This window comes from Equus caballus, chromosome 17 (genome assembly GCF_041296265.1).
Source record: "Equus caballus isolate H_3958 breed thoroughbred chromosome 17, TB-T2T, whole genome shotgun sequence".
Lineage (NCBI taxonomy): Eukaryota > Metazoa > Chordata > Mammalia > Perissodactyla > Equidae > Equus > Equus caballus.
This window is the reverse complement of record NC_091700.1, coordinates 19,503,360-19,791,603: the sequence shown is the minus strand read 5'-3', so window position 1 is coordinate 19,791,603 and position 288,244 is coordinate 19,503,360. Positions and strand designations below refer to the sequence as shown.

Genomic DNA, 288,244 nt, shown 5'->3' with positions numbered 1-288,244 from the left:
TGAAGGCTGGAGGTGAAAGGCTGGGCTGGCCCTACTCAGGAAGGGAGGGTTTCGCCGGAAGATGAGAGGGAGCAATGAATTTGCAGATTTCTTGGGCGCCGGAGGTGCCGGCGACCTGGAGCGACCTCACCCTGCCCCCCGGGGTGGAAGGCGAGCTCCGAGCCCGGCAAGGAGGAAGGAGAGGGGCGAGGTGAGCCTCCCTGCTTTCCATTCCCACACCCATTTGCCGCAGTCCCAGGTCATTGGGTGTCGGGGGCTGACTCGGTGCGTCTTGCTTACGTGCTTGTGAAGCCCGGAGCCCTGCCCCGCGGTATTTACAGCCGTCACCTAGACGGTGGGCTTTAATGTTAACTGCTCACTGGTAGATTCAAGAAGCTGGGGAGGAAGTGTCACTTCTCGTAAACCACCCGAGAAGCTCGCATTAATCACGGAGGATGTCAGCAACGCTGGGTTCAGCAGGGGCGTTCCTGGACCACTTGGGTACAATGCGCCGGCTTGGTTACTTTTTTCATAAAACCTGATGAAGAAAGAGAGACGGGAAGACGAAACAAGAGACAGGCACAGAGAGAGAGAGAGAGAGAAAGGGAGACGACAAGGAGAGAGACGAGAAGCACGTGGACATTTCCCCTGAAGACAGGACTGGGACAATTTCCACCAGCTGTCTCCAACCACATTCTTTCGGTCTGAATTTAGACTGTCAGCCAATGAGAAAAGACCATTTCCTCTTTTGAATCCTGCAGCCTCACGACCGTCACTTTAAAAAGCGATGCAGCAATGGGAGGGAGGGCTGAGTAGCTGATTAAAGACTTTCCCAGTCAGAAGCATCCTCCTGTGGCTTCTCTTTCCCACTGCCGTTGGCTTAGTTCACATTTCATCTGCATCCCTAGCTCTAGCTGCAGGAAGCTTTGCTGCTTCCTTGTCTCTTTAACTTGCCCAGCAGCTTTCTCCCCCTGCTTCTGTTTGGTCGTGTTTTCCTGTTACAGTAAAGAAAACAATGTCCTTCCTTTCACTGGTCACGTTACATTTCTTTGGAGCCCACCCCACTGGCCATGGCTGACTTCTTCACGATGCCCTCTCAGGTCTACCATGGTCGTGAGCTCTGTGTGCAGGCCTGTACTTATGTTTTACAAGTCGTCTTCAATTAGTACCTAGACGTGGAGCTCCAAGAGGACTGAGGCCTTGCTTTCTAGAGACACTTGGTCTAATTGGCATAATAACACCTGCCTTGGAAGACTGTTGTTAGGAATAAAGAGAAAAATGCACATAAAGCAGGCAGCAAGCAACAGACACTTAAGACTTGGTAGCTGTTATTATGCTCTTCCTCTGACGGTTCCCTGTGGATTTCTGCCCAGAGGGTATTCAGCAAATATTATTATTGATCTCAACCCCAGTGCTCTCTTAGGATAGCTCTTAAAATATTTTAATCCCCCTTGTTTTCCCCTCTTCCAGTTTATCAGCTCTCTTTTCTGCTGACAATTTAGTACTTAGACCCGGGGAGGAATAAATGACAAGGGAAGTAAAGAGAGAGATGAAGAGCAATGAGCACTAGGAGAGGGGTCCGCACATCTGCACCCAGCTCTCCCAACCCCACCTGCTCCCTGTGATTTCCATCCCTCCCTCACAGACCCCAGGGAGCTGTGCTGAAGATGGGCATGTGCTACGTGCCTGTAAAAATAGCCTGCAAGGTCCCAAGTCCCTACAAACTGAAGGTGACCGTTTGAAAAATGTGCTCTGTTCGCCTCCACTACTTTGCTCGTTAACATGTGTCTCCTCCTTCCACGTCCTTGGAACCCCCAAGCGAACATCACCACAGAATTTTTTCATTCCTCTCCTACAACAATAAGGTGTAACTGGGCCTCTAACCTTCCATCTCCATTTCTTGCATTCCCCCGACCCCACTCTACAACCCTTCAGTCCAGGGCTTTTGTTTGGGAACTGTGAGGTGTGCGGGGTGGAGGGCAGTGGTTGGGAAGCCTGAAGTCTGTTCCCAGTCTGACCTCCATGGACCAGATTTAAGCTTCAATGGTCAGAGGACAGACAGAGGTAGCCAACATTAATTAACTGCTTACTGTGTTCCAGACACTCTACTAAGTGCTTTTATGCTTTATCTGTTTAATCCTCAAAATTACCTTATAAGATAGATACTATTATTATTCCCTTTTATACATTGAGGAAACTGGCTTATAAAGATTAAGTGACGTGCCTATTGCCACAGTGTTAATAAATGGTGGAGCCAAGTTCACAGACCTCAGACCCCCATTGTGCAACACTGCTCTCTCTTAAAATAGACATATACTTCTAAATTTTTATAAATAGCATGTTTCCATAAAATAAATATATAGAAATAAATAGCTTATATACATATATAAACAACCAGTTAAAAGACGTAATGAAGGAATGAAGATCCCAGTTATAATACAGAAAAAGAGAAAAGAAAGATAAGATTCCTAGGAATAAAATTAACAGAAACGTAGGGCCGGCCAGGTGGCACAGTGGTTAAGTTTGCACATTCTGCTTTGACGGCCCAGAGTTTCGCCTCTTCGGATCCCAGGTGCAGACCTATGCACCGCTTGTCAAGCCACTCTGTGACAGGCATCCCACATATAAAGTAGAGGAAGATGGGCTCGGATGTTAGCTCAGGACTAATCTTCCTCAAAAAAAAAAAATTAACAAAAATGTGCAAGATCTTTATGATGAAATATGTTTAAAGCTCTCTAGAGATGCAAAAAATACTTGAACAAATGGAAAGGCATACAATGTTCTTAGAAAAACTCAATTTCATAAATATGCAGTCGCTCCTAAATTAATCTAAAAACTTAACTTGATCACGACAAAAATACCAACGTCTTTTTATTAGAAACACTGATGCTAAAGTTAATATAGAAAATTAAATTGACAAAAAATGTTTGAAATTGACAAGAAAAATAAGGAAGTAACTAGCCGTACAATATTTTTAAATGTTTTAAAGCTATACTAATTAAAACAGAGGAGTATCATGTGAATTATTCATATTAGCATATGAATAAAAAGATAAAGCAATAACACAGAATAGGAATTACAGAAATAGACCCAAATACATATTTTAATTTAATGCATGACAATCAATCAATGGGAAAAAAAATGAACTATTGAGTAAACGGTTTTGAAACAACTGAATAGACAAACTGGAAAAAATAAGTAGTATCTATTCTTCACAATTTACATGAGGATAAAACCTAAATGGAGCAAATATTTAAATATGAAAAATAAAATCATAAGTACTAAAAGAAACAATGGAAGAATTCCTTTATAATCTGAATTGTGAAGGCCTTACTAATTGTCTCACAGAAACCAAACACCTAAAAGATAAATGATAAATTCAACCACACAAAAACATTTGTTTAAGTGCATGGGGAGGAAATTCAAAAGATAAATGACAAAATAGAAAAAAAAGTGCATTTCATATCAAGATAAAGACTAATTTCCCTAATATATAAAGAGCTCCTACAAATCAATAAGAAAACTACAACTTCTGGTTTCCAGTTTGACATGTAAAGAGCTTGGAAGTCATCATTCCCGTCCACACAACAAGAAAAAAGTTTAACAAACTGAAAAAGTCAACAACTCTTCTTAGATTCTTCAAAGAATTGAAGTCACAGGACAAAGTGCTGTCCTGAAAACTAGAGAGACAGACAGACAGATACAGAGACTCACAGCTTATGAGAGCAGAAGCCCACAGTTGGAACCAGGATCAGTAGGAACACTTTAAATTGTAACTAATGAGTTGCTGGAGGCTTAGTGTGAACAAGCGTGAGAGTTAAAAGTTCAAAAGAGGCCCAGTCTTAGAAGGGCCCCTACACTTTCCTGATTTACCTCCAGGAACCCTACCCGGTTGTCACTGAGAAGATCTGAGAAGAATCCCCTCCTGCTTCCTTCAGGAGCAAGGGAAAGTGACCCTTTTGAAATATGCCCAGAGCTCTCTGTTCTTGTTAACAAAGCCTGCCCTCAAGGGAAAGTATCTTACCAGCACCTAACCAACCTGGCAGAAGGGAAAAATCCAACTTCAGCCCCCTCTAGTCTTCAATGTGGGGGAAGGGAAATACCCCACTCAGGCTTACTAAAAGCCTGAGACTGGTCATCAGACTAGAGCACTGCCTCTGCCTCCAGCCTTACCACCACATCCACAGGGCTCCTGGGCGATAATAGGGATTAGAGCTAAATGAACTGCAAGCCTCTGACCCTATTTAAGGAGTCTCTGGGGAAACCCAAAGACAACAGGGAAGACAAAAACGAGGACACCAGAAGAAATTTTAGCCCCTGACACCACGGCTACTGCAAACTAATTAACAGCCTAACTCCTAGCCAGCTAAATACAAAACTTCACACTAAAGGCCTATCTACCTCAGTAATTTTTACCTGATACATCACACCCAGCTTTCAACAAAAAATTACAAGCCATGCTAAAAGGTAAAAAAAAAAAAGAAAAGAAAAGAAAAAGAAAGAAAGAAAGAAAAGAAAATACACAGTATGAAGGGACAAAGTAGGCATCAGAACCAGGCTTAGATATGGTAGAGATGTTGGAATCATCACACCAGGAATTTGAAATAACCATGATTAATATGCTAAGGGCTCTAATGGAAAAGTGGACAAGGTGCAAGAACAGATGGGTAATGTAAGCAGAGAGATGAAGATTAAAGGAAAGAATCAAAAGGAAATGCTAGAAATCAAAAACACTGTAACAGGAATGAAGAATGCCTTTGATGGGCTCGTCAGTAGACTGGACACAGCCGGGGGAAGACCCAGTGAGCCTAAACATATGTCAATAGAAACTTCTCAAACTGAAATCAAAGATTAAAAAAAAGAATGAAAAAATGGAATAGAATATCCAAGAACTATGGGATAATTACAAAAGGTATAACATACACGTGATGGGATTAACAGAAGGAGACGAAAGAGAGAAAAAAAGCAGAAGAAATATCTGAAGTGATAACAGTTGAGCATTTTCCAAAATTGATGACAGATTCTAAGCCACAGATCTAGGAAGCTTAGAGAATACTAAGTAGGTTAAATACCAAAAAATCTACACTGCATATCATATTCAATATATCATATTCCATGTCTACAGGGTAGACAATTAAAGACAAAGAGAAAATCTTGAAAAAGGCCAAAGAAGAGAAAAAGAATCGTACCTATAGAGGAACAAGGGTAAGAATTACATTGGACTTCTCTTCAGAAACCAAGCAAGCAAGAAAAGAGGGGAGTGAAATAATTAGTGTTGAAAGAAAAAAGAAAAATACTAACAATAGAATAAAATAGTTCACAGAAAAGGAAATACAAATGGTTCTTAAACATTAGTAAATATGCTTAATTCATTCATAATAAAAGAAATGCAAAATAAAACTGGGCTGATATACCATTTTTTACCTATAAATTTTACAAATATTAAAAAATAATATGAAACACTGTGTTAGAGTTTGGGGAACCCAGATACTCTCACATTACTCTGGAGAGGAAATTGACATAGCCTTTACGAAGGGCACTTTGGTAATAGTTACTAAAATTACAAATACACAGATCCTTTGACTCAGCGATCTCTCTTCTGGAAATTTCTCTTAAGTGTCTCTGCACACACATGCAAAATCATGTGTGCAGAAGATTCCTCATTGTGGTGCTCTATGTAGTAGCAAAGATGGGAAGAGCCCATGTGTCCATCAAGAATGACTGGTTACATGAATTATAATAAATCCATTAAATAGAATCTTAAGCAACTTGTTAAAGGAAAAAACAATTTCCTTTTCCTTTTTCCTTAGTCCTTCTGTGGACTAAGCCCCAAAGGATATTGTTGAGGGAAAAATAGGATCCAGAACAGTGTATATGTTACTCCATCATTTGTGTCATAAAGGGGAAACTTTTCTATTTACACATGTAAGTAATATGTCTGGAGTATAAACAAGAAACAAAGGCACTAGCTTTGGCTGCCTTCAAGAAAAGAAACTGTACAGCTGGGGGACCTGGGGTAGGAGGGAGAATTTCACTATAAACACTCTCTTACCTTTTTGAGTCACATGAATGTAGGACTTATTTACAAAAACATAAACACAGTTTAATTTTAAAAAATAATTACAGGAGCCGGCTGGCTGGTATAGTGGTTAAGTTCACACGCTCTGCTTCAGTGGCCGGAGGTTTTCAGGTTCAGATCCTGGGTGCGGACCTATGCACTGCTCATCAAGCCATGTTGTGGAAGCGTCCCACATACAAAATAGAGCAAGATTGGCACGGATGTTAGCTCAGCAACAATCTTCTTCAAGGAAAAAGAAGAGGAAGATCGGCAACAGACGTTAGTTCAGGGCTAATCTTCCCCACCAAAAAAATTAAAAAATAAAAATTACATATTCCTCTTTGAAAGGAATGGAAATACAGTGACTGATACAAAGATCTTGAGAGCAACTGCAGAAAACGTTGTAATCAGGGACCACTTTCCTGCACACAACCCCAAGTGCATGAATTGACACATCTCTGAAAACGTGATAAAGTCAAACACATCAGGCCTCCAGGGAAGCCCTGCAAGATGCCCTCTTTGCCATCTCTCTCACTATGGTTCTTATCTTTCCTTAACCACGTTCAGCTTTTTTTCCTTCCATTTTACCTTCCTGCCTCTCCCTGTTTCTCCTATCATAAAACATGGCTGACACAGCCCTGGGACCCTCTTCACTTGTCATTGTCCCAACATTACATGGCATTGCTGGTTCAAATGCCCACCTCCCACGTGGAGTTCATCCTCACGGCCAGCCAAGCTGCCCCACTTCCGGATGTGACCTCTTCCAACCTTGCCTCTTTGTTTCCACTTCCCTTCCTTTCACCTACTCCCAAATCCTTAAATAAAGCCCATTAACTGAGACGTCCCAGATTACATCTCTAGCCCTTCTCTCTCCCCTAAATAATGATAGTTATCCAGCTGCTTCTCTGACTCCTACGCCTGATTGCCTAGGAGACCTCCAAAACCTAACGCCACCAAAACTGAGCTCTCGTCCACAGACCACTCCCTCAGCAGTCTGGGCCCCTGGGTATTCCATCTCAGTAAAGGGCACGGGCATTCACTCAACTGTTCAGACCAAGAAAGAAAAAAAGGAAGGAGTCATTCTTCATCCAAATCCTAACAGTTCTTTCAAAACATATCCAAAGCCAGCCACTTTTTGCCGTGCTGACTGATGTCACCTTGGTTCTAGCCACCAACACCTCTGCCCTGGATTACTGCAATGACTTCCTCACTGGTCTCCTCTTAAGCGTTTTACCCACATGCCACATCAATAAGTCAGATCATGTCACTCTCCGGTTACCCTTATACCTAATTACCTACAGCAACATTCACTATATGAGCCCTGGCTACCACTCGGATTCCATCTCCCACTGTCCCATGTGTTCACTCTACTTCTTACAACTGGCCTCCTTGTTGTTTTTCAAATATGCCAAGTACATTCCCATCTTATGGCTCACCTTCTGCTTGAACACTTTCCTCTCAAATATCCCATGGCTTGTACCCTTGCTTCATCAAGTCTGTATGGAATTACCACCTTCTTAAAGAGATTTTTCTTCATCACTCTATCTAAAATGGCCATCTCCTATCACCCACTGTCACTATTGTTTGTCACAATAATTATTACTGGCCCATATGTTTGCGATAACACGATAGACAAGGCCTTTGCTGTCATGGAGCTAACATTCTGTGAAGAGAAGCAGACAATAAACAAGTAAACAAGATAATTCTAGAGAGTAGTAAGTGCTATAAGAAAATAAAACAGAGTTCTGTGGATGTGACTGGAAGTTCTGCTTTCTAAGAAGATGACACTTTCTAAGAAGATGACAAGAAGGACCTGGCCTTGCTAAGATCTGAGTAAAGAGAATTCCAGGTGAGGGATCAGCAAGCACAAAGACCATGAAGAAAGAAGGAGCTTGAAATGAGTGAGGAACAGAAGCCGATGGCAGTAGCAGAATTAGGGAAAGGATAGTCATGTGAAACGAAGTAGGAGAGATGGCCAAGGGCCAGTTCCTATAGAGCACTGTAGACCTTGCCGAGAGCTGGGTGCTATTCTAAGTGTGATAAACAACCACTGTGATTGATAATGATTCCCCCCAAAGAATCCACAGACTATACAAAGCAGTTACTTCACTTTTCAAACATAACAAATGCCAATCAGTGTTTTAAAATACCATGAAAATCCTCTGTCTGGAATTTTATTGACTCTCATTAGAATAAGCCTTTATCTTTCCCAATACTTTCTGTTACTCATTATTCTTTCTCAAGACCAGATTTTTACCCAGGTTTCTCTGCTCCTACTTCTCCCCAACTTAAGCTGATTTGTACTCAGACTCCCACTGAGTTACCTGTCTGTATCCTCTTCTCCATTTCTTTCAGTTCTGCTCTTTGTTATCATTAACAAGAATGCCACGTTAATGGAACATCTATCTGCTTCATTTCTTACAGTTCTATGCTTTTTAGTGATTCGATGGATAATTATCAAGTTACCACTTTTGTAATAAGTACCTAAAAACATAAGATGTAGGAAGAATAGAAAAACTATGAAAGCATAAGTTATATTAAGAAGAATAAAATAATATTAGAGGTGTGACAAATTTCTAGAAGCCATATATCACATGTGGTGAAGAATGAATGAAGAAGAAAAATAAGAAAGGTAAAGAGAAAATTATTAAAAAAGAAAGTAAGGACATCTAACTCCTATTATTTATGTGCCAGCAAAAACTTCGCACTTTTATTAAAGAATTCCTTTTCCAGTTAGACCAGAATTTCTTTACAATAGGAGAAAATATCCAGAAAACATACAAAAGATGTTTTTGAGTACATATTTTGTACAAGGCATGGTGCTAGAGTTTGTTTGGGACACGTACACGTATAGGACAGAATGCCTACCCTCATCTTTTATTTTTGTACAGCCTCTATTCATTTATATTTGTGCTTTCCTGCATTTCCCCCTGCATTTCCCAGTTGTCATCTGGAAACGTTTTCCTTCTGCCTAAAGAACTGTCCGTGGTTTTCTTTTAGTGAAGACTACTGGCCACAAATTCCCCCAGTGTTTGTCAGAAAATATTTTCACTTTCCCATCATCTTTTAAGATATTTTCACTGGGTATAGAATCCTGGTTGACAGTGATTTTATTCACCAAAGTTATGGTTTTCTTTTATTGTCGTATGGCTTCTGTAATTTCAGTTGAGAAGTCACATCTATGTCTTGTTACTTTGCAGGTGATTGTCTTGTATCTCAGGATGCTTTTAAGATTTGGGGATTTTTTTGTCTATGACTTTTCAGCAGTTTTAATTTGTTGTCCCTAGATATAAATTTTTCCTGCTGATTCTGCTACAAGTTTACCAAGCTTCTTAAATCTGTGAATGATGTTCTCCAGTGTTGGAAAATTCTCACCATGTTTTTGAATATTACTTCTACTGTTCTCTCTTTCCTCTTTTTCTAGGACTACAGTTATGTGTATGTTAGACATTTTTGTTTTATTTTGTTTTCTATTAGTTTTTCTCTTTACAAAGTTTCAGTCTGGGTATTTTCTGTTAATCTCTCTTCCAGTTCACTAGTCCTAATTTCTACTATAATCATTCTGCTGCTAATACTCACTAAGCTCTTAATTTCAGATAATGGTTTTTTCAGTTCTAGAATGCCCATTTAACTTTTTTAATAGATTCTCATTCTCTGGTGAAATTTTCCATATTTCCATCTGTTGTTTCCATCTCTCTATATATTCCTGAACATTCTTTTAAGGCTCTTATTAAATCTAACAGTTTTATCTGTTGGAGTGGTCTGCTTCTGCTGTTTTTTGTCTCTTTATTATCATTCATATTTTCTTGTTTTTTCTTTGCACGTCTAGATATTGTTGATTATATGCCAGACAGTGTATATAAAAAAGTAGAGGCTTCTGATGATACTATAATCCACTAGAGAGTATGTCCCTTTTCTTCTTTTAGACAGCCTGGGTGAGGCACTGATCACCTGCATCCCATTCGGGACTGAATGAAGTTGGGGCTGGTCTGCAGTTTTAGTAAGACTCTGTAGGCCTCTGGTTCACCCCCGTTCCTTGGGTGTAGCCCTCTCATGCTTCTGATGGAGAGGCTGATGGGGCCTCAACCCTGAAAGATTACAGGAGCTCTACCTCTACCTTTCCGAGGTTTTCAAACCAGCTCTCCAGCCTCCTGGCCCCTCAAAGCTTCAAAAGCTGGTAAAGGTCTTAAGCAGGGGAAACGGCCATGTGGTTACAGCAGGCCCTATAACCCAGAGGCTTCTTGGGTCTTAAGAACACAAGCCTGTGAGAGGTTTCATTTGCCCTTTAGAAACTTTCAGCCTCCCTCTCCAGCATCCCATGAATCCCAAGAACTCAGCAAATATCTTGTGGAGAAAACCGGCTGAGTTTGAAACCCCTTGAGTTTCCAACTTGTCAATAGCCCCGTATTGGTTAAAGCTTTGCTGATTTCTCCTTCTTTCACAAGGACCCTCTGCCTGAGGCAAGTATGATCCTCAACCTGTGTCCAGAATCAACAAATGTGCCTAGGGCCAAAAACAGCTGTCAATCATCAGCTCACCTTGCAACAATTTTTCCGTCTGTAATTTTAGTTCATCTAGTACTCGTTTCTTCCACAACTCTCTGATGCCTTTAAAAATATCTTTTCTTTTTTTTTTTTTAAAGATTGGCACCTGAGCTAACAACTGTTGCCAATCTTCTTTTTTTTTTTTCCTCCCCAAATCCTCCCAGTACACAGTTGTATATTTTAGTTGTGGATCCTCCTAGCTGTGGCATGCGAGATGCTGCCCCAGCATGGCCCAATGAGTGGTGCCATGTGTGCGCCCAGGATCTGAACTGGCGAAACCCTGGGCTGTAGAAGCAAAGTGCACAAACTTAACCACTCGGCCATGGGGCCAGCCCCTAAAAATACGATTTTTGTAATTTATCCAGTTTTTCCTGGTCGCTGCAATAAGACTACTAGCCTGCCTCAAGCAACTACATACTATCAAAAAGTAGTAGTTTCATATTTTATTTTTGAAAATGAGAAAAATTATGTCAAGGGTTTTACCTTATATTTCATGGTGTTTTATAGTTTTCAAAGATCTCATGCATTCGCTATCTCAATTAAACCTCTTACCAGGTCTGTGCCATGGGTAAATGAGGGTACCTGACTCAGCAGGGCATCTCAGAGGTCATACCACCTGGACAAAACTGCTCCTCTGAAAGGCCAGGAGGGCTTTTCCGAGTTCTTCTGAGACCTGGCGTGTCTGCTCTTTCTCTAATTGAAGGACATAAAAACAAATGGGAGATTATTTCAGTCTAAACAACACAGCCTTCAACAACTTACTTGTACTTGCTAGGCTTCATTTACAAGACGGCATGAACGTGAACAGGCTCAACTTGGGGCTTAATGTTATTGGTGAACCATCTCCTTAGATCTTCATAAAGATGGGTTTACAACATTTATGAAACAATCACCTCAGACAGCATTTTCCACTGGGTTACTGACTGGAGAAAACGCAAAATCAAAGTAACATTCCAAATTTTTCTCAGGATATATATATAGCAGTAAAATTGTATACTATATGAACCTCCTGGCACATTAATTCTATAAATTATGCTGGTATGTAAACTCACCTCTAGATAACTATGCTGGCTTCTCAACATTATAGAACTGGGAGGATGTGTTTATCCTTACTACCTCTCTAGACAGCTTTACCAAGCTGGCCTTTCAAAGAAGTGGAATGTGCAACATCTTTAAGTATCTTCTAGATAGCTTTTGCAATTCAATAAATCTCCTTTTACTGTGGCAGAGTAGTTGCTATTCAGATGAGCTGGTCTTGAGCATGGTGGTCAGCAATACTTATGCGGTATCCTCTGAAGGGGATCCAGAAAGTCCCTTTGGCCAAAACTTCTCCCCTAGCATTAATGCAATTTAACACATATATCGGAGAGGAGAGGAGAGTGAGTCTTATTCATGAACTGGCCAGACCCAGAGTACACACAGTTAATATCAAGTTGTGAATAAGCATTCACTCAAGAATAATTAAAAAGCATGGGCTCAAAGAAAAGTAGAAAAATATGACCACACTCAGCATTCTCCATCTCTCTAGACAGTTAATGTTGGTGAGGCATTCTTACTTGCAATACACAGGAGCCACCTGAGGGCAAAGGAAGTGAAATCATGTTTTAAAATGCCAACAATGGTGATGATTCCTTCTCCACAGTGCTACAATTTGATCATGTACATATTTTAATTGATCGGCCATATTTGGGGTTGTTTACTTTAGTGTGGCATTGTTTACTTCAATGTGTGGAACACACAACGAAAGGACAATCAGAATTTCTTGTATTTCTAAGTATGCACAAATATGGAAAGAATGCTGGATTTTGAATTACTTCTCACATGAAAAACTACAAGGAGATCCAAAAGACCCAACACTGCCCGTTCTTAATCTTTGAATATTTCTTTAATGATAGTTGAATTTTACTTACTTATTTCTGTTTCAACTATGTATCTGATTATGTGGGTTTCGAATAGGATACTTGCCAGTGACTAACCCAAAGCCTAAAAACTATGGCTTTTTCCTCAGTTAAAATTATTGGAGCATGAATTAAATTTGAAAACACAAATTGAAGGAAAACATCAATAGTCGTGCACCTAAAAGAAAAAAGGCACACTTTGCTGAGCTTTAGAAAAACACCTACACTATATGATAAAATATGGAGCCAGATATTGAGTGTTTGCACGTGTTCTTTTCCACAGAACAGGATGAAAAGGAATGCTCTCCCACAACTCATATATCCCTTTAGCCGTAAAAGAAAAGAGAATGTAAAACAAGCAAAACAAGACAGTATAGCAAAGTAGAAAGAGCACATTCTTCAGAAGCTCTGCCATCTGGCGGACTGGACATGCTCCTTAATGGTTCTGAGACCCATGTCCTCATCTGTACAATGAGGATGATGGTGATGCTGGCCGCGTGCTTGGAGGAATAAAGAGATAGACCATGTAAAATGCCTCGTACCTAAAAAGGGCTCAATAAAGGTACATCTTATTAACGAGCATAAATTAATTTTACTTTAACAGTAAAGCTATTTTCAACAAGGAAAAAATAAAAAGAAAATGATATTTATGAAGTCAAAGTAATAGCAAAGGGAAAAGCAGAAAAAAGAATTAAATACAACATGATTACCACTATACAAAAACAACATTTGCCTGGGGTAGGGTTTCAGAGGAAAGCCTGAAAGAAACACCCCAAAATGCCAGCATAGCTGTTGTGACCATGAACTTAGTGTTCTTGCCCTCCGTTTCCCAGAGTTTCAATAGTGTGCTTAATGTTACTTATATCATGACAAAATATGTTTTTTGAATTTTGAAAGCTAAATGATGTCTTTTTTCATAAAAATTACCTACCTCTTAGCAGAGACATTCAAAATATCACTTAATGTACTCCAGAGCTGTGTGCCTGATTGCTAATAATGAATCATTCAATTCATCATGTATTGAGAGCCGTGTGCCAGACTCCAGAAGGAAACAAAATAAATGAGATAGGGTCCTGTCCTCATTATGTCCCTTGATAATAACAATGGCGGTGGTTCTCCTATTGTAAGTCAGTTTGTTCATTAAGGCTTACAGGGCAACAGGAGAGGGAGAGGAGGGGGAGATTTATTGCAGAGAATGGTCGGGGCTGACTAGGGCAGGTCTGCGGGCTATAAACTCCGGGGTGGGCGCTGAAGCTGCGATGGGGCGAAATTTCCTCTACCTCAGGGAAACCTCAGTTCTGCTTTTAACCCTTTCAACGGATTGGATCAGGCTAACACAGATTATCTAGGATAATCTCCTCGATTTAAAGCCAACTGATTTTAGATGTGAACCACATCTGCAGAACAGCTCAGGCCACACGGAGATGAGTGACTGAACACGTGGGGACTAGCCTCCCCTATTGGTCCCATCAAACCAGCCCTGACAGTCACAAAGCTTCTCTTCCTTTTTTCCTCCAACCTCCTAATTTATTTAAAGCCACTAGTATTTCAGACCCCACCAAAACAGCGCTCTCAGGAAATAATGCCCTTGCTAAACCTCTGTCTTCCTTCCCAAGGTCAGCCTGACCCAATGCTCGGTGGATTGGGAGCTTTCGTCTTGGCTGAACCATCATTAAATCAGACACAAAGTCCTGTCACTAGGGTTAGAAGCTCTCTCTCTGGATAAGGCCTTAAATTAGGGCAGGATTCTTATTCCAGATAGGCTGTTGCTCTAATCCTGATGAAAACCAATGTGTATCAATGAAAAGCAAAATCCCCTTCCTGTTAAGCACAGTGTCAAATGTGAGGAGGCAAAAGGTGGCGACGAGCTCTGACTCCCACACTGTAGGCTCCAAATGTTTGGTGACTGTTGTCCTTTATTACACTTTACTTTCATTAGGAAATATCTTATTTAAATTTATTTTAGGCTATAAAATGTATTTGACATAACTGGCCTTTCTCCTGCCATATGTATCTACACCAGTGGATCTCAGCGGGGCGATGGTGCCCTCCTGGGGACTTTAGGCAATGTCTGCAGACGTTTTTGGTTGCCACAAGGTGGGTGGGGGGCGGGGGAGGCTACTGGCATCTACAGGGGAAAGGCCAGGAGTGCCGCTGAACATCCTGCAATGTACCAGACAGGACCCCACAACAAGAATTATTCAACCCAAAATGTCAGTAGTGCCAAGGTCAGGAAACCCCGGTCTAAACCACACTAGCATGAGTTCTGCCACAAATTCCAATCAAGTTTCTCAAAACTTGAGGAAAATAAGCTTGTTAAATTTTCTTAACCTTTAGTTTCCAGACTTTGCTGAAATCGCCCTTTAAAATGGTATCAGAGTTTTGAGTGAGCTTGGAAGGGCAAGATGAAGAAAATATATCCATTTTTAAAATAACTGAAAATACTAATGTTCTGAGATAGTGAAAGTTATTGTTCTCAATTGCAGTTAAACTATTAAAACTTTAAAAATCATCACATGTCTACCGCACTGCTTAGTCATGAAACACAATTTATGTTATTAATTTTTTAAAATAATATATTTCAAGTGATTTGAATCAGTTTTCACTTATTCTTTAACTGGACTTACGTTAAATATCATTTGCTCCTTTCAAGATCTATTTCATCTCAAAAGTGGAATAAGAGAAAATTTTCTAGATTGTAACTGTAGCGTCCTCATGCCCAATGACTCTAATTTACAACTAACACAACACATAATTTTTACTAACAATTTACTATACTTGTCATTGAGGAAAAAAAGAAAGGCTGAAAATCGTGTGTTTTTCATTGCCCATTGTATTAGTCAGGGTTCTCCAGAGAAACAGAATCAATATTATATATACATATGTATGTGTGTGTATATATACATAGAGAGATTTATTATATATGATATTATTTTATTATATTATATATATAAAGATACATATATATATGTATAAAGAGACTTATTATAAGGAACTGGCTCATGTGATCACAGAGGCTGGCAAGTCCAAAATCTGCGGAGCCAATGCCCCAGCTTAAGTCCAAAGGCCAGAAGCTGCTGTGGAACCAGGAAGAACCAATGCTCTAGTTCAGAGGCCATCTGACTGGAGAATTCTCCCTTACACAGGAGAGGGTTAGCCTTTTGCTCTATTCAGACCTCAACTGATTGGATGAGGCCCACCCACATTATGGAGGGCAATCAATTTTATTCAGCCTGCTGATATAAATGTTAACCTCATCCAAAAATACCCTCACAGAAACACCCAGAATAATGTTTGACCAAACATCTGACCATAAAATAACCATCACATTCATTGAGGGGAAAAAAAAAAGACGCCAGGAAAAAAGAAGAAAAATTAGAAACCACTTAAATGTTCAATAATAAGTAATCAGTTAAATAGACCAATTCAGCCACACACTGATAGATCATAAACCATTATTTTTTAGTGTGGTAGAAGATTGTTCAGTGTCATGAAAATTTTCTTAAATACCATTGACCAGGCTCTGCCATTCTACACATGAATTCTTTTTTTTTTTTTTTTTTAAGATTTTATTTTTTCCTTTTCTCCCCAAAGCCCCACAGTACATAGTTGTAGATTCTTCATTGTGGGTCCTTCTAGTTGTGGCATGTGGGACGCCGCCTCAGCGTGGTCTGATGAGCAGTGCCATGTCCACGCCCAGGATTCGAACTAACGAAACACTGGGCCGCCTGCTGCGGAGTGCGCGAACTTAACCACTCGGCCACGGGGCCAGCCCCTCTACACATGAATTCTTACAGTACCTTGAGTTATAACTCATCCAGGCCTCGAAATTTAAACCCATTTAGTGCACTCAGGTGCCCACATATCAGAGCCATAAAATGGAATCACATAAGTGGAAGGAAACTTTATGATCCTCTCATCCACAGCCCCTCTATGGGTGATGAAGAAAAACAAGGGGGTGGTTTCGATTTATCTTGAATTATTGACGGAGCCTTGATTTCAAACACTTTAAAATAATAAGCATTTAAATATCAGACTAGGATTTGATGCTGACCACTAAAACGAATGGGAAAAGTACAAACCTGTGTTGGCAAAACAATATTTCGCTATTTTTGTTGAAGTCAAGACTCTCCATAGGAGACTGACTTGTACTTTGCAGAGTATTGCTGGTCTCCGTCCTGGCTGTGCTCAGGGTTATGTGTGGAATGACAACAAAATATAGTTGCTTGGGACCCATCTCAGACTTGCTGCTAGAATTCCCCTCCCCTTCTAGTGAGAATGCTGATCTAAATTGTACTGAAATTTTGACTTGCTTTATTTAGATATGCTCAAAGCAAAAGGCAAAAAAGGGTACTGAACAAGCAAATTATGATTTTTTTAAAAAACGGGCCTACAATTTCAGAAACAGTGCTTTCACAACTACTTTTTTCCACCTCTAAAATAAAGTTTTGGATCAGAGAAAGTCTTACTAAATTCATTTCTGAAGTTAATCACAAAAAAGTAAACAGATTATTGATTTTAACTTGATCAATGTCTGGGACCAGCCTTTTGAATTCAGTTATAAATTTATAATACGTCTTTCTGTTAACGATACTCAAACACTTGAATGCCACCCCATTAGAGTTCAGAGCTCTGATATTAACAACAAACATATTCTTCTGGAACCATTTGGTATATGTGAACAGCAACAAAGTCTAGAGAAATACTAGTTATTTCCAGGATGCGACTTTTAATCACGAATTTGTTACTCTTGGACTAAAAAGCGAGGACAGTAACATTTACAAACTGTGTCAAAATCATGATGAGAAGAATGCCTATGAAACACAGTAAGATCCTTAAATAAAAGGTACGACATAGACAGAAGTTCTGAAGCTACGCCATTGCTATAGCTACAGTAATGAACGTAATCAGAACATTTGTGTTCAGCTTCACAAAACCAGTTACCGAAATACATTACCTCTATTGGGAAGGTTGATGAATTAATTTTTCTTAAACATGATACAATAACTTATCAAAAGATTCACTTCCCCACAGTCAACAGCTTCCTGTAACGGGCTGCCCAATGAAGATTCTGCTGCTAAACGAGATCTATGCACAATGGGTCCCAGAACTTGACCTGGAAATCACTTGGAATTCTTATTTAAAATGCACATTTCTGAGATCAACCCATAGAGATTCCAATTCAATATTTCCTAGGTGGAACCAAAACATCCATGTTTTTAATGCAGACCCCAAGTGACTCTGGCTCGTGATCAGGGAATCCACACTTGGAGGAACTCCGCAGTACCCTGTAGCCTTTGGCTTGTTTCGCCTGTAGAGATTTTCACTGACGGTTCTCATTCCCTTATCTAGTTTTAGTCAGCACTTCTCCAGCTTGGCTGAGCACTGGAATCAGCTGGGAGCCAGGTTTCACCCTCAAAGATGCTGAGTAAAACGGTCCAGGTGGAGCCCACGTGGGTGCGTTTTTGTAGCGCTCCCAGGTGGAGGTCCAGTTTGAGGGTATGGTCGGTGGTCTTCATACTGACTGTAATAGGCTCCCTGGCCCATACAGCCAGTCTCATCACCAAGTTGTGAGCGCTGAGAAAACTGCCTGTTAGAGTCCTCATGGCCGGGACGCCAACGCCAGAGGATAGCTAAGTCATCGAGATGAAGGACTTGCGTGCTGAGCAGAAAGAAGGCCTTCTGAACTGAAGTCTCCTATCCTGGACACAGTTCCAGACCCGGCCTTTGGGAACACTGCCCCTTACTCGTCACCGAAAGAAACACAGGCCCAACCAAATGACAGGGCTTTTGGTCACAGAAAATGGGCTTTTCTTACTAGTGAGGGATGGTCTTTCTCCCTCATGTGAATTGCTCTGCTTTAGCTAGCTAAGGATCATTCAATCAATAGATATTAAATTAATAAGTAATGTTTAATATGTATATTTATTTATACATTTACTCTTGACTACCAAAAGAGAATAATTCTCATGCGGGAGAGGGACTCTTCCATGTGTATATACATAATATATATGTTATTGCAAAAGCAATACAAGCTTGCTGTAAAATAGCCAAACAATTCAGAACTATATGAAGTAAAAATAAGAAAGTCTCTCCCATCTTCTTATAGGCACTCACCAGTACTTGACGTGTATCCTTCCAGACCTTTTTCTAAGTACCTACATATAGGGTTGTTACTTTAAATGGGAACAAATTACACATATTGATAGGCAGCTTGCTTTTTAAAAATCAATACTATCCCAAGGACATCCTCCTGTGTCAGAACGTGCATTATAATGGCCACTTCATTTTCCATAGTATCGATGGACCATAATTCAACAATTTCTTCCTATTGATGGATGTTTGGATTGTCAACAGTTTTTCACTCTTATAGACGACGCCACAAGGAACAGCCTTTAAACTAGACACAGTTCACCCTGAGGTTGGTACTTCTCCTTGCGCAGCTGCGGGACGTGGTGTTCCGAGAAGGTGAATGCTGTGCCCTGGAGCTGTGCAGAGACCCGCCCAAGGTGACTGCCCGCTCAGACGGTTCTTGGTAGCGCAGCTCTCCCTGCCGAGGCTTTGCCGCCCTGTTCATGCTCCTCAAATCTGGCCAATGAACGTGGACTGAGCTTCCACTAAGTGCATGGTCCTGTAGAGGCTGGGAATTCAATGCTATGTAAGATACCGTCCCTGCCCTCCAGGCACTCAACATCATGCTGGCAATCTGTAAAAGAAACAGAGCACCGGGGAAGACAGGAAGGTGTGATGGCCTGACCAGGCCTTGGTCTTCACCCTTTGCTAAAACCTCGCTAGCTATGCCCCACAACTAATCTACCTGTGCTCTTAGTACCTACCTAACTTTCAAAAGATGAAATCACTCTGAGAACATCTCAAACATCTCTCCTCTGGAAGATATGCTGACTGTACATCTTGAAAATAAATAAACATACATATACGTCATACACACATGCATTGTGGGAGGAAGGTGTGTGTCCTCACAGTTGGCTTGGCTCCCTCTGTGCTATCCTCAATGGAGATGGTCACTGTCCTCTCCAAGATCACAATTCTTCATATATTTGAATAGCATCAATGAGACATTTCAACTGTATCTTCCCAAGCTGAATAACACTGATTTCCTTATTTCATTTTCATTTTCCTACCTTCCAACCTTACACTATATTTTTGGATTTTCTCTGCACTTTCCATTCAGGAGGATATGCTCCCCAACGCCACCCAAGTGTAAGGTCTGCAGAGTCAGGGCTCTTTGTCCTGTTCACCAGTAGATCCAAGTCTCAAGAAGTGGGGCTGGTCCATCTTAGGTGCTCAGTAAAGATTTGTTGACCGACTGAATGAATGTCCCTGTCTCACCTTTCTATGTTCCAGCTCTGATTATGTATGATAAGTAGGTTATATGCCAAAAAATTAAATTCTCCTCTCCTGATCCCAACAGTGCTTGTCGTCAGGATGTTTGAGCACATTTTATAGCCACCTGCTTGAATACAAGGGGAGAAGTTTTCAAGTTCTATAAAGTAATACTTGTGGCTACTTTCCAAAATTTTCCTCATTCACTCAAGGCATTTCTTATGCTTTAGCCTTGATGTTACAGCATTAACTTTGCCTTCAACCATATTTCATTCCTGGTTTCTAAAAAGCAAGTGATGTTTTTGTGCAAAGCCTCAGCTTTGCTGCTATTGATAAGTAAACATACTATCTGGTATAATGGGTCAACAAATGTTGATACTTGGATCTGAAACCAATTTTTGAACAAAAGGCTAATTCTAACATTTTTCTTTTCCTTTGTGAGTGGTTATCTTCTGTTCAACTTCTGTTATAGAGCCCAGTTATTTCTAGAAGAATGTCTTTGGCTTGGAAAAGCGGGGGTAGATTGACTCAGGTAAAATGAAAGCTCCCTCCTTCGCTTTCCCTGTACTCCTGGTGGGTTTGCGGTCATTCCTTAGATGATGCAGAAAGGAGAGAAAACCCTAAAAAAGAATCTGAACAACTCGGAAGGCTCCATTAGACCTTGGCAGAGGCCCAAAGAGACCACCAAGCTTGCTCATAAATGCACAGTGTCTAATAAAAATGTGATGATTATTATTATTATACATTTATGGAGCAGAAAAAATGCGTTAAATTTAAAAATGTGTGCACTCTGTTATTTGTATCTCCTGACGGGTGTGTGGACACTGCTGTTTGTTTTCTCCAGTAATTGGCATGTTGTTCTCACGGCCAGACAGCTGCCAGTGGTCACCATGCTGCTCACATGCTGTAGGTTTTCTGTGGACTAAGGCCGGTACGTAACCCCAGCACCTCACATTGGTGCCACTTAATGATGGAACAGGTTCCATTCTACTGACTGTCAGTGTGGGACAAAGATGTTTACCAAGTCCGTTGGAGTTTTTTTCTATTTCTCCAAAGGAAAAGCTCATTTTGTTTGCACTTTCAAAGTGACGAATTTACTTTTTAACCCAAAGATGACACATAAAAGTCACTGTATCCTAAATCTACTTCTCATTGAGAAATCACTGCAGGAAATCACTGCATCCCAGGCAAACTTCCATTCTATTTGGAAAATAACAATAGCAACAAAAAATTAGTTCCCGGGGAGTTTTGGAACCCACCCCACACACACAATCACTGCTTTATGCACACTTTATCAACATTTAGGTAAAGTGTCGTAAAAACATAGCAAATGTTTAACAAGTGGGAAACCATAATTTGTATTTCAAACCAGAAATAGGTGCTTTACAAACTGCTTGCTTTCTCTAAATTCTACAACAAAAAGAATGAAATCAGTCCATATGAAGCTATTCTTTCACATTAAGTGAAGCCTGCTGTTTTCCTCGGTGCCTCCTCCTCTTTAAAGCCACCAGTCACTGAAATGACTCCAGGCAAAGCAGAGCAGGAATATTACAGGACCCGACTTGACCCGGCATTATGAGCCCAGCACACCCAAGGCCAGGTGCTCACACGAGCCCCTCCCTCTTTGCACCTGCAATTATTTTCAAGCACAAATAATGTAAATTAAATTGGTCACTTGTGAGCTGAATTCAGCACTGGCTCCTCATTTCAACTGAATAAGGGATTATCTTCTAGTGAAATTATATTTTATGAGCAATTTGTGTGTCTGCATGCTATGGCTGAAACCAACACTTAACCCTAAAAATGACAGCAAGAACTCTAAGACTTAGCACACTAAAGGTATTTGTTATTTTCTCTCATCCTCACTTTTCTAGGATGATAAATCAACACCTATCATACACAAATGAATTCAAAAAAGCTAAAATAGGTGCCGGCTGGTGGTGGAGTGGTTAAGTTTGCACACTCCACTTCGGCAGCCTGGGGTTTGCAGGCCCAGTTCCTGGCGCAGACTTACACACCGCTTGTTGGCAGCCAGGCTGTGGCGGTGAACCCACACACAAAACAGAGGAAGACTGGCACAGACGTTAGCTCAGCAACAATCTTCCTTAAGCAAAAAAAGGAAGATTGGCAACAGACGTTAGCTCAGGGCAAATCTTCCTCATCAAAAGAAAAAAACATCTCAATAAAGCTAAAACAAATTCAAAACGTCTCATATTTTTCCAGACAAAAACGTCCAGATTTGAATCAATCAATTATGCTATAGAAAAATTATGATGATGAAAAAGACCCAGCTTACCTTTGAATCCACCCAGTAAAACATTTTGTTGTCTTAAATTTTTTTCTTACATGGTTTTTACATTTAAAAATATTTTGCAACTCATTCAACACACGTCTTTCTACAGAGAAAATGTACTGTATGTGTCCATATTATGCCAAATTTATCAATGTATTAAATTCAGTAAAAGTAAATTAGCCAAAGCATCTAGAGAAAGAGTGCCCACGACAAACTGAAGTAAGTCTTTTCGGAGCGGGGACTCGGGTGGCAGTGAGGCGCCCACGCTGCAGAGTTTGAGACCTTCACTCTCGGGAGCTGACCCCGCACTGGAGGGACCTGAGCAGAGCACCTCCTCCCCACTGCCCCCCCCCCCCCCCCCCCAGGTCCTCTAGGGTCGTCAGTGCTGCCCGGACCGGGAAAGCTGGCCATTCTAACAGATTAAGTGAAGCCACGCCATGTGACCTTAAAAGACGGTGGCTCTCACGACCAGGCCTGGAAGCCCACGTTTTGTCGCCCTCGTGGTGTTCAACCTGTGATGGTAAACCAGCTCAGTGATGTCAACAGCACTGGAGAGCGCTTACTCACAGCTCAGGGAGCCCACTCCCCCCAGGATTCTCCTCCGAGAACCTCTTCTGTCCTTCGCCCCTGCATTTTTCCTCTCGAAATGGTACCGATCAATCTGAAGGCAGAGCGAATGGCTCTGTTTCCCTCTTATGCTCTGTTTGTTCAACGGAGCGCCGCAAACACCGAAGGGGCCGCCCTGGCAGGAGCTGGGTCCTGAGCGCGGGGCGCTGCTGCCCCCACCAGCCCCACTGCGCCTGGGGGCAGGGGGAGGGCAGGGGGAGGCCAAGGGGAGGGCAGGGTCGCGTCGTGTCTGTTTTGGCTTTCTCCCCAGACGTGAAAACCACTTCTGGCCAACAACGCTGAAGCACTGGTCCCCGAAGGACATTGTCCCGGGCCTGTTGTTGCTCAATGAGATTAGTCTCTAACTGATGCACACGGCTCGACTGAAAAGGCCATTCTGTAATTGTTGCCATTAGCGAGGCTACCATTAGGCCGTTGCCCGAAACTTCCTGGAGGGACTGGCTGGGCGGCGGCCGGCTCGCTCATGCGGAACAGCGGGGGCCGCGCTGATGCCCAGGCCGGGCCATTAGGGGAGAGAAGCGGCTCATTAGAGGTCCTCCCCTCTCAACTCCAATTACCCCGAGATAATGACAGAACGGGGAGCACACTGGAAACTCTGAGAGCGGCCCGACCACGGCTCCCATTCAGGATCTCTGCTGATTGCAGCCTCGGAGAGACACCCGGCCCCCGCGCCCTCTCCCCGGCGGTGGCGGCGCAGTCAGCCGTGCGAGCGCCGGGTCACGTGCGATTAAAGGCCGAGGGGTTTATCTACGCTGAAGGCTTTTACAGAAAATGCTGAACTTAGTAAGGCGGCATAGAAAGGGTTTTTTCCCAGCTCCTCTTCATCTTATAAGGAAAGAAAATCTCAGGGCAAGGTGAGCAAGATCATTAGTCTCAGAAGTTTCGGTATCTCTCACCTTTGCAGAAAACTGTATAGAATATACAGCCTAGAGACCCCCTCTCTCGCTGTCACAGTGATTTAGGAGCAAAAAGGTATGAGCAGGGAAGCGAAGAGGGAGGGAGGGAATTATTTCCAGGGAAAGCAGAAAACTGTATAAATCTGCCCCAAAATGGCATCTTCACCCATGGGCCAGCCAGTTAGACCACCAGGCGCAGCAGAGGCCTGGCCACAGGGACTGCTTTTTGCACACCTTTGACTAGTATCATTAAAATTTAAGTTCCATTTCCTCACTCTCTTATCTGCTTAGTTCATTATCCAAGTTGCAATTTCATACTAAGTTCAAAAGCCGTAGATTTTTGATTTTCAGCTTTCTCCACCCACCTCTTTTCCCAAATAATGAGTTTGTGTTTGCCTCCTGTGTCCTCCTGCCCCTCTGGAACAGACAGACCCTTTCTTATTCTTGGGGGCGATCAGAAGAGGTGTCACGTTACCGGAGTCTGAACTCACTATATTTTAATGTCTCCCTAGTGCTGGAACTGCCTGAATAATAAGAAGACGTGCCATTCAATTGTTTCACCATTTTAGATGAATCAACCACTTGCTTTCTGTGTTATGCAAATATTCTTTCAAATATGCAGAAGCATATTTTGGAGACTTTTATTTTACTGACAGATCCTGTTCATAGCACTAATGAAGGAGATGTTTTTACAGATAATCCAAACAGCACAGAGCCCATATCGTAGAAGGATTCTGTTAGGACAGACAGCCCACGCTTCTGTGATGTCCCGATCTAACATCCCGAAGTCCCACTGGAAAACATTGTCACTGTTTGAATGTAACAGAACTGTCAAAATCGCATGAAATCAGCTCTGCAAACAGCAAAACATGTCACTCTTCTGTTTATTCCGTGACAGTATGAAAATATGGATTGTTGCTTCCAGGTGAAAAATAAAAACAAAGAATATAGGCGCCCTCTTGTGGAGAGAGCTAACACTACCACATCAAAATTGCTCGCGTTCTACAAATCAGACTAGGTCGGAAATCTTACATGTATTTTTAAGGACGTTCAGCTTCCTAATTATTGCTCAAGTGAACGCTTGTCCTCCCAGGCAGGGGCATCAGAGTTTCATTTGCTGTGCACTCAGAAGCCTGACTCCCAAATTCTTTGCATACCCACCTGCTGGTGAACTCATGAGGGTCAGAGACCAGGTGCCTCGTCTGCTGAATTTCAGAGGAGACCCAGGTGGCCAGCTTCTGGAGACTTCTGCTGGTCTCCTTCAGGTCCCGCCCCTTCAGGACATACTGAAGCCTCCCTAGCCTTATTAGTATACCTCTAATGAAACTGGTTCTTCCCTTTATGTAACATGGTACATTAGTTTTGTCTCCATTACACAAAAAAGAAAACCTGATATGAATATAGATCATATGAATATGATCATTGGCGTCAGAGAAATAATAGTGCTATTCTTGTGTTTGGAAAACAAGCTAGGGTAAGAGCTCTTTTGTAGCAATTATGACGACAGGTTTTAATTGCTCAGCTGCTTGGTGGTCTCTCCTTAGACAGTGCTGCTGTGGCGGCAGAGACCCTCTCCCCTTTTGACTACAGCACTGCCAGGGCTTTGCACAGTTACTGGCATATAGTGGGTGCCTCATAGCTAGGTGTTGCACGAATAAATCCCATCTCAATTTGCCTTGGTAGAAGCAGCAGCCGAGAGAGCTATATAAGGAGTAGATGCACATGGTAACAGAAAGTACAAAGAATTGTGGTTAGGATTGCAAGAGGCTCCCCTTTGCTAGCCACAGGAGAGCAGAGGGGAAAGGAGGGAAAAGACCATGGGCAGCAAAACCTCTGAGGCAGAAGGACGGCCCATTCATCCATCACTACTACACCCAAACATGAGGGGGTGTCAGACTCACCTGGAGGGTTTGTTCAATGCAGACGGCGGGCCCCACTCGAGAGTCTCTCCTTGGGGCCTGAGAAAGTGCATCTCTAACAAGTTACCAGGGGATGCTGATGCTATTGGTCGGAGGACCACACTTTAAGAACTGCTGATAGAAAGCAATGGCTGATTCTCACCCCAGTTGCACATCAGCACCACCGGGAGACTTTTGAAAACTTGAGCTGCCCAGACCGTCCCCGGGGCCACTGAAATCAGAATCTCTGTGGGTGGGACCCAGGCAGCAGTAAGGTAAACCTTACTCCCGCACGCACAAGACTTTATATACAGAAAGGCTTTTCAAAGTCCCGGGTCCTGTGGCTGTGTTGGTTATCAGTTTCAGTGACAGAAACATATAATAATAACACATCTGTTTACTATAGTCTTCCCCACACTGTCTCATTCGAGCCTCAAACACTCCTAGGAGAAAGGGAAGGCAAAAGTTGTAACTCAGTTTTAGAGAAAAGAAGTCAGGTAAAAGCGGCAGCTCTTGAATTTAAATCAGATTATTTAAAAAAATATGTATAGACATCAACTTCATAGTCAACTAAAACTGGAACTGAGATGTTCTAGAGGCGATAGAAGAGCTGAGTGAAGCAATCTCGGGATTAGCAACAACACCCTGAACTGAAGGGGAAAGGTGAGCTGTTGGCCCCAAGGTCACTCGATGGAAGCTGGACCCATGGCGGACCTGGCAGAACCATGGCAGAGAGGGGAAGAGAGTAATACCCTGGCTTCTCCCTCCCTGCCAAGCTTCTAGCCTGCTTTTAGCCCAACCAATGTGGAAGCCACCTGACACCAGAGCTTGGGAAATGCAGCCTGGAGGTTCAGCACAACAGTGGCCCCATGAACACAGTTGAATCCTAGATCTGCCCATATAAGCTGGGCAACCTCGGTCCAGTTACCTGACCTCTCAGAAATGGAATTTTCCGCTCTAGAAAATGGAGATTATACACCTAGATTGAATAACTGAATGAGATTATTACCTCATCCAGTCGCTAGCGCAACACTGGCACTGAGTAGGCACCTCATACGCACTAGTTTCCCTCTCTTCACCCGGGTCCTCTGCTGTCAAAGCTATTGGTCTTTCTGCTATCCCACAATTCTGCAACCACTGGAAATGATGAGTCCACACACTAGTGCTGTCTGAGCTGCTTCCGTGATCTGAGTTGGGCCTCTTCCCATGGCACGTTGCTGTCATTGCTACCATTACTGTAGACATCTTCAAGTCCCAGGACTGCTGCTGCTGTCACAGGTGAGTTAGACCAGCACTAGAGAAAGGTAGCTATTATGGGCTGTAACAGAACAGTGTCCAACGGGGTGCTGAAGACAGGACGCTGGTCAGTTTCAGAACCTGCTTACACTACAGCCCAGAGAAGCAATGCCACTGCCGACGAGATTGACGTAGAGGTCTGAGGCGTAGACTGGCCCCCAAAATCTTGCTACCCGTGCCATCAGGTTGGTGACCACAAGCTTTGAAACTGATCTCCCTCTGCCTTCCAATAGGATATTCACAGGTAAAACATTTTCTAAAGATATTTTTATGCCCACGTGGAGCATTTATCTTTATATCACTATCTTTTATTGTCGATCCAAAGCAGTAGGCTCATCTTCTAGTCACTTTCCGGTTAGAGAAACTGGATGTGCATTATCTAAGAATCAATAAGAGCAGGTGAAAAAAAAAGAAAGAGTTGAAGGTAGGGAAATGCAGCTTCATGGTGATTTGGTAAGAAGCGAACAAGCTTTTCATCAACAACCACCTCGCACGGCAGGCTGTGTTTCCACTAGTCTGTATTTAGAATGCTAAACTATTACAGCCTACTGACAAGATGGTGTTTAAAAGAAGTAAAATCTTTATCTAGAAGAAAATACTTAACTAGGAGTCTGTAGACCTAGTTATATTGCTAGATTCAGCACAAACGCTTCAAGTCTCTAGGTTCGTTTTATTTCCTTTGTAAAATTAGAGTGTTAATAAATGATTTCAAATGTTTCTTCCAAGTCTAAAATTATATCATTCTTTTAATTGTAAAAGAAATTTCAAATTTTGCCTTTTACTTTTATTAACTCTAGTTTTATTTCTCCAATATATTGTCTTGTTTTTACTGTGTGTACACAAGTCAACTATTATCTTACTGAAAACTAGCTAGTTGGGGGGTGGATTAGGTTTAAAAAGAGCAATATGTGGGCAGTCTAGTCGATGACTTCCTCTCTGAGAGAAAGTACAGCACCAGAGTTAAGAAGGAAGGTTGGAATCGGACTCTCCCCAGACAGCTCACCTGGCCTCTCTGAGCCTCCGTCCCCTCCACACTCAAGGGTGGTGACTGTCCTCCTCAAGGGCTGCTGGGAAGATTCAGTGAGCTCGTATGTGTTGAGTATTACGTCAGGTGCCAGGCATGTGACATCACCTATGTTGGCCATTGTTACATTATGTTCCAAGAAAAAGCTTTTTCTTTTTGTTAGTCAGTATATAAGAAATTTGCAGAATCCCATACCAAAATTTATCATGAAAAAAGAGTATTTTAAAATTTTGAGGTCAATTAAATAGCCATTCAAAACTAAAATTAACTTCTAGAGAATTCAAACATTCATATTACTGCATGTAATGGACAAATGAGTCTTTTTCCCTTGTTGTTAGTACAAATATTAGAATAATAACACCTTTTCCTCTATTCAGATAACACCTCTTTTCCCAAAGTGTTTGATGTATTTTTCATAAGTATTTTCTTTAAATATCTTAACTACAGGAAATAATCCCAGTTAAAATGTAATGTGTTGTATAGGAAACAATAATTATGATGTAGTTTTACAATCTTAAACTTTATTGAGGTAAAAATTATATACACTTTGTCATCTTCAATATTATTTTTTAAAGCATTACATTTTAAGACAGACTTCACTATTAATTATTATTATTAACAATAATAATACAAATTATAATCATTAGCCTTTGGCAGCTGCTCAGACAAAGAAGCTGGAGACTCAATAAGCTTCTTAGAGTTTAGCATTTTCATGCAACATATAATTTTAAAATACCGAAAATAGATTTAAACACTAGTAATTCTATATTTGTTTCCTTAACAGTGTTGTGACGTAAGAGATTTCTTTCCTATTTAAGTTGCTTCTTCCAGCTGCACACACTGCAATTATTCAAAGCTCTGTAATTTACATTAGGTTTAGATGCAGAGATCCTAATAAATCTTACTAGAGTTTGGAGTAAAATATATCAATTAACATTGTTAATCTTGACATGATTTATTATATTTCTTTTTCTTTTATTTTTCCCAGTCTTTTTTTTCTTCTTCTCCCCAAAGCCCCCCAGCACATAGTTGTGTATTCTAGTTGTAGGTCCTTCTGGTTCTGCTATGTGGGATGCTGCCTCAGCATGACCTGATGAGCGGTGCCATGTCCGCGCCCAGGATCCCAACCAGCAAACCCCGTGCTGCCGAAGCGGAGGACGCGAACTTAACCACTCAGCCACGGGGCCAGCCCCTATTATGCTTCTTAATTCAGCTTATTTCAGAGCCTAGAGGTGAAAATACCCATAAACTTTCATATTATAACACCATGTTAAAAAGAAAACCAATAAAAGAGGTTAACAAAATTAGTAATTCCGATAAGAATTAGAAAGAACTGATTCCACTAATGTTACACATCCTAAATTTTATAGAATTGATCACGTCATGTGAGTACCATTATCAATACTTATCAGAGAGGAATCTGAAAATGCCCAATTGCTTCGAAGGATCAGCATGTGTGCATTATAAATTTTTCCAAAAATTATTTACCTTTTTCAATCCTGTCTGATCTATATTTTTTCAAACATCTTCCTTCATATCTGTGCTGCCTCTATCCAAACTCATATCCACTATATTCTATTTCATTGCATTTAAAGAATACAAGTAACTGCTCTTAAGTAAGTAAAAGTAAACAATATCACATTATTCTATACATCTCATCAAAATTAGTCAACTGAGTTTTCAAAAACTCAAAGTAGGATTTGTGACATCTAGAGGCTCTCAAATCTTAGTGCACATAAGAATGACCTGGGACCTTCCAATCCAGCAGAAGCACAGTCCAGATAGTCTGAAAACCCCTCTCACTGGGCAACAAATAAATTCAGCATAAAATACCATTTTTGCTGCATAGCTGGGCTTTCAGTAGTTAAGATACATTAGCCATTACTAGGGCTCACTAGTAACTAGTTCTCCCTTCCTTCTTGGGCATATAGAAGACTGCATTTCCCAGGTCTCCTGCAGCTGAGGGAGTCATGTAACTCCCCAAATAAATGGAAGCTGGATGACAAGCGTATCCAGATAGAGTAAAGATTTCACATATAATTCTCTATTCTCCCTCTTCTTGTTACATCATGAAAGCAGAGGCCTCACATTAAGACAGTGGAACTGTAAGAACAAAGCAGCCCAGGCTGCTTAGTCACAGCATGGAGGACAGATGCCCTGGAGATGTCGGTGCTCTGACCTACAGCAGGCCTATATGAGTGACCAATCAACTTGTGCTGTTTTAAACCACTGAGATTTTTGGAATTATTTGTTAATACAATAGAGCCTAGCGTATTCTAACCAATTCATAATGTTAACTTCCAAGGAGGAAAAATAAATGGTGAGCTATAAACATAGACTAAGGGCTGCACTGTCCTGGTGGTAAATATTAATATCAACCTAGCCGTCATTAAAGGAGAGGAGTTGAAATAAAGACATGAGACTCTAGAAAGGGCCCAACAAAACCCCTGGCTTCCAGAAGAAATAAACCTACTCAATTTAGGTTCCCCGGTTTTCTACATATTAATATCAACCAAATGTGAGCTCCCAATCACAAATCACAAAACCAAAAGCAAAAAAAAAAAAAAAAAAGATAGATCACCATGAATGAGTCAACAGAAACAACAAATGACAAAATTGGACACTCAGGGACTTCAGATATTTAAATTACCACCCATAGACTATAAAATACTTATGTATATAATGTTTAAATGGAATCACAAAAATTAGCAAGTGATAAGAAATTATCAAAAATAAAGTATTTATGAATAATAACTAACAGTTGATCATTTAAGACACTAATATATTTAAAAGAATTATTAGTTTATGTTCTGGGGCACACAATGTATCAAGATGTAATTTTGGGACATCAACAACCAAAAGGGATAGGGACAGAGCTATAAAGGAGCAGAGTTTTTGTACGTTATTGAAGTTAAGCTGGTATAAATTCAAATTAGAATGTTATAACTTTAGGATATTAAATGTAATCCCCATGGTAACCACAAAGAAAATAGCTACAGATTATACATGAAAGGAATTTAAACATTTCACTACAAAGTATCAACTAAACACAGAAGAAGACAGCAATGCAGGGAATGAGGGACAAGAAAGCTATAAGGCATATAGAAAACAAATAGCACAATGACAGATGTAAGTCCTTCCTTATCAGTAATTACTTTAAATGTAAATGGATTAAACTCTCCAATCAAAAGACAGAGATTGGCAGAATGGATAAAAACACATGATCCAACTGTACACTGGCTACAAGAGACTCACTTGAGATCCAAAGACACAAACAGGTTGAAAGTGAAAGAATGGAAAAAGATATTGCATGGAAACAGTAACCAAAAGAGAGCAGAGGTTGCTATACTAATACCAGACAAAATACACTTAAAATCAAAAAAGGTTACAAGCAATAAGGACATTATATGTTAATAAAAGATTCAATGCAGAAAGAAAATACATTAATTATAAACACTTACACACCTAATGACAGATCATCAAATTATATGAAGCAAAAGCTGATAGAACTGAAGGTCAAAATAGACACTTCTACAATAGTAGTTCAAGACTTCAATACCCAACTCACAATAATAAATAGAATAACCAGACAGAAGATAAATAATGAAACAGAGGACTTAAACAATGTAAAAAACCAACTAGATCTAACGGACATATACAGAACACTCTACCCTACAATAACAACTTACACATTCTTCTCAAGTGCACATAGGATATTTTCCAGGTTAAACCATATGTTAGGCCACAAATTAAATCTCAATAGATTTAAAAAGATAGATATCATACAAAGTATCTTCTCTGACGACAACAGGATGAAGTTAGAAATCAATAACAAAAGGAAAACTGGAAAAGTCACAAAATCATGGAAATTTAGCAACACACTTTTTTTTTTTTTTTTAAGATTTTATTTTTTCCTTTTTCTTCCCAAAGCCCCCAGGTACATAGTTGTGTATTCTTCGTTGTGGGTTCCTCTAGTTGTGGCATGTGGGACGCTGCCTCAGCGTGGTCTGACGAGCAGTGCCATGTCCGCGCCCAGGATTCGAACCGACGAAACACTGGGCCACCTGCAGCGGAGCGCGCGAACTTAACCACTCGGCCACGGGGCCAGCCCCATTAGCAACACACTTTTAAACAATGAATGAATCAAAGAAGAAATTACAGGGGAAATTAGAAATACTTAAAAATGAATGAAAATGAAAACACTACATACCAAAACTTATGGGGCACAATGAAAGCAGTGCTAAGGGGGAACTTATGGCTATAAACACTTAGCTAAAAAAAAGAAAGATCTCAATCAACAACCTAACTTTATGACTTACGAAACAAGAAAAAGAAGAACAAACAACCCAAAGTTAGCAGAAGGAAGGAAATAAAGATTATAGCAGTGATAAATGAAATAAAGAATAAAAAAACAGTAGAGAAAATCAAGGAAACTAAAGTTGGTTCTTAAAAAAAGAATCAACAAAATTGTCAACCTTTTAGCTAGATGGACTTAGAAAGAAAAAAGAGAAGACTCAAGTTACTAAAATCAGAAATGAATGTGGGAACATTACTATCAATTCTACAGAAATATAAAGGATTCTAAAAGAGCATTATGAGCAGTCGTACACCAACAAATTGGATAACCTAGATGAAATGGGCAAATTCCTAGATCACAAAACCTACCAAGACTAAATCACAAAGAAATAGAAAATCTGGATATACTTGTAACTATAAGGACATTGAATTAGTAATCAAAAATCTCCCAACAAAGAAAGCCCTAGACCTGAGAGCTTCACTAGTAAATTCTACCAAATATTTAAAGAACTAACACCAATCCTTCTCAAACTCTTCCAAGATACTGAAGAGGAGAGAACACTTCCTAACTCATTCTATGAGGCCAGCACTACCCTGTTACCAAAGCCAGATAAAGACACAGCAAGAAAAGAAAACTATAGACCAATGTCTTCTACAAACATTGATGCAAAAATCCTCCACAAAATACTAACAAACCAAATTCAACAGCATATTAAAAGAAGTATACATCATGACCAAGTGGGATTTAATCATGGAATGTAAGGATGGTCCGACATACAAAAACTGGTCAATGTAATATACCACATCAACAGAATGAAGGGAGAAAAATCCACATCATCATCTCAATTGATGCAGGAAAAGCATTTCACAAAATTCAACACCCTTTCATGATAAAAAAAAAAAACAACAACAACAACATTGGACAAACTAGGAATAGAAGGAAACTACCTCAATATAATTAAAGCCATGTTGGAAAAACCCATGGTAAACATCATACTCAATGGCACAAGTTGGAAAGTTTTTTCTCTAAGATTAAGAACAAGGCAAGGATGCCCATTTTCACTGCTCCTATTCAACAAAATGCTGAAAGTTCTAGCCACAGCAATTAGTCAAGGAAAAGAAATAAAAGGCATCCAAATTGGAAAGGAAAAAGTAAAATTGCGTCTGTTTGCAGATGATATCATCTTATATGTAGAGATCCCTAAAGATTCCACCAAAAAAAAAAAAAAACCCTGCTAGAACTAATGAATTAATTCAGCAAAGTAACAGGATACAAAGTCAACACACAAAAATCAGTTGCATTCTATACATGAGCAATGAACGATCTGAAAAGGAAATTACAAAAACCAAGTCCATTTACAATAGCATCAAAAAGAAGAAAACATTTAGGAACTAGCTTAACCAAGGAGGTAAAAGACTTATGCAAGGAAAACTACAAAACATTGCTGAAAGAAAGTAAAGAAGACATAGATAAATGGAAACACATTCCTCGTTCAAGGATTGGAAGACTAAAAGTTATTAGAAGGTCAATACTACCCAAAAAGATCTGTAGATTCAACGCCATCCCTACCAGAATCTCAGTGACTTTTTTGCAGAAATAGAAAAGCCCAACCTGAAATTCATGTGGAATCTCAAAGGACCCCAAAATTGTTTCAAAACAATCTTGAAAGAAAAAAGAAAAAACTGGAAGATTCACACTATTTCAAAACTTACTACAAAGCTACAGTAATCAAAACAATGTGGTACTGACATAAAGACAGACATATAAGCCAATGGTACAGAGTAGAGAGCCCAGAAATAAACCATCACATATAGCATCAAATGATTTTTACAAGGGTGCTAAGACTGTTCATGGGGGAAAGGGCTGTCTCTTCAACAAATGGTACTGGAGAAAGCTGGTATCCACTGCCAAAGAATGAAGTTGGACCCTACCTAACATCATATACAAAAATTAATTCAACATGGGTTAAATATCTATATGACAGACCCAAAACAATAAAACTCTTAGAAAAAAGCATAGGACAAAAGCTTTGTGACATTGGATTTGGCAATGATTTCTTGAATGTGACACCAAAGACACAGATAATAAAATTAAAAATAGACAAATTGGACATGATGAAAATTTTGAACTTTTTGTGCATCAAAGACGCTCTGAACAGAGTAAAAACACAACCTACAGAATGGGAGAAAATATTTGCCAATCACATATCTGATAAGGAATTAATATCTAGAATATATACAGAACTCCCAAAACTCAACAACAACAAAAACCAAACAATTCAATTCAAAAATGGGCAAAGGACTTAAATAGACATTTATCCAAAGAAGATATACGAAAGGCCAATAAGCACATGAAAAGATGCTCAACGTCACTAACCACTAGTGAAATGCAAATCAAAACCATGATGAGATACCACCTCACATCCATTAGGATAGTTACTATTAAAAAAAAAAAAAACCCAGAAAACAGTAAGTGTCGGTGAGGATGTGGAGAAATTGGAACCCTTGTGCATTGTTGCTGGGAATGTAAAATGGTACAGTTGCTGTGGAAAATAGTATGGCAGTTGCTCAAAAATTAAAAATAGAATTCCCATGTGATCCAGCAATTCCAATTCTGGGTGTGTACACAAAATAATTGAAAGCAGGGTCTCAAAGAGATATTTGTATGCCCACGTTCATAGCAACATTACTCACAATAGCCAAAATGTGGAGGCAACCCACATGTCCATTGATGGATAAATGGATAAACAAAATGTAGTATGTACATACAATGGAATATTATTCAGCCTTAAGAGGAAAAAAATTCTGCAATATGCTATAACATGGATAAACCTTGAGGACATTACACCAAGTGAAATAAGCCAGTCACAAAAAGAAAAACACTGTATGAATACACTTACATGAGGTACTTAGAGTGGTCAAAATCATGAAGACAGACAGTAAAATGGTGATTGACAGGGGTTAGGGGGAGAGGAAATTAGGAGTTATTGCTTAATGGAAATAGTTTCAATTTTGCAAAATTAAAAGAGTTATGGGGATGTATGGTAGTGATGGTGGCACAACACTATGAATGTGTTTAATACCATTGAACAGTGTACTTAAAAATGGTTAGGATGGTAAATTTTATGTTGTGTGTTTGCCAGAATAAAACATTTTTAATAAATAAATAATAATTCCTGAAAATTTTAAAACTCAATGGATTAAACAGAAGAAAATACAGCTGAAGAGAAAATCAATGAACTGGAAGATTGATCTGAAAAAAAATTATTCAGAATGCAGCATAGAAGGACAGGAAAGTGAAAAATTTGAAAGAAGCGTTAATAGATATGGGAGAGTGGAAAATAAAAGTCTAATAGAAAGAGAAAGGTGTCAGAATGGAGAAGAGACAGTAGCTGAAAAGATAATGACTGAGAATTTTCCAGAACTAAAGAAAGACATGAATTCACAGATATTGGAAGCAATACATGTATTGAACAGGAAAATTTTTTTAAAATCCACAGCTAGGATCTCGTCAAGATGGCGCTGTGAGCAGACATTGAACTCACCTCCTTCCACAAACACAACCAAATTACAACAATTTTTGGGAAAATTACCCTGGATTGAAAACTGAAAACTGGATGAAAAGAACCCCCACAATGAGGGACAGTCCTGACAAAGGCAGAAAAGGCAGTAATTCCTGCTAGAGAGGAAAAAAGCCACCTTTGGGAGCAGCAGAGCTTCTCAGCTGGCCAGGTGGGAGACACCCTAAGTTACGCAGCCCTCGCTGGAGGAGTGAGGTCCGGAGCAAGGCCCATACTGCTATAAGCATCCTTCAGACTCAGCCCAACTGAGACGAGGGTCTTACTGTCTGGCTTTGCTGGCTATTAACTGCAGCAGGGACACCCCCAGAAAAGCTATTGGCCAAAAGCCGAAAAGACCCAGGTCTTAAATGGCCCACGCACAAACTCACTCATTGAAGCAACCTAAAATCACCAGAGAGAAGGCTGACAGTCCTTTGGTGAAACGAGACTCACCTGGTGGGCTCTAGGGGCATCTTGGTGAGGGGAGGGACCTCTCTGGAGACTGAGACTGGTCCAGGCAGGCTGACACAGACCCCGGTGGGTGCCATTGAGGTCCATCCCTTGGCCTGTTAGCCCAGGGGTCTGCCACGTCCACTGGAGCACAGATTTAATCCAGTTCAGCCAGGGCAGGCAACCACCCTAGGGACCAGCCCCACCTAACAGCAAGCCCTCAGACTACTTTTCAGCCTGCATTGACTGGGTGCCTTGATCCTCTACAGGCAGGCAAGGGTGTCTGCCTCTATGGGGCAGGGCCTGTGTGAGGACCAGGTGAACTGTGGGGGGCATTGGTGGAGAAGTGGGGGCCCCTGCAGTGCAGCATTGGGGTATGCTCCAGGGGTTGAGAAGTGTGCACAGACCACGACTGTGTTGACGGTGTATGTGGTCCTGTGGGGGGTGAGGCTTATCAGTGGCAGAAGACCTGTGCTTCACAAATAGCCATTAAAAGGATCAGCCCCACCTTCCAAAGCCTGAAACAACTGAGTGCCCCTGTGCCTAGGACCAGCCCCATTCAACTGCACTCCTAAGAGAACTGACAACAGCCTTGTAGGCCTGAGGCCTATCACAACTGTATGCACCTGAGCCTAGCAACCAGCTACACTGGCTACCAACCCAATTAAGAGGAAAACTGCAACAGGAGTGTGCTGATAGTCTTTGTAGCCAACAGTGCTGAGGCCCCCCCAAACCAGATTTACAAACAGCTGGCCAGGGAAGGGAAGACTAGACTCCCTGGGTACCTGCAGTGGGAGCAACCCTGCCACAGCAGGACACAAGTAGCTCACAAAGGGGTCACTCCTGGTTCCTCTGGACTGGTGATGAGAGGGAAGCACACTGCTGGGCCTCATAAAGCATCTCACACATAAGGCCACTTCTCCAAGATCAGGAGACATAGCTGACTCACCTAATACATAGAAATAAGCACAGAGAAAGAGGCATAATGAGTAGACAAAGGCATACTTTCCAAGCAAGGGAACAGGACAAAACCCCAGAAAAAGGACTAAATGAAACAGAAACTAGTGACCTACTAGACAAAGAGTTCAAATAAAATATCATGAGGATGCTCACAGATATGGGGAGAAGGCTGGATGAACACAGTGAGCGCATCAGCAAAGAACTGTAAGATATATATAAAAAAAGTAATCAGAAATGAAGAATACAATACTCGAAATGAGAAATTCACTAGAGGGACTCAATAGCAGAGGAAGTAGAAGAACAGATCAGTGAGCTAGATGAAAAACTAGAGGAAATCACCCAAGCAGAATAGAAAAGAGAAAAAAGAATTAGACAGAATGAGAACAGTCTAAGGGAACTCTGGGACAATATCAAGTGTGTTAACATTCAGATTATAGATGTCCCAGAAGGAGAAGAGAGAGACAAAGAGGTAGAAAAATTTTTTGAAGAAATAATAGACGAAACCTTTCCTAACCTGAGGAGGGAAACAGACATCCAAGTTCAGGAAGCACAGAGAGCTCCAAACAAGATAAGCCCAAAGAGGCCCACACCAAGACATATTATAATTAAAATGTCCAAAATTAAAGACAAAGAGAGAATCCTAAAGGCAGCAACAGAAAGGCCACAAGTGACGTATAAAGGGAAGCCCATCAGGCTATCAGCAGACTTCTCAGCCAAGACCCTACAGGTGAGAAGAGAATGGCATGACATATTTAAAGTGTGCAAAGGAAAAAACCTACAGCCAAGAACATTCTATCCATCAAGATTGTCATTCAGAATGGAAGGAGAGATAAAGTGCTTCCCAGGAAGCAAAAATTAAAGGAGTTTATCACCAAGAAACCAGTTCTGCAAGAAATGCTGAAGGGACTTATTTAAGTGGGAAAGCAATGACCAAAAATAGAGATTAAAAAAATTATCAAAAAAAACAAAACAACAGCAACAAAAAACCAGGCCATAAAATCACTTGTAAGGTAAAAATATAGTAAAGGCTGCAGATCAACTACCTGTGAAGTTAACATGAAGGTTATAAGACAAATGTACTAAAATCACCTATTTCAATGATAAGAGGGTAACGGATAGACACACACTAAACAAGAGACTATATATGATTTGAAAAACTTATAATGTGGGAGGAGGGGAGTGAAAAAGTAGAGCTTTTAGAAAGAGGTCAAGCTAAAGAGTCTATTAACTCAATATAGACTGTTATATGCATAGTATATTAAATAGGATCCTCATGGTAATTGCAAATCAGAAACCTATAACAAGCAAGAAAAAAAGTAAGACAAAAGAAATCAAACGTATTACTAAAGATAGCCATCAAACCACAAGGGAAGAGAGCAAGAGAAAAAGAAAGGAACAGAGAAGAACTACTAAAACACCCAGAAAAAAAAGTGACAAAATGGCAATTATTACGTATTTATCAATAGCTACTTTAAATGTCAATAGACTAAATGCTCCAATCAAAAGGCATAGGGTGGCTGATTGGATAAAAAAAACAAGACCCATGTATATGCTGCATGCAAGAGACACACTTCAGACCTAAAGGCACTCACAAACTGAAAGTGAAAGGATGGAAGAAGATATTCCATGCAAATGGCAAAGAAAAGAAAGCAGGGGTAGCAATATTTATATCAGACAAAATAGACTTTAAAAAACAAAAACTGTAACAAGAGACAAAGACGGGCACTACATAATGATAAAGGAAACAATCCAACAAGAGACTATAATGCTTGTAAATATCTATGCACCCAACATAGGCGCACCTAAATATGTAAAGCAACTATTAACAGTCATAAAAGAGAAATAGACAGTAACACAATAATAGTAGGAGACTTTAACACTCCACTTACACCAATGGATAGATCCTCCAAACAGAAGATCAATAAGGAAACACTGGCCTTAAATGACACATTAGACCAGATGGACTTAGTAGATATATACAGAACATTCCATCCAAAAACCACAGAATACACATTCTTTTCAAATGCCCATGGAACATTCTCTAGGATGGATCACATATTAGGCCACAAAACGAGTCTCAATAAACTTAAGAAGATCAAAATAATACCATGCATCTTTTCTGACCACAAAGGTATGAAAATAGAAATCAACTACAGGAAGAAAACCAGAAAAGCCACAAAAATGTGGAGATTAAACAAAATGCTACTGAGCAACAATTGGGTCAATGAAGAAATCAAAGGAGAAATCAAAATTTCCTGGAGACAAATGAAAATGAGAATACTACATGCCAAAATCTGTGGGATACAGCAAAAGTGGTTCTAAGAGGGAAGTTCATAGCAATTCAGGCCTACCCCAACAAAGAAGAAAAATCCCAAATAGACAATCTAAAGGTGCATCTAAAGGTACTGGAAAAAGAACAACAAAGCCCAAAATCAACAGGAGGAAGGAAATAATAAAAATCAGAGCAGAAATAAATGAAATAGAGACTAAAAAAACAATAGAAAAAATTAATGAAACCAAGAGCTGGTTCTTTGAGAAAATAAACAAAGTTGACAAACCCTTAGCTAGACTCACCAAGAAAAAAGAGAGAAGTCTCAAATAAATAAAATCAGAAATGAAAGAGGAGACATTGCAACAGACACCTCAGAAATACAAAAGATAATAAGAGAATACTATGAAAAGCTATACGCCAACAAATTGGATAATCTAGAGGAAATGGATAAATTCTTAGAAACATACAACCTTCCAAAACTGGACCAAGAAGAAGTAGAAAATTTGAATAGACCAATCACCAGTAAGGAGATCGAAACAGCAGTCAAAGACCTCTCAAAAAATAAAACTCCAGGACCAGATGGCTTCCCTGGTAAATTCTATCAAACATACAAAGAAGACTTAATACCTATCCTTCTCAAACTCTTCCAAAAAATTGAAGATGAGGGGAGACTTCCTAACTCACTCTACAAAGCCAACATTGTCCTGATACTGAAACCAAACAAGGACAACACAAAAAAAGAAAATTACAGGCCAATATCACTGATGAACATCGATGCAAAAATCCTCAACAAAATACTAGCAAATCGAATACAGCAATACATTAAAAAGATCATACACCATGATCAAGTGGGTTTCATTCCAGGGATGCAGGGATGGTTCAACATCCACATATCTATCGACGTGATACACCACATTAACAAAATGAAGAAAAAAATCACATGATCATCTCAATAGATGCAGAGAAAGCGTTTGACAAGATACAGCATCCATTTATGATAAAAACTCTAAATAAAATGAGTATAGAAGAAAAATACCTCAACATAATAAGGGCCATATATGACAAACCCACAGCAAATATCATTCTCAATGGAGAAAAACTGAAAGCTGTCCCTGTAAGAACAGGAACCAGACAAGGATGCCCACTGTCACCACTCTTATTTAACATAGTATTGGAAGTCCTAGCCAGAGCAATCAGGCAAGAAAAAGAAATTAAAGGGATCCACACTGGAAAAGAAGAAGTGAAACTGTCACTCTTTGCAGATGACATGATTTTATATCTAGAAAACCCTAAAGAATCCACTAAAAAACTTTTAGAAACAATAAAGGGATACAGTCAAGTCGCAGGGTACAAAATCAACTTACAAAAATAGGTTGCATTTCTATATACTAACAACGAAGCAGCAGAAAGAGAAATTAAGAATACAATCCCACTTACAGTTGCAACAAAAAGAATAAAATGCCTAGGAATAAACTTAACCAAAGAGGTGAAAGATCTGTACACCAAAAACTATAAAACGTTGTTGAAAGAGATAGAAGAAGACACAAAGAAATGGAAAGATATTCCGTGCTCTTGGATTGGAAGAATTAACATCATTAAAATGTCCATACTTCCTAAAGCAATCTATAGATTCAATGCAATCCCTATCAAAGTTCCAACAACATTTTTCACAGAAATAGAACAAAGAATCCTAAAATTTATATGGAACAACAAAAGACCCCAAATAGCCAAAGGATTCTTGAGAAAAAAAAGAACAAAGCTGGAGGTATCACACTCCCTGATTTCAAAATATACTACAAAGCCGTAGTAACCAAAACAGCATGGTACTGGCACAAAAACAGACACACAGATCAATGGAACAGAATTGAGAGCCCAGAAATAAACCCACACATTTATGGACAGCTAATATTCAACAAGGGAGCCAAGAGCATATGATGGAGAAAGGAGAGTCTCTTTAATAAATGGTGTTGGTAAAACTGGACAGCCACATGCAGCAGAATGAAAGTAAACCATTCCCTTACACCATGCACAAAAATCAACTCAAAATGGATTAAAGACTTGAATGTAAGACCCAAAACTATGAGACTTCTAGAAGAAAACATAGGCAGTATGCTCTATGTCATTGGTCTGAGGAGCATATTTTCAAGTCCCATGTATGACCGGGCAAGGGAAGCAAAAGAAAAAATGAACAAATGGGACTGCATCAAACTAAAAATCTTTTGCACAGCAAAGGAAACCATCAACAAAACGAAAAGACAACCTAACAATTGGGAGAAGATATTTGCAAACCATATAACAGATAAGGGATTAATATCCAAAATATACGAAGAGCTAATACAGCTCAACAACAAAACAACCAACAACCCAATTAGAAAATGGGCAAAAGATCTTAACAGAGATTTCTCCAAAGAAGATATATGGATGGCCAACAGGCATTTGAAAAGATGCTCAACATCATTAGCTATCAGGGAAATGCACATCAAAACTACAATGAGGTATCACCTCACTGCAGTCAGAATGGCTATCATTAACAAGACAGGAAACAACAAATGTTGGAGAGGGTGTGGAGAGAAGGGAACCCTTGTTCACTGCTGGTGGCAGTGCAAACTGGTGCAGCCACTATGGAAAGCAGTATGGAGTATCCTCAGAAAATTAAGGATAGGTCTACCATAGGATCCAGCTATCCCACTGGGTATTTATCCAAAGAACTTGAAAACACAAAGGCATAAAGATACTTGCACCCCTATGTTCATTGCAGCATTACACACAGTAGCCAAGACATGGAAGCAACCTAGGAGTCCATCAAGGGACGAAGGGATAAAGAAGATGTGGTATTTATACACTATGGACTACTACTCAGCCATAAGAAATGATGACATCTGGCCATTTGTGACAACATGGATGGACCTTGAGGGTATTATGCTGAGTGAAATAAGTCAGAGGGAGAAAGTCAAATATCATATGATCTCACTCATAAGTAGAAGATAAAAACAATGACAAACAAACATAGCATTGGAGATTGGATTGGTGGCCACCATAGGGGAAGGGGGGAGGGGGGAGGGCAAAAGGGGTGATTAGGCTCACATGTGAGGGGATGCACTATAATTAGTTTTCAGGTGGTGAACGTGATGTAATCTACACAGAATTCGAAATATATTATGATGTACATCCGAAAATAAACAAATAAGTGAAAAAAAAACCCACAGCTAGACACATTCTGTAAACTATTGTTCACCACAGATAAAGAGAATATCTTAGGAGCAAAAAAATAGATCACCAAGAACCCACAAGTGGATTTCAAGCAGACATCTCAGAAGCAATAATGGAAGCAGGAAGGCAATAGAATATCTTCAAAATGCTGGGAATAAATAAATACCAATCTAGAATTGTGTACCAAGAAAAATTATACTTCAAGAAAAAGTACAAACTGAAATGTTCTGATAAATTAAAAACTGAAAGTTTGCCAGTAATGGACTACACTAGAGGAATTTCTAAAACGTATTCAGGAAACAGGAAAATGATCTCAGAAGGAGGGACTGAGTTTCAGGAAGGAATGGTGGGCAAATAACTTGTTTAAAATGCATAAAAATGTAAGTAAATATTTGTTCTTTGAATCAATTATAATATCTGATTTGTAAAGATAAGGCTAGGATAAAATGTTGGATGGAAATAACATGCAAACTGAGAAAAAGTGATCAGAGCTAAAGTGTTCTAAGGGCCTGGATTATTCAAAAAGGGACTAAGATATTAACTTTAAACGTTGGTAAAGTAACTATGCAGAGTAAGATTTCAAATACGAAAATAGAACATATAATTTCTGACCAGTAGACAGAGAGAAAGTGAATTAAATGAACAATTCTGTTTTAAAAAATCAGTATTTTTGGGCTGGCCCCCTGGCCGAGTGGTTAAGTTCGTGCGCTCCACTGCAGGCGGCTCAGTGTTTCATTGGTTCGAGTCCTGGGCGCGGACATGGCACTGCTCATGGGGCCACGCTGAGGCGGCGTCCCACATGCCACAACTAGAAGGACCCACAACAAAGAATATACAACTATGTACTGGGGGGCTTTGGGGAGAAAAAGGAAAAAAATACAATCTTTTTAAAAAATCAGTATTTATAAGGCAAAAGAGAAGGAAAAAAAAGGAAAATCTAGAGCAATTGAAAGCACTAAGTGAGAGTATTGAAACAAATTGAAATACATCTATAGTCACAATAGAAGTTAGTGGGGGCTGGCCCCGTGGCCAAGTGGTTAAGGTTCTGCACGCCCCGCTTTGCTGGCCTCAGTTCGTGCGTTTGGATCCAGGATGCGGACCTACTCCACTCATGAGCCATGCTGTGGAGCCATCCTACATACAAAATAGAGGAACATTGACACAGATGTTAGCTCAGGGTGAATCTTCCCTACCAAAAAAAGAGTTAGTGGCCTAAACTTGGATAAAAGACAGGCAAAACCCAACCATACGCTGCTCACAAAAAAACAAAATATATGGACAAGGAAATTTTTTAAATAAATTTTAATTTACTTTTACATATGGAAAAAGAATTGCAGGAAACTAGTAAGCAAAAGATAGCTGGAGTAGCTCCAGTAATTATAGACAAAAGATTCTGCAACCGCACGCATTATTAAGGACATATCACTACGCAGTGATAAAAAGGTTCAGGGCACCAACAAATTACTGCAATTCCAAAACTTATACGCCTCAAAAGAAAAAGGCAAATATTGCTAGAACTGCAGGAAGAAAGTGATAAATTGCCATCATAAGATGTGTTTGCGGAGGGAAGAGAGTTCAACATATCTTTCTCCAACAGGAAACAAGACAAGACAGGGAAACAAAAAACAGTAGCAACTATAGATATAGAAGAATTTGGACAACCCAGCAAACAAGTGTGACTTATTGCACATGTCTAGAATGGATCCAGTAAGGGAAAGGTACAGTCTTCTCAAGCACAAACAGAATGTTTACAAAAAGCAATGTAAAGTGAGTCTCTACCTTTTACAGAAATATCACACAAGTCACGTTCTCTAAATACAAGACAAGGCAACAACAAAAAGATAAACAAAAATCCTTCTATTTAGAAATTAAAGAAAAACTTCTGAAAATGAGTCAAAGAAGATATCACCATGGAAAATTTTAAATATTTATAAATGAATAATATAAACACCACATTTGAAAACCTGTAGGGATATAGCAAAAGCAGTAATTCATGAAAATTTAGACTTAGATGCTTATTTTAGTAAAGAATAAAGACTAAAACTTAAGTGTACACTGAAGAAGTTATTAAAAAGAAGATAAACAAAAAGAGAAGAACTGAAATTAACTCAATATAAAGCAAAGAAGAAAGAAATGATGCCTTAAGAAGTGTCCAATTATCTAAATCGGTGGCTCTCAAATTTTGCCTGCAACACAATCACATGGAGGGCTTGTTAAAACATGAGTTGTTCAGAATCATCCCTAAAGTTTCTAATTCAGTAGGTCCAAGATGGGCCCAGGGTTTTGCACTTCTAACAAATTCCCAGGGGATACTGATGCTGCTGGTCCAAGGACCAAACTTTAAGAACCATTGATCTAACTTAATGTCTTTAAATTTTAACCAAAATAACCATAACTTTTATTCTAGTTATAGAAAACAGATTACACATACACATTTATCTTCTCTCCCTTCTAAGACGCTGCTAAAATGTAACCCAAGTAATAATGAAAAGATCAGGAGAGGTCCCTCAGCAGGTAAGAAATTACAACAAAGTTCTGGAAGAAAGGAATTGGAGTAATGGTAGCAAAGTCTGCAAGGAAGAAAGCCACAACTTTCTTGAAGACCAAAAGGGTACTAAATTACTCCCAACAGAATTCTAGACAGGATCAGAATCAATCTAGGATGTGTGATATCAGACTAATAGAAATTCAAAGGGGAAAAAAGAGAGAGAAAAGAGAAAAAATTATCAACAACATACACAAGAAAATAATTTGACTTCAAGTACCTTAGGACCTACTTGGAGAGATATATACAGAAATGAAGATGAAAATTATCAAACATAGTCAAGCTGGGTAAATAGTATTATAAGGAAAGATTTACAAAAGAAGTAAAACTTGACCTAGTCCTTAAAACCACCATGGGTTATATGAGTGGCAAGAGTTATTTTTAAGTTCTTTTTAATGTTTCATCTTCCAAAGTAGTTTGTGTCATTGATGAGTGTCAAAGGTAGGTTACAAAAGTTATTAAATTATTAAAGAGTTGCTAATCTTAAGTACCTGATACAAATTAGAATTTTAAACATACTCAAAGCTTCAGTAGTCAAGCAAGAAAAGTAGATAATAGAAAGAAATAGTTTATTAGCCGAAGATATTCAAATAACATGAATATATTCAAAGAAATATATTTTTACTCCAAAGACTATAAAAATCCAGGAACACCTGAACTATGCTATATGCCTTTAGATGTTTGACGTTAGGAAAGATTCAGTATAAATTTGTCAACTCATAACTGGAAGGAAAAAATTTAAAGGATTAACTTTAAAGCATTAATAATAAATACTTAGTTGTACTTTGGGTGTTTATATTTCTTTAAATCTTGCTCTAAACTGTATATCATTCTTACATGTAATGTCATAGAACAATAGAGGAATGCTAAAAATAATCTAGCCCTTACATTTTACCACTAAGGAAAAGGAAACCCAGAGGTGTCAAATGAATCCATTAATTGTTGTGCTCTTGTTTTAATAAAGATTTTCGTTTAAAGAAAAACCTTAACAGCAATTAGATTTTTATGTAGCTGTCTAAAATTAAATTTTGCTTATTTAGAGAGAAGCCTTTGTTTGACTGTGGTTGGAGTAAACACCCACATTGCAATGCTTCTTCAGTGGAATTTAATGGAAGTAAAGTTGCATGTGTGCTAGCTTTGCAAATGGAGAACTATGAAATGACTACAAACATCTCATGATATTTATAGTCAATTCTTCATCTTCATGGGGTTGTTTTTCTCCCGAGAGGACAGTTTCTTAAACATCTATGAGATCATCACAATTTTTATACCTTTTAGAAAGAAATAGGCAGAAAGTACACAGCACCTTTTGTTGGAAGTTTCGAATCCCTGTCATCCTATGTCTGAACTTCTCTCTTTCTCTTCCCTATGCTCTTCTACGTCTCCTACCTCTGCCCGTGTTGTAGCGGGATACGCAAATGCAATCTTTGGTTTCCTCCATTCTTTAGAATTTAATTTGAGAAATTAGATAGATTTTCAGGTTAGACACTCTCCAAGAGAGTGGTTTTTATTGTTGTTCTCCTCAAGAAGAGATCAGACTCTCTCATATTTTGAGGCATTTATGGTCATGTTTTGAAGCATCTTCCTGCTCAAGAGCTACTCTTATCTCACGTGTCTCCTCAATATATCTGTTTTTATCAGAATGGAATTCCTGTTCTTCAGGCATTTTAAATATCTGATATTTCCCTCCCACCTGTTTACATTTCTGTTGGGTTGAGTACAGCTGAGATGCTTGTGTGTTAGTGCCACCTGTTGTTGAAAAAATGTAGGTGAATATGACCCTTGCTAATGAGACTAGAAATCGGATTAATATTGGCTTGAAGACTACCAAATGATAGAACCACAATCCTATTTTTACTCTATTACAAAAACACTACTGAAGTGGACGATACTGTCTTTATATTTTCTCTTTGTTTTTATTTAAGACTTACAAAGATTATCTTCATTTTTGCCATACTTATTGGACTAATTTCATAATAATAGTAAGTATAAGCACATAGTCCAAGCACAGAAAAGAGATTAAAATTCAAATGAGAAAACAAATAAGTTAAATAATGAAGTATACTAATATAGAGAGAGAAAATTGTCAGTGTTACAGTCAATTAAAAAATTTAAGGTATTTTGTATTGACACCAAGTCTTCAACTATAATAATATAAACATAATTTGATAATTTTTCCATTTAAACTCCAAGGGTTGGCTTGAAATAAAATTTGAAAGATGTAATTTAAAAATAAAGCTTCTCTTTGTGGCTGCCTTTGAAATTCAAACAAAACAAAACATCCATTAAAACATGTTCCCATTCTTATTCTCCTTACCCAGAAATGGAACATGCAGTAAAAGATTAGAAAGTAAGAATTGCGGGGAAAGATGAAAGGCACTAAGGTTATTTACAATCTCCTGTGATCCTTTCAAGTTTAGGTTCTAAGAGAATCAACAACAGGAATGTCCTTGGCACCAGGGGGCAATAACCGGCCTCTAACAGAGCAGTGCCTAACACAGTCTTTAACTCCTAATCCTGCAAGGAGCATCAAGAGCTCTTATAGTCTTAGGACGTGGTTGAGGCCAATTTCCCTCCTAAAGTAAAAATGCCTTTTGAAATATCCTCAACACATAGCCAATCACATTTTTTCTGAACACTTTCTGAGTGGAAGTTTAAGACCTGCTGAGGAAGACTGTTCCTTTCTTGGGCTCTTAACTGCTGTAGGAACATTCATCTTCAAATTAAATAAAACTAGAAATGCCTCCTGATTGATTAGAAGGACTCAAGCATAGCAGGCAAAATTATTTTCCAGTTCATTGGCTCTCTATTCTGACTGTCCTATCCAAATATTAAGAGGATAAATACCCATTATAAAATATAAAATCCCTTAATAACAAGACTTCCTTCAATCAACAAATAATTCTTTAAATTAGGCCCTGAGTGGGACAGACACTTCTTTCCCTAAAATCCTTAAGTCTTTTCTTATCCCATTAGTGTTTTTCTCTTTTGTATGTTTTTCTCTTTAGATACAGTTATGTTTAATAAATGCTAATGCTTTTGTTTCTGTTTCTGCAGTATGATAAATCTACTTTGAGTGGATAAGAGAGTATTTCTATAGCATAGAAAAGGCTAGTCAACCCCTTTTTCTCTAAAATCCATTCTCTAGTTAACAATATTCACCCCTGACCTCATGAACACTGGCTCCGACTACACTTCAAAACTCCAAACATGCAATTCACTACCTGCTGGACTTCCCTATGACAGCATTTCAAAATATCATGGGACCAAAGTAGAATTTTTACTCCCCTCTTCACCACACTCCTTCTACCTGCAGAAACCTTCTCCTCGGCTGCTACGGCCTTCTTGATGGCATTGCCAAGATTCCACTTGCTCCGTGTTTTCCCTCATTTTCAGCATCCTATCAGCTGCCGGGTTCTTTTGATTCTACTTCTCTTTTGTGCCTCAAATTCTCCTATTCTCCATATGCTCTACTCCTTTCCTAGCTCAGATCTTTGCTCCTTGACTCCTGGACCATTCCAGCAGCTTCCTAACTGATCTTAGTCATCCAATGAGAAATGTTGATGATCGTCCATTTAAGGATAAATGAAGTTCAAACACTTTAATCTAGAATTCAAAGGCAAATCCTCAACTTTTGGATATTTATTTATTTTATTGAGGTAACAATGGTTTATAACATTACATAAGTTTCTGGTGTACATCATTATATTTTGATTTGTGTGTAGACCACATCGTGTTCACCCAGATCTTTAAACTTCTTTCAGCCTTATTTTTCACTTCACTTCCCTTTAACCACACTCTACAGTTGTTGGTATTCTCCCAGGTCATACTCTACTCTGTCCTTCCTCAACACCTTTGTTCAAGTATTCTGATAATAATGTCCTTCAAGGAATATCTACTAGCTGACATACTCTCCATTCTGGAATTCCCAGTGTAAACGCCGTTCTCTTCCAAGAACACTCCCAGTCATAATCAATACCTCTTTCCCCAAACACTTTGACCCTGTATTGCAGCATTTATCCCATTTTACCTTCTTCCAGACATGTTTATATATTAGTCTTTCTCCTGCCAAACTAGAAACTTTTTGAAAACAGGGACTATGTTCTATTCATTTCTGTATGGTCCACAAATTCTAGCAAAATCCTTTGTTCATAGTGGGTATTTTATGAATATTTGTAATAGAAATGAATGAACAAAAGTCTCATGAAAATCAGAGTAGATTAACCTATAACATGAGTCAGCTCTCTAGGAAATGTTAAGAGAAGATTTCTCTCCTGTTTTCTTAGTTTGTTTTTATGTCTATATACTGATTAATAAGATGTTGTATATTGCTACCATGTGCTATGGAAATTAATGACAGAACGGAGGATTTGAGAAAACTGTTTCAACCAAAACTTGGTTGACATCAAGCATAAAGAAATTTATAAACCCTACCCTAGGATTTTGGTTGTTTTGTTTGTAAACGGTAAAATTTCATAAAGCACTTATAACCAAATGGGAAATACGCAAGCATCCTTTGAAAGTTCTTTGATCACATAATATATTTCCTCTTTGCTTTTGGGCTCAAAGAAAGGGGATGACAGAGAGACTGAATGGAAAATGGAAGGGTCGGGGTAGAGAGAACAGAGGCAAGTAGAGGGAAGAGTGGTAGGAGAGAATAAAAGGCATAAGAAGCAACTTAAAAGGACTTGAAATGATTTATAATCCGTTTGGTGTCCAGTGTGCTCATCACTCTGCCCTCTGGTCCTGAGTTGTCTTTGATCTTACTCACGGCTCATCCCATCTGCTCCTTGGAGAAGCCGTAAGGAATAAGGTCAGAGTAATGCTATTTCTTCTCTTGCTGAACCTCAGCCTCTCCCTATAGTCCTGCTTCCCTGCTACTTTTACTGGGGCTAAAATCAATGACCTGTATGTATATGTAGGTATGTGCATATTTAGAGGGACTGTCATGGGTTGACTGTGTCCTCCAAAAAGATGTTCAAGTCACAACCCCCATACGTGAATGTGACCTTATTTGTAAATAGATTCTTTGCAGATGTAATCAAGTTAAGATAAGGTCATAGTGGACTAAAGTCGACCCTAATCCACTGACTGGTATCTTTATGAGGGAAAGGAGAAGGAGAGTTGAACACAGAGTCACTGACACACAGACAGAGGACAGCCATGTGATGATGGAGGCAGAGATCAGAATGGTGCAGCTGCAAGCCAAGGAATGCCAAGGATTGACAGCCACCATCAGAAGGTGGGACGAGGCAAGGAAGAATTCCTCCCTAGAGCCTTCAGAGGGAGCATGGCCCTGCTGCCGCCTTGATTTCAGATTTCCACCTCCAGAAATGCGAGAGAATACATTACTGTTGTTTTAAGCCACTCAATTTGTGTTTGTTTGTAACAGCAGCCCTAGGAAACCGATACAGGGACTAAGGATGTTGAGTAATCAGAGGGGATCTTAGACCAGAAAAGAAAACTATGAAAGTTCTCTCTTCCTGAAACAGAAGTTAGTTCATTTGGCCCAGATTGCTAAACAATGTGGTTTTCTCTACTTAGAAAATATTTCGTAATATTAGTCCTGGCTGGGCAATTTCATTTTATTAGTGTTTAAAATCTTAACCAGAAGAAAGAAGCTGTCACTGAAGAAGAGAAGAAAGTAGAAGAGTCAACAAATGCCTGGCACCTAGTAGGTGTTTAATAAATACTTGTTGAATGAGTGTGTGAATGAAAACAAATTATCAGAAAATGTCATAAGACATCCAAGCAGAACCTCTGATCCTGATGTCCGCGCATCAGAGTAAATAGCTTTCACAAGTTGAGTTGAGTAACTCAAGAACATATGTCTACCACCCAGGTAGCCACAAAATCGAGAGTAGCTTGCATAACATAAAATACATGTAAAGCAATATACTACAGCACTGCAGAAGGCACTAGATGCTCAGGTCAGTGAAATGTTTTCCTAAGTGGATGGGCTCTGGGATGGCTCTGTGAGGTAATGTAGTAAGTGCCCACAGTTCGTAAAAAATCTAATGAATCCAAAGAATCGGTTATGATGTGAGCAATTAATTTTATACCTCCCTGCAACCCCCAAGCTAAACCTGCCCACTCCATCACCCATCTCCTTCAGTTGAAATGCTTTCGGGCATTCACTATCTAGTTAAACATTTCTTCAGTAACTCCCAGCCACCACTCAAATCAAGTTCTCATTCCTTTTTTGCCCCTTGTGAGCAAGAGAACTTTCTGTCATGACGAAAATGTTCCATATCTGCACTGCTATCCAAGGCCGTAAGCCCTGACCATGTGTAGTTACCAGGCAGTTGAAATGTAACCAGTGCAACTACAGAACTGAATTTAAATTTCTCATTTATTTAATTTAAATAGCCACAAGTGGCTAGTGCCTAGTGTATGGGACAGCACAGCTCTAGACTATTTTTGAGGAAACCCCAGTCTTTTTCATTGCTTCCACCTCCTGCTTCCTCACCTTCAAACTCTGGTCTAACCAGGAAACAGTTAATAGGCATCCATCTACATACACTCTGTCCACTGGCCTTGAAATATGCAGAATCTTCCCAAGCACTGAAGAGACTGTCTGCCCCTACTCTGCCGGTGAAGTGGCGAGTATTTGGGGAATTAGTGAAGTTGCAAAGAAGCCCACCATCCAACCATTCAGATAATCCATTACTGAAAGGAATTTTATCACAAGACTGACTGATCCGGTTCCACCTGGAATTTTCATCTGATATTTCCAGTGGCCTATGATAATGACAGTCAGTTGGCATTTCTTAACAGCCACTATATACAGAGAGGTTTCCTAGACACTCTATAAAAAGGTAAAAAAGGAACTGAGCAGGAGGGGCTTTCATCTAATTGGGAAAAATCTAACATCCAGAGAAAAATAATATACATATTAAAAAAATCAGATGAGGGGCTGGCCCCGTGGCCGAGTGGTTATGTTCACATGCTCCACTTTGGTGGCCCAGGGTTTTGCTGGTGCGGATCCTGGGCGTGGACATGGCACTGCTCATCAGGCCGCGATGAGGCAGGCGTCCCACATGCCACACCTAGAAGGACCCACGGCTAAAATATACAACTGTGTACTGGGGGGATTTGGGGAGAGAAAAGCAGGAAAAAAAAGATTGGCAACAGTTGTTAGCTCAGGTGGCAATCTTAAAGAAAAAAAATCAGATGAATTCAAGATATATTTATCTGTTGTCTTACTTTTGCTTCTTTGTTTCATCTACTGCTTCAAATGTAAACTCTCTAAAAACAGAAACCATGCCTTTCCTAGGGCACTAAGGGTCTGCCATTCCCAGTCTCAGCCCTGTACTCAAGCAGCATCAGAGTTTCTTGGGAGCTCTTTAGAAACGCAAGCTTCATCTCATTCCTGTAGAACTTGACTTGCATTTTCACAAGACGTCCGGGTCCTTTGTTTGCACATTACAGTATGGAAAAGCACTGATCTAAACTATTCGGAATTGTCCACACTGATTCCAGTAAATATTCGTGCTGGTTAGAAAGATGATAATAGGCTGGTCTTCAGCTGATATTACAATTTACGGGATATTTAAATTGTTTGTAAAAAGCTCATCAGTTAACTCATTAATTGTACTTTAAATTTGAGAAGTAGTATATTGTGGAAAGGGTGCTCAACTGAGACTAGAAAACATGGAGTTTCTATTCTTGACTCCACCGTTATCTTGAGATATAACTTTGGGCAAGCCATTAATTTTGTCAGGGTTTTTGTTTTTATTTTTCATTACTATTTGTTTAAGTATATAAAATGAGAGTTTTCTACTAGTTGCTCCAAATCTGGGATTCACCAGCTCTTCAGAATTTCACAAAAGAGTAATGATCAGCCCTCAAATAATTTGTTGTATATAAAAAACCCTAACATGTAACCATGATAAGATTACCCAGAATTTGCTCTTTCGCCTCCCAGATTAGCGTTAAGATTTAAGTGTCTCAGACATATGAGAAATTCTCTCATCTTAAAAGACTTCCGGAATTACTATGGAACTGATATTTAACAGTCTTCACTGTAAAGGAACCCAAATCCTTCCATCCTTAAGCTGTAGTTTGAGCCTGATTCCTCATAGTGGGCTGAGATGAGGGACGGCAATTCCCCCTTTTCTGAAAGGAGCCTTTCTCATGTGCTTTACCAGGCATTGGCTGGCAGTTAGCTGGGCAGGGCCCTCCGGGAATGGGGCACGGGCTGCTTGCAGGGAGTGTAATGGAAGAAGGAAGGAGAGCAGGACCAAACAAAAGTGATCCGCTTCACACTAGTGCCAGGGTCAAAGGCCTTTCAAGTCAGAGACAAAAAAGAAGATGGACGCAGTCCCGTCCTTTGCTCTTGCTTTTGTTCGGCTTGTTTCTTTGGTGGGCTTCACTATGAATTTGAAGCTTTTTTTTCTGTTAAGCTTCAGTGGTTTCATACAGTCATTACTTTGTAAAATACAAAGCAGAACTGGCCCCAGGAGGGTAGGGAGACCTGAAAATTTTCCAGTACCTCAATGTTCTAGGGACTTCGTCGAGGCTATATTTAGATACCACACTGCATTTCAGAGAAAACGTGATTTTCCTTCAAGGGTTTGCTCCCACATTCTCTACTTAAACCAAACATACTTTCAAGTTAATAAAAGCTCTACCTGCCGAGGCAGCAAATCTGGCTATAATTAAAAGGGAGGAAACATTTCACACAAGAAAATGTGTTATTGGGTTCAAGCATAAATATGAAAAAGCATGAAGGTGATAGCAAGATATAATTTGTATTCCTGTTTTTTATTTACTGAACAAGATGTTGGGAGAAAATTGTTTTAATTATTAACTTATTATATTCTAATATGTTTTTAATGTTTCACATAGTGAAACTGCAGTGGAGCCTGTAAAAATAACTTCAAATTCCAATGTCAAGTGGAGCATGAAGATTTGGTTTCATTTTCAAAACTGCTCTGTTGAGAAATATGCCCTAGAAAGCAATTCTCATTTTACTCCATTAGAGCTCCAACAGCTGCAGGATGAATTATAAAATGTATTTAACCCAATCTGAAATTTAGAATTTTGATCTCTGAGGAGAGTATTTTGAAGAGCCTCACACATGCCAGAGGAAGGATTTAGGATTTGAGGAGGCCTCACAGAGAGAGAAGACTGCGGAATTTTCACAAAGGGACACCTCTGTTTTTCCAAGAATGCTTCAGATCTATACTATACCATTTAATACTTTATATACCATATTATATATGGGTAAGTAATACTTTACTTATTTCTGAATTTTGTACCCTCTGGACACCTCATATTATCATATACAAAAAGATACTTTATACAAATTCAAACATTTGGTCACAAATAAGCAAATGTTACACACACACACACACACACACACACACACATACACAGCCATAATCACAGTCCTATATATTTGTTTTCTGGCAGTTCACCCATAAAAACCATGCTTTCAAACATAGCATATCTTTCCAAAGCTGCAGACAACTCTTTGAGGAGTTACCAGTCAAAAAGGACCCAGAGCCATAGTGATTTCTCAAAGCCTGTCCCAGGGGAACATCACAGACATCCGGGGAAGTATGGAAATAGTCCACAGCACCTTCTGTCTGTGCTAGTGGGCCTCTACTTTAGTCCGGCGCAGCAGCCTTCCCACCTGATGTTGGCAGATACCACTACTGCCAGCGCCCTATCTTCGCTCACAGTGATGTGTAATTCATCATTTCCGTCATCTTTGAAAAACTCACAATGCAGCGTTTCAGTATCTATTTCTCTGCAGCCAAGATAATTTTGATATTTGCACTAGGGAAAAATATCTTTAAACAATTCTTATATTAATCCAAAATGTCCTGTGTGCTGTATCCCTACTTATCTCCTTGTACTTCATTAAAAGATTTTTAATGAAATTTGTAAACACTATATTTCCGCCTAAATAATGAGTTATTTCATATCTACAGTTGAATGTGAAATGAAATATTGCCTACAAAAAGGTTGCAATACACACTGAGATCATTTGAACTGAAATATATAAAAGCATATATATAACAAAAGACGTGCACCATATAAATACACCTACAGTTTGTGTCTGATCTCTAATTGTTTACTGTTATAATGTCTTCCTAACTTCTGTTCCATTTGTCTCATCTAATTTCATTTTAAATTTAACACTTTTAAATCAACACATATACTAACTTCTTTATTAATCAATCAACTAATAAATATTTATTAAATGTTATTGGGAGAGATACCAAAAATCTAGAAGCCATGTTACAAACTCTCAAGGAGTTTATATTCTAACTTAAAAATATGAGAAAACAGGTAACAGTAAAAGTCTACATGTTTTTAATGCATATCAACTTCTTTATTTGAGGCATTTAAAGAAACATTAAAATGGATTTATTTTTATTTTTTAGCAAGAAAGTACAAAGACACAGAAAAATAAAGGTAGGAAATCAGAATAATGTATATCAACAAACATGAATAATGTATATCAGAATAATGTATATTATACAGTTACTAGACACAAGCTGCAAAGTTGGCACCAAAGAAAAAATAATCAGTTACCAGATGCTGAGTGTCCTTGAGAAAAGAGCAGACCAGGTACACAGGTGAGGGGTTTTTAATTATTACTAGAACTAAGAGACATTTCCCCTCTGGGGCCTCATCAGAGGATACAAAATGACTCAGTAGGCTACAACTTCAACAACAGTCTTTTAATATAACAGTGAGTTTCATCTTGCTGTACAACATTCTTCAGAATGATGTCGATGAAAGACAGTAAGTATCTGAGAGCTAGACTGGAGAACTTAGATAGGGAATATTAGCAGATAACTTGTGTATCAGGCAGGGTAATTCATGTTAGCTACTGTAAATAACACTCAACACAATGTCTAGGTTGCTTAACACAAAAAAGTCAAAGTCAAACGTTGATTGTGTGTTTCTCTTCTGTAGGTCTGCTTCAGCAGGGAATTCTCTCTTAGCTATCCTCTCTGGAATTCATGCCTTCCAAGATCACTGCAGAAGATGACCCGTGCCAAGCATGCAGGAAGGTACACTGGCTCTTAACTACCTTGGCTCAGCATGGATGCAAGTCAACTCTCAATGCTCCTTACATACTGTTGGCCAGATGTGATGACATGACTATACCTCACTGCAAGGGAAGCAGGGAAATGCAACTTCCTGTGTGCCCCAGAAGAAGAAAATAAAATGGGATTTGGTGGATTTATAACATTATTTTTGCCACAACTGAGAATGCTCAGCTGGGAGATTGGATTTGATCCAAAATGCACCAGATCTGTGCTTCTCAAAGGTGAGAGTACAAACCACAGACGACATAGAAACAAAATATTAAAACTTCTATGTGTTGTTTTATTTTAATCCAACAAAAACAAAAATACCTATTTCCTATGTAAGATGGCCTCATATCACAATATGTGAAGTATCTTAACAAAAGCATAAGAGTTCGACGACCTGAAGGAGCTGTGCTAGACGTCGTCAGTTTATCATCATCTTTCAGTACACTGTCAAGTGCTGCAGTTTCCATGCATCCAAGAAGGTGGATTTACCGGTAATAGTATCTAGCACTAATGAAAATAAGTCTGATGATAATGGATAACTGGCTTTAAAAGACTCCTGCAACAGCACTGCAAATAGAAGATAATACTGAAATACCAGTGACAAGAAAAAATAGTAAGGCTCTTCTCTCCAACTTTCTTATGAGAGGAGAACAACTATCTAATCGGACAAAGTCAGTAAAAAAACCAACATTATCAAGAAGGTTATCTGAAAAATGGATTTATATCCACTGTCATTAATGATGAACCTAAACCTCAATGTATATTATGCCTTGAGATATTAGTTATTAATGGTATGGAGCCATGATAAGAATTCAAAACTAAGCGTCCAGAACATGAAGATAAGCCTCTACAAATAAATGTTTTCAGCAATATTCCATCCAGTACTTGACAATATTTTACTAAACTTAAAGATAAGTGTTCATGAGGTCCTTTGGAGATTTGTTACTTAACCACAAAGACAAAAGCCCAAAAACCCTTTGAGAAAATCTCTGTTTTTCCTATCATAATAAAAACAACTAAGTTTCTATTCATTCAATCATTTATTTAATAAGTAGTTATTGAAAGCCTGCTACGTGCTGGGCATTGTTCTAGGCACCAGGGATGTAAGGGTGCACAAAACAGGCAAAATTCCCCACCTCCTGGAGCTGGCATCCTAGAGCAGTGGTTCTCAACTGCGGGAGATTTTGCCCCCTGGAGGGTACTTGGCAATGTCTGGAGACATTCTTGCTTTTCACAAGTGATTGGGGTGGGGAGGGCGTGCTGGCGGGGAGCAGCCAGGGACGCTGCTAAACATTCTTCAGTGCGCAGGACAGCCCCACAACAAAGAATTGTCTGGCCCAACGTGTCAATAGTGCTGAGATTGAGAAAACACCAATGCTTAATCTCACAAGAATAAGATGTTTAATATATTGTAGAATCTTTCCAATACTCTAAAATGAGATAGAATGTGGCCACAAAACTCTTTGGACCGCACAATAGTTTGCTAGTCAACTCGTAGCAAAGTCACTGAAGCAACTGTCCCACGGAAGGTTGGGTTGCACATCTTTCTTTTACAAAACAACATGCTCTATATATTTGTTGCCCACTTCTACGACAAGTCGTATTAGTAATATAAAAAAATATATTATTTAAATATAAATATAAAAAACATATTAATCTATCTCTTAAAGGCAAAAGTGATGTTTTTAACAACGACTAAGAAAGTAATTGCTTTTTGAAAGAAACTTGTGCTTGGAGAGTACATTTCGAAAACCAATATTTGCATGACTGTGTGGTTTCTTAGCCCAAAATGATGTAAGTGTGACCTAGAAAAACTCTTATATCTGCACACTTACAAAACCTGAGCACCAAATATTCTAACTCATCTGAAAATCTTTGAAATGAACATTTTTGATGAGTTTCAAACCCAATTAGTTTGAAAGAACAGGTGAACAACATCAAGGAAGTTGGAGATTTCAGGAGCCAAGCTCCAACAAAGAATTCGCCCAGCTGCTAGATGAAACTGTAATACAAATATCATGGTGGCATTTCAGGCTGTGCAGTCAGAAGTGCAGTCATGCAAGCTGCCTACTGTCTTCACCACGCCCCATGCCCGGGACGTGGAATCACAGCTCATCTACGCGGGACAGCTGAGTGTGAGCAGCAGAGAGCAGCCAATGGCCCGAAAACGCCACTGGCCAGCAGGCCTGCCATGCTCAGGGAAGAAGTTGCTGCAGCAGCACCTGCCCCTGGTAGGAAGCTCCTGTCCTCACTATTACCCCGACAACTGGCAACAGGCGTGGTGGCCTCTGAAGCTTCCATGCTCAGGCTCAGCGCTCACACTCTCAGTTTCCTGGTGCTTCAGTTCACTTGCCCTCCTGGTTCTGGACAGGGCTCCTGCTCGGGCCCCCCTACTGAAGAGGAGCAGCCTTCCCAGCCCACTCAGCAGGCCCAGCCCTACAAAATGTCTCAAGCTCCCCAGGAGGCCAAAGGGACCTCCAAAGTGTAACGACAAATAGGGCACTTGCCCCTGGTGTCCAAGTTCAGCGGGCCTATGTGGTACAGGCAGACCTGCCACCCTGCCCTGTGGCTGTCTCCTTGAAGACAGACCTTCCATGGTCACCCCTTCCCCCTAGGCAGCCCAGAAACAGCCCCATCACTCCACCTGGACTGGCTCTTCCACATACCAACACCCCATACCAAAGTCCACTCCCAAACAAGATGTTGCTCTGCACTTGACTTCACAGATTTGAGAGTATTGGCTCAACTTCTGAAGAAGTCCCCCATGGTATGGCAGGAACTGCCAGCTCTTAAAGCCACACAGCTTCTGCACAGCTCTAACAACAATGTCCTGGCCTGTTGGTCTTTGCCACTTCCTGAAGCCTCACTCCCAACCCCCAACACCCAGAGGTTGCAGCTGAAGGTCTCACAACTGGAAGAAGTCACTGTCATCACGGTCAGGAAGGCACAGTGAGCCGGACTGAAGCCCTCAAGGCAGCTGCATCACCTACCTGCAAGCCAGGAAGGCAGCACATCGCCGACATCCCCAGCCACCAGTCTGCTTGTGTTCAAGGTGCAGATCTGTCCCCTGTGTGAGTTATCAGAGAGTGGTCTGTCACACTCAGCTCCCACCCTCCTTGCCAGATCTCCAACATCTCTCGACACCTTATGATCATCATTGTCTCTGGGACAGCCTTTGAATGGTGACCATCTTGGTGTATTTTTCTGAGTCCTTGAAGCACAAAACAACCTCAGGGCAATCCAGTCAGTTGGAGAAAGACACCTCTGAAGGGCACTGAGATTCTGCTGCTAGGTGACCAGCCTCCAGCCCCGCTGGCCTCCACTGGACGAATCACCTCAGGCCAGTAATGCTGCTGCCACACGTTCACATGGCGTGGCAGCCTAAAGACGGATAGCCAACAGATCTACTCCTGGGGGAAAGGAAAGCGTAATGAAATTGAAATTTTTTTTTTTTTTTAATAGTAAAAATAGTGAAGCTTTTGCACTAACTTAGTGCCTTAGTCTTTTGCACAAAGATACGCTATGATATTCTGGATGTCTTGATGCACATGAGGACGTATCACAGACTTCAACATTTCTGCTGAAATCTTGGGATCAAGGAGCATTTCATCAGATTTTTTGAGTTCTTGTCCCCTTCTTCCCCTTGCTCATCTGGATGCACCATCTTTCTTAACTCTTCTCTGGTCATCATCTTTGATATGCTTGAGATGTATGGTTTACAGTTGAAAAAGGACAAAGGAAAGAAAAGTGTTAATTTTATTTCTTGGTTGGATATACATAATTGTGGAGGCATTATGACTGACGTGAAAATAATCAAATTTCCTGGACATATACAATCTCTTCCATAAATGTGTTTTCAGAGAATATCTTGTTTGCAACTTCAAACATTGTGCTATCTCCCATTTGTAAGTGCACTTCTTTGCAACACAGACAGCTCTCCCCGTGACACAGAAATGCTCCACAACCCTTGGACAGTAAGACTTGTTACTCTTCTTCTTCCCATTACCTTGGTGTCTCCCTAACTTCCTAGCATTTTATGCAATCTTTGCAACTTTTTTCCCTCAGTGAAGTTTTGTGTGTTCGTTGGATTACAAACATTATTAAGAAATACAAATCCAAAAAATTGGTGTGGGTTTTCTTATGAGTCCTCATCTTTTTAAAAATAATGAAACACATAGAATAAAATTATATGAGCTTGAGAATTACTTCGACATAATCTAGTTGGGGGCTGGGGGGGGGCTACAGATGAAACAAGATTGCTCATGAGTTGGTAACTGTTGAAGTCAGGTTAGATGTACACAAGTTTCATCATTTTATTCTCTCTAATTTTGTATATACTTTAAGTTTTTCATAACAAAAAGCTTAAAAAGACACAAATATGATGATTTCATTACTTCAGTTAATAATACACTCACTCCTTCCATTTGAATTAATATATTTTTGTGAGATATCTTTTTGAGCTTTGACAGTCATTAAAAACTAATGTCTAAGTTAACTGAACACCATGCCAAACTTTTGTATTTCTATCTCATAAAACTTAAACCAGGATTGCCCAAATTAACAAAGGCAATTTAATCACATTGATCTCACTAAAATATTAACACTTTGAGAGCAAAACATTCATTGCACCTTTAATAATAAAATTAAAATTTTATTTTGTAAATACTATTTCATGTTTATCTCATCATCAAAATTTTTATTACATGTTTTTTAATGTTTAGTTGTAAATACATATATTTAAGAAATAAATAAATAAACATACATAAAAACTTTAAGCATAGGGGCCACAGTCCAAGGTGTGGAGACCCCTGCCCGTAACAGGGCACCATGAGGGGAGCCATGTCTTATGTGCCCTTCCATCTCAAAGGTGTAGCACTATGGTTGGCACGTATTTCACACTCAATACAGTTTGCTGAATGAAAAAAGCCCGCTTTGGAGTGGCATAGAATAAGAATTTTAGAACTGGAAAAATAAACTGAAACCAATCTCCTCATTCTCTGACAAGGAGACAGAGGTTTAGGAAGGTTAAATCACACTGCTAATGGAAGTATGGTGAAAGAAATGTTTTAGGAAGATTGATCTGACATAGATCTATGGGATGCTTCAGAGGAGAAAAAGACTAGAATCAACAGTATGTGTTAAGAGACGACTGCAATCATCAAAGCACGCAGTAATGAGAGTGCAAACGGGAACGACAGGAAGAGAATGAGAAGCAGAGAAGGATCTGAAAGACATTAAAAATGCAACTCTTGGCACTGCTTTTTCACTGTCAGTAAGATTGAATCTTGACCTATTTCTACACATGCTGGTATCAATCAAGATACCCAGATATTTTTACCCAAGGCCCCAAACTGCACGGAAAAGACATAATTAGCAATTCTTTTGACTCATCGAGGGCCTCTGAGAGTGATTCATACCCTCCGCTACACAATTATCCACCATAAATATAGTTTAATCTCTGTTTATTCCAAGCAATGGTTCTTTAATTACGTCCATTCATATGTCGTTTACTCCATTACTATAGGATTGAGTCCAACCTCTTTAATTTATCTTTTGAGAGCCTCCATATTTTTTTCTCCTCCACCTAGGATAATCAATCTTAATATATATTATTCTGTAATATAACAGTAAATAATCTTTCAGAATCAGGATAGCAATTTTTATCTTCCCCACATATACTAAGAGTAAAGATGCATTTGAGTTAAAACTTAGTCTTTTAAAATGGACATACAATAGAATGTCTTCAATAAGAAAAGGTCTCCTTTTTCAAGACCAGTAACCCAGAGAAAAACAAAGTTTTAGTTGTAAGTAGGAAGGAATATAATTTGGAGAAGCCCATGGGATAGTGGGCAAGGAAGGCCAGGATAAAATCTTGACAGGCAGAAGACAACCACTGGGTAGAGTGTCTGAGATGCAGAGGAGGAGATCAGGCACAAGGTGGGTGGGGATGCCAGAAAGGAGGCATGAATATTCCAAAGACAAACGTGTAGAGGGTCAAGAGAGCTGATAAGTGTTCCATTAGCGGTGGAAATTATTGCCTGACCCCCTTATGGCCCTCAAGCCACTCAAGGTCAGCCCTAAACCAGGCCTTCTGCTCCACGCCATGTAAACACACACCGTGTCTAGTTCTCTCCTGTCCTCTCAACCCTGTTGTTCCTCCAGTCTTGGCAGATTCTACCTGTCCAAACCGCTCTCACTTTCTAAATTCCAGATCAAGTCTCCTCTCTTCCCTAGCTGCCTTTCTGATCTCTCTAGCCCACCACCCTCTTCCTCCTCTGTAAGGGACGACTGTTAAATGCCATCTTGCATTGTTTTGAAATGCAGGCTTGGTCCCTGCAGTGAAAGTAAAGCCCCTTCAGAACAGTTTTTCTTCCATATAACTTTTGACCTTCCTAGAGAAAAAGAGCACAGAGTAAGTGAACTAAGAATGATTAATAAGTGGACTAAGAATGATTAAGTGAAGTAAGAATTAAGAATGAAACGATCACTGTTTCTGTTTTTCTCCAGTTACCATTTCAAACAGCATAGATCTTATAGCTTGAGAAGCAGTTCCTTATTTGGAGATTGGCTTATAAACTGCATGGTTGAAAATAAAGCCCAGCCAAGGATTTTCTCTACAGCTGGTGATGAAGAAATGAACAAAGCTGGAGCCTAAAAAGACCAATATAGTCAGGGTGCTTAGACAAATGTCAGCAGCTGCTAGGGAAGAGTTCATTCTTAGAACGGTTAGTCGGCTAGAGATTGGTTCTATTAAAAGAATTTGTTTCCTCTGGAAAAGAAAAGTTTGAATACATTAAATCTTAATGAGTTTAGAGACCCGGGCACATAACACAATAAAACTGATTACAAAGCACAGTTTTCCAAGTAGTTTCAAAGATTTTCAGCAAAAGAAAATAATTTACAATGAGGTTTTTGCCTTGGAAAATAAATTACACTGAAGTAATAATATATTTCTGTATGTTTGGTGACCAAAGAATGGAAACTGATACTCCAGAGTTTTATTTGTGCCATCTATTTATTCATTTCTTCATTCATTGAATGTCTAGTACGTGCTGAGCACTGTGCTAGGTGATGAAGAAACAGAAAAATAAGATATGCTCAGCCATGAGGGTATCAAAGTGAGGGAAAAATACATTTTTAAATATGCCAAATGCTCTAATAGTAACATGCACTTATTTGGGTCTTGGGGCCATGAATAAGTAATAGATGCGAGGTTTCACTAAATGGGTAGAGAAACTGTGTGAATTATGCAGTATGAATATATATAACACTACCATTTTAACCACGGTTTCTGGAAATCAGGAATAAGCTACAATGGGGGCTGGCCCCATGGCCCAGTGGTTAAAGTTCCAAGCACTCTGCTTGGCCCAGGGTTCGTGGGTTCGGATCCTGAGCACAGACCTACTCCACTCATCAGGCGTGCTATGGAGCCATTCCACATACAAAATAGAGGGAGATCGGCACAGATGTTAGCAAAAGAGAGAAGAAAAAAGAGAAAACAAAAAAAGAGAAGGATTGGCAACAGATGTTAGCTCAGGGCAAATCTTCTTCACCAAAAAAAAAAAAAAAGAAAGAAAGAAAAGAAAAAGAATAAGCCACAGGGCAAGACATCCAAGATGACAGATCATATCCTAGAAATCCTGCAATCACCAGGGGACAGAAACAAGTTAGATGTCAATAATCCAGAAAAGCAGGACATACGCCAAGAGCTACCAGAGTTAACAGATGTGAAAAACAGACCAGAGGTCTATGACTTCAAGCTAGATACACAAGAGCAGGAAAATCTCAGGTTAGACAGGCTAGTGATCTGGAATCATGGACATTCAGTCAAGCTCATTTGTGATCAGAAGGCAGGAGTAAGCAAAATCTTAAAGAAGGTAAACTGACATCTGCGGTGAGTCTGCCACATGCCAGGCATTTGGCTAGTCACTTCCTACAGAATGTCTCGTTTAGTCCACCAACCCCAAACCACAGAGTTGTTTACAGCTGAGAAAATTCAGACTCAGAGAGATTAAGTAATTTGCCCCAAATCACAGTGATGATCCTGGTAGAGCAGGATTCAAACTCTGTGGTCTGGCTCACAAATCCGGGCACAGTGAGTCTCATCCACTTACCTCCTGCCTGGGAAGGCACAGGAAAGTGGTTCCAGCAGCTGGGGGAAAAGTGAGGAAGCTCTGACTGAGGATTAATTTAGACAAGCTGGCTACGAAAAAGAGAGCAACAACTAAGGGCGGATCATGACAAAACGATCCAAGGAATTAAGTGGTCAAATTGGATTTAGTGTAGCACTTGTTTTTGTTTTTGGTTTTTTGGTTTGTTTTACAAACTTGAAGATGGCAGTGATTATACGATCAGGCCTCTTGGCACCTTTGACTTTGGCTCTAAGTTACTGCAGGCCCAAGTAAAGCTTCTAATGACTAGGGACATTGCAGACCAAACAAAGTTTACTAAGTAAATTTACTCTGAAAAGGAAAGATCAAAAAATGGAGGATCAGAAGCTACAAAATAAAGCCAAGTCATCTGCCTTAGCTAAATAATTTCTTACGACCAATGGAACAACCAGGACTGAGGTACTGTTCCAAGCCCACACTAGGGAAAACACCTGGGTCCCTGATGATAGGGACACGGGGTAGGCGGCTGCTGCATTGGACTTGGTTCCAATGGGATGAGATGGGATAATAGACACTATCAAACACGTTATCAGAACAGAGTTTAAATTCAACATTCAGCAAATAGCGATTGCCTGTGACAAATAAAAACGGCAAGTAATAGGATATGCTGGAGTATATGAGGAAGCCATTTGGTGTAAACCTAATTCGCCCTGACCTGGTCTTTCCAAAAGGGCCTGACCATGGCCGTTGAGCATGCATTGTATATCTACTTTAGATATTCCCTATGGCAAGAACAAAGGCACTTGAGATAAAGGTGCAACTTCCCTCCCCACCCCCCCCACCCACCCCCACCCCCGCCCCAACGTTGGCATTTCCTTAAGGATTAAGCATTTTCCTTAGGCTAGGAACTGATTGCCAGGCTCACCTGTGACCACCCAGCTCGAGACAATAGACTTGCCTCCTGCTACACCTGCCCGCTGAGAGAGCAGACCCACTACCTGCTGTGTCCATCAAGCCCTGTGCTGACAGGGCAATCTTGTGGCTATTGTGGGAGGGACATTTCAATCATATGGGAAACATCCTGTTTTGAGGTATATAACCACTCTGTACACCTCACTTCTTTGGTGCCCTTTCTTCTTTCTTCGGGGAAGAAAGGCCCCGGGCCATGGTCCTCAGATTTTAGCTCAGAATAAACTCTCCCAAATTTTCATTTATAGATTGGTTATGGATTATTTTTGTCGACACCTGAAATAGAGTGGCTCTATCTGGGTGTTCACAAGAAAATACTTCATCAAAATTAGAAGGCTGGGATAGAATATAATTCAACAAAAATGAGAGAGCAGTCAAGAATATGAGACTACGAAGCATGAACAAGATAGATGAGGAAGACATTATTTTTTTGCTGTTGCCAGTTTTGCAAGATAAAAAAAATTCTAGAGATGGACAGTGGTGATGGTTGCACTATGTTAACAGACTTAATGCCAGTGAAACGTACACTTAAAAATGGTTAAAAATGGTAATTATGTATATTTTAACACAATTAAAAAATAAATTAAAAAAAAGTTTGCCTAGCTGTTAAAGTGAGACAAATAGGGGAACACATTTTTTAACAAGGGTTTTTTACCAGAGGCTGGGCGAATTAACTGCTATCCTTTGAAAGGGCCTGTGAGAAAGTATCTGCAGCTTATGTAGATTTCCGACTAACATGATACAAACAGCTTTAAGAAATTTTTAATATAGGTACGCTTGTGGAATTTAGAGCAAATCTAATTTTCAGGAATATGCAGACTTTTTCAGTTCCACACCCCAACTACTTTAGGGATGAGATTCCACTCTTAACATCCTGCCCATCGGACAGGCAAACTACACACGTTACCACAATTATCAGAGGTGCTTAGGTCGCCCACCGGTGACCCACTGGGTGACACACGGCCCCTACGGAAAAGGTGGAGCCTTCCTACACAATAGGGGGTCCACGCTATCTTCAACCGGGGGACCTGTTCCGGTAGCGTTCGCACCGTTTCCGAGTTAGCCCGTTCGTCCTGCGGAACAAGCCAGGCACTGAATCGAGCCCCTCCCCCGCTCCGAACTTCTCCGGACTTTCGGATACAGGACGCAGGCTCGGGAGGCGGGGCGAAAGCCGCCCTGGGCTCGCGAGATGCGCGGCCGCGCGGGAGCGCTCGGGTCGTGGGAAGCGGCGGCGGCGCGGGGCGCGGCGATGGGGCGCTTCCGTAAAGATGGCGGCAGCTGCGGCTAGAGGCTCTCGGCTGGCGGCCTGGGGCGGAAGACTGCGGCGCGGAGTCGCCGCCGGCCGGCGGGCCTTGCCCAGTCCCGGGCCCGTGGCGGCGGCAGTGGCCGGCGTGGCCCTGGCAGGAGCAGGAGTGGCATGGTACCACGGCCGCGCTACTGTCGCGGCCCCCGAGGGCAGCCTCACCGTCTTCGCACAGGTAGGGGACGGCCCTTTCCGCCAGCCCCAGCCAGTCTCCTTCCCTCGCAGACGCCCGGTGTGGGGAGGGGTCGGGAGCCGGCGGTCCTTCAGAGCCAGGGGAGGGCGCGCGCTCAAGACCCCCGACAGCTGCCCCTCGCTCGCCGCACCCCCGCACCCGCGGGGACGCTGGAGGCCAGCGCCAGTCAGCCTCCCCTGGGACCGCCGGCGACGCGGCGGGGGCGCCGGGCGGGGGCGTGTCTGCGCGCCGCGCTCGCTCCCGGCTCGTTTCTCCGGCGCTGACCTGCTCCCTCGCTCCCCGCCGCGCGCGGCGCCCCGAGCTGCGCCCGCTGTGCGTGCAGTTCCCCGCCGCGCGCGGGTTGTGCCCCGCAGCTAGGGCGTTTCCCGAGCCTGGGGAAGGTGTCCGAACAGGTGGCTTGTTTTTTAATCATAAAAATGTCAGCCATAAAAATTAACCGGTTGATAATTTCTAGATACTATAATCAATTGTAAGGAACGTTAGTACGTGATCATAAACCTTAATGCTTCAGGGGGCTGTAAGTACTAAGCACAAGATGTTTCTTCCAAAACCTACATGTGTATAAAAGTAAAGGTCAAGTTCCCTAGTTCAGCAGAAAATTGCCACATAAAATATTTGCAAATTTGAGAAAAGAGTACTACTTTTAAAATACTTTATGGACATTTAAGTTTTTTGTGTGAAGTTTTTTTGAAAATTAAAAGGAGTATCTTATTCTTTTTCGGTTAGATTTACATTATACTTTTCTAATGAAAAACGTAAGGAGCAGTCAAGATACAACAAAAGGGAGGAAAGCAGGCCTTGTGGATTAAAATTCAGTATTGACAAATGGTGTTTTTTGTTGTGTTAAATTAAGATGCTGCATAGATAATACGTGCAGTCACTCTCCCCATCCTCATACCATTTATAGTCACAAGTGGAAGGATGTATCTTCTAATGTTTCGTAGCATTTTTGTTCGTTAATCTTGTGTCAAGCAATTAAGTTTATTATTCATCGTTGGTTTCTCTGCCTCTCTTCTCAACCTCTTAATTCCCATTTAGGATCCTTAGGTTGATCTTCCCAAGAGTATCACTTGAACCACATAATGTACCCTTCTTCAGAAACCGTTAGCGCCTCATTCTGCCTAGAATAAAATCCACATTTTTAGGTTTTGTCATTTCATCACACTAAGTGATTTTCCCAGTAAAAATTGTGAATTTATATCACTTGAACCCTACACTTTCTGGTTCCCATTGTGATCAACGCTTGCATTTGTGAGGGTCAATCAGGATTAAGGGTAGAGTTCATGATCATGAAACAGCAAATAAATTGGACTTTCCCTTGTTTCTTTCCTTTCCACCTTCCACAGTTATCAAAGTGCCTGCTCTGTGCAAGGCAGTATGCAAGGAGTAGGGATTTGAGACACAGTTCAAGTGGTTACGGTTTAATTAAGGAGGGCAATTTTAATACAGTGAAGTAAATGCTGTGATGGGGTAGTAAGTGCTGGGTGCTACAGGAGCAGGCTGAAAGAGCACCTAACACAACCTTGGTTTCCTGAAGCAATGATAGGTAAACTGATACCTGTAGGATGCTTAGGAGTTTGCTGAGCAAACAGAATGGGAAGAATATTGCAGGCAAAGGCAATAGCATTGCAAAGGTGTGAAGCTAAGAGTTTGACTCAGTAGAATGTGAGCTACAAAAGATAAGGCTCAAACCAGGGCTGAGTGGTGTCAGGGAATCAGATCATGAAGCACCCCTTAAGCGCATGAACAAATTTTTATCTTGAGGACTGCAGGGAGCCATTGTAGGGGTTCTTTCTTTTTGTCTTTTTATGTTAGATGAGCTAACATCTGTGCCAGTCTTCCTCTATTTTGTATGTGGGATGCTGCCACAGCATGGCTTGCTGAGTGGTGTGTAGGTGAGCTCCTACAACCTAGGATCCAAACCTGCAAACTCCTGGCCTGAAGAGCACGTGAACTTAACCACTATGCCACTGGGCTGGCCCCCATTGTAGGGGTTCTTAACCCTCATAGACCCCAAAAAACCCAGACATAGAATTCGGGGAGTCTATGAACTTAGGTAGAAGGTTATATTTTTATTTTCACTGACCTACAATTTAACATTTTTTCAATTATGAATGTAGGCAACAAGCTACAGTAGTAGTAGTAACAGTAACTGACTTTGTCATCAATAGAAAAGAAATCTCGTTTTTCCCTATTATATTATAGTTGTTACAGATGTCTCAAAGTATCACTTCTTTGAAAGTAGAGTATTTATTAAACCGCCACCATATCATGTTATTTAATGCATAAAGGATTACGTATATTACTATATCACAAATTTGGCTTTGACCTTGGAAAGAGTATTGAGACTTTACTGAAGGGAATGATGGAAACTTGGAGTTAGGGAGCTGTTGCAGTATTCAGGAGAGAGTTGATGATGGCTAAATTAGTGGGTGAATTTGAAAGACATTTAGAAGATAAATTTGCAAAGATTGAGTTGCAGAAGTCTTATGTAAAATGTAATTGTATTGTTTCAAAAGCTGTTTAGTGATTACAACTGGACCACAGTATTGCCTCCTACAGACAGCCTTAGGGAACTTGCTTTAGGGCATGTCAGCATATCAGTTAGTTTTATGTAAACTGCTTCTTCTGAAACACTTTAGAATGTTTGAAAACTATTCTAAGATTTTACTGTTATTCCCTTTACAACATTATTATATTTGGTTGAGGCATAGTAAAATCAGATAAGAAGTGGTAGAAAGGAGAAGACAAACAAAATTATTCTATTATTTCAATTCATTCTGCTTTATAGGGATAGCTGCGTTCTTAATCAGCCTTGATATCTTACAAATTTAAAAAGTTATTTCATTGGGGAAAGCAGTTAGTGAGAGAGTTTTAGAGTTGCAATAGCAAAATTATTTTCTTCCTGCAGGAATTTCAATAATAAAAGTTTTATAGCTATTATTGTGTTTTGTTATTATAAGCTAGAAATAATATATTAGTAAACCAAAACTGATGAAAACAAACAAATCTTCATATCACTAAGTAACTCAACAGCATGTAAGATCAAACTAAAAGCTTTTCTGAACCATTGGTGTTACAAATGATTTTAATAAGACCTAAAACTGGAAAAAAAAAAAAGAAACATAAACATCAAAAACAATATAGTTCACAATTGGCAACATTGATAATATTTTATTTGTTCTTACTCATTTGCTAATTGTATGAATATTTAATTCTCTAAATTTTTGTACTTTTTGGCCTTATATATCAATTTCCAAATTATATATGACATTGGATGTTGTACGTTTCCCTGACTTCATAATAAGATTTTTTTCATTTGTTTTTTAATGAAAAATTTGTCCACTACATTTAAAAAAAATTTTTAAGTAAAATTATTTTGCATAACCTAGTCCATAATGATGTATAAATGTTCTTTATTCTGAATAAATCTGAATTCTTTATTATGTAGATTCATGGATATTAGATTCCCTTTGATGTTTATTTATGTTTGTATTCATAAATCTTTGGAATTCTTTCCTCTGTTAACATTTAATAATTTTTTTTCTTTCCTAGACCTTATCACTCTCTGAAATTATTTTTGTCTGCTTGTTTTTTTTTGTCTTTCCCTGCCAGAATGGCCGCTTGTCTTTTTCATCTCTGTATTCTTAGTGCCTAAAACAATCACAGTCACACAATAAATGTTTAGTATCCAAAGAGCGAGTGAATGAACTGCACTTTATAACTAAGTGACCTTGTCTAACTTTGGTTTGGCATTTATAGAAATAATCGACAAGCAATATCTAGAAATGTTGAGAATCAGCTAAGTTACTAAATGTCCAGTGTATACTCAGTTACACACTTAGAGTCACAGAGACATGTCATAGCATATTCCCAGTAGAAAACATAAGTAATTAAGAAACCTTACTCTTTTCTGCTGTATCCCAAGAGCCTAGACAAGAGTCTCATGCGTAGGAGGTGTGGTAAATACTTATTGAATGGGTGAATACATTGATGAAACCTATAATGTAATAATAATAGGTATACCTTTATCTCAAAAGTTTAATGATGGGTCCATGTCACCTGTTACTGTGTATGAGATTTAGTTTTTAATTCGTATTATTAACATTTATATATATATATTTTTTAGATTTTATTTTTTTTCCTTTTTCTCCCCAAAGCCCCCTGGCACATAGTTGTATATTCTTCGTTGTGGGTCCTTCTAGTTGTGGCTATTAACATTTATATTTGTCTTTATACAGCAAGCTTTTGTCCTGAAGCAATCACATTAAAATACCCAAATTAATTTTAGAATTTAAATAAAATAAATTGCATTTTTTTCCCCAATTATTGAGATGCTTCAACTTGTAAACTGCAAGCCAATTATTTTTAAATTTGGAAAATAATCCTGACATATGGCAAAAATCGACTATATTAATAAACCCTATATTTTGGTAATGTAACTAAATGCTTGATGAACACTTTGTATAATATTGATTGCACTGACCGAAGATACAAATATAACAATCTGCATCTTAAAACTGGCCAAGGACAGTCAGAAGGACCTGCAACTAGAATATACAGCTATGTACTGGGGGGACTTTGGGGAGAAGAAGAAGAAGAAGAAGAAGAAAAAAAAAGATTGGCAACAGATGTTAGCTCAGATGCAATCTTTAAAAAAAAAAAAACTGGCCAAAATTCCTCCTAGGGAGAGAATGGTTTTGGTTTACATAAGTGTTTCTGGTAGAGAGTAAGCCCCCTAAGAACCTGAATGTGGCTGGCTCATGCTTTAAAGGTGAGGGAAGGCTGCTTTGCATAATAGAAGCAGAAGAATTGGAGCATATAGGGACCTCTGGGCATAGAAACGGAAGGGAGAGGGATGGACAGGATTGGAAAGGCTGAATTCTGTTTTACCTTTTGATCTCCCCCATCTCCTATCCAGGCTTTAGTAAAGTCTAGGATATTCACAGATGCTTGGACAGAGTTACACAAGGTTCCTGTGGTTTAAGTAGAGGTAGCACTTGATGAAAGTGATGCCGGGGGAGGAAGAAAGGAGAATGTAAGTTTCTCCCATTCCCAGATTTTTAGCAGCATTCCTGGAAGGATTTTTTACTTTATTTATCCTCCAGCTTTATTGAAATATAATTGACAAATAAAAATTGTGTATATTTAAAGTGTACAACTTGATGTTATATGTATACATTGTGAAATGATCACCATAATCAAGCTAATTAACATATCCATCACCTCGCATAGTTACCAAATGTGTGTGTGTGCGTGTGTGGGGTGGATACTTAAGATCTACCCTCTTAACAAATTTCAATTATACAATACATACAGTATTATTATAGTCACCATGCTCTACATTAGATCTCCAGGACTTATTCTTCCTGCATAACTGAAACTTTATATCCTTTGACCAACATCTCCCCATTTCCCCCAACCTCTGGCAACCATCATTCTACTCTGTTCTTCCATGAGTTTGACTATTTTAAATGTCACATATAATTGAGATCATGTAGTATTTGTCTTTCTGTATCTGACTTATTTCACTTAGCATAATGTTCTCCAGGATCATCCGTGTTATTGGAAATGTCAAGATTTCCTTTTCCAGGGGTGAATAATGTTCCATCACATGAGTGTGGGCATATGTATCACATCTCTTTTGTCCATTCGTCCATCGATGGACACAGGTTGTTTCTACATCTTGGCTACTGCAAATAATACTGCTATGAACATGGGGTAACTTTTCAAGATACTGATCTCATTTCCTTTAGATGTATACCCAGGAGTAGGATTGCTGGATCATTTGGTAGTTTTATTTTTTTTTATTAGTGAGGAAGATTGCCCCTGAGCTAACACCTGCCACCAGTCCTCCTCTTTTTGCTGAGGAAGACTGGCCCTGAGCTAACATCCATGCCCGTCCTCCTCTACTTTATATGTGGGACACCTGCCACAGCATGGCTTGATAAGTGGTGCGTATGTCTGTGCCCAGGATCCGAACCGGTGAACCTTGGGCTGCCAAAGCAGAACATGCGAACTTAACTGCTACGCTACCAGGCTGGCCCCAGAAAGCACATATTTTAAAACTATACTTTAGGAAACTTAGGCTTTCATGGTTTATGAAAATGTGACTCAATGTGTGGGAGAATCACCTTGATCTTCTGAGAGGAAAGTTATTATGTAAATTAAGATAATGTATTATTTTCTGAGTAAAGTTACTTTCTTGTATAATTGTGGTTGTGATTTAGTCATCAGGTCTAATTTTGATCATTTCTCATCTAATCATTATTAGCGTTTTATAAATATGTTTTCATGTCTCTTGATGTTTTTATTTGCTTTTATTTAAGTAAAAAGAACTTAGAGAAAAAACACGTTTAAGATAGATCCATGTAAATATCTTGCAGGCATGATAAATGCCTTACATGAGAACATCTCTTAGAGATAACGTGTGTGTAGGTGTGATTTTGTATTTAGATCCCATATAGTGACCTTCTTGATTCGTATTTCTAAACTAATATTTTGCCTTTTAATCGTACCCTGCCTTAGATTATGATTGAGTGTTGTTTAAGGCAGACTGCAGCAATATTAATCTATTAAAAACTTGTATTACAAAACAGCACTAGGTCTTACAAACTTTCTGATGCTTTCTTCTCAGAGCTAGTTTTTCATGCGTATAATTTTAAATTTTTGACATCCATGTAATTTTCAGTTTCTCTTTTATCAATTCCTGCTAGTAAGTAGGAATTCCCTCCTCTGACCTTCCTAATTATATCCATGGAGATGATCTCCATGAAGCCTACTTTAATATCTCCTTTGTTTAATTTTGTTTCAATTTTGGTTTGTGCCATTAATTAGCATTTGCATTTTCTTATGAGTGTATCTAATATATAGCCTCATTAACAGCATTATTAGCCTTTAAGCTCAGAAACTATATTTTATGTTCTGATTCATAGCATTTGCCAAATATTTAAAGATAATTTGTTAAAATATCAAATAACTTAAGAAATTCTTAACATTAAAGTGAAATTAGAGTATCACAGCACTCTTGTACTTACATTTCATTCATTCTAGGAGACTTTTTCTTTTTCTAACATTTTAGCATATCTGAAATCAGGATACATCTTAGAGTCAGTGGTGTCTTAAAACCCCTTTTGGCCAGGTGACATTCATGACCTAGTTGTCATTGCCTGAGAATGTGAGAGTTTGGCTACATTTTCATCACTTAAATTGAGATAGATATATTGCTTGACAAAACCTTAGTCTTTAGAAAAAGAGAAATCATGGGCGTGGAAGTGCCTCTCAAAGAAACATGAAAAGAGAAGGTTTCACTCAGATCAGAAAGTTATTTCCCAGTGCTCAGGGCAGGAGCAAGAAAGGTAGAACAGGCTAAGAGTGGTCAGGAGAAGATGCTATTTTGTCATTGTTGTCAAATCATGGTAGATAAACTACTTCGTTTGAGGGTTAATAAGTAAGTTTTAGAGGTCTCTCTAAATAAATATCCAGGCTGACTTAAAAGTCTTGAATCTTATGTTTTATTTATTTTTATAACCTACCTGGAATTTGGATTTTGAGGCTTTTGTCAAGGAAAACATGGCAGAATATTGTATTCCATTCACTGTCTTTGATAGTAACAAAGATTCTTCTTCCATTGTAACAGGCAGGAAAGTAGAGGGTATGGTTATTTCTGGCTATAGATGCAATTCCACACTTTCCTCCTATTAAAAAAAAAAAGAAAAAGCCAAAAGAATCTGATTTGAACTGCTCTGGAAAATTAGGAGGTAAAATCAGAGAAACGTAGGCCATGTTAGAGATCATGAAGAATGAGAGCTTGTGATGAATATAGGACTCATTGCCACAAACTTCTAATGACTTTCTTTTGGTGGGTTTTTCCAGTGTTGCTCAAAGTATTATCTAACAGATTATTTTTAAGAAACCTTGGTATTGTTAAAAAAAAATTCAACTGAGTAAATTTGAAGATCTAATTGACTTTGACAATTCATGAATCTGGGCAACATCCCATCTAGCAAGTAGAAAGGAACTCCAAGAAGCCACACAAAATGGACGGCTTTTATAGGCAGAAGAGAGTGGGACAAGGGAACAAAAGAAAGGATTATTTCAGACAAGGTTCCATTTCTTTGGGGGAAGAATAGGGGTCTGTCATGCAGATGACTTCACTAGTATTGATCAGGAAATTCCAGACTGATATTGGTTTAAAATTTCACTCCTGGGAGAGGCTGAAACTGCTGTTAAGTTAGGTATGAAGTCTTAGTTTGCTGTGTGAGGTTTAGTACAAGTGACTGCATTTTGGATCTATTGTCTCTTTTTTAACAGTATTACGATTTTTGACAGTATTGTGAGTTTAACATGAGTAATATATTGCATCATGGCATTGAATTTAAAAATTATTAAAAATCTAAGAGAACGTTAAAGATTTTCTTTGATATTTAAATTCAAGTTTGAACTTATATTTTGTGAGTACAACCTGACTGAAACAAATGGTCGCAGATTTTAAATAAATAAAAGCAAGGAATGTGTATCATCATGTTTAAACAGTCAAACAAATATATTAACCTGGGAAGTGAATTTGCAAGTTTCATTAGATGTAGGACTCTCTCTTTTTATTGCATATCAATAAATATTTTTAAAACCCCAATAATGTAATTAATACAATGAAGCTATTTTCATTTGTTATGAGAGCCCTAAACAATTTATAAAATGAAATTAACGTTGCTTGCTTTTATTTCAAGTCGTTCATAGTATTGTGGTGATTATTTTTGTGAACGGCTGGGGAAGACATTGATAAGACATTGGCAATGGGTAAAGCTAGAACTTACTGGAATGTACTTGGATTGGAGTGTATTTTCAGTGCGTTGCGTTTAATGATAGTACTTGTAAAATTGTTATGCCAACGGTGGTAAACTTTACAGCAACATACAGAAGTTTAATAACCATGAAACATTGTAACCCCAATGAAAACTAAAGCTTTCTTGCAACAGTAAAGCAAGAATGTAAAGACCTTTTTATACTTCATTGCCTCAGGTGAAAATGTCTCTAGAAACAGATAAGTGATGACAAAGCTTTGATGTTAATAAACTCAAATGGAAGTCAAAAATCAAAGTGTATAAATGGCTAGATTATGAAAAGAAAGATGACAGAGTTATACCCTGTAATTAGATGTAATTTGTGCTTTTGGCATAGCTATTTGTCCTGTGTGAATGAGAGGTTGTCTACTTTCCTTCCTTGTATAATGGAAGGACAGTACTTATATATCCTACTGTAAATCTGTGAAGGTGCTTTTCTGGGGGGGCCAAGAAAGAAAGAAAAACAAATTGTAATATAAAAGCAGAAGTGTATTTTTAATCTTTCCTTTTGCAACTATATTTGTTTAGCTGAACCTGAGTAAAAAATTACTGTTTGCTCTTATTCTATAAGACGTGTTCTAGTAGATAATGTATACAAATTAATGCTTTTGTTACTTTGAATTTTGGAGTTTTATGAATTACAGCAGTGCACAAAAATATCCTAAGCCATCAATAGTAGTAGTATATGAATTTAAAAGTTATAGTTTAAAAAGTGGTAAAAATTTGATAAAGTAAACCAGTGGAGAATATATTCTCTTAATAACCTAACCATAAATAAGATTGTTAAATTATAAATAATTTCAATATTTATTATAGAAATAATATTTAATGACTCATATATTTAAGTGAATCATATATTTAAGTACAGCCTGGTCTGTGTAGAAAATTTTCATTGACATGTATGAAAGTTCCCTGAATGTGTGGTATGTAGAATAAAAGTTGTGATTACTGTTAATTAAGAAATATGGCCTTATGAAGTCTTGTTTATCCACATGTATATTGTATAATTTATCTGTTATGTACTAGAAACTTTATACCTTCAGTGTTTCCTGTTACATATTACAGTTCCAGGCATCTCCTTCCTCAGTCTCTCATCGCTTAGCTGTTATGTGCCCTGCAAACCATTTTTAAAATTAGGCAAAATGAACCTCAAATAGGAAAGCACAGTGTTTTTCCACAAATTGTTCTAGATATTCCAGAGCAAAATATGATTGACTTAGTAATCTGCTGTTTGGGAATCTCAAATCATTCTTCTCATTTGCTAGTATACACAATTAGAAGATTATACATAGTAAGAAATTATAGATGGGTTGATTTCTATGTTTGTGTGTGTGTGCAGTGTAAATACCAAGAGATTAAATCACACTATCAAGTGTTTTAAAGACAAAGTTTTTTTCAGTTTGATTTGGTCATAATTGCCCAGTTAAGAACCAGCTCAAATCAGCAGCAGATCCCTAATATGTGGGTTTTCAAACCCACAGTCCTGGGGAGTTCTGGAATGCTTGGAATTGCTCCAGGACCAAAGTCCAGGTCAGGAGCTTACTCTTATGGTAGAGTACTGCTTTGAATGGGTTGCTTCAGTGCGTTCCCCATCGCTGTGACTGCATACTGCAAAGGACAAACAATGAGCAGCTGAGCCTCCTAAAAGCCCATCTAATTATCAGTCCTGCACACATGGAAGTATAATATGAAAGACTTCTCTCCTAGTAGTTCTTAGTGTCAGACATACCATGTTTAAGATACTTTAATGGCAAGCCAGAAAAGATGCATTATAAGGAAACACTGGGATTTAACCAGAAAACCATTGCAATAGAAAGAGGACAATCAGTAGTTTGAGCCAGAGACACACTTTTCTCTTTTAAAAACTTTAATCTTATTTTATTTGTGATTGACTTACTTAGTTAACACTGCTACTGTTTTGTTTTTAAATTAGGACTTTGTGTTCCACTAGTATACTTGGCCATTAGGCAATCATCATATTCACCTTAAATTACAGTCATGAAAAGATTGCTTCTTGAAACACTAAAGAAATACTGTTTTATTATGGATATTGAAATCCTTGAAATATATTAGAAAGGGAGTTGGAGCTGTTGGCTGTTTCTTGATTCTTAAAAATTATTTATGTTAGTGTTTTTTCTTCCTGAAATATTTGTATATTTTAGAAAATTTAGGAAAAAAAGCATGTAAAAACCATCTTCCCTCTACCATGGCTTGAAAAGACTAGTCACTGTTAAAGTTTTGGGTGTTATATCTTGAGTGGGAAGGTTTTCATTTAACTTAAAACCTTACAAGACAGCATTAATGTATTAAAGCACTGTTCTTTGATATTATAGAAATAAAGTTAATAGTTCTGAAGTTAAATAATTATGGTGGTTCCAAATAGGGTCTTTATAGTGAAAGTGAGCCATCCTTGCCCTTTTGGAGACTTTCTCTTCCCCCTATATCCTTGCTCTCCAATCTCTTCTCATCCATATTTCTCTTTATTTCTCTGCTAAAAGCTGTAAGTATTTATTACGCGTAGTGTGGTGACTGCTTCCTTCTATGGAATAGTGCCTAGTTTGGAGAAGGCAAGCCTAGTGGCTTTGGCACCACATCAGTGAAAAGATACAGTGATACAAAAATCAGAATTGTGTATTATCGTATTTCATGTCAATTATACCTCAATTTTTAAAGAAAGAATTGTGCAGATATACATATAAGATTTTATTAGGACCAAGCTTTTATTTGAAAATTTTGTACAGCGGTGATGTCGTTTAGTACTTTGCTTTATTCTGGCTACCAGCAATTGTATATTCTTTATTTTTTTATTTTATTTTATTTAAGGAAGGTTAGCCTTGAGCTAACTGCTGCCAATCCTCCTCTTTTCACTGAGGAAGACTGGCCCTGAGCTAACATCCATGCCCATCTTCCTCCACTTTATATGTGGGATACCTGCCACAGCATGGCATGCCAAGCGGTGCCATGTCCACACCCAGGATCTGAACCGGCGAACCCCAGGCCCCCCAAGTGGTACATGTGCACTTAACCACTGCGCCACCAGGCTGGCCCCTGTATAGTCTTTATTTTAATTAATCTGCTTTAGCTAGTGGAAAATGTAAGACATTTTTAAAGGACCTGGAATTAATAGATTTCTCGTTTTATACTTAGTCCTGTCGGGGAAGCCTTTTTTTTTAAGAGACCTCTACAGCCATATGTTGAAAATGGATTAAGTCAGATATTCATCTCAGTTATTTAAAGTTAATTAACTATATACACTGTTCTAATATGAGCAATATTTAAAATTGGAGCATTTTATTTTACTCGTATTTTACCCTGTTATCACTCATGTTTACTTTGTCATTTATTCTTAATCTTTGAATAGGTTGTGAATCTGTTTGAGAATGTGATAAAAGTTATATACTCTCTCTCAAAAAGTGCATACACACCTTTTCACATATAATTTCAGGGAGTTACGTACACCAGGAAGTATGACCACGTAGTGTGAGGTTAAGGGCCTCTGCTTTAAATTTTTAGGTTACATCCCTTGTCCCTTCTAGCTTCTTAATAATCATCTTTCTTCACGTTATGAAATGTTTCAAATGTTATATCTAAAATTATCTTCCAGTTCCCTGCTTTGATCATGTCACTGCATTACTCCTAGCCTTTGGATGATATTCCCCTCCAATCAGATAATTTGTGATATTTACCTTTACTTTATGGTATTTAATCTTCCCTTTCACCGGTTCTTCACTTCTGTTGTGACTGTCCACATTCTCTTTTCTAGCCCAATGTACATTCTGTTAGCCCTCTGGCCCTGGCTTATCCTGTTTACAGCGTTATAAACGGAACAGAAGCCTTTGTCTAGTATCGTATCCCTCTCCGTAAATCATAAACATCCATTGTCCAAGGGAGCTTCTTCAAGGTTGTTCTCTTTACTCTATATCCTGAAAGTGAGTTGGGCTATTCACGTTCTCAGGAGTCGACCTATAAGGAGTCTACCTATAAATTCACAGGAATATTATTAATACTGGTAATAATATATATTACATACATAAAGTTTTAAAAATTTGTAAGTTAAAAGAGTATCCAAACAATAGCCATAAATATTTAGAAACTAATTTTACACTAAACAAAGTGACAAAGTCCGTCCAAGTCTTTGAATATTCATCATTACTCGTTGGGACTTCACTAGCAATTCAAGTTTGAAGGTTGGGTTGCCTGAATTGTTTCAGAACTTCGGACTCTGTCTATTCTAGCCTACAAATAGCTGTTCCTCTTTTTTTCCCCCGATCTCTTCCTAAGATTTAACTAAGGTTATTCTCTTGATTATAAAGTGTACAGGAGTTAATCACCAAATAAATTTTAAAGGGGCAGGTTTACCCAGGTGCTAGATCTGTCCATGCCCACCCTTAAGGTATGTTTGTAACAACTTGTCATAAACTGCAAGTTTTCACTGGTTTTGTTTCTCATAAGATACTAAGATTCTCAGGGGTCAAGATAAAGATTTCTCTTTAACATATACCCCGAAGAACTTCATATTTGGTGCAGACCTCACTGTTGCCTGAACAAATGCTAACAGTTCTACTAACTTAGTATATGATTCACTGGTGTTTTATACTACTACTTTCCTGTGCTCAAAGGTTAAGATGTAGCAACTCATGTTTCCTCATTTGACACCAACTCTTGTAAAAGACACAGAAGGTTGGTGGAGGAGTTGAGGGAGAGAAGTGACTGTGAGTACTAGTAGAAGGGGCCGTCGAAGTAGTAGAGTGGCAAATTCTTCTTCACTTATTTATTTAGCACTTGTTTACTTTAGTTATGCTTGGGGCTACCTTAAAGTGAAAAAAAAAAAAACCCAAACAAAAAACAATGTTTGATTTTTTCAGTCATTGTATAGCAAATTCTATTATGGAATCTTTTAAAATCTTCACTGTTAAAGTATCCTCAGAAATTACTAAATGAGGGCATGGCTGTCTTATCATGAAATATGTCCAAAGAATAAGGTAAAAACAGAAAGGGAGATTTTGGCAAATCTTTGCCAGATCTTAAGTGATTTGTTCCACGTTTGTACTTCACAAATACAGAGCAGAACTTTGCCTGAAAAATAATTTGCCAAAATATATAGTCATATGTGTGTATTACTTTTCTTTTTGTATTGTGTCTTTGTATTGCCTAATCTATGTATTTATTTACTGGTGATTTAATATATAAAATCGAGAAACACAAATGGCATGCATCTTAGTACCTTTGCTGGTAAACTTTACCTATTTTGCCAATGCTTGGTAAAATGTCTGGCTCATCCCTGCTCATTTTCTACAAATACATTTTAATAGCAAAATTTTATCTTAGACATTGTATTAAGTTATGTCAGTGAACTCCAAGCTAACGCTGAAGAAATCCCTTAAAACCTAAGCCAAACATGGGTTAAGCATGAAACCCCTTAGATTGTTTATTCAGATTTGTAGAAAGAGAGTGTGAAGCAGCTGGTGTAGTCCAGTTTCAGAGCATTCTGCCTCTCAGATTCCATGATCTCTACAATAAGCAAAAAAATAAGACAGTATCCTTTGGTACAGTTAACACTGCCACCACCTATTAATGGCTTTACCTCTTTTGTTATGAAGGCATTTTTTAAATCTAAAGTAATTAACAGTGTGCAGTAGTTTGTGGTTATAACAAAAGGAAACAGAAGGCCTTTATTTCTATTTGTGTACATACTTCTTTAGTGCAGTTGCACATGGCGGAGTACATACCTAGCTATCTAAAAATATTTTAATAAACTATTACTAGCATTTAAAATATATAAGCACCAAAAAACAAACTTTTACATATTGATTCAAGGACAGAATTTTCTTTTTTTTTTTGAGGAAGATTAGCCCTGAGCTAACAACTGCCGCCAATCCTCCTCTTTTTGCTGAGGAAGATTGGCCCTGAGCTAACAGCCATGCCCATCTTCCTCCATTTTTCATGTGGGACGCCTGCCACACATGGCTTGATAAGTGATGCATAGGTCTGCACCGTAATCTGAACCTGTGAACCCAGGCCGCCAGAGTGGAACGCGCAAACTTAACGGCTGCATCACCGGGCCAGCCCCAACTGAAATCTATTTATAAATTAGTTTTTTAAGATCACACTTTAAATTTGGACTTGATTCCTATTCATAAAGATCCATTTATTCCTGGCACACTTTTTTTTAACCATTTAACCATAATAACCATGTAATAGGCTCTGGGGTTACAGAGAAAAAAGATACTTTCTGTTCTTGAGGAATTCATTGTAGTGGGGCACAGACAGTTCCAGTACAGAGTCGTTGGGGCTTTCATAAAAGTTTACTCAGGGTTCTGTAGCTCATACCAAGAGGATACTTAACCCCAAGTGGGTACTCTGGGAAGGACCCCTGGAGGAGGTAACTGCTGGAATTAATTCTTAACAAGTAAGTTAGCCAAATGACCAAAGGGGCAAAACCCAACAACTATATGACATACTTTGCTTTCTGAAGCATCGTGAGTATGTAATCCATCTCTGGAAAGGTATCTAGTAAAGGTTTTTTGAAGCTCCTCAGAGGAAGGCTAAGGATACACCAGCAGACCAGGTCAGGTTTAGGAAAATCACTTTAGCAATGAACAAAACTAAGGTTGATACTTTAAGTTAGTATAATATCTGTTTTGTACAAAGACTAATTCATAAAAAATAATAGTATCAGTAGAATTTTTAAATAGTAATATAATTTTCATTTTTAATGAGAAATTGCAAATCTGCCCCTTCATTAGACTTTCTGAAGGTTTTTTAAAAAATTGTTTTATTTTTGTTTTGGATAAAATTTGTTTGTATGCAAGCAATATGTTGCCATTTTTTAATAATAATTCCAGTCCTTGACCAAATGTTGTGTCGGATTAGGGTGTGGGGCTTAAGGGACTTGGTGGTAGAAAGGCAAATTACCATCAGTATTCAGCCACAAGCTTTAGCCATCCTCACCATGAGTTTCCTGTAAACTGAGGAAGCATATAGAGGGAAAATCTTGCTGGGGATTGGGGATATGGAAGTCCGAGTAGATCACACAGAATGTGGGAGCATGGGAGGAAAGCAGTGCAAAATATTTATGAATAAATCACTTGCCTTTTGCAGTCCGGAACTGCAAAATACTTGTGCAGCTACAGACTGCAGCTGTTCCCCAAGAAGGGATGGGAGGAAGGAGAGAGGAATCCTTTAATCCATCCCTTCTTTGCTCCACTCTGTGTCATATGTTGTGGGATACAATATCCTAAATGTGTTATCCCCAGTGGTGGCCTCTGTTTATGACTCAGCCCTCTGATAGCAGCCCTTTCCCCAGGCTTACTTGAAGTTCTCAGTTGCTAGGAGACCTTGCTGCAAGAGTGTGTAAGGTTCCAGAAATTAGCTCACAGCTTCCATCACAGAAGGTTCCTTATTACTGCTTTGCTGTATTTCTCAGCTGCCCAAAGAAGAGAGGTCATAATCCAGATAAATTTACTGATACCAGACCTGTTACTAGTTTTCTATTTAAATTTAGTTACATAATCTTGAAACATTGTTAGTCTGATGTGTATCTCATTTTGCAAAGTAAGAAGTCAAAATATTATGGTTGATAGATAACATTGGAAAAATAATTATCAGATTGAAATTTATCATTGTGAGACGTACATGTTTGCTAGTTGCTCTTTTCATACTTCTTTCTAGTGCTTAGCCACCTTCTGTTATGCCTACCCACTAGAGAGGGGAGTGCCTCTTCATTTGTCATTTTATCTCTGTGCAGTGCTTGGTGGTAGGAGGCACATAATGTTTATTAAAAAAGTTGATGTTGAATAATTGTAGAAAGAGTTCACAAAGTAGTATTTACCTTCTCCTGTGTAGGGAAATAAGCTAAAGTAACTTAATCATTTATTAAGAAAAACATTACTTAAATATGGTTGCAATGAATGACATTGATGAAACTTTAGGAGGGTATTGAGATTTTTAAGTTAAGGCTCTAGTCTTTTTGTTTTTTCCTCAGTCACTTGAAAGCTAATTTAAATTTTTTGTTTAGAGCATAAACAAAAATTTATGTAGTTATCATGTCCTTCCTGAAAGGTAATTATGATGGAAGGGAAAATGAGTATTCTGCTCAGTGATCTGATCAGGAAAGAAAAAGCAGTTACTGGAAGAGAGGATGTGTATTTCCTTACTCATCAGCATCTCTTGACAGTAGCCACTCTTCCCCAGACAGAATTCTATGATTTTTTTAAAAATTAACATGTATAAGCATATGCCATTTCTTTTTACCATGCTCATGTTAGAAAAGCCACACTAGCCTCCTTCCAGTCCCTGAAAACAAGTCTAGACTAGGCCATCACTAGATGAAACAGTAATCAGAAGCCAGAGAGAGTAGTTTCCAGAGCTTCCAGATTTCCCAGAAATGACTTTTGTCTCCTTGGCTAATATTCTGTTATTTTGTAGAATTTATCATGAAGCATGGCTTATGCAGTGAATATTGTTCATTTGGTCTGGCAGTAGTCTATTTCAACGTACAATAAAATCTCCCTGATTAACAACAAAGTAGAAAAGTTCTAATGACTGAAAATTTCCAATTGTAAAGTTTTGTTTAAGGAGAAAAGATGTCTTTCAGTTATACCACAGAAAGTTCAAAGACATCAAAGCAATTACATTTTATCCAGACTATTACAAATTCCAAAATAAAGGCCCCAAATGAATAAGGTTTTAGTACATTTTGTCTAATGCAATGTGTATATATTGGACATATTGAAAGCATTGTAAGGAAGTTCCTTTCTTTTCCCACTTTCTTCCTGAGAAACGTAGAGACCAAAGAATGTTCAACAAAGAACACAGAACTTTTTACAGTTTGTCACTTCATGGATAAAAAGTAGAGACAGAATGGTGAAGCACCTGTTGCTTTAAAGGCAATAAACTAGTGAAATGTTTTAACAGAAGTCATCAGCTTTCAAAGATCTCTTTTATCCAGTTCACATCACTCATTGCTCTTAATTCCTTTGTCACATTTTTTACTGCATTACAAGTAATCCTTGAAATCCATGGAGCATTTTATATATAACCAGAACCATGTGGATGACTCTCACATGTTCAGTATCGCCCCAAATCCCAGTATTTCTTCTGCCCTTCCTTTCCATATATTTAGCTTTAGATGCAGGTTTAAGAAGCAAATTGTTGTGGTAATAGGAGGAATTTATCCCCACTCCCATCACTTTCCGCCTACCAAGAGTCTCAATTCAGTCTCCGAGTAGGTTTAGAGTAACATAACCAACAGGCCCTAAGCAGCTCTTTGATCTCTACCACTGCATTCCATACTCTTTTCCTCCTGAGGAGTCAGTTCCTCAGGCAGCTGCTTGCCTCATGCCAGTGCATTGGTTATTTATGTGTAATTGTATACATTGGCCAACAGAGTAGATTTTGTAAAAGTATCTTATGAAATCTCATTATTCAGGTCAGGGTTAAGAATAATATTGTTTAGTCCATTCCTACTGGAATAGTTCTCTTGAACTGCAATCAACTATTTGGGGTGAGGAGGGGCAGAAAAATCCTCTCCAGCATTTCAAGCTGAATACCTTGAATGTGTTATCTCCCTTTACTGCTTTCATTTCCCCAAATAGTATATAAGGGTGATGCGTGTCTTTTAAGAATAATCTTAGAAATAAATCACATCTACTCATTTACTGTGTCATTTTTTTTGTATTAACTCCTTAGAGAACAGCCTTTAAGAGGTTAAATCCAGCAATAAGGGCATCACGGTTCTAACCTCATTTAGATTTTCTAACGTCCACCTTATTTAGATTTTCTGAAAGAGACTAAAATTGACCAGTCTCCCCTGAGGTTTTCTAGGATTATTCAGACCTAGAGTACATACGCATAGGGCAGTGGCAAATAGAGTAGCACGTTCAAGTCTTGGTTCATTTCAGTAAAGTTTTTTTTCCACCGTATTTTTGAAATAGATGTTTGATTTGCTCTTTCTCTTCCTGAAGCACAGTAGTTATACACATGTTGAATCTTTGGTGTCTGTCCTGCATGTGGATATTCTTTTCCTTAATTGCTTTTCTTTGTGCTTTTCTTCTGCCTTCTATGAGACTTTTTGCCCTCTCAGATAGTCCATATATTTTCTGCAATGTTGATTCTCATCTTTGCTGCTTCTTAAAGTTTGTTTTATAATGGTGTTTTTCTCCTCTGTTTCTTTTATTTAGCTAAACCAGCTTTCTTTTCGAATATTTCTGTCATCTTACATCTTATCTATGCTCTCTGATGATATGTCTATTGCCTCTTTTGTTTTCTATCATTTTTTTCTATTTTCTTTGAGAACGTGATTTTCATTGTTAATTGTTTCCTATTGCTCTTGCCTTCATTTTTCCCACAGAATTTGCCTGGGCACAACATTAGGTGTTAAACAGACATTCTAGGCAAACATGTTATTTGCCAAAAATAATGTGAATATATATCCTTGACTTATTTCCATCTTGATCTAAGCATTCTTTTTATCTTTGCATTAGAATATTAGCTAAAGAACAAGGTGTTAGTAGTTTATATCAACTGTTCAATCATTCAGCTGCCTGAGGGATTTGAGAAAGAGCTGGGCTGTGGACTACTGTAGTTGGGAACAGGTCTGTGTCCTAGATCTACTCTGAAAGTTTTTCCTGTTCTGCGAAGTTGGGGTTTATCCCATCCCATGGGATGGCCTTTGATTTTCACTTTGTTCCCCCATTTTGTGGTGCCTGCCTCTTTAGAGAAATGCCCTCATACCTGGTTCATAGGTTTTAAGTTAGTGTGCTCATCAATGCAGTATTCCTCTGCCCAACCAAGCCATAACTTGCTGGTGCTAGTCCCAACTTGGACAGGACACGGGAGGAGAATATGGCAAGTCTTGAGCCTTTAGTGAATGCAGTGAGCAATAGGAGTTTCCAGTGTGACATTCTGTATTTTTCTCTGGCCTGCACAATCCCCATGAATTGGAAGGTATCAGTGACAGCATTACCCTTGCACACATATGGTACCTTCATGCAGATTAGAAAAAGATACCCCTTCCTCAGTGCAGTTTATAGCCATCTGCTGGACAATTGTATGATGATTACAATGTGGATGGTGTTCCTTAGAGTTGTGCAGTATACACACCTGTACATGGTGGCCCTAATCAAGGAGGTATTTCAGAATTTTATCCTCTCGTTCCATTACACAGCACTCCTCTGTCTGGAAGAAGAAACTAGATTTCAATCGTAGTGTTGTCTTATAGTTTGGTCCAAATTATCAGTATGCAGCAGATCCTTCCAGGAACAAGTGTAAAGTGGGAGGTTGGAAGCTGGCATCAGATGGTTGTGCTTACTTCTTTCTGGTTTTAGTTTTGTTTTTTCCGCATGTTGTGGGAGGGAGGTTTTAAGAACTTTTACTTACTCCTTCCTCATCAATTGCTAGGGTTTTTTTTTTTAATGACCCTTTGATTTTATTGAGTTAACTCTCAGGATGGTATATTATACCTTTTTTTTTTTTGACAGAAACGAGCGTGGAGAAAAGACCTTCCAAGATTTTATTTTCAAATGGATTATTGTATAGATTGAGAGTAAAAACCAAAAATCCAAAGGAAAAAAGAAAACTTGGTTTATGCAACAGATTCTCTAATATCTGGAGATTCCAACTTCCTCCAGTGCGGATATCCTCCCCATAGCCTTGAAACAGCCCTTGATACTTAGAAGGATTTCAGACATGGATAGCAACATTTATACTGGAATTGATATCCTAAACAAATGACTTAAAATTATGATTTGCCTTATGGTACTTTTTATCTTTGAAAGGAATTGATTTAGGAGATAACAGTCACGTTTCTCTTGATGTCCTGAAATGTGCAAACCTGTGTGTCAGTGTACTGAATTGTTATTTGTATAGATGCTTTTCTTATAAGGGATACCTCATTATGACTAAGAGTACACTAGTGGTGAGTTCTTTTAAAAGTGTATGTTAACAATATTGGAAAGACGAAAAGATTTGTATCCTGTGGTCTAATTTTATTTTACATGTAATTGTATTTAGGACAAACCCAAACTATGTCTACTAGTATTTTTCTGAAAGACATTCTGTTTTTATTCACAGTTCTAATCATTTTCAGTTTATATAAACATAGCCCTGGTATTTTTTTATAACATACATTCTGCAAAGTGCTTTGGATATATAGTAAATCAGACAGTAATGCTGAATTTATACAGCATCATTGGAGTGTGAGTTGTGCCATGTAAGTGAATCTTCCAGACAACTGAAATTATCCTTGTAAGCAATGAAACATCTTTTTTTATGCAAGATTTACATTTAAAACAGTTAAACTACATTATATGATTTCCTAGATTTTTAACAGAATATTCCCTACATAGTTAGCATCTCCTTAGTGACTGAAGATCATCATTATAAATAGACCTAGAGGCTAGTAATTGGTCGGGATAGCATTGATTGGTCTAGACTATTGCAGCCAGGTCTGTTGTGTATTATTTTTCTCTCCTATCTCACTGTCAGGCTATTAGATCTTCCTTCTGCCGTTAGTACTTGACTCCAGCATTTATAATTTAATGTTTTTTATATGCTGGGATTTTGAAACTAAATAACCAAATTTATTGGATTGGTAGTAGATTAAGAGTAAGTGCTGAATCATGGTACAAGGTATCCTATAGAATTGGCCATATTAGGTTCCAATGTCTTACATATATGGTGGCTCTTGTATAAATTAACAAAAGAAAATGTCTGTATCCACAATTGTCTTTCTAGTGTAGTATGTCTGCTGTTCTCCTCTTCTGTCCATTTTTGTTGTATACTCCAAAGACCCTCTATATCGTGGATCTAGCTGTCCAAATCTCAGAACTGACTGTGGTACAGCTTGCTCTACTGTTGTTCCTTGTTTTGGCAAACTCCTGCTCAGCCTTTGCGATTCAGTTCAAATATCTCCTGCCCTGTAATGTCTTTCTTAAATCTTCCAATTAACAAGACAGTTAACTGATCCTCACTGCCTTCTCATAGAATTTTTTTGTATGTTTCTGTTAGAGCATTTGCTGAAATTACGATGTTCGTAATAACTAACCTTCTATAGCACTTAGTCTGTGCTGGGCATTATAGTAAGGGCTTTATGTGTATCATTTCATTGAATGCTCTTTTTTTTAAAGACCCTTTGAAGTAGTTACAGATTAGTTAACTGAAGGAGAAGGATAATGTAACCTGGTTAAGTGACAGAGCTGGGATTTAAATCGAGGTAATTTGATTCCAGTTTTGTTATTTTTTGTGAGTCAGCTGAGGTGCAGAGAGGTAACTGGTCCAAGATCGCATATGTAGTAAATGACAGAACTGGAATCTGAATCCCAGGCTGACCTCAGAGCCAGTGCTCTTAATTATTTCTTTGCTATTCAGCACTCCCTTTTGTGAGCTCCTTGAAGATGGAGACCTCATAGTATCCATTTATTTACCCGCAGAACAATGACACATAGCAAGTTTTTAAATGTTTGAGAATGAATTAGTGAACTTTTTCACTGCCTGATATGTGACAGGACTAAGCTAGGCGTTTGCCCTTGTGTGGTTACTCTCAGACAAAACTTTAATATTTTGACCTTTGTTGTTCCTCCTCCTCCTCTCCATCCAAACTGATATTCTAACTGCACTTACCGAAGTCTACAAGCCATTGTCTTTGCCTTAGCTCAGTTTACCAAGCCCACCCTACCACAGATGTGCCACATATATGCCAAAGTGAGAAAGAGACAGTAGAGGTAAGAGAAAGGAGTACTCACAACAATATGGTTAGTTCAAGGAGTATAAAAACAGAAGTAAGAACAGAAAAAGCCACCTGACATGTGAGGTAAGGAAGGAGGGGAAAGGAACACGTGAAAAGAAGAGGGCATGCACACGTGAGCAGGAAAAGCACACAGATGAAAGAAAGAGTGGGGGAGGGAGAATTGTTAATTCTTGACAATTAAATGCATCTATTAAGTCTGAGATTTGATCATAATGGTTATACAAATGAAGTAAGGCAAGAATAAACCGTACAGATAAATAAAAGATTAAAAACGGCAAATTAATCTTCCAAATTTTATGAAGCAAGCGTAAATATATAGTTCACATTGATTATACAAGTGGTCCTTTAAAATGTACTTTTAAAACTTCAACTATTGTATGATAAAGGTGATCTGAATAAAACTGATTTGTTGGCTCGTCAACTTGGAATTAGAAAGGTTCTGGGGGGCCGGCCCCGTGGTGAAGTAGTTAAGTTCGCACGCCCCACTTGGGTGGCCCAGGTTTTTGCTGGTTTGGATCCTGGGTGTGGACATGGCGCCGCTCATCAGGTTATGTTGAGGTGGTGTCCAATATGGCATAACCAGAGGCACTCACAACTAGAACAGACAGCTATGTACCAGAGGGCTTTGGGGAGAAGAAGAAGAGGAAAAAAAAGATTCGCAACAGATGTTAGCGCAGGTGCCAATCTTAAAAAAGAAAGATTCTTGCAATTTCAGAACAATACTTTTTTTTCTTCTATGTATATTTTTTTGTAGCAAAGAAACATATTCAGAATATCCTACTTACTTTAAATTTGATTGAATAAGGGAAATAATGCATATGACTTAGGAAATAGACAACACTTAGCCCTAATTCCAGTTCTCTTCTTTGTTATTCTCTAGAGCCTAGCTTAAATCCCACTCTTTTCATGAAAACTTCATCAAATGTCATTACCCTCACTCTTTTCTCTATTTTCCTAATTTATATAATTCTTAGTGGAGCTAGTATAGGATAGTGGTTGAGACTGGGATTGTTGTCATCCTACCTATGCTAATAATTTACTTGCTGTGTTAATCTAGGCAATCTGGTTAAACTTGACAAGCCTTGGTTTCTTCTTTTGTAAAATAAGGATGATAAAAATGATGTCCACTATTAGAGGTATTGTGAACATTGAGTGAGACCGTGTATGTAAAGATGTTAGCACCCTGCCTTGCATATACTACACGTGTAATTAACATTACTATTTTTGTTATTTATGACTATACTATTGCCCCTTGATTCATGTCTTCTGTCTCTTCCTAGAGTGTCCTCAAATTAGTAGGTGCTCAGTTAAATATTTACTTGTTGGGGATGGGGGTGTGTGTGGTTAGGATGAAGGGAGAGACTCTAGTACTAAGAGATTGTGACTTGGGGGCTTCCACTGTGTCTTCCATAGGGGAAATGGTAGGATTAGAGTCTACAGTGGTGATGACTTCCAAATGATAGCTGTGTACTCGGCAAGCAGTGTGAGAGGTAGTAGAAAGGAGTAGAAAAAGGAAAGACATTATTAGTGCTGATAATGGGAGTTGAAAGACTTGAGGATAGTGGAATAGGAATGAAAGGCCACAATACCAGGTTGAATTGTGAGGATGCTGGTAGAAGGATTGTTAAAACGGTCTTATACCACACCATCTACTGGTAAAGAGAGTCATGATGGTATGACACGTTTGGAGGTCATTTGTTTGTGAATGACTTTCTAAATTTATGGTCTACAATTTATGTGCCAGCTTCAAGCTCAGAAGAAATCAACCCATAAAAGGGAGCTTTAGTTTCACCACTTCTACCTTTTCTCCTTTACTGAGGAGACTATTTAAACAAAATTGTGAAACTGGAAGGGATGGCAACCCAATCAATCATTATTTAAAATGGCACATCCCAGAATAATTGATTCTTCTCAAGACTCTTCAGAAATGTATGCTTATGCAAGTACACATACAGGCATATAGAAAACAGTAACCATGAGAGAGGGAAATTTTTAAGGTCTAAATCTCCTAGAAGAAAAAATAGAGTTCTTTGAAAATAGTTTCATTTCTTGCTGTAAGAGAGTGGGAGGTTTGTGTTTTTACTTCTTGGTCGTTTTCCATGTAAGTTAGGACCAAGTTTGGAAAGAAGAATGTATTTATTTATACAAAAAGGATTAAGTTGTTGGTAGAAACATTTTTTTCTTTCTTTCTTTCTTTCTTTTTTTTTTTTGAGGAAGATTAGCCCTGAGCTAACATCTGCTGCCAGTCCTTCTCTTTTTGCTAAGGGAGACTGGCCCTGAGCTAACATCCATGCCCATCTTCCTCTACTTTATATATGTGACGCCTGCCACAGCATGGCTTCACAAGCGGTGCATGGGTCCACACCCAGGATCTGAACTGGTGAACCCTGGGCCACCAAAGCAGGACATGCAAACATAACTGCTGTGGCACCAGGCTGCACCCGGTAAAAAGGCGTTTTTAACCAGTCATGAGCAAGTTAGATCTTAGGAAGTGTAAAAGAGCCAAGGATTTGGAAATATACTGTATTTCTTTATAGATTATTTACTTTGTTAATCTTTTTTTTTTTTTTTTGCTGAGGAAGATTTGCCCTGAGTTAACATCCCTTGCCAATCTTCCTTTTTTTTTTTTTTTTTGCTTGAGGAAAATTAGCCCTGCGTTCTGTGCCAGTCTTCCTCTATTTTGTGTGTGGGTTGCCATCACAGCATGGCTGAGGAGAAGTGTGCTGAACTTAACCACTAAGCCACAGTGCTGCTCCCCGTTAATCTCTTAATAGACTATATATTTACATTAGTATGATAAATATAACTATTCTCTAAGCTAATAATATGGCCATGTTCAGCTTCTTTCATTTCTTCTAGTAAACTGTATTCTGTCTTATATCTGGGACTCATGCTGTGACGTTTACTGAGAAGACTCTTATCCTCCCTTCCCTATCCCATCCAGTTACTTTCTATAAATTCCCTGCCAAAGCCCTCAGCACATTCTGGTAGGAATTAATGTTTGTCTTGTTTACCACTATTTTTCTACAGATAGTATCAGTATGTTAAATAAACTGATAATATATCTGTTACTGCCTGTAGATATTGATATAGTCACACACACACACATATATGTCTGCCTCATGTATAAAATTTTCAGAAAATATTAATAAAAATTATTTTTCTGATTACTAGGATAAGCGTATGGATTCATGTAATTAAAACATGCCCCTTGAGTTGTTTTTATAGTGATAATTTAAGGAAGAAGAAAAAGAAAGACGTGAATAGACAAGTTCTAGAGAAGATAGGCGTACAGATCACTGCAGTATTACTGAGCATTCTGTGTATTTGTGTCCAGTATTCTAATAGGCTCTGTGCAGAACACAAAAGTGGTCGAAAACTAACTGCTCAGGGAAACCAACTGTCCAATTAAGGAGGGAGAATTAACACTAGTCAGAGAACTGAGATCAGCCAAAAAGGAGCTGCTGATGACTTTGGAGAGGTTTAAACAACTGGAATTTGTGCTTTTCCCCATTTCAGTTCTAGTCAGTGAACATCATTTGTGTGTCAGGGTAAATAATAGGGTCAGTAGTAAGTGTGAAAAGGGGGTGGTGTGTCCAGGAACGATGTTGTGGTCCAAGTTAGAGCAGTGCCTTAAGGAAAACAAACCAGGGTGAGAGTGTGCTGTTGAATTTCACAGATAATACTCACATTCTGTGTCAAGATTACTATATTGACCTTGGTATCTGTGTCAAGTGGCATGTCATCTTCCACTCTACCTAGGACACAGTGCCCAGCCATGGGTAGGAGAATAGTGTGGTAGTTAAATATTGAAATACTTTGAGTCAGACACCCCTGGTTTTTTATCCTGGCTCTGCCATTTACTTTACAGTTTCCATATCTACGGTGGTGTCTATTTTTCAGTTATTGTGAGGATTAACTAAGTAATCCATGTAAGGTATTTAATTAGTACAGTGCCTAGCACATAGTAAGTGCTCAACGGAAGTCTAACAATAAAGATTTCGATATTATCTCTATCAGCATTTGAATCAAGATCTAGGTCCCACTGTCTGAGATACAAACTCTTACACTAACAGTATTTTACCTATTCTTGTTCGTGTTCTTCACTCACAATGTGAATGTATTTCTGAAAGAACTATTTTGCAGATATGATGTATGCTGTCTTTATGAAAACACAACTTTACGTGCTCTGTTTGTTGCCTACCTGTCTCTCTGATCTGATCTTCTGCCATGCTGTTCCTTGAACACACCAAGCTTATTCCCATCCCGTAGTCTTTGTTCTCACTTTACCTCTTGCTTAGAGTGTTCTTCCTCCAGAGAGCCCCATGGCTCACTAGCTGCACTTCATTTAATCTCTTTAAATGTCACCTCCTTAGAAAGGCTTTCCTCGATTATCCTGTCTAAAATATTATTCTTTATCACTTTCTTCTCCTACTTTATATTTCTATGTGGCACTTCTCACTGTCTTACTTTTATACTTTTATTCCTTAATTGTCCTTCTCCCATTCTGGAATGTAAGTTCCCTCAAGTTAGTCTTATTCAGTGCCTAAAACAGTGCATATTAGGCACTCAGTAAATATTTGTTAAATGAATGATTTCAAAGTTTGAAGATTGTTAGACCTAAATGCTAAAATTACTCTTTAAACATTATTCTAGAAGTAGCTAACTTGGGAAATCGTACTGAAAAAACCTTAAATTGCAATTTCTTTTCCTTTTAGAAAAATATTGACTATGGTGAGATGATGGGGAAATTGTCTCTTCGTAAACAGCGCTTCATGCAGTTTTCTTCACTGGAATATGAAGGAGAATATTATATGACACCACGGGACTTCCTCTTTTCAGTAATGTTTGAGCAAATGGAACGTGAGTTTTTTGTTTTCTAAGTTTAAAAAAAATCAAACATTAGGGCTGAAAAACCTATTTTTGAGAATTGGTAACAACTTTTCTTCATTTTAATTATCATCATTCTTTGTACCTTGCATTTACTTATTATTTAGACTGTTCAGTCCTTGTGACATGAGTGTAGTTAAAACTTTTATATGTATTTATCTGAGAAATAGTTGTTATGTATATGGGGTTTTCTAAAGAAAAACAGGTAAATTTTTAAATGTCACTAATATGTTATTAATAGAATAATTTATCCAGGGTGTTAGTTTTCGGTGTTATGATGTTTTAAATTGGGTCAAAAAAAAGAAACTAAATTGGAGCAGTTAGGAGGGCCATATAATGTAGTCATGATGCCATTGATTAAAAAGCCCTGAAAAAACAGAATGAGAAGCAAAAATCCAAAAGCTGTGCTTACATGATTTTATTTCGTAAACTGTCAACTCTTAGTTATTCCAAGTGATATCAGAAATTCTTAGTTTTATTACCCAAACTAGTCCCTTTTTACTTTGAATAAACTAGATACAGTCCCATCCTCTGTGCCCTATTTTGCAGAAGTGTTCTGTGAAAACTTCTTGGCTTCCTGATACCTTTCAAAGTGTGCTGGAAGTACTGTCTTATCATTAGCTGTATCGTCATGCATTGCTTAACGACAGGGATGTGTTCTGAGAAATGTGTTAGGCAATTTCATCATTGTGTGAACATCATAGATTGTACTTAAACCTACATAGTATAGTGTACTACACACCTACTCTTTATGGTACTAATCTTATGGGGCCACCATCATATACACAGGCAGTTGTTTACAGAAACGTCGTTATGCAGTGCATGAATGTATATGAAATGGGTGAAATGGGCTAGGGCAAGATGAGCAGTAAGAAGTGTAGATTGAGTTGAAAAAGACTGAGAAGTCTTGGGAAGGCATTATTAATATTAAGGGACGACTTGAACAAAAACAAAATGAATGATAATGGCGTGTTCTAGGGACAGTAAGTTCACCAATCACTAGAACCAAAGGATTGCATTGGGGAATAGTGAGAGATCAAATTGAAAAACAAATAAGGGCCAGATTGTACAGAGGATTTCAGTGACCCTATGCAACCACTAGAGACATTTGGTGGCAATGGGTGGACTTCATCTTGAATGAATGAGGAAGCAATGAAGGTTTACAAGCAAGAAAATAAGGTGGTAAAATATATTTAAATTGTTTTGGTACAGCTTCTTTGGAGGAAAGCTTGGCAGAATGCATCAAAAACCTTAAAAATATTTACTCACTTTGAATGCAATAAGTTCACTCCTCGAAAATTTGTCTAAGTAGATCATGGGGAAATACTAAAAGATTTTTTTTTAAAGTGGTTTAGCCTCTTCAACATGTAAAGAACTTGGACATTGTTACTCCCATCCTCGTGGCAAGAAAAAAGCTGAAGAACTAAAAGTCAGCAGCTTTTCTTAGCTCCATCAGTGAATTGAGACCACAGGGCACACAGGCTGTACTGGAGACAGGCAGATGCGGAGAAGTAGAGCCTCCTTGGAGCGGAAACTGTCCAGAAATCACCACTGGTGCCCAGATACCACCACTGGAGCCAGCATCTGGTAGAAATATTTAAAGAGTAATTGGCTAATTCTTAGAATCTGAACACAAACTGACTTGAGAGAGAAAAACTTGTGAAGACCCAGCCGTGAGGGGCCCATATAGTTTTATGAATTTTACCTGGAGGAGCCCCACCAAGTTCTCACAGTGAAGATCAGAAAAATTCTCTCCTTCTTCCCTCAGGGGCAGGAGAAAAGCAACCATTTTGAAATACTTCTAGAGCATTCTGTTCTCCTTAACAAAGGCTTGCTGAGAAAGGAAACTATTTTACCAAAGTCTAACCCATTGGTGTTTTACCACAGTCTAACCAACCTGGAGGAATGGAAATACCCAACTTCAGCCACCTCTAGCCTTTCGGTCTCACTTAAGAGGGAAAAACAAGAAAACCCAAAAAACTAAAAGTACTTGTGAAGATCACAACCCAGGGAGACAGGCTCACTAACAGGCTGAGACCTAATCATAAGATTATAGAATACTTCCCCTCTCCCCACAGCTCACCACACATCAGTAGGGCTCCTGTATAACAGGGGAATATAGCTGAAAGAACTGCAGCTTTCAGACCTTATGTAAGAAGTTTCTAGGGAAATGAAAACAAAACAGAAGACAAAAACAAGGACACCAGAGGAATTTTAGCCTCTGACACCTACAACTACAGCATGCAGTAAATGTAGCTTGATGCTAGCCAGATGAACATAGGACCTCACACTAAAGACCTGTCTACCTCAGTAGCATTTACTCAGTACATCATATCTGGCTCTCAGCAAAAAAAATCAAATGGCATACTAAAAGGCAAAAAGCACAGTGAAGAGACAAAGCAAGCATCAGAACCAGATTCAAATACAGCAAAGATTTTGCACTTATCAGACCGAAAATTTAAAGTAACTGATTTATATACTAAGGGCTCTAACAGAAATTGTGCACAACGTATAATAGCAGATGAGTAATGTAGGCAGAGATAGGGAGACTCTTAGAGTCAAAAGGAAATGCTGTAAATAAAAAACAGTGTAACAGAAATGAAGAATGCCTTTGATAGACTCATCAGAGTAATGTCCTGGGCCAAGGAAATAGCAGTGAGATTGAAGATATGTTAATAGAAACTTCCCAAACTAAAAAGAAAAGAGACTGGAAAAAACCACAATATCCAAAACTGTGGGACAATTCAAAAAGAGTACCAGGGACATAATGCCACTATGAGAAGGAGAAGAAAGAACAGAAGAAGTATTTACAGTACCAATGGCTCAGAATTTCCCAAAATTATCAACACCAAACCACTGATTCAGAAAGCTCAGAGAATTCCAAGCAGAATAAATACCAAAAAGTCTACACCTAGATATATCATATTTAAACTGCAGAAAATCAAAGACAATCTTGAACGAAGCCAGAGGAGGAAAAAAAATCTTACCTATAATAATGTTGTATGTCAATTATATCTCAATTTAACAAAACAACATTAAAAAAACCTTACCTATAGAGAAACAAGGATAAGAATTACATTATACTTCTCTTTAGAAACCATGCAATCTTGAGGAGAGAAGGGTAAAATATTTAAAATTTTGAGAAAAAATTCACCAACCTATAATTCTGTATCCAGTGAAATTATCCTTTAAAAGTGAAGGAGGAATAAAGAATTTCTCAGACAAACAAAAACTAAGGGAATTTGCCATCAGTACACCTGCTTTCCAAGAAATGTTAAGTTCTTCTGAGAGAAGGAAAATGATACAGATCAAAAACTCACATCTACATGAAGAAAGTAAAAGTTGGAAATGGAATAAATGAAGATAAAATCACTTATTTTTCTTAATTCTTAACAGATGTAACATAACAGTTTATTCAAAATAATAAAAATAATAATAGCAATAACATACTGGATGATCATAGCTTATAGATAAGTGAAATAATGCATGATAGCAATGTTAAAAGGAACAGGTTGGAGGAATTGGGAATACTCTTAAGTTACTTGCACTACCCATGAAGCGGGATGGTGTCATTTGAAAGTGAACTTAGGTTACTTGTAAATGTATATTGCAAACTTTACGGAAACCACTAAAAAAAGAAGAAGAACAGACCAAGCCCAAAATCAGTAGAAGGAAGGAAATAATAAAAATCAGAGCAGAAACAAAAGAAATAGAGACTAAAAAAACGAGAAAAAGTCAAACTAGGAGCTGGTTCTTTGAAAAGACAGACAAAATTGACACACCTTTAGCTACACTTACTAAGAAAAAAGGGAGAAAGATCAAATAAAATCAGAAATGAAAGAGGAGAAATTACAATGGACACCTCAAAAATACAAAGGATTATAAGAGAATACTACAAAAAGCTGTATGGCAACAAATTGGATAATTTGAAGAAATGGATAAATTCTTAGAATCATGAACTTTCCAAAACCAAATCAACAATCTCCAGTATGGAGATCGAAACAGTAATCAGAAACCTTCCAAAAAATGGAAGTCCCAGACCAGATGGCTTCCCTGGTGAATTCTACCGAAAATTAAAGAAGACTTAATACCTGTCCTTCTCAAGGTCTTCCAAAAAATTTAGGAGGCAGGGAAGCTTCCTAACTCATTCCATGAGGCCAATATTACCCTGGTACCGAAACCAGACAAGGACAACACAAAAAAAGAAAATCATAGGCTGATATCACTGATGAGCATAGATGCAGAAATCTTCAACAAAATACTGGCAAATCAAACAAAACATTAAAGAGATCATACACCATGATCAAGTGGGATTTATTCCAGGGATGCAGGGATGGTTCAACATCCACAAATCAATCAATGTGATACACCACATTAACAAAATGAAGAATAAAAATCACGTGATCATCTCAATAGATGCAGTGAAACCATTGACAAGATGCAGCATCCATTTATGATAAAAATTCTGAAGAAAATGGGTATAGAAGGAAAGTACCTCAACATAATAAAGGCCATTTGTGACACACCACCAACTAGCATCATATTCAATGGTGGAAAACTAAAAGCTATCCCTCTGATAACAGGATTAGGACAAGGATGCCCACTTCACCAGTCTTATTCAACATAGTGCTGGAAGTCCTAGCCAGAGCAGTTAGGCAAGAAAAAGAAATAAAAGATATTCAAATTGGAAAGGAAGAAGTAAAACTGTCATCATTTGCAGATGACACAATTTTATATTTAGAAAACCCTAAAAACTCCACCAAAAAATAATTAGAACTAATAAATGAATAGAGTAAAGTTACAGGATACAAAATCAACATACAAAAATCAGTTGTGTTTCTGTACACTAACAACGAAATAGCAGAAAGAGAAATTAAGAATACAGTCCCATTTACAATTGCAACAAAAAGAATAAAATACCTAGGAATAAATTTAACCGAAGTGGTGTAAAACCTGGATACCGAAAACTATTAAAATGTTGTTGAAAGAAATTGAAGAAGACACAAAGAAATGGAATGATATTCTATGCTCCTGGATTGGAAGAATTAACATAGTTAAAATGTCCATACTTCCTAAAGCAATCTACAGATTCAGTGCAGTCCCTATCAAAGTCCCAACTACATTTTTCACAAAAATAGAACATTGAATCCTAACATTTATATGGAACAACCAAAGACTCCGAGTAGCAAAAGCAATCCTAATCAAAAAGAACAAAGCTGGAGGTATCACACTCCCTGATTTCAAAATATACTACAAAGCTATAGTAGTCAAAACAGCATGGTACTGGCACAAAAACAGACACACAGATCAATGGCACAGAATCAAGAGACCAGAAATAAACTCACACACCTATGGACAGCTAATGTTCGACAAGGGAGCCAAGAACATACAATGGAGAAAGGAAAGTCTGTTCAATAAATGGTGTTGGGAAAGCTAGACAGCCATGTGCAAAAGGATGAAAGTAGACTGTTATCTTACACCGTACACAAAAATTAATGCAAAATGGATTAAAGACTTGAATGTAAGGCCTGAAACTATAAAACTTCTAGAAAAAAGCATAGAGGGTATGCTCTTCAACATCGGTCTTGGCAGCATCTTTTCAAATATCATGTCTCACCAGGCAAGGGAAACAAAAGAAAAAATAAACAAATGGGACTACACTGAGCTAAAAAGCTTCCACACAGCAAAGGAAACCATCAACAAAATGAAAAGACAGCCTAACAATTGGGAGAAGATATTTGTAAACTACATATGTGATAAGGGGTTAATACCCAAAATATATAAAGAACTCATACGTCTCAACAACAAAGAAGCAAACAACCCAATTAAAAAGTGGGCATGACATCTGAAGAGACATTTTTTCAAAGAAGATATATAGATGGCAAATAGGCACATGAAAAGATGTGCAACATCACTAATTATTAGGGAAATGCAAATGAAAACTACAATGATATATCACCTCACACCTGTCAGAATGGCTTCTGTTAACAAGACAAGAAATAGTAAATGTTGGAGAGGATGTGGGGAAAAGGGAACTCTCATACAGTGCTTGTGGAAATGTAAACTGATGCAGCCACTATGGAAACAGTATGGAGACTCCTCAAAAATTTAAGAATAGAGCTACCATATGATCCACTTATTCCACTTCTGGGTATTTATCTAAAGAACACACAAAAAAAATGTGTAAAGGTGTGTGGACCCCATGTTCATTGCAGCATTTTTCACAATGGCCAAGACTTGGAAACAACCTAAGTGTCCATCAGTGGATTAATGGATAAAGACGACGGTGTATATATATACAATGGAATACTACTCCGCCAGAAAAAAAGAGGAAATGTTGCCACTGCGACAACATTGGTAGACCTTGAGGGTATTATGCTAAGCAAAATAAGTCAGATGGAGAAAGTCAGGTACCATATGGTTTCACTCATAAGTAAAAGATAAAAAAAAAACAACTACAACAAACACACACATGGATACTGAGATTAGATTGGTGATTACCAGACGGGAAGAGGGTAGGGAGGAGGACAAAAGGGGTTATAGGGCATATGTTTATGGTGATAGATGGTAATTAGTCTTTGCTTGGTGAACAAGATGTTGTCTACACAAAAATTGGAATACAATGATGTACATCTGAAATTTATATACTCTTATAAACCAATATTACCTCAATAAAGAAAGAAAGAAAAGAGATGTCAAAAATTGAAAAAACTTTAGTTAAATTGACCAAGAAAAAAAAAAGTGAGAGAAAACTCAAATTATTAGAAAAAGAAGTGAAAGGAATCATTACTACCAACCTTAAAGAACTCAACAGGATTATAAAGGAATACAATGAACAATTGTATGCCAATAAATTAGATAACTTAGCTGAAATGGGCAAATTACAGTTTTCTCTCATTCTAGGGTATTGTCTTTTCACTCTCTTCATAGTGTCCTTTGCACAAAAGTTTTTGATTTTGATGAAGTCAGATTTATCTGGGGTTTTTTTGTTGTTGCCTGTGTTTTTGGTGTCATAGATGAGAAACCATTTTCAAATCCAAAGTCAGGAAAATTTGCCCCTGTTTTCTTCTAAGAGTTTTATGGCTTTAGCTATTAAGTTTAGGTCTTTGATCCATTTTGAGTTAATTGTTGTAAATGGTGTAAGGTAAAAGGTTGCAACTTCATCCTTTTGCATGTGGCTCTCCAATTGTCCCATTGCCATTGTTGAAAAGACTATTCTTTCCCCATTGAATTGTCTTGGCATCCTTTTCGAAATTCATTTGAGTATAAATGTATAGGTTTATAGGACTCTCTCTTCTATTCTCTTGATCTGTATGCCTGTCCTTTGCCAGTGCCACATAGTCTTGATTACTGTAGCTTGCTATTTAGTTTTGAAATCAGAAAGTATGCGTCCTCCTACTTAGTTCTTCTTTTTCAAGATTCTTTTGGCTATTTGGGGACTCTTGAATTCCATATGAATTTTGGAATAGGTTTTTCTATTTCTACAGAAATCACCATCAGAATTGTAATAGGGATTGCATTGAATTCATAGATTGCTTTTGGTAGTATTGTCATCTTAATGATACTGTGTTCCAATCCATTAATACAAGATGTCTTTCCATTTATTTAAATCTTCTTTAATTTCTTTCAGCAATGTTTTGTAGTTTTCAGTGTACAAATTTTACACCTTCTTGGTTAAATTTATTCCTAAGTATTTTTTTCTTATTGATGCTATTGCAAGTGGAATGGTTTTCTTAATTTCCTTTTGGGATGATTCATTGCTATTGTATAGAAATACAACTGATTTTTGTGTGTTGATTTTGTATTCTGAAACTTTGATAAATTCATTTATTAGCTTTAACAGTTTTTTGTGAATTTCTTAAGACTTTCTACACATAAAATCATATCTTCTACAAATAGAAATAATTGTACTTATTTCTTTTCTATCTGGGTGCTTTTTATTTCTTTTTCTTGCCTAATTGCTCTGGCTAGAACTTTTCATCACATGTTGAATTGAAATGGCAAAAGCAGGCATCTTTTTCATGTTCCTAATCTTACTGTTAAAGTTTTCAGTCTTCATCATTGAGTATAATGTTAGCTCTCATTTTACATTTTTACCCTTTATAATATTAAGGAAGGTCCCTTCTATTCCTAGTTTATTGAATTTTTTGTCATGAAAGGGTGTTGGATTTTATCAGATGCTTCTTATCCATTGAGATGATCATGTAGGGGTTTTTTCTCTTTCTCTTAATGTGGTATATTGCATTGATTTATTTTCACATCTTGAACCACTCTTGCATTCCAAAGATAAATCCCATTTTGTCATGGTGTGTAATCCTTTTAGTGTGCTGGTGAATTCTGATTGCTAGTATTTTGTTGAGAATTTTTACACTGTTATTGGTAAGGAATTTTGGCCTATGGTTTTCTTGTAATGTCTTTTTCTGGCTTTGTTATCAGGGTAATGCTGGTCTCTTAGGATAAGTTCAGACATATTCCCTTCACTTCAATTTTTGGAAGAGTTTGAGGAGGACCGGTGTTAATTCTTCTTTAAATGTTTGGTAGAATTCACCAATGAGGCCATCTGGTCCTGGACTTTTCTTTGTTGGACAGCTTTTTGACTACTGATTCAATCTCCATACTTGTTTGGGCTTATTCAAGTTTTCTACTTCTTCTTGAGTTCATTTTGTTAATTTGTTTGTTTCTAGTTGTCCATTTAATCTAGGTTATCCAATTTGTTGGCATACAGTTGTCCATTGTATTCTCTTAGAATCCTTTTTATTTCTGTAAAATCAGTGGTAATGTCACCGTTTCATTTCTGATTTTAGTAATTTAAGTCTTCTCTTTTTTTTTTACAGTCAAACTAGCTGAAGTTTTATCAATTTTGTTGATCTTTCCAAAGAACCAACTTCTGGTTTCATTGATTTTCTCTATTGTTATTCTTTTTTTTTTTTTTTAAGATTGGCACCTGGGCTAACAACTGTTGCCAATCTTTTTTTTTTTTTAAGGATTGGCACCTGAGCTAACAACTGATGCCAATCTTTTTTTTTCTTTTTTTTTTTTTCTGCTTTATCTCCCCAAACCCCCCCTGCACACAGTTGTATATCCTAGTTGCAGGTCCTTCTAGTTGTGGGATGTGGGATGCCACCTCACCGTGGCCTGACGAGCAGTGCCATGTCCGTGCCCAGGATCCGAACCCTGGGCCCCCGCAGCGGAGTGCGCGAACTTAACCACTGAGCCACAGAGCCAGCCCCTCTGTTGTTATTGTATTCTCCATTTTGTCTCCACTCTAATCTGTATTATTTCCTCTCGTATGCCAGCTTTCAGTTTAGTTTACTTTTCTTTTTCTGGCACCTTAATGTGTACAATTAGGCTCTTGATTTGAGATGTTTCCTCTTTTTTAATGTACATTTTTACAGCAATAAATTTCCCTGTTAGCAGTGCTTTTCCTGTGTCCCATAAGTTTTAGTATGTTGTGATTTCATTTCCATTCTTCTCGAAGTGTTTTCTAATTTCCCTTGTGATTGCTTCTTTGACCTATTTAAGAGTATGTTTAATTTCCACATATTTGTGAATTTTCCAGTTTTTTCTATTTCTAGTTTCATTCCACTGTTAGAAAAAAACACTTTGTGCGATTTCAATCTTTAAATTTATTGACTTGTTTTTTTAATTATTCTGTGGTTGTCCTAGAACATTCCATGTGCACTTGAGAAGAATGTATATGCTGATATTCTTAGGTGAAGAGTTCTGTGTGTCTGTTAGGTCTAATTAGTTTATAGTGTTGTTCAGGTGTTCCAGTTTCTTATTGACCTTCTCTGTAGTTGTTCTATCCATTGTTGAAAGAGGAGTATTGAACTCTAACTATTATTGTAGAACTTTTTTCCCTTCAATTCTGTCATTTAGGCAGGTTTTTAAAAAGTATATAAAGAATACAGCCCATTTTTTTCTTATTTACATATAACTATAATAAAATACAGTCTGCATGGATCTTTGCCAAATTACTAATAATTTACGCTTGGCTTTTGGAATTAGCAGTTTTTATAGTTTCTTTTTGTTCTTTTAATTTTCTAATTCATCTGCAGTATTTGTATAAACAAGAAAAAGTTAAAAACACTTCTTAAATGTACATTTAAAAGATAAGTGAAGCAAGAATAGCTAGTTACAGAGATTTTTTTAAATAAGACCATTGACCAAGGATGAGAATGCAGCATCATGGAAGTCAGGAAATGTTTGGTCAGTAGTGTGGGTGTTCTAGAATGGTCTAGTAGGAGACAACTGGGAAGAGGCTGTTGGAGAGCATGAGTCATTAGGAACTTTGGTAAATCAGGTTTGAGAGAGCAGTCGCAGTTAAAGAGAAAAGTAAGAGGAAATGAAAATGGCAGGTATAGATTGTTTTTTCTAAAGGTTTTGTTCTAAAAGGTACAAAACAGATGATGATAGTATGCAAAAAAACAAAGGATAATGAAAGAATTCTTTAGAAGTACTTTTTAGCCAAACACCTCTTGGTTATCAGAAATGTCTATGCTGTGTCCTATAATTTATGCTCATTTTTTTCAGATTAGGATTTCAAGTAGGGGTTGTAAAAACTTGATCAGCATCTTCAAAGTATTTACATGTCATATACTTGTAAATAATGTGTATTAATGTCGGTTTCTCTTCACCTATCTCAGTGGTTCTCTCCTTTGACTTTCTTTCATTAAACATTTGTATTCTCTTCCTCCTATAAGATCAACTATTTACTCTTATGCTTAATGTCATTAAAGAATTTCCCTTTTGTGTTCTTTCAGTTGAATCTAACTTTTGCCTTACCTTATTTTAGCCATAGGTCTGTGCTATTTTTCTAATCAAGTTAAAAGTTTATGTGGCTTTTTTTCTTTGTTTCATTATTGTTGTTCTTATGCGACCCTTGATTTAACCAATTTAGGTTCTTATAATGCTTCCACTTTTATTATTCATTGGAATGCAATTAAACTGTATCAGAAAGCATTTAGCTAAATCAAGAATTCACTAATATTGCAGACCAAATAATGCATCCTTTATGCACATGATATACTTCATCTTCATTTTTCATCATGGATAAGAAGAAGAAGAATCTTGATTGCATTCCTACGGATCACGGTGAACAGCAAAACAAGGAAAAACAGAGCCAACCCAATGACCCATGATCTTCATGTATAAACAGAAAGAAAGAAAACAATCGGAGATTTATTAGATCCTAAATTCATTATTACCTGGTATTAATTTTTCTGGATTTTTTGCAAATAATGCACTTTATTAATAGTAATTGATGGAGCTTATTTAAACCATCTCCACATGCCTCTTTCAACTGGATGCTGGCTGCTCGTTCTTCATTCTATGCTAGGTTTGGGGAAGATCAGTGTCATTCTTAACCCATTGCATACTCTAAAAACAATAAAAACATGCTCCATTGAGAATTAGGTTATCTAGCTAAAACACCATTTTCCCTTGTTTATGTTGTTTTCTACTGAATTCCAAGTTATGGTGGTATTCTCTACTAAATTTCTTTAGCCTTACCGTTCTTTAGTTCTCCTCAGTTCCAGCGACCATTCTTACCTGTTTACATCCCACGTCCATTACCTGGAATTGCACCAGTTCTGAAATCTCAAATTACAGAATCTCACTCTCTGGCAACAACTTATTAATTATCCCCCGACTTTCTAATACCCAACACACCTGTTCTTGACCTCATAAAAGCTTCTAATTCCCATTATTCCATTATTCTGAAACTCTTAGCTCCTTCTGGATCTTCTTCCTTCCCCGTCCTGTGTGGTTTATCATTTTGCTTTCGATTATCTTTCTCCTTTGTCCTTCTTATTAAACCCAGCCTGCTATGAACAGTTGGAGAAAATCACATGTTTGGAGCCGCTTAATTTATGTTCTTCAACTTCACCTAGATTCTCCAAAGCATTTTACAAATCCCTAATTAACTTTCTCCCAGTGGTGCTCCTCACCCTACTAAGACTAATCTCCCTACCACCTCCTCTAGTTCCATCATTCTTTTTATCTTTACTGTCTCATTCTTTGAAACTTCGAAATAGTCTCCTGTCTTTACCATCTTGAAAAGTCCCTAGCATAATCTCACTTCTCTCTAGCTGTTCTCTTACCAGCCGGATTTCAGCCATTCATACTCCTTCCTTTACATCCCACTTATTCTTTGGTGCATCAGTCTTGCTTCCTCTCTCACCTATCTACTGAATATTCTCTTTTTATTATTATCAGTGACTTCCAAATTGCCAAGACCAATGGCTGCTTTTTCTGCCTACTTAATTCACCTTTTAGGAGCATTTACCACTGTGAACTACTCCCTCCATGAAACACTTTTCTCCCTGGGTTTCTGTGACACAAATTTCCTGGTATTGTTCTAACTACTGTATTCATTCCTTCTCAGTTTCTTTTGTGGTTTCTCTTCTTCCTGTTGACCCTTAGATGTCAGTGCCCTTTTCAGCTCTTCTTGCCTTATACATAATCCCTGAATGATTGTATTGGCACTTATGATTTCAACTGCTTAAGTGGTTGTGTTTCTTTAGATATTTTTCTCTTTAGCCTCAAATTCTCTGCTGGCCACTAGAAGTACATATCTTGCTATCTACTCGACACTTAACACTTTTGTATTATCCCCACAGGCATCTGAAACTCAGCATGTCTAAACTGCATTCATCATCTTTCCCATCCAATCTTTTCTTTTCCTGTGTTCTCTTTCTCTATGATGACACAACCCTCCTCACTTTCCTAAGTCACTCAGTCTGTTGGGAGTTTTCAGACATCTCCAGCTCTCTCATCTTTTTATCCAATCCATCACCAAGACTGCTTGTTCTGCCTCCTTAATTTCTCTTCCATTTACCGTTCTCTGGTCTTATTTCCTTTGCCTTAGTTTGGGCTCTCAGCATTTCTCCCCTGGATTATTGCAGTAGCCTCCTCTCTTTTCAGTCTAGACCTCTTTTTTTTTTTCATACCAACAGTTTGATCCTTTTACTCTCCTTAAAATTATTTGGTGGGTCCCATAACTTTTAGTTTAATATTCAGAGCCCTTCTTGCTCTGACTTGTGCCTCCTTCTAGCCTATGGATAGTACTTTGCTTCAGTCACACATCACAACTTAAAAACGAGCTCTTCCATGATAAAACTATATATATAAGAAAACAACACTATATCATTGTCATGAGAAAAACACTTAAATTTTACTTGGAGAAACATTATTAAAAGAAGTTAAATTTCTTATGAATTTTTCTTATCATAATTTTAGCATGCTGCTTGTTTTAGTAGAATATGATGTTTGTTGTGTTCCTTCTACGTTGTAATTTTAGTCAGTTAATTTTGGCATCTTCAGAATTAAAAGTTTGCTGAACATGTGTTTAGAAGTACCATAATATGTCTTCATATTTTTAGAAAACTGTATTACATTAGAAAACAAAAATTTTTTGGTCAAGCATAATTTTCCTTTTTGCCTTAATGGCCAACATGCTTAAATGTATTGCTTTATTGTTATATAATGTGTGCAACTTTACCTTAGAACAAATGCTATTATAATAGCATATATAGAGGGATATACAATGTCTTTCTAGCTTAGTAAATTTTGTTAAGGACACTCTATTTCAATTCATTTAGTCATACAGAGCTACATTTTTATTTAGCTGACCAAACCAAGGCAAGATGCACCGAAGTGGGTGAAAGATACACCAAGATTGTGGGGGTTTTTTTCCATCTCATTTGTAGACATTGCCAAGAAAATATAGGAAAGACTGCTACAAAGTCAGCACAAATTGCAGGGGGGGGGACTGTCCAACTCCTCAAGAGCCACAACATAAATTTCTAACCCTCTCTCCAAAGGCTCTTTTCATAAAGATGCTATCTACTGCCACTCTGTTTTTCATAAATCCAAATTAGATAGATACTTGAAGCTGATTTAAAGAAATTTAACATTCAAGTGTTTTATAAAGTATAAAATTATCTGCCCACCACTATCACCTCTCTAACCTAAATACGTGTTACTCTCTTCTTAGCTCACTCCATTCCAGCCACACCGGCCTCCTTGCTTTCCCTCAGATACAACAGACATTCTCCCACTCTAGAGCCTTTGCCCTGGATGTTCACTTTGTCTGAAAAACAATGTCCAGACGTATCCTTGGCTAATCCCTTCCGTTTTTGCTTAAATGTCACCTTCTCAATGAAGAAATGCAATCTTCACACCACACATGCCCCCGTCTCATTCCATTTAGCTGCCTTTTCAATTCCTCTTACCTTGTTCAGTTTTTTTCTATAGCACTTGTCACACTCCAATATCCTATATGTAATTTACTTATTTTTGAAGTTTATTGTTTATTTTTTGTCCTCTCCCCCTAGAATACTTGTTCTGTGACAACAGGGATTTTTGTCTCTTGTGCTCAGTGACATAAACCAAATGCCCAGAATAAGAAGTACTTGGCACATAGTAGGTATTTATGAACAAGAGTTTCTCTTAGATTCCCAAAGGAGATACTGAGTGAGCAGTTAGATACACAAACAAGTAGGGAAGAGAATTGAACTGGAAATGTAAATTTAAGTGTCTTAAGTAGATTAGTGCTGTTTAAAGCTAAGAGATTTTATGAGATTGCGAAAGTGAGTTTGGATAAGAAGTCAAAGGGATGAGCCCTGAGGTATTCCAGCATTTCGAAGTTGGAGAGATGAAGGAAACCAGTAAAAGAAAGTGAGTAGGAGCAGCTAAAAAGCATAGAAGGAAAGTAGCATGTTGTGAAATACAAGTAGAAGAAGTGTTTTAAGAGGAGGGAAGAATTGACCATGAAGAATGCTGATGAGGCATCAAGTAAGATGAGGACTAGGAATTGACTGTTGGATTTGGCAACCTGAGGGTTATCGGTGACCTTTATAAGAACAGTTTTGGTGGAGTGGTGTGAAAGTGAAAGCCTAGCTAGAATAGGTTTCACTGAAAATGGGAAAAGAGAAAATGGAAGAAACAAAAATATACACTGAGGAGTTTGCCATAAAGGGAAGGAGAGAGATGAAGCAGTAGATGGAAGTGGAAGTGAGATCAAGAGAGGATTTTTATTAAGATGGGAGAAACACTAGTACATGTGTTGGCAGATGAGAGAGGAAAACTTGACAGTGCAGCAAGGAGAGGGAAAAATTTCTAGGACAAAGTACAAGAGTCTAAGAACACAGGAAGCTTAGCTTTACATAGGAGCACAAAGAGTTCCTCCACAGTAGCACAAGAAAAGGCACACTACCTGGTGGGAGCTTGTAGAAGTTATCTATTTTCCTCAGTGAATTAAGAAGCCAGGTAATCAGCTGAGAGTGAAAAGGGGGAAGGTATTTGAGGTCTGCAGAAATAGTCTTCTAAAACAGTAAGAGGGCTGAGGATGGAGAAGTGTGATATGATTGCCAGTAGCCTTATTAAAATCCCACTTGAGGTTATTACTTCTGAATTTAGAATGAGTGATCAACATGACTGTGGTTATTTTTCACCACCTTGTTCAGCTGCACAAGTGCTGGCATGGAGTAGGCAGAGTTGGATCTAACCAGGGATGGAGTTAGCCAAGAGCATATGGCAAAGTGAAATAGAGGCAAGGGAATTGGTGTGTGTGCAAGGAAATGATTATAATCATTGTCCATGAAAGCTGAGCCAGGTGGGAAGTTACAACATAAGCAGGCAAGGAATAATGAAAAGATGGTGGTATTAAATAGATTGTGGGGCCCAGTGGCATCAAAGGATGGTTGGAGTTGGCATATATAAAAGAGGGGGGAAAGGAACAATGGGTATTATTATATAGTACAGGTCCTAGAGTAGGACATAAACTGTGTTTGAATACTGGCCCCACCAATTGGGGGGGGGGGGGGGTGGGCGGGGGAGCGGGGACAGACAGTTATTTAAGCTCTTCGAGCCTAGATTTCCTCATAGTAAAATGGAAATGCTAATAGTACCTACCTCAAAGTGTTGTAAAGATTCAGTAATATAATACAAGTCAAGCACTGAGGTACCTGCCTCATGGGAAGCTCTGAAATTTTAGCTACTTTATATTATTGTTACTCTTATTAGGGAAAATGCAAAAATATTGGCAGTTGTCATATCTGAATTCTCCAGTTATGAGTGATTTTAATTTTTTTACTTTTCTATATTTATAGATTTTACAATAAATATCATTATTCTCATAATTGGGGGACCCTCACAATAAGTATTTTTAGTTGTATCTCAGCTTTAAGTTTCAGTGGTTTAAAACTGAAAACCAAAAGTTAATGATTTATGTAGTTTTGGAAAGTCAAAAGTGTCTGGGCTGAGATGATAGTGAATTTTTACCTTAAGAACTCTTTCCTAAAATAGAGAAAACAGATATTTGTAGCTCCCGTTTGTGCAGCTACACTTCATAATCATTATTGGCAATATTATTTGAGGGAAAACTAAGACATTGCTACCCCTACTCTCTAAAAATATCTGTTCCACTTCTTGTTGGACTCTGATTTTAGCTTAATTCCTTGAAAGTCTTTTTTCCTCACATTCAGGAGCCCTTTTATAATATAAATCCCCTCAAGAATGAGGTCACAGCTTAACTCTCTGTTAATAATAGCCAAGTGTAAGCAATAATGGGTCATAGACTAGATGTCGGGAGCGTCTGGGAAGAGAGGAATAGGCCAATAGAAAGATACTGCAGCAATTTTGCCGCATGCTGGTCTTGACTGTTCCTTAGCTCTGTATAGCACATGCCCTTGCTTATACTTACAACACAGATTTTGCTGCAAGTAAATAAATAAGCCAAATTCGAATTAGCCCATTGGCATTAACGGTTTACTCTGAAAACTCTGACAAGGATTATAATTAGGATGACCATAGAATTTGTTACGGTGCATGTGCCAGGGTTGCTTGGTGAGCCTGTCTTTGTGGATTTATCTTGGTCTTTTATTCCACAAATGAATTTTAAATTCTAAAATTGTTGCAGTTAAAATATATAGTTCTCATCTTTGCCACTATTATAGCTATTTGATTTGGGGCTAGTCTCCTAATCTCTCTGAGATTGTTTCCTGCTGTGTAAAATTGGGTATCATTTCATTCTTTCTAATCAAATGAGCTAACACAGAATTTCCCAAACTGGCTTGATAGTAAATTCACCTAGGGCGCTTGTTAAAAATCTCAGGTCTTGGCCCTGCCTCTCCTTGATCGTTTTGATTCAGAAAGTCTGGGATAGGGCCATGGAAACAATCACCACCACCCCCTCTCTCTCTCATACAGCCATGTCCCACATAAGGACGTTTTAGTCAACGACAGACCACAGACAATGGTGGTCCCATAAGATTAGTACTGTGCAGCCTGGGTGTGTGGTAGGCACTACTGTCTAGGCTTGTGTAAGTACACGATATGATGTTCGCACAACGAAATCTCACAACGCATTTCTCAGAACGTATTCCCATCATTAAGCGACGCATGGCTGTATTTCTGTTTTTGTAACAAGCACCGCCCAGGTGATTGTCTTGATCAAACAAGTTTGAGAAATGTTTAAACAATATATGGTTCTTCTGGACGGTCATTTTGGCTGCTTGGCTGTGTTCATCATCCGGAGAGAAGTTCTAACCACTGGGTCGGGGCCTGGGTGACAAGACCGAGAAGGACTCAGAGGAGTCGTTGTCCCCGTTGTACAAAGGTGAGTCTGAGGCTCGGCCGCGGTGCCGCCGGAGATGATCCGTTCTAGGGTCAGTATGAGAACCGCCGGCCCGCTCCCGGCCTCCCTCTGTGCGCAGGCCCGGATGGTGGCGGCCATGCTGATGGAGCCTGCTGACGTGGAACACTTTCCTTACAAAGAAGAAAGTTACTGAAGGAAAAGTTCAGATACAAGCAGTGAGTCCAATACATTCTCAGCAATAGACTTTGTTCCGGAGTCACATGCACCATCCTGATCCTGTTGCAGGCAACCACGCAGGAATCTGGACACGGCCCCTTTAAGAAGGAACGTCGCCCCTCCGCTGCCCGTGGCCCCTCCGCTGCCCCCGGAGCCAGGATACCATTTCCCAGCGCCCCCTGCGGTGCTGCTCTGCCCTTGTTCCAGGAGGTTCCAATGTGGCGCTTTTCTTCGAGGTCTTTGGACCTGTGAGGACTACATTGCCCAGAGGATCCTGCGCCGAGCCATGTCAGCGTTGAGCCAATGAAGGCTCAGGAGAGGGGTGCTTCCCTATGTGCCATTGCAACGGGGCGGAACTTCTGGCGCCCCCCTCTTGTCAGTTGTTTTGGTTCTTCTCAGGTCTGTTTCCCTCCCAGAGGGTCTGGGGCTTTGGATCTGCCCCAAGAAGGTTATGGGGGTCGTCATCCCGGCGGCGCAGAGGTGGGCCTGAAGCTCCGGCTGCAGCGACTCTGCCTCCAGGTCCCTGCGAGGCGGCGCCCGGGTCCTCCACCCACTCTGCCCCGAGGCCAGTGGTGGCGGCCACGCAGAGGGAACCGGCTCAGTGTGTCCTTTGAAGACGTGGTTGTCTACCTCTGGGAGGAGTAGGGTCTGCTTGATGAGACTCCTAGATGCCTCTGCCACGATGTGATGCTGGAGAACTTTGCCCTTGTGACCTCGCTTGGTTGTTGGTACGGAATGGAGGATGAGGAGGCCTTTTCTGTGCAGTGTGTTTCTGTGGAACAAACGTCATTGGGCAAGACTCCAAAGCAAGGTCGACCCATTCAGAAGACTCACCCCTTTGAGAAAAGTGTCCTGGTTGGGGGAGAGATTTTGTACCTGGCTGAGTACCAAGGATCACGTCTTGGGCAGAAATCATACACCTGTGAGGCAGGTGGAAAACAGTGGTTCAGTCCAAACCTCCACTAGCGCCAAAAGCAAACCGATGAGAAGCCATTCGGAAGGGACATGGACAAGGCCTCATTTGTGACAACCTGTAAAATCCATGTGTCAGGGAAGCGCTGTACTTGTGGGGAAGTTGGGAAGGACTTCCTGGCCCTGTTGAGTCTTGTCCAGCATCAGGCCACTCTCAAAGAGGCAAAGCCACATGGCAGTTTCAAGTGTGGGAAGGCCTTTCATAGTGAAAAAAGTCATTACAAGTATAGTGAAGATGGGAAATCAGCCAGCTCCAAATATAAACTTTTTCAGCATCAGCAAGTTCACACTGGAGAAAGTTACGACTGTGACAACCCCTTTAAGCAAAGCTCCATCTTTAGTAATTGCCAGAGAGTTATAGGAACAAAGTCTCACCAGTGCAGTGAATGTGGGAAATCCTTTAGCCAAAGCTGCAGCCTCATTCAACACTACAGAATTCATGCTGGAGCAAGGCCTTATAAATGCAGTGAATATGGAAAAGCCTTCAGCTCAACTTCAGACTTGTTCAGCACCTACAAATTCACACTAGAGTGAAGCTCTATGAATGTGGTGAATGTAGGAAATCCTTTAGTTACAGCTGTCTCTCGTTAAACACCAGAGTGCACACTGGAGCCAGGCCTTATAAGTGTGGCAAGTGTGGGAATTCATTTAGCCAAAGCTCCAACCTCATTCAACACCAGAAAATTCGCAGTGGAGCAAGGCCTTATAAATGCAGTGAATGTGGAAAAGCCTTCAGCTACGAATGCAAACTTGTTCAGCACCTGCGAATTCACACTGGAGAGAGGCCTTATGAGCGTGGTGGCTGTGGGAAATCCTTTAGCCACAGGTCCACTCTCAATCAACACCAGAGAATTCACACTGGAGCCAGACCATATAAGTGTGATGAGTGTGAGAATCCTGTAGCCAAAAGCCCAACCTCATCCAGCACTGGAGAGTTCACACAGGAGAAAGGCTTTATGAGTGTGGGGAATGTAGGAAATCAACTAGTCAAAGCTCCCACATCATTCAACACAGAAAACTTCACACCAGATAACCTCATGAATGCAGCAGCTGTGGGAAAATCTTTAGCCAATGGCCTGTTGTGATTCAGTGTGAAACTTCACAACCCAGCGACACTTCCTTTTGTGCTGCAAACTTGGGAAAGCCTTCATCTAAAGGTCTAAACCTTGTTTTGCCACAGGAAGTCCACACAGGAGAAAGGCCTTTGACCTGCAGGGAACGTGGTATTTCTTTGTTCAGTGTAACAGAACTAGAGAGTCTTTGTGAGGAGTCATCTGCCTGAAGTGAAACCTCATACATCTGACCATCCACAGTGGGGAGATTCCCCATAGTTCCAGGTTTGTGGGAAGCTTTTAGGAGCCTTGTTGCATGTTCTTCCCTGCCAGTTTCTGTGGTAGACACCATTTTCCCTCTACCACCTGAAGTTCCACACAGTGTGTATCACTCACCCCAGTGTGCTCAGGGAAGGCAAATGTCTCTGTTTTCTCTCCCATTCCCTGGAGAACATTATTAATGTTCTGTGGGGTCTGATTCTCTCCTCTATTGACTAATTAGGGCATGATCCTGACCCAGTTTTGGCCAAGATCAGCCTGGGTAATGCCAGCGGCTTATGGCTTAAAAAGTCCAGTTGTGGTCTAACTTGCATTGCTGCCAAAGGCTGCCTAGGAAAGACTGCAGGTCTTTGTGGTCCTAATTTATGTCATGGATGCCAGGATTTTTGTGGGCCCAGAGGTCACGTGGAGAAGGGTATAGTTATTATGACAACCTCTAGTGTTTCCATGAGAAGTAGATCTTGGTTCCCTGTTCCCAGGGATGTCACATAATGTAAGCACTATTGGGGAAGCAGTACCCCAGGTACTGCAAAGGAATTGTGTGTCTTCATGTCTCAAGTTTGGTTTTTTTGATGTCTCTGGTTATAAGGCTACAGGGGCCAGGCTGAAACCAGTTGTCCAGAAACACTGGATGTGATTGATTAATATGCACTGAAGGAGACAGGAGAGAGAGGATGCACCTCTTCTAAAGGTTCATCCACAAGATGTTCCCGTGATTGTGGCTACGCAGGATGAATGTGTAGTACACTCTATATGCCTACGCCCTCTCTGTTGTTGAGGCTGTTGTCAGAGCAACAAAGCTTTGTTTCTTCTGGCCTCACTCAGGACTGGTCATCTCAAGGATATTGCTGCATAGACAAGAAAATGGGAGTAGACAGAAGGGAGATCCTGTAGCCCAGGGATGTGGTTTTTGTGACCCAGCAGCTCTTCCTACTGACCCAGATAGAAATCATCCTTGCCACTTTTTTCTGCCACTGTTGCAGGGCTGCCCTTCTCGAGGCATGAAGAGAGAGATTGAGTTGATGCAGGGTTTCTAAACCTCTGGTTATGAGAAAAAGTAGGAGATCTAGACTTACATTTGAACCGTTTTTTACAAAGCTTTACTGAGGTGTAATTGATGTGCTATAAGCTGCACATATTTAAACCATACAATGTGATTGCTTTGATGTAAGTGTACACTCATGAGGCCATCCAAATCATGATAATGGACATATCTGTACCTCTCAGAGTCCCCTGTGCCCTTAATCTCTCTCTCTGCCTTCATGGCAACTATTGGTTTACTTTCTTTCACGGAAAATTTGTATTTTATAGAGTTTTATATGATTGGAATCATTAAATGCTTTTTTTAAAAAAATTTTTATTTCCTTCCTGTTGCGTAATTATTTTGAGATTCATAAATGTTGCTTATGTGAGTAATTTGTTATCGCTGGGTACTGTTTTCCTGTATGGATGTAATATGTTTTGTTTATCCATTTCTCTGTTAACGGACAACAGCTTGTTTCCAGTTTGGTGCTATAATAAAGCTTCATATGTCTGCCAAATGGAAAAAAAATTAAAAAATAATAAATAAACAATATATGTAAGGTACCTTGGAATGTGTTGTACCATTGTGATCAAGGCAGAGTGGTATGTTGGAGTCAAACAGACCTGGAATCAATTCTGTCTTCCCCACTTTAGCCCTATTGTGTGACCTTGGGGAAGCTACCTAACGTCTCCTGTCTGTTTGCAGATCTGTAAAATAATAGTGTCTACCTCATAATGTTGTCATGATGATTAAATTAGCGAATGTGCGGAAACCTGCAGCTTTAGTTATAATTAACATTCCCAATTAAAAGACTAAAATTAGAAGTCTAAAGCCATTAATCTACAAAATCCATATTAAGATCTCATCAGGTAAACATTAGCAGCTACAAATTTTAAATTAAGAAATAATACCTTTCTTTGGCGAGCAAGGTGGCCCTGAGCTAACATCTGTGCCAGTCTTCCTCTATTTTGTATGTGGGTCACCACCTCCGCATGGCTTGATGAGTGGTGTAGGTCTGTGCCCAGGGTCTGAACCCATGAACCTGGGCTGCTGAAATGGAGCACGCTGAACTTAACCACTACACCACAGGGCAGACCCAGAAATAATACTTTTTATTACAAAAATCTTTGTTCATTTTGGAACCTGAAATATTACAAAGTATGGAGCAGAAAATAAAGTCAACCGTAATTCTGTCACTGTCATCCAGAAGTAACTAGTATTAACACACATTATTTTACAAATTTGACATCATGCTTTATATAATATATACTGTTTTGTAACTTAACTTTAATGTATATGAGGATTATTCCTTGTCAGTAAATATTTTTCTAAAATATTATTTTATGACTACACAGTACTCTTATTAATATACCATGACTTAATTGTTAGATCATTTTCTATAACTTTAATTATTATGAATAATGCTATAATGATGATATTTTCCATGAATCTTTGATTAACTGGTTATTTTATAGGATAATTTTCTAGAAGTGTTATCATAAAATATAAACATTTTAAGACTTTTGAAGTATATTGCTAAATTGCCTGATAGATGTACTAGCAGATTGCCTCTTAGGGTGTACTAATTTCTGCTTCTCCTTAACTGGAAATTTTAGCTTTGATTTTTTTAAAGAAGTCCTGGGGTTTTTTTTTTTCATTACATTCAAGGAGAAATCTTTTTCAGTTCCTTTCTTACTACTGTTAATTAAAAGAAAGTGTACTTTGCATTGGCTTTTTAGAATGAGAGAGGGGCCACGCAACGTTCAGGGTCAATTAAGGCTTTAATTCACTTTCATACATTTCTTTTGAACACCTCTCTCTTATTAACTCAAAACTATGGGATAAATTTCCTTCTTCTGTTTGAATTTCTCCTCCTGTAACATCTCTGAAATTTTTAAATTTAGATTCTGTACAAAGGCATAAACTTTGGCTTTAGACTACCTCCTTTTACTAGCTGAATAATCCAGAACAAGTAATCTCTTCTGTAAATCTGTTTCAAAACAGTTAATCTCTTCTATAAATCTATTTCATCCATAAGGTGGGGATAAAAATAGTATCAGCCTCATAGGGTTATTTTGAGGATTAGATGAGATGATTTATGTAAAGTGCTTAGAACAGTGGCTAAACACATAGCATATGCTCAGTAAGTCTTAGCTGTGTTATTAATTGTATTAGTGTTAATTCACCAAAATTGCTCCTAATGAAAACTTGTATAAAATTGAGAGATAATTCACACACCACAAAATTTATCATTTTAAAGTGTACAGTTCAGTGGCTTTTAGTATATTCACAAGGTTCTTCAGTCATCACCACTATCTAATTTCAGAACATTTTCATTATGCCTAGAAGAAATTCTGTAACCATTAGCATCATTTTCCGTCTCCCCTCCTCCTACGTCCTGGCAACCACTAATGTACTTTCTGTCTCTATGAATTTGCCCGTTTTAGACACCTCATATAAGTGGAATCATACAATATTTGTCCTTTTGTGCCTGCCTTCTTTCACTTAGTGTAATGTTCTCAAGGTTTATCATGTTATAGCATGTATTAGTACTTCACTTTTTTGGATGGTAGAATATATTCTATTGTATGGATATACCATATTTTGTTTGCTCATTCATCAGTTGATGGTTGTTTCTGTCTTTCAACTATCCCGATACCACTTCTCTGAACATTCATGTACAAATTTGTGAACATAACATTTTTTGTTTTTTATTATTAATAGCCATGCGGTGGGTATAAAGTGTTATCTTGTGGTTTTGATTTGCATTTTCCTAATGATGATATTGAACATCTCTTTGTGTGCTTGTTGTCCACTTGAATGTCATCTTTGAAAAAATGTCTCTTCATATCCTTTGCCCCTTTTTTAATTGGCTTATCTTTTTACTGTTGAGTTGTAAGAGTTCTTTATAAATTCTAAATACTAGACCGTTATCAGATATTTTCTCCCATTCTGTGTGTTGTCTTTTCACCTTTTTGATAGTGTCCTTTGATGCACAAAAGTTTTTAATATTGATGAAGTCCAATTTATCTATTTTTTCCTATGGTTACTTGTGCCATAGGTGTCATATCTAAGAAACTATTGGCTAATCCAGCGTCATGAAGATTTACACCTGCTTTCTTCTGACAGCTTTATAGTTTTAGTTCTTACATTTAGATCTTTGATCCACTTTGTGTTAATTTTTATATATAGAAGGTAAGGGTTCAAATTCATTCTTTTGCATTTGGATATCTAGTCCTCCCAGAACCATTTGTTGAAAAGATTGTTTCCCTAACGAAGTCTTTGTACCAGCTTCTTTCTTTTTCAGTGGAAAAATTTGGGGTGATTTTCCTGAAATATTTACATCATTGCTCTTTTTTTTTTTTTGGTGAGGAAGATTGGCCCTGAGCTAACATATGTTGCCAGTCTTCCTCTATTTTGTATGTGGGATGCCACCATAGCATGGCTTGATGAGCAGTGTGTAGGTTTGCACCTGGGATCCAAACCAGTGAACCCCAGGCTGCCGAAGCTGAGCGCATGAACCCAACGGCTATGCCTCCGGGCCGGCCCCGTGCATCATTGCTTTTTAAATGCCATTGTGTGACTAAGAGTTTTATATAATTGTTGCTCTGGATTTCTTCCAGAAGAGGTGATAAAGTTCAGGCTTAATTACATCTTCACACTAATAAAACCTACATTTTAAATAAGGTTCTTTATCTTATGCTTAGTACCAGTTTATTAGTTGTGTTTGAAGTAGGTTCTTTGCTATCATGTTCATTATTGGGGCACAGAGGCAATGCCTTGTCTGGCATAGTCTGTTGTGATTTCAAGTTGTCCTGAATTTCTTTAGTTTCAAGTTTATGCTTGAAATTTCTCGTGTTTAAATACCTACTCTTGACAAGCAGTAAACAGTGTTGATGAGGATATGGTGAAATTGGAATCCTCAGACATTGCTGATAGGAATGCAAAATGGTACAGCCGCTTTGGAAAATGGTACAGCAGTTCCTCAAAATGTTAAACATAGAGTTGCCAGATAACCAGCAATTCCGCTTGTAGCTATACAACCAAGAGAAGTAAAAACATACGTCCACACAAAAACTTGCACCTGAATGTTCATAGCAACATTATTCATAATAGCCAAAAACAACCATGTCTATCAGTGGATGAATGGGCCAACAAATGTGGTATAACCATGCAATGGAATATTATTCATCTGTTTTTAAAAATGAAGTACTGTTGCATGCTGCAACATTATGAACCTTGAGAACATTATGCTAAGTGAAAGAAGCCAGTCACAAAAGGCCACATATTGTATGATTCATTTATCTGAAATGTCCAGAATAGGCAGATCTATAGAGACAGAAAGCACGTTAGTAGTTGCCCAGGAGTTGAGGAGGGGGAGTAAGACTGCTAATGGATTTTTCATTCTTTTTAGGGGTGATGAAAATGTTCTGAAATTAAATTGTGGTGATGGTTATACAACTCTATGAATATACTAAAACCCATTGAATTATATGGTTTAAATGGATAGATTTTATGATATATGAAGTTTATAACATTAAAGCTGTAAAAGATACATACGTGAAAAATACCATTCTTGTTCCCAATTGAAGACATTAATTTTTAAATTATTATACTTTAGAAAAAATAAATGATGGGGCCGGCCCCATGGCCAAGTGGTTAAGTTTGCATGCTTTGCTTTGGCAGCATGAGATTTGCCGGTTCAGATCCTGGGCACAGACCTACACACGACTCCTCAAGCCATGCTGTGGCAGTGTCCCATGTAGAGGAACTAGAATGACCTACAACTAGGATATACAACTATGTGCTGGGGCTTTGGGGAGGGGAAAAAAAAAGAGGAAGATTGGCAACAGATGTTAGCTCATATCCAGTCTTCCAGAAAACAAAAACAAAATGTTTAAATAAATAAATAAATGGAGAATGACACTAAAATAATAAAAACATGACACTCTGTGCTTTTCCAATATCAGAGAATTTGTTGTATCTCCAAGTAGGTATGTGAACCGAAATATTCCTTTAGTGCATTTCTAAGACAAAAGTGAACTGATTTGTAGGGACTAACTCATTTTTATGTAATAAAACTTTTAAAATCACAATTTGGTGATAATTAGCTGCATAGGCCTCCAAGCCCTCGCCAGGAAGTCTCCTTCCCACTCCTCCTGTGGAACAGAAAATCTGCACCTAGGTCGACCAGGACCGTGAGCACAGTCTGTTCTCACAGCATTTGGACACTGCACAGAAGCATCAGATGTTCCAATTGCTCTACACACACAAACACTGTCTACTCTCTGGGCTTTCTTGTAAACACACACATAAAAACACACACCTAAGAGGGAGCCCAATAAGGATTTCCTTAGTTGTCAGGCTGCAAGAGGCAAATAACTTGACTTATATGTCACCTGGCTCATCACCAGCCTCCCCCAACTGGGGAGTGCATTTTGCTGTGTGAGAAGAGCAGGTTGAAAGCCCACAGGCCCTGCGTTTCATTCTTAAGATAGACTGCTCCTCCTGCAGGGGTTTGGATTCAGGAAGTGTTTTCTCTTTCTCCTGTTCTTCAGACATTCTTCTGCTTACAATCAGCTTACTCATTGTTGCCTTACTGGAGTACTCTTTCCTCTCTGAATGATATAAAAAGGAATCATTAAAAAGAAGTAATGAGTTACAGACAAAGCTATAATAGAATGAAAGTTTTAAGATATCATTCTTCTCATAAACAAAGCTCGAAGTGAGTTATTACTTTTCTGATAGCCTCTATAAAATAATTTTAAATTTGAGATTCTTTGGAATCCCATCCAGTTTAAGCCTACTTTATGGGATCTATACAACAAATAAAAAGTAAAACAAGATAAATTAAAGCCCTTAATTCTAAAATGATTCAACTTGCCAGTATCATGAGGAAAAAAAAGACTTAGACTCTTTTTTCTAATAGCATTCATATACATATGACTTCTGGTTTATTTTTGTGATTGTTATAACAAGAAACTGGAAAAACTGTTTCCTGTTCATTTTTAAAAGGTCATTTATCAGCACCAGTTGGTACTGTTTTGGAATGTGACATCAAGAAGCATTAGCCTAAAAGATTTATTCATCAGCACCAAAAAGCATAATCCCTCCAGCCCTACCCCTTTCACAGCTGAAGCCTTGAATTCTGTTCCCAGATTTGTTCCATAGCGTGTTTATAAAATGGAGGCTGTGGCAAGATAACAAACTCTAATTTTTTGTTATAATATCTGGTTTTCCATGGGGGAAGGGGTAATATCTGGTTTTTGATAGGGGGTTGTGGACATGTGTAACCCTGATACATAAAGCAACTCAGTCTGATATTTAATGCTAAATAAGTGTTTCAGACTATATTAATAAATATTTTGGAGGATTTAGGCCATAAACGATACAGGCTTTCAAAGAGTCTTCAGGGCACTTGTAGGGACAAAACTAATGCCTGCTTTAGAAGTTATTTCTTAAGGTTCCATCTTCAAGCAGTCTTCTCTCCTCCTTTTTGCCTTCTTACTCAGTGATCTTATTTACATCAGTGATTTAGCTGTTTGCTGAACACTGATTTCCATGTACATATCTCCAGGACCAACCTCTCAGCTGACCTCCACACCCATATGTCTGCCTGCCTTTTGGATATCTCCTCTCAAAAATACCAGAGGCATTTCAGGTCGACAACTCTAAATGTGTTGTAGATGCTCTGCTCCTCCCCCCACCACACACATACCCCAAGCCTGCTTCATAAGCTAGTCACTGCTAATGAATAACAGCATCAGGGTCTCTTGTTTGACACTGTAGTCCCTGCCAAGCACAGTGCTTGGCACAAATATTTATTGAATAGATAAATACATCAATCAATACAAATTATTAAATGAAATGATAAGTTATAATCCATACGTTTATTAAAATTTTTATTGGATACATTTCATGTAACAAGCACTATGTTACGCCTGCAGATTATAGTGATGAATAAAACAGATGTTGTATTTAATAGAATTCGCAGTCTAGGGGTCTGGGTAATAGACTATCTTAAGTGTGGTAAAGTTTTAGCAGAGAGATCAGTGAGGGCTGGGGTACTCAGAACTTTACAAAGGGTATGAGAAGAATGGATAGAATTTCCTTAAGTGAAGAAAAAAGGGAGACTATTCCATATGAGGCAAAACATCAGTTAAGATGCTGTACGGGAGGAAGAACTATTCCCCTACCCTCTAGGTCTTTCTGTCTAGTCTAAGAATTAAATTGACATGAGACAGAATAACAGGAGAAAATCAAACAAAGTTTAATGACATGTATACATGGGAGAAGCCCAGAAAAACTCAGTCACTCACCAGAATGGCCGAAGCTGCCAGCTTAAATATCATCTTCAGCTAAAGACAAAGGAGGATGTTGGGGTTAGTGGTTTGGGACTTCAAAGGGGAGGAAGGCAGTTTGCATGGAGATGGGAAAGCGATTGTTTGATAAACGAGTGTTTGCTGGGCCATCTTAGACAATGGGAGCCTCAAAAGAGATCTTTTGATAAAATGACCCTGGCTAGATGCCTTCCTGTTTACCACACCTAGGAATCATCCACAGTGATAGCTCATTCCTGGGACAGGCCTTCTATGTTAAATTCTTTTAGGCAGTTAAAAGGGAAGCTCAAAGTTTCTTTCAGAGTCTTTTGTTCTTAAAAATAATCAAGTCAAAGAGACACATTTTGGGGTGACCAGTTCTGATCCCCCACGATGCTATAGCAGATTGTATTTCCAAAAATGACTGCAGCAATATTTCTGGTCCCATAAAAAAAAGCTCTTTCAGAACTTTGCCACTCTCCGTCAAGAGATGGAGGCTGATGTGTCCTCTTCCTTTGAACCTTTGTGGCTGCCTCAACTCATAAAGTATGCGTGAAAGTGACAGTATGGCACTTTTGAGGCTAGGTCCTAAAAGGCCATATGGACGTAAAGCCAATTGCTAATATTGTTCTTTTTTTTTAAAGATTTTATTTTTTCCTTTTTCTCCCCAAAGCCCCCCGGTACATAGTTGTGTATTCCTCGTTGTGGGTTCCTCTAGTTGTGGCATGTGGGACGCTGCCTCAGCGTGGTCTGATGAGCAGTGCCATGTCCGCGCCCAGGATTTGAACTAACGAAACACTGGGCCGCCTGCAGTGGAGCGCGCGAACTTAACCACTCGGCCACGGGGCCAGCCCGCTAATATTGTTCTTAATGGTGAAAAATTGAATGCTTTGCCCCTAAGATCAAGAACTAGGCAAGCATGTTCACTCTCACCACTTGTATTCAACATTGCACTGGAAATCCTTGCCAGTGCAAAAAGGCAAGAAAAAGAAATGAGACCTACAAATTTAAAAGGAAGAGATAAAGCTGTCTTTGTTCAGAAGCGTGATTATCTATGTGGAAAACTCCAAATCATCTACAAATAATAAAACTACTGGAATTAACGAGTTATCAGGGTCACAGAATACAGCTTCTCTATAGGAAAACCAATCCTATTTCTTTACACCAGCAGTCTCTGATCATCATGCTAAGTTTGTACAAGCCCCTAGCCTTACACTTTCTCCTACACACGCTAGCAAATTACCTGATCACCTACTCAGAGAGAAAATGGAAATCATTAGATAGTAATAACCTCAGCTTCCTGCCACCAAAACTACTTGCATGGCACTCAGCCCCTCCTTCCTTCTCATCACAATGGAAAAGACTAACAGAGCCTACTCTGTTCCTTGAGCGTTCCAACCCTTCCCCATCTCAGAACTGATTCACATGCTATTCCTGGAATGCTTTTAACCCCACTTTTCTGAGCTAATTCATGCTAATCCTTCAGGTCTTAACTTAAGTATCTCTTATTAGGTGAAGCTTTCCCTTATCTTCTCCTCTCCCATTATTTAGTTTCTTAGCTGCTGTATTTCCCCCTTTATATCAGTTTTAAACTGTAATTAAATAATTTGTTGTGTATAGTATTGTTCTTATTATTTCATGGAGCTTGAGGTTACAAAAAAGAGTCACATTTCTCTTTTTTCCCTTCAAAAACTATTTAAAATTTCAGGACTTGACTTAGCAATGTTGACAGGGATGCCAGTTTTAGGCGTTTCAGGGGATCGCCATTTGTCTCCCTCCAGGAGAAATACCAGTCAGAGATATCTCTTGCTCTCACTATTTAAATATTCCAGCAAAAATAAACAAGCCATATGCTTTGCTGAATAACTCTCTTATTAGTGATATTAGGGAGTTTAGTTGTTTTGCTAATGTGTCATCTTCTGCCATGGTTTCCATAATAGCTGTGACTGAGTTCAAGCAGCTATTGGAGTAATCAGCTCTGTTTTATACTAACTCTAATATTGACACCAAGTTGTTGGATATATTTATGCAAAAGATATGATGGACATGTCTCTGTTGTCTAATTTTTGTGTGTCAAAAGTCCACTTACCTCCAGCAAAATGAAACAATTAGATATCATTAGTAATGTTTTTATAGTTATGAGTATCAGCTAACTTTATTTTGGCTAGAGGCAAAGATTTATTTGACCTGTAACAACACTTGATATTGTATTAGTGCAGTTTTACTTATTTTAAGTAATAAAATGGCTGTTTGCCTGTAACAAGATGTGCTTATTCCTGGTTTTTACTTCAGAAATCCTCTGTAAACTGTGAAAACCACATAGTGGAATCTCTAGAATAGGTGGAGACCTTTAAAAACATTCTACTTTCTGAGCCAAAATTCCATCATAGTGTTTGAAGATCTGTACCTTCCTCTGCCAAGAAAAGCCACAGTGTATTTTCCATTCTTTCATACTCCTACAATAAAACATTACAGCCTCAACTCTAGATCTATGTTTTTTGCTGTTGAAGTTTTTTTCCCCATTCTGTTATTTTCATATATGAGTATGTGAATATATGAAATAGCTATGAAAATAATGACTGAAGTTATGTGTGTGAGAGTAAAAATAACCAAAGAAAGAAAAGCAGGAGTCCCGTCCCGTCTCCACCCTCCCCATACCCCCCCCAAAACAGACAGCTAGATAGACCCAAAAAAAAGGGGAAAACCTGAAGGAGAAATTAGATTATTTAACAGATGAGTTTTACTCTTAAATAGAAAAACATGGCCAGAAATACTTAGATATATTTAATCTGTCCTTGTGTTGTTATTGCTGTCAGGACAAAGGTCATAGCTCCTCATGTAGCAAGCAGATCAGACCATGGAACTCTTATTTTGATACTCTGGTCCCTTTCCTGGTACAGCCCTTGAACCGTGGTATAAAAGTAGGCCCGCCTGGGTGAGACAAGCACCTATGGAAAAACCCTACCAGAGTGTTCTGGGTTTGAAACACCACGACCCCTTCTCTTACTAGGGAAAAGTTTAACAACTTAGGAGAAAGAAGAGTGAATAGGTGTTCTAGGTAGCTCTGCCTTATGTTTTTCTTTTTAATCTAAAAATTGAATTTTATGTAAGATAGTGACACCCAAAGTTTTTAATCAGCAAAGATAATTTCTTTATCATTTTCTAATGATTGATTCTGTTTTGAAAATGATTTTTACTTGGGGCCCGCCCTGTAGCCAGGTGGTTAAGTTTGCGCGGCCCAGGGTTTTGCAGGTTTGGATCCTGAGTGCGGACATGGCACCGTTCATCGGGCCATGCTGAGGTGGCGTCCCACATGCCACAACTAGAAGGACCCACAACTAAAATATACAACTGTGTACTGGGGGGATTTGGGGAGAAAAAGCAATAAAAAAAAAACAAAAAAAAAAGATTGGCAACAGTTGTTAGCTCAGGTGCCAATCTTTAAAAAAAAAAAAAGAAAATGATTTTTACAAAAGAAGCTCATTAAGTACATGCTTTCTCCATTTTTAATGATCAAATACACATGCAAATACCAAATGAAACTTGTAATCAACATGAAATAACCAGTGTCATCATTTTGAGTTATAATCGAAAGTAACAAAACTGCTGCTCTAACATACCATCCTTAACTGTTCAGTTCCATTGAAGTCTTCTCAAGTGTTGAAAGTAGTCCACAGGTCCCCATTACTACTTTAATGGGGCTCAAAGAGTCTAACACCTGTTTTTGAAAAATCTGTATGAGAAAAGAAATTCTCCACTGCCATATCGTGACCTGATTCCTCTTGTCCATCGCTGGGCATTATTTGTTTTATTTGTAAAATGGGGATAATAATTGATTAACAGGCAGGGATCTGAATAAGAAAGCATTCTGGAATCTTTTCTAATTTTTTATTCAGTTATTTGTTCAGCACATATTTAAGTGCTAAGCACTGAACTACATAAAAGTAAGACTGATATGGGATCTGCCTCAATAGTGTTTACAATTTAGTTCATACCCGGTACTCTGGTGTTAATACTATTCAATTAGTTTCTGACTTTATTGTTGTATTTCATTCATATAGTACTGAATTTCATTGGCTTAGCTGTTTGGCATCTCTTCTGTCCTCACTGGGTTTCAAGTAGAAGGATTTTTATTTATTTATTTTTTTTTTTGAGGAAGATTAGCCCTGAGCTAACATCTGCCGCCAATCCTCCTCTTTTTGCTGAGGAGGACTAGCCCTGAGATAATATCCATGCCCATCTTCCTCTACTTTATATATGGGACCTGCCACAGCATGGCTTGATAAGCGATCCGTAGGTTCACACCCAGGATCTGAACCAGCGAACCCTGGGCTGCCGAAGCAGAACATGTGAACTTAACCACTGCACCACTGGGCTGGCCCCAAAGGATTTTTTTTTTTCCCCCAAGAAAGATTTCTAAAAGACCAAAGAAGAATCTAGCTATAAAAAAGATATAAGACCCCTTAGAAATAATCTTTTGTGTTAGAAACCATCCATATTGCCGCCTCAAAATGTCAGTTATTGCTTCCTAGAGTACTTTATCAGTTGTGTGCAAGGATTAATCTCTCTTTAAAAAACTAATGGGACTAACCTTAATTTTCTAAAAATAAAATTGCATATGGTAATGAATAATTTGTGACGTAACTTTAAGAAAAGCAATATAAGGCATGTGAATCATAATCAGTTTATTTTTTTAATAAGAATATGCAGATAGCTAAAATACATGTATTACATGCTTTTCTGGGGGTTATCAGCATTACATTACTACATATTTCTTTATACACATTCACACAGACATTTAGATTTGTAAATTAAATGATAATTTTTGTCTATTTGATGATCTCATGGTATAATAGCACCTAATATTAGAATCTAGAGTTCTTTATCATTGGGTGACACATAATAGTTTATTAATGAATAAAAATTATCCCAAAATAGTAACACCTAAGCTTACATTGTCATAGATGTTTGTAAAAATTATATAGTCGTATTCACAACTAAAATTTGATGAATAATGCAAAAATAAAATCTTAACAGTTTATTACCCAATAACAGTATTTGTCCCCAGTAGATTTATAGTCCAAATTAAGTATCCCAAGCTAAGGAAAAGACACCTCTGAAAGTATTCATTTTTTTTAACCTGTCACCTAAATTTTCATAGACCATTTAATGGTACTGAGGGAACTTCATGGATAAGATAATTTTGAGAGCAAGAAGGGAAACTCGTGATGCGCATATCTTATGTCAGAAACAAAACATTTTTACTATTGTTCTAGATGTGTAAAATGGCTTGAGGCTATCTTCAGAATAAGTCTCAACAAAATAAGCAATGTGATTACTTTAGAATTAGAATAGATCAGAGGGAAATTATGTAAGGAGTAAAGAAGATAGCTGAAAACCGGAAAGAATTTTAAATCTCTTATCCAATAGGAAATCATTAAAAGTAACATCACCTTAGAACAAGCAGTCATGTTAGCTAACCTTTTAAATTTGACTGGAGAGCTGTAAGCTTAAGAGAACTTTTCAGGGTTTAAAAGTGTAACTTTCTAAAACATGATGTGTACGTTTTTAATCAGTGAATGCAAGAAGAGACAGATTTTAATAATCATGAAGAAAGAAATCGTTTGGCAAGAATTTATTTATGGTGCAGACAACTAAAGTAAGGAAGGTGGTTATACGATTTCACATGTCTGAAATGGGGTGAGTGAAGTTGAAACTAGGTCTTACAAAGAACTACAATACAATGTCTTTGTGTTTAGACTTAGAATTCTCTGGCTCATAACTTTGGTTCAATGATGTGAGCTAAAATTGCCAAACATTTATTCTTTTATAAATAATTAGTTGTTTATTTTGTCTTTTAAATGATTTTCTTTCTTAATGGAAATTGAATTTTACCAAGCAATATGGCTACTAAATAATGTTTCTTCTTTTCTATAGGTAAAACTTCAGTCAGGAAACTGACAAAAAAGGTAAGCAATGTGGCGGAGTGAGGCGGTTTCTTTCTTTTTTTTTTGTAAGATAGAAAACAGCTTTTATAAGTTAAATTGAAATATTTTAATATGTTTATTCAAAGGACATCGAGGATGTACTGGCAGGAATCCAAAAAGCTGGTTGTGGATCTACGTTTTTTAGAGACCTTGGTGATAAAGGTAATGTTGATTTGTTGTTAAATTTCCATTTATGTATTTTATTTAACCAAAATAGTATTAAGGAATTAAATTGTGAGGTTTGCAACTGTATATTAGACAATATACAGTAGAGAATCTACACAGCTTATTTACCATGAAGGAAGAAGGATTGTGAACCTGTGCATCTTTACCGTGTTATTTAATAGATGTTTTAAGCCTCCTTGTTACCAGATCGAATGACGATATTTTATATTCTCCACTTGTGTGATCTCGGTATTTGATACTGTTATCTACTCTCACCTCAAAACAGTCCCCTCTTTTGGCTTTTATGACCCCATCCTTTCTTATATTTTCTTACCATCCTAGTTATTTCTTTTCTATCTCTTTTGATGAAATTCAACCAGAATCACCTAAACTGGCAAAATCAAACATGAGGTTATTCTAATGGGGGTGAGTTTGAAGGAAGGGATTGACTAGTCAATCCTAAAACAGCGTAAGAAATTCTGTATCTCATACGAAATAATAAGGTTTAACAGCAAGATTTAACAAACTTTGAAGAAAGTAGGAGACTACCTGCCAAATGAAGGTTGATGGGTTTTTTTGGTTGATTCTGGTTTTTTTTTTTTTCTTTTTAAAAGATTTTATTTTTCTTTTTTCTACCCAAAGCCCCTGGTACATAGTTGTGTAATTGTTTTAGTTGTGGGTCCTTCTGGTTGTGGCATGTGGGATGCCACCTCAGCATGGCCTGATGAGCAGTGCCATGTCCACGCCCAGGATCCGAACCAGCAAAACCCTGGGCCACCAAAGCGGAGTGGGTGAACCCAACCACTTGGCCACAGGGCAGCCCAGGGTGATGTTTTTGAGGCCTAGCATATGATGTGGGAGTTGAGATGTCAAAGAGCAGAAAGCAAACATTCATTTTCTTGATATGAAGAAGATAGTGAGTAGTGGTTGAGCTTATATAAAACAGATTAATGGAAGCCTTGAAAGCAACTGTGAGATTTGAAGAGAAGCTAGAAAGTTATTCTAGTTTCCCAAACTGTGTTTAGTTACAGTCTAAATTCTTCATACGAAGCAGGGCAGGGGGAGGAGGGGGATGCCTGTAGATTTTCTTTATTCTTTGCTTTAAATTGAGACTACTGATACATATATATCTCTATTGCTATATCTGTCTCTATATCTATATATATATATACACCTTTCTAACTATCAAGGAGATACATTTATCAACCTACTAAAGTGTTTTCCTCATTGGATAGTTCTCTTTCCCTATTCTTTACATAGCTGGAGGACTATTTATATCTCAGAATGAACAAGGGCATCATACATTTCCAAGATTTCTTGGAGAATGAAAAGCCAGTATTTCTGGATGATTGGGGGAAAGGCCCTTAGTGTGATTCACTATTCAAAAAATAAATAGAAAATGGAAACAGCAGAAAGTTTGATTTTTTTTGCTTTAAGCGAAGTCCGTGAGGCTATGAGTAGGAGAAATAGAGGAAAGATGATTAGCCAGAGCGGCTTTAAGAGGAACTAGAAAGAATAAATGACTGCAAGGATAGATAATAGAGAGAGCACGCACTTCAGTCGGAGAGAAAAGAATAAGAAATGTACACTGGGCAGCTGCAGGAGGAGAATTAATTTCCCACCTTTCACACAGGAGTGTATAAAAGAGCAGCCTTCATTAATAAAGGACTGGTAGGGAAATCAGGTCTTAAAGATAGGACTTATTGGTGACAAGAAAATTAAGCAACTGACAGGGAAATGAGGCAGAACAGCAGAGTTGCGTAATTATGAAGAGTTAGAAGAACCATGCAAGGGCAGAGTGGGAACTCCGACTGTCTTACCGTTTCTCCAGATGCTGGCTTTCCTGTGCTTGCTTTTATTCAACTCTGATTGGGGTCTCAGCCCTGACTCTTCACATTGTCTGTCCCTCCAACACATCTACTTTACCACAGGCTGGGTGAAAAGTGTCCTTAAAGTTGGAAAGGCTTCACAGGTTGAATACATGGAACCTCACAACTTCTGTGTATCTTGGAGTTTATAAGCTGCTTTAATAAAGATATTTCTATCTATTTCCAGGCTTAGAGTGGGAAAACCTGTAAACATCTGGCACAGTGCCCTGAGATCAACTGTCAATAAAAGATCTTATTTTATTAAGCAAATCCACGTGCCACAGGTTCTCCTGGAGTCTCTGAAACCACATCATCCCAATTCTCTGTGCTTCTCTTTCCATCATTGGCTTCTCTTCCTCCCTCTGCCCATTAAAAGTTGGTGCTTCCTGGGATTCTGTCCTTCACTTCCTGCTCTTCTGCTTCAGCGTCTTTGGTTTTAGCATCCGTGTATACTAATCACTCTCAACTCTCTTCCAGTATCTCCAGCCCAGGCTACTCTCCTGAGCTTCAGGCTTCTCTACACAAACCAGCTGCCTGACATCTGCTTGTGAATCTCTCAATTACCTTGAATTCATCATATCCTAAACTGAACTCACCATCTTACCCCTAAACCAACTCCTCCTTTATTCTTGGTCTCATTTGGTAGTAATACTGCTCACCCAGCTCATCGAAACCTGGGAAATATCTTTGAACCCTTTCTTCTTTTGCCCCACCCATCCTTAACCTGCGGTCAAACACAAAGTCTTTCTAATTTTGCCTCCTAAATATTTATTGAATTCGTCCTCTCTTCTCCCTATCTCTAGAGAACTTGCGGGAAACAGAACAAGAAAAAATCTTGAGGAAGGACTTAACAGTTATTTTTTAGTTTTTCTCTGAAATACATGAGTTGAAGTGTAGTTTTCAACTTAAAAAACACTAATATGAATATTTTATAGGAAAAATTCAACAAAAACTTTTTTCAGAAATATTCCTTTGTTTATATTAATGAAGTAAGAACTATCAAAATTTATAATGTATCAACTATATTCTTGAAATAAAATAATTCACCCACCATACATTATTATAAAGAAAAACAAATTATAATTATTATTCATTTTTTAAAAACTGAGCAGAATTCTCAATATAATACCATCCTCAAGGATGTACTGAATATAAATTATAAGATATGATGTAGGATATAAGTATATTTTTTCTTGTTTTTTTTTTTTTGAGGAAGATTAGCCCTGAGCTAACATCTGCTGCCAATCCTCCTCTTTTTGCTGAGGAAGACTGGCCCTGAGCTAACATCCATGCCCATCTTCCTCTACTTTTTATATATGGGACGCCTGCCACAGCATGGCTTGCCAAGCAGTGCCATGTCCTCACCCGGGATCCAAACCAGCGAACCCTGGGCTGCCGAAGCAGAACATATGAACTTAACCACTGCGCCACTGGGCCAGCCCAGTATATTCTTATGATGTGGTAATTTGTCTTTGGGGAACAGGGTTCTTAAAATTGCATTCACTATCAAGTCATATTTTAGAATGGTTCCAAATTTTAAATATTTCTAGAGAAACAGAGTAACTAACAGAATTTAATCATCTCTTCTAGTAGTCTTTAAGAATTCTTTAACAAATTTTTAAATATAAATTATTTAAAATACTTCCCTATTTAACATGCAATTTTGAAACATTGCCATTTAACAGCATTTATTTTACAATTAAATGTAACAAATATGTATTAAACTTTTCTCCTATAAAGTGCTGAGGTGTCAGTTTTCTTTAAAAGCGTTTTCAAAAGGCAGATACCTAGAATGCTGTTGTAGAACTATATTATTTATAGTCTGTCTTGAGAGTGTAGGGTACTGTTTTTATACTGTCTCTCAACTCTGTTTTTATTCAAGCTTTTTAAGTCAATATTTCAAAGAAAGACTCTGGAATTTCTTTTTCAATAAGTTCCCCTTGTGTAAAGGATATGTACCTATGTCTAGAGAAAAGAAAAGTGAGGTCTCCTTTTGGCACCAAGCCCAGTTCAGTCTAGCAATTTGGCCATTTTTTCACATTGTCATATTCCTTTGAAAATTAGAAAAAAGCTATTCACTTTTTGAGGCTGCCAAGAGATGAAATACTTTGATCTTTCAACTAACGTTAGAGCACTTCTCTCAGGTACGAGATATGACAAAACACATTTAATTTATTCTCCTTTTATATAAACACTGAATATTTTTAAGAAAAAATATCTGAAGACTTACTATAGGCTTTTTTATTAAAGAGAAGTACGCCTGCTCCAAAATAAAAACGACAACAAGAAAGTTGGTTATGCAAAAAAATGTAAGTCACTAAAAACATTTAAAATATATACCTAAAGTTACTGTTAGCTAAAACAATGAATTACGTAGACGCAAGATCTTTACTTGCCTTGCTCTGAACTATTTTTGTCCCTGAGTCTCTGCTTTATTTGATTGGGAGCTGTTAGGTTGTGGTCTTCCTTCCTTCAACAGTAAATACGTATCCACTGCCATCACCTGCTTCAAGCCTTTCTTCCTCATTTCTGCACTACCTTGGTAGCTTTATTTCCCATTGCTTCTTCCACATGAACATTGGTTCAGACAGACCATCACTTTTTGATTTTCTTATTCGGCTTCATCTATCTTATATGGCTTTCTCACTTATATCACACCAGCTTAATTAAAATTTTCACCCATCATTCAAAGACCATTTTTAGAATTACTTCTTGTATGACATCTCTGATCATCTGAACTCTGGAAATGATTTCACATTTTTCTAAAGTTCTGTAACTCCTATTATCAGTGGTATTTAGCGTTTTCTGTAAACATTTACATTTTGGCTTCCTGGTGGAAGTATACAGCACCATCTATTAAGAATTCTAGCCAAAAGTTAAATTTGAATCTGAGCAGAGCTCTGGATCTAAGTACCAGTCTGTGGAAAATAGAGAAATTAGAGGAACATGTGAAATGACACGAAGAAGATGCAATCAGCAAAATTGCCTAGACTATGAGAAACTCCCCAGGACAAATGATCAGGCTTCTTCAACAATTAAGTTGAAAAGGAAGGAAAAAAAGACAAGGGGGAACCTATAAATTAAAAGAGATTTAAGATACAAGAAACAAAAGAGAAAATTGAAAACTTTTGTGAATCAAAGTACACTATCAAGAGAGTAAAAAGGCTACACACAGGATGGGAGAAAATATTTGCAAATCATTTATTAGGAGTTACTATCCAGGATATATCCTACAACTCAACAACAAGAAAAACCAAACAACCCAATTTAAAAATGGGCAAAGGACTGGAATAGACATTCTCCAAAGAAAATATACAAATGGCTAATTCAAACATGAAAAGATCCTCAGCATCACAAATCATTAGGGAAATGCAAATCAAAACCACAATGCGATACCGCTTCACATCCCTTAATATCAAGGGAAAAAAAAATAAGTATTGGCAAGCATATGGAGAAAATATAACCCTTGTGTGTTTTTGGTGGGACTATAAAATGGTGCATCCACTGTGGAAAACAGTATGGTGGTTCCTCAAAAAATTACACATAGAATGACCATATGCTCCAGCAATCCCATTGCTGGCTATGTACCCAAAGGAATTAAAAGCAGAGACTCAAACAGATATTTGTACACCAGTGTTGCAGCATTAATCACAATAGCCGAAAGGTTGAAACAACCCAGATGTCCATCAACAGAGAAATGGATAAAGAAAATGTGGTATGTACATATAAAGGGATATTATTCATCCTTAAAAAGGAATGGAATTCTGATACATTCTACAACATGGATGAACCTTGAAGACATTATGGTAAGTGAAGTAAGACAGTCACAAAAGGACAAATATTGTATGATTTCACTTATATGAGATACCTAGAGTAGACTAAGTCATAGAGACAGAAAGTAGAATAGAGTTACAAGGGGATGGGGCAGAAGAGAAGGGGGAGTTAGTTTTAATGAGTATGGGATTTCAGTTTATGATGATGAAAATGTTCTGATAATTGTTGCAAAACAATATGAATGTTCTTAATGCCACTGAACTGTACATTTAAAAATGGCAAATTTTATGTTATATGTCTTTTATCACAATAAAAAAATGACTTGAGACCTATTAACCAAGTGTAATGCAAGGACCTTCTATGAATTTGAGCACACTTAAAATTTTTTCTGAAATGGGGATGTTTGTAACACTGATTTGAATTTGATGATATTAAGGAATTACTGATAATTTTTTAGGTGTGGTAAATATGTTTGGGGGAGGGAACAGTCCTTTTAAAGATACAGCCTGGGTTTTTTCTATGAAATGATATGTGGGATTTGTTTCAAAATAATCCAGTGGAGGTGGGGGGAAGGGATGAGAAAAGGTACAGATAAAGCAAGACCTACCATGAGTTGACAATTACTGAAGCTGACCTATATAGTTATCATATTATTCTCTCTACTTTTGTATGTAATTGGAGTTCTCCATGACAAAGTTTTTTTTAATGTGTGTTTTGCTATTATACCAAGCTTATGATCCAGAGGGAAAATTTCTTTAGCTTATCAGGAAGGTATAATTTATAAGATATTGTTTCTGTATTTCTTATGATTCTTTTTGTTGCAAGCACATAAAGCCAGATGCTATCTACTTGAGCCAGAAAGGAAGTTTATTTAGCAGCCAGACTTAGAACTAGCTTCAAGCCTAGCTTAATCCAGGGCTTAAAACATCACCACTGTTTATCTTTCAGGTCTGCCAATTAAAGATTGGCTCGATTCTCAGGCTCTAAACACTGGATCTCTGAAAGTTCAGGCACTGTTTCTGTGGCCTCACACTCCTAAGTGAAACATTCACACATCAAAGCCCGGGGGGGGGGGGGGGGGGGTTGGGGAGGGCGGATAAAATGGATGACCCAGCATTCTTAGAAATTCTGCAGTACCACTCAGCAGACAGGCCACTCTGAGGGGCCCAGCTTAGGGCATGGCCCACCCCTGAAGCAGTCCCTGCAGCCAGACTAATGCAACCTGCTCATTAGCTTGGGTCAGCTACTTGCCCATCCCTGCACCAATTCTGCAGGAGTACAATGATTGGCTTAGGCCAGTCAGCGTCTGCCTCCAAAGATGAACATGTGTTGTCATACCCAAACGGCATGTTTGAGAATGAGAAGGGAATGGTTTTCTGAAAGGAAATCAAATCACTGCTACAAAGATTTAATTATTTCATTTTAAATAATATAGTTTGACCTTTGGTATATCCAAATCTGTGTTATTCTACTGAATTTATAAATTTACTTGAGATTTTATGAATAGTAAAATTTGAGTAGAAATTACGTAAAGTGTCATGCAAATAAAATCTTTAGTGGATACTTTTTATTTGCTAGCCAGCATCCATCCATTCCTCCTCCTTACTAGTAATAGTAACATGATGAAAAATAGTATCTTCTTTCTTTTTTTTCAAGTATTAGTACTGAACTCTCTACTATAAAAGTTTTCAACTATCCCAAGGAGAGGTAATTTAAAGTAAAAGTGTGTCTGTTTTTAATTAGGTGAAGTTTCCATATACTGTGTGTGTGTGTGTGTGTATGTGTGTGTGTGTATATGTGTGTATGTGTATATATATATGTATATATGTGATTACTTCTAAACCATCTAAAACTTATTTTCTGATGTTTTTATTTTATTGTTTCAGGGTTAATTTCATATACTGAGTATCTTTTCTTGCTTACCATCCTCACTAGTAAGTATCCCACAATTTCTCGCAACCGTCATGTGGAATTTCCTATTCTTAACGAACAGGGTTTTGGAATTTTGGTATTTGTGTCTTTACCATTAAAAATATTCTTGGTACTTTAGTTTCTAAATCTACAAAATGATACTGTTGGATTAGATTACCCCTCTAGGTCTCTTTTACCTCCTTCTCACTATGGCTCCCCAAACTTTGTCTTCTTAGTAGAAGGCTTGTGGAACAGAAGAGTCAGACTTAGCCTTCACTTAGGAATATTGAAAAATCCTTTGACATTCTACAAAATTTCTGACGACTACTCTTCAAACTGTCAAGGTCATGAAAATCAAGGAAAGATTGAAAAGCCTTTACAGCTTAGAGGAAACTAAGGAGACATAACAACTAACTGCAACCTAGTTTCTTGTGTTTGATGCTAGAATAGAGAAAACAGCATTAGTGGAAAAATATGAAATCCAAATAAAGTCTGTAGTTTAGTTTAAAATGGTATGCCAGTGTTAATTTCTTAATTTTGATAAAGATACTGTGGTTATAGAAGAAATTGATGTTAGAGGAAGCTGGGTGAAGGGTATATGAGAACTCACTATAGTATCTTTACAACATTTCTGGAAGTCTAAAATTATTTCAAAATAAAAAGTTTTTTTAAAAAACCCTACTCTGAGAAAAGGAAATAAAGAGTAATAATCAATGTGAAAATAGCCAAGGTACTATAAGAATATAGGAAAGCCCCTAGTAGAGCTAAAGAAATAAATTAAGTTCTCAAATTAATTTTGCTTTGAAGGCAGAATGCTTAATTGCAGAAGAGCACACCTTTGAAAATTGTTATTATGAGATCTTCTTTTTCTCTGTTTAGACACTTAACATAGTTTCTGGTGGCTTTTTCACATTTCAAGATCTGTAGATCTGCAGATAATTTGCATTTCACCATTATTTAAATTATTCATTTTTCACCTGATTGCAGAACCCCATACTGGGTTTCATGTTGCTTTTAAAATGCTGGACGCAGATGGGGATGAGATGGTTGAGAAAAAGGAATTTTTTAAGGTGAGTAGATTCTAGTTGTTCTTGGTTTATCATAAAACACCTGAATGTGTGATAATTTTCCATTTCCATAAAAATCACAATTATACCCACTGTTTAGGTATGGAGTGTCATGCAATCATTTATACATTCAAAAGTATTAAATTTTCTATAATACAACCTTGAGGAAACCATTAAGGAACAAAGCATAAGATTCCAAAAAGGGAAATGAGCTTAAGCATCTGCATTTTTTAGGGTTTTATTTTTATGATTTCAGCAAATGATAGGTCTTCATATTAAAAATTGTTCTTACAGCCCTCTGCCCAAAGAAAAGAATAAGAAAAATAAAAACTTAAGCCTTCATAAAGAATGGGGGGAAAAATGAAAAACCACAGTAGGTAGAAATTGGTGCAAATTTTCCAGAAATTTGCTAAGGCTAATATTTGAAAAGCTATAAAGATATGTTTAAATGGTATTTCCTAAGACATAACTCTAGGACATCCAACCAGTAAATTTCACTCCATTCCAAGAAAATTGATGATAATATTAAAAAATAACTTCAGTACATGTAAACTGTTGGATATGTGCCAGTTAGAGTTAAATGTTTTTAACTTATTAGAGTACTTTAATGAAGAAATATTTGTCAGTTCTAGTCATCTTTTTTTTCTTCCAATCTCCAGTGTACTGGGAAATAGACAACAAAGCTTATTAAAATTATATATAAAATATAGTCTGTACTTGCACTGTCTAGTAAAGTAGCTAGTAGCCATATGTGGCTATTGAGCCCTTGAAATGTGGCTTGTGACTGAAACGTGAGTTTTTTAGTTTTAATTAATTTAAAGTTTGCATTTTAAAACTGATGTTCACTATTGGAAAATTTTTAAGTATGTTTGAAACAACTTGGTTATATGAATCTACTTTTTCAATTGTAAATTTTATGAAATCTAAGTACGGATCAAGTATTTCCAATGAAATGTGACATCTGAATTGAGATGTCCTGTAAGTGTAAAATACACACTAAATTTTGAAGAAAAAAGAAAGCAAGGTAAAATATCTCAGTTTTTATATTGACTACACAATGAAGAAATAACTTGGGGATATTAACTTTACCTGTTTCTTTACATTTTTGCTGAATTTTGTTTTATTTTTTTTTAAAGATTGGTCCTGAGCTAACATCTCTTCCCAATCTTATTTTTCTTTTTCTTCTCCCCATAGTCCCCCAGTACATAGCTGTATATTCTAGTCATAGGTCCCTCTAGTTCTGCTATGAGGGACGCCACCTCAGCATGGCTTGATGAGTGGTGCTAGGTCTGCGCCCAGGATCCAAACCAGTGAAATCCTGGGCTGCCAAAGCAGTGCGCACAAAGTTAACCACTCAGCCTTGGGGCCGGCCCTACATTTTTGCTGCATTTTAAAGAAAATGAAGCTGGAAACTGAAAATGATAAGTTAGTTATAGTTATACTTAAGCAAGAAAAATAACAAGTAATTCCAATCAGTGGCTCCACTCCGTAGAAAAGGGCTTGGTTCTAAAATGGATGTTTATTTAAGTTAATTAAAATGTTTATGTAGGGATCTTTATTTTTTCAAATGATTCCCCACTTTAACAGACTTTTTAAATTAACTCAACAACTACTGATACTGGCCACATCAGATTAAAATGTTTTCTACCACAGATCTTCCTAGACTTAGGATGAGATTACATCCCAGTAAACCCATCGTAAATTGAAAATATCATAAGTTGAAAATGTGTGTAATTCACCTAAACTACCAAGCATCGTGGCGTAACCTAGCTTACGTAAATGTACTCTGAACACTTACGTTGGTCTACGGTTGGCCAAAATCACTAACGCCAAGCTTTATGTATAAGAAAGTGTTAAATATCTTATGTAATTTATTCAATACTGTACAAAAAGTGAAAAACAGAATAGTTGTCTGGGTAAAAAAGGTTTTTTTCTCTTTTTTTGCTGAGGAATATTGCCCTAAGCTAACATCTGTGCCAATCTTCCTCTGTTTTTTGTATGTGGCACACCTCCACAGAATGGCTGGTGAGCAGAATAGGTCCACGCATAGGATCCAAACCTGTGAACCTGTGCTTAACCTGTGCCACCTGAGTGGAGTGTGCAGAACTTTAACCACTCGGCCATGAGGCTGGGCCCAGTAAAAAAGATTTTAAGTGTAGCAGTTGTTTACTCTCATCATCACGGTGCTGACTGGGAGCTGCAGCTGCCACTGCTCACCATCCCGAGAAAGTATCATACTGCCTATCACTAGCCTGGGAAAAGATAAAAATTCAAAGTACAGGTTCTACTGAATGTGTATCACTTTCCCACATTTGTAAAGTCAAAAGATGATAAGTCAGGGACCATCTGTATACTTTAAGCTAAAACGCTGAGATTTCCATCTGCTGCTTTACTGCCCACTCACATAGATATTCGTGTCATTTACCCTAGTTTCTCCCATATGCTTAGATTTATGCATTCTACACTCTCTTCCAGATAATTTCTAAAGATGTTAAAAATATCTAAAGATATGTATAAATCTAAATTTTGTGGGATCCTTCTGTTTTATAAATTTATTCTCTATTTCGAACCTTTTTTGCTATGTCCTTTGCTTCTAGTCTTTGAGAGAGTTTCTTATATATAAAACCAAATATTTAGTAATTAAATTTGCAAAGCTTGTGGTATGGAACCTTGTCAGCGGGATTCACTGAGTTATGATTTATATACAATAAAATGCACTTGTTTAAAGTATACAGTTTGATGAGTTTGGACAAATATACACCACATGAAATCTCGAGCCTTCCTAGTCCATCCCACCCAGAACGTGGATCACCCCTTTTCCAGAGTTCCACACTGTTTACACTCCCTGCCCAGCAATCACTTAGTAGCCGTCTCATTGATCAGATCTACTGTCACAGTATTCCAGTGCTTGTGTTCAAGTAACCCTTATTTTACTTAATAATGACCTCAAAGCGTAAGAGTAGTGATGTTGGCAATTCAGATATGCCAAAGAGAAGCCATAAAGTGCTTCCTTACAGTGAAATGGTGAAAGTTTTCAAGTTAATAAGGAAAGAAAAAAAATTATATGCTGAGATTGCTAAGGTCTACAGTAACTTTTATTACAGTATATTGTTATAGTTCTGTTTTATTAATGGTTATTGTTAATCTCTCACTCTGCCTAGTTTATAAATTAAACTTTATCATAGGTATGTATGTATTAAAAAACATAGTATATATAGGGTTCAGTACTATCCATGGTTTCAGACATCCAATAGGGGTCTTGGAACATATCCCCCGAGGATAAGAGGGCCCCCTGTAGTTATTTAAATGTACTCATTAATTCATCAAGAATTTTTCTATGTAGTCATGTACCGTGTAACAATGTTTCAGTCAATGACAGACTGCATATATGATGGGGTCCCATAAGATTAGTACCGTATAGGCTAGGTATGTAGTAGGCTGTATCATCCAGGCTTGTGTAAGTACACTCTATGATGTTCACATGATGACTAAATCACCTAACGACATATTTCTCAGAATGTATCCCCATCTTTAAGTGATGCACGATAGGAGTTAGTATGTGTTAAGCATTGTTCTATATATTTTTTACATTTTTAATATGGCTATTAAAAAATTTAAAATTACTTATGTGGCTCTATTATATTTCCATTCAACAACACTGCTTTAGAATATACAAGACTATAGATTCTAAGAAAATTTCATGTATATTTTATTGCATGCCTCTTATGACAATTGTTTCAAATGCTGCAAAAGATTTTTGTTACTCCTGGGTTTGCAGTTTAAGTAAGAAAGCTGGAAGATTCCAGGGATTGAAGTTGCCTGAAGTATACCTCTAGGTATATGAGATTTCAGTGTACTATTCAGAAAAACAGGTAGCAATCTTATAGAATTCATTTTCTTAAAGTGGTAGAAGTTATAATAGAAAGCTATAGAGAAAACTATACTACTTCAGGGATATTTGATCTATTCAAAATACATTATTTAGAAGAGAAACAGGTTTGTAAAAAAAAATTTTTCATTAGAAAGTCACTGTGAACAACATTAGCAAATCTGCTTATTCCCAAAGAAGCAGTGAGGGTAAAGTATTACCATTGTAGAACAGCTAGTTTCTGAAGGCAGCCTAGAATTCCACCAGGTTGAAGGTGCTTGTGAATAGACAAACTGGAAAGAACCAAGGATTTTTAGGTATCGCAGCTCTTACTCAGGACCTCAGGGTAAAAAATACTCAAAAAGCAAGGAGGAAAGGAAATCCTAGACAGTCATCATAAATTTATCTTTGAATTTAATTCCATTCAATCTAAAGAAAGAAGAAGTAACAATATTGTTCTGTTTGCCATGAACAGTGATTAAATAGCCATTATCAGAGGTCCCTTGAGAAAATAAACTATAAAATCGAGACCACTGTAAAAACATTGTTGCTGTTGTGTGTCATACCCAAAATGTGAACAGAGACACCTAAGAAGTGGATTCCCTGGTATGAACTGTACGCTGCTGTCAGGAGAAACCAGCAGGCAGTGGTTAATGGAGATAATTGCACTTCAGTGTTCCAAAATTCATCTCTGGCCACAGCATGAAAGATGAATTAAAAGAGGAGAGATTGGAGGTAAGGAGGCTCCCTAGTCTGTTGCAATAGTCCAGTTTTACAACTGTGAATGAAAAGTAGGAAAACAATCACAAGATATTATGGAATAGGCTCTTTAGAACCTGGCTTCCAATTCGATAGAGAAATGAATGGAAAGAAATAATCGGTGGTCATTCGTTTTTCCAGCTAGCCTGACTAGGAATGATGATAGTACTAATTGGTCAAAAAGAAAAGAAGACTGTGACTATTTCTTATTGAGGGTTGTTTATGTCCAACATATATTATTGAATCTTTACAGCACCCTACAAAACTAGTAGTAGTGTTCCCATTTTAAAGATGAGAATATTGATATGCAGACAGTATTGCAGCCATGATTTGATTCCAAGTCCATCCAATTCTAGAGCCTCTTCTTTCCTCAGTGTTAACCTGCCTCATTTGAAGGAGAATTCAAGGGAAGATTGAGTTGAAAAAGATCTTAACTCTCAGTTTAGAAATGTTGAGCTTGATAAATTGGTAGAATATCCCTGTAGGGATAAACAAGTGTAGCAGGCAACTGTCTGGAGATGAAGAGTGTAGTCTGGATTAGGAAGCATCCTGATAGAAGTGATCATTAGTCATGAGAGTATATGACCTCAAGGGGAGAGGATGGAGAGTGAAAAGGAATAGGACCAGAGTCTTGGTAAACAATTTCATTTAAGAGATCAAGCTGAGGTTGAGAAGCCAAAGAAGAAAATTGAGAAGGAGCAGAGGAGTAAGCAGAGTACTGGAGAAGTAAGAAGAAAGCCCAGAGAGTGTCGGGTAATGGAATCTTGTGAAGAAGGGTAACAATGAGGGAGTATTTCATATCATACTCTTTAAAAAGTGGTCAAATAGGATGGTGACTGAGTAGAGAGCCCCTGAAATTATCTAGACATTGGGAACCATTACAGAAGCAGTTTCAAGAGGGCAATAGGGACCGATGCAACAAAGCAGAAGGCTGAAGAGGAGGGAATAGGAAATGCACAATTGATGGCAGTAGATAGAAATTATTATTCTGGAGAAGAAACAGCTAAAATGTCCAAATTACCTAAAGCAAACTACAGATTCAACCCAATCCCCATCAGAATCCCAATGACATTCTTCACGGAATTGCAACAAAGAATCCTAAAATTCATATGGAACAACAAAAGACCCCAAATAGCCAAAGCAATCCTGAGAAAAGAGAACAAAGCTGGAGGTATCACACTCCCTGATTTCAAAATATGCTACCAAGCTATAGTAATCAAAACAGCATGGTATGGCACAAAAACAGGCACACAGGTCAATGGAACAGAACTGAAAGCCCAGAAATAAAACCACATGTCTACAGACAGCTAATCTTCAACACAGGAGCCAAGAACATACAATGGAGAGAGGAAAGTCTTTTCAATAAGTGGTGTTGGGAAAACTGGACAGCCGCATGCAAAAGGATGAAAGTAGACCATTATCTTTCACCATACACAAAAATTAACTCAAAATGGATCAAAGACTTGAAGATAAGACCTGAAACCATGAAACTCCTAGAGAAAATATAGGCAATACGCTCCTTGACATCAGTCTTAGAAGGATGTTTTTGAATACCATGTCTACTCAGCTAAGGCAAACAAAAGAAAAAATAAACAAATGGGAATTCATCCACCTGAAAAGCTTCTGCAAGGCAAAGGAAACCAGGAACAAAACAAAGGACAACCCACCAACTGGGAGGAAATATTTGCAAATCATATATCCGACAAGGGGTTACTCTCCAAAATATATAAAGAACTCACATAACTCAGTAACAGAAAAACAAACAACCTAATTGAAAAATGGACAGAGGATATGAACAGACATTTTTCCAAAGAAGGTATACAGATGGCCAACAGGCACATGAAAAGATATTCAACATCACTAATCATCAGGGAAATGCAAATCAAAACTACACTAAAGGGGCCAGCTCGATGGCACAGTGGTTAAGTTTGCGCACTCTGCTTCAGTGGCCCAGGGTTCAGAGGCTCAGATCCTAGATACAGACCTACATACACACCGCTCATCGAGCCATGCTGTGGCAGCATCCTGCATACAAAATGAAGGAAGATTGGCACAGATGTTAGCTCAGGGACAGTCCTCCTCAAGCAAAAAGGAAAAGATTGGTAACAGATGTTAGATCAGGGCCAATCTTCCTCACCAAAAAAAAAAAGAGAGAGGGAGGCTGGCCCAGTGGCACAAGAGTTAAGTGCTCACGTTCCACTTTGGCAGCCCAGGGTTCGACGGTTCAGATCCAGGGTGTGGACATGGGACCGCTTGTCAAGCTATGCTGTGATAGGTGTCCCACATATAAAGTAGAGGAACATAGGCACGGATGTTAGCTCAGGGCCAGTCTTCCTCAGCAAAAAGAGGAGGATTGGCAGCAGATGTTAGCTCAGGGCTAATCTTCCTCAAAATAAAATAAAATAAAATAAAAATTTATTAAAAACAGAAAACCTACACTAAGATATCACCTTACACATGTTAGCATGGCTATAATCACCAAGACAAAATCAACAAGTGTCGGAGAGGATGCAGAGAAAAGGCAACCCTCATACATTGCTGGTGGGAATGCAATCTGATGCAGCCACTATGGAAAACAGTATGGAGATTTCTCAAAAAATTAAAAATAGAAATACCATACTACCCAGCTATCCCACTACTGGGTATTTATCCAAAGAACTTGAAATCAACAATTCAGTGAGACTTTTGCACCGCTATGTTCATCACAGCATTATTCACAATAGCCAAACTGTGGGAGCAACCCAAGTGCCCAACTGATGATTGGATAAAGAAGATATGGTATATACAATGGAGTACTACTCAGCCATAAAAAAGACAAAATTGTCCCATTTGCAACAACATGGATGGACCTTGAGGGTATTATGTTAGGTGAAATTAGCCAGACAGAGAAAGACAAACACTGTATGGTTTCACTCATATGTGGAAGATAAACTAACACATGGACAAAGAGAACAGTTTAGTGGTTACCAGAGAAGTGGGTTGGGGGTGGGCACAAGAGTTGAAGGGGCACATTTATATGGTGACTGACAAATAATGTACAACTGAAATTTCATGGTGTTATAAACTTACGACCTCAATAAAATTTTTAAAAAGAAGAACCTGTCACAGCAGCTTAAAAACCTATATTCTTGAGAAGTGACGTCAGCAACATGGCAGCGTCAGCTCACCCGGGACTCTTCTCCCCTCCCAATTTCAACCAAAAAGAGCAACTGCTTTTCAACCAAAAAAAAAAAACCTAATAACAGAAATGATCAGAGACCCACAGTAGCCAAACGATGGAAGGCGGAGAGGCTGGAGTCACCCTCAGAGGAGCTGGAACAGGGTATGAGAGAATTCGCTCCCTCTCCTAGAGACTGGGATCGCTGCCGCGGGTGAAGGAAGGAGCAGGGGAGGGGCCGTGCATCCGGGTATCACCCAAGACTCCTACCAACAGTGCAGTGGAAACCCTCTAACGGGGGAAAGCTTTCTCATGGGGGAACCCCAGCAAGCCAGGGCCCCGGAGACCAGAAAGCGAGAGCTGATCCAATCCAGGTCAGCGTGAGTGAAAGTGCCCCTCCTCTTTCAACCCACGCTGCCCGGGGCCATCACGCCTGAAGGCAGAGGGCTCAGAACGCAAGGCTCTCAACCCCCATCTAGTGGTGACAGGCTGTAATTGCAGCTGAGTAATAGCATCAGGAGCAAAAACCGCTCCTCTACCATCCAGCAATTTATAAAAGCTCCAATCCAAGAGGAAAACAATAAAAATACAGAAGTAGGTCCTGAGGGCTTGGAAATGGGTAAACTAAGTGAAGATGAGTTCAAAATAGCTATCATCAAAATATTCAATGAGGTAAAGGGAAATATAGAGAAACAAGTCAATGAGTTCTAGAGTTACTTCACAAAAGAGATTGAAATTATAAAGAAGAATCAATTAGAAATACCAGAAAAATACAATGGATCAGATAAAACAGAATATGGATTCTCTGAATGACCTTGTAGACACCATAGAGGAGAAAATTAGCATAATCGAAGATAGACAGGTTGAATGGCTCCAGACAGAGGACGAAAGAGAACTAAGAATTTAAAAAAACTGAAGAAAATCTCCGATAAATAGCTGACTCAATGAGAAAATGCAACTTAAGAATGATTGGAATTCCTGAGGGTGTGGAAAAGGAAAATGGAGCAGACAGTGTGCTCAATGAAATAATAGCAGAGAACTTCCCAAATCTAGGGATTGAGAGAGAAATGTGTGTGGAGGAAGCTTTGAGATCTCCTAGATTTGTCAATGTAAAAAGAACTATTGCGAGGCATATAGTAGTGAAAATGGCAAAAATGAATGACAAAGAAAGAATACTCAGGGCAGCAAGGCAGAAGAAAATAACCTACAAAGGAACCCCCATCAGACTTTCAGCAGATTTCTCTACAGAAACCTTACAAGCTAGGAGAGATTGGAGTGACATATTCAAAACTTTAAAGGATAAAAATCTTCAGCCAAGAATATTCTATCCAGCCAAAATTTCCTCAGATATGAGGGAGAAATTCAGTCTTTTCCAGACAAACAAAAGCTAAGGGACGTTGTAGCCACAGGACCTGCACTACAAGAAATCCTCAAGAAGGCTGTCATGCCTGAAAAAAGAAAAAAAGGGAGTAAGGGGTCAGAAAACACAGAGTAGAGAGACGAATAGATAGAATCTGAATAGGATAGCAAATATTCAACCATAGCATTAGGATAAAGGGAGGAAATCACCAAATCAAAGACAATCTTATCACTCTGACCACAAACTCACAACACAAGTTGCAATAAGAGATGAAAATAATAATTTAGGAGGGGAGGAGGAAAGGGACTGAAACACTCTAGGCTAAGGAAGTAAGAGACCACCAGAAAATGGACTATGTTATACACGAGATTCTAAATACAAACTTCAGGGTAGCCACTAAACTAAAACACAGAACAGAGACACAAAACATAAATAAGGAAAAATCTAAGAAACCCAGCATAAGAAATTGCAGAAGTCAATGGGTAGGCTAAAATACACAGGACGAGAAACAAGGGAAACACAGGAAAACCAGAAAACGAGCAACAGACAGCATTAAGCCCTCATGCATCAGTACTCACCCTGAATGTAAACGGATTGAACTCTCCAATAAAAAGACACAGAGTGACAAAATGGATTAAAGAACAAGATCCAACAATTTGTTGCCTCCAGGAAACACACCTCAGCTCCAAGGACAAACACAGGCTCAGAGTGAAGGGGGGTGGAAGACAATCCTCCAAGCTAATAGCAAACAAAAGAAAGCAGGTGTCGCAATGCTTATATCAGACAAAACAGACTTCAAGATAAGGCAGGTAAAGAGAGACATAGAGGGCCAATATATAATGATCAAAGGGACACTTCATCCAGAAGAAATAACGCTTATAAATATCTATGCACCCAACACAGGAACACCAAAGTTCATGAAGCAACTATTAACAAACCTAAAAGAAGATATCAAAAATAACACAATAGTAGTAGGGGACCTCAACACCCCACTCACATCAATGGACAGATCATCCAGACAGAAAATCAACAAAGAAACAGTGGAGCTAAACGAAAAGCTAAAACAGTTGGACTTAATAGACATATATAGAACACTCCATCCAAAAACAGAATACGCATTCTTCTCAAGGGCACATGGAACATTCTCAAGGATAGACCATATGTTGGGAAACAAAGCAAGCCTCTACAAAGTTAAAAAAATTGAAATAATAACAAGCGTCTTCTTCGATCATAATGCTATAAAGCTAGAAATTAATTGCAAGAAAAACCCTGAGAAAGGCACAAGGATGTGGAGACTAAACAATATGCTATTGAACAAGCAATGGATCATTGAAGAAATTAAAGAAGAAATCAAAAAATACCTGGAGACAAATGAAAAGGATAACATGCCATACCAACTCACATGGGATGCAGCAAAAGCTGTATTAAGAGGAAAATTCATCTCAATTCAGGCACATCTTAACAAACAAGAAAATTCCCAAATAAGCAATCTTAAACTACACCTAACTGAATTAGAGAAAGAACAACAAACAAAGCCCAAAGTCAGCAGAAGGAGAGAAATAATAAAAATCAGAGCAGAAATAAATGCTATTGAAACGAAAAAGGCAGTAGAAAGGATCAATAAAACAAAGAGCTGGTTCTTTGAGAAGATAAATAAACTTGACAATCCCCTAGCCAGACTTACAAAGAAAAAAAGAGAGAAAGCTCAAATAAACAAAATCAGAAATGAAAGAGGAGTAATAACAACAGACTTCGCAGAAATACAACAGATTATAAGAGAATACTACGAAAAACTATATGGCATATATGGCAACAAAATGGATAACCTAGAGGAAATGGATAAATTCTTGGACTCCTACAATCTCCCAAAGCTCACTCAAGAAGAAGCAGACAATTTGAACAGACCAATCACAAGGAAAGAGATTGAAACAGCCATCAAAAGCATCCCAAAGAATAAAACCCAAGGACCAGATGGCTTTCCTGGGGAATTCTACCAAGCTTTCAGAGAGTATTTATTTATAATAAAAACTCTTAACAAAATGGGGATAGAAGGGAACTACCTCAACATAGTAAAGGCCATATATGACAAACCCACAGCCAACATCCTACTCAATGGGCAAAAACTGAGCGCCATCACCCTGAGAACAGGAACGAGACAAGGATGCCCTCTATCACCACTCTTATTTAACATATTACTGGAGGTCCTGGCTAGAGCAATCCAAGAAAAAGGAATAAAAGGAATCCAAATAGGGAGGGAAGAAGTGTAACTCTCGCTGTTTGCAGGTGACATAATCTTATATATAGAAAACCCCAAAGCCTCCATTGGAAAACTTTTAGAAGTAATCAACAACTACAGCAAAGTTGCAGGGTGTAAAATCAATTTACATAAATCAGTAGCTTTTCTATACTCTAATAACGAACTAACAGAAAAAGAACTCAAGAACACAATATCATTCACAATCACAACAAAAAGAATAAAATACCTCGGGGTGAATTTAACTAAGGAAGTGAAAGACCTATACAATGAAAATTACAAGGCTTTTCTGAAAGAAATGGATGACGACATAAAGAGATGGAAAGACATTCCATGTACATGGATTGGAAGAATAACCATAGTTAAAATGTCTATTCTGCCTAAAGCAATCTACAGATTCAAGGCCATCCCAATCAGAATCCCAATGACATTCTTTACAGAAATAGAACAAGGAATCCTAAAATTCATATGGGGCAACAAAAGACCCCAAATTGCTAAAGCAATCCTGAGAAAAAAGAACACAGCTGGAGGCATCACAATCCCTGACTTCAAACCATACTACAAAGCTACAGTAATCAAAACAGCATGGTACTGGTACAAAAACAGGTGCACAGATCAATGGAACAGAATTGAAAGCCCAGAAATAAAACCACACCTCTATGGACAGCTAATCTTTGACAAAGGAGCTGAGGGCATACAATGGAGAAAAGAAAGCCTTTTCAACAAATGGTGCTGGGAAAACTGGAAAGCCACATGTAAAAGAATGAAAATTGACCATTCTTTTTCACCATTCACCAAAATAAACTCAAAATGGATCAAAGACCTAAAGCTGAGACCTGAAACCATAAGGCTTCTAGAAGAAAATGTAGGCAGTACACTCTTTGACCTCAGTATTAAAAGGATCTTTTCAGACACCATGTCTTCTCAGACAAGGGAAACAATAGAAAGAATAAACAAATGGGACTTCATCAGACTAAAGAGCTTCTTCAAGGCAAGGGAAAACAGGATTGAAACAAAAAAACAACCCACTAACTGGGAAAAAATATTTGCAAGTCATACATCCAACAATGGCTTAATATCCATAATATATAAAGAACTCACACAACTCAACAACAAAAAATTAAACAACCCGATCAAAAAATGGGCAGGAGACATGAGCAGACATTTCTCCAAAGAAGATATATGGATGGCCAATAGGCACATGAAAAGATGTTCATCATCACTGATCATCAGGGAAATACAAATCAAAACTACACTAAGATATCACCTTACGCCCATTAGAATGATAAAAATAACTAAAACAATAGTAACAAATGTTGGAGAGGTTGTAGAGAAAATGGAACCCTCATACACTGCTGGTGGGAATGCAAACTTGCAGCCACTATGGAAAACAGTATGGAAATTCCTCAGAAAATTAAAAATAGAACTACCATACGATCCAGCCGTCCCACTACTGGGTATCTATCCACAGAGCTTGAGGTCAGCAATTCCAGAAGTCCCATGCACCCCAATGTTCATTGCAGCATTATTTACAATAGCCAAGACATGGAAGCAACCTAAGTGTCCAGCAACACATGATTGGATAAAAAGGATGTGGTATATATACACAATGGAATACTACTCAGCTGTAAAAGAGAACAAAACCGTCCCATTTGCAACAACATGAATGGACCTTGAGAGAATTCTCGTAAGTGAAATAAGCCCGATAGAGAATGACATAGGAATTTTAACATGTGGACAAAGAGAACAGATTAGTGGGTACCAGGGGAAAGGAGGGCTGGAGGTGGGCACAAGGGTGAAGGGTTGCACTTACAACACGACTGACAGACAATAATGTACAACTGAAATTTCACAAGATTGTAACCTATCATTAACTCAATAAAAAATTTCAAAAATATATATACATATATATTCTTCTGAGATGTTCGATGATTTAAGAAGGAAATTAATTTGTTATTAGTTTAAGGAAGAAAATACATTTGTCTGCACACAACCTGAAATACCAGTGTCATGAGTCACAAGGTACCATTACACTCCACCTACTTCAGGTATAAAAAAAGGATATATTTAAGATTGTTATTATTATTCAAGTAGAGGTTAATAATTATGAAAAGGCTATGATATTTAAAGGTGAAATTCTGCTAGGTTAATTAAGCTGTTAGAGTTTGCACATACCATACTTCCCTCAGACCTGGATGAACTTTCTGCTTTTATTACTGGGAGTCACGAGGCATAGGGAGCCAAATCTTAGAAGTACTCTACTCACTCTACATACATCCCTAGATAGTAAAGTGGGAGGTAATTTGATAAAGTAGACATAATAGAGCCCCTGGTAATATCACTGTCATACATACTTAGCAGGATCAAAGTTTTGATGCACTATATTAGTGTTTGATGGTAACTCAAGGCTAGATGACAAAGCCTATAGAGAAAAGAGACGCTGAACATGAGATGAAAAAAGGCAGTAGAGGGCATGTTGTTTTCCCTCTTCCCTCTTTGGGTCTTTTCTCACAGTGAAACCTAGAGCCTCCTGCTGCCTAGTCTCTCCTACTATCTATATGGACTCTACTCCTGAAACTGCTGCCATCCCTACTTTAAAAGGTTTTCAAATACTTTTTTTTTAAACATGATAGTTTAACATGCTGAATTTACGGAACACTTTCTAAATACTGCAGTTCTTTCCTTAAATGTTTGGAAAATCCTTGGATAATCAACCCATAAATTAAGAAAACAAGAAAAACAATATGTTAAGATATGTCACTAATTTTTTTTTAACTTTAAGGTTGTAAAGGTCAACCTTCTAAGCCTATTAAAACTTCTTTGTGCAGATCTTAGAAATAAAACACTAAACTTGATAACGCATGGAGCATGATACAGTACGTCAATTTAAAATAACACCAGAGAGGAGAAAAAACTATGTTTACATTAGTTATTTGAGCAATTATTTCTCTTCTATGGTCATTGTATTAGGAAACCTAAGTGTGTTACATCTTACATTTGAAGTTTTGTTGAAAGAACGAAACAGTCCTTTTCAGATCAGAAAACCATATTTAAAGGGCAGGGAGTTTTTTGTTTGGGTTTCTTTGTTAGCTTATCTGAACGTTTCCCCAGTGTGTTTTATTTATTGCTCTTCCTACCATAAGTGCTAGAAAAGTAATAAGAATTATTTTAATATCCAAAACATAAATATAACAAAGTGATTTGAACAGCAAATGCAGAAGTAATGATAAAATATATTAATATAAGGCTTGTCAAATTGTCCTAAAACGTAAATTGCCTCAGTTGTTACTTTTGTGTTCGGTAGTACATTCGTGTTTTTTTTAATATCCAGATCTAGAAACTGCGATGGTAGGGGTATTTGCTTACGTCTTCATCCCAGGAACAAGTAAAATAGCAACTATCTGTAGAAGCTGTTTTCTGTCAGATAGTAATAAACAATACCAGCAATGATCAAAGCCAGTAGTAGTTAATCCACTTAATCTTTATCTTGACAGATGGCACATCTGCTTATTTGAGGTAAGTGCCAGGGTTTTAGTGCAGTTTCTTCAAACAATAGATGAATGACAAGTCTGTTTACTGGTATAAATTTCTCCTTAGGTGGTCCTTTTGTTTTACATTGCTTTTGCACTGGTAGGAAGGACTGTACTCTTAATATAGTAGTGTTATAATTTTGTCATGCTAAATATGCCTGCTAGAGTTATTATTAAGTAAATACAAAGGCCTTCAGTAGAATTTATTCTTCTTGATTTGGGAATAATGTTCTTGTTCCGGAATTTAAACTATCATGATCCTGAAAGCAAAAATAAGTTAAATTGACCCTACATACTTTTCTTCGTTTTCAGCCTAAAGTTGAAAATATAGATCAGTATAAATTTAAATAGTCAATTTGGCACTACGTTTTTATTTTTTTTATTTTTTTTTTTTAAAGATTTTATTTTTTTCATTTTTCTCCCCAAAGCCCTCCAGTACATAGTTGTATATTCTTCATCGTGGGTCCTTCTAGTTGTGGCATATGGGACGCTGCCTCAGCGTGGTTTGATGAGCAGTGCCATGTCCGCGCCCAGGATTTGAACCAACGAAACACTGGGCCGCCTGCAGCGGAGCACGCAAACTTAACCACTCGGCCATGGGGCCAGCCCCTTGGCAGTACGTTTTTAGACACAGAATTTGTATTTGGTGAATGTGTCATGTTCTTTTGCCACTTATATATAATCACTTTACCTTTTTTCTGTTTCTCTAACAAAGTACCCGTATTTCTAGCAGAAATTTTACTCTTCCCTCTTTGTACATCCTTTCCTTGTTCTTTTGATAGCTTTTAACTATTCGTTTCTCAACCCAAATGCTGTGTCCTCAAAGAGGACTACCCAGAATAAGCCTATCTAACAGTAACTCCTCCCAGCAATCTCTGAATCCTGTTACCCTACTTTATTTTACTTTAGTCATAGCACTTGACATTATCCGAAATTCTCTTATTTGTTCACTTGTTATCTCTAGCCCATTAGAATGTAAGTTCACTAAGAGCAAGGACATTATCTGTCCTTAACCACTATATTCCCAACACTTAGAACAGCACTTTCTTCACATAATAGGCCCTTAGTACATTGCTGTCATAAATCAGCATCATGTACAGCCTTTTTAGAAAGTATTTTAGTAGATCAGAGAGACCTTTTGGTGTAAGAAAATACCTGGGTACAAAATGTTTATGATCTTTCAAATGAAACTGTTACTATAGAACTAAATATGCAACACTGTAATCTTCAAGTACACTAGAACCTACTATAACTCTCTCCCTGAGTTCAAACTGAAGTATTTTAGGTGAGATTCTGACATGACAAACTTTATCTGGCACTAAACCCACTTGGATAGACTTTAGGACAGACACTTGTTCTAAATTTCATACCATATTGGAATAAGCCCAATATTGTAAGAAGCCTCCTAAAAAATTCTTATTTCAGTGAACTAATCCTTTTAGCCTTTTTTGTTTTATTTGTAACCATTTGATAATGACTGTGAAAATTATAACAACTATAATAAATGTCTTAAAATTTTTGAATTTTCTACAAAAATTTATAATCATGAATAACATCTGTTATTTCTGTTTTTTAAATTATATGATAAATTTTGACTAATTTTCAGTACTTGATCTACCAAAACAAACAAAAATAACCAGTATTAGGAATGAAAATGAGCTATCATGACAGATCCTACAGTTGTCAGAAGGATAAAAATGGAATATTGTGAACAACTGATTCATATGTGACTGTAAATTTGATAGTTCAGATGAACTGGACAAATGGCTTAAAAAACAAAACTTACCAAAACTTAGCAAGAGATAGGATAGAAATCTGAATAGCTATTTATCAAAGGAATTGAATTTATCAAAAACTTTCCCACAAAGAAATCTCCAGGCCAAGATGGTTTCACTGGTGGTGCCAAATTTGTACAAACTCTTTCAGAAAATGAAAAAAAGGAACACTTCCCTCTCATGTTATGAGACCAGCATACCCCTGATAACTAAAACTTGGCAAAGATCTAACAAGAAAAGTCCATTATAGTCCAACTTTCCTCGTGAACAAAGATACAAAAATACTTAACCAGATAGAGCAAAATGTATCAAGCACTGTATAAAATAATACATTACAACCAAGTGAGATTCAGCCAAGGAATTCAAAATTTGTTGTATGGTTGAAAATCAATCAGTGCAATCCATCATATTAACAGAATAAAAGAGAAGCCAACAGGAACATATCAGTACATGCAAGTCTGCTACTGCCCTTTAATCTGATAAAGGGCATTTACAAAAAATTTAAAGATAACATCATACGATAAGATGAAATACTGAATGCTTTCTCCTTAATATCAGAAAGAAGGCAAGGATGTCTTTTCTTACTACTTCTCTTCAACATTTTGCTGGAGATTCTAGTGATAATAGTAATGCAAGAAAAAAAAGAAATACTGGAAAGGGAGAAGTAAATCTGGCTTTATTCACAGATAACATGACTGTGTAGAAAATACTAGGGAACCAGAAACAAAATCAAAGCCTACTAGAACTGTAAGAGAATTTAGCAAGGTCTCAAGATAGAAGATCAGTATGGAGAAATCAATTGTATTAGTAGCAAGCAGTTGGAAAATGAAATTAAAATCACTTCTCCTTTGGATGGTATCAAATAACATAAAATAAATAGAAATAAATTTAACAAAAACATGCACTGAAAACTTCAGGCATTGCTGTTAGGAAATCAAGGAGGCCTCAATAAATGGAGAAATATGTCATGTTAATGGATTAGAAGATTCAGTAGTGTTAAGATGTCACTTCTTTCCAAGTTGCTCTAACAATTCAATTCGCCGAAGCAAAATCCCAGTAGGCTTTTTTTCTTTCTTTTTTTTAGATTGGAACCTGGGCTAAGAACTGTTGCCAATCTTTTTTTTTTTCTGCTTTATCTCCCCAAACCCCCCCTGTACACAGTTGTATATGTTAGTTGCCGGTCCTTCTAGTTGTGTGGGACGCTGCCTCAACGTGGCCTGATGAGCAGTGCCATGTCCGCACCCAGGATCCAAACCCTGGGCCGCCGCAGCAGAGCACTCGAACTTAACCACTCAGCCACGGAGCCGGACCCTAGGCTTTTTTTTTTTTCCAATAGAAATTGAAAAGCTGGTTTTAAAGTGTGTATATAAAAGCAGAGAACCTGAAACAACCCAAATCAATCTTGAGAAACAAGAACAAATCTGGATAACTCACACTACCTGACTTCGAGACTTACTGCACAGCTCCAGCAATGGTAACATTGTGATAATTGACCTAAGGGTGGACAGGTAGATCAGTGGAAGATAATAAAGAATCCACACTTACATGGTCACTTAATTTTCAGTAAAGGCACCAAATCAGTTAATGGGAAAAGAAAAGTGTTTTCAACAAATGACGATAGAACAACTGGATAGGATATATTTATGGGAGAAAATTAGCCATAACCCCTGCCTCACCCCATATACAAAAAAGTATTTGAGATGGATTATAGATCTAAACATATAAACTAAAACCATTAATCTTCTAGGAAAAAACATAAGAGAATATCTTCAGAATCTAGGATAGGCAGAGTTTCTCAAGGCGCTAAAAGCAATAGCCATGAAAGGGGGGGAAAAAAACCTGACAAGTTAGTAATCTTTATCAAAATTAAAAACTTTTGTTCGTTCAAAGACCCGTTACAAAAATGAATAGGCAGACTTTAGGATGGGAGAAAGTATTTTCCAAACAGATATCTGACAGAGGACTTGTATCCAGAATATATAAAGAACTCTTACAACTTAATAGTTTAAAGAAAAGTAAATAATTAAAACTAGCCAAAAGACTACAACAAACACTTCACAAAAGAAAATGCACAAATGGATGATTAGCACTTGAAAAAGTACTCCACATGTCCACCAGGGAAATGCAAGTTAAAACCATGGTGAAATAGTTTATGAGACCTAACTGTTCCCCTCCTAGGTGTTTATCTGGAAGAAATGCTAAAACATATGTCCACCAAAAAAAAGAGCTGTACAAAGAAGTTTATGGCAGAGACGTGCTGTACAACATAGTGTGTGTAATTAACTACGGTGGTGTGCACCTAAATACTTGTTCAGAGGGTGTGTCTCATGCTAAGGATTCTTACCACGAAAAACAGAGAGAGGAGACATAAATCTTTTGGAGGTGATGGTTATGTTTCTTACCTTGATTGTGGTGCTGTATCACAGGTGTATGCATATGTCCAAACTCATCAAAATGTATACATTATTTTGTGCGATTTTTTGTATATTAAGTATACCTCAATAAAGCTGGAAAAGAGAAAGTTTATGGCAGCTTGATTCACAGTAGCCAAAAACTGGAGACAGTGCAAACATCTATCAACAGGTGAATGGATAAATGGTGGTATTTTCATATACTGGGTTACAACTCAACAATAAATAGGAACAATTTACTGATATGTAAATAACATGGATAAATCTCAAAACCATTTTGATGCTGAGTGAAAGAAGGCAGACACAGAAGAATATTTGATTTGATATCATTTATTTGAATTTTCAAGTTAAGTGAAACTAATTTAGGTGGGAAAAAGTCGGAATTCTGATTCTGCCTCTGTGGGGATGCAGAGAGAAAGGATTGACTAGGAAGAGACAAAGAAACTCTAAGAAAAGGAAATGTTCTATTCTGTGATAGGATTATGGGTTACTCAGGTGTATCCATATGTCAAAATTGTATGGCTAAGATTTGTACACTTCAGTGTATGTAAATTTTTCTTGAAGAGCCATAATTAATAATTGAGAAGGAAACAAGGAGTGGGTAAAGTACAGGTGAACCAAGAATGGCAGAATACTGATAATTGTTGAAGCTGAATAATGTGTATATGATGTTTTATTATAGAATCATCTTTACTTTGCTTTGTTTGAAATTTTCCCTAATAAAAATTTTAAAAGGAGGTGCAGTAAACAAAGGGAGAAATGTTTGAGTGTTGAACTTGGCATTATACTATTTGCTTGTGAGCTTAAAAAATAAAGGATAAAACAAATATAAAGCTTTTCAGCCTTTTTCCCTAAAATGAGTATGGGGGGGTATTGAAAAGTTTGAGGAATTTAGAGAACTAGAGATAAACCATTTGCCTAAAACAAACATATAGAAACAGCTAAATTTGAGATAATTAATTTGGACTTTAGTTGCAGCAATTTTCAAACTATTAACAAAGAAATAGCCTAGAAAAAAAGATGAGTGGAAGTTTGTCTTGTAATTGATTTGAATCCATAGTTTGAGATTTTGCCTACATTTAATTTTTTTAAAAACCTTTCTTTTTAAATTTGCTTTCCATGTGAGGACTGGTACACATGACTGAAAGGTAGGTAGGTTTTTTAATGAACTCAGTCTCAAGGTGCTATTGACAATTTTATAATTGATAGAAATGTAGATCTTTAAATTATTTTAATGCATGAAGGGAAAACATTTGTATATATAAGTAGCTTTTTAGGAGCTGTATAGTTGAAAATGTGGCCATAAACTATCTGTGATACAAAAAATTATGAATAAAAATTCTCTTGAAGAATAAGGGCAATCATGAAGTTTTTATAGAGTGATGCTTTTAGAATGTGTATATGTGAAGTAAGCTAGCCTTCTTAGGAGAAAAAGTGATGCACATTGAAATAATAATAATGTTAATACTTATCTATTTCTACTTTGATTCTTACATGGTCTAAGAAAAAATAACATTAGGAGTTATAATGCAGAAAGGATTTAAGTTAATATTTAACAAATAACTAGTATATGTTTTATAATAAAAACTTACCATCTGTTTTTTAGGTTGTTTTGAAAAATTCAGTAGACACACATCTAAATTCATGTTTGCAATCTTTTTAGCTGCAGAAGATCATAAGTAAACAAGATGACTTAAAGATGACAGTAGCTAATGAAACAGAATGCCAGGTATGTGCAAACAAACTAAATATTTCTAAATCCATGATATTTATAATAGCTTCTCTCTCTGGTTTGTTCAAATAAGTATTCTTAAATAGTTGGGGAAATTATAAGTAACAATTTTTCTAAATATTTTAAATAGATGTGCTACATTCACATAGTCCAGACTTCAAATGGTTCACAAGAGTATATATATAGGACGGAATTTTCCTCCCAGTCACCCAGTTCTGCTCCCTGAGCAATGAGTGCTGTCAGTTTCCTGTGTATTCTTTGAGAGATGTCATGCATATGTAAGGCTGTATGTATGTGTAAATAAGTAAATATATCTATATATTCTTCTTTGCATTTTTATACAAGCAGTAGCACACTATACATTGTTCCACACACTCGCACTTCTGCTTAATATATCTGAATATCTCATTCTTTTTAATGGCTTCATAGTAGTTTGTTGTCTGGATGTACCAGTTTATGTAACCATTCCCCTTTTGAAAGATAGATAACATATATCCAGTCTTTTGATAGTACAAATAATGCTGCAATTAATAATTCTATAATTATCTCATTTTGTATATATGTGAATATATCTGAGGGATAACTTCCCAGAAATTCAGTTACTGGGTCAAAAGGTATGACTATTTCCAAGGTTGTTGATAAATATTGGCAAATATCTTCTATAGAAAATGAACCAGTTTTCATTTCTGCCAGTAATGTATATCAACAAATTTTCTACTGATAATCTTTCAATCAATTGTAATGCCACAATATGCTTTCAATTAGATTTTCTTAAATTTCCAAACCGTTTCATTTTTTAGAGTGTCTGCTTCATATTTTGCAAATTATTAAAATCGCAATTCTTGGTATATTTCATTTCCTTTGAGCATTCCTATACTGGACTTCTTTTTCCCATATCCAAGTCCTTGAATGGTATTCCCTTATCCTAGATGAATAGGATATCCTATTCATACATATCCTTTGTGTTCTTATAAGAACCCTGTATGTCTAGTTTCATAATATCTCTCACACATTAGTATAATTGTTTGTCTGTCTTCCTCTGGAATATAAGCATCATACTTCTCCAGGGTTATATGAAGTTGGGGAACAGTCCACAAGGCCATCCTTACTTCTGATGCCAATTGCAAGTTCAAGGGTCCCTCAAGATCACCCTCAGGTTCGATGATTCGCTGGAAGGACTCATAGAACTTACTGAAAGTTGCTAGGTTCATGGTTATGATTTATTACAGTGAGAGGATACAGATTAAAATCAGCCGAGGGAAGAGACACGAGACAGAGTTCCAGAAAGTTCCACAGAGGTTCTAGTTGTCTTCTCCCAGTGGAGTTGTGATCAGTGCTAACTTTCCCAGCAATGATGTGTGACAATACACACAGAGTACTGCCAACGGGGGCCTGAGTGTCCAGAGATTTTATTGGGGTCAGCCATGTAAACCGGGTTGGCTGGCCATGTGGTTGACTTCAGGCTCCAGCCCTTCTGGAGGTCAACCTGATGCCTGTGACCCAAAGCCCCCACCCTAAATCTCATTGTTTGACTATCTGGTATGGCCAATGGCCCCCAGGTGAAAAAAGACACTCTTCTGTTAGAGATCCTCTGTTGGCAGCCTAAGGCAAAAGCCAGATCTCCATTTGGTAAGGTTAGTTCTTGAATATCCAGGTTGTATCTCCAAAGCCTGGTAAAGCACCAGGCTTACTCTGCATGCTCGGTAATTATTTTTTAATGAATGAACAAATATCTAATCATGGATATAACATTTTCAACTGTTGACCTGAATTGGTCATTAAGATTGTTTCCATATAGTTGCTCTTAGAAGTCATGCTGCAGTAAATAGCTAAACATGTACATTTAGGATAGAGTTCTAAAAGTGACATTGTTGGGTCAAAAGGCATGAGTACTTTCAAGGCTTTTGATTCATATTGCCAAACTGCCTTCTGGAAAGGTTATAACCATTTACAGTCCCACCAGCATTGAGTAAGCATGCCCATCTCTTGGCAGTCTCTCCAGGTTTGGTATCTCTTTTTGTTTTGTTTTTTAATCTGTGCCACTTTGATAGGGGAAAGAATATCTGTTAGACGTTTTTAAGATAGTTATATAAACCATTTGTGTGTTTTATTTTATAAATTTTCCTTTTCTGTTCTTTGGGAATTTCTTTAGGTTTTTTTTCATGTTTGCTTTTAAGAGTAAGACAGTTAACCTAGTGTCTGTTAAAAATGTTGAAATATTTCTCAGATTTGTTTATGATGTTTTGGTTATATTTTATTTTTAATGTCATATTTATGTCTTTTAATTTTATTTATCTAATTAGTTTCATTTTTAAAAATGCTTTCCCCACATCTAAACCAGTTATAAATAGTAACCTGTGTTATCCTCTGATTTAATTGTGGTTTCATTCTTTACGTTTTGTTTTTTCATTCATCTGAAATTTGTTTCTTAAGTGCCTCCCTAGGAACATTACAGTACTTTACTTTTTTACTATTATAAATGGACTCTTTTTCCCTCAAGGGAAAAATTATTGCTCTTGACAGGAAGTCTATTTTATTTTTAATGTTTTTGTACCAGTCTGTCTTACTTAATTTTCTTATTATTTTGATTTTTTTTCTGTTGATTTTCTTGGTTGTCCTAAGTGTAAAATTATAGTATCTCTAATATTAATCTTAGTTTATTCCTTTATATATTGCACAAAATTACCCCAAAAATGTTAAATAATAGTGTTAATGGTAGGCATCCTAATCATATTCTGCCCTTAATGAGGCTACATCTAGTATTGAGAATATATCTAGTAATGAGATACTATCTAGTAATGAATATGCATTTAGTTTTGTGTTTTACTATATTTCATGGGCATTTATATGGGAATCGAGAAAAAAAATCAGACATAACTACCTGCCCGTACTTGTATGGAAGTCCTAATAAAACATTTAAAATCCACATTTACAGCAACTAATTTATAAATTTACGAGGTAAAGTCTTTTAAGAATCAATAATGTAGAATTCATTAGCTCCATTAAAACCATCTTTTCCTCCCTATTAGCTAGAATCAAAATGATAGAGTAAAATTCTGGCGACGCCATCCAGCAACCACCAGAAGGATGTATCTAACCTAATGTGCTGAGATCTGTCTTTCTCCCCCAGCCGGGGTTCTTGTTCATTTGTCTGTTTAGTAACTTGCCTGGACTAAATGTCCGAAACCTGTCTCCCCCACAGTGTGAGGCTGCAGTTGTTTCTCTTCAGTTGTTTTTCTAGATTTTTATTTTTAGCCTGGCTTCCTAGGGGTCATCCCTGTGTCTGCATGGTTTAGTGTTTGGCCAGAGATTATGCTAACACACCAAGAGCTAATGAGGCTTCCCCCTCTTCTGATGGGTCTGTGTGAGGCTGGAGGCACGTTCACACTGCCAGCTCTTTTCAACTCTGCCACTGCGCACACCTGTGCCAGTTCTTTGAGCCCAACAATATGTGTGCAGCTGGAGCTGGTGTGATCCCTCTTGTGTGTGCAGCCACAACTTGGGATATGAGGAGAGCTCAGCAAGTCCTTTATGGCTGCCTCACCTCCTGAAACCACCTTTTAAATACCTGACCGTCCACCAGTCCTTTGCTTGCTCCAAACAGGCTTGCACCCTCAGTTAATGGAGCCACCAAGATTGCCAATTTAATGCTCCAGATCAAGTAAGCCCCGTTCATCAGCAGCAGGGAGACTCTGGTTTTGGACAGCCTGTCTCTCTCTGTAGAACTTGTACGAAGCTGGACAGGCAAGACCACAGATAGAGCACTGCTCAGTGTTTAGTAGTTAGCATGAAAAACGCTGCTTGGTTTGTCGTATACCGTTGGTCGAATTCCACAGCACTGAAATGGTAGTTTTTTGACCATTTTGTCCAGCTGTTTGCTTTTTGGGGAGAGAGTTTGTCAGCCTCACTATATCATGTGGAAGTCAGAAGGCAGTTACCATATTTTAATTGGTCAGTAGGTCTACGCTGGCTTTTGATAAACATGGTAGTAAGTTCCAAAAGCAAATATTTTAGGTAAACCAACATATTTAATATATTTCATATAGTGTAAAATTTTACCTTTTAAAATAAATACCATACTATATATCAAAAGCATGAACTAGAGTGTATTTTGATGAGGCTTATATTAATGATACTGAGCATTTAATAATTAACTAGTTTTTAAGACATCAAAAATAAAGATTAATATTTTGAAGCCTCTACATGAAGAAACATGAGGAACATAAGAGAAGAGAACATAAGAGAAGTTTGAAATAAATGTAAAGTCAGGCTTTATTCTTAGATAGGAATAGTGGGCATTGTAAAATGGCCAATTTCCACTAAATTAATCTATGAATTCAGTGCAATATCAGTTAAAACTCAACAACTGAGTACTTGGTTTTGTCTTTGTTTGGTGATAGTGGTCAGGGAGGAAGTGATTGTAGCCAGGAGGTATACAGAAACTTGGCAAGATGATTCTGAAGTTCATCTGGAAAAGTAAATATCAGAGAATAACCAAGAACATTCTGGAAAGTGCAAGTAATGAGAGGGACGGTCAAGTGGTATAATGAGAAATAGAACAGTCAAAATATAAACCCAAATATATACTGGCATCAGTATATAATATAGGTATCATTTTAAATCAGTAGGAAAAAACTGCTCATCAAATTACTTTTCAGTAATCCAGAAACCTAGAAGTCATTCCTGACATCTCCTTACACTTCACATCCAGTTAGTAAGTCCTGTCTGGTCTACCTCTTAAATGTCTCTCAAATCCGTCCTTTTCCCTCCATTTCCACTCCCGTTACCTGATGAGGCCATCGTCATTTCTTGCGTGAGTTACTGCAGTAGCCTCCTGACTGATCGATCTCCCTGCCTCCACTCTTGTCTGCTCTAATTCATTTTTCACATGAGATCCAGGAGACCTAAAAGCACAGATATGCTCTGACTCCCCTCGGCCTGAGGAATCCAGTCCTGGCTGTCTTCCAAGCTCCAGCTGTACCGCTTTTCTCTGCCCCATAGCATAGTGGTTAAGAACTCAGACTCAGAAGACCACCTAAGTTCAAATGCTGTGTCATCACTAAATAACTGTGTGGCCCTGGGCAAATTAATTTACGTCTCTTTGCATCTGCTTCCTCATTTGCAAAACGAGGATAATAGTAATCAGCCTCAGGTTATTTTGAGGATTAAATTAGTTAATACATTTTGATCTTTTAGAACTATGCTTGACACATAAGCAGTATATATTTGCTATTACACTTATTATTATTGCTTTCTATACCCCAGCCATATCACACCGTGCTCTCTTGCACCTTCAGGCCTTTATACATGTTCCATGTGTCTTCTGAACAGAGGAAAATAAGAAGTCTGTACACTTCTTATTTTCTGTTCAGACTTCAAGTCTCAGTTCAAATGGCATTTTCTCAGGGAAGCCTTGGCAGAGCTGGTAAGTGAGTCAGGCACTCTGTTAAATGCTCCCATAGTTCCTCGTACTTCTTCCCAGGATTTTCATGCTTGTGATTACTCTTTTTAATAACTTGTATAATGCCCAATTATGCCACAGGAGCAGAAAACCATGAATCCCCAAAGCCTAATATAGTATCTGGCACATAATGGGCATTCACTACATCCATGTTGATGACTGATGGACTGACTGACTAAATAGTGCTGGGTGTGTGTCTCAATTCTTAGATCAAAGTAAATTCCAGATGAATCAAAGATTTCAATGTCAAAAATAAAACCATGGAAGTAGTATAAGGATAAATACGGATAAATGTTTTTACATTATTGAGAAGGTAGTTCTATTCCAAAAGCCATAAAGGAAAAATTGTGGTAAATTTGACCAGAGTTATTTTTTTTAACAACTAACATCTCAATAGAAAAAATAGACAAAGGACATGAAGGGGCAGTTATCAGAAGACATACAAATGACTGAAAAATGAATGATCAAAGAAATGCAAGTTGAAATAATAGTGATTTTTTTTATTGTTGTTTTTCCTACTAGATTTGGAAAGATAAAAAAATTGATAATCCTTTGTGTTATCTAAGGTATGAGGGAGTAGGCATTTTTACACCATTGGGCTAATGTAAATTGCAAAGATATCTAACAAAATTTAAGTGCAAACGCCATTTTTCCCAACAATTTCATTTCTTGGAATTTATTAATTACAAGTGCATAAAGATAAATGCATAACTGTGTTTCTCACAGCAGTGTTTATAGTAAAAAGAATTTGGAATCAACCTAAATATCTAACAGTAGGAAATAAGTACATTCTAGTATAACAGGCAGCCTTGGCCAGCTCACATGTCCTATGTGGGATTTCCCTATTCTGAGGGGACATGGGCATATTCAGGCCTTTTCACTCTTTTCTGTGACAAATACAAGAATGGGGGAAAAAAGAAATACATGTTAATAAAAAAGAAAGAAAGTAATATTGCTTGTTACACTGGAAAAATGTGTTTGTATGTTTGTCTGTATACGCAAAATGGCCTATACAGTACAATAGCCATTAAAAATTATGGCAGATCTATATGTTATGAAAAGTGCTCTACTTTATAAAGAAAAAAACTGTTTCAAAACACATATATAATAATTGCATTTGCCTAAATCTCTTCAATAAGTGGTGCTGGGACAACTGGATACCCACATGCAAAAGAATGAAGTTGGATTCCTGCCTCACAGCATATACCAAAATTAAATGAATCAAAGACTTTAAATATAAGAGCTAAACCTATAAAACTCTTTGAAGTGCTTCATCAAAGGGGAGAAGCTTCATGACATTGAATTTGGCAGTGATTTCTTAGATATGACACCAAAACTGAAGCAATGGAGAAAAACATGGATATTTTGGACTTCAAAATTAAAAACTTTTGCTCATCAAAGGACACTATCAAGACAGTGAAAAGACAAACTACAGAATGGGAAAAGATTCACAAGTCATACATCTTATAAGAGTCTAGTAGCAGGACATATAAAGAACTACAACTCAACAGCAAAAAGACAAACAGCTGAATTGGAAACTGGGCAAAGGACTTGAATAAACATTTTCCCAAAGAAGATATATAAGTAGCCAACAAGCACATGAAAAGATACTCAGCATCATTAATCATTAGGGCAATGCAAATTAAATCCAGAGTGAGATGTCAAAACACACCTGTTCAAATGATTAAAATAAAATGCCGACAACCAAATTGCAAGGATGTAGAGAAACTGGATCGCTCATCCATTGCTGGTGTGAATGTAAAATGATAGTGCCACTTGTATACCATAATAAAACAGTCATTGCAGTCTTGGACAGCCATCCCAGAGAAATGAAAAACTCTGTTCACACAAATTACCTGTACACGAATGTTTTTGGCAGCTTTATTTGTAATAGCCAGGAACTGGAAACAGCCAACACATCCTTCAACAGGTGAATGGTTAAACGGTGTTAATCCATACATGGAATACTCCTCTGCAATTAAAAGGAGCCAACTGTTAATACAGCAACAACTGAATATCCAGAGAATTATTCTGAATGAAAAATGACACTACCAAAAGGTTACATACTGTATGATTTCATTTTTATCACATTTTTTAAAACCAAACTATAGAAAAGGAGAGTTGATTAATGGTTGCCAGAGGGTAAAGAGAGGGTGGGGACAGGAGGGAAATCCATGTGGCTGTAAGAGAGCAACATGAAGGATACTTGCGATGAAGGAAATCTTCTGCATGTTGACTGTATTAAGTTGTAATAGTGTTTTTTGTGTTGCAAGATCTCACCTTTGGAGGAAACTAAGCAAAGGGTACAAGAGATCTTTCTGTATACATTCTTTTTTTTTTTTTAAGATTTTATTTTTTTCCTTTTTCTCCCCAAAGCCCCCCAGTACATAGTTGTATATTCTTCGTTGTGGGTCCTTCTAGTTGTGGCATGTGGGACGCTGCCTCAGCGTGGTTTGATGAGCAGTGCCATGTCCGCGCCCAGGATTCAAACCAGCGAAACACTGGGCCGCCTGCAGCGGAGCACGCGAACTTAACCACTCGGCCACGGGGCCAGCCCCTCTGTATTATTTCTTATAGTTGAGATAGGATTATCTCAAAATAGGAAAAAAAGTTAATATAAATAAAGGACTCATGGGGATATGTATTTGTTCCTTGAGTTTGTGTGTTCTTCTAGACTGGGTTTTTTGGGTCTTTTGCCTGATTTGTTCTCTTTCTATTTCTTGCTACAGTGCCTTTGCTTAGTTGTCATGACGTTTCTTTTGCTCGTGCTCATGCTTTGTCCAGACCTCCTCTTTGCTCTGATAGAGCATAAATGAAATTCTCCTTCATTCTCTTCCCAGCTTATCTGGAAAAATTTATCTTTTTCCTTCTGAGCTGCACATATTGCATTTTGATCCCCTGTTCTGTAGACTAAAGGAGTCAGAGCAAGGGGAAAGAGAGTCCCCTAAATGTAGCCCTTGCTAAGTTCTGTTCACTCTTCTGTGATCCCATTAAATGTCCTGGATCACAGCCCTCTCCACCTCTCTAAGGTATACCCAACTCTATGGACTTCTGATTATTCCCTCAATTTAACCTAGTACCCTGAAAGATTCTAAGCCCTGGAAGCCCTCCCTCTGCTTCCATCCCACCAAGCTATATAGCAGCTTCTCTTGAGGTTTTTCCCTGGTTTATCCCAGGGCTGTCTTCTCACCCCACTAATCTACTTACAACTAAATTGAAGGTTTGATGAAGTTCTAATAATGTAATACAGTTATGCACCACATAATGACATTTCAGTCAAGGGCAGACCGCATATACAACTGTGGTCCCGTAAGATTCGTACTGTATAGTCTAGGTGTGTAGTAGGCTAAACCGTCTAGGTTTGTTGATGTGCACTCTTTGACCTTTGCACAACAACCAAATCACCTAACGATGCGTTTCTCGGGATGTATACCCATCATTAAGTGACACAAGACTGTAATCTCACCTGCTGCTGCTGTTTCTGAGAGGCAGGGTTAGGAGACGTGCCGGACCATCCAATACATGAATCTAGTGTTTCTTTCTCCAACTGCTCTTTTTCAAAATATTTGGTTTAATTTTGTACCTCCTTATGTTGTTTAGTTGCTGCTGATCATCTTTTTAACAGTTCTCTTTTGTTATTTTTGTTGTTTATTTTATTGGGGATTTGAAGGAGGAAGAATCTGCTTCACTCATTACCTTTAATAGAATTCTCACCAATTAATTTTATAATAAGGAAAAGCAAGTTTTTTTCAAGTATTTCTAACATTCAGCAAAAGCTCGAAGACTTTCCTGCTTTAATTCTTTCAGTCCTCCTTCATTAGAAAATGCCTAGAGATCACATTTTGAAATAACATTTATTTCTCTCTTCTAAGCTCTCTTTTTGGCCTGATTTAAGATTTTGTTTACTGCTTAAACCTATCTTAAGTATTTTGAGTATCTTAGCCCTCATTATTTTTCTCCTGCGTGAGCAAAAAATGATTATAGAATGGTTATTCGAAATAACAGAATGGCCACCTCTCTTATTTCCACTTTTGTTGTTGTTGTTACAGGAATCTTTTGTGGATATTGTCCTGAGAGATCCAGGCTACAGGATCCATGTTTGTTCTTGGTTATAATTACTTGAAATTATTGTATCATTTTTTTATAGGAACCAAGAGTGAAAGAATCTGAAATTAACACAACCCTTCAGATACGTTTCTTTGGAAAAAGAGGAGAAAGAAAACTTCATTATAGAGAATTTCGAAGGTAAATGCAAATATTTTTATTCATTTAGGGAAATTTTAAAGGTAAGTGAAGAAAACTGGATATTTGTTTCTCAGAACTACAGACCATAAAACTAAATACTATATATGGATCTATATAGTGTTTTGGGTTTTTTTGAGAACAAAACCTATGAAATATAAACCTAAGTTAGTCTTCTCAAAAATGTGTCTAACGTATTATGAAAAACAATATCTGTTTTCTAGAACACAAGAATTCTTTTTAGTAACTTAATGTTTGCAGCTAATATGCCCCTTGTAACAGTTAGTTCTTGATGTAAAACAAACCCACCCAACTTAACTTAGAACAATGACTATTTATTATTTCCATGAGTCTTTGGGTCAGTTGGGTGGTTCTCCAGATCAGGGCCCAGGTCAGCTCTTCTTGACTGGGCACCCTCATGCAGTTGTGGTCAGCTCGTGCATTGCCAGCAGCTGGCTCTTCTAAGATGGCCTCAGCTGGGACAACTCAACTATGCTCCATGTGGCCTCTGATTCTCCAGCACAAGGCTTGGCAAATTTTTTCTGTAAAGGGCCAGATAGTAAATATGATCTCTGTCACAGCTGCTCAACTCTGCTGTTAGAGGGTGACAGCCATGAACAGTGCATGTTGATATGTTAACACATAATAAGTATGTCCATGTTCCAATAAAACTTGACACTAATGCTCATTTTAAGTAACTTGTTTGCCCTCCCTAAGCTCATTTATTTACCTGTAAAATGAGAATAATACTTACATTACATAATATTGTAAACATTAAAATGTATTGTCCTGTTTACCTTCTCCCCAATAAGAATACCTCCACGCAAAATGAGACAGTGTGCCTCTCCACTAACCAAAGTCTTAAAACAAATGTCAAAAGCAGTACAGAAGGGTGGGGAAAAAAACACTAATTTGGGAGGCAGGAGAATGCATCTTGTTCAACTCAATGCAATTAAATAAAGATTTGTTGAGCCCATCCTGTGTCCTGCTCTGTGCCATACCCTGCATCAGGTACTAGGGCTAGTCTCTTCTGGGGACTGTCTAGTAAACATGCAGAGAAAACATTTAAATGCATTGTAGTCAGTGCTATCACAGATGTTTAGGGGTTTTGGTAACACAGAAGATCACTTAGTGTATCTGGTTGGGAGGTTGGAAGTAAGTGATCAGAGAAGGCTTTCTGGAGGAAATGGCACCTAAGGCGAATCTTGACAGCTGAGCAGGAATTCACCAGGCAAAAATGGTTTGAGCAGGGAGGCATTTGAGAGAAAGAGAACAACATGAGAAAAGACATAGAGGCGTGGAAACATATGGTTGCATTTGGGTCTAGGTAGAGTAGTAAGCATTAGGTGGTGTGGTAAGAGGTGAGAACAGAGGCTGGAGAAGAGTTTACTCACTGTAGATGATTCTGTATGGCGTAAGATCAAGCTTGAATTAACGCAATGAAAGAGGCCCCGAAGAACAATACCTGAAGGGTACCTCATCACATGTGCCCGTCGTTCTGGCAGCAGAGTAAAGGATAGATTTTATAAGAGAGGAGACCATTGTAATATTCCAGATAAAAATGGTAAGAGCCCTGAACTAGTGTAGTGACAATAAGGATTTTGAAGTGGGAGAGTTTTCCAGACAGAGGAGATAATATAAATTGTAGGGCTTAGTGATTGATTGCATTTGAGGAAGGAAGAATAGCTGAAGCCCTAGGTTTCTGAGTTATATCCCAGTCCCAATTTTCCCAGTAGCTAAACTCCAGTGAGTCATTTAACCTCTCGAGAGCTTTTCCCGACAAAATTTAAAACATGCCTCTTCTTGTATACTTGAAAAATAATTCTCAACATTTCTTAAAGTTTCAAAATAAAGTATCATAGTTTAAAACAAGACAAGCAGTTATCATATTGATTGTGTTTGTGCAAACTGCAACCATACAGATACTAATACACCACCCCCTTCACTTTTAAGAGTCCCTAAATTAGTTAATTTTTAGAAGTTGCTTTTAACTTTAATTTTCCTAAAAGGGAATAATTTCACTTAGACTTCTTATTTTAAACTTTTTTTAAGTTTCTGTAAATAATAGACCCTGAGAAATGTGTCATGCCATCGTGCAATTAAAAAGATCCAATTAACAAAAACTGCTTTACATGCAATTTTTCAAGAACTTGTCTCTTGGATAGAGCAGAGTCCCCCTAAAGTTAAAATTACAGTTATACTGGGCTAGAATTTGATGGTCATAAAATTTTGGATGTCATAAAGTAAGAGAAAAGAGCTTGTATGCATATAATGTTTTTAAAAACTTTTCACCAACATACTGGCCAAAGTAACCATTGAAGTGCCACAAAAACTGTTTCAGTGTGTGTTCTCTGGAGCTTTTAGTTTGTTTTTATGGGCGTGTAATGTGTAACCCTTGCTTATAAAAAGAGATGTTCACCTTTGCTGTCCTTCAGCTCAGCTGCCTGCTTACAGCTTCACTGATAAAGAGGTGTTCTTATAAGATGCAGCTTATTAGCCTCAAGGAAAGGCAAGGAAGGTAACACAAAGGTACAGCTTTTGTGCTAGCTAATGATGGCATTTGCTTGTAAATGTTGTTCTCATTTAGAGAAACAATATTATATTTTGACAAAAACATATTTATAATTTAGACAGACCTGGGTTCAAAGGCTGAACTACACAGTTTACTAAGTGTAATTTGATGAACAAATACTTTAACCTGAATCTCAGGTCTCTGTTTCTTCATCTGTGAAATAGTTTGATGATACCCACTTAATAAGGTTGTAAATGAGTTTATATAAGATATATCAATGTATTTATAATTATATGTAGTTAGGGATTATATAAATGTTAGTAATTATGTTGATTTATATCTAATTTCTTATTCCAAATAGGTGTCTAGTTGTGAATAGGCATCATAATTATAATATAAACACTAATATCAGAAGTAGATAACAAAGATGAACAAAAGAAAAACAACAGTAGAATCATAAAATGGAGCCAGGAATTAGCTAGCACACAAAATGCAAACCATGAGATTTCTATACATTTGCTAAGAATAAACCACAAATTTGACTCTGAGCTTTCTGACAGACAGTATGAAGAGGGATACATGACCAGGTACACAATTCACTGTGTCCCTAAGTTAAAGCTCACTGATTCTGCGTAAGAGGAGGACATTTATTCCCCATCATACAGCCAGAAGGAAATTTTCCCATGAGTCTTCATAGAAAGAACACTATGTAATGCAGAGAATTATATCCTTAATAATCATAGTAAGACCAGTGTCAAATTTCACAGATTGTTCTCTAAAACATCCTTCAGCAGAGAATAACTAAAATCACAATTTTAAGCACGGGGACATACTTCACTTCGGCTTCTAAAATTCAGCTTGTTTTTCTTTAAAACCGCTTTACACTTGGGGCCAGCCTAGTGGCATAGCAGTTAAGTGCACATGTTCTGCTTTAGCAGCCTGGGGTTCACCGGTTCGGATCCCAGGTGCGGACATGGCACCACTTGGCAAGCCATGCTGTGGTAGGTGTCCCACATATAAAGTAGAGGAAGATGGGCATGGATGTTAGCTCAGGGCCAGTCTTCCTCAGCAAAAAGAGGAGGATTGGCAGTAGATGTTAGCTCAGAGCTAATCCTCCAAAAAAAAAAAAAACCAAAAAACCACTTTACACTTTAATAAGCAATTAGAAGTACTAACAAGTACCAAAAGTTTAGAAGTGAGATAGCCATATACAAGGGAAAGAGCACTGGACTTGGGGTACAAATAAGTTTAAATCCTAGTTCTGCTATTTAATACAGGCATACCTTCTTTTATTGCTCTTTGCTTTATTGTGCTTCACAGATACAGTTATACGCCACGTAACGACATTTCAGTCAGTGACGAACCACATATACAATGGTGGTATAAGATTAGTACCATCATGCCTAGGTGTGTAGTAGGCTATGCCATCTAGGTTTGTGTAAGTATACTCTATGATGTTCTTGGAATGACAGAATTTCCTAAGGACACATCTCTCAGAACGTATCTGCCATTAAACGACACATGACTGCGTTGTTCTTTGTACAAATTAAAGATTTGTGGCAGTCTTGTGTCGAGCAAGTCTATCGGTGCCATTTTTTCAACAGCATTTGCTCACTTTGTGTCTCTGTGTCACATTTTGGTAATTCTCGCAATATTTCAAACTTTTTCTTTATTGTATTTGTTATGGTGACCTGTGATCAGTAATCTTTGATGTTACTGTTGTAATTGTTTGGAAACACCACAAACCACACCCATGTATGATGACAAACTTAAATCGATAAATGTTGTATGCATTCTGACCGCTCCACCAACTAGCCATTTCCCCATCTCTCGACCTCTCTTCAGGCATCCCTATTCCCTGAGACATGACAATATTGAAATTAGGCCAATTAATAACCCTACAGTGGCCTCTAAGTGTTCAAGAGAAAAGAAGAGTCACACATCTCATGTTAAATCAACAGCTAGAAATGATTAAGCTTAGTGAGGAAGGCGTGTCAAAAGCTGACATAGGTCAAAAGCTAGGCTTCTTGCGCCAACTAGCCAAGTTGTAAATGCAAAGGAAAAGTGCTACTCCAGTGAACACATAAATAATAAGAAAGTGAAACAGCCTTATGGCTGATACAGAGAAAGGGGTCTGGATAGAGCAAACCAGCCACAACATTCCCTTCAGCCAATGCCTAATCCAGAGCAAGGCCCTAACTCTCTTCTGTTCTCTGAAGGCTGAGGGAGGTAAGGAAGCTGCAGAAGAAAAGTTTGAAGCCAGCAGAGGTTGGTTCATGAGGTTTAAGGAAAGAAGCGTCTCCATAACATAGCAGTGCAAGGTGAAGCAGCAGGTGCTGATGTAGACGCTGCAGCAAGTTATCCAGAAGATCTAGCTAAGATCATTCATGAAGGCGGCTACACTAAACAGCAGAGTTTCAGCGTAGACGAAACAGCCTCATATCGGAAGAAGATGCCATGTAGGACTTTCATAGCTAGAGAGGAGAAGTCAATGCCTGGCTTCAAAGGACAGGCTGATTCTCTTGTTAGGGGCTAATGCAGCTGGTGACTTTAAGTTGAAGGCAGTGCTCATTTACCATTCCCCAAATCCCAGAGCCCTTAAGAATTATGCTAAATCTACTCTGCCTGTGCTATGTAAATGGAACAGCAAAGCCTGAATGATAGCACATCTGTTTCCAACACGGTTTACTGAATATCTTAAGCCCACTGTTTACACCTACTGCTTGTAAAAAAGAAGATTCCTTTCGAAATGTTACTGTTCGTTGACAATGCACCTGGTCACCCAAGAGCTCTGATGGAGATGTACAATGAGATTAATGTTGTTTTCATGCCTGCGAAAACAATATCCATTCTATATAGCCCATGGATCAAGGAATGATTTTGATTTTAAGTCTTATTATTTAAGAAATACGTTTCATAAGGCTATAGCTGCCATAGATAGTGATTCCTCCAGTGGATCTGGGCAAAGTAAATTGAAAACCTTTTGGAAAGAATTCACCATTCTAGGTGCCATTAAGAACATTTATGATTCATGGGATGAGGTCAAAATATCAACCTTAACAGGAGTTTGGAAGAGGTTGATTCCAGCCCTCGTGGATGACTTTGAGAGGTTCAAGATTTCAGTGGAGGAAGTAACTGCAGATGTGATGGAAATAGCAAAAGAACTAGAATTAGAAGGGGAGCCGGAAGATGTGACTGAATTGCTGCAATCTCATAATAAAACTCTAACAGATGAGGAGTTGCTTCTTGGGAAGGAGCAAAGAAAGTGGTTTCTTGAAATGGAATCAACTCCTTGTGAAGGTGCTGTGAAGGTTGTTTAAATGACAACAAAGCTTTTAGAATATTACATAAACTTAGTTGATAAAGCAGTGGCAGAGTTTGAGAGAGTTGACTCCAATTTTGAAAGAAGTTCTACTGTGAGTAAAATTCTATCAAACAGCATCTCATGCTACAAAGAAATCGTCTGTGAAAGGAAGAGTCAGTCAGTGTGACGAACTTTCATGTTGTCTTAGTTTAAGAAATTGCCACAGCCACCCCAGCCTGCAGCGGCCACCACTCTAATTTGTCAACAGCCATCAGCATTGAGACAAGACTCTCCAACAGCAAAAAGTTTATGACTCACTGAAGGCTCAGATGATGGTTAGCATTTCTTTTAGCAATAAAATATTTTTTAATTAAGGTATGTGCATTGTTTTTTCATACATAATACTGTTACACACTTAATAGACAACAGTATAGTGTCAACTATATGCACTGGGAAACCAAAATATTTGTGAGACTCACTTTATTGTGATAATTGCTTTATTGCGGTGGTCTGGAACCAAACTCGCAGTATCTCCAACGTGTATGCCTTTAGCAGTATGGTCTTAGGCAAATCGCGTGCCTTCTTTTAGTCTTTAAAAATTTACGTTTGTCCTGCCTGTTTTACAGTGTTGTGAGTAAATCTAAAAGTAAGCTATAAAACCATAAGTTATAGTAATCTAGTAAAAGAAAACAGGAAATCTCTAATTCATGCAAGTATCTTTCTTCCCAATCTTTATTCTGTTCTTTCTGCTTTCGTTTACATTATTTTCGGTCCCCCATCCGAAAAGTCTGAGCTTGATTTGAGAATTAAATGAGACACTCTATATCAGAGTACACAGAACGTAACACATGCGTGGTATACATGCAGAATATGCGCCAAACTCATAGTAACTTATTTTCAGAGGCTCGAGCAGCTTGTTTTCCAGCTACCAGATCTCTCTCCTTAGGGAGTTACCGTTCTCTGGTTTTTTTCTCTGTTTGCATTTCCCCAGCTCTCTCGCTTAAGGTAGCTTGAAATATCCTCAATCTCTTTCCCAGAAGGCTCCTCAATTCAACATCTAAAAAAACTTCAAAACCAAAATAAAAGTATGGCATTCTCATTGTCTTTTTTCCCCCAAGGACGGACTGCTTTAAAATTCAGCTAGGAGAATTTTTTAAGTTAGAACAGAAAACTAGACCCCACTTTTATTTTTCATCAGAGATGGCAAGCTCTTTTCAATTTTGTTACCAATTTTTTCATTTTAAAATTCAGTAGTAGTTCGTAGTCACTTAAGACAAAATATTGAGAATTCACATGAATTTAATGAAGGATCCCTAGTCCTTATAAGTTTTCTGGAAATATGCTAGTAATGTAATTAAACTTATCAAGAAATCCAAAGTTATAAAGCAAAAACTATATATATAGCAAAAGATATTGCTATCAAATTTAACCAGTCAATATTCCATTTTTCATGCATTATTAATTATAGAAATTTAAGTAAATTTAAATTCTTCATTTACACAAAAAAACTAAGACATATCTGGAACAGAAACGTTTCTTAGTAAGTATAGACTTTGCACTAAGAAATAATTATTTAAAAAATCTGTTTTGCACTCCGGTAAAACAATAATTTTGTTCAAATCTCCAAGTTGAATTTTACTTTACAAAATATTGATGTTTTTATTTAACCTTTAACCCTAGCAAAAAATTTCCCCCATCAGAGGACATGAGAAGAAACACCATCTTGCCATCTGTTTTCTGCCCTAAATTTTGATTACAGACTGACTGATAATATGAATATTCAGTGCTAAATAGCTTCATCCTGTGGTGCTGCCAATACACAATGAATTTAGTCTAAGTTAGAAAAAATTCTGAGAATTATTTTAAGTTTGCTGTCGTTCCTTAGAATATTTTAATTGATGTAATGTAGATAGACAATACGTTAACTACCTGCTCTGTCCAGGTAGTTAATTTTCTTAATTTCCCAATTAGGAAAAGAATCCATATTTGCAAAATTGGTAAGACTTATCAACCCAGCGTTGTCTGAACCCATAATTACTAAATAGGTAAAATAATATGTATGAAGGTAAGAGAAGACGTGGCAAATTCAAAAACTAGAAGTTCGTTGTGACTTAAGCAGAAATTTAAAGGGGAGACTGGCAAGAGAGAAAGGTGGAAAGGTAAACATAGGCAGAATTATGAAGGTTTTTGATACCTTGATGAGAACAGTGGAGAGCCATCGGAGCTTTTTAAACAGGAGAGTAAGGTGATTGTCAGATTCAGCAGATTAGCTGAGGAAGTCAAACAAAAGGCAAGGAGATCTGTTAGAGGCTGTTGTATTAATAAAGGAGAGATGATGGTGATTACAGCAAGGTGGTGGCCACGAAAATAAAGAGGAGGGGCAGAGTCCACGGGATTGTTTAGGAGAAGGAAATTATTATTTGGTAACTGATTGGATGAAGAGAGAGGGAGAAATCAAAGATAACGTCTGGTTTTTGACTGGAGCCACTGAGTGCTGTGATACCTATTCACTGAGCTGGAGAACACAAGTAAGAGCGAACTGAGGCAAGAAAATGATGAACAGAGCTTACACACTGTCAGTGGAGGCAGAAGCCAGAGTGCAGCAGGCTGAGGAGTGAGTGAGGTATGAGTAGAAAAAGAAATACAGATAACTCTTTCAAGAAGATTGACTACAAAAGGAAGAGAGGGGGCAATAGCAGGAGAGGAGTGTGAGAAAGTTTTCCCCACATGTTTAAACGATGATGTAAAGAGGAAAAGACTGAATACAGAAGTCAATGGGAATAACCACAGGAGCAGGGTCCCTGCAAAGGAGGAAATACGGGGATGTAGATGGAATGCAGAGTATAGCTAGATAAGTTAGCCATCAACAGGAAAAGGGACTTCGTTTTCCTGGGTGCTGTTACATTTCTGGAGTGATAGCAAGAAAATGAGAGAATTTCCTAAATAATGATTTCCAGTTTCCCTGAGAAGTTGGGGCAAGGTCATCTTCTGAGGACAAATAAAAAACCAGTGAGATGAATTTGTAGAGTGCGAAGGAGTTGAAATAGCCACTGTGTGAAATAAAAAGAGAGTTTTCTAGGCCAGCAGAAGGGTGTCTGGAACGGTTGAGAACACGATTGAAGGCGTAGACCATGAATTTATGCTAGTACCTCTATGTGCAGTTATTGTATGGTTTTCTTCAAGTTACACCTAAAGAAGGCCTTCAGCAGCCTAAGGGAGCTGAAGATGTGGTCAAGAGAGCAGCCAAAGCAGCTGAGAGTGGAGTCTGGGCTTGAGTAAGGATGAATAGGAAAAGATAGTTATGTCCATCCTCAGGGCCATCAAGCTACTGTGTTGAGTGCTTACTGTGTGCCTGGCATTTGTCTCAGTATTTTACATGTATTACTTCACCTGTCCTTACAGAATGAGATAGGCTTCCCTTTTTGTAACTGGGATTTTATGACACTGGTCCAGGGTCATATACCTTGGAAACTGAAGAGGTGTTATTCAGACCCAGGTTTGTCTTGCAAGGTTTAAGTAGTCACAAAGTTTCTGAGCAAGTTAATCTCGCAGTTCCCTGACAGGTGGTTTGGTGCCCTGAGTGAGCTTTCAAGGAAGTGGTGCTGGATCAGGTGACCAGAGGGACAGACATGTAGGTAGATACTGCCACGTGTCAAGAGAAACATCACTTAATAGGGGAGCATGTGGATAAATGTGTGGTTTGTTTGAGGTTGTTTTTACTTTTACAACTAGTTAAAGATTTCCAACTGAAGTACCACTTAACCATCTAAATAAAAAGTAAATTATAATTTAAGTTCTGTCTCCTGGAATTTTGGTGTTTATTCATTGATATGAAATCAACAGGTAATTCAATTGTGAAAATTCAGTTCTTTGTCAGCATATATATAGTTCAGGGAAAAAAAATGTTGATAATGAGGCAGCTGTTAATGGCATTTACCCACTCTGCATCAGTACCTCTTTGTTTTATTATGTCTTTCCTGGGTTTTTTTTCCTCTTCTCTCCTACTTTATTTGGGGCCTTTTCTTTTGCATTTCTTTTAAACTCTAATGGTTACCCTTAAAAATAGTGACCAGAAATAATCCCTGAGTTTATTTCCATGTGGTACATTTGACCTCTTTTTTTCTTTCTTTCTTTTTTTTTGGTGAGGAAGATTGGTCCTGGACTAACATCTGTGCCAATCTTCCTCTACTGTTTGTATGTGGGACGCTGCTGCAGTGTGGCCCAGTGAGGAGTGCACAGGTCCACACCCAGGATCTGAACCTGCAAACCCCAGGCTGCTGAAGCAGAACACATGGACCCAACCACCACACCACTGGGCTGGCCCCTTAACCTCATTTTTTATTCCAATAAATGTTTAAAACTGAAAATAATTCTGCAATTTAAGATATATTAGGGAAATGGTTAGAAAGGGAATAAAATTAGTCTCAAGTTTCTCATCAGGAAAAGTTAGAATGATATTGCTACTGATGTACTTTTTAGGACTGGAATTTTTTTAAAGTGTGAAATACCAATTACTTGTTGAAAATGTTCTAAATTCACGAAGAGTTTCTATAAATTCAAAGATGTCTATAAGCAGTGGTGTCCTGGTAAATATATTTAACAGTCAACTCTGAAGAAGAACACCCCTGATTTGTAGCATTTGCCAATTAGTAGTGTAAATAGTCTCCTAAGCCAGCTTCAAGCTGCCGGGCGTGAAGTAGAGGTGAGAAGACACGCACAATGGACTCGCACAGCTGGTCTGAGCAGCTTCAGTATGCCTTGGCCTAAAAACCCCAGATAAGGAAAAGCAGATTTTTCCCATTGTTTCCAATTAATCCACTAATTTTTAAACTATATAATGTGTTCAGAATGCATTTGGTGGCCTTACATACTATACATTCTTTAATTCATGTATTTATGTCCAATATCATGTTCCAAATTTTCATGTCATAGCACAATCTGTAATTTTAGACTTAGATTGTCGTCATAAAATATACTTATGTTCTTCAAACCTATAATTAGTTAAGTATAGTATAATTAGTTAAGACGAAAGTAGCTTAAACTAGACAATGTACAGATGGTTCCCTGAATTACGATGGTTCAACTTAGAATTTTTCGACTTACAATGGTGCTAAAGTGATAACACGTTGAGTAGAAACTGTGCTTTGAATTTTGAACTTTGGTCTTTTCCCGGCCTGGTGATGTGCTGTGCAATCCTCTCTCCTGATGCTGGGCAGCAGCAGCGAGCTGCAGCTCCCGGTCAGCCCCGCGATCACAAGGGTAAACTGCCAAAATGCTGACAACCTTCTGTACCCAGACAGCCACTCTGTCACTTTCAGTACAGTACTCAATAAATTACGTGAGATATTCAACACTTTCTTATAAAATCAGCTTTGTGTTAGATGATTTTGCCCAACTGTAGGCTAATGTAAGTGTTCTGAGTACATTTAGGTAGGCGGGGCTAAGCGATGATGATCAGTAGGTTAGGTGTATTAAATGCAGTTTGAACTTAGGATATTTTCTATTTACGATGGGTTTATCAAGACATAACCCCATCCTAAGTTGAGGAACATCTGTCTAGTTTAACAGCAATTAAGTTCATAATATTTCAGCCTCAGAGTCTGAAGAAAAAGAAAAAGGAAGAAGTTAGTAATGTTTTTATACCATATTTTGTACTTCCCTAATTCACTGTACACTTATTTACAAGTAAAGCATTCGTTTAACAATCCTAGTAAGAATAAATTGATCGTCATCACAGTACGCAGTAAAACAAAAGATAAAGCATATTAGTAGATTTGTTGATCTATCAGTCCAACTTGGAATGCTTCAAATTTTAGATAAAATTCTACTTTGACCTAGAAAGACACGTATTACTGGTAAATCTTTGTATACAATACATTCAAAAAATTTTGTAGGTAAAAGACCCTTAGCTACCACATAGACACCTAAAATCAGACTCTTTCTTGATGCTGTTAAGGTTTATGGGGTGGATGTATAATCTAATCTAAAGCAAGTAGTTTTTTAACAGTGATAGTTTTTCTCCCATTGAGCTGGAATATACCTCTTTTTCACCCTTTGTATATTTCCATTAAATTGTGGCATGAGAGAGAATACAGATGTTTTAACATGTGGAAAGGTGCCGATCCCCATAAAGGGATCTGCAACATATTAAAATTCATGGAGACAGTAGTACTTTTCACATGATTTAGGTTATAAATAAATCAAGTGCAACATTTCTAAATTCTTGTTCAAAGAAAACATTTTTTAATCTGATATCCCTTCTGCTTGTACCTTTCCCAGGAAGCTGTTAATGAGTTTGATCAAAGTGTCATGTTGTTTTTATTAAAAAAGAACGTTGTGTCGTATAAACATGTTATTGTCCAAAATATCGTAAGCATTTTTGAGTAAATCTGAGCTTTTGATGCAAAGCCATTGATTACATTGATCAACTTTGGTATCTGAAAAACATTAGGAAACATTAATCACGATTAACATTCTAAAAGCAGTATCCCAACTGAATTTTAAGTTTCCCTGATTATTGATAATTTTACTATATTGGGAAAAAATTGCTGTGGATGTATCAAAGCAACATTTAACATAATTGTTTAAGTCTTTAAGTTTATCAGAACGTAGGTTGCCAGGTATAATTTGCACGAACAAACTGAGTATAGAGAGTCACAGCCTGAAGCAAGTGCTGCACTGAATCAGCTTCTCTGCCTCCTCCCGCTGCCCGCAGCCCTTTGCACAGCACTAATGCTTCGTTTGAGTCACTGCATCAAGAGGCCAGCCACTCAGTAGGTAGTGTGGAAGGGCTTGGCAATCCCATTTACAGGATTAAGGCTGAAGGCCACTAGTTACTCATATCAATTTTGTATTTTAACATTTAGATTTATGGAAAATTTACAAGCGGAGATCCAAGAAATGGAATTCCTTCAATTCTCTAAAGGTTTGAGTTTCATGAGAAAAGAAGACTTTGCAGAGTGGCTACTTTTTTTCACTAACACTGAAAATAAAGATATTTATTGGAAAAATGTGAGAGAGAAGTTGTCAGCAGGAGAGGTTTGTATGCCTTTTTATTATGCTTGTGATAAAGATGAAATAATTAGACATATTTATATAGTTAAAGTAACTTTCAAATTAACCAAGACTATGCTACTCTCTATTATTTAAGTATAAAATCAAGCTGAGATTTGATTTTATCCACATACTATTTTCTTATGAGTGAACCTTTGCCTAAGATAGAATTGGCATAGCAAACATGAGTTTTGCATTTCCTGTAAAGTCAGGAATAAGGCAAGAATGTCCATTATCACCACTATATTTACTATTGTTCTCGATATCTTAGCCAGTGCAAATTAACAAGATAAAAGAATATAAAAATTTGAAAGGAGACAACAGTTCTCTTCATTTGCATAGATGTGATTATAAGCCTAGAGAACTCAAGAAAATCAAATTGGAAAACGATTAGAAACAATAAAAATTCAATAAAGTGCCTGTTATAATGCTAATGTATTAGAAGTAGCTATCCTATGTACAAATTTCAAGTTAGAAAATGTAATGGCGTGTGTGTGTGTGTGTGTGTGTGTATATATATATATATACACATAAGATGCATGAAATGATGATTGCCAAACTATTAATAATGATTAATGTACTCTGGTGAGATTTCAAATGATTTTTACTTTATGTATTGTTTTTACTTTTTTGTTCCAAAACATTTTTTTGGAATGGGCATGTATTTTAATATAATTTTTTAAAAGCTATGTCTATAGTGAGGAAAAAGATAATAAAAGATAATGAAGATTCCATTTATAATTGCAATAGAAATACGTATAACAATTAGAAATAAGCTTAACAGGAAATGTATTTAAAAAACTTTAAAGTTTTGATGGATATTGAAGAAAATTTAATTATAGCAACATTCTCTATTACTGAATAGGAAGGCTTAGTGTTATAAATATGGCAGTTCTCCCTTAAATTAGTCTATAAATGTAATGGTTATGTTAGTCAGAACAGCCTGGGTTTGCTGCAGTTACAAATTAACCCTGAAATCCCATAGCAAACCCAAGAAAAGTTTTTTCCTCAATCATGCTACATTTCCATTGTGGGCTGGCGAGAGGCTCTGCTCACATAGTTGCTCAGGGATCCAGTCTCTCCATGGTTCTGTCACCTTGGAGCTCCACCTTCTGGAGAAAACACCACCCTCAGAGGATGTGGCAGGAAAAGAAAGGAGTGAGTTACATTCCAACAATTAAATGTTTTGGCCTGGAATGCTACTGGCCAGACTAACCACATGACTCCACCTACATGCAAGGAGGCGAAGAAGTATAATCTTTCATATGTGCAGGAATCAGAAGAGAACCAGGTATTGGTGAACATTAATGGGTTTCAATAAAAACGTCATTGGATTCTCAAGAGGAAACTAGACAAGCCATAAAAGTTTATAGAAAAAGAATGCTGAAAGGGTAAACAGTATATGGGAAATCTCTATACCTTCCCCTCAATTTTGCTGTGAACCTAAGACTGCTGTAAAAAAAAGTCTTTAAAAAGAAAGATTCCAAGATATTAAAATGTGTCATCAAACATTGGTAATTAAAGCAGTTTGTTACTGACAGTGAGTTTGACAGAAATATCAGTTGAACAGAATATAAAGTCCAAAAATAAACCCAAATACAGGTGGAAATTTAGTATATGTAAACTCATATTGCAGATTAGTTGGGTAAAAGAAGAATTATTAATAAATGGCATAAGGATAATTCGCTGACCACCTGAGGGAGAAAATGAAGGTAAATCTCTACCTCGCTCATTACTGTAAAATAAATTCCAGATGGATCAAAGAATTAGAAAGAAAAATTAAACTGAATAAGTATAGAAGAAAACTTGGAAACAATCATCTTAGAAGTGGGTATACATATCTTTCTAAGCAAAACCCAGAAGCTTTCAAGGAAAATTGATGAAATTACCACCTAAAAAATAAATTCTGTTGCCTGCCCCTCATCCCCCCAAAATTATAATCAAAGTCAAAAGAAAATATTAACAAAATGGGAAATATTGGCATCACATGTAATAGACCAATTTCTTCAATTTATGATGGGATCTTAAAAAAATTAAGAACTGTGAAGGATCTGACATTTTACCCTATTTAGTATTTAATAGAATCTTAAAAATCAATGTGTTAATAACTGTAAAGTGTCTGAAATTTTGTCTATTTGCAAGTCAGCCTATACCATTTCATGGATGCTGGGTCAGAGATAAAGAACTTTATTATGCATACCATAGCAACAGCATGAGCATCATGTTTGTGTCAGTTCCCCCTTGCCTCCCAAGTCCCATGGGGACAATGCTGAGGGGTCCTGGTGGATGCTGCCAACACAGTGGATTTGGACCACAACTGAGGAATCACAGCTGAGGAGCCTCATCTTAGGGAACCTGAATTTTTTATAACAAGCAGTAAGCAAAGCTGTCCTGTGCTCCCGAGAGAGACATTGTGTATATTCAAGGCTGTTTACAAATATCCTTGGAAAGATAGTCTGGAACAAAAAGGTAGTTTGTGCTTCTGTTTGCAAGATGTACAGAAACATGAAACTGTCTCCCAGCAGTAAGTCAGCTAACAACCCATTAAAAATCAGGGCACGGGGCTGGCCCAGTGGCGTAGTGGTTTAGTTTGCATGCTCTGCTTTAGCGGCCAGGGTTCATGGGTTTGGATCCCAGGCACGGACCTAGCACCGCTTGTCAAGCCACACTGTGGTGGCATCACACATTAAAAAAAATAGTGAAAGACTGGCACAGATGTTAGCTCAGGACCAATCTTCCTCAAAAAAAAAAAATCGGCAAAGGACATAAAAAGGATACAAGAGAAATCCATAAATGACTAATAAACATAAAAGTGAAAAGTATTTAACTGCATTCACAATCAAAGATATACAGATTCAAACATTTATGACATACCATTTTTCACCTATCAGTAAAGCAAAAATAAAAAAGGTTGCACCAAGGGCTGGCCCTGGGGCCTTGTGGTTAAGTTCGGCGTGCTCCACTCTGGGTTCAGTTCCTGGATGCAAACCTGCATCACTCAGTGGCAGCCATGCTGTGTCAGCAACCCACATACAAAATAAAGAAAGATTGCCACAGCTCTTAGCTCAGTTTGCTCTTTTTGGCTTAAGCCAAAAGAAGATTGACGTAGAGTGATGTCAGCATCATGGTGGCATGAGCATTTCCCTTAGTCTCTCCTCCCTAAGATAGAATGGAAAAGGACATTCATAAACCAACAGGAACTTCACACAACACAATAGACGTCTGGGAGATCCATGCAGCCATACATCTTAAGGTGGAGGTGCTGGACCACACAGAAGGCAGTAGAAGAAGGTAAGGAGAGCTCTTCTCCCTACCAAATGGCAGCGATCTAGGCCACAGGACCATGTATGGCAGCCGGCATGTGACTCTGAGAGGAGACGGGGAAAGGGCAGCCCTCCACAGGAATGCCTTCACTCTCAGAGCTGCCTCCCAGTCTGTGGGAATACTCCACACTGAGGAGGCTAAGCAGTCTGCTCAGAAAGCCAAGAAGCCCAGGAGGGCAGACAGTGAGTGCCGAGTGAGAGTGCCCTTGGTATTGCATGTGAAAGAAATTGCCCCTTCCCACCAGAGCACCTGTGCCTACGTGTGTAAAGCAGCAGCGGACAGTGGGCAAATGCAGATGGGCCCCAGTCAGTACAGCTTCCAAAGGACAGGCACAGCTGCCAGAGATCACAGCAGGCTCAGAATACACAGCTTCTGGCCAGCCCCCACACACCCAGTGGCAGTAATAGAATCTGTGACCAGATACTACCACTGCGACAGCACAAGTCAATCCTATCAAATAGCATGAAGAGGTATATTAACACTCCAGACCAGAAGGAAGACAACTACCCATAAATCAATCCTGAAGTCACAGAAATTTACAATCTAAATGAAAGAGAATTCAAAATAGTTATCATAAAGAAACTCGACGAGTGACAGGAAAACTCAATTCAATGAAATCAGGAATAAAATTAATGAACAGAGAATTCTTCACAAAAGAGTTTGAAAATATTTTTAAAAATCAGAAATGTTGGAGATGAAAAACACAACAGATCAGGGGCTAGCCTGGTGGCTGGGTTCACCTGATCCGTTTTGGTGTTGGCTAGGGTTCATGAGTTTGCATCCCAGGCATGGAATTGTGCACCACTCATTGGGCCACGCTGTCGCAGTGTCCCACATACGAAGTGGAGGAGGATTGGCATGGATGTTAACTCTGCGACTATCTTCCTCACCAAAAAAAATAAAGGTGTGATTCGTTTTTAAAAACAAAAAACACAATGAACAAGGTAAAGAAAAATCTGCAATCTTTAATAACACAGCCAATATTATGGAGGACAAAATTAGTAATTTATGCTTCCGGTGGAGGAGGAGAGAGAACTAAGACTAAAAAGAAATGGAGAAACTCTCCGAGAATATCCAACGCCATTAGGAAATGCAATGTAAGGATTTTAGGTATTCCAGAGGGAGAAGAGGGGGAGAAAGGAGCAGAGAGCTTATTCAAAGAAAGAAAACCTGGGAACTTCCCAAACCTGGGAAAGGAACTGAATGTACATGAAGTGAATAGAACTCCTAATTACATCAGTGTAAAAACATCTTCTCTAAGGTGTATAATATTAAAACTATCAAAAGCCAATGATGGGGCCAGTCCAGCAGCATAGTGGTTAAGTTCACACGCCCTGCATCAGCGGCCTGGAGTTCACAGGTTTGGATCCTGGGCACGGACCTAGCACTGCTCCTCAAGCCATGCTGTGGTAGGCATCCCATACAAAAAAAGAAGAAAATCGGCACAGATGTCAGCTCAGCACCAATCTTCCTCAAAAAAAAAAAAGAAAAGAAAAAAGTCAATGACAAAAAATATTAAGGCCAGCAAGGCAGAAGAAAATAACCCACAAAGGAATCCCTATCAGGCTTTCAGCAGCTTTATCAGCAGAAACCTTACAAACTAGGAGAGAATGGAATGATATATTCAAAATTCTGAAAGATAAAGCTTTCAGCCAAGAGTACTCTATCCAGCAAAAATATCCCTCAGTTATGATGGAGAAATAAAAACTTCCCCAGGTAAACAAAAGCTGAGGGAGTTCATTTCCACAGGACTCTGCCTACAAGAAGTGATCAACAAGGCCCTAATACCTGAAAAAAAGGGTTTACAGAGCCTTAAACAAGGAGATAAACAGGCAAAATTAGAAAATTGCAGCTCTCTATCAGAACAGGCCAGCAAGCAGTTAATTATAACATTAAGGATAAAGGGGAGGAAAACATCAAAACTAACTATAGTCACTTTATTGTAATCACAGATTTACAACAGAAAACGGAATAAGTTGTGCCAGCATAACTTATCCCAGGAAAAGGCAAAAATGGAGCTTCCTAAGACTAAGGAAATGAGAGGCTATCAGGAAATGGACTATCTCATCTATGAGATCTTTTATACAAACCTCACAGTGACCACTAAAAAAAATCCGAACAGAGACACAAATGATAAATACTGAGAAAAGCATCATAGAGAACCACCAAACTGAATTGGCAGTCGGAAATACACAGGACGAGAAGGGAAATACAAAACAACTGGAAAATGTGATAAAATGCCAATATTAGACCTCGTATATCAATAATCACTCTAAATGTAAATGGATTGAATTCTCCAATCAAAAGACAACGCAGTGGCTGGATGGATTCAAAAACAAGACCCAACAGTATACTGCCTCCGGGAACATCTTAGCACTGAATACAGACACAGGCTTGAGGGGCCGGCCCAGAGGCTCAGCGGTTAAGTTCGCACGTTCCGCTTCTTGGCAGCCCAGGGTTCACCGGTGCAGACATGGCACCGCTTGGCACCACATATAAAGTAGAGAAAGATGGGCATGGATGTTAGCTCAGGGCCAGGCTTCCTCAGCAAAAAGAGGAGGACTGGCAGTAGTTAGCTCAGGGTTAATCTTCCTCAAAAAACAAAAAACAGGCTTAGTGCAGGGATGGAAGACAATACTCAAAGCTAATGGCAAAAAAAAGAAAGCAGGTGTTGCCATCCTTATATCAGACAAAGTAGACTTCAAGGTAATCAAGGCAAAGAGGGACAAACAGGGGCATTGTATAATGACAAAAGAAGCATTCCCCCAAGAGGACATAACACTCATATTTATATGTTCACCTAATACAGGAGGACCAAAGTACACAAAGCAACTATTAACAGATCTAAAAGGAGGAATTAACAGCAACACAATAATAGTAGGAGACCTCAGCACCCCACTTCCATTAATGGATAGATCATCCAGACAGAAAGTCAACAAGAAAATAGTGGATTTAAGGGGAAAACTAGACCAGATGGACTTAATAGTTATCTATAGGACACTCCATCCAAAAACAGCAGAATACACATTCTTCTAAAGTGCACATGAAACGTTCTCAAAAATATACTGTATATTGGGAAACAAGGCAAGCCCCAATAAATTTAAGAAGATTTAAATCATATCAAGCATCTTTTCTGACCATAATGCTATGAAGTTAGAAAATAAGTACAAGAAAAAAGCAGGGAAAATGACAAAGATGTGAAGACTAAACAACATGGTATTGAACAAGCAATGGACCAATGAAAAAATTAAAGGAGAAATCAAAAAAATCTGGAGACAAATGAAAATAGACCATACCAACCCATATGGGATGCAGCAAAAGCAATACTAAGAGAGGTATTCATAGCAATACAGGCCTACCTTAACAAACAAGAAAAATTTCAAATAAGCAATCTGCAACTACACCTAACAGAACTAGAAAAAGAAGAACGAACAAAGCCCAAAGTCAGCAGGAGAGAAATAATAAAAATCAGAGCAGAAATAAATGAAATTGAAACCAAGAAAACAATAGAAATGATCAATGAAACTAAGAGCTGGTTCTTTGAGAAGATATGCAAAATTGACAAACCCTTAGCCAGACTCACTAAGAAAACGAGAGAAGGCTCAAATAAATAGAAATCAAAGAGGAGAAATTATAATGGATACCACAGAATACCATAGTATTCTCTTATAAGAGAATACTATGAAAAACTACATACCAACAAATTGGACAATCTAGAAGAAAGGGATAAATTCTTAAACTCATACAACCCCCAAAACTGAATCAAGAAGAAATAGAGAATCTGAATAGACCAATCACAAGTAAAGAGATTGAAATGGTAATCATAAACCTCCCAAAAAATAAAAGTCCAGGACAAGATGGTTTCCCTGGAGAATTCTACCAAACATTCAAAGAAGATTGAATACCTATCCTTCTCAAACTGTTCCAAAAAATTGAAGAACATGGAACACTTCCTAACACATTCTACAAGACCAACCTCAGCCTGATCCCAAAGCCAGAAAAGGGCAACACAAAGAAGGAAAATTACAAGCCAGTATCACTGATGAGCATAAATGCAAAGATCCTCAACAAAGTATTGGCATACCAAATACAGCAATACATTAAAAGGATTGTACACCATGATCAAGGGGGCTTTATACCAGGGACTCAGGGATGGTTCAACATCCACAAATCAATCAGAGTGATACACCACATAAAGAAAATGAAAAGTAAAAATCACATGATTATCTCCCTAAATACAGAGAAAGCATTTGACAAGATCCAACATCCGTTTATGATAAGAACTCTCAATAAAAGGGGTATAGAAGGAAATTACCTGAACATGAAAAAGGCCGTATATGACAGACCCACAGCCAACTTCATACTCAACAGGGAAAAACTGAAAGCCATCCCTCTGAGAACAGGAACAAGACAAGGATGCCCACTCTCACCACTCTTATTCAACATAGTACTAGAGGTTTGGGCCAGAGCAATTAGGCAAGAAAAAGAAAAAAAAAGCTATCCAGATTGGCAAAGGAGCAGTGAAACTTGCACTGTTTGCAGACAACATGATTCTATATATAGAAAACCCTAAAGGACCCATCAGAAAACTATTAGAAATAATCAACAACTACAGCAAATTTTCAGGGTACAAAAGCAACTTTCAAAAATCAGTTGCATTTCAATACTCCGATAATGAACTAACAGAGAACTCAAGAATACAGTCCCATTTACAGTCACAACAAAAAGAATAAAATATCTAGGAATAAATTTAAACAAGGAGGTAAAAGACCTATACAATGAAAACTGTAAGACATTGAAAAAAAAAATCGATGATGACATAAAGAATTGGAATGATATTCCATGTACATGGATGGGAAGAATAAACATAGTTAAAATGTAATATTACCTAAAGCAATCTACAGATTCAGTGGAATCCCAATCAGAATCCCAGTGACATTCTTCACAGAAATAGAACAAAAAATCCTGAAATTTATATGGGGCAACAAAAGACCCCAAAGAGCTAAAACAATCCTGGGAAAAAAGAACAAAACTAGAGGTGTCACAATCCCTGACTTCAAAATATGCTACCAAGGCATGGTAATCAAAACAGCATAATATTGGTACAAAAACAGACACACAGATCAATAGAATAGAATTGAAAGCCCAGAAATAAAACCACACATCTGTGGACAGCTGATCTTTGACAAAGGCACCAAGAACATACAAGACAGAAAAGAAAGTCTCTTCAGTAAATTGTGTTGGGAAAACTGGACAGCCGTATGCAAAAGAATGAAGGTAGAGCATTATCCTTCTCCATACACAAAAATTAACTTAAAATGGATTAAAGATTTGAAGGTAAGATGTGAAACCATAAAACTCCTAGAAGAAAATATAGGCAGTACACTCTTTGACACTGGTGTTAGAGGAATCTTTTCAAATACCATGTCTGTCTACTCAGACAAGGGAAACAAAAGAAAAAATAAGCAAGTGGGAGTTCATCAAACTAAAGAGCTTCTGCAAGGCAAAGGAAACCACGAGCAAAACAAAAAGACAACCCACCAACTGGGAGAAAATATTTGCAAATCATGTATCTGACAAGGGATTAATCTCCAAAATATATAAAGAACTCAAACAACTCAACAACAAAAAATGAAACAACCCAATCAAAAAATGGGCAGAGGATATGAACAGACATTTTTCCAAAGAAGGTATACAGATGCCCCACAGGCACATGAAAAGATTCTCAACATCGCTAATCATCAGGGAAATGCAGATCAAAACTACACTAAGATATCACCTTACACCTGTTAGAATGGCTGTAATCACCAAGACAAAAAATAGCAAATGTCGGAGAGGATGTGGAGAAAAGGGAACCCTCATCCACTGCTGGTGGAAATGCAAACTGGTGCAGCCACTATGGAAAACAGTGTAGAGATTTCTCAAAAAATTAAAAATAGGAATACCAGATAACCCAGCAATCCTACTACTGGGTATTTATCCAAGGAACTTGAAATCAACAATTCAAAGAGACTTATGCACCCCTATGCTTACTGCAGCGTTATATTCACAATAGCCAGGACATGGAAGTAATCCAAGTGCCCATCAACTGATGATTGGATAAGGAAGATGTAGTGTACCTATATACAATGGAATACTACTCAGCAATAAAAAAAGATAAAATCGTCCCATTTGCAACAACATGGATGTACCTTGAGGGTTTTATGTTAAGCGAAGTAAGCCAGACAGAGAAAGACACACACCATGTGATTTCACTCACATGTAAAACCAGAGAGAAAGGGGGCTGGGGGGTGAGCATAAGGGGTAAAGGGGCTCATTTATATAGTGACTGACAAATAATAATGTACAACTGAAATTTCACAATGTTATAAATTTCTATAACCTCACTAAAATAAATTAGAAAAAAAAAAGAGGATTGGCAACAGATGTTAGCTCGGGGCAAATCTTCCTCAGCAAAAAGAAAAAAAGGTCCACCCGGTAGCTGCTTTGAGATCATGATTTAGAGAAATGGCCATTCTCTTATTTGTACTGATAAGATCTGTCGTTAAGAGAAAAAAGCAGGATGTAAAAATGTATGAAGAGGATACTCCCTCTGTGTAAAACAACGGTAAGTAGATGTGTGTGTGGCTTTTATATCAGTAGAACATTTGTGGAAGGGTACACAAGGAATTGATAACAGTGCTTTACCTCTGGGAAAGGGAGCTGGAGGTCAAAAGAGAAAAGACTTTCCATTTTTTATTCATTGTACTGTTAGAATTTTTTTTACCATGTGTATGTATTACTTCTTCAAAAACTTAAAATTTTAAAAATAAAAGTTCCATAAATTCACAAAAGCTGAAAGCAGTGAAATTTGAATAAGACCACACATTCAAGAGGTATGATCCTGAAGGTTCCTACAAAGAGAAACTACTTCAGGCAGGGAAGAATTTACTTTAAAATTAAGAATTTTCACACTTTGTTTACTTTTTCAGTGGAAAAACTAGGGGTTTTTTTTTTCTTTTTGCTGTTTTTTTTTTTTTCTTGTTGAGTTCATAATAGTTTATATCAATGTGTGATTTCAGTTATACATTATTTCTTGACTGTCACCACATAAGTGCTCTCCTTCACCCCCTGTGCCTACCCCCACCCCCTTCCCCTGGTAACCACTGAGCTGTTTTCTTTGTCCGTGTGTTTGTTCATATTCCACAAATGAGTGAAATCATCTGGTGTTTGTCTTTCTCAGTCTGGCATATTTTGCTTAACATGATTCCTTAAGGTCCTTCCATGTTGTTGCAAATAGGATAAATTTGTCCTTTTTTATGGCTGAGTAGTATTCCGTTGTATATATATACCACATCTTCTTTATTCATTCATCAGTTGACGGGCACTTGGATTGTGTCCAAGTCTTGGCTATTGTGAATAGTGCTGCAATGAACGTAGGGGTGCATATCTTACTTTGGATTGTCGATTTCAAGTTGTTTGGGTAGATACCCACTAGTGGTATAGCTGGGTCATAAGGTAATTCTATTTTTAGCTTTTTGAGAAATCTCCATATTGTTTTCCATAGTGGCTGCACCAGTTTGCATTCCCACCAGCAGTGGGTGAGTGTTCCCTTTTCTCCACATCCTCTCCAACATTTGTTATTTTTAGTCTTAGTGATTATAGCCATTTTAACAGGCGTAAGGTGGTATCTTAGTGTAGTTTTGATTTTCATTTCCCTGATGACTAGTGATGTTGAACATCTTCTCATGTGCCTGTTGGCCATCTGTATATCTTCTTTGGAAAAATGTCTGTTCATATCCTCTGCCCATTTTTTGATCAGGCTGTTTGTTTTTTTATTGTTCAGTTGTGTGAGTTCCTTATATATTATGAAGATTAACGCCTTGTCAGATATATGATTTGCAAATATTTTCTGCCAATTGGTGAGTTGTCTCTTTGTTTTGAACCTAGTTTCTATTACCTTGCAGAAGCTCTTTAGTCTGATGAACTCCCACTTGTTTAGTTTTTCTTTTGTTTCTCTTGTCTGAGAAGACATGGTATTCTAAAAGATCCTTTTTAGTTCAGTGTCAAAGGGTGTACTACCTATATTATCTTCCAGGACTTTTATGGTTTCAGGACTTATCTTCAAGTCTTTGATCCATTTGAGTTTATTTTTGTGTATGAAGGTAGATACTGGTCTACCTTCATTCTTTTGCCTGTGGCTGCCTCGTTTTCCCAACGCCATTTATTGAAGAAACTATCTTTTCTGCATTGTATGTTCTTGGCTCCTTTGTCGAAGATTGGCTGTCCGTAGATGTGTGGTTTTATTTCTGGGCTTTCAGTTCAGTTCCATTGACCTGTGTGCCTGTTTTTGTACCAGTACCATGCTGTTTTGATCACTATGGCTTTGTAGTACATTTTGAAGTCAGGGATTGTGATACCTCCAGCTTTGTTCTTTTTTCTCGGGATTGCCTTAGCAATTCGGGGTCTTTGGTTGCCCCATATGAATTTTAGGATTCTTTGTTCTATTTCCATGACAAATGTCATCAGGATTCTGATTGGGATTGCATTGAATCTGTAGATTGCTTTGGGTAGTATGGACATTTTAACTATGGTTATTCTTCTAATCATGTGCATGGAATCTCTTTCCATCCCTTTATGTCGTTATCAATTTCTTTCAGTAATGTCTTATAGTTTTCATTGTGTAAGTCCTTCACCTCCTTGGTTAAATTTATTCCTTGGTACTTTATTCTTTTAGTTGCAATTGTAAATGGAATTGTATTCTTGAGTTCTCTTTCTGTAAGTTCATTATTAGATTATAGAAAAGCAACTGATTTTTATAAGTTGATTTTGTACCCTGCAACTTTACTGTTGTTGTTAATTATTTCTATTAGTTTTCCAATGGATTCTTTGGGTTTTTCTATATATAACATTATGTCATCTGCAAACAGCAAGAGTTTCACTTCTTCACTCCCTATTTGGATTCCTTTTATTCCTTTCTCTTACCTAATTGCTCTGGCCAAAACCTCCAGTACTATGTTGAATAAGAGTGGTGATAGTGGGCATCCTTGTCTTGTTCCTGTTCTCAAAGGGATGGCATTCAGTTTTGCCCATTGAGTATGATGTTGGCTGTGAGTTTGTCGTAGATGGTCTTTATTATGTTGAGGTAGTTCCCTTCCATCCCCATTTTGTTAAGAGTTTTTATCATAAATGGCTGTTGGATCTTGTCACATGCTTTCTCTGCATCTATTGAGATGATCATGTGGTTTTTATTCCTCAATTTGTTGATGTGGTGTATCACGTTGATTGATTTGCAGATATTGAGCCATCCATGTGTCCCTGGTTTGAATCCTACTTGGTCATGATGTATGATCCTTTTGATGAATTGCTGAATTTGGGTTGCCAAAATTTTATTGAGAATTTTTGCATCTATGTTCATCAGCTATGTTGGCCTGTAGTTCTCCCTTTTCGTGCTGTCCTTGTCAGGTTTGGTATAAGCGTGATGTTGGCTTTGTAGAATGTGTTACAAAGTGTTCCATCTCCCTAATTTTTTGGAATAGCTTGAAAAGGATAGGTATTAAATCCTCTCTGAAAGTTTGATAGAATTCCCCAGGAAAGCTATCTGGTCCTGGGGTTTTATACTTTGGGATACTTTTGATTGCTGTTTCAATCTCTTTCCTTGTGATTGGTCTGTTCAAATTGTCTGCTTCTTCTTGAGTGAGCTTTGGGAGATTGTAGGAGTCCAAGCATTTATCCATTTCCTCTAGGTTATCCATTTTGCTGGCATGTAGTTTTTCGTAGTATTCTCTTATAATCTGTTGTATTTCTGTGGAGTCTGTTGTTATTTCTCCTCTTTCATTTCTGTTTTTCTTTATTTGAGCTTTCTCTCTTTTTTCTTTGTAAGTCTGGCTTGGGGTTTGTCAATTTTATTTATTTTCTCAAAGAACCAGCTCTTTGTTTCATTGATCCTTTCTACTGCCTTTTTTGTTTCAATAGCATCTATTTCTGCTCTGATTTTTATTATTTCTCTCCTTCTGCTGACTTTGGGCTTTGTTTGTTCTTCTTTCTCTAATTCAGTTAGGTGTAGTTTAAGATTGCTTACTTGGGGTTTTTCTTCTTTGTTAAGATGTGCCTGAATTGCGATGAATTTCACTCTTAATACAGCTTTTGCTGCATCCCATATGAGTTGGTATGGCATGTTATCCTTTTCATTTGTCTCCACGTATTTTTTGATTTCTTCCTTAATTTCTTCAATGATCCATTGCTTGTTCAATAGCATATTGTTTAGTCTCCACTTCTTTGTGCCTTTCTCAGCTTTTTTTCTTGTAATTAATTTCTAGCTTTATAGCATTATGATCAGAGAAGATGCTTGTTATTATTTCAATTTTTTCAAATTTGTGGAGACTTGCCTTGTTTCCCAACATATGGTCTATCCTTGAGAATGTTCCATGCACACCTTAGAAGAATGTGTATTCTGCTGTTTTTGGATGGAGTGTTCTATATATGTCTATTAAGTCCAATTGTTTTAGCTTTTTGTTTAGCTCCACTGTTTCTTTGTTGATTTTCTGTCTGGATGATCTGTCCGTTGATGTGAGTGGGGTGTTGAGGTCTCCTACTATTATTGTATTATTTTTGATATCTTCTTTTAGGTTTGTTAATAGTTGCTGTATGAAGGTGCATAGATATTTATAAGCATTATTTCTTCTGGAGGAAGTGTCCCTTTGATCATTGTATATTGCCCCTCTTTGTCTCTCTTTACCTGCCTTATCTTGAAATCTATTTTGTCTAAGTATTGCGACACCTGCTTTCTTTTGTTTGCTATTAGCTTGGAGTGTTGTCTTCCACCCCTTCACTCTGAGCCTGTGTTTGTCCTGGGAGCTGAGGTGTGTTTCCTGGAGGCAACAAATTGTTGGATCTTGTTCTTTAATCCATCCTGTCACTCTGTCTTTTTCTTGGAGAGTTCAATCCGTTTACATTGAGGGTGAGTATTGATGCATGAGGGCTTAATGCTTTCATTCTGTTGCTCGTTTTCCGGTTTTCCTGCATTTCCTTTGTTTCTCGTTCTGTGTGTTTTAGCCTACCCATTGACTTCTGCAATTTCTTATGCTGGGTTTCTTAGCTTTTTCCTTATTTATGTTTTGTGTCTCTGTTCTGTTTTTTAGTTTAGTGGCTACCCTGAAGTTTGTATTCAGAATCTCGTGGATAACATAGTGCATTTTCTGGTAGCCTCTTATGTCCTTAGCCTAAACTGATTCAGTCCCTTTCCTCCTCCCCTCCTAAGTTATTTATTTTCATCTCTTATTCCAACTTGTGTTGTGAGTTTGTGGTTAGAGTGATAAGATTGTCTTTGTTTTTGGTGATTTCCTTCCCTTTATCCTAATACCATAGTTGAATATTTGCTATCCTATTATGATTCTATTTGTCTCCCTACTCTGTGTTTTGTGACCCCTTTCTCCCTTTTTTTCTTTTTTCATGTATGAGGGCCTTCTTGAGGATTTCTTGTAGGGGGGGTCCTGTGGCTTCAACGTCCCCTAGCTTTTGTTTGTCTGGAAAAGATTTAGAAGGATATTTTTGCCAGGTAGCGTATTCTTGGCTCGAGATTTTTATCCTTTAAAGTTTTGAATATGTCATTCCAATCTCTTCTAGCTTATGAGGTTTCTGTAGAGAAATCCGCTGAAAGTCTAAGTGTTCCTTTATAGGTTATTTTCTTGTGCCTTGCTGCCCTGAGTATTCTTTCTTTGTCCTTCATTTTTGCCATTTTTACTACTATACACCTTGCAGTAGGTCTTTTGACAAATTTCAGAGATCTGAAAGCTTCTTCTACACACATTTCTCTCTCAATCCCTAGATTTGGGAGGTTCTCTGCTGTTAGTTCATTGAGCACACTTTCAGCTCCATTTTCCTTTTCCACACCCTTGGGAATACTGATGATTCTTAAGTTGCGTTTTTATCATTGAGTCAGCTATTTCTCGGAGATTTTCTTCAGTTTTTTTAATCTTAGTGCTCTTTCTTCCTCTGTCTGGAGCCATTCAACCTGTCTATCTTCAGTTATGCTAATTTTCTCCTCTATGGTGTCTACACGGGCATTCATGGGATCTGTATTCTGTTTTATCTGATCCATTGTATTTTTCATCTCTAGTATTTGTGATTGATTCTTCTTTATAGTTTCAATCTCTTTTGTGAAGTAACTCCAGAACTCGTTGACTTGTTTCTCCATATTTCCCTTTACCTCATTGAGTTTTTTGATGATAGCTATTCTGAATTCATTCTCACTTAGTTTATCTATTTCCAAGTTCTCAGGACATAATTCTGTGTTTTTATTGTTTTCCTTCTGGTCTGGAGCTTTTATGAATTGCTGGATGGTAAAGGAATGGTTTTTATGCAGTGATATTATTTGGTTGCAGTTACAGCCTGTCACCACTAGATGGGAGTCGAGCACAGCACTTTCTGAGCCCTCCGCCTTCAGCTGCCATGCTGGCGCACAGCGCGGGTTGCGGGAAGGGGGGCACTTTCTCTCCCACGCAGACCTGGATGCCAGTCAGCTCTGGCTCTCTGGTTTTTTGGGGCCCTGGCTTGCTGGGCTTCCCCCATGTGAAAGCTTTCCCCTGTTAGAGAGTTTCCACTGCACAAGTCTGTGGGAGTCCTGGATGATCACACGGATGCACGGCCCCTCCCCTACTCCTTCCCTCACGCGTGGCAGTGATCCCAGTCTCTAGGGGAGGGAACGAAGTTCTCTCTTGCCCCGTTCCAGCTCCTCCTAGGCAGACTCCAGCTTCTCCACCCTCGTTTGGCTGATGTGGGTCTTGGATGATTTCTGTGCTATTAGCATTTTTTGTTGGAATGTGTTGATCCTTTTGGTTGTATTTTGGAGGGGAGAGAGTCCCCGGCGAGCTCACTCCACCATGACACTGATGTCACCTCCACTCTTGATCTGCTTGTTTTGTTTTTAAGTGCATGGGTTTTGAAGTCAGATGGACCAAGGATCAAATCCTGATTGTTCCGTTTAGTAGAGCTTCAACACATTACTCAATCCCTAAGGCTCAGAGGGGCCAAGACCACACCCACAGTAAATGGCAGAACTGGGATTTTAGCATAGGTCCAACCAACTCCACAAGCAGTACTCTTCCTCTCTGCTGTGTCCACTGACAAAACAAAGTAGAAAACTAAGGACTTGACAGGAGGTATTAGTCTTCTCAAGATGCCATAACAAAATAGAACAGCCTGGGTGGCATAGACAACAAATTTTTTTTTTAATTTATTTTCTCACAATTCTGAAGGTTAGAAGTCCAAGATCAAGGTGCCAACAGGGCTGATTTCTGGTGAGATGTCTCCTCCCAGCTCGCAGACCACCGTCTTCTTGCTGTGTACCCTCGTGGCCTTTTCTCTGTGCTCACAGCAGAATGAGAGAGCTCTTGGGTGGGTCTTCCTCTTCTTATCCAGACACCAGTCCTGTCGGATTAGGGCCCCGCCCTTATGGCCTCATTTAGCCTTAATTACCTCCCCAAGGCCTTATCTCCAAACACAGTTGCATTGAGGATTAGGGCCTCAACATGGGAATTTTAAGGACACAATTCAGTCTCTAACACAGGGCCACCTCAAGTCTTGCGCTGCACAACTCCCGGAGACCCCATTCACACAGGGTGCCGTCTGCACAGTCCTACCCAGTGGCCCTGCCAGGTAATTCTTAGAGTTCTCCTAATCTTGAAAATCTCTAATTCTATTCTGCATCTCAAACTTTTTAATAGACTTACTTAGAAAGATATATGTTCATAAGCTTTATGATGGAAAAGAGGGCTCACACTTAGATTCATAAGATTATTTTAATGTATTTACAAGATTGTAAAAAAACTCACTTTTGTTCTTTTATTAGAGCATTAGTTTGGATGAGTTCAAGTCATTTTGTCATTTTACGACCCATTTGGAAGACTTTGCTATTGCCATGCAAATGTTTAGTTTAGCGCATCGCCCTGTCAGACTAGGTAAGTTATATGAATTATTTATCATCTGTAAACAATATCACTCTATTCCTCAACTAGATAATACCAATCAAGGAGCCTGTTATCAGTAAAACAATTGATTGGCCTTTTAATTAATTCAATTGTTATTCTAGATGTGCAACACCAACTGTTATGTTTAACAATTACTTTATTTGCTTTTACTTTCTTATTTTTCCCTAGAAAAGAAGAAAATATTTAAATATTTGTGTTAAAACACTGATTAGATTAAAATAGGCTACTTATATTGTGATTACTTTCATTACATTTCTCAGCCAAATTTATTATTTGAATACATTCTTGGTGAGTATTATGTTTTTGCTTCCCAGATAATGAGTATTTAGATTTGTTTTTCTCAAATAGTGAAAATTTAGATTAATTCCACTTAGACTCTCTCACATGGTTGTTCAGTTGTTTTGTTTTCTTTCTTTTCAGCGGAGTTTAAGAGAGCTGTAAAAGTAGCAACAGGACAGGAGCTCTCGAACAATATTTTGGACACTGTCTTCAAGATCTTTGATTTGGATGGTGATGAATGTCTTAGTCATGGAGAGTTTCTTGGGGTGTTAAAAAACAGGATGCATCGAGGCTTATGGGTAACAGATTTTGAGTTTTTAAATAACTGCATGTTTACATGTAATTAAATGAATGACATTAAACCTAGAATTTGAACAAATGTGTAGTCCTAAATGTAGTTTTCATCAAAAACTCATGAAAAAAAGTTATCTTTTTATAAAGAGATTTCAAGCCTTAATTTAACACTGAACTATCTCCTACAGATGAGATGTAACATTTTTCTTTTTAAATCTGAATCTAATCAGAAACCACTATTCAGATATCATAGCCTAGAATTTTACTTTGGGCTCTGTAGTTAGACACACCTAGATTCAAATTCCACCCTATCACTTATTAACTGCCGAATCTTGCAAAGCCACTTAATTTTTCTGAGCCTCAGATTCCTCATCTGCACAATGAAGAAACCAATAGAATCTACCAGAAAGAATTAGTAGGAGAATTAGGTGTAAAATACTTAACATAGTGGCTGAGACATTTGAACTAAATATTAGCTATCATCATTATTCACTCAAATTAACATGTTGGTCTATAACTGTGGGACAAACCAAACTCAACATTTTGTTTAGAACCTGCTAGAAGCACTCTCATGAAAACAGTCTTCAGGTTGAAAACAAGGCTCCAAAGAGAACTACATCAGTAGGTGGTTAGGCCAGAAGAAAGGAGAAGGACGAGAGGATATGGTGGGCTCAGAAAAACAAAGCTGTTTATTTGCAACTTAGAAAAGCAAATTCATTTTCCTGCTACAAACGTATTTTATGAAAAATAAACAAATATGATTTCCATTAGTAAACATGTTTTACAAGCTTTATAGCCATCTAACACCTCATAGTTAATAATCATATTCCTGGATATTAAACCAACTTTTGCGGTTAACAATTTAATATACCCAGGAGCCTCTTTGTCATTTCTCAAAAAACATTAAAGAGAAGTGCTGTAAAGCAAAGATAGGACAAAGAACGTATGTATAATCTAAAATAGACTTTAGCTTCCGTTAGGTGGATTTCCAGCAATACTGTGCTCCTGTGGTCACCAGGATCCAAATATTTTCTCCCCTTTACTTTCTCATTTAGTTGAGAGGAATAATTACCACACAGCGCTCTTAATTCACAAAGCACTATGTGAATTATTTCTTTTCTTTCTTAAAAAGAAATTGTAACCTATAGTCTCTTTCTTTTAATTTTAGCCAAGATTAAATCAAAGCTTTAGGCTTATAATTTTTATTCCACATAGCTAAATAAAGTACACTAGAAAAAGGGAAATATTATAAAATAAAAACATTATGAAATAATTACATTTTGAGAGCAGCATATGAAAGCAGATTCCACGAAGTCTTCAGTGTCTTCTGAGGGAGGAGCATCCATTCACGTACAGTCTGCCTCCATCCCTTGGTTACCCTCAGGAGATTCTGACGTCACTCTCACTTTTTACCTTTTACCCTTATTTTACGGTTCAGTCGCAGTCATCTTTTACGACATAATCCACCTCAGATACTTTTGGGAGGAATGTGGGAAGTAAATAGTAGCAAAGTACACATGAAGTCATGTTTAACCTCAAAGAGAATGACCCGTTAATTTTTACTTTTGGTTAACAGGTACCACAACAACTAAGTATACAAGAATACTGGAAATGTGTGAAAAAAGAAAGCATTAAAGGAGTAAAAGAAGTCTGGAAACAGGCTGGAAAAGGTCTTGTTTAGAAAAAGATAATATGGGGATTATATTGCTCCAAATTGAGAATTTGGGATTTTTTTAAGTACTGGACGTTTATCCTTTCGAGTCTTCGTTGATTTCCTTTGTAATAATGAAGATGCCTTGTATTTGCTTTTGGATTCTGTCAGAAGACCTAGGATTGAAGTACTGCTTTGTACTTTGCTAAGATGGAAAACCTAGTTATTCACTGATTTCTTAGACACAGTAGCACAGCATGCTCTCTGGAAGGGTCAACAAGTACTTACAGAAAGAAATTATTGATACACAAGGCCTGGGTTGATTCTACGAGTCCTGATGTTCCTAATAGGACAAATTAAGTTTAAAACATTTCTGGTTTTCTCATTATCTTATATCTGATAAATTTCTTGTATATTTTATTTCAGTTACCTACCTATATATTATCTTAAAAATAACATGTAAATTTCAATATCCTATCTGGAAATAGAATAAAGTATTTATAAAGGTTCAAAAATTGCTGAGATGTGTTTTATTTACACACTTTTTTAAAACTACATTTTTTTAAATGTAAATACTCTCATCTCTTGCCAGCCTCATTAGTTTATATTCTTAAAACTAGTGTAATTGGAAGAATCTTGGTCACAAGATCAGGGTCTCATTCCCATATATTGGATTGTGGGTAAGTGTTTAAAATGGCACTAGAAATTAATTGGCATTAGATATAAAATGGTATTATGAAATGGCGTTTTTTAAACATGGTAAATAAAAGTTATTTTTAAAACATGCCTCTGAAGAATATTTAGAATATTTAAAACATGTTGCGCTCCCTGGATAAATGGCTGATTCTAAGACTTGTGCAGGGAAAGTACGAGATGAGCCTGGAACATCTTGTGCCTAGAGGTAAGGAAGTACTCAAAAAATAATGGGGACACGTCAGAAGGACAGGCACCTACTTGAAGCGGCTTCCCCCGGCTGAATCTGGTACACTTTGAGCATCGAAGTAATTCATGGTAGTCATGTTTTACAGGCATACCCCGTCTTATTACACTCTGCTGTATTGCGTTCCCAGATAGTGCATTATTTACAAGGTCCTCTACCGGCAAAAAGATTATGACTGCTGAAGGCTCAGGTGATGGTTAGCATTTTTTAGCAATAAAGTCTCTTTTAATTAAGGTATGTACATTTTTCTTAGGCATAATTTTATTGCACACTTAATAGACTATAGTGTAAACATAACTTTTATATGCACTGGGAAAAAAACAAAAAATTGTCCGACTTGCTTTATTGCAGTGGTCTGGATCCAAACCCACAATGTCTCTGAGTATATGTATAACCTATTGAATAAAAGAATCCATAAGGTTATATTGAAAGTTAATTGATTGATTGATTAATGGGGCAAGAGAAACCTCTCTCTTACATTTGTTAACGGATAAGGCCTCAAAATAGGTTAATCTGCTAAATTGGAAGACTCTCTCTTATAATTTAATGCTTGAGTTAACAAGTGGTAAAAGCTTTTGTCCAATTATAAAAAACATTTATTTTGCTGCTGATTAAAAACATAAATTTGTTCTAATTCATTATTTTAGAAATAACTTTTTTTATCTCTTTATTGTAAAACAAAACCAAGAGAAAAGATGGACAATGCAGAAAAGTATAGGTGTGCACCCTCTACCATTTCCTCTGTTAGCCATAAAAATACTGACTCTCTCTTCACCTGTCTGCCCAGATGCCCTAATGGGTAAAGAGTAGAGGTATAAAAATCCAAAAATTAGGATTGTTTCTGGTGTCTTCACAGTCTCACCTTAACTATTCCAGGCCTCTCACCTGGCACTGACTCTTCCCTCCTCACTTTCCAAAGCATCCCGTTAATACGGCACTCCAGCCCCATAACGCTTCTTTCCCCACATACACCATGTGCTTTTCACATTTCCCTACGCCCCAAGCCTTTACACACACCAGCTCCTCCTGACCAGGATGCTTTTCCCTTTCTTGTCCTCCTAGTGAAATTTTAGATATCAAATTGCTGTCCACATATCAATTTTGTCTCCTAAACTGTTAAATCAAGAGCAGGAACAGTGCCACTGTCTTAGTCATGTTCGTATATACTGGTCTAGCTGAGTACCTGGCTTATAGAAGGCATACAACAACTATTTGTTGAATAAAAGGAAAGAAGGGAAGGTAGGAGGGTGGGAGGAGAAAGAGACAAAGAGAAGGAGAAAGACAAAGGATGAAGCAGGAAGAACAGCGAGGAAGGCAGGCTTTTAAGGTCAGTCAGAAGTATGCCGAGAGCCTGCTAGGTTGCTGAGCATACAATGGTGAATTAAAACAAATGGTCCCTACTGTCATGAGAGAGACAGTCTGAATGTGAAGACTGAAAACTAACCAGGAAACATTTTAAGTATATAATTACAATTAAGATTTTTTTTAAAATGGAGCAATGTTAGAGAACAGAAGAGTAGACTTTCTTAAAACAAGATGTTCAGGGGATGTGGATACAATTTTCATTTTTTCAAAACCAAAAGGAAATGTTTTACAACTGAAAAAAAAATGCCTGAAAGTGAATAATTCATTTTTGACATTATTATATAATTGCTGGGAAAAGACTTGATCCCATTTGAAAAGACTATGGATAAACATTTGTTTCAATAAGCACACTAGACTTGCCAGTGTCTCCTCTTAGGAGTATAGTGATGGTCACTTTGAAAGCAGCTGGACATCCTAATTCTCTAAACTTAATCTTCCACTATTTGTTTCTTTAATGTCATTTTGTTGAATAATCGATCATTGAGTCTCCTAATATTTTGGTGGTTAGCTTGTATTTCTCTGCCTATCCCATAAAGGGTGAGGGGAAGTGGGGGTTATCCTGAGCCCTGGCTTCACCTTTCTTCTTCCTTGTCCACTCCCTCAGGGATCTCATTCACACCTCTGGCTTCTGTTCTCTCCCCTTAACCCAAGCCTAGTTACTTTCTGGATGTCTCCATTTGGTTGGCCAAACTCAGCATGCCCAAAACTGACCTAATCATCTCCCCTGCCCTTCCAAGTCTCCTTTCTTCACGTCTTCATCTGTTTCAGTGAGTCTCTCTCCACAGAGAGACAAACCAGGAACCAGGCAGTTGTCCCGGGGTCTCTCCCATATTTCTCCACAGTGAATCAAGTCTTCTCAATTCTGCTTCCTCAAAATCTCCCAGATTTGTTGTCCACCTTCCAGCCCCCTTGCCACTGCCATAGTTCAGGCCTTGATGAGTTATTACATAGGTAACTTCAACAGAATTCTAACTGTTAGACTCTAGGTCTGGGCCCCAGGAAAAGCACCGTGGTGAAGCATCAAGACTGGTGGTAGACTACCTGGATTCAAATCTCAGCTCCATCACTCATTAGCTTTCTAACTTTGGGGAAAGTACTTGACCTCTCTGTGCCCATTCCTCATCTGAAAAGTGGAGATGATTATAGTTCCAATGTAATAGCATTTTTGTGAGGATTAAATGAAACAATATGTAAAACACATGGAGGGAAACCCCCATTAACTATTAAAGATTACTGTTATCTTCTTATTTCAAATCCTTCTTCACAGCAGATTAATTTTTGTAAAACATAAATCATATCACTCCACTACTGACAATCCTATGACACGAATCACCTACAAAGTAAAATTTAACTCCTCCATTATCTTCCTCCCACCTACCTCTCCAGCCTCATCTAATACTTACCCTCACACAGCTTATACTAAAATTACTTGCCTTCACTCTAGTTGGCCATGTTCTCACTCTTCAAGTATTTGCACTTACTACTGCTTCCATAGATGTTCCCTGGCTAACTTCATTTAGGCATTCCCTCTCTTAGCTCCTTCAGCATCTCTTTGTCCACCCCTCTTTCAAAACTTACCAAAATGTACTGGAATTTTTTTATTTGCCTCTCACACTCAACTCTGAGCTCGTTAAGAACAAGGACTCTTAATTCTTTTAACAATATCTCCCCAGCATTCATCAAAGAGCTGGCACAAGTGGTTGCTCAAAAAGTGTGACATATGAATGACTGAAAGAAAAGGAAAATGAGATGAGTAATATCCCCATATGTGCATGACCTTTCCTGATGTTTCAGCTTTTCTGTAATAGGACTGGGCAGGAAAGAGAGAACTCCCTTAGGAGCTGTTGTAGGAGAGCTACAAGACAGCTCCGATTTGCCCTCTGCCTTGGACATAAGAGGGCAAATGTCGAGAGTCTGGCCAGAGGTTCTAACATGGATGGAAAGCAGAACAGGTGCTGGAGATAGAAAGAACATTGAAGTGCCTTCCCAAAACTTAGAAATAAGGTTACCCTCACAGGATTGAATTGTAAAATCAAAACAGTGTAGAGTGATTTCAAGGAAGATGGCAGAGTACAAAGCTCCGGGAATCCTGTATCTCCACCAAAACAACTATGGAACTGGCAGAAACTGTCTGAAGAACCTATTTTGGAATTCTGGAGTCTAGTAGAACAGGTCTAGTATCTGTGAGAGCACGATGAAAAAGGCTGGTAAATTTTATGGATTTGAGCCTTTTGCAAGGTTGCTGTTACCAGCCCCCAGCCCAGTGGCAGGCAGCTGGGGAGGTAGTAGCCTGTGTTCCTGCTGTGGCTTACTGGAGCAAGGGTTAGCAAAAAGAGTCTTGTCCTCCCAGGGGGTCAAGGTGATGTGCTTTGATAGCTGATTACTGCTTTTGATCACTGAAGGGCCAGTAGGGAAGTCAGCCATTTTCCAACACCCACGCCCACAGGCTGAAACAGCTTCCGAGCTACAGGGGATTTAGAGAGACAGGACCTTTTTCCCGTCTTCTTGGGAGCCAGACATTTAAGGAAATCTTTGTCATGTCACTGTCTGACCACAGAGAAAATGGAAAAGAAGCTTCAGTGACCATACAACAAGAAATCCACACTTGGCAAAAATCATTTTGGAAAGCCAAACAAGGGTAGATCCAGCCCACAGAGAGCCAAAAGCAATCACTGAGGAGTGAGAGAATTCGATTTCTAGAGTTCCTACAACATATACTTAGAATGTCCAGTTCTCAACAAAAAATTACAAAGCAATAAGCAAGCATGATCCATTCACAAGAAACAAAGAATTTTACAGAAACCATCTCTGAAGAAGCCCAGACACTGAAATTGCTGTCTTAAATGTGTTCAGTGAGCTAACAGCAACCATGGACAAAGACTAATGGAAATCAGGAAAATGGTGTCTGAACAAAATGAGAGTATCAATAAAGAGATAGGAATTCCAAAAAGTAACCAAACAGAAAAACTCACTAGAAGGATTCAGCAGCAGACTTGAACAGGCAGAAAAAAGAATTGGTAAATTAAAGAGAATACACTTGAAATTGTGCAGTCTGAGGAACAGAAAAAAGAATGAAGAAAAATGAACCATCTGAAGGATCTGTGGGACACTATCAAATGTACCAAGGTATGCATTATAGAAATCACCAAAGAAGAAAGAGAAAAAAAGGGGAAAGAAAAAATATTTGAAGAAGTAATTACTGAAAACGTCTCAAGTCTGATGAAAGACTTGAGTATATGTATCCAAGAAGCTCAATGAACTCCAAGCAGGAGCTAAAACTATAAAACTCTAAGAAGAAAACATAGGCAATAAGCTCATAACATTGGATTTGGCCATAATTTCTTAGACATGACACCAAAAGCACAGGCAACAAATGAAAGAATAAATCGGTCTTCAAAATTAAAAAGGTTTGTGTATCAAAGAAAACTATCAAGAGAATGAAAAGAACTCACAGAATGTGAGAAAATATTCACAAATCATATATCTGATGAGGGGTTAATAGCCAGAATATATGAAGACCTCCTACAACTCAACAACAACAACAACAGAAAGATTAAAAAATAGGCAAAGGACTTGAATGGGTATTTCTCCAAAAAGATGAACAAATGGCAACTAAGCACATGAATACATGCTCAACATAAGTAGCCATTAGGGAAACACAAATCAAAACCAGTTCACACCCATTATTAAGAGGCTATTATCAAAAAAAAAAAGAAAAAGGAAAATATCAAGTTTGAGTGAGGATGTGGAGAAACTAGAACCCTCATGCATTGTTGGTGGGAATTTAAAGTGGTGCAACCACTCATGGAAAACAGTTGAGTGGTTCTTCAAAAATCTAAACATAGAATTACCATATGATCCAGCAATTCCACTCCTGGGAATTCAAACAGATGCTTGCATTCCAGTTTTCATCGCATCATTATTCACTTAGTCAGAAGGACACTCAAGTGCCCATAAACAGATGAATGGAAAAACAAAATGTGGTGTGTGTGTGTCTTTCTGTATATGTGTGTGTATATATATATACAATGTGTATGTATACCCACACACACACTGAAATATAATTCAGCCATAAAAAGAAATGCTCTGACCCATGCTACAACATGGATGAACATTGAAAATATTATGCTAAGTAAAATAAGCCAGACACAAAAGGACTAATATTGTATGATTCCACTTATTCAGGTACCTAGAATAGGCAACTTCATAGAGACACAGAGTAGACTAGGTGTTATCAGGGGCTGGGGAGGAGGGATAATGGGGAGTTAGTGCTAATGGTTACAGAATTTTGATTTGGGGTGATGAAAATTTAGGGAAATACATAATGGTGGTGGTTGCACAACGTGAATGTAATTAATGCCACTGAATTGTACACTTAAAATGGTTAAAATGGAAATTTTTATGTTATATATATTTTACACAATTTTTAAAAATTAGTAATATGCCAATAAATGCTGAATTGTATCTTTTACATAGGTGAACTATATGTTATGTGAATTATATCTCAATAAAGCTTTTTCTTTTAAATGTAATGTGTCATATACACAAGGTTAACCAATGGGTGACAGGTTGTGAAAAAGTATTTGGAAATGTCAAAAGCCAACATGGGATTAATATCTAGATCAGTGTTTCTCAACCAAATGAGAGCCAATATCCTCCCTACCACCACCTCCATTTTTAAAAAATATTTTGTAGGGGCTGGCCCCGGGGCCAAGTGGTTAAGTTCATGCACTCTGCTTCAGCAACCCAGTGTTCATGGGTTCGGATCCCAGGTGCAGACCGACACACCAATCATCAAGCCATGCTGTGGCAGCATCCCACATAGAGGAACTAGAATGACCTGCAACTAGGATATACAACTATGTGCTGGGGCTTTGGGGAGAAAAGAAAATGAAAAAAACATTTTGTAATGCCCTTTTTACTACCCTGAAATGAAATTCATAGGTAACATAACCTTCCTACAGACACACTTTTAAAAATAACATGAAGCGCTAACTTATTTATAAATAAAGAATTTATGATAAAATAACATTTAACCAATATGTATATGTTCAGGCACTACTATATTAGAAAATCCAAAAGAAAAAAAATCCTATATATTTCTAAAATATCTCCTAGAGTCAGTATCATCTAGAATGTGTATAACAACAAAAAACAAATGATCTCAATATAAAAATAAGCAGTTAATACTGATTTTGGTAATTCACCAAGAGAAGATGAAGTATTGAGCAGCAGATGGATCTGAGTGGCTAAGAAAGAAATTTGCTCACTAGTAACCAGAGAAATGCAAATTAAAACAGCAAGATACAAACTTAGACTTATCAGATTGGCAAAAAATAGAAATCTGATAATGCCAGATGTTCATGTGGACATGGAGAAATGGGATGCGTCATGTGCTGTGGGTTAGAGAATACTCTGGCAGTCTTTAGAGAAATTAAGTACGTGTTCACCCTATGACTCAGAAATCTCACTCTTGGATAGATCCCTCCAGAGAAATAAGCACAAATCTCATGAGACCATGTACAGATGTTCATCCCAGTATTGATTGTAGTAGTAGGAAGATACAGGAATCCTAGGTGCCCATTGCTAAGAAATGCATGAGTAAGATGTACTGGATGCATGCTGTAGAAGGCCAGGTGGGAATTAGAACTGTAAACTAGAACAACATGCTAGATCTTTGAAGTATAATATTGAGTTTAAAACAAAAAGCAAGTAAAATCAATAGCAAATACAATTTATGTAAAGTAAAAATACGTACATACAAAACAACACTATTGGCAGAGGGAAGGAGGGAAGGAAATGGCAATGGGGAACAGGAATGAAGGGGGAAACAAACAATAATGAAATAAAGTGAGAGAGACATTGCTTAGACCAGTGATGATGGTATTCCTCAAAATAAGGTGTATGATTAACTCAACTCTATGCACCTGAGGTCCAACATAAAACACTAACCACAGAAGGCATCTGAGGTATGTAACGTCACCTAAAACAAATGATTTCATCTTATAATTTAATAGAATATATTAATATATCCAAAGTTTGTCTCAGGATCCTACTTTGAACTCTCCAGAAACCATGCAAACAAAAGAATGGAGTGAAATATTTCAAAGAAATGAAGGAAAAAACCCACCAACTTAGAATTCCGTATCCAGCAAAATTATCCTTCAAAAGTGACGCAAACAAAAATTCTCAGACTTTCTCAGACAAACAGAAATTGAGAAAATTTGTTGCTGGTATACCTGCTTTGCAAGAATGTTAGAAGAAATTCTTCAGAAAGAAGGAAAATTGTGTAGGTCAGAAACTCAGCTCTACATAAACAAAGGGAGAGCGTTAAAGAAGGAATAAATGAAGATAAAATCTTTTTTCTTATTCTTAATTGATCTAACTGATAACAGTTTGTTCAAAATAATAACAGCAACAATGTATTGGGTGATTATAGCTTATGGATAAATGCAATGAATGACAGCAGAGCTATAAGGGATGGGAGGGAGGGATTGGGAATACACTGTTAAAACATACCTACACTATCCCTGTAGTGTATAGTGTTATTTGAAAAAGGACGTGGATTAGTTGTAAACGTATAATGCAAACTCTAGAGCAACCACTAAAAAGGTGAACGACCTAGCTGGGTTACTTTCAAAGGCTTCCCATAATACTAAAATACGAACACTTAGCATGGTCTCAAGGCTCTTCCTGCCCCTGTCCCACACTCTCCCAGCCTCACCTCCTGTCCTTCTGCTTCTTGCTCAGCCACCATGCGATCTAATTTTTCCTGGAACCCCAAGCTCACTCGTGCCTCCAGGTATTTGCCTTTGCTATTCCCTTGGCCTATGACGCTCTGAATCTGGGTCTTCCATAGGACTCACTCTTCCATGTAAGTCAGCTTGCTGCTCAAAGTGACCCTTATCAAAGAAACCACCACAGATCAAGCCCCATCCTTGTGATCGCCAAACACTCTCCAGCCTCTTACTCTAGTTTGTTTGTCTTCATTGAACTTTATCATCCCTAAAAGTATAGATGTATATATTTTTTAATTTGGCTATTAGCTGTCTATCTTATTAGAATTTCAGTTCCATAAGAACAGGCAAATTTTCTCATTCACCACTGTGTTCTTAGTACTTGAAACAACACCCGGCACATAGTAGATGCTCAAACAATATTTTTGAATCACTGAAAAAATAAATCAGAAAGAGTTAACAGGTTAGTTATGAAAGCAAGCTATTACTCAAGGCCGGACGATCAGGATGAAAGAGAAAATAAGTTTCAGGATCAAACCAGGGTCCAACTTGCTTTAACTGTACTCAGTTGTCTGTTTGCAAAAGTAGTTAGATAACACATTACTGAAGCCCACCCTATAGATAACTTCTGACACTTGGTCACCATGGTAATGGGTGCTTGAGTTTTTCAGGAACTGAGAGTTGACTCCTTGTCTAGTTCAGGCCGGTTAAGACCAACTCATGAACTTGGCCTGCATGGATGACCAACAGCTGACCCCTTGAAGTCAGGGGGCCAAAAACTCCACCCTCAGATCAGGCTAACATCACCATTTTGTGAATATGTGTCCTATGAAGAGCCATGAAGCTTGACTCTGCTTGCACAGATCATTGGTTACCTCTCTTCTCCTCACCTCCAATCATCTATTCCCTCCCCACCCCCTTATCCCATAGATATTCCATACCCCCATTCAGGGAGGCGGATTTGAGATTTGTTCTCCTGTCTCCTTGCTTGGCTGCCTCGTGAATAAACCCTCTCTCTGTGGCAAACTCGTCATCTCGGTGATCGGCATATCATGCAGTGGGCAAAATGAACCTGGTTTGGTACAAAGGAGAGCTTTCAAGAAGTTGGCTGCCTGATCAAAAAAGGATACCACTGAGCAAGTTGCTCCAAAAATTTTATGTACTTAACCTGTTTTCACAAATATGTTTGAAAGTGCACAAAAATTAATAGATATGTAAAAGATTTTAATTTGATTTGTATATTTTATTTTTCCTCCTTTTACTAGGACATGTTTTAGACTTTTATCTTGAGCCAGGGGGTGAAATAGTAGGGAGATGTGAGTATGTAGAGAGGAGCCAGCCAGGCCCTCACTGCCAGCCATTTGAGTCCTGGGTTTTCCTTTTCTAAGCCCCTAGGTGTCCTGTATTCCCAGCGTCCCTCACCTCTGCCCATGTGATTAAGCAGGGAGACAAGAAGAGAGAAGAAAAGGCAGTGCCCACCCTGAAGTACTAGTGCCCTGAAGCCTTCTCTGAATGATACGTGCAAATTTCTCCAGATTCCAGCCAGCCTGTCCGCCAGCATTGTACCAAAGAAAAGCAGAACCAAGAGCAACAAATGCACATGTTGAACAGCTGACCCGAACTCAAGTCGATTAGGGAGTTTCTGTGCTGAAAACGAGTCATTCCTGACTTTTGAAGAGTTATCAACACATTTTCTCCCCTTCCCTCTTAAGCAGCAGACATTTACCTCTAAATTGTTACTGTTAAGTGGATTTTTAAAGAAAGTTTCCCAATGCTCCCTGGCTAAGTGCAATGCAAACTGCAAGATCAGTTTGATGCAAATGAGAAAACAAATAGACAAAGGCAACGTAGGACTGTTGAGGGGTTAGGTTTTATTTCATGGACATTCCATGCCCTCAAAAGCTGGGCAAGTATCGACACCAATACCACCCCAATGCCATAGAATAAATGAGACAAAAAGATGAGATTCAGGGAGAAAAATCGTACTGAGAAAAATTGAAAGAATCCTGCAAATCATTTTGCAAAAGCACTACAGTCCATTTAAAATAACTAAATACAAATGTTCCACAAGATGGCACTCTTGCTTTTCCAAAATGTTTTAGCTTTTTTTCTTCTTCTTCTTCTTCTCCCCAAACCTCCCTATCCAGTACATAGTTGTGGATTCTAGCTGTGAGTGCCTCTGGCTGTGCTATGTGGAACACCGCCTCAGCATGGCAGGAAGAGTGGTGCCATGTCCATGCCCAGGATCCAAACCAGTGAAACCCTGGGCCACTGAAGCGGAGCACACGATCTGAACCACTTGGCCACAGGGCCAGCCCTGAAAATGTTTTATCTTCTTGAGCACCAAACATACGATCTTTAAAAGTAAATAGACAGAAAATTACAGAATATTTCCAAAATGACTTCCTTATTGAACGAGAAGCACCGTGGGAGACTTTGGGCTGACATGCCCTAGCTAAATGTGTACCAGCTCTTAGAGAAGTGAACATGGTGCATTACCACACTTACCATTAATGCGCAATTTGTGTTGGGTTACATTCAGTGAGGAAGGAAATTAATCTCTGGACTCTCTATGTAACACGTTGTAAATGAGACAGGTTATTTCTTCAGCAGCATCAGTATCACATCTTTTATTGAAACCCGCTCCATTCATTGCCTTCTGCTAGGGGCTATTCTTCCTTCTGTGAGAGTTTTCTTTCCAAGAGGATGAAACAGGAGAAACTATTTTGCTTATGACATTTATAACACCTGGATTTACATAATATTTAGACATTCAACATTGGCAGAAAAAAGTATTAATAACTCCTTTATGGTTTACAGAATGTCATCTTAGCTCTCCCAAACTACAAAATTTTACACTCCAAAGAGAATTAAAGAAATGTTCATTGCAGCATTATTTCAAATAATACAAATTTGGAACCAAGTTGAATGTCCAACACCATGCAAATGGATAAATAAATTGTGCAATGGAATTCTAGGCAGCTGTGAAAATGATGTACGAATCAAATTAAGTCATGATGTTGCTGGTCACTAAGCTGTCGTCTCTCCATTCCAGCCCTCCCTGCCTCACATACTCTGCTTTACGAGGCTGGGACGGGCCCTGTGATGCCCGTTTGCCCTTTGCTGTTTGCCTCTGCAGGCACGGAGGAGCGGAAAGGCATGCTCCTGTCCGAGCAGCGGCCCACAGTGGCAGCCGCCCCCACTCCCAGCAGCCGTCGGTACCAGTCTCCCGCTTTTGTTGCTGCTGTTGTTTTGGCGCTCCCAGAACCAGCCCATTGTGTCCTCCTGGAGAACCAGCGCCAACTGGCAGGCGCCTCGCCCTCAGCGGGACAGCGCCTTTTCTTCAGGCTTCTAGATTCTAACACACCCAACCTCGTCTCTTTGTGCCCCTGGCCTTAGGAGCGGTGGCTCTTCCTGCAGCTAATTCCTCTGGGTTGCCTCAGTGTCCCCTTTGCTTTTGTGGTTGTCTAACACCCGACTAACCAGTTCCTCATATTCTGTTCTCTGTTGAAATACTTAATGTGGCCCCTGACTGCCATATGCCAGAAACTGCAGATACACAAGACAGATGAGAGAGAGAGACACACACACATATATACTATTAGAATACATACATATACACAAATGTAGATATAGGTTCACATCTACATGCAAGCACATACATACATATGCTATCTATATACTGACATATACATACATTGTATACACCAGTTCATCTAATGCTCACAACAAAGGCCATGAGAGAGATGCTATTATCTCTGTTATACAGAAGAAGAAACTGAGTCTCAAGGAGCTTAGATAAATTCCACAATATTACAAGCTAATAAGTGATGAAGCTAGGCTTTGAATCCAAATATCACTGACACCACAATCTCTCTTTTTTGATCTATGCCCAAAGTCCATTTATCCTTAATAGTGTTCTGCATCAAAGTTCAATCCCTAGGCTAGTCCACAAATGTTTTTTACCTCATAAATAAATAAATAAACTATAACACTATTCTAATAATACCAGAGAATATAGCCACCGTAGACTAGACTGCTTCTGTGATTGAAGTTGTGGAGAATTCAAGAAAACTAAGGAAAGCATGGACATCCCTAATGCCAGGTTACTTGTCATGCATTTATTCAACTAATATGATCTAGTGCCTTTTATGTGCCTGGCAGTGTGCTGGGCTCACAATGCTAAGCAAAAGATACCCGGTCCCTCCTCCAAAAAGCTTCCAGTCAAGGGAAAGTGGCTGTCTTTAATGAAATGATCACACACAGACGAGGTCCCTGAGTGCTTGTACAGGGACTTCACACACAGGCTGCATGGCCACAGGGCAGTTCCACATGCTGAATCCCTCCAACACACACACACAAACACACACACACACACACATCAATACACACACACGCTAAAGATCTTGGCATCAGCCCCTCCCCCATCTGGAATGGCATGTCCACTCTGCCTTTGTTGGTCAAGAACTTGCCAGTCCAAGTCCAAAGCAACCAGAGAGAGAGATCACAACGAGGGCGACGGTGGAGCTACGTAATGTTTTCTAAAAACCTGTTCTTCTCTGGTAAGGAGTCAATCAATGTTTCCAATGGCAGGAGCCAAGCTCAGCCTTTTCCTGCGGCCAGAATGCAACAGTAACACTTGCCTGGACTGATCAATGAACAAGTGGCCAGGACGCTCTCTGGGGGACAGACTCCCAGATGTGCAAACACAAATCTAACCAAGCCAGAAACTCCTGCAGGAATCAAGTCAGGAACGGATTCGTCAGCCTACCGTGACAGCTAGATCGCTGGTCTCCCTTTTCAGCTGCATTTCATTAGTCACAAAACAGATCATTAGTCAACTGGGCAGCAAAGCAAAAGACTTTGCTGCAGCCAAGGTCCACTGACGGATATTAAGATTAGTGGGAAAAACAGGACATTTGCATAGCCTCAAAGTACCTCTCCCAGATACTTACTAATTAGTGTAATGGTTTGAATCGATGTCCACGAATTCCTTGACATTCCTCCCTCCAGAAGACAGAATTTAATTCCTCTCCCTTTAAGCGTGGCTGGACTTAATGACTGTTTTCTAATGAATCGTGTAGGGAAAGGGGGAAATTCTGACTTTACAGTGGAGACAGTGCCTTAATCAAGTGATCAAGGCTAATATAACCACTAAAAAGGCAAGTGGATATCACAGCCACCCTGACACAATGTTAGGAGAGACGCACGTCTCCTCTGTGGTCTTCATCCCCTAAATCCATAACCCGGTCTAGTCATGGGAAAATATCAGACTCACCCAAACTGAGGGACATTCTACAAAATACCTGACTGGTGCTTTTTTTAAAGTATTTTTCCAGGCAAAGCACGGAAAGACAGAAATGGTCAGAGATCGGAGCAGACTAAGAAGATGTAACGACTGAATGCAATGTGAGATCCTGGAACAGGAGGACATTAGTGGAACAGCTGGTGGAAATCAGCCTGTAGTCTAGTTAAAAGTGTTGTGCAATGTTAATTTCTTAGTTTTGATAAATATACAGTGGTTCTATGAGATGTTAACATTAGGGGAAGCTGGGTGAAGGCTATATAGGAACTCTCTGTACTATCTTAATGTCTCTTCAGCAAACTTAAAATTATTTCACACTTAAAAGATTAAAGAAGAAAAGGGGGGAAAGGCCACCATAAACTGGAAGCTCTCTCTACTAATGCATGTGGCATTTCTGCGGTTTCAGTGATGAGTAACGGGAATGTTACTTTTACATTCAGCAAAGTTACGGTCTGAGAAGAGAGGTCGGTCCTACAAGATCTGGACCCCATCCCTTAGCAGCCAGGCGGGACACCTGGGGATTCAGGAAGGCAGAAATGAGCCAGATGTGAAGGGGGGTGGGAATACCAGGGTGAGAGGAAGGGGTGGACCCTTAGAGGGCAGAGCGCACAGATGGAGCACATTGCTAGGAGCACAGGAAGCCTGAGGTGAGGTTGAAGGAGAAGAAAGGAAGCCATGGGGGGTGAGGGGATGGGTGAGTGAGGGGGGCAGGCCCAGAGCAAGGCAGGAAGAAAGGGCTGAGGAGATGACATGAGGTGGGCGTAGAAAGGCGGCAGGGCTGCAGGATCTTTGAAGCCCAATCATTCAAGTGTGTTAGGCAGATCTGGTTTCCTAAAGGCCTGCTCTAACCGTGGTATGGAGGCGAACAGAACCCAGAAAGAACAAAAGCTGCACAGGAGCCAGGGTTTTGTCTCTGCTCCCCACACTTAGAACAGTGTGGGGCACAAAGCAGGTCTTCAGAAAGTGTCTACTGAACGAGTGAATAAAGGAAGAAGGAATATGTAGCAAGGCCTGGAGGCCTGCCAGTGTCCTGTGGGGAGGGCAGGGAGGAGGCTGGTGAGCTAACGCAAGCACAGGGCTCGCCCGGAGACGGCATGAGGAAGTGAGGGAAGCAGGCCTCCAGCCACAGGGAGGCCTCTGCGTCCCCAGGCGGCTCCCTCCACTCTCTTTTCCCTCACCTGCCCCAACCCACTCCTGCCCCTTCTCTCTTCTCTGAGTGGGTCACTGAAAGAACAGACTTGCAACTTTCCCTAACTCATTTGTTCCTAAAGCAAGACACACCCTTCTTAAGTTCTTAAGGACTATTTTTATTGTCAGCAGAGGTAAGAAACACAGGTTTATGTTTTTTCATGTGTTTCAGTCTAACCCCCAACCTTTGATGGGGTGACATTCAAAAGACTGCGGTCAGATTCCTCCCCACTGCAGCAGCAGCAAGACGAAGGCCTGCACTGGCGTTTTCAATGACGATGTTTGTTACCACCTGTTCCTGTATGCCAGGCATTGTTCTCTTCTTAAAAATGATTATGAAAATATCACATGTTCTTGTAGAACTTTGGAAAATACAAAAGCCATCATGGCTGCTAACATTTTGCTTCCAATTTTTCCCCATGTACGTTTATATGAAAAATAAAATGTGGTGTTTATTCTGTTTATATTTACTGTAATTACTGATGATTTGGTTTTAACTTTCTCATCTCCTGTGTGTTTTCTGTTTCCAGCCCTTTTTTGTTGCTTTTTTCTTCTCCTTTCCTATCTACAGTTGGACTCAAGAAGTTTTCTCTATTTTCCCAACTGCTACTCTGATAGCTTAAAAGTTGGAGATTGTATTTCTGTTCTTTCAGTGAACACCCTTGTTTTCATGTACATACTTAAATATCAGTTTTTCTAACAAAGTCTAAAGTTATTCAATGTTTCTCTCTGGCTCATGAATAAAAGGACCTTAACACCTGCTTACTATGTGCACCCTCCATGCCTTCACCCGGTTATTGCTGACCAGAGCTTTCCTTTTACTCTTTTTTAAACACACAAGAAAGTTGTTAAAGTTTTTACATTAATTGTAATTAAATTTACAAATACATTTTACCAATATCTGTGTTCACCACTGTTTTCTGTTTTGAACACCTTCCTTGTTTCGGTCACTATTCTACGTGCTCAGACACCCAATAGTTCTTTCATGGAGAGTGTAGGTGGTAAACTTCCGTAGTCTTCATGTCTGAAAACGTCTTCGCTTTGCCATCAGTTTTTTTATTGTGGCAAAATATACATAACATAAAATTCATCATTTCTACATTCACATTGTTCTGCCATCATCACCACCGTCCTCTCCAGAACTTTTTCATCGTCTCCAATTGAAACTCTGCACCCATTAAACACTAACTCCCCATTTCCCTTCTTTCCAGCCCCTGGAAATTCTATTCTACTTTCTGTTTCTATGAATTTGACTACTCTAGGTACCCCATACAGCGACTGGGTTATTTCACTTAGCACAATATCTTTAAGATGCATCCATGTTGTACATATGTCAGAATTTCCTTCCTTCTTAAAGCTGAATAATATTCCATTGTATCTATATACCACATTTTATTTATCCATTCGTCTGACGATAGAGACTTGGGTTGCTTCCACCTTTGAACAATTGTGAATACTAGTGCTATCAATGTGGGTGTATAAAGATCTGGATGAGTCCCTGCTTTCATTTCTTTTGGGCGTAGACTGGAAGTAGAACTGCTGGACCATATGATAATTATATGGTACGATATGATATGATCATATCGTATGATAATTATAACAATATAATTATATATTTCTTTAGGAACTGCCATACTTTTTCGGTAACAGCTATACAATTTTATATTCCCACCAGCAATACACAAGGATTCCACATTTCTCCACGTGCTGAACGCTTGTTATTTTCTGCTTTTGTTGCTGTTGTTTTATAATAGCTATCCTGATAGGTGTGATGTGGCGTCTCATTGTGGTTTTGATCTGCATGTCCCTAATGACTAGTTATGTTGAGCATCTTTTCATGTGCTTATTGGTCAATTGCATATCTTTTTGGAGAAATGTCTATTCAAATCCTTTGCCCATTTTTAAATGAAGTTGTTTGGGGCTTTTTGTTGTAGTTGAGTTGTAGTTCTTTACATATACTGAATATCAATCCCTTATCAGATATATGATTTGCAAATATGTTCTCCCATCCCATTGGTTGCCTTTTCACTTTGCCTCCTACTCTTAAGTGATCATTTCTCCAGCTATAAAATTTAAGGATATTAATTATTTTCCCTCAGCACTGAAAATATTACTTCATTGTGTTCTGGCATCTGTTACCACTGACAAGAAGTCAGCTCTCAGTCTGTGTTTCTTTGGTGATCTGACTTTCATCTCTGTAGTCCTGTAAAATCTTTCTCTTTACCCTAAATGTTCAACAGTTTCACTACTCTGTGTCTAGGTATAGATTTATCTTATTTATCCTAGCTGATACTCAAGTGCCTTTTCAACATAAGTACTTATGTCTTCAATTCTGAAATATTCTCATATATCATCTCATCAAAACTTTCTTTGACATTCCTCTCATTATTTTCTTCTAGAAATCTAATAATAGATGGTCATTGAAGCCTGCCAGTATATCTTCCGCATGTTTTTCATATTTAAAAAAAGTTCTTTGTTAGTGCTGTTTTCTGCATGAATTACTGAGCACTATCTTTCAACTTACCAAGCCCCTCTTCTCTGGTGTCCAGATTAGAATGTATTTTTCTATTGAATTTTTAATTCGACAATTTTATTATTTTGAAGATTTTTAAACGGTTATTTTTCAAATCTACCTGATCTTTTTCCATTTTTATTTATTATTTTGTTTGTTTCAAAATTTCCTGTTCTATTTAGATGGAAGCTATCTCTTCATTTACCTCTTTGGGTATGCCACATACTGTTTTTAAAAATCTTTGTAAGACTGCTTCATAAAATTAATTTTGAGTGAATTCAAGTTCTTATTGTTGATCTTCTTTTGCAATTCTTTCTTAGTATAATATTTCTTTGTGTGTTTTGGAATTGTGGTTTAATTCTGAATTTGTGACTTTGAGGTGTTTTCTTCTTCACTCTTTCCCTATCTATATGGACACGGTTTCCATGAATTCTGTCCAATGGTTCTGTGGCTGCCTCTGGCCCTTATTCTTCCCCAGCCCTTAGTTAAGAACTAGAATTTGAAAGGCATTTTGAAGTTCCTGGCTGGTGGTAACAATGGGGACACCACAGATCCGGTCACCAGGCCAGGTGGCAGCTTGGTTCACTTCTAGGTCAGGGAGCTTCAGTGTGTCCTCCAGAGTCTGTTAAAAGCCAGGAAACTAGGGGTTGATCAGCACAATCTTATTCTGCTTCCTCTGTTGGGGGCTGGGGAGGATAGAGGCTGGGGAGGGAGGTTTGAGCCTGAGTTTGTCTTGTTGGTTTTCTACTTTTAGATTTATATCTACTATTGCTCTTGGAGCAGCGTGAGTGATCAAAGTTGATCTGAAGTCCCAAATAGCTTCTTTATCCCCTTCTCTACCGCCGCACTCTAGTTCAGGCCGCCCACTGGCCTGTAGACTGACAGCCTTCCCACTGGTCTCTCTGCCTCTAGTCTTTCCTCCCTCCAAACCCATTCTTCTGGCCAGAGCCAGAGTGGTGGTTATAAAATGTAATTGCACTCACATCGCTACCCTGCCTAAAGTCTTTAAATGGTTCTCTGTTGTCACAATTGGTAGCAGAGATGCAGTGAATTCACCAGGTCAACATGGAAAAGAAAGGAAGGAGTCGAAGATGCTGGCTCCTGCTGCTTACAGGCAAAGGAACAGTAACTCACGACTCGTCATTTAAGATAGAAACATTCTCAAATCTTACTACCTCCCTGAAAATGTGTGTCCTCTCTGGAATGATCTCTGGACGAGGCAATAGATCAGAAATACTTTCTAGATCCCATATAGAATCAACACCTTCTTAGAACATGTGACAATCACTTAGAAATCAAAAGCTCATGTGACTCCAAAAATTGGGAAGAAGAGTTAGACCACAACAGAAGCCTTCAAATGCCCACTCAGCTTACTGAATGTTTCCTACCGGCAAGGCGCTGTGGAGCGAGCAGGATGTGTAAGAAATGCCTTCTACCTTCACGGATCTCACAAGGTAGTAAGTAAGGTGACATTTACAATTACTATCAAAAATATTTGTGTGTGTTGTTAAGGGTTGGATTGTGTTACCCCCAAAGATATATTGAAGCCCTAACCCCAGTACTTCAGGCTGTGACCTTATTTGGCAATACGATTGTCACAGATGTAATTAGTTAAGATGAGGTCACGCCGGAATAGGGTGGGCCCTTAATCCAATATGAGAACAGACATAGAGACACAGACACAGGGAAGGAAAATGCCACGTGACAATAGAGGCAGAGATTGGAGAGACGCAGCTGCAAGCTCAGATCACGGAGGACTGCCGGCTACCACCAGGAGCTGGGAAGAGGCAAGGATTCTCCCCTTCAGGCTTAAGAGGAAGTGGCCCTCCTGTCACCTTAACTTAGGACTTCCAGCTTCCAAAACTGTGAGACAATAAATTTCTGTTGTGTTGAGCCATTCTCTTTGTGGTACTTCATTACGGCAGCTGTAGGAAATGAACACATGTGTCATAAACAAAATGGCATACCAAAGAAATCATTTCCAGCTGACGGGATCAAGACTCCTGGAGGCAATGGCATTTGCGTTGAGCTTTAGCTGGATATTTTGATATATAGACAGCACGAGGGGAAAAGGCTTTAAGTTATGATCTTCCATGTCAATCCAAATTGCATCTTGAAGCCTAACCCTCCTAAGCAGCCTCTCTGAAAAACAGTTTGATCCACTTTAATGCCTTGAACCTACTGTCAACTTTGCCACTAACATAACTTTCAAGGTATAAAATCTGGGAGAACAAAGTATTTTACACATCCTTTATTATTCTAGCACTAGTGTGCAGTGATTAAATATTAGCTACTTCTACTCCCTTTATATCACACTAGAAAAGGGGGAAGTCTGCTTTATGCAGACGGTAGTGAGTAGGAGCTTATGAAAATCTTAGTCTAACCAGAACAGACCCGGCAGCAACAGGAAATGTGGTTTGGAATTACTTCTACTTCATGCTCTTGACCTTGTGATGTCTTGTGAGCTATGACGTCTTCACAGTGGTGCTTCTAGATTCTACTATGACTACGGGCACTGTTTAGCAAGATTCTTCAGTTGTAAGTAAATTCTCGAAATCTCAGGAGTCATTTGAGGGGCAGGGAGAGAGAGGGCTGTTGCTCCCCTTCTCACAACTCAATCTTAAATTTGGGTTTCAAATCAAACTGACGGCCTCGACATGGCTTCCATCCTAATCACAGGCATCTACTGGTTCTATCTTCGAGAAACGGAGCGGTTCCACCTGAAACACAGAGCAAATTATTCCAAAACACAGGGGTCCTTAATTAGACAAGCACATCGGGATCACTGGAGGAGCCTTATAGCAATACGCGCTCCTCGCCCGCACCCTGAGTGGGGCAGGGTGTCGTCCTACTTGAGAATGAGCCTCAACTAGTCAGGGGCCGACGGAGCCCCGGGGAGCAAGTTCAGAACGCGGGGGCCCGCGAAGCAGCCGAGGAACCCCTGCCACGAGCCTCCCGCCTTGAGCCTCGAGCCGCGAAGGGCATCCCTGTCCCCTCAACCAGCCGGGAGCGCTTTCGGCTGAGGCCCCCGCGGCCACGCGGCCCGCCGTCCCTCCCCGGGTCCTCAGCCCGCGGCCCGCGCGCGCCCCCCGCCGGCCCCGCCCTGCGCCCGGGCCCCGCCTCCTGCGCCGGGAGGCCCCGCCCCCAACGGCACGGCTCCGGCTGCGGCCGGCCGGCCGGGGGGCGGGGCGGGATGCGGGGCGCGGCGGGGGGCGGTGCGGCGGGGGGCGGCGCGGGGGAGCCTCCGCCCCTGGCTCCGGCGGGCCAGGCCCCGGAGGCGGGGCGCCCGGGCGAGGAGCCGCCGGCGGCGCGGCCGCGGGGCGCGGGGTGCTGCGGGGGGCGGCGGAACATGGCGCCGTGGACGTTCTGGCGCTGCTGCCAGCGCACGGTGGGCTGGGTGCCGGTGCTCTTCATCGCCTTCGTGGTCGCCTGGTCCTACTACGCGTACGTGGTGGAGCTGTGCGTGGGTGAGTACGGGCGCGCGCGGGAGCCGCCCTGGGCCCGGCGGCGGCGGCGCTGGAGGCCGTCCCCGCGGAGCGCCGGGGAGCTCGGAGACGCGCGGCGCGGCCCTCCTTCCGTCGCCGTTTGGAGCTGAGGAAAGCCCGTCCTGGTAGCCGGCTCGTCCGCCGGGGCCGGGGGAGCGCGCGGCCTGCCGCGCCGGGGACCCGGGCGGGCGCCCGCCTTGGGTATGTGTTGGTGCTCGACCCACTTTCAAGTTCATTTAGTTCAAGGCCCAACCCAGTAAGTTACACAAAATGTTGTTGTGAGACAAAGAACGCTTGAGACGATGTACAGCCCGATTATCCTTTTCTTGGCTGTTGATTATGGAGGTGGATGTTTCTTTCATCCTCAGGGTGCAGGCCTTATTTTCGTTACTGCCATTTCCCTCGTTAGCGCTTAGTGCCCAGTTTCTCACCTGGTTCCCTGGAAAGGAGAAGTAAGGCTGCAGTACGCTCCAGGAATTTAAGATACTGGTGTGAATAGGTGGTCGTTAAGATGGAAGGAAATTATCAGCCAGAACACTGAGGGCTGCTGCTGTTTGTGTGCTATCGATTGCTCGCTCTAAGTTAATTGTTCAGAGGCTTTGACTGTGCAGCTGTTTTCGACTTACATTGGCCTTCTCCGAGTTGTTCTGTGTGTCTGCTCCTTATATCAATTCTTCGTGAAAACTTAGGGCCAAATGGTGAGTGGTGTTTGCAAAAGCAATCCCTTGGTATCCCAAAGTGATCTGGTCTTAGTCTGCAGACTGAGGCCACGGTTACCTAAAGAACTGCTATTATATATACTTTTAAAAAAAGGCACATTACGTGTAGTCCGCCCTTTGTATCTGCGGGCCCCGCATCGGCGGATTCAACCAACCACGCATCGTAAATAGTATACACGCTTGGTGGGTGCGGAACCCGCGGACGCCGAGAGCCCACCAAGGAGCTCGAGCATCCGCGGATTTCGGGGTCTCTGGGGAGTCTTAGCCAGTCCTCGCGCGGATACCGAGGGACGCCTGTAGATACTGATTGGGTGAGAGAGGGTGTGCCGTCCGCTCTACTTGCGAGTGGCAGAGTCAAGACTTAAGTCGTGGCTCTGGGTTTGTAGATCTCTCCAATAACTACTTGGTTAAAACCGAGTTCTGCATATGGAAGAGAACGCTTTGGCTCGGAAGCTTTGAGGGTAGGTTTTTAAGTGAAAATATCCACCTTTAAGAAAATTATTTTGTACCTGTAGAACATTTAATTTTGAAGAAAATTATCCCTGCCTGGAGGCCCAGAATAAATTAGTTTTGGAATACATTTCCAAATAGTAATAGCATTAATCTGCTGAATATTATTGTTCAGTCTCGTCCTTTTGCATACCAAAATGTTTGGCAAAAATGTTGTTTGAATCAATTAAAATTAACTAGATTTAGGTATTTCTTGAGGCTACTTCTAGAAAGTCATAGTGATCATAGGATTGTCATCAGCTTGTCATGATATTTTATCTTAATTACTCTGAAATGGGCATTAATTCCCAAAGTTTTAGTAATCTTATTTGATCTCGTGAGAAGGTTATTCTCGCCCTTTTCTAATTCCATACTGATTTTGAAGTAAAGCTTCTGGAGGAACACTAAGAATGTGCATTTATGCTGAAATTGCACATTTGACTTGTAGGTGGTTTTTGTCAAAAATATCAAAATGTGACATCAAACATTAAGAAAAGGAAATGAACATGAATTGAGAAATGCTGTGTGCTAGTGGGGACAGAGGGCACATTTCATCACCCTCTCAATATCTGTGGGCACAGATGTAGGAAATAGGACTCTGAGCAAATAGGTCCTTTGGTTAGGTAACACAATTATTTTGGCTATTAGAATGTTACCTCCATCTTTCCACTGTGCTGATGACGTAGTGAGCCATGAGGGTCACAGGACCGTAATTGTTTGGTCCATAATGGGGGGTGGGCGGAGTTACCTGGTTGCCTTTTTTGGAGATCACTGAAGTTAGGCTATAGGCCCATCCTTTAGAGGTTATACCCAAGGATTTTGTTAAAACATTCTGCAACAACTAAGGCCAGTGCTTGACAGAATTTTAAAATATTCAATGGTGAAAGGTATTATATAGGGCCTGCATTTAATACCTCAAAGTTATCTGAGTTTAGAGATCTGCAGTGTCATTGGACTACATGGTGGAGTGTAAAAACTCGTTTACTGTCATATTGAAACTGTTCTTTAAAATACTTATGTTTGTTTATGTTTTTGTAAGCACAAACCCTGCCATTGAAATGTATTGATATATAACCTTATAGGATCTTTAAATTGAGTAAAGTGTGGGTTTTACTTAAAGTGCTGTTTTAATAATTTTCATAGAATTTTCTTAGCTTCTGGTATTCTTAAAGTATCTGAGAGAGGGTGATAATATTTATATCTTCACGTGCTAATTTATTTCATAATAATCTCCATAAAGTTAGGTATTTTGTCCAAGGTCATACAACTAGTAAATGGCATAATCAGAATTGGAATTCAGGTGGTTTGGCTCCAGAGCCAAGATTACTACTCTTCAGGGCTAGTCTACTTGATTATCCAGATCTGGACACTCAGTGAAGATTCTAGTCTTATCTGTGATCTATTTGCATAAGATAATTTTCTCCTAAAAGGTAGCAGCAGAAGGTTCCTAAATATCTCAGACAATACAAGTGCCTGGTCTGCAGTTGGACATTTGAACAAAGAAGTTGTGCGAGAGGCCCTCATTGCATCCCAGCCTCATAGCTTCCTAATTTTGTAATTACACACACACACACACACACACACACACACACACGCACTCATTTATAATCAGTAACTCCTGTTACTGGAAGGAGTAATACTGAGGACAAAATTGACTCAGTAGGAAGTAATGCATGTAAGATGGCCGTCTCGCAGGGGTGATAAGCAGAGAAGTCATGATGAAGGAATTAGTAATATTGGTCCTTGATTTTAAATTAAACTGAAGTTCTCCTTCAGTTTTCCTCCAAGGCTGATATTTAAACATATGAACTTAGTTATGGGTGGATTGACCAGCTTTTCTGCTTTGGTCAAGGTGGTTATTTTTGAGGAAAGTGCTAATTCAGGCTCCCAGGATTTCTTCAGAAGGTGTTGTTCTGGTCGTTTGTAGCTGTTAGTGGAAGATGCATACCTTGTATTTGGCGTGTAGAGGATCTTGGAGCTTAAAGAGACTTCACAGATGATCTAATTCAGTCCCTTTATTTTACTTCTGAGAAGACGGTTGCTTGGAAGAGCTCAGTGGTTTCTCCAAGGATGCAGATGCCGTTTATCTTTTTTCAGAGAGATGTGTGCAGAGTAGAGCTGTGACCTCTGAGTCTATATATCTAATACTTTCTTGTGTCTCCTTCGTATTTCTTTAAATTTAGAATGAGACAAGATAAATAGCTTAAACATCAACATGGAGTACACCATTTTGACACAGTTGTTTCCAGTGGGTTTTATTGATTTCAGAAGAACACAGGTTTTGATTTCATTGACTTTTCTCTATTGTGTTTCTGTTCTCTATTTCATTGATTTCTTATCTGATATTTATTATTTCCTTTCTTTTACTTTGGGTTTAATTTGCTCTTTTTCTAGTTTTGTAATGTGGAAACTGAAGTCATTGATTTGAGCCCTGTCTTAGTTTAGTCCTATAAATTTACCCCTAAATACTGCTTTATTCACTTCCCATCAGCTTTGATATGTTGTATTTTGATTTTCATTTAATTTAAATTATCTTGTAATTTCACTTTTGACTTCCTCTTTGACCAATGGATTATTTTAGAAGTATGCTACTTAGATTACAGTTACTTGGGGATTCTCTAGATATATTTTTGTTACTGATTTCAAATATAACTCCGTGTGGTTAGAGAACATACCTTGTATGACTTGAGTCCTTTAAAATGTATTCATGCTTTTCTATGGCCCAGAATGTGGTCTGTTTTGGAAGTGTTCCCTGTGCATTTGATAAAAATGCATTCTCTGTTTAGCAGTGTATTTTGCTGTTTGTTGTTGAGTATTCTATTATGTCATAATGTTCCATATATGTCAGTTAAGGCAATTGGTTGATAGTGTTGTTTGTCTTCTGTGTTCTTGCTGATTTTCTGTTTATTCCATCAATTAATTATTGACAGAGGTATGACTATCATTGTGAATTTGTGTTTTTCTCCTTGTAGTTCTGTTTTTGCTTCGTGTACTTGGCAGCTCTGTAATTAGGTACAGAAAATGTTTGAGATTGTTGCGTCCTTTTGTTGAACTGACCCTTTATTGTTATGAAATGATTTTCTTATCCCTGGTGATATTGTTTGCTTTGAAATCTACTTTGGCAGATATTAACATGTCCACAAATCTTTCTTTTGAGTAGTGTTAGTAGGCTCTGTCTTTCTGCTTTTACCGTAACCTGTTTGGGTCTTTGTATTTATTTATTTATTTCATTTTATTTATTTATTTTGGGGGGGTAAGATTAGCCCTGAGTTAACTACTACCAATCCTCGTCTTTGCTGAGGAAGACTGGCCCTGAGCTAAAATCCGTGCCTACCTTCCTCTTCTTTATACGTGGGACACCTACCACAGCATGGCTTGCCAGTCAATGCCATGTCCACACCCGGGATCCGAACCGGCGAACCCCAGGCCACCGAAGCAGAATGTGTGCATTTAACCGCTGCGCCACCGGGCCGGCCCCTTTGGGTCTTTATATTTAAAATGTGTTTCCTGTAAGCATCATATAGTTGGGTCTTGCTTTTTTAATCCAATCTGAAAAATCTCTGCCTTTTTGCTTTTTTTTTTGAGATATAATTGACATATAACATTATGTTAGTTTCAGGTGCACAACATAATGATTATATTTATATATACATATATATATATAGCAAAACGCTCACCACAGTAAGTCTAATTAGCATCTGTCACCACACGTACTTAGAAATTTTTTTTCCTTGTGATGAGAACTTTGAAGATTTTCTCTCTTAGCAACTTTCAGATACACAATACGGTATTAACTACAGTCTCCATGCTGTACAATCTCTGCCTTTGAATCGGGGTGTTTTGACCATTTACATTTAATGAGCGTATTGATATGGTTAAGTTTGTCTTATCATTTGCTATTTTTTAATATGTCCTATCTGTTCTTTGTTCACCTTTCCTCCTTCTTTTGCCTTCTTTTGAATTAATCAATTTTTAAATGATTTTTAAATTTTGAATTATTTTTTATGATTCTGTTCTCTTTCCTTTGTTGGCTTGTTACCTGTAACTCAGTTATTTTAGTGATTGCTTTAGTGTTTATACCATACATCTTTAACTTATCATAATCTACCTTCAAGCAATGTATCACTTTACAGTTAGTCCCTTATAAAAGCATTCTTCCATTTCTTCCCTCCCAGCCTTTTTGCTGTTGTTGTCATGCATTTTATATGTTATAGAATTAACACTATATTGCTGTTATTTTGTTTAAACAGTTATCTTTTTAAAAGATTTAAATAATAAAAAAAAAGCTTAAATATTTACCCATGTAGTTACCATTTCTGGTACTCTTTATTCTTTTTTATGTATCTGTATTTCAATCTGGTGTCATTTTTTTCTGCCTGAGGGCTTCCTTTTAACATTTATTGTAATACTAGTCAATTGGTGATGAATTATTTCAGCTGTTGTATGTCTGTAAAAGTTTTTATTTTGCCTGTTTTTTTAAGATTATCCAGGTATAATTTACATAGCATAAAATTCAGTCATTTGAGATGTACAATGCAGTGAGTTTTAGTAAACTTACCAAGTTGTACAGTCATCATAACCATTCGTTTTTAGAAAATTGCTCTCACTTCATTCAGATCCCTCATGCCCATTTATGGTCAGTTCCTGTTCCCACCCCCAGCCCGGGGCAGCTGCTGACCTGCCCTCTGTCTCGGCGTGTTTTTCTGGACGGCTCAGGTAACTGGAGTCGTGCAGTAGGTGGTCTTGTGTGCCCGGTGTCTTTTACATGTTTTTGAGGTCCGTCTGTTTTGTAGCATGTATCGCTATTTCTCCCCTCATTCTCTACTTTACATTCTAATTTGTATTTTTCTGTTTTTAAAATATATTTATAGTTTTAAGGGTATATTTCTAGTAAGCCTCTACAAATCATTTGTGTGTTGAATTAGAATATAAAAGTATGCCCTTTATTGTATCATATTTAAGTATTTGAAAAACCCTGCTTACAAGGTTTGTAGTGTGATGGGGTCCTATTCATCTTTGTAACCACCAGAGAGTCTAGTTACTAGTAGACTTTGAATCACTGTGTCTTGAATTGAATAGAATCATGCTCTTACAAACTCATTTGAGTCATGTTTGAATGTGTTAGAACAAACATCCACAATAACAATACTAATTAAATTATCAATCTTATATTTCAAGTCTTTGGGGTTAAAGGCTACATATTGCTTATTGGTTCTGCAGTCTTGGTTTTGGGTTATGAAACAATGACTGTTTGAAATTATGCTGATATTCTTAAAAAAAAATCTAGCTCCCTAAATCTCATCCACAATGGTTGACGTAATTATAGGAAAAGTTAAGATGTGAATTAGAATATTTTTTTTTTAAAGATTTTATTTTTTCCTTTTTCTCCCCAAAGCCCCCCAGTACACAGTTGTATATTCTTCGTTGTGGGTCCCTCTAGCTGTAGCACGTGGGACGCCGCCCCAGCGTGGTTCAATGAGCAGTGCCATGCCCGTGCCCGTGCCCAGGATTCGAACCAACGAAACACTGGGCCGCCTGCAGCCGAGCGCACAGACTTAACCACTCGGCCACGGAGCCAGCCCCTGAATTAGAATATTTTTAAAAACCTTTTTATTAATTTTGTTATTATCTCTTTTTAGAGCTAAAGTGTAGTAATTTTCTATATAACTTGCCTTTTGAAAGCTATAGTGCCCTGCAAACCTCTTTATTTGCATTCTACAATTATCCCAACCTTCTTTTTTTTCTTTTTTTAGAGAATAATTTTTTTTATGACTGCTAGTGAGTTAATCTGCTCTGATATTGTTTTCTGTTGATGGAGGAAACCAAACTGGTGTGAGAGTTCTAAAAATACATATCCAAAAACACCGAAATGAACAAAAAGAGCTTTTATATTTTCTTCCCCATAAACTGAAATTTCTTTGGGCCTTCACTGCTTTCTTATAAGACGAGAAATGTGGAAGGAAAAGGTGCGGGACATCTCAGGAACCAGGTCAGACTATTTGCAAGAAAAACGTTATGCCCTAGTCATGCAAATAAAACTTTCCTTCTCGTCTGGCCGCTTCCACTTGGTGGCAAAGACGACGTAGCATGCTCAGTTCCAGACTCTAGTATCTGTCTACTTGACATCTCTGCTCAGATACCTGATAGGCATCTCAGATTCTTAGACTTAACCTGTCCAAAACAAAACTCTTGAGTTCCCCCAACCCCGTACCTCCTGCTCCTACTCTAGCTCAGTAAACGACAGTTCATCCTTCCAGTTCCTTGGTTGAAAAGTCATTCCGCATCCGATTAATCAGCAGATCCTGTCATTAAATGTGCCCAAATCCGGCTTCTTCTCACAGCCACCGCGGCTACTGTGTTCATTCAAGCCGCCATGATCTCTGTCTTATGCAGTAGATTGAAAAACATGGCCACAATAATTTGTACCTCTTCCCATCAACAGGTGGAGTCTGTTTACCGCCCCCCCAACCTCCCTAGTGAATCTGGGCTAGCCTTATACTTGCTTTAACCAATAGAATGTGGTGGAAGTGATGTGTGAAATCTGGAGCCTAGGCCTCAGGACAGCATGCATCTTCTCCTTTAACTCTCTTGTAATGTTCTGGCTGCCAATGTAAGGGAGTCCAGGCTAGACCATATGGAGAAAGAGGCCCAGCCAAGATGAGCTAAACACCAAAGCCCCTGATGTGTGAGTGAGGCCATCCCAGATGGTCCTGCCCCAGTTGAGCTGCCAGTTGACTGCCCCTGATAGAAAAACAGCCCAGCTGATCGTCGCCCGAACTGCTGACCCACCCAATTGTGGGAGATAGTAAATGCTGGTTGTTTAAAGTCACTAACTTTTGGGTGGTTTGTTAAGCTACATTATCACCTATATTGTTGTAGTACCCTTGTATCTTGTCTCCCGTCCTCATGCCGCCACCATCTTCACCCTGGACCCTGTCTCTTCTCCATGAAGCAGACAGAATCATCCCATTAAAATTAATACCCGATTTGTCACTCCTCTTCTGAAAACCCTGGCTGGCTGGCTGGCTTGTTAGTGGGACGCCGGAAGTCCTCACCGTGGCCTCCTCCCCACAGTACTTCTGACATGCTTACTTCCCCCCTCCTTTTGTGTGATCTGCAGCTGCCACGCTTGCCTTCTTGTTATACTTTAACACTTGTTGAGTGATCTTAGTAAATTATTTAACCTCTCTGAACTTGTCCTTATGCTATAAAATGGGCTTAAAGTGGGATAAAACCTGTCTTGCAAAATAAGGTGAAGTTCTTAGCAGACTAGGCTTTCACATGTTACTCGGGGTAGGGAGAAGATTTAAACAGTCACTGGCATATATTTTCTTGCCTTCCCTTTTTTGGTGGGAAGTTGTTTGTTTTAATTCTTAGAGTTGTATTATCGTCGTCCCCTCTGCCCCCACCTCCACAGTCTTGAGTGAAGGAGCACATTCTCACACAGATTTTCTAAATATGTTCTTTTCTTAATTGGCTGTATTTGAAGATTATATTGCAAAAACATGTGCCTATTTTGCTGTGAGCTGCTGGTAGTGTCAGGAGTGTGTGGGTGGGAGAGTATATTGCTAAGGGAAGGAGCCCCCCACATCATCATCACGTGGGGCTTTAAGAAGACTAACATGTAACACTACTCCTGTGAGCATAGAAGCTGCCAGGTTTAGGTATTGCTGAAATATGTGGTATATCTTCTTGAGCAAGTGGGCACCTACACTGAAATAAATGAAATAGTAGCTCACAAATAATGGTGAGTATGGTTTTATGGAGAAGAGATTTCTAAGAGATCCATAAATCTTGATGATAAAGATTTTTAAAAATTCTGTTTTTAAAACACTTTTGTTCTGTATGTTCTTTTGCCCATTGTATTTACTAATAGGAGCTTTGGTCCACCCAGTTGGAATCATAGAAGGAGTAATTTTTATTAACGTACTAATTGAACAACGTATAAAAACAAACTTGAACTTATTCAATGTGAAGTCTTTAGGGCAGTTTAAGCTAACTGTGTGGAAGGGACACCGGGAGCAGCTGAAGGAGAGAATGCTGCACACCATAGTGTTAATAGTGTATGTCACTTGTGTGAGGTTATACTGACTTTTTTTCTTTCTGATACTCTGTCATTCCCATTTTTCTATGGGTAACGGGTATACTTTCTGTAAGTATTGAAAAAGAAGGGGTAGAGGTCATAGTTATGCAGTAGCCTTCTAACATTGTATTCTCCTTCCACCCTCCAAAAAGCCAGAGTGAATCTTTTAAAACCCAAGTCAAGATTGTTAGCGCCTCTGCTCTGCACCCTCCAGGGTTTCCACTTGGCTCATGATGAAATCCAGAGTTCTCTCTGTAGTCTGTAAAGCCCTAAATGCTCTGGCCACTGTTACTTCTGACCGCCTCTTCCTCGGCTCATTGTGCTTCAGCCATACAGGCCTCCTTGCTTGTCATTGATCCGGCCATCCATGGTCCCACCTGCTCCTTCCCCCGGGAGGCTTGCCTCCCAGGTTTCCATATGGCTGGCTCTCACTTCATCAAGATTTCGGTTCACATCTTCACCTATGAAAGGTTTCCTGGCTACCCCATAGAAAACCAGTACTTCCTCTTTCACTTTCTCCTCAGCCTGCTTTGTTGTTCTTCACAGCGCTTATTACTATTTGACATGTGGTTATTTGTGTTTCTCTCCTCAGTAGTATGTTCACTGCTTGTTTCCAGAACCTGAAGCAGGTCCTGCGTAATGTGTACACAGTGGATACTTGTTGAATTAGTGAATTGATTGTACAGCTGCAGTCCCCATATCCACACAGTAGATAACTCACAGTTAATTTTGAATACAGATGTTCTCCTGACCTTACAAACATCTCTGTTAATTTAGGTATTTAACAAATGTTGAGTGCTTAGAGTGTTGCATGTACTGTACGTGACCCTGGGAGTCAAAGATACGGGAATGGACGTGGTCAGGTGCGTTTGGTCGTCATCTAGTACCGCCTGTCTTGAATATCACGGTGCCGATTTGCCTGTTATCAGTTTTAAGAAGCCCTGCTGTAACTAAGTATGTAATTTTGTTTAACTCAATATTTTTCTAAAATATTTTTACCATAAAATTCTTTTTTCATGAACCATCTGTTTGTAATCCTTTTAGACTTAGACAATTCTTGACCTTTGGGAGCAAAGCTGCAGCAGTGGTGGTGGCGGCAGGGGGAGGTCAGCGCTGAGGGGACTGTGCCTCTGAAGAAAGTGGTGTTACCAGTACATAGGAGAGGTGACGGCTCATTCCTTCTACTTCTGTTATTAAATTCATCGTATTAATACATTTAGCATGAAAAACTTTATTTCTATAGATGCCAAAAAGGTATTTGAAAAATCCATCATCCATTCCTGATTTTAAGAAAACACTTAGTAAAATAGGAATAAATGGATACTTTTCAAACAAAATCGCACACACACAAAATGCTTGATTGATTTCCACTAAAACCAACAACAAAGTAAGTGCTTATTACTGTGGCCATTGCTCTGTAATATTGTATTGACAAAATCAATTACCACACTGAGTCAAGAGCAAACAATTAGAAACATAAGAGAAGAAAACATAAGGAGGGAAGAGGGAGAGCAGCTTCTGTGTGCAGACGATGGGGCGGTGCCTGCGGAAAGCCGAGAGGAGCCGCAATGACAGAGCACCTGAGCAGAAAGAGTGGAGTGAAATGGCAGGGCATAAAGTCAGCAAACAAAACCAATACTTTCTACATAGACACAATAATGAAAATAAAGAATAATTGAAAATACGGTGGAAGAGAAGTCTCCATTTCCAATAACATCAAAAAATAAAATACTTATGAATAAACTTAAGAGCTATGCCAGACCTGTAAGAAGAAAACATTCTTGAAAAACACAAAAGTTGACTTGGACAAATGGAAAGACGTTTCCCATTTCACGTTCATGGATAGAATAACTCAACATTATAAAGATTTCAGTTCTTCCCAAGTTAATGTAAAAATGAATTCCAGTCCTAATGAAGTTTTTTTCTTCTTTCTAGCACCAGACAAGTTGATCCTAAAGGTCCTATGGAAAAATAAATAAGAAAGAACAACCGGGAAACCCCTGAAAAAGAAGATTGATAAAGGGGGCAAAACCCGCCAGATTTTAAACCACAAAGCCTCTAATTAAAACTGAGAGAGCAGTGGGTGTATGAGAACTCTCTCCACTCTCCATGTCTTTGCTGTAACTTGGCAGTGTCATCACATGCTGAGGGGTGTGTATCTCTGAGGTCTTTTTTATAGGGCAGGCACTCTCCCATTGTAGGGCAGGCTCCACCCTCGTAATCTAATCACCTCTCAAAGGCCCCACCTTCAAATACCATCACATTGGGCCTGAGGATTTAACATATGAATTTTGGGGGGATACGGTATTCAGTCTATAGCAGAGAACGTTCTCTTACATAGTCAGAGTACAATTATCAAAATCAGGAAATTCACTTTGATAAAATACTGCTCTCCAGTCTATGAGTCTTACACTTCACCAGATGTCCCACTGATCCTTTGTTTGGCTCTGCAGTCTAGTCCAGGATCGCAGGTTGCAGTTAGTTTTCAGGTCTCTTTGATAATCTAGGAGAGTCCTCAGTCTTGGCTTTGTCTTTCATGACCATGACATTTTTGAAGAGTACAGGCTTTTGTAGAATGTCCCTCAAATTAGGTTTCTCTGATGTTTTCTCATGATTAGATTCAGGGTACACAGTTTTAGCAAGAATACCACAAAGGTGATGCTGTGTCATTGATTGTAGTATCTTGGGGACTGTTACCTTTGGTCGTTACTTAAGGTGGTATTTGCCAGCTTTCTCCATTCTGTAAAGGTACAGTTTTTCTTTGTCGTTAATAAAAGTGTTCTCCTAGACTCAGAGACACCACACACATCCCCCTTCAGGGCTTGCTGCTCAGTTGTGGCGAGTGCGGTCAGCAGATAGCTTCCAGCTATCAGCTCGTTCAGCATGACTTGCCTCACCCAGGTCACACCCTTCCTGGGGCAGCTGCACCCTCACCTTCGTAAGAAGGGGCCGGAAGCTGCCTGCCTGTCAGCCGGGCTTTCATAGGCCGCCCTGCAGTTAGACTCTCTGCCCAGTTCTGCTTCCTCCCCCTTCCTTTCATGTTTGTTGATCCCTAGTAAACATCTTGCACCCCAAGTTCTATCTCAGGCACCTAATTCCAGAGAACCCAACTTGAGACAAGTATCTTTGTGGGGAAATGCCTTGAGACTCTGTAAATCTGTTCCTGATTACTTGCACTTACTCTTTTTAGCATCTGTTGAGGATTCTTGCTTGAAACAGTTATTTTTGTGCTGGTTACCAAATGGTGATTTTTCTAATTACGTGATTTTTTTCTATGTTCAATAGTTAGAATTCTACTGTAAGGAAGAGCTTTCCGTCCTCCCCATTTACTCATTCATTCATTCATTTACATCCACATACTCACGTGGATTCTTATTTTATGGGTTATAATCTGTCATTTGTTTTGTTGCTCAAATTGTCCCAGATTTGGCCAGTAGAAGCCCCTTTAGTTTGGTGTCTGTGTCCCTTTGACATGTCCCCATCGTTTATTCCTTCCTTCATCTCTGACACCACAAGATATTTCATGCTTATCTGATAGTGTTCCTGTCCCTGGTATCTGCCGTTTCAAAATGGGCCAAATCTGAATGTAAAAAATAAAAACATTCAAGTACTAGAAGAAAACATGGACTGATGATCTTATAACCAGGGAGTGAGTAAAGCCTGATGGAAAAAAATGGATAAGTGACATAAACAGTTCACGGGAGAAAAAAGTGAAAATGGCTCATAAACATATGAAAAGATGCTTATCCTCACTTGGAAATGCCCAGTGAATTAGCCTGTGACACCAGAAGTTTGAAAACACTTTAGTGGGTAGACTGTGGAGAAACAGGCAGTCTCATGCATTGCTGGTAGGAGTATAAAATGGTACAACCCCTGTAACGGATTTGGAGCAAAGCAGACAGGTTGACTTTTGGTCCAGTAATCCCACTATTAGGAATCTACACTGAAAATAAACTCCCACAAATAAACAACACATGCATAAGGTTATTCATTGCCACATTGTTTGCAACAGCAGAAGGCTGGAGACAACCCAAATGTCTATCAATAGAGGCCTGATTGTCTAACTGAACACCCACACAATGGAATCCTGTGCAGTGCTTTGAAAAACAAACAATAATTATCTCTGTGTACTAATGTGTAGTGATTTCTGGGATATGTTAAGTGAAAAAAGCAAGGTGTGGAACAGGGTATATAAGGGAAGAACTTAGAAAGATATATTTATTTGCTTGTTTTCCTAAAAGAAATAGTGGAAGGATAAAACAGACCCTAATAAAAGTGATTACGTATGGGCTGGCCTGGTTGCATAGTGGTTAAGGTCACAGGCTCTGCTTCAGTGGCCCAGGATTCACGGGTTGGGATCCAGGGCGCAGACCTAGCACCACACATCAAGCTGTGCGGTGGCAGCATCCCACATAAAATAGAAGATTGGCACAGATGTTAGCTCAGCAACAATGTTCCTCAAGCAAAAAGAAGAGGATTGGCAACAGATGTTAGCTCAGGGCCAATCTTCCTCACCAAAAAAAAAAAGATTACCTGGGGTGAGGGGATAAGGAATGAAAGCGAGGCCTTTCTGAGTACCTTTTTATATAGTTTTGACTTTTAAAGCATTTATATTTTTTACATATCCAAAAAATAAAATTAAAACAAAGAGCAGAAAAAAGTAAGCTGTAAAATTTGAAATCATGAAACAGGTGAACTCAATTTTATATAAAGTTGCTACTGTAACTATACAGAGAAAAAATTTATTTCACATGACTTTTGAACATTGTACTGCTTAGTGGGCTATAGTTTAAAGCCAAAACAAAATTTAAAAAACTGCAAAGAAATCTTAAAATAGGATGCAGTTTTTAAACTATTTCATGTATATTTTAGGATAAACCGAATAAGTAAATTAATTAATCAGGAACTAAGATTGTCATTGTAAAAGCAAAGAGATACAAATATAATGCCAGGGAAATTAAGAAAAACTATAGAGTGCTATTTGAGTTGAAACTATCAATATGATATAAATATAAATGTGTGATACTACTTCTGTCAACCCCAAGGGCCCAAGAGCGATGAAACTTGAGGAGCTGTGAGCACCCCTAGGGCTCAAAGCTTGGTTTCTGAATATCTTTTAAAAAGAACCAATACCCCTTGGAGAAATGGTTCATTTAGGGTCTGGGGGAGGGAAAACATAAAGTGGGCCTGGGACATCTTGTGCTAGACAGCAAGGAAGTGCTCAAAGGCTAATGGGAATGATTCGGGAGAAAAACTAAATTTATTTGCTAAAAATGGAGTTGAATGTTATACCAACATCTTATTCTGAAAATGGAATGTTTAATGGTGATTAAAGGGAAACGGGTTTTTGTGCTGCCTTTTTAGAATGAGTCTGATTCATCCTCAATTGAGGCAAAGCTTTATACAGAAGAATGCCAGCTTCGAAGTCTAGAAATAAGTAATAGAGGGTTTTAATGGCCATTTTCTAAGTAAGTCATTGACCAAAATGTCATTATGTGGCACACGACTTTAGATTACAAAACCAAGATTGATACCGAACCTGAAGTGAGTTCGCTCACCTGTTGCACAGCAAGCCAATCTTGGACACCAGCTGTGGTGAAAGAAAGTAGGACTTTTATTTTTGCACAGTGCTGAGCAAGGGGAGAGGGCAGCTAACCCTGAAATCCCAAACTCCCCGAAAAGCTAAAAGGAAGGGTTTTTATTTGGGGTTTTACGTAGGGGAGGGGGAGCATATGGCCTTCCTGGTCAGAGCTTTCCCACCAGCCTGTCTTTGGCCTTGAGACACTTGCAGAGAGGAGGGAGCCCGTGACCTTGCTGGTCAGCAGCTTCCCCACCAGCCTGTATCTCTTTGCGGGGAGGAGATAATCTAGGTGCTTGTCCTTGGCGGTGTCTGTCTCCATGGAGGATAGTGGATTCTGGAGCCAGGAAGCCAGGGAGTAAGCAGGGAATGAGTATTTTGGTTTTAACCCCATATATGCTGGGTTTAATGTGGAGAAACTGATATTAGCGTTGGTATCAAGATGACACAAATGTTGGAATTATCTGACAAGGATTTTTTTAAACAGCCATCTTAAAAATGATTTCTTGAGCATTTGTAACATGAAAGGTAGAAAGTGTCAACAAAGAAATTAAAGATGTAGAGAAGAACCAAATGGAAATTTTAGAACTGAAAAATACAATAGCCAAAATAAAAAAACTCAAAAAAGTCTGCTCAACAGCAGAACAGAGAGGGCAGAGGAAAGAATCAGTGAACTTGAAGATAGAACAATAGAAATTACCCAGTGTGAACAACAGAGAGTAAATAGACTAGAAAATAAAAATGAATAGATCGGGGCCAGCCCCGTGGCTGAATGGTCAAGTTCACACCCTCCGCTTTGGTGGCCCAGGGCTTCGCCATTTCAAATCCTGGGCATAGACATGGCACCACTCATCAAGCCATGCTGAGGCGGCATCCCACGTGCCACAACTAGAAGGGCCCACAGCTAAAATATACAACGATATAGTGGGGGGATTCAGGGAGAAAAAGCAGGAGAAAAACAAAAGATTGGCAACAGTTGTTAGCACAGGTGCCAATCTTTAAAAAAAAAAAAAAGAATAGATCATCAGGGACTTGTGAGACTGTAAAAAAAGATCTAATGTTTGTGTCATTAGAGTCCCAGAAGCAGAGAAAAGGATATCACTGAAAAGTATTCGAAGGAATAATAGCTTAAAATTTCTCAAATTTCAGGGCTGGCTCCATGGCCGAGTGGTTAAATTTGCGCGCTCTGCTGCGGTGGCCCAGGGTTTGGATCCTGGGCGCGGACATGGCACCACTCGTCAGGCCACGTTGAGGCGGCGTCCCACATCCCACAACTAGAAGGAGCTGCAACTAAGATATACAACTGTGTACAGGGGGGGTTTGGGGAGATAAAGCAGGAAAAAAAAAAATCTTTAAAAAAAAAAAATTTCTCAAATTTGACGAAAGACATAGACCTCCAGGTTCTAGAAGCTGAGTGAACTCCAAACAGGATACACCTAAAGAAGTCCGTGCCAAGACACATCGCAACCAGACCTCTGAAAACTCTGAAAGACAAAGACAGAATCTTGAAAGCAGTGAGGAGAGTGCGTCTTACTATAGGGGAAAAATTAGAGTAATAGTGAATTTTTCGTCCGAAGCCGTGGAGGCCTGAAGGAAGGGGAACAACACTTCTAAAGAGCTAAACGAAAATACCTGTCAACCCAGAATCCTCTATCCAGCACGTACTGGCCCCCTCGGGCTTCACAGTTGGCAGTTGTAGACCCACACAGCATATCCTCACGTTATAAGCATCCAAAGCGAAAACAGGATAAAGGCAATAATGTGCCTTTCTCTTCACATGCTTCTCACTTGTCAAGGAGGAAAAAGTTTTTTTTCCTATAACTTTTCCCTTACCAGAGATGTACCCATTAGCAAGAACTGTATCACGTGGCCGTGGTAGATAGAAGGAAATGGTAGAGTGAATATCTGGCATTTTCAGTCTCAGTAAGTGGGAGACAGGCAAGGAAAAGGGGCAGTTAAGTGGAGAGTAGCATGTGGCCAGTCCTCATGTTCACCGAGAACGTTAGATTTAGGTTAATGTTATCTGTGAATTAGATTATGCATGGTGACTGATAGGATTGAAATAGGACATTCATGACACCTCTAACAGTCATATGTAACCACTTAGTATGCTTAATATTTTTTGTAATCCTGGCTTTATCATGAAAGGAATTTTTAAAAATATTAAATTGGGATCCTCAGAAATGGGCTAGCCCTTTGTGGGGCAGAGGTTCTGCAGATAGCCCCATGTTTGCCATTCCTAACCACGCCTCTGTCTCTGTGGTTAGAGAGCAGGTCCAAATATGGAGAGCTCGTTCCGTGCCATATTGTTCTAGGGGCCGGTGAGTCAGTGGTGTCCCCTCCTTCCAAGGAAAACATCCAGAAGAACTACATGTTGTAAACCAGTAATGACAGCTGTCAGGGGTGTTAGGAGAAGGAACACGTAAGGTGCTGTGGGAATGTATACTAAGGAGATTTGTTTAACCCACTCTTGTGGTCAGGAAAGCCCTGTGTGAAGAAGTGATTCTGGCCATTTTTGGTTTGTCTAGTTTTGTTTTTGTTGTAGAACAGTTTTGTTGTTTCCTGTAATTTGATGAATATCTTAGTGGGAAATTAGAGGAAGCAACCACCAGAAACTAGCAATTTTAAATCAGAATTCTCTACTTGGAAAAGTGTAATAACACAGTATGCTGTCAACTTTTGATCTTTACCAACATGATTATTAAAAATGGTATCTTTGGGGGCCAGCCCGGTGGCACAGCGGTTAAGTTCACACATTCCGCTTTGGCGGCCCAGGGTTTGCTGGTTCAGATCCCGGCTGCAGACCTATGCACCGCTTGGCAAGCCATGCTGTGGTAGGCGTCCCACATATAAAGTAGAGGAAGGTGGGCATGGATGTTAGCTCAGGGCCAGTCTTCCTCAGCAAAAAGAGGAGGAGTGGCAGCAGATGTTAGCTCAGGTCTAATCTTCCTCAAAAAAAAAAAAAAGATATTCATGTAGTTTTACTTTGAATTTCTCTCATAAATGAGGTTGACCATCTTTTTATGTTTGAATTGTTTGTATTTTCTGTGAAAAAGTGAGTTTTTAAAAAAAATCTTATTTTTTGTAAGTACTCTTTAATATTAGAGAAATTAGTTCTTAGTCTATAGTAAGAATTGTGAATATGTTTCCCTAGTTTGTTCGTAGTCTTCACTTCTTATATTGATTTTTTTCAAGCATTTATTTTTATTTTTTATGTAATCAAATGTATCAATCTTTTCTTATGGCTTCTAGGTTTTGTGTTGTATTCTGAAAAGACCTACTCTGCTCGAAAATTATATATATTTAAATTTGTCTTTGTTTTCATTTAGTACATACATGTTTTTGTTTTTGTGTTTTTGCGTTTTAGTGTTTGATAGAAGTGGAATTTATTCTGGTCATGTGCATCTCATGGCTACCCATTTGTCCCAACAGTATTGGCTCTATTCATGCTGAATTGAAATCCCACATTTATTGTATACTGAATTCCTATATGCATTTGAGTCCATGTGGGGGCTTTCTGTTCCATTCATCTGTTTATTCATGAGCCAAGACAACTATTTTAATAATTGGGTGTTTATAATATTTCAAAAATAATGTGCTTTAGTATTTGGCATCACTAGTCCTACTTCGTTATTCTTCTCTTTCAGAATTTTCCTACCGCTTTATGCAAGTTTATTTGTCCACAAATGAACTTTGGAGTCTGTCTAATTAAAAAATAAAAGTATTTTTATTGAGATGACACTAAATGTATAAGATTAACTTAGGGAGCATTGACATTTTATTTTATTTTATTCTTTTTTTCCAATTTAGAAAAACACTTTATTGAGGTATAATTGATATTAAAAAAACTGTACATATTTAATGTATACAACTTGATGAGTTTGAGAATAAGTACACGCCAGTAAAATCATCACCATAATCAAGCATTGACATTTTAATGATGACTTTTCTATATGGGAATATAGGCCCTTCCACTTGTTCAGATTTGATTAGTGTCCCTCAGAAATATTAAAATGTTTCTTTTTTGGTAGATCTTGCTTAATTCTTATATTTATTCCTAGGAATTTTATCTATTTAGGTGGCTTTATAAATAAAACTTTTCCTCAATTATAATCTTTACATAGCGATTGCATGTATATTGGAAAGCTCCTGATTTCTGTATGTCAGTTTTTATACACTACCACTTCTTGTTTATAGTAGTTTTTCATTTGGTTTTCTTTGACTATGAAGGAATATAGTCATATAATCTGCAAATAGTGATACATTTGCCTTCTTTTCAATTTTTATATCACTAATTTATTTCTCTCTTATAATTGTGTGGCTAGGACAGTGCTTCCCAATTATTTCACATCAAGGCACGTCCTGAAAATTATATTTTGAGTGTGCACTGTCATAAAGGGGAAATGTTTTGTGAGGCTGGGGGGACCAGCCCAGGGTCTAACTACATCAGGCCCCACCTGACTGACCTAAGATGGATTGAGAAGAAGCCCTATGCCTCTCTAAAACGATGGGTTTTTTAAAAATATTGATCACGAACTTACTTATTTTCTTCCTTACTTTAGCAGGAATACTTCCATAGTGTTTTCTCATTAAATTATGCTGGTTTAGGGATTGAAGTAGATACACACACACACACACACACACGCATGCATATTTTCGTTTACTAAGGAAGTATCCAGGTTCGCCTATTTTTGTCGAGAGATTTTAGTCAGAAATGGATATTGCGTTAATAAACGTTTCTTAAGCATTGCTGCTGTATGCCAGGCTTTGGGACTGAAACCATGAATAAGATGAGAGACACTACAGGAGAGAATACAAGTCCAAGTAGACCTGAGTTCAGACCCTATCTATGCTACATTTACTAACTCCGTGATCTCAGGCAAGTCATTTAATTATTTTAAGCCTTAGTTTACTTATTTGTAAATTGGAGCTAATGATAACTTTTAGGGTTGTTATTGCTCTAAGACATGATTCCACACATGTGCAGTCCAGTAGGGTGAGAGAGACATATCAATGAGTAATTGCAGAAACTGAGCTGGTCTATTAAAGATGGCAGAGTGAGGAGTGGTGATGGGCAGGAGTGATGCTCTGCCTGAAGAGGGACTCGGGAAAGCTCCACAAAGGAGGTGCTGTTTAAACGGGGCCTTGAAGGAGGACTAGGGGAGACACAGCACACGTGAAACTGCTGGATGCATTTAGGAACATACAGTTTGAGTATAGCTTTGACAAAACGTTCGGGAGGTACATCACAGACAAATTAAGTAAGTATGAGTGCCACAGAGGAGAGTCCTACTCATGCTGTAGGTGGCATTAAGGAACGAGCTAAAGAAAGCATAACAACCGGAACCATATTGATACACTTAAAATTAATTAAGGTCTGAAAAGATTTTTAAATGTGATTGCACTGTTAATGATAAAGAAGAATTTGAATTAGCATTTTAGTGTGTCAGGGTTTTTTGAGTGTACAATTCTGAATTTGCATTAGTGTTTACATTTCATAACTAAATTTTATTTTTATGAAAATTATATTAAGATGAATAGCCAACCTGAAATAGAATTTGTGTACAAAATGTTTAAACTATATTTATTCACTGTTTTTTTCTTCTGTTCTAGTTACTCTTTCTGGAAATGGAGAAAACGGTAAGGCAATCTTAGTCTCAATTTAAGTAGACTACTTATGGTATCTTAATTGCAACCCACATGCTTTTTATTTAGTGATGACTACATGTGTTTTTGTTTTCAGAAAGAAAATATATATTTTTAAAGTTTTACTTAGGCTTAAAAGAAGATGTAGCATTGGGTTTATTCCTTTACATTCAATATATTCTCATTTGCTTTATTTATATAAATTGAAGTAGTTGTTATTTTGTAAGGCACCCAGTGCCCAAACTTCTTTGATATATATATGGACGTATTTCTGCCTTGTGTGTTCTTCAGAACTCTTTATCGTAGTAGTTCAAACGTTTTTAATATTGGTTCTAGCTAGGGTTGAGGAGGGGACTTTGTTTCATCATGTCTAAATTTTGTTGATGGTTCTGTTGTTTATGCATTTGTTAAAAATAGTACTTTACTGTCACAGACATTTAATTAAATAACCAGACTGTAAATTTGTAAATTGTATTACTAGTTCATTTTGAAAGGGAATTAAAGTTTTTATAATGCCTAGACAAAGAGACAGTGCCTAGAGGGAAAAATCATTGCTCAAAATTTCACTAAGATCAAAGAAAATTTTAAGTCTATTGAGATCAAATTTCAAAAATTTGATTTGAGATACAAAAATCTAGAGAATTTCTACAACAGTTGAACCATTAGAAATTAATGATAAATATTTATTCTTATTTTTGGAAATAATTATTAGACATTAAGTGTGTATATCTCAAGTTACCTTTGAGTCTTAATGTCAGCAACAGAATAAACACAAGCTCATCTTAGTAGGCTTATTTTTCTTCCTTTCAATCAGAACTGTTTCTGGTATGTTGAAAGCGGGATACAGAAAGCGGAGTTTCTGAAGTTCTTATAGAACTTGTACCTGATTTCTAGGTTCAGTTTTTTTCTTTCAGTTTTGATTTAATTTGCTTAGTTAACTAAGCTTTTACTCTCTCTATTACTTCTAACCAGTTGTTTATAGCATATATATGTGACCAAAAGTTTGCTTAATAGTAGTCACATTAATTTGGACTTATTTAAAGGTAATATATTCTGTTATTCTTTACATTATAATTTGGTAATTACCATCTGTCAAGTACTTATATTCCAGGCATTATACTGAGAGATTCATTTTATCCGTTTTTTTAAAACTGAGGATTAAGATTTTTTTTATTTTTCTCCCCAAAGCCCCCCAGTACATAGTTGTGCATTTTTAGTTGTGGGTCTTTCTAGTTGTGCTATGTGGGACGCCGCCTCAGCATGGCCTGATGAGTGGCGCCATGTCTGCTCCCAGGATTCGAACCGGCAAAACCCCAGGCCACCGAAGCAGAGTGTACAAACTTAACCACTCGGCCCCGGGGCCAACCACCAGGATTAAGATTTTTTAACACAAAAACCATTTTGTTTTTGTTCTTGTGGAGAGCAGAAATATCCTAAAAATATATTAAATGTTTTAAAAAATATTTTGAGTATATTTTACATCCTAGCCTTAGTCGTCAGTAACTAAATGATTAAGAAGTTTAAAGTACTTCAAGGTTACCATTTATTTCAAAGCTATCCAATACTATATAGATGAGGATTGACAAACTTGACTGAATATGGGGGCCACGCAAAAAGATAAGTAGTGTGCTAGGAGAAGGTAACATTGCAGACTTGGTAAATGGCCTCAGTGTTAGTGTAACAGTAGGAGACTGAGCTCCATATGCTCTTCCAAAGAAACATGAAGGAATGGTCCTGAATCGTTGTGTAGACCAGGAAGGGGGCTGAGGTAATAGAGAATGCAGATTTTGAGGAACCAGAATTTTCAGTGAGGATGACAGTCAATTTTAGTAGAAGTGAAAAGAAAGCAAATTTGAAAAGAGGAGGAACTTGTAGTTAAGATTTTATCTTGGTGTCAGATGTTGGCTCTGAAGTAGGATGTGACCACTAAGATGATGGTTAAAGAAGTGGAAGAAAATATAATTTTGGGTATGACAGTGAAAAAAAAAGAACCTTGGATTCTTATTAAGCAGATGTGAGTTGAATCCTGGCTTTATCATTTGGTAACTAGTGACGTTGGGCAAGGTGTTAAATTCTGTGAGCCTTAGTTTTTATATTTGTAAACTGAAAGAGTCCCATATAGGACTATTGTGAGGGTTTTAGGTCAACATCATATGCCTGCTAGCAGCTTTCAGTAAGTGGAAGTGGTGATTTGAGTAGCCATAGTCAATTATGGTTACTAGGAAGTCCCAGAGTTTTAGATTGCATTCATTAGACATGTAGATGGAGTTATTTCCTAGGAATTTCACAGCTAAGGGGGAGAAGAAACTATAAGCAACACATTTTACACTGGCTGCTGAGATGGCATAGAAGCAAGGAGACCAGTTGGCTTTTGCAGTAATTCAAATGAGATAAGCAACAATTTATGAACTGTTGCACTGGCAATGAAAATAATGAGGAGGCATTTACTTTGAAAGAGACTTCAGGAGCTAGAATTGGAAGTACTTTGTGCTGATTAGTTGTGTGATGTGAGGAGTCATTGAGCCTGGCGTTCTGCATCGGTCAGCTGTCACTGGGGATTCTGTTCTCTTAGACTAGGCATGGACCAGTATAATTGCAAAAGCAAAGGTTGGGTCCAACGAGTTCTGAAATTTTTATTGTTATTTTATTTAAAATGAAAAATTTTTACAACCACAAATATAAGGAAAAATAACCTCAGACCAAAGGAAGGACAGTACCTCGAATTGCATACACGTTAGCTTTATAGAAACTGCACTGTGTTATTCTTAATGTTTCTCGTTTCACTGCAGACCAGTGAAAACTTTGATCAGTCCTTAAGCCTGGGAAACACTGAAACATGGAATGCACAAAAAGAACCAAATTTTGAGAAGAAGAAATTATGATGCCTGAACAGTAATAGTAATAGTAGCCAGTATTTATTGAAGATTGATTATGTGCCGGGTACTGTTCTAAGTGTTCTGCATGTATTAGCTCATCAATATTAAGCCACTAACTCTAATGAAACAAATTAAGTGCTTTAATTGCAGTGTGAAGAGGTAATGAATTCTGAAAGTAATGGAGAAGGCTTTTGTGAAAGACGTAAGATTTGATGTGAACTTTTAAAAATGAGTAAAATTTCAGACTTTCATGCTTGTGTGTACTTTGTTTTCTTCAGCGGGTTTGTGGGGCTCCATTCCAAACTGAAAAAGAGTTGAAGCCCCTGGTAGATAGTTCTTGCTTCTTATGGAAATGAGTCCCACGTCTTCCAAATTGAGAAACAACAGAACACAACAAAAAGCTTGAAGTTGTATCAATGGATCAATATTTGAAGATAAAGATGTTGGAATGTTACATTAATCCACTTGGGAAACTTTACGGCAGAAATTCAAAGTGGCTAAAAACTTTTCATTACCCTGTGTTGAAAAGGAGAATGAAATTTAGCATAAATTTTCTGAACAATCCAGGAATTGTTTTTCAAATGTACTCATTTTTCACAGTGATGGGAACTTGCCTTATTTACTTTCAGTCTATAGTTCCTTGGAATTTAATGTTCATAGTGATGGAATCTGTCTTAAATAATTTTTAAGTCATTTAAAATCTAACATTTAGGAAGAGCTTGAAATACAGTGAGTGAAGGAGATGGTTCAACTTAAAAATCTTCACTAACTTAATGAAATCAAATCTCATCTCAGACTACAGTCCTTGCTTATAAACCAGGCTAATAACCCTTAAATGCAGGAACAGAATGTTTCTTCGTATCTGTAATGTTACATCATGCAGATAAAGGAGTTTATATAGTTGATGGTTTCAGTACGTTTTAATTAAAGCTTTTATTCCATTAAGCCTCCCGACTCTAAATATTGTGTTTTAATGTAATGCTTTTTCCTGTTTTCACCTGGATTCAATGAAATGTTATTTGTTTTTATTTACCAGGAAAGGCCGTTGTTTACCTTGTGGGTTTCCATCTGTTCTTTGTTATGTTTGTATGGTCCTATTGGATGACAGTTTTCACATCTCCCGCTTCCCCCTCCAAAGAGGTAAATTACCAAACGCTGTAACAAATTACGGGATTATTTTCCCTGTGTTTACCTTTGTAAGAGCTTGATTACACAGTGCGCTTGTTCTGTTTCCGTTCATGAAGTTGCTTGGTAACTCTGCATTGTGACCGTGAGTCATCAGCCTATTCTCAGACACAGCCCACTGACAGAGCCCAGTGGACGACTGATGATAGTGCTAGAGTTTAGCTGTACTAATATTGTTCTGCCATGCTATATTTTCTTAAATTAAAGACATACTTTATATTATTGATGTAAAAAATCTTAAGGGACAGAATTGAGTTAGGAAAGTAGAGTTTATTTTTAGAAACTCTCTTAACATTTATATTTTCTCAGGCCTGAACAAATATGCTGCATCTAAAAGTGTTTTGATTGTGGGAAGCAAATTGTCTAGGCTATTGCTTGTTACACCTTAATATGGCTAGTGTTTCTTCGAACTGGAGGTTCCACTTGGAAAATAATGTGAGTGAATATTTATGTGGAGTAAGTTGTAAGACTAGTCTCTCTTGCCTTGACATAGCTGACTGAATTCCTCCTTCACTTAACATTTAGTATAGCTCGATGGCTAAGAGTATGTTCTCTAGAGTTAGATTGTCTGAGTTCGATTTTCCACTCTAACGCATCACTCCATGTCTCTGAACCTCAGCTTTTGTCATCAGAAAATGGAGCTAACAGTAGTGCCTATCTCTGTAAGATGTTTATGAGGAATAAGTGAAATTCATTCATGTAAAGCTTTTAACATAATACCTGCCCCATGTTAGCACTCAAATATTAGATAATAATATAATTACTTCCCTTCACATTAAATTCATCAAAATTCATTAAAAATTATACGCTTCTTTACGGTGTAGCAGTTGAGTTTGTGTGCTCCGCTTTGGCAGCCTGGATTTTGCCAGTTCAGATCCCGGGTGTGGACCTGTGCACCACTCATCAAGACATGTTGTGGCAGGCGTCCCACATATAAAATAGAGGAAGATGGGCACAGATGTTAGTTCAGGGCCAATCTTCCCCAGCAAAAAGAGGAGGATTGGCAGCAGATGTTAGCTCAGGGCTAATCTTCCTCACACAGACACACAAATTATAGGGCATATGTTTAAAAATAATATCAACTTCCATTTAACTTTTTTATAGAAGAACATACATGCAGAAAAGTATACATATCATAAGTGTACACTTGATGAATTTTCACAAACCGAACACACAGGAGTAACCGCAACCCAGTTCCAGAATCAGAACATTACCAGCATCCAGTAAGCCTCCTCCTGCCCACTTCCAATCACCCACTTCATGCAAAACCATTCTCTTGCCTTCTAGTAGCATCGACTGGTTTTGCCTGGTTTTGTACTTCACGTGAATAGAGTCATACGGTATGTATGCTTGTGTGTCTGGCTTCATTCATTAACAATCTATTTGTGAGGTTTGTCTGTGTTGTTGCATACAGTTTTGGATCATTCATTCTCATTATTGTTTAGTATCCAGGAGTGGTATATAACAGTTTATTTACCTGGTCTGCAGTTGATAGGCAGGGGCATTTGGGTAGCTTCCAGTTTGACTGTTACCGATCGGGGTGCCGTGCACATTTTAGTGCGTGTACATAGAAACATATATACATTCATACATCCCTGTATAGACGTAGTTCTTGTGGGTGGATGGCTAGGAGTAGAACTGCTGGATCATATGTTGTGTGTACGTTCAGCCTTCGTAGATAATGCCAAACAGTCTTTTGCTCCTTTTTTTTTTTTCTGTTGGGCACTTTTGTTTTAAAGGATAATGTAAACCATTAATCAAACTTAGTGTTTCTTGAAATATATTCTTCAGAAATTTGGTAATAATTAGTCAGCTCTTAAAGTTAGGTTACACACTCCCATCCATATCTTAATCTCTAAGTTGAAAAGGACCTAATTTTATTTCATCAGTTACTAGTAGTGATGGCTGTTGAAAACACAGCATATGTGAAAGTAAATAGTTCTCATTATAGGAAGTGAAAAATAGGAGAAGGGAAACAATTGGTAATACTTTTGAGAAGCAGTGTGGTGTAGAGGTTAAGAACTCAGGCTCTGGCTTCAGACTGCCCAGGTTCAACTCACACCTCTGCCACTTCCTAGCTGTGTGACGTTGGAGACTTTCCCTAGCTGTCTGCACCTCAGGTCTCTCCTCTGAGGATGAGATGATAGGGGTACACACCTTATGGGATTGTTGTAAGTATTGAATAAATTAATAATGTATATGATTGATAATATTGATAGCAATAATAAGCAGTTAATAATATATGTTAAAGTGCTTAGAAGAATGCCTAGCACATAGTAAGTGCCATCTAAATGTAATTTTTTCTTTTTTGGTGGTTTTGGCACATTGCATCCATTTAGCATTCAGCCAGGGCTTCAGCCTTTGTGTCTGCTCCATCCTTCATGCTCCCATGTTCCTGTAAGTTCAGCTGACTGCCCCAGCCTGTATCTGGTGGCCCAGCTATGGCACATTCTATCTTCGCTGTCATAGATCTTACCATCTAGCTTCATAATTGCCTGTTTACTTGTATGCGTCACTGTATTAACTTGTCACTTTTTTCAGGGTAGAGATGATTGCTATCGTGTTCTCCACTGTATCCCTCTCCCCACTATCTAGCACATAGTGGGTGTTCAATAACTACTGAATGAATGAATGATTAAATCATCAAGGGCCAGCTAAGCTAAGCTGCTGTGACAACCAAGAACAGGAATTGAAGGTTCTCTTTCTAAATAAGCATACAGTGTGCTGACTGAGATAGCTCTTTCTGAGTCACTAGAAAGCAGCGAGGTGGCTTTAACCAGATGAAAAGGACTCTGTAAGCTCAGAGGTTAGAGCAGCACTTGGAAACCAGACCTTGGCGAGGTGAGTGAGTCTAAAAAGCAAAACTATACATTTTTAGGGAAGTTAAGTTATAAATACGGGTAGTATTTTTTTCCTTCTTTCAGTCAGCGAGCACTTACTGAGCCCCTGCTGTTTGTCAGGTTGTTCTAGGCTCTGGAAATTAAAAAGAAACAAAACAGGCATAGTTCTTACATTTGAAAGGGGGAGACAGATGATAAGCAAGTAAATAAACAAAATAAGTATACACTGTGATAAATTCAGATAACTTTAGAAATAGAACGTGATGATGCGGTTGAGCATAGCAGAGTAAAAGCTGTTAGGGAAAAAGCTCCTTGAGAGAGTGTGGTCAAAGAAAGCTTCTCTAGAAAGTGGCACTTAAGCTGAGACCTCTGTACTTCTCTCTTTCGCTAAATATAAGCTTTTTAGAGGAAGAATCTTTGTTGTTAATTGCTGTTTCCCCATTGCCTAGAATCAGACCTGGCATATAATAGGCAGGTTGCTAAGTAATTGAACGAATGGGTGGGGAGGAGGAGGCAGCCTGCGAAGAGCTGGTAGGCATCTTCCATCACTAAGTGTCGTCTCTCTAAAAAGAAAACATGGTCCCATCACTTCTCTGGTAATCCTACAGAGGTTGCCAGTCAGCTACAAGATAAAGGTCATAAAGGTACACAAGACCCTGTGTGAAGTAACATCTAACTAACTTCGTCTCCACTGCTGCTTCCTGGAGCTCTGTGCTCAGTAATGCATTGCCCTGAGTAGACCATACTGTTTTCACATCTTTCCATATGCCCTTCCCTTTACCAAGATTCTCTTTCCTTCTTTGTCTTCCTGGAAGATTCCTGTTTGTCTTTCAAAAGCCAGCTTAGGTACCACTTCTTCCAGGACACTTTCATTGGCTACCGCCTCATCCCCAAGGGAGCTTTTATCATACCTTGTGATGTATTGTCACTGTTGTACTTATTATGCTGATTTGTAATTCTTTATTTACATAGCTCACATTCCTACTAGGCTGTAGGAATGTACTTTTGAAAGGAAGAGCTATATTTTTATTCATTTTTGGATCCTTTTAAATATTTAATTTAAATTGAATCATCTGAACACTGCATTTAAGATAATGGCATTTTATAGTTTGAATTCTGTTTGGTAGTTTTTTAATGAAAAATCAGCTTCTAGTAGTAATTTCAAAAATCTAATCCATTTTAAATTTTGTTCCATTCCTCATCTAAAATTCTGGTATCTCTTGAGATTTTCATTTGGTTTAAGTTTTTCATAATTTATAACGTTAGTTCTTAAGGAAAAGTAATGCTGTTGAGGACTGGGATACTACTGCAGGCTAGAAAAGACAGCCCAGGGAAATCTGGTCCGATTTTACAAGGAAAATGTAAACTTTGTTAGAACATCTTCTATCCAAGTATGTATGTAACATTTTTATCCTCCACTATGAATGTTTCAGAGATGCATCCTGTCAGGGAAGAACTTTCTGACAAGTTACAGTTTTCTTAAAAGAGAATGGGCCGTCTTGCAAAGTAGGAAAGTATTTCTATACCTGCAAGTATTCGAGAGGGGTTGGATCTCAGAAATGTCGGCAGATTCCTGCTTGCCTGGAGGGTTAGATAAGTGGCCCCTGAAGACTCGACTTAAGGTTGTGTGAAGCTTTTCTGACTTCTTTCTGACCCTTCATTTGTCCTTGTTACTTGTCTCTTACAAGTAATTTGGGGATTTCTTGTGCCATCAAGATTTGATTGTGGGAGCCAGGCACGGTAATGTAAATAGATTCTTCTACTTCCTAAACCATGATGTTTTGGTCGAGTTAGAGTAACAGTCTGTAAAAGGCACACACAGCTGTTTTCCATTAGCGCTGTTGGAGGAGACGCACTAGAGTGCAGCTCCAAAGACTTGATTTCAGTGTCGGCCCTGCCAGTCATTATGCAGTCAGAAAAATTCCCTAATTCTCTTGGGATCACAGTTTCATCAACCGCAGCTCTTTCCACTATGCCAGATATTGCTTTGTTTATAAAGAATAGGCTACATCAATAACCTAAATACTGTTATTGATGATGAGGAATCAAGAGTGTGGGAAGTTTTGGTATTTGAGTTTAGCAGATAGACCAAAATACTTAAATATGAAAAGGTAAAATTCCAGTCGTGATTCCTTAGGCCTTTTCAAGCAAAGCCCTATATGTAAATAAAAATTAAGGAACAGCATTGTTACAATATAAAACATGATCAAGAGCAAATCTCAAGCCATTTTTGGTTTTAAAAAGATTCTGTGAAATAAAGACTGACAGAAATGTAAAGCTCCTGGTTACATGAAACACAGGCATGAAGCTGAGGGTCCTTGAGATGCTGGGATGACGTGAAAACAAGAGCAACTTCACAAATCCTTTGTAGGGAAAATGTGATTTAAAGAAATGAACTAGAGGCTGGCCACCCCATGGGTATAAAAACTTAAGAAATGGAAACTAGGAACAATTCTGTAACGGAGTCTCTCCGTGAGAACAGGAGGCTCTGCCTGCCTTGACGGTCCTTAGTAATTCTGGAGGAAGTACTCCTATGCGTTAGCTTTGTAAAAGCTAAGGCAAAGGCGTAAAAGAATGACTTGTTGACCTCATTGAGACATTTGGCCAGAAAATTGTAGGGCCCCATGCCTGTAATGTAGCCTGTCACGCAAAGCAAGTGAATCTTTAGACATCCTTCCAAAAATTAAAAATCTCTTGACACTTTCAAACACCAAAATTTTTACTAATAGAAAATATACGTTAAACCCTTTTTGGAGAAGGAATTTAATTTTCTCTGTAAAAAACAAAGACGCAAAAATATTTAGTTCATGTTCTTTGCCATGAGTGGTATGGAGGGCACATATTTTCTAATCTGTCAAAGGTGTGTAGTTTTGTGAAAATGTACTTGATTTAGCTTCTTAAAGAAATTTAAAGACAAGTTTTGTCTTCATAGAAGAAATATTTTTGTGTTTTTCTGTTCTGGACAAAACTTTATTTTTCTGAGTGTGATAGTTAATAATTATGGGACTTAAAAGAATTAATAGTTATTTCTCCTTTTATAGTTCTACTTGTCCAGTTCTGACAAGGAACGTTATGAAAAGGAATTCAACCAAGAAAGACAACAAGAAATTTTGAGAAGAACGGCAAGGGACTTACCTATCTCCACCCTGTCAGCTGCAAGGAGTAAGAAAAGCAAATCTTAAGCTTCTCTTTCCAAAGAATTTTTGAAATATGGTCATTTCTGCCAAGATGCATTTGCATGATTTGACTATTAAGTGGATATTCACAATATCCACTTAATAGTCATTTACAGGACTATTTGACTATCCACAAATAGTCAAATAGCATCTCCAGGAACAAGATTTTCCTGTGCTCTGTGTCTTCTGTGGTATTTCAGATATAGATATGTACATATATTGACATGGATTTTTTAAGGGACTCACTTTAATATGAGTCTCTTTTCTCTGCATATTCTTTTGTTTTCCAACTCAGTCTTCATGGCTAAAAATTTCAATTGTTCTTTGTAAAATCATCATTTGGAAATTCTGGTTTGAATTTGAATATTGTTTGTCATTACTGAGTAATTTTTAAAAAATCAAGTGTGCTAACTTGGAATGGGGAGAAGTAAAGACACACAGGGGAAGAAACTTGTTCAAGGTTGTAAGGCTGATCTTCAGAGAACCAGAGTTTGAGCTCTGCTTTGTCTGGTCTTTGCACTGTCCCACTGCCCCGCTGAGATACGCACCTGCGGTGGCAGCTTCCTCTCCTCGCGAGGAGAGCCTTGTGATAGGGATGACTCTGTGAGTGGCCAGGCTGCTCATTTAAATACAGGAAGTTGTTTTAAATGATGTGTTATATACCTCATTAATTAATTCAAATACAGATAATAGCAGTAGCTGACAATTACTCTGTTCTAAGTGCTTGACCCATATGAGCTCATTTAAACTTCACAGCAGCCGTACAAGGTAGATGCTGCCGTCTCCATAGTAGCCATGAGGAAGCTGAGACAAACAGAGGGTAGGAGGTTGTTCAGGGTCACACAGACAGGATGTGAAACAACAGGAATTTAAATCAGGTGCTCTGGCTCCAGAACCCACTGTGCTGCTCAGCTCCAAGGGGACGTAAAGGGAGCTTCACCCTTGTATAGTTATGTACAGGTTGTGACTTACGAAAATGTAAAACTTATACAAGATTTTAGGAGAGGATATTTGACTGACAAATTTTTCATGCATTTAATACTACCCTTTTTGCATAAGTATTATATTATTGTATAGAATGAAAACATGGATTTCAGATCAAACGCCAGCTTTTCCATTACTAGTGAGAGTCACTTAAACTTTCTAAGCCCTAGTTTCCTCATTTTAAAATGAGGATAATATTATCCATGTCTCTGGGTTAGTGGAAGTATTAAATGAGATATGTAAATGAGATACGCACTTAGTATAGATCTTGGTATATAGTAAATGAAAGCTAATTTAAAATAACCCTTTTTTTGTATTTAATTATGAAATGTCTGGTTTAAATAATTGTTGGTGTTCTGTAGATTAGACATTTTTAACCCAAAGTCCAAGATTTCAGAGAATTTATGAGCTCTGAGATTATATCCAAAATTTTGGGTAGTTTTTGACGTAGCCTGTTCATAGCAGGACCATCTGATTTTCAGAGCAGTACACGTGCCCCAAAGACTTAAGAGCCACTGATGTAAAATCTTTACCCTTAAAGCTTCACTACTTTTCATTAATTATAATGGCTTTCCTCTAATCTGAATAGCACCCTTCCTCTATTGACTGTTGCCCCAGGGTTATGCTAAGGACTTGACTGGCGATTATTTACGCTCAGAACAACTCTGAGATAGGGTGCTGCACTTGTCCCCATTTTAGAGGTGAAGAAATGAGGCACAGTGAGGTCCCCAGAGTCCCCAAGTGGTGGGCTCTGGGATTCATACTTTATCTTCTGACTACAAGCAGAGTCCCTGCTCTTGAACGTCATTTTGTACTGCATTTCTACTGCTTAGAATTCCAAACTTGGGGTTTTTTTCTTTTTTTTTTTCCTTATTGTAGAAGGAATACCTATTCATCCTTTAAAAAACAAAATTACAGAAACGTGTCGTAGAAAGTAGACCTTTCATAGACCAGAGGTCAGTGAAAGTCATGCAGCTGCCTTCACAGGAGGCAGGGGGCTGGGCAACAGGGACGGCAGACTTCTCACTGAATCCTTTTTGTGCTTCTTTGAACCATGTGGACGTACTGTTATCTATTCAGGACACAAAATGAGTCTTTCTAAACCTTCCCTCCATAATCTGGATCCGTCCAAGGTCCCTCTCTAGCTTCATCCCACAATGTTTCCTTGTGTCAACTCTGTGCTAAAACATTCTGTCCAGCCCCACCTTTTTTTTCCTTTATGTCTTTTTCTCTGCCTAGAATTGTTACTTTCTCCTCTCTAAATCCAGTTTAAAGTTTTAATTCACTGTCCACCCCTTTTCAACCCATTTCTATTCACTTTAATAAGAAGTGATTTTTAAAGTTTTCTCTGAACTTCTCAAATTCTTACCTTGTGGATCACAAACACTGCCTTCTAGTTACTTGTTTTCATGTCACCTCCTTGACTTTCAGCCTCTGGCAGTCAGGAATTTCTCCCATGGTCCCCAACGCAGGGTCTCACTAAATCGTCACTCAGTAGGTATTTGTTGAATGAATCTATTCCTGCGTGTTCTCCAGAATAGCTGTTTAAACACTTTTTATCCCCCTAGTTTTCTCTCCTTTACTAATTTTTTCCATCATAGAGTCTGACTTTATATTTTATCAGAGATAGTATTATCATAATGATAATAACTGTTTTGAGAATCTGATGTGTTCCAGAAGATTTCTTTTTAGTCTGCACAATAGTCCTTTACGCTTGGTATTATTTGCATTTACAGGAGAAGAAATTGAGGCTCTTAGGAAGTAAGTTACTGATCAAAGGTCACCAGCTAGTAAGCGGGAGAACTGGTACCAAACCTGATGGCGGAGGCCCTGCGGCTTCCGGGAGCTTGTGCTGCCAGCCTTGGACTCTTCCTCCGTGCCTCTCTTTCCTCTTGGTGTCTGCATTCTCGTCCTTTCTTCTATTTGTATAGAGATCCTGACTTTTTCTTCTCTTCTTGCCCAGTTTGCTCCTAAAAACCTTGCTTCTCCACTTAAATTCACACTAGTTTCTTCCCTCTGCTTTCAGGTATACTTCAAGCTATATCTCCTCTTAAAAACAATAGCAGAAATTTGGTTCTGATGCTGTTCTTCCTACCGTTCTATTTTCTCTTCCCTTTGGCTGCAGATCCTCTTATAAGTCGTCTGTGCCCGGGGCCTCTTCCTTCCCGGCTAGTTCCAGGCAGCTGGCTTCCATTCTCCCTCACCAAGCTCAGCAGCTTTTTGTCACTCTGACTTAGAAAGCTTTCTTCTTTGTGATTTTCTAGTCTACTTCTGTGTTTGCATCCTTGAGTGGTAATTCTTCCTCCTGCATTTTTTGTCTCCTGTTTCTCATCCTCACAAGGGTGGCTTGCCCCATTCTTTCCATCCTGTTCCTTCAGCTGTTGTTTTAAACCATGGAGTCCTGACACTACGATGTTGTGATCAGTAGCTTATTGTGTCTCAGATCATTTGTTTTCAGGAACGAGTTACCTTTTCCTGAGATGAATTAAAACTGATTCAAGGATATTGTCATGCTAGTACTCACTCACATTTCAAACCCTTTCTTGCGTGTCAGGCGAAGGGGTGGCGTTGCAGCCGCACACAGGGATTACGTGTCTACCGCGCAGCCTGCAGTCGAGCTGCACTCAATCAGCTGGTGCATTGTTCCTGGTGTTTCAGAGGGAAGAAGTTGCAAACCTGTCTCCCAGAGCACCCAGGAGCCTTTATCCTTTATCGTCACTCATCTTGGCACGTGCCTTTCAATTCAGCATCTCCAGCTCTCCCTAGAGCTCCACTCTTGTATTTCCAGCTTCCAAAGGATGGCTGTACTTGAGTGACCTACTATCCAGACCTTTCAAACTCAAATAAAACTAGATGCATCAATTCAAAACCTAATACCATGGGAGCAAGAGGCAAGTCTGTCTTGTTCACCTGTATCTTCTCAGCGTCCAGCAGTATTTGTCAATGGTAGAAACTCTAAATATTTGTTCAATGAAAGAATAAATGAAAGAAAAACACCCTACCCCACTCCCCGGGGGCCCCGTGAAGCTTATTTCTGTCATTGCCAGCAGCGGCCTTCTAGCCACCCTATACTAGAGACGGAAGTTCTCCTTGACTGCCGCTTTTACTTCAGTTCTTCCATCTACTCAGTCATTAAGACGCTTGAAACGTCTTCTTGAAAGGTCTGTTTGGTTTAATCTCATCTCAGGGCAATGTCAGAATTTTGAGTGGAGAAAGTTTAGAGCAAAAGGCAAAGAAGATACTTGGCTTCTGATCCTCATCTTACCACTCGTTCAGCTATCTAACCTTGGGCAAATTACTTTCTCGCTAGGTTTTGGAGTGTTTTTAATCTGTAAGATAGAGATTGGACTAGGAGCTCTCTCAGGTCCTTTGTAGCTCTCCTTTTCCTACATTATGGTTTTACCTCCCTCGTGTCCAACCCAGGCAAGGTATCATAGAATGCCCTCAATAAAGTGTAGTGTATTCATTTAATAAGTGGATATTTGTATAAACTCCTTTCATCTTAAAGAAATTTTTGCTTAAATTATAAAAGTAGTAACATGCCCATGATTAAAACATTTTTTTAAGAACACCAAATGAGAAGTGAGCCTACCCTCACCCCTACACTGCTCCCCAGAGGTTACTCCCCTTCTTATATGTCCTTGCAGGAATTTTTTATACATAACAGAGTATTGCAAAACTTATATACAATTAAGTAACATATTTTAACAATTAGAGTGGATAGATATTAGTACAAATTTGGTTACCTAGATATAGCGCCTTCTAGCCAGTGTATCACAGTGCTTCAAAACAACACTTTGTGTCTCTTATTTATGTTAATTCACATCTAGAAGGTGGATGCATTTTATTGGGATATGTAAAGAGAAAAAACTATTTTTTTTTCATTTAGACATGTGAAACATGCTACATATTCAAACTATGCTACAATTTGCTTTTTTTCATTTAATGTATTTGCAGTTTTCCAATTTAGGGCGCATGTGTATTTTGTATGGAAAATTCTTAAGGTCTGCACAGTATTCCACTATATGAATATATCATAAAATGCTTAAGCATTTTCATAATTCAAGTTATTCCTAGTGTTTCATTATTTAAAACAATTTTGTAGTAAACATATCTGTAGCATAAATTTTCTAGAAATAAAAATCCTGGGTCAGAAAGCATACGCATCTTAAATTTTTTATAAATACTGTCAAATTTCCTTCCAAAAAGACTTTTTGAAGACAGTCTTCAAAACGACTTCCAAAAAGACACATGGCACAGTCCATCTACTTTGAGGGTATACTTAATTTAAATTCTTATTTGAACCTATTTTCTGTGCTGTTACCATGTTTGTTAGGACTTAGGATCACAAGAAACAGACAACTTCTTAAGCTTTTTAAACTCCCCCTTCCCCTAAAAAAACTACCAAAAAACTGGGATGGTATAAGGGATTCGTGGGTATTTCCTGTAGCTTCAGGGCAGCTCTAGGAGAAAGAACCAGAGCCCAGAATTGGAAAGCCACAGGGGCTCTCTATCTGCTTCATTTTTGACACTGTCTGTCTGCGAATGATTTCTGATTTCTTATCCAATCCGCATGGCAAGATACAGCCGTCGCCTGGCACCCGGTTCCAGCGACATGCACACGTAACTCACTGTCTCTCAGTCCCGATGTTTGACTCACAGGAGAGAGAATGTGAACTAGAAGGGAAGGCTGGACGCACACAGTGCAGACGTAAGAGCGATCTGAGACGCTGAGCGGCCAGAGGAAGAGAGAGTGGCTTATAGAGCAGGCAGACACCCCCAGAAGAAGTCCACTCCTCTTAGAGTAGGTCGCGTATTTACCAGTTAAATGCTCTAAATCTATACAGTTTCAGCTATTGGTGACAGACCCACAGTAATTTGTCTTGTTGCCAAGACTCAGTGTGGTCTGTTTGCTTTCAAGGCCGTCATAAAGGAGAAAGATTAGCATCTCGTTGTAATTTTATTGTTCTGTATTCCTCCAAAGTGATGGTTTTAAGGAATTTATTGATTCGTGAAGTCTTGGGACATTTCCCTCATGAATCTCAAAGATATATTTTGTCACTTACTTAAATTTCAAAAACCAAAACCTAAAGTTCTCAACTTTGAGATTCTGAGGGAGCTCTTAGTCAGTGGACTTTTCCTCTGGACTTTCTTATCAGAGTACTTGAGCTGAGTTGGAAGAATAAGCCTTAGCTGATCTGACTCCCTGTGACTCTCTGACCTCTTCTCCTCCCTCCTTCTCACTCCGCTCCAGGCGACCCTTCACTGTTTCTTCAACAGACTGAGCACACTCCCACCTCAGGGTCTGTTCCCTGTGCTCAGCATCCTCCTTTTCCCGGATAGCTGCGTGGCTCACTCATTCGCTGCTTTCACGTCCGGATTTCTCAGATGTCTCTGAAGTTATAGAACCCCTTTCCTGTTCCCTGCTGTTTTCTCCTTGTCAGCACCTGTCACTAATATACTCTCTATTTTGTTAACTCATCTTGCTACTCCTGTCTTCTCCAATAGAACATCAGCTCCACGAAGCCAGGGATTGACGCCTGGAGGGGTATCTGGCACCTGGCAGGCGCCCAGGATGTGTTGAGTGAATGGACATATAAACTGAGCAACAATAGCATGTATTAGAATCGAATGGGGAGAAGTTCAGAGGTTTTTTCCAAAAACGTGTTGTCAGTTTTGCTGTTCGTCTGGGATAGGGGTGGGAGATAAAAGGTTGTGTTTTTTGTATTTCTTAAATAAAGCTATTTTAGAATTTCAAAAACAAAATGCCATAGGATGTCGTAAAGTTTATATACATTAGTTTTGGTATTTTGCTGTAGACATGGCCGTATAGTAGGAAAAAGCACTTGCTTTAGGACTTAGTAAATCTGAGTTCTCTGCTAAACTAGGTGTTTGACCTTTCTAAGACACTTATTTCCTTTGGGTCTACTTTTCATCTGAACATTGCTAGGCAAACTACATTTCTGAGGTCCCCTTCATTCTCTTGGCATTTTGATTTCAGAAGCTCCCCAATGCATTTTGGTATTATTTTAAAATTATTAGTGGTCAGTTTCCCAGAGTTGTTTATAAAGGAAATGAAAGCAAATTTTATAATCGAATTAACTAAACTTGTACATCCTTCAACAACTTCCTTTTAATTCTTAAATATAGCCATCAGATATTGTGAAAGATGTCAGTTGATTAAACCTGACCGTGCGCATCACTGCTCAGCATGTGACATGTAAGTGTTACTCGTTGGCTTTCATTTAACCCCAATGCTGGGAACTGGTGATGGGAGATGGAAGCGGAAGGGATATTTTATGTGCTTTATACTTGGCGAAAACCCTTCTTCTTCTCCCAATATTTGCTATGTATGTAGGGCTAACATAAATATTTCTATAAGCTAGAATATACTTTGAAGTTATCTTTGATAGCAGTTCCTGTACCAGTTGATCGAACTTTCTCTACATATACTTCCTATGCTTATGCTTAATATAATATTGATGAGCAATTAAGTGATAAACCCCTTGAGAAAGATAACTTTATTTCCTGGATTAAAAAGACCGTAATGACAATTTTCTTGTTTTTATTATTAATGCTGATATTAAAACCTAACAAACCACAAAAACAGTTTTCAATTCCCAGCTGTAACATTGTTCCCAGAAAAACGTGAAAAATATTTCCTGTGCACTTGTGAGAAGGTAATGTATTAAAGGAAAGATCCCTGATTTGGGAGTCCTGCTTAGTCCTTGAACTTGAGCTGGACAAGCTGTTTAACGTGCTGGGTATTAGTTTACTCATTTGCTATATTATTTGAGATGATCTGTGGTCTAACTTTATACAAATAGAGATTACACATACTGGTGGGGAGGCAAATCGGAGTTTTTTTCTGATTATAAAGAGGAGAGTCGTGCTTATCCGTCGGATAGAATTTTACAACATATGTGGAAAAAATAACCATCTACAGACTCATCAGTGTTAATATTTTAACATACTTGCTTCTAAAGTTTTAATTTTATGACTTAGACATGTTTAAAATAACACAGGGATTTCTGTATTCCCTTTTACCTCCGTAGCTAATTTGTAAACTGGACCCATCTAATGTACCAGGTGCTGTATGCAGTGTATGTGTATTTTAAAACGTCATTTGATGTGGTCCGAGGCTGCTGGCTGTGCTCAGCTGAATCCCAGTGTAAAACCATCGGTACCTGTTACCTACGAAAATATTTGTGGACATACCAGAAATTTTCTCTAACCTAATGTTTACTGGGTTGGTTTTTCTAAGGTGTATTTATAAAGGGAAAAATTTAAGCTAAAATAAAATTATCAGAAATTACGGGGAGAAAAAAGAAATTAGGGGAATTTTTCTACATGGATTTTCTTATACTTATTTGTTTCTTAGATGTGTTCTTAAGATGGATCATCACTGTCCTTGGTATGTATAAAAAATAGAGGAAATCACACATGGGGGTGGAGAGATGGGAAGGAGAAAATTTAGAGTAATTTACCTCAGCATTCCTAAATTTTGGTCAATTTAATTACTTATAGATATCAAGATTGATCCAGTTTTATATATATGCATGTATACTTATACATATGCATATATATTTTATATATGTTTATATTAAATGTTTCCTTTAAAAATATATTCTGTTGTTAACCCAAATAATAATGTATTAAAAATTAATACTAAGCTTCCAGATTCCTTATAGAATTTATTAAAAAACACACATTCACTATTAAGACACTGCTCCCTACTTCCCAATGACCCATTTCCCAGTAATGATTAAGTTTTTTGATCTGTCTTATTTATTATTATTATTGTTACTATGGTAAAAAAAGAAAAATGTAAAATTTACCATCTTAACTATTTCTGAGTATACAGTTCCATAGTGTTAAGTATGTTCACATTGTTGTGCAACCATCTCCAGAACTTTTTTATCTTGAAAAACTGAAACTTAGTACCCATTAAACAACTACTACCCATTTCTCCCTCCCCCTAGCAACCACCATTCTAGTTTTTGTTTATGTGAGTTTATGATTTGTCTTACTTTTATGCTGTGACTTTCTTTATTCTTCTAGGGTGAATAACTGTGTGGGATTTTCTAATTATAAATTCTTCCTGCTGTTTTTATTGTATTCCCTATTATATTGCCTTTTCGTGGCTACAACAGTTTTACAGTGCTTTATAAAATTTTGGACGGTAAGTCTATTTTTCTATCTTAAAAGATGTATTTAAGACTTTTAAAGATGCTATGGTCATAAAGAATTATTTCATTCTTTATTACAAGTAGATATACTTATTTTAATTTTACTAGTTAGAATTTACGGTAGATCAGAGGACAGATGAGTTTGCAATTTACCTTCATATATATTTGTTTATTTGTGAATAAATGAATGTTAAGTGGGAAATAGTGAGCTCCTTTTAGTGATCCAGACTGTTTTCAGCCACACTCTAACAATAGACACATCAGTTTTGGGGAAGTAATTACTTGCTTTTGAGCTGATGAGCCTCAGGCAGTTTTACAGTAGTAAAAGCCTCAGCCCCAGCGAGCCACTGCTCTGTCTCCTGTCTCTGTAGATATTAATCCTTTTTCTGTCATGAGTTACAAATGTTTTTTTCCATGTATTTGATTTATATCTCATAACACTTAGGGGTTTTTTTGTTTTTAATCCAAGTGTTATATTTTTAAAGCAGTACTTTTATTTTACAATTTCTGATTTTCTGAGTTTTTTGTTTAAAACCAGTACTTTTTGTTTATGATTTCTGGCTTTAGCCTATTCACTATGAATTTATAAAAATATTCACCAAGGGACCGGCCCAGTGGTGCAGCGGTTAAGTTCTCACATTCCACTTTGGCGGCCCAGGGTTCGCTGGTTTGGATCCCAGGTGCAGACATGGCACCGCTTGGCATGCCATGCTGTGGTAGGCGTCCCACCTATAAAATAGAGGAAGATGGGCATGGATGTTAGCTCAGGGCCAGTCTTCCTCAGCAAAAAGTGGAGAATTGGCAGCAGATGTTAGCTCAGGGCTAATCTTCCTCAAAAAAAAAAAAAAAATATATATATATATATATATATATATATATATTCACCCAGGTTTTCTTCTGGCATTTTTATTTTTTGTTTTCACATTTAAATATTTGATTTTGAAGGGGAGATTATTATGATTAAAAAGTACTTTTTTATTTGCTCTTCCTCAAAACCCTGTGAAAGTGTTTTAAAATGTAAGTTTTACTATTATTCAGGTCTAGTGAAGCCAACAGATCAGGAGTTGATTACTATTGAAAAGATAGTTTGTTACTCACAGTTCCCAAGCGAAGCAGCATGCCACACAGGCAGGGCCACACAGGGAAGCACCAGGGTCATTCAGGAAGCAGAAGGAGCGAGGGCCTGAGCCTTTATTGTGGTTTCCAGGAGAAGGGCAAGGCCAGGCAGGGTAAGCAGATGTAGGATTAGCTAGTTTGAGTAATTTCAGTGGTCTCTGGGCACACAGGCTGTCCCTCGTTGTCTGTACCCACCTCTGGAGTGAGTTGGGCAGGGACATCTTACCTTCTGGAGTGGAAGAGGCAGATGGAAGAGGTGGTTTGGAGTATGGGCTCTGTATTGGTTAGATTATATATGAGAGGCACTTTCCTTGCTGTCTCTTAAGAATTGGATATCCCTGGGAGAAGCGATCTCCCCAGTCAGCAAGGGCCCAGACGCCAGAGCATCAGGAATACAGAAAATAAGAAAATATAGTTAATACAGAAAGCTGTTATTATTCCAATTTTCCGAATTGGAAACTTAGGCTGGAGAAGTTAGGTAGCTTACCCAAGGTCACATAGTTAGTGTAGGAAGTTAGAATTTTAAGTTAGTTAGTATTTTGACTTGCTACTGGGAAGAACATAATTAAAGCCTCAAGTCATCAAGCACAATTGTTTTTCCAGGAAATATCTGATACATTTTAGAAGGATTTTCATTAAAACATCATTCGATTTTTAAAGTTTTGGTATTTAAAACCAGCAGATGCTAGCACTTACAGTGCCTCCATGCATTGTAGAAGAGAGCACCCCAGTTCTGTGCAGTCACAGCTTAACGAATTTTGGGCTCTGTTGTTCCCCTAGCTGGGCACCTTTGTTCAGTTTACAACCTCCTTAACCGTATTCAGTGGCCCTATTTAAATGAAGAAGATTCAGTGCCAGATAAATAAACTCCAAATTACAGAATTTCACATTTCTTTATCAGAAACTTCACCAATGTTTGCATGTAATGATGTATTAATTAAAGAATAAGGTTTTTTTTACCTTTTTTAGACTCATCATGAGTAAGGAAAGACTAGTAAGTTTAAATCTATCTTTTCCTGCATTCGTTCAGCAAATATTTTTTTAGCACCTACCAAGTGCCAGGCAGTGTTGTAGGCATTTGGGATATATTGGTGAACAAAACAGACAAAGAGCTCTGTGTTTGTACAGCTTATTTTTGAGAAGGGGGAACTAAATAATAAACATAAGAAATACATAAATAATGTTGTATATTAGAAAGTAAATCCTATGAAAACAAAAGTAGAGCAGGTAAGGGGGCTGGCCTGGTGGCACAGCAGTTAAGTTCACACATTCCACTTTGGTGGCCTGGGGTTTGCTGGTTTGGATCCTGCTTGCCGACCTACATACCACTTGTCAAGCCTTGCTGTGGCTGGTATCCCACATATAAAGTAGAGGAAGATGGGCACAGATGTTAACTCAGGGCCGGTCTTCCTCAGCAGAAAGGAGGGTTGGCAGGAGATGTTAGCTCAGGGCTAATCTTCCTCAAAAAAATTAAAAATTAATAAATAAATAAAAAGTAGAGCAGGTAAGGAATTTGGCAAGTGTTTGTGGGTGGGTATGACAGGGGCAGGTTACAGTATTAAAGAGAGTGATCAGGGTAGACCTCAGTGGGAAGATAAGATTTGAGCAAAGACTTGAAGGGAGTCAGTGGATATCTGAGAGAAGAACACGTATGAACCCAACATAGGAGCACCTAAATACATAAAGCAAATATAACAAACTTAAAGGGAGAAATACACAGCAATACAGTAACAGTAGGGGACTTTAATACCCCACTTTCATCAATGGATAAATCATCCAGACAGAAAGTAAATAAAGAAACATTGGCCTTAAATGACACATTAGTCCAGATGGACTTTTAGACATATACAGAACACTTCATCCAAAAATAACAGAGTACTCTTTCATCTCAAGTGCACATGAAACATTCTCCAAGATAGATTATATGATAGGCCATAAAACAAGTCTTAATAAATTTAACAAGACTGAAACCATATCAGGCATCTTTTCCAACCCTAGTGGTATGAAACTAGAAATCAATTACAAGAAGAAAACTAGAAAATTCAGAAATGTGGAGATTAAACAACATGCTGCTGAACAACTATTGAGTTAAAGAAAAAATTGTAAAAATATCTTGAGACAAATGAAAATAGACGTACAACATACCAAAATTTATGGAATGTAGCAAAAGCAGTTCTAAAAGGGAAGTTCATAGTGATAAACACCTACATTAAGAAATAAAAAAGATCTTGAATAAGCTAACTTTAACCTTAAGAAACTAAAAAAGAAGAACAAACGAAGCCCAAAGTTAGTGGAAGGAGGGAAATACCAAAGATCAGAAGAGCAGAAATACATGAAAAAGAGACTAAAGAGACAATAGAAAAGATCAGTGAAACTAACAGCTGTTTTTTAGTAAAGATTAAAAAAATAGACAAACCTTTACCTGGACTCACTGAGAAAAAGAAGAGGACTCAACATCAGAAATGAAAGAGGAGATATTACAACTGATACCACAGAAATACAAAGGATCATAAGAGACTACTATGATAATTATATGCCAAAAAATTGGACAACCTAAAAGAGGTGGGCAAATTCCTAGAAATATACAGCCTACCAAGACTGAATCATGAAGAAATAGAAAATCTGAACAGATTTCTAGTAAAGAGACTGAATCGGTAATCAAAAACCTCCCAACAAACAAAAGTCCAGTGCCAGGTGGCTTCACTGGTGAATTCTAGCAAACATTTAAGGAGGAACTAACGCCAGTCCTTCTCAAACTCTCCAAAAAATAGAAGAAGGGGGAGTACTTCCAAACTCATTTTATGAGGCCAGCACTACCCTGATACTGAAATCAGCCACGGTTGCTACAAGAAAAGAAAATTACAGGCCAGTATCCCTAATGAATTTAGATACAGAAATCCTCAACAAAATATTAGCGGAGTGAATTCAGCAGTACATTAAAAGAATCATAGACTGTGATCAAGTGGGATTTATTCCAGGGATGCAGGGATGGTTCAGTATCTGCAGATCAATTGATGTGATATGCCACATTAACAAAATGAAGGATAAAAATATGATCGTTTCTGTAGATGCAGAAAAAGCATTTGACAAAATTCAACATCCATTTATGATAAAAACTGTCAACGTAGTGAGTATAGAGGGAATGTACCTCAACATAATAAAGGCCGTATATATGACCAGCCCATAGCTAACATCGTACTCAAAAGTGAAAAGCTGAAAGCTTGTCCTCTAAGATGAGGAATAAGACAAACATGCCCACTCTTGCACTTTTCTTCCACCTAGTGTTGGAAGCCTGGCCAGAGTAATTGGGCAAGAAAAAGAAATAGAAGGCATCCAAGTAGGAAAGGAAGAAGTAAAACTGTCTCTCTTTGCAGATGATGTGATATATATAGAAAACCCTAAAGGCTCCACCAAAAGACTTTGAGTTCTAATCAGTGAATTCAGGAAAGTTCACTAAATACAAAATCAATATGGAAAAATCTGTTGTGTATTCTATACACTAATAACAAATGATCAGAAAGAGAAATTTAAAAACAGCCCCATTTACAGTTGCATTATAAAGAATAAAATGCAGATGGTCCCCAACTTATGATAGTTCAACTTAAGATTTTTCGACTTGATGATGGTGCAAAAGCAATTCGTCTTCAGTAGAACCTGTACTTTGAATTTTCAGTTTTGATCTTTTCCCGGTCTGCTGCTCTGTGGACGATGCACACTCGTGACGCTGCGCAGCAACAGCAACCTCCAGCTCCTGGTCGGCTGTGCAGACACGCGCGTAAACCACTGACACACTGACAACTGTTCTGGGCCTGTGCTGCCATTCTGTTCGTCACTTTCAGTACGGTATTCAGTAAATTACTGAGATATTCAATACTTTATTCTAAAGTAGCCTTTGTGTTAGATGATTTTGCCCAACTGCAGGCTGATGTAAGTGTTCTGAGTACATTTAAGGTGGGCTAGGCTAACTTGCGATGTTTGGTAGGTTAGGTGGATTAAATGCATTTTTGACTTATAATATTTTCAACTTATCATGGATTTATCAGAAATAGGACAATAGGATGTAGCCCCATTTAAGTTGAGGAAGATCGGTACCTAGGAATAATTTTAACCAAGGAGGTGAAAGACCTGTACGCTGAAAACGATAAGACATTGATGACAGCAATTGAAGAAGACACGACTAAATGGAAAAATAATCTCTGCTCATGGATTGGAAGAATTAATATTGTTAAAAAAATGTCCATACTACTGAAAGCTATCTACAGATTCGGTGCAGTTCCTATCAAAATTCCAATGGCATTTTTCACAGAAATAGAACTGTCCTAAAATTTGTACGGAACCACCAAAGACCCCAAATAATCAAAGAAATCTTGAGAAAGAAGAACAAAGCTGGAGGCATCATGCTCCCTGATTTCAAACTATATTACAGAGATATATTAATCAAAATATATGGTATTGGCATAAAAACAGACACATAGGTCAGTGGAACAGATCAGAGATCCCAGAAATAAACCCACACATACACAGTCAATTAATTTATGACAAAGTAGCCAAGAATATACATTGGGAAAAGGACAGTCTCTTAAATAAATGGTGTTGGGAAAACTGGACAGCCACATGCAAAAGAATGGAACTGGACCCCTGTTTTACACCACACACAAAAATTAATTCCAAATGGATTAAAGACTTGAATGTAAGGCCTGAAACCATAAATATACCAGAAGAAAACACAACAGGTAACCTCCTTACATCACTCTTGGTGATGATTTCCTTGATTTGACACCAAAAGCAAAAACAGCAAAAGGAAAAATAAACAAGTGGGATTACATCAGAGAATCTTTTGCACAACAAAAGGAAACCATCAACAAAATGAAAAGGAAGCCTACCAAATGGGAAAAAATATTTACAAATCATATATCTGATAAGGGGTTAATATCCAAAACGTGTAAAGAACTCATATAATTCAATAGCAAAAATCCTGATTAAGAAATGGGCAGAGCAAGCCCCATGACTAAGTGGTTAAAGTTCCACTGGCTCCGCCTCAGCGGCCCCAGGTTCATAGGTACGGATCCCGGGTGCAGACCCACTCGGCTCATCAGCCATGCTGTGGAGACATCCCACATGCAAAGTAGGGGAAGATTGGCACAGATTAGCTCAGGGCTAATCTTCCTCACAAAAAAAAAAAGTGGACAAAGGATCTGAAGAGAGATTTTCCAAAGAAGACATACAGATGGCCAACAGGTACGTGGAGAAATGCTTGATGTTACTAATCATCAGGGAATTACAAATCAAAACTACAGTGAGAGAGCACCTCACGCCTGTTGGAATGGCTCTTATCAAAAAGACAAGATAACATGTTGGTGAAGATGTGGAGAAAAGGAAACGCTTATGCACTATTGGTGGGAATGTGAATTGGTGCAGTCACTGTGGAACAGTAGGGAGGATCCTCAAAACATTAAAAATAGAACTACCATACGATTCAGTCATTCCAGGTCTGGATATTATCCAAAGGAAATGAAAATACTAACAAAAAGGTACATGTACCCTATGTTCATTGCAGCATTATTTATAATAGCCACGATATGGAAACAGCCTAGGTTCTGTGCATGGATGAATGGATAAAGAAATTATGATATATACACATACATACATATTCATACAATGGAATATTATTTAGCCATAAAAAAAAAAGGGAAATCTTGCCATTTGTGACAATATGGATGGACCTTGAGGACATTATGCTGAGTGAAATAAGTCAGACAGAGAAAGACCAATACCATATGATCTCACTTATATTTGGAATCTAAAAAAAAAAAATTAAGGGTCTGGCCCCGTGGCCGAGTGGTTAGGTTCACGTGCTCCACTGCAGGCAGCCCAGTGTTTCCTTGGTTCGAATCCTGGACGCGGACATGGCACTGCTCATGAAGCCACGCTGAGGCAGCGTCCCAAATGCCACAACTAGAAGGGCCCACAATGAAGAATATACAACTATGTACCGAGGGGCTTTGGGGAGAAAAAGGAAAAAATAAAATCTTTAAAAAAAAAACTCATAGATACAGAGAACAGATTGGTAGCTGTCAGAGGCAGAGGAAGGGGGATGAGCAAAGTGGGTGAAAGTGGTCAAAATAAAATAAGTCCTGGAGATGTAATATACGGCATGGTGACTGTAGTTAATAAGTATATTTGAAAGTTGCTGAGAGTTAGATCTTAAAAGATCTCAACACAAGAAAAACTGTAACTGTGTGTGGTGATGGATGTTAATTAGACTTATTGGGTGATCATTTTGCAATATATACATATATTGAATCATTATGTTGTACACCTGAAACTAATATGTTGTATGTGAATTATATGTCAATTTTTAAAAAAAGAGTGATCAGGGTAGACCTCAGTAAGAAGGTGATATTTGAGCAGAGACTGAAAGGGAGTTAGTGGCTAGCTGAGAGAAGGACATTCCAATCAGAGGAAACATGTAAACTTGAGACTAAAGACCAAAAGTAGGAACATCCCAGCCCTGTTAGAGGAACAGTGAGGAGGCTGGTGTGGCTGAGGGGTGAGCAAGAGTGAGACTCATGGCAAGTCCAGGAGACGAAATGACAGAGGGCCTTGGAGAGTGCTGTGAGGACTGTGGCTTTCGCTCTACATGAAACAGGCAGCAGAGGAGTGATGTGACCTGACTTGTCAAGGATCACTCGGATTGCCATGCTGAAACCAAACCAGAGAGGGGCAAGTGACAACACCTCTTAGAAGACTTAAGAATAGCAGTAAAAGTAGTAAAAACATCGTCTAGTTTTCAGAAACTACTAATCAGAAGATTTTTTTAAAAACTAAAGGGAAAAGTGTGTATTTAAAGTCTACCTGAAATGTGCTTGAAGAGCTAAATGTTGTCTGTTTTCTCTTCCGTATTTTTTGAGAAAATATTGGTGACTTTTAGAGAACAACATCTTAGTGTCCCTTTAGAACATAAAAGGGTTATACAGCTGGTGCTCAGGATAACTTTGTATGAAAATTGGTTTGTTAATACATTGTCTCTATTTGTACAAGCTTTGCCGCAGGAAATCTACAGAGAGTTGTGCAAAGGTAAAATACATTATTGCCATGACATTCTTGTCATCTCTTTTGTGACATTTATAGTGGATATGTATGTAGTCGTGTGTTGTTTATCGACAGGGGTACATTCTGAGCAGTGTGTCGTTAGGTGATATCGTTGTTGTGCGAACATCATAGTGTGTACTTACGCAAACCTAGATTATGTAGCCCACACACACCTAGGCTGTGTGGTCCTCATCTTGTGGGACCACCGTCGTATATGCGGTCTGTCCGTGTCCGAAACTGACGCGTGACTGTAGTACTCATTTGCTTCACAAGACGGGGAGATAGAAGGATCACTTGACGTATTTAAAAGGTAGTGTAGTTACCCTGGGAGAGAAGTGAACAAGATAAATATCAGATTTACCTAATGCTTCCTTTTAACCTGTAAACGGTGTTTAAATCAAGCAGGACCACCTCATGTTTTAGTGGAGTCTGTCATTTGCCTGTACAGTTTTGTTTTAAAAGCTAACACTTAAAGGCTTCCTCCTTCTCCTATTAATAGATAGGAATTTCTTTTAAGTTAAGACTTTGCTTCTGTTAAAATGAATATAGCCATAAGAATGGGTAACAGAGAAGCTGTTTTCGTTCACTAATACCTTATGGTAAATTTCTTTACCCAAATTGCCAATTGCCGAACAAAGCTCTGTAGGAGTGGAGCAAGGATAAAAAAGGTAGGAATCAAAGCCGCTGAGGGCCTGGGCACGTTTAGAGTGGTGTTCCAAAAGTAGAGATTAAAGAAGGATGAAAATAAAATTATCACAATTAGCTTCTGGTTAGCAGCATATATTTAAAGGAAGCAAATATTTTAACATAAATGGAGGAAACTCTCGTATATCCTGGACGTTGGAGAAAGCTTGAATACACAGGCATACCTCGGAGATGTTGCAGGCACGGTTCTAGAGCACCGGAATAAAGCAATTAGCACAGGCAAGTGAGTCACAGGAGGCTTCTGGTTTCCCAGTGCATATAAAAGTTACATTCTGTACTATACTGGAGTCTAAGTGTGCAAGAGCATTATGGCTAAAATAACAATGTACATACTTTGAAAAGCACTTTATTGCTGAAAATTTCTGCCCATTGTCTGAGCCCCCATCGAGTTGGGATCTTTTGCTGTGGAGGGTCTCGTGGAATGCAGTATCTGCAGAGCGTGGTGAAGCGCCGTGCAGTAAACGAGGGCTGCCTGGAAAGCAGGAAAGAAAAGCTTAGAGAAAAGTGTCCCTCTTTTTTCTTTACTACTGGAAAGTATTGCTAAAATTTTTACATATTTAAGAGGAATTTTTTAAATGACTTTCTGACATTTTATGTAAGAAGCTCCTTTAATAATACCAATTCTCTGCTTTTGGAAATGTCGCTTTTGGATATATTATCTAATTTATTTCATTACTCTTCATATCTGGCAAATTTTTTGGTGTATTCAACAATCTTTAGGAAGAACCAAATAAGAATATATTTTAGAGGTTGACCATCCTCAAAATTAACTCCTTTTTTCTTGCCTCAGAATGAACTCTCAGCTACACGTGCAAAATTCCACGTGCTTTTTCTTTTCTTTGTGTCTACAATGTTCTTCATCAGCGTCCTGTCGCTGTTCAGCTACCACTGCTGGCTAGTTGGGAAAAATAGAACAACGATAGGTAAGTAAGTTAAAAGAAATCATAATTATTTAGAAAAATGACCACAGATGAATATGAAATCTAGAGGAGGACAGCAGTTAGATAATAAGAAAGTGTAAAATGTTTCTGTGTTAAAACTCACTGTGACTGGATGGAAGTGGTGGGTGTGTGATGAATGAAAAGGCCCATCATTTGGAAGAGCTGAGGACGTGAGACTGACTTTTATATATATTTTCAGTAGCACACTGTACATAAAAGCAGAGAACTAAGCATATTTTATAAATTGTAATAAATAAAAGCTGTTTCCTACATTTATACAGTGCTTTTCAACAATCAGTCTATGAAAGAAAAGGAGCTTCATTTTCAGATTGCAAAAAATTTTAAAACCTTAATACAGCGTATTGTTTAGCCAAAACACATGTGCTTTCCTTTTTTCCCCCCAATTGAATACACAGTTGACTGGCGTGTGTTTCATGATTGAGACTAAGGAATTATATTTTTGACATGGTCAATCATTCCCATCTTTGTGGTGGTTGACAGTGAAACTTATGTGTTGTATCACTACTATCAGCTTTTATGTCCTTTTTTGGCTTATTTTTTAAAGTGAAAATACAGGGGAAGAATTCAGTAAGGTGTTCAAATAATTGGACAGGCATTTCCTAAACAAAGGTGGTGTGGCGTTGCTCAGACTGAGCTGTGTGCGTGTAAGCAGCACCACTGTGCTAGAACCGAAGTATTTAGGCATCAGCTAATGTACCAAGATACCACACGGGGGTCTGTCGCAGTGTTTGTAAGGGAGTCAGACTCCCTACCATCTGAAGCCCTGTATCTGCCAGGAGAATCAGAAGGGACTGATTTTAATATAGAAAGAAGAATGCATTTTCGGGAGACTTTTATTAGATACTTCCGTATTTGGATCATTTTAATCTTGTAGTCCTACTGAGTCGCTTCAGGCTTCCAGGTGAGGGTTTCCGTGCCCTCCCTCCCCCAGCTCCCTCTCCACTGCTGAGCTCCCTCCATTTCCATCATGCCTTCATCCCTTTGCCTTGTAAATAAACTTTCTTTATATCTATTAATTAATTGGTTGTCCTCTTCACAGAATATTCTACCTTCTGCCTCCCTTTAATCAGAGAGGACAAAAGGCAGCCTACAGGCAAAGTATAGCCCTTAAGACCTCCCACAACAGCTAAAAACTGAGAGAGTTCACATAAAAAAGTAGCTCTCTCCTTCTCAGAGTTGACAGATGTGGGACAGTGGGCCCATTCTCCCCTCTGGTGTCGTTCAGTTGGAGCTGTGGTAGCTGACGGCTTCAGATGGGACGTGGACACTACCGTTTGCCACGTTTGTTTCCCACCGACCCCTGCAGGTGTTTGACAGATGAGTGCTCCCTGGGAATCCCATTGTTCTCTTTAAGTAATTTTTTTCAAACTTTTTTGCCAGTGACTACAGTAAGAAACATATCATTTTATATCACAACCTAGTGAATGCACACATATTTATAAAGTTATATGAATAAAATAAGCAAAAATCACACAAAACCTCATTAATCTCTACTATGTGCAGTGTACTCTTAATATTTTCTGTTCTAGTTCCTTAGAAAGAAGTGGCGGCTGCACCCCACTGAATTGATTTTACAGCCTGTTGAGGCGGTCTGACCCGCACTTTGGAATAGCATTAGCCTAGCACACCCCTGCCTCTGTGTCTCCACCTTCACACCCTGCTCTTTGGCTAGTTCTCCGTTGCGACTTCCACATTTTTGTTCTTCTCTCCTTTAAAAGTATTCTATTCTATCCTTTGGCTATAACCTCTACCCTTCTTACTGACTGTCACCTGCCTACCTTGAGATCATTTCCCCACATGAAAGAGTTTCTATATTCAAACTACTGCTGTGCTCTCAAACAGGCACGCCAGTCCCTTTGATTCTGGTGGCCAGTCATTCCCGTAACCAAACACTGAACCTTTTAATCACTTGGAACTGAGGAGCCCCTGAAATTTTCAACTTGAATTTTCTCTTCTCTTACCACAGACTTTATCCTTTCATCTCTCCCTTTTCTGTACTCTAATGTACTTCCTTTTGTAGGTTACTGAGTCCTCCATTCTCCAACACTTTTCTCCCAAGTGTGTGTTTCCCTTCTGGCTTTGTTTCTCACCATTTTCTCTTCTACATCCTACGGTAGATGACTTTAGCAACTCTTGCATGCATGACCTAGGTTATTCCAGATATCCATCTTATCTACCTGTACACTGGGGCTGTAGAAAGCTGGTGAGGGCAATTTCACTCCCGTGGTGATGCTTACAACTACAGATTTGGTCTCAGACCTCGCTTAAGCCCACAACTCTTATTTGGTAGTAATGTGTGTTTCTTTTTTTTGAGGAAGATTAGCCCTGAGCTAACATCTGCTGCCAATCTTCCTCTTTTGGCTGAGGAATACTGGCCCTGAGCTAACATCCATGCCCATCTTCCTCTACTTTATATGTGGGACGCCTACCACAGCGTGGCTTGCCAAGCGGTGCCGTGTCTGTACCCGGGATCTGAACCAGTGAATCCCCGGCCGCGCTGAAGCGGAACATGTGCACTTAACCGCTGCGCCACCGGGCTGGCCCCAATAATGTGCGTTCCTGATCAGGTCACCTTACTACCCACAACAGTTATTCCAGATTTTCACCACTCTCCCCAATTTCCTTACTCATTTTATGAGCCCTTCATAAAAAAATTGTAAGTCAGCACAAGTAAATTCTTATCTTCCCACACTTATAACCTCACACAAACATTTCTACTTTCAAACCCATCACTGTTACCCTTCCTCTAACTTCTGAGGACAAGATGTCTTTTTCTGGTGGTACCTAATGTTAATCTTTAGAGCTCTTTAGAGGCTATCCCATTTCTTCTAGAATTTTCTTTCATCAATTTTTACTTCTCTGTATCATCAACCTTTCCCAATCAGTCTCTCCCTGGCTACTTCTTATCCTTAGCTTATAAAACATGCCAAAATGCATTCTATTTTTTTTCTTTTTTCTTTTTTTCTTTTGAGGAAGATTAGCCTTTTTTTTGCTGAGGAAGACTGGCCCTGAGCTAACATCTGTGCATTCTATTTTTAAGTAAAGAAAAAAACCCTTTTCTTATGAAACTTAGCTCTTTCTCTCTCACTCTATATCAGTTTTCAAACCAAGCTTGAAATAACAGTCTCTAATCACCCTCTGCTTCCTCACCTGTTACTCATTATTTAAGATTGTGCTAAAGTATCACCTCCTCCACATTTCACCTTCCACTGCCCCACCCGCAGTACACACATACATGTCTGTCACATTGTAGTTCTGTTAGACTTTGTTAGACTCTGGGTTCTTTGGTAGGAATTTCATCTAATTTATCTTTGGATCCCAAATACCTGGTACTGTGCCATCAGGCGCATAGTAGGAAGTTCATAAATAATGAATGAATGAAGTTGCAAGAATTAGAATGTCTTTAAGAAAACACATACACCAAAACAAAGTAAGATATACTGAACACTTCAGTAGATTTTCAGTAATATTAGATAATCATTTTGACATTTTCATTTTTCAAGGGTGAAGAAGTATTCAGAGGTAATATTTTTTCCAAAATAAGTTTCAGAAATTTATCTTTTAATTGTTAGAAATATACAATTCATTTTGAATTATATTTGTAGCTTTCGATACCAAAGATATAAAGTAGTAAAATTGGTACTTTCCATCCCTCCTATAATTTTTAAATAGATTAACTCTTTTTTTTTTCATATATACATAAAACAGAATCATTCCGTGCACCCACATTTTCCTATGGACCTGATGGAAATGGTTTCTCTCTTGGATGCAGTAAAAATTGGAGACAAGTCTTTGGTGATGAAAAGAAATATTGGCTACTTCCAATATTTTCAAGGTAATTTATAAAAAGCAGGTCTCAGAAATTATGGAGTATGTGATAGTCTCTGTCTCGCTGGTTAAATGTTTTAAGATTTAGAGAATTCAATATATAATGACATTCTTATGAGCCTTGAGAATGAAAATTCAGAATATCTTGATTGTATAAAATATTTTATTTTTTATGTTTTTTACTAGATAGGGTAAAGGAGAGTTTGGGCGTATATTTAAAAGGAAAGTAGGGAAAAAAGATGATTTATAAAAAATAAGAATCACTCTTTTTGCTTTAAAATGAAAATAAGTTGCTTGAAGTGGAGAATTATAAGGATTTTTACTTATTAGCCATATCTTCAAAGACTCCGTCACAGGGGCCGGCCCCGTGGCAGAGTGGTTAAATTTGCATGCTCTACTTCGGCGGCCCCGGGGTTTTCTGGTTCAGATCCTGGGTGCAGACATGGCACCGCTCATCAGGCCATGCTGAGGAGGCGTCCCACATGCCACAACTAGAAGGACCCACAGCTGAAAATATACAATTATGTACCAGGGGCTTTGGGAAGAAAAAGGAAAAATAAAATCTTAAAAAAAAAAAAGATTCCATCACAGATTATATATTCTATTGTGTCTTTTTACCTCAAATCTAAATGAGAATGTGTGCTCAAGATGATTCATAGTTTCCTTTTCTCCCAAATTCCCAGCCATCCTAGGCCATCTGTATACCAAAGTCATTATAGAAAGGGAAAAAATATTTGAAACTCAAGTGACATATTTGTAACTGTTGTGGAGTTTTTTTCCTTAACTGTATTGCCTTTTTTGGTCTGAAAATGACTTATTTTGCCTTCATTTTTGAAAGACATTTTTGCTTGGTATAGAATTCTAGATGTTGCTTGCCTGTCTTCTGCCTTACATTTTTTTCTGATGAGAAGTTTGTGATCGTTATTATCTTTTTTACTTTATATGTAATGTGTCTTTTTTTCTCTGACTGCTTTTAAGATTTTCTGTTGAGCACTAGTTTCACACAATTTGATTATGATGTGGCTTGGCATTGTTTTCTTCATATTTCTTGAACTTAGGATTGGTGGAGCTTTTTGGATCTGTGATTTTATAACTTTCATCAAATGTGGAAAATATTTTAACAGTTATTTCTTCAAATACTTCTGTCATCGCTCTCCCCTCCTTACTGCAGGGACTCCAGTTCATGCTTCTCAGTCCACTCACAGCTCCACCACAACTCACTGATGCACGGTCCAGCTTTTCTTCCGTCTCTTTTCTGTGTTTGGTTTGGATGGATCCTATTGCTCTGTCTTCAAGTGCACCACTCTCCTGTGTATATTATCTCTTGTCTCCTGCATTACAAGGTTTTTCCACTTTGGTTGGAATACAGACTATTTTTTTTTTAAGGTTATTTTCTGTAAACAGATTTCAACCTTGACAGGTTTGTTGGTTTGTTTTCTTTTCCTTAAAGATGCTGTTCCATTGTCTTCTGGCTTGTGTTGTTTGTGACAAGAAATCAGCCTCACTCTCATCTTTACTCCACTGTTTATAAATTACTCAGTCTTTTTTTCCTGGCTACATTAAAGATACTGTCTTTATCACTGGTTTTAAGCAGTTTGACGATGGAGTTCCTTGGTCTGGTTTTCTTTATGTTATCCTCTCTGAAGTTCATTAGGTGTCTTGGATTTGTGAATTTATGGTTTTCATCATATTTGAATATTTTCATCATATGTCTTCAATTGTTTTTTCTGCCTGCTCCCACTCTTCCTGTGCACTCCTGCCACTGGCTTTTCAGGTGCTCTTAAATAAACACTTGCTAAATTGCTTGATTGTGACGTACAGGTCATTGCTATCATGTCCCTCCCTCCCCACCCCCTTCTTTTTTCTCTTTGCTTCATTTTGGATAATTTCTATTGCTATGTCTATAAGTTGGCTGATCTTTTCTTCTGTAATGTCTTCTCTACTGTTAAGCTCATTCAGTGAAATTTCATTTCAGATATTAGATTTTTCAGTTCTAGAAGTTCAATTTGGTTCTTTTTTTATATCTTACTTTCTCTTCATTCTATCCACTTCTTTCCTGTTGAGTCACAAACATCTTTATAATCACTATTTTGAAGTCCTTGTTTCAGGTCTTCATAGTCATTTCTAATTCTTTTCTGTTGACTGTTTTTTCTTAGTTGTGGATTGCATTTTTCTGCTACTTTTCATGCTAGTAATTTTTGATTGGATGGTGGACATTTTGAATTCTGCGTGTTTAAATTTTATTGTCTCCCTTTAAAGAATGTTGAGTTTTGTTTTGGCTCAGTTAAGTTACTTGTGTTTCAGCCTGGTCCTTTTTAAGGCTGTTTTAAGCTTTGTTAAGTTGGCGTTTTCTCTAAGGCATGTTTAGCCTTCAACAAAGGTGGGAGCCTGCTGGGGTCTCTGCTGAACTTGGGTGTCCAGTAAGATCTCTCTGCTCTGGCTGGTCAAATTTGAACGCCTTCCGTGCCCTGGGCACCAGCTCTGTGAACTGTTCACGGCACACTTCCCAGTTGTTCTTTTCCCACATTCACGTGTGTAGCTTAGTATTCATTGGAAGACTCCAGTAAAACCCTGTGCAGAATTCTGTAGCCTTTTCTTCGCATCTCCTTCTTCCTCAGCTCTGTCGGATAGATTCAGGCCACCTCACCTCAGAACCCCCCGTCTGTCGCCTCGCTTCAGTGAGGCCCCCTGCTCTGCTGCTTTCCCCTCCTGATGCTCAGGTCCTGGCGGAAAGCTGGGACTCACTGGGTTGGTTTCTCTTCTTTCAGAGACCACAGTTCTGCGCTGCTTGTTTTGCAAACACTTGTGTATGCTGTTCGCTTTGCTGGCTGTTTACAACAGGAGGCAAAACTTACCAGTTAATCCATCTTGTCTAGAGGTCAAAGTCTCTCTTGAAGACAATTTTGATGTTTCTAAAATGTGAAAGTAAGGTGTATCTTTACTTTTCTTAGACTGGAAACTTCTTGAGGGCAGAGATTTTTTTCTCTTTTGTTCCCTACTATATCCCTAGCCCTTAAAATAGTACCCAGAACATCGTAGACATTCAGTAAATATTTGTTTAATGAATGTTGTTGAATGAATAAACATGTGGAACTTAGGTCTTGAATTTCAGTTTGAGCCTTTGTGAGGTCTTAAATGATTGTGATGAGTAGGTGAGTTACCCTAATATTTGAATATCTATGTTTGAAGTATTATAATCTTAGTAGCCATGGAAGATATTGTTATTTTTTTTTTTTTTCCTTTCTGTAGTAATTGCCAGTTTTATTCCTCTGGCTGAGACATCCAGAGGCAATTTGAGGTTTATATTTTTTAATAGTTCTTTCATCAAGAGTTTAGGTGCCCCCATTGCCCTTATAAGCTGGTTACAAATTATTTGATTGACTCTTACTTATTAAAAAAATTTTAATTTTTTGTGTGTGTGACACGTGTTCATTAAAAAATACATATAAGCAAAAAGAAAAACACACCACACGGAAATAAGCACAGTTAAGTTTTTGATATATGTATGTATGTATGCATGTATGTATGTATGTACACACGTGCACACACACACACACAATTTGGGATTTTATCCTACATATGTGAGCTGATACTAAATATGCTGCTTTGTAACCTGTTATGTTTTACTTTACAATATGGAATGAACATATTTTCATGCATATATGTGAAACTTCCCAATTGAAAAACAGACCTAGAGAATGGTTTAAAATACAAAATCCAGTGAGGTGCTGGTAACAAAGAAACTACCTAAAACAAAATTCCACCAGACGATTAAAAGTAAAATGAAGGTCAAAGATACATCAGAAAATGCTAACAGAAAGAAAGCAGGGGCCAGATTTTAATATCAGACAAAAAAAGAATTCAAGGCCTAAAGCACACAGGATAAGGACGGCTGCGTGAATGTCTTTGCTTCCAAAGCATCATCACAAATTTGTTTCTTACTCTTCTTAACTCTTCTATAAGCCTTTCCAACTCATCTACTCCTCTAATCATTTCTTCAGGGTCCAAATGCCTAACGGGAGTGTCCTCTTTAAGTCCCTGGCCAGGTTGAATCAGCCCTCCTCTAAGGTTTCCTTCTGCCTCCTGGCTTACACCTTCTTCGGAAGGTTGAGGATTTCCTTCTGCCTCCTGTGGTACATCTTCCGAAGGGCGGTCTTCCTCAGCCTTTGGCATGTTCTGTGGTTTTCCTTCATTTTCTTCACAAGACTTTTGCATGTTGATTCTTTTTCTATTATTTCCTTTTTGAATAAATTAATCCTGCAGGGATCCAGGGCATTTTCCTCCCTCTTCCCTCAGTCGATTTCTGTCACGCCCAAAAGACCAAGAGTCCTGAAAGGATACGGGGCACTTTTCTCCTTCTCCAGCAATAAGGAGCTCAAGATATGGTTTTTAAGTGTATGTAAATTATAAAAGAAAAAGGCTTATTTTTTTAATGGAGGCTGATTAACATTCTAAATTAGAAATGTTAAGAATTATTCTCTGAAATGACAAGTTATGATAATTTATACCATGCCTCCAAAAAATAAGTGTTAAATCTGATCACTTTGGTTTACGTAATATGATTTCAATCATTACTGATATTTTCTGTTATGCAGTTTGGGTGATGGTTGCAGTTTCCCAACTCGCCTGGTGGGGATGGATCCAGAGCAAGCTTCTGTTTCAAACCAAAACGAATATGCCAGAAGGTGTGTGTGCTTCTTGTCATTGTTTTTCAGTATTCATTACAAAGCAAACTGTATGTATGTGTTACTTACAATATCTTCTAGATAAATAGAATAGTAATTTCATAAGCCTGCATAGATAAGGAAACAGAAATTTTGTTAAAATTTTTTTTAACTGAGGGTTAATGTGTGTATATACTTGATATGCTTTGGATAAACATATTTTTTATCATCCCAAATCCACCAAACTAGACCACTTTTGAGAGTCAGAAAGAGAATGCTTGCTTAATGGTTAACCGGGGTAATCACGTGTAACTGGAAATGTCTGGGTGAACCAGGAAGCATGGGCCCTAAATATGCTGCATCTTCCTAGAAACCAGGACGTTTCTTCAAGATTTGATAATATTAGTTTATGTCAGTTGTGTTTTTCAAAGAAATTAGTTATTGTACTATTCAACATTTTATTTTGATAAACATTTTAACTGCAGTGTGAAAATAATATTAATGAGGATTTAAAAATACAAGTATAAAATTTTTTCTCATTCATTCATCTTAGAAGATATTTTTTCAGTATTTGCATGGCAAGCAAACTGATTCATAAATTTAGAGAAATAGTTAATTTTTAATGAAATTTTAAAGAGAGAGATACTTGTGTCAAAGTGAAACAGTTGAAACGTATTTACTGCATAAGTAAATGTGGGGGAGGAGAAGTTATGAATTCCAAGCTAGCATGTTAATGTTGGAAGAACATCGGTCTGAGAACCTTGAACCTGAGGCCTTAAGACCTAGAGCTCTCAGTTCGTGTGGGTCTGAACAAGTCACTGAAGCTCTCTGAGCCTCCGCTTCCAGCTCTCTGAAACGAGGGCGGTCCTGCCTCCCAGGGCTGCTGCGAGGTCGAGGTGCTGTGCCTGAAGCACCTGGTGCCGTGTCTGCCCCGGAGCAGGACACAACAGATGGTAGTTCCCTTTTCCTCCTCCTCTCGTTCCTCGTTCCCTCCCTCCCTGGATCCCTTAGCTAGAAAAATAAGTCTACGCTAAATCACTAAATCATTTTTTCCCCTTAGATCTAAACTGCAGAGGTAAAAAGCAGAAAACTTGGGAAATGACAGGTAACTTTTTTGTCCTGCCACAGACATAGATCCTCACGTGTCCTTGTGTCCCTATGGCTCTCGATTAACACGTGTTAAAGACGCTTCAGACCGGCCGCAGCAGCTTTTCTCTTTTGTCTCTTTTCATCGGCAATAGTGAAGAACAGGGTCTTGGGTCTAGAGAGCCATTTAATGGGGGGTTGGGGGCATAGTTTTCTTTTGAAGATAGTTTTTTCAGAGTGCTGAGATCTCATGAGTTGCCCTCACATATTTAAGAGAAGGAATACTAATTTGCTGCTTATTAATTAAGTATCCTTGATTGAGCATTACTCTGTTTACTAAATTATTTGCTCCTCTTTTCAGTATTGGCTCAAATCAACCCTTTCCTGTCAAACCACTTAGTGAATCAAAAAACCGGTTATTGGACAGTGAGTCTCAGTGGCTAGAGAATGGATCTGAAGAAAGCACCGTCAGATCAGGTAACACTTGTCGTCTGGAAACATTGCTTCATCTGGCTAAAATGAAAATCACCAGATTTAATAAATATGGAAAAATCAAAATAATGTGATATTTTAAAATACTAAACTATGTGGAGCTTTTTAATAAAATCTCATATATGGGTGTTAGTGTTTATTGGTAGCTTTTCTGGAGAAGGGGTTTGAGTGAGGAAGTGAAATGGCTGCTGCTGTGTTTTGTTCTGTTCACAGTTGGGGGTTTTTTTGTTACGCAGACACATACTTCTTTACCTCAGCTGTAGAAATTCTTTTGGCATAATATTCTGAATAACACTTAAACAAGGTTATTCCTAGTTTTTGCTTATTTGAAAATAATTTTTTGAAGTGCATTGCACTCTTTGCTGCCTTATTATAAAAAGGGTGCACTGTATATATTTTAACCTTTTCTTGGTGACTCTTAACCATTTCATGAATTAGGGATGCATTATAGAACAGTTGATAAGACAGAAGGGGCCTGGGTTTCTCATATCGTCTGGCCGCTCACTAGCATTATAGCCTACAATACACCTGTGGTAGTTCTTAATATTAGTGACAACACTGTCCTTATCTTCTTGTAGTGTAGAAAAATGGTTTGGACATTCAGATCAAATAGTACTAAGTCTAGGAAGTACCCTAAGAACTTGAAAACCTGCTGTCAGAATTTCTGATTTTTTGGCTATCTCTTTGGCTTTTAGCAGCATTTAAGTTATTCTCTTAAGATTAGTATCATTAGACCCCTTGTATAAGATCAAGGGAAAATTCATTTTGTGGACTTCTTAATTATCGCTACTGAACAGCTTTAAAGCCAGTGGACATTTCACAAAGATAAGCCTAAAACCAGACTTTGAGCTCTTAGCAGGGCTGAACTTACTTCTGGGTTCTACAGGAAGACAAATAGTTGGCACGATAAGCCTATTTAGTGGTTACGTAAGAGTTGCTTTTACCGTAATCATCAATTTTACCAGGTAGCCAGAAACTTGATACTTCTTTTTTTGTCATATCATATATAATTATGTGCTTGCAGGGACAAATAACCATGTTACAGTGGCAATAGAAAATTGAGTACCACTTGTTCATAACTAACCAATTGAATAAGAGCAAGGTAAGACAGTATAAAGGAGAACAAATGCGGTTAACTTGCATATTTCATCATCTCAAAGCAATTTATGATTCAATTTTTTACTCTTTCAATTATATCAGCAAAATTAGGTAGTTGAGATTGGAAGATAACATCTGCCTATGTCCCATTTTTCTTACCACTCCTAGCACAACCTTAGTAAATATTTATTGGTAGATTAATGAAAAAACTAATAAAAATTGTTTAGGATTGGTGTATGGACAACTAACCTTTTCAGTAAACAGTACCTTATTAATTAGTTTTGGGAAAAAAGGGGAAACTTTTGCCCACTATTGAAGAAATTTGATCCAAAGAGGAGTTACTAAAATTGAAGGCTGAAAAAAGACTTGAGGTTCATTGGTCTTATTTACTTTGTAAAAGATACAGGAAAAGAGCAAGTGCATTGATCAACCATTCTTTAATCTGGGTGCCCAGAGACAATAGCCAGAGGAATTAATTGAAATAGCAATAGAAGACATTGCAGACAGATAAGTATAGATAGTACTATAAGCAGTCAGGGTCCTGTCTAAGATGTCAGCTGAACGGCAAAGGATGTAGTGAACTCTCTCTCCTGATGCTTAAAAACAAAGAAGACAGCCATCTATATTTAAGTCAGGAGCTAAGCTCAGTGGCTCAGTAGCATCTTGCATAGCTGTTAGATATTTCAAAACCTACTTATAGTGTTATTGGTTACCTATTGCTATGTAAACCATTACCACAAACTTAGCAGCTTAGGGCAATACACATTTATTAGCTCAACTTCTCTGTGTCAGGAGTTCATTTTTCTCAAAGGGTTCTCATCGGGAGTTTCAATTAGGGGAGCATGTGTTTCCTTGCTTGGTGTTTGTTGTTAGCATTCAGTTCCCCACAAAGGACCTGGAGCCTGTGTCCAAAGTTATAGGCAGAGCCTAAGGCCTAGACAGCATCAGAACACAGGCACTCAGGCGGGGCTCATTGCAGAGCAGACTGGCCTCTGGAGACCAGCAGCAGGAGCCCTGTGTGGCCATCCTATGTCATGGTCACTGCCACCGAGAACTGTGGCTGTGGTGTTGCAGCTGGTCCTCAGACAGGGGTCCTCAGAAGTGGTTCTACATTTCTTTTTAATGTAGGCGGAAAAATGGCTAATGCTTATGATTGTTGAGAATCCTTAACTGACACGTTCCTGTAACTGTTGCTATGGGTACTTCCCTACATCCTGTAGCATCTTAGAAAGGTATGGATAAGACGCCTCCTCAGATTACGTCCAAGTGAACAGTAATGGAGAACTGTAAGGGTCTGCCTCTTTAAAATGCTCTCGATTGCTTCTGGGGAAGAAGTCAGTGATATCCCTTATATGCTGCTTATAGAAATCTTCACTATTATTACAGTATTAGTAGTATCAAAGTATTTCTTTCCTATCGTGTTATATTAGCAGCTTTATACTTTAGCCCTCAGAGCGATTTAGTAAATCTTATTTTTAGAATTAAAAATCAGGTTTTAACTAATAACTCATTGTTTCTGGTTTTATAGGTTTATAAAAACATATTATGGACTGATATTTTCAGTTTTATTTGCAAGAAAATGATCAATGGAATGAAATAATTGAAGTCTAATGGAAGATGTATTTCTTAACAAAGGAAGCCTTTGTGCAGATCCTGGACCCACAGAAGCACTGCTCTGGAGCGGGAAGCATGCCTTAATCTGAAGTTAGCCCGTTTGTGCAGCATTGACCTACAGCCACAAAAGGGACTTAATTTTACTTTGGAAGTAACACTATGAGATGCTATAATATGAGCTATCAAATGACATGGTAACATGGCATATGTATTTTTCTGATACCTGAGTTACATTATTAGAGCTGTTTCTTAGTATCCATATAAATGTTCACTCCAGAAACACAAGCTAAAAACTTGTCTTAAGTGAAATACATCCAGGGCAGCATGGTGGCTGAAAGTGAATAATAATATCCAAATTGCTGTTGCTTGTACTGTGTAAGGAAAAGAAAATAACTGGCTTTTTTTTAAATTGGGTGTTTCCTAATTTGTAATTACTGTTTTATACTTTTCAACATCTTTAATAAAGATTTTTTTATTGTTGGCTATAAAATAACACTCAGAAGGATTCAGATATCTAAATATAATCATTTAAAATAGGGAGCACATTTGTATAATCCGTTGAAGGCTTAGTTCTGAGCATCAATCCAACCATGTAGGGTAGAGTCTTGCCCAAGGCTGAAAGACAGCTTGGCAGTTTAAGAACTTTTTTGTTTCTGCTTTCAAATTACTTTTTTGTTGAACTTTCCTGGGTATTTATATGGGCAGGAAAGCACAAAGGTACACATGCTATAGAAGCATTGGACCCAGTAGGAACAGCTAGAAGTGGCTGGAAGAAAAGTGTAAAGAGGAGGATAGGCAGGCTTGTAAGCTGTTAAATATTTCAGTCCCAAGGTACTTAGAATGCAGCATGCTATTGAGCTGCCTTTCAAATTTCAATTTAGGTAATGACTAAAAATTACTTTGAAACTTTTTGTAGTAATCCTGTAACAGCTTAAACGGTGACTTAAAATGCAATTTGAACTAGGGTTAAACTGTTTAGCGTAATACTGCTCTCAGAAAAGCAATTCTAACCTGAGTAGTCATTTAAAGCTTCCAGTCTCTGAGCAGTGGATTCCACTCTTAAATGCAAAATGTTAAATCTGACTTCCTAACAACAACCCCTTTTTGCCTAGACACATAACCCCTTTTTCCTTGTGAAATCTAATCTCAATGACAGGAATTGTTGCATTAATTCTAAAGAAAAATACAGTATTCTTTAAGGAGAAACGATGTAGAAATGTTACTCCTTGTTTATACTGTTTAGTCAAATACACACACAGAAACCAAAACGATTGATTGCTTCCAGTAGTGGGTAGAGATAAATCTTAACCAGAATCTATAGGTACCAACAGTGATGGTTTACCTGTCTGTAAAGTGGGATTGGGCGAGGGGCGTTGGAAGCAGTTGGACTGGATAATCTCAAACATTCTTCGATTTCTAATTTTGCAAAATAACCTTACTTTTCATTCATCCAACAAATATTTTTAGAGTACCTTCTGTACACCAAACAGTATACTAGAGATAGCTCTATAATTTCCTAATGGAGTATAAATTTTACAGTCAACTATTCCAGGTTTACAGTTTATTTACCATTACAATTTATAGGATTTATCTAATTCCATTGGCTATACTAACGTCAGATTTTAAAAAGAAGTAACATTTTTTCCCTTTGAACCAAAGGAATGAGTTATCTTTGAAAATACAACTTAGAATACTGTAATATGAATTCTTATACCTTTATTTCAACTCTGTAATCTTAATAGTCTTGGTTCTAGAAAACTTTTAAGTATGAGAGTTAAGGGATATCAATTACCAACCAAAAACATCATTTCAGTTTGGCGGTTTGCATATTACAGGGAAATAGTACGTGTTTAAACTCACTTGACTACTTTCAGACGTGTTCACTGCTCCTTTCTGTGAGTCTGTCTCCATTTAGATCACAGGATTAGAATGCACCTGATTAGCAACTGAGGAAAGAGACTTTTCCCCTTAACCTATTCAGGCCCTTTTGTGGGGTTGTAATCTTTCTCAGTTCTTTTCATTTCTATTGTTTAGCATCATATTTAATAGCATAGTAAACACTTCTCCAGAAATTTTCAGTTAGAGCCTTTCACTTTAGTTCCCTTCGGTTTAATTTATGGCCAACATTTTGCCACGTTCTAAATAATACTTGGCTGAGTTTATTCCTGCGTATTAATGACCATTCCCCAAGGGCCTGCAGGTGGAATGGGGATCACGGAAAGGCTGCCTCTTTGGTGTTTAACTGGTATTGATTCATGCTAGCAACTCTGGGGAGAAACGGTCAAAATGAAGCCTTGTCAAAATTTATTAGTACCATCTTTGGTCCTTCAAACACTTGAACAGATATGATGATATTTAAGGAAAATAAAGTTGAATTTCAGGTATGACCATTGCCATTAAAAACAGATTGGGCAGGAGACTTGGTTTTACCTGGATCCAAACTACTTGAATATTCAAGGCATCTGACCAGTACCGCCAGGCCAACCACAGAGCAGCGCCAGTGTAGTCTTACCACCAGGAACGTGTTTACAAGGTTTAGTTTCATCTTTACATGTGGATGATTTTTAAAGTCTTTTTACATATTTAGTGGTTGTGATCCAATGTGTCCTAAGTTAATATAAGATTAGTTTAAATCAAATACGCAATGTTTACTTGAATTTTATTTCTATTAGAAACAGATTTTGACTATGTTTACAGGATTGTGTGAATTAAAGTTTATCAGACGTGAGTTTCCATTCAGTAATCTTTAAAGCAAATGTCTATTAAGGGCTTCATGTTAGGATCTGCGTATTTGGGGCACTGAGTAGACAGTGACTTACAAATATGCTTCACTTACACTTTGTTCTAGGACTAGCACTGCTATCAATGGGGAGTATTTTTAACTAATCTGTTATTAAGAAATTAATCATATTTTTGCATTTCAGCCAAAATAAATACCATATCTAATAATCTGCAAGATATAGGTAATATATAAACCTGAAATCCATGTTTCATATGATCTGAACTGTATTTTCCAATTAAAAATGCAATATAGATTCAGAAAGGTCCATATTTTTCTAACGACTTCACTTTGTATTATTTTGTTGGGTTGCATAAAGAAGCAAGGAATTGTATTTGTATTAAAAGCTTAAGAAAGCTATCAGGCAAGTTTACTATATTTGTACATGATTGCAGATGAGTCTATGCCCATTTAAAAGAAAATATGGACACTATTTTAAAGTGATCTTTAATATGCTTTTATATAAACAAATTTGAAATAGAGTTTACTTTGGTTGTCTTTACTTATCAAGTGCCACCAGTCTTGTGTTTGTTTCTCATAAGTCTGACTCTGGACCATGACTTAATGTTAGCTCTTTGCTTTGTCTTTTGGATGGCCTAACCTACATTAACATGAAGGCTGGACACTTTTAAACTTTTTTTTCAAAAATCATAATAATTTACTTTATTAATAAACAAATAAAGTCCTGTATTTTAACAGTTTGTTGTTGTTGTTATAAAGTGGTATTTACCAAAGGAGAGAGGAACTTTTTTGGTCATCTTGAAAATCTGGTAAAAGAGTGTTGAGAGAAAGAGATTTGGCTAATAATCTGGGGTAACGACATCTAAGACAGGTATTATTGGGGTGCAACACCATTGTAGTTTACCTCGGCTAGAGGTATAGACTGCTTTATTCAGAAAGGTTTTAACTTAGCTTTTACTGAACATAATTTAATTTTCAATTCAGAAGTCACTTTAGGATTGTAAGTGCCTTCAAAACAGTGTAAAAGTTGTAAAATTGTGGTTGTCAAAATGCTGAATAATAGATTTTCCCTCTGTAGAATTCTTTTATGTTATTTGTGTTCCTATTCTCTTAAAAGG

General features: G+C 38.3%; 3 protein-coding genes and 1 long non-coding RNA gene across 38 annotated transcripts; 2 read left to right on the top strand and 2 right to left on the bottom strand.

Moving 5' to 3' along the window:
* The first annotated feature begins 66,320 nt into the window (after window positions 1-66,320).
* On the top strand, window positions 66,321-200,947 carry MICU2 (mitochondrial calcium uptake 2). Its single transcript, XM_023621384.2, has 12 exons — window positions 66,321-66,768; window positions 94,095-94,239; window positions 128,665-128,696; window positions 128,801-128,876; window positions 136,408-136,455; window positions 137,420-137,502; window positions 158,277-158,342; window positions 167,954-168,051; window positions 180,731-180,902; window positions 198,070-198,178; window positions 198,629-198,786; window positions 200,358-200,947. The coding sequence occupies exons 1-12, from the start codon at window positions 66,559-66,561 to the stop codon at window positions 200,460-200,462; spliced, it is 1,302 nt and encodes a 433-aa protein (XP_023477152.1). The 5' UTR covers window positions 66,321-66,558; the 3' UTR covers window positions 200,463-200,947.
* On the bottom strand, window positions 67,585-82,914 carry LOC111768544 (uncharacterized). 2 transcript variants are annotated; one of them, XR_011427656.1, is made up of 5 exons: window positions 82,722-82,914; window positions 79,316-79,607; window positions 74,322-74,483; window positions 73,824-73,872; window positions 67,585-67,907 (listed from the first exon to the last, which is right to left on the bottom strand). It is a non-coding gene; the product is annotated as an uncharacterized lncRNA (long non-coding RNA). The 2 variants fall into 2 exon arrangements; XR_011427655.1 differs by lacking the exon at window positions 73,824-73,872.
* A 20,049-nt stretch (window positions 200,948-220,996) lies between the features above and the next one.
* ZDHHC20 (zinc finger DHHC-type palmitoyltransferase 20) lies at window positions 220,997-287,866 on the top strand. Of its 34 annotated transcripts, none has more exons than XR_011427900.1 (15): window positions 221,728-221,946; window positions 242,447-242,473; window positions 246,392-246,495; window positions 250,814-251,002; window positions 252,422-252,542; window positions 259,691-259,760; window positions 260,922-260,954; window positions 261,602-261,722; window positions 269,887-269,922; window positions 271,433-271,565; window positions 275,313-275,439; window positions 280,028-280,117; window positions 281,157-281,201; window positions 281,544-281,659; window positions 284,301-287,866. XR_011427900.1 is itself a non-coding variant. In XM_070240075.1 (15 exons), the coding sequence occupies exons 4-15, from the start codon at window positions 246,436-246,438 to the stop codon at window positions 284,306-284,308; spliced, it is 1,104 nt and encodes a 367-aa protein (XP_070096176.1). In that variant the 5' UTR covers window positions 221,812-221,946; window positions 232,300-232,419; window positions 242,447-242,473; window positions 246,392-246,435; the 3' UTR covers window positions 284,309-287,866. The 34 variants fall into 34 exon arrangements, 27 of the variants coding, with proteins under 27 accessions (XP_070096192.1, XP_070096172.1, XP_070096175.1 ...); XR_011427906.1 differs by lacking the exons at window positions 250,814-251,002; window positions 269,887-269,922 and adding exons at window positions 232,300-232,419; window positions 233,191-233,406 and having other exon boundaries at window positions 221,764-221,946; XM_070240075.1 differs by lacking the exon at window positions 281,157-281,201 and adding an exon at window positions 232,300-232,419 and having other exon boundaries at window positions 221,812-221,946.
* LOC100050287 (transcription elongation factor A protein-like 8) lies at window positions 279,167-279,795 on the bottom strand. The gene has a single exon (XM_003363190.5). The coding sequence runs from the start codon at window positions 279,645-279,647 to the stop codon at window positions 279,294-279,296; it is 354 nt and encodes a 117-aa protein (XP_003363238.2). The 5' UTR covers window positions 279,648-279,795; the 3' UTR covers window positions 279,167-279,293.
* Window positions 287,867-288,244: the final 378 nt, after the last annotated feature.

Excerpts from the sequence above, each read along its gene's own strand:
- MICU2 (XM_023621384.2), top strand. The coding sequence starts at position 66,559 with ATGGCGGCAGCTGCGGCTAGAGGCTCTCGGCTGGCGGCCTGGGGCGGA. Across the intron at positions 128,877-136,407 it reads TAGAGACCTTGGTGATAAAG|GGTTAATTTCATATACTGAG; the intron begins GTAATGTTGATT and ends TTATTGTTTCAG. Across the intron at positions 137,503-158,276 it reads AGAAAAAGGAATTTTTTAAG|CTGCAGAAGATCATAAGTAA; the intron begins GTGAGTAGATTC and ends CAATCTTTTTAG.
- ZDHHC20 (XM_023621373.2), top strand. The coding sequence starts at position 221,829 with ATGGCGCCGTGGACGTTCTGGCGCTGCTGCCAGCGCACGGTGGGCTGG. Across the intron at positions 246,496-250,813 it reads CCGCTTCCCCCTCCAAAGAG|AGATGCATCCTGTCAGGGAA; the intron begins GTAAATTACCAA and ends TGAATGTTTCAG. Across the intron at positions 275,440-280,027 it reads CTACTTCCAATATTTTCAAG|TTTGGGTGATGGTTGCAGTT; the intron begins GTAATTTATAAA and ends TCTGTTATGCAG.
- LOC100050287 (XM_003363190.5), bottom strand. The coding sequence starts at position 279,647 with ATGCAAAAGTCTTGTGAAGAAAATGAAGGAAAACCACAGAACATGCCA.